The sequence below is a fragment of the Acomys russatus genome, chromosome 29 (genome assembly GCF_903995435.1).
Source record: "Acomys russatus chromosome 29, mAcoRus1.1, whole genome shotgun sequence".
NCBI classification, from domain to species: domain Eukaryota; kingdom Metazoa; phylum Chordata; class Mammalia; order Rodentia; family Muridae; genus Acomys; species Acomys russatus.
In genome coordinates, this window is record NC_067165.1 from 28556483 (window position 1) to 28840757 (window position 284275).

The following is a 284275-nucleotide window of genomic DNA, read 5'->3' on the forward strand; positions in this document are numbered from 1 at the left end:
CAGAGGTCCAGGACAGCCAGGGCTACACAGAGAAACCTTGTCTTGAAAAACAAAAACAAAACGCTGTGGGGCAGGCAAGATAGGTAAATGTAGGAGTTGAGTTCACTCTCCAGAACCTCCTGCCTGCACCTACACATGTAAGTGTAGAAAAAAAAAAAAATGCTGAATTAAACAGTGCGCCCGCTTTGTCCTGTGGACCCCATGGGGAGGCAAAGGCTGGCAGGGATGCCTCAGCCCTGCCAACTGGCCTGGGAGGTGCTCAACTCTCTCTGGAATCCTCCCACACTCAGAGGCACAGGCTGACAAGTAGGTGGCCCGCAGCCAGCGTCAGTCTGCAGGCATGTTGGTGGCCCATGCTGTGTTTTAAATGATTGAATTAGTTGGCATTTCCACAGAAGAGTCTGATTTAGGCTTCTTGAAAAACCGTGAGCTTTGGTTTGCTGTCCCACCCACAGGCCGCTCCTGGTGGCTGCTGCCCCCTGGCGGCAGGACTTGTGTACCACAGCTCCCTCCTCCAAGTGCACCTGCTGGCCTGCTTAAGTGGAAGACCCTGTCTCAGAACCCAAGGTAGACAGCTCCCGGGGAGCAATGTGCTGATGGGGGGGAGGGGGCGTTTGTCTACAATCCCATAGCAGCTTCCACTGGTAAGCCCTCAGTGTTTGGTGGAGCCCTCCCTCCTTATTTTCCAGAAGCCTCAGGCCGCAGACGCTTTCCAGCAGTCTTAGGCAGTTAGTAATGGCCTAAGAGAGCTTTCAGTTTCCACGTAGCGGCCAAACAGACATTCTTTTGAGTCACAGGGAGGGGGATGCAAGGTGTAGTCTAGGCCCAGCAGCTGTACAGGGCTTTGGGTGTCCTTGCCTTCATCATAACCCCTCAGCTGGGCGGGAGGTACTGGGTGCTAGGTTTAGAGCCACAAAACACAGGGCCTGCCCCTTCCCCCTAGTGACTGAACCTCAGCTGGCCCGTGACAGGAAGACAAATGCCTTCCTAGACCGAGAAGAGCCTCACAGTCCGCTGCACCAGCCCACAGGACCATCCCTCTGCAGCTGGCTTCTCGATTCATTTGACCTTTCATTCAGCCCCCTGGGAGTCTCTGTTCTTTTGGGGACTTAAAATATTTGTAAGGCAGGCAGCGTGACGCACGCACAACTTTCATTCCAGCATTCAGGAAGGTGAGGCAGACAGATCTCTGAGTTCACGGCCAACCTGGACTACATCAGAGAACAGAAGTAGTCAAAGTTAGTCTGGAGGGAGGGTGCTGACACCTGAGAAAACCAAACTCCAGCCCGTCTGACACAGTGTCCCTGTGGGCCTCTGCTGTCTGCATGCTTGTTTTTCTTTCTCTCCGTTACTGCTCGAGTTTCCTGAGCTCTTACTGATTTATATATTCACAGTATTTAAGAAGTTTACACAGGTCGGTCGGGTGCAGTGACCCACAACCATAATCCCAGCACTCAGGGAGGCAGCGGCAGGCCTATCTCTATGAGTTCGAGGCCAGCCTGGTCTACAGAGCATGTCCAGTACAGCCAAGGCTACACAGAGAAAGCTGTCTGGGAAAAAACAAACAAACAAACAAACCAGCCATTGCCCCTCCAAAAAGGAAGTTTATACAAGCCATCCTAATGCTTGAAATGGCCTTGAGATGTAAATTCTACACCCATCCCATCTCTCAGTTAACAGGGAAGTGAAGGTCGGAGGTCCGAGGCCAGGGTCACCTGCTCAGGCTGGTCTCTGAAGTTTGTTTCCCAGGTCCTTTTCGGGTTCAGACCCAGCACGTCAGATGTGGCTGGCGCCCATCGTATTTACCATCCATCTCTTCCTCCCACCCCCCACAGTGGATCCATTTGGCCGTCATGGTGGGCTTGCCAGCTGCCTCTCGGATCCATTATCTCCTGATAAAAGACCTGCAGGGCTTTCCTAAGCGCTGGTCTGCGGAGGAATGCCTTGAGTGGATGTAGCAGGTGTCAATAAAGCGCTGTTTGGCCAATCAGCTGGCCAAAAGGACAGGAAGTGGAAGGCGGGGTTTCTAAGAGGAGTTTAAAAGAGCCAGTAGCTGGACAGGTCAGTTGGGAAAGAAGACGCCGCAGGAGTCGTCAGACTGGCAAGTTATTGGTATATATGTAGGTTTTGAGGCCATACGATTAGAGTAGTTTAGATTCTGCCCAGTGGGTGGTTGCAGCTTTAAAAATACACTATAATCTCACTGTGTGGGTTATTTGCACCTTAGGCCATATTGATAAGTTATTAGCCACACTAGTCTACCCACTCACACCCCCCCCCCCCCCCCCCCCCCCCCCCCCCCCCGCCTTTCTGCCTGGAACAGAGGTGTGATGCTTGGAGTGCAGCAGTCATCTTGTGATCTTGAGGGTAAAAGTCCTACGACCCAGGTGACTGGATCGGGGAAGAGATATGACCTAGGGTTTTTTGTTGTTGTTGTTTTGTTTTTTGTTTTGTTTTTGTTTTTCAAGACAGGGTTTCTCTGTGCAGCCTTGGCTGTCCTGGGCTAGCATTGTAGACCACGCTAGCCTCGAACTCACAGAGATCCACCTGCTTCTGCTTCCCGAGTGCTGGGATTAAAGGCGTGTGCTATCACTGCCTGGCCATGACCTAGGGTTTTGGTGATATTCTTTAGTTGCCGCAGCTGCCAGGACTCACAGGCCAGGTTGTTTTGCAGGAGGCAAATTAATCCGGCTACGTATTTAGGCTGCTGGGTGGCTCGTTACTACTTTTGAATAAAGTCAAAGCTAACGGATTTGTGCTGAGTTGGAGATGTGGAGGAGTGGTTCTGACCCTAAATGTCCTGCTGGAGCTGGAGTGGCAGCGGCCAATAGAGTGTCTGCCATACAAGCATAAGGGCCCAAGTTCGATCCCAGCACCCGCAGTGAAAGGCCAGGCCCGGGGGCCCGGAGAGAAGGCTCAGAGGTTAAGAGCATTGTCTGCTCTTCCAAAGGTCCTGCGTTGAATTCCCTGCAACCACGCGGTGACTCAGAAACATCTATAATGCAATCTGGTGCCCTCTTCTGGCCTGCTGGCTCACATGCAGCCAGAAAACTGTATAAATAATAAAAATAAATAAATCTTGAAAAAAAAAAAAAATGGCCAGGCCTGGTGCATGCCTGTAACCCCAGCACTGGGAGGTAAAGGCGGAAGGGAAAGAGCTCCCTGGAGCTCTCTGGCTAGCCAGTCTAGCCAATTAATGAGCTGGGTTTAATAAGAGAACATGTATCAAAAAAAAATTAGGTGGGGTGGGCATGCATGGTGGTGTAAACCCGTAGACCCAGCACCTGGGAGGGAGAGGCAGGCAGAGCTCTGTGGGTTCAAGACCAGCCTGGTCTACATTGTGGGACCCTGTCCAATAAACGACAACGATGATGATGATGATATAGAGAGAGCAATTGAAGAAGACACCCAGTATCAACTTCTGTTGTCCACATGAATGTGCACACACAGGTATGTATGTACACCTGAGCACACACATATATATACCCACATGAAAACAACAACATAGGCCGGGCGGTGGTGGCGAGCGCCTTTAATCCCAGCACTCGGGAGGCAGAGGCAGGCGGATCACTGTGAGTTTGAGGCCAGCCTGGTCTACAAAGCGAGTCCAGGACAGCCAAGGCTACACAGAGAAACCCTGTCTTGGAAAAAAAAAAGAAAGAAAGAAAGAAAGAAAAAGAAAGGGAACAACATAGCATATACCACAAAAAAAGAAAAAAAGTTCCCTTATGTACCAAATTACCTATGATATAACCAGTCATTCAAAAACTATTAAGGGGTTAAGGGAGCATCAGAGTGCATAGGGCCTTGCGTTCAATTATCAGAAAGTAAGAAACTTACTGAATTATGTAGCCCTTTCTATCCTAGGGACTCAGAATTAGCAGTGATGCTGCAGACTCCTCAAGAAGTGCGCCCTCTGGTGGAATCTGGAAGGCAGCCCTGGTTTCTGCCCGGCTGACCTTTGAGAAGTTCCCTACGTGCTGGCGGTTGATGTTCCAGGTGGGGTGGGGCGCGTCTGCTCTCACAGCCCTCACCCACACACAATGTTAGGCAATCCGAATCATCAGCATTTCTCCCAACGTTCTTTCTGAGCCAAATACCGTATTGCATTCTCTCTGAGGGAGGTGCACTCGTCCCCATTTTATAGCGAGTTGGAGAAGGTCTGTCATGTGGCTGATAATGGCTGGGCTAGATTCAAACCGAGAGCTTTTGGTTCCCCAGAAGCTGCACTTCCCCCTTCCTGCCACCATTTCCCGAGCCTTTTCTGTTCATGTGGAAAAAGCTATTTCCTGATTTGCCCTCTCTCCTTGCTCTAGACACAGGCTGCTCTTGTCACCCGCCCTTTGTGGTCAGGTACCCAAAAGCGCCCTGCACCAGTCACGCATGCACGCGCTCTTCAAGAAGCTCACTGTATGCTGAGTGCTAGGAACATAGCACACACCACAGGACAGTACAAAAGGTCCATCAGGGTGCAGACAGCATCCAAGTCTCATGGTGTGACGGGCGCTGGTGGGGGGTCATTGGTGGGGCCCACGCCAGCACAGAAATGGGACAACCAACACGTGAGCTTCCTAGGGAGGGCAACAGCTGAGCCCCACGGGCATGGAGCCCAATTCAACTTGTCATGTGTAGAAGGCTCACGCCTTTAATCCCAGAACTTGGGAGGCAGAGGCAGGCAGATCATTGTGAGTTTGAAGCCAGCCTAGTCTACCCAGGACAGCCAAGGCTAAACAGAGAAACCCTGTCTCGAAAAACCAAAAAAAAAAAAAAAAAAAAAAAAAAAAAAGGGGCCCAGAATGGTGGTGTGTAGTGATTCCAAGAGCTGGGGAGGTGAAGGCAAGCTCAGTGCCAGCTAGTGCCAAATACCTAGTGAGTTCCAGGTCAGTGAGAGATGGAGAACAGACAAACAAACAAAATGCCAGGTGATGGTGCGCACCTTTAATCCCAACACTAAGGAGGCAGAGGCCAGCCTGGTCTACAGAGTGAGTTCCAGGGCAGCCTGGTCTACAGAGCGAGTTCCAGGGCAGCCAGGGCTACACAGAGAAACCCTGTCTCAACAAAACAAAACAAGCCAACTGTATTGAAAATTTCAGGACTTTAGTTTCTTTTTAAAAAATTGTATGTGTGTGTGTGTGTGTGTGTGTGTGTGTGTGTGTGTGTGTGTGTGTGTGTTTGTTTCTTTTAATGCCAGGTGTGGCAATATGAGGCTGTTTCACAGCAGAGGTATGGTTTTGCCAGCTGCAGATAGTTTATGCAAGCGTGTGACATTTACAATTCTGGGAACTTTTCAGGGGGTGTATCAATAAATGCTAGAGCCCCATGAAACATTGGTGGCTGTTGTTGTTGTTGGGGGCGGGGGAATGCTGGTTGCAGTTCGTTCAAAGAAGAACCAAGAAGAAACAAATTAGATTCAAAGATCTGTATCTCTCCCCCCCCCTTCTATCTTTCTTTCTCTCCTATTTAGTGATAGGAGGTGAAACTAGGGGAATAAAGGGAGGGAAAACAAAGAATCCGCCAAATAGCAAAAGATGGGCTACAGCCAACCAACCAACAAAAAGCTGGGAGCTGGAGAGAGGGCCCAGTGGTTAAGAGCACTTGCTGCCCTTGGGGAAGACCCAGGCTCAGTTCCCAGAAGCTCTACAGGGGTGGCTCACAACTGCCATGACTCCAGCTCCACGGGACCCTACATATTCCTGTGATCGCCAGCGTGCACGAGGTATTCAGACACATACAAACTTTGAAAGAATTTTTAAGTGAATAACTCCTGAGGAATGGCACCCAAGGGTGTGTGTCCCTCTGGCCTCTGGCACATGCCTACGCGTTCAGAATGTAGAGCTGTGTCTGTACACGCACGTGTGTGTGCACACACGTGAAAGCAGCGGTGAAGGTTTCTGACCTGGGAAGGTACGGGTAAAAGGGCCAAGCAAAGGGTCACAGCAGTGTGTGTGGGTGGCGGGGCTACGGATGGAAGGAGGCGAGGGAGGGGTGAGGCCACGGAGGTCACTGGTGGCAGCTTTGTCGTGGTTGGGTAGGCTCAGAGAACCGCAGTGGACCGGAGCAGGTGTGGCCGGTTAGAGCTGTCCGGGTATTCCTGGAAGACCAGTCAGTCAGGGGAATGCATGCCTGACAGCACAGAGGTGAGTGTGGAGTGCCTATTATGTGTCCTCCAGGGCAGAGGTGAGTATGCAGTGCCTACTCTGTGTCCTCCAGGGCAGAGGGGGCAATCAAGTGAGATGACAGTAGACAAAGAAGCCATCCAGTTCCTTACCTCTTCCTCCTCCATTCCCTTGCCATGGCCCCACTGTTGCTCTTAGGGTTGCTGCCACAGTCTCTACACTCGCCCTGCCCCATGGTTCCTGCCCTTGCCCTGTACAGACTATACCCCGAGGCCAGTCTTGAGATCCTATAAAGCCAGGTCCTGCATCCCAGGGGTCCATCAAAGTGAAAGAAATCATCACACGCATCACTGATGTGGCATGGGCCAAGCTGGCTGGAGGACATGGCACCGTGAGTCGGGTATATGGGCAGTTAGCTCAAGGCAGGAAAGGCATTGGGAGTCCGTTGCCTGGAACTCCTGGTTGACTCACTGTGCTGGCAAACACAGACAGTTCAGCCCTGTACATCACCACACACCACACACCCAGGAATCTATATCTGCTTTTCAGACTCCACCAGAATCCAACCCACAGAGGATGACCATGGTCCTACATGTGCCAAGCCCCGCACTCACCAAGCCAAGTGGCACCCTTCCCCAGTGCGTCTCTCCACACCACCAGCATTGGCCGATGGCTCTCTGGAGGTGCCACCCACCTGGTGCCCACACCTGAAGGCCACTCCCCAGTTTGCCTCCAACTTGGCTGACATGGCTTGAGAGGCAACTCAGGAAGAATTTGGTAGGTTGGGGCTGTGGCCATGTGTTTCCCTAACATGTGGGAGCCCCTGGGTTCCACCCCAGCACTGCAAAGAAGGACCAAGGAGGTGAGAGGTCACACATCATGTCATAGAGCCATGCCCAGCTTGGTCCTGCAGGATGATATTGTGCCCTGAGTCCTACCATGTGCCAACATGATATTGCCAGGCACCCGCCTGGGAAAGCAAGGAGAAATCACGGCTCAGCGCTGACAGTGGTGAAGGCTGCTCTCTAGGGCTGGGGACCCTGGGGTTGGCAAGGCCCTGCTGCTTTCTCCTATCCTGGCAGAAGTTGACTAACAGTCAGAGGAGGGTGAGCGGGGACCTTCACTGACCCCTACATGTGTTGCGACCACATAGTCTCCCAGAAGTTCCTTCCCAATCCACAGACAAACTTATGGTGGCCTCACTGGGAAGAGAGAAACCGTTAAGAAGCCTCAAGAGAGGTCCTGAGGGGAAGGTAAATGTCACTCCGCTGCTAAAAACATCCCCCACGGGGGCTCCATGGTACCAAACAGGAAATGCAATCCATAGCACGGCCAGCAGGCTCCCAGCACCCCAAGGTCTTCCTGTGCTGCCCTCCTGGTGCCTCAAGCCTTTGTACTTGCTGTTCCCTTCCCGTAAGAATCACACATACTTTCTCTAAAAGAGCCATCCTGACCCCAGCACTGTTCTTTACTTCCTACTTTGCCTTATTTTCATTCACGGGAGTTATTTGGATTCCCTCTCCCATGACGGTTACTACTGACTGTTTTGACAGGGTCTGGAATATGCCGGAACAGACCAGTCTCTGGGACACAGCTACAAGGAATTATATAGATTAGGTGAATTAAGCTGGGACATCCCACTTTAAACGTGGGATGGGACTCAGGAAAATAAAAATAAATGTGAACTACTATTCTATGGGCAGGTGGCCCAGACTGTGTAAGAAGGAGAGAGTCGGCTGGGCGGTGGTGGCACACGCCTTTAATCCCAGCACTCAGGAGGCAGAGGCAGGTGGATTGCTGTGAGTTTGAGGACAGCCTGATCTACAAAGCTAGTCTAGGACAGCCAAGGCCACACAGAGAAACCCTGTCTTGAAAAACCAAAAAAAAAAAAAAAAAAAAAAGGAGAAAGTTGAGCACAAATATCCATTACTTTCTGCTTCTTTTTTCAAATTATTCATGGCTTTTGTTCTGGTTTGGTTTTTGGTTTTTGGAGCCAGAGTTTCTCTGTGTCACAGCCCTGCCTGTCCTAGAATTCACTTTATAGACCAGGCTGGTCTTGAACTCATAGAGATCCACTTATGTCCCAAGTTCCTGCCTCTCCCTGATTCCCAAGTGCTGGGATTAAAGGTGTGTGCCACCATGCCTGGCTTTTTTTTTTTTTTTTTTTTTTTTTTTTTTTTTTTTTTTTTTGCCTCTTTTGAGGCAGGGTTTCTCTGTGTAGCCCTAGCTGTCCTGAACTTGGTATGTAGACCAGGCTGGCCTCGAACTTGAACTCACAGAGATCCACCTGCTTCTGCCTCCCTGGGATCCAAGGTGTGTGCCACCATGCCCAGGTGCTCTCTGCTTCTTGTCTGGAGCAGTGTGGCCAGCTGCCCCCTGCCTGCCCTTGCTGCCATGACGTGCTGTGTCCCCCTGGAACTGTAACGCCAAATAGATGCTTCTTCCCACAAGCAGCAGCTTTGTCAGGGTTTTTGTTGCAGCGATGAGGAAATTAACTAACTCTCTCCTCCTCCCCCTGTGATACTCTTCAGGAAGGTAGAGAGGTCTGTTCTGCTAGCAACCGTGTCCCTAGCAACTGGAATAGGCCCCACTATAAAGCCAATGAGGTACTCAATATTTCTAGAAAGGACGATACCTGAACTCTGGTTTTCCTCCATATATCCAGGGACCAGAAACTGTTCCACATCTCTTCCCACTGTGATGATCCCTGTTAGTCTTTAGCTCTGAATCTCCTGCCAGCTTTCACCTCCTCCCTCCCATCCTCCCCCCCACCCCCGTGTGTGTGTGTGTGTGTGTGTGTGTGTGTGTGTGTGTGTGTGTGTGTGTCTGTCTGTCTGTTTGTCTGTCTGTCTGTCTGTGTGGAAATTTCCACTTGGAAGCTAAAAGGACAGCCTCATTTCCCTGCTGGGCTAGAGGGACTGAGCGGAAATTTCCATTGCCACAGCGTGTCCTGGTGCAGAGTGAGTAGACTGGCTGGGTCACGCGGGGATGCTCACTGCTCACTGATGCTTGTGTCTGCATCTCCCCCAGGCTTGGAGAGTGGGTGTAGTCTGAAGACCTGACCTCTCCTCCAGCTGGGCTTATTTCACTAGAGGACCCTAGCTCAGGACTGGAGGAGGACCTTGAAGGATTTGAGACCACCAGCTTCAACTTGTTCCTTTAGGACAAAGTGGGTGGCTTTTATTCTCTGAAATTTCATGCCTATGATTATATTCACCCCTGCCAGCTTCTCCTATTGGCTCCATCATGTCCTTCCTACTCATGTCATATCTCTCTCTCTCTATCTCTATCTATACTACTCTTCGTCTCTCCTCCTGTCCTCTATCTCTCTCTCTATCTGTATCTCCCTATCTGTCTCCTCTCTCTCTCTCTGTCTCTCCTCTCTGTCTCCTCTCTCTCTCTCTCTCTCTCTGTCTCTCTGTCTCTCTTCTGTCTCCTCTCTCTCTCTCTCTCTCTCTCTCTCTCTGTCTCTCCTCTCTGTCTCCTCTCTCTCTCTGTCTGTCCTCTCTGTCTCTCTCTCTCTCTCTGTCTCTCTGTCTCCTCTCTCTCTCTCTGTCTCTCTCTCTGTCTCTCTCTCTGTCTCTCTCCTCTCTGTCTCCTCTCTCTCTCTCTCTCTCTCTCTCTCTCTCTCTCTCTCTCTCTCTCTCTCTCTCTCTCTCTCCCACACACAGATCTCACTGTGTAGCCCTGGCAAGCCTGGAACTTAGAAATCTGCCTGCCTCTGCTCTCCCCACTCCTCCCTTTAAGATATAATAGCCCACTGGGTCCACTTAGTCCTGCTAAAATTTTTGACTGGTCACGTTGAATTAATCTTGTACAGGTGACCACAGCTGTAGTGAGTGAGTTCTTTTATTTTTTTTTTCTCCCCCCACCCCTTGGTTTTTGGAGACAGAATTTCTCTGTGTAGCCCTGGCTGTCCTGGACTCTCTCTGTAGACCAGGTTGGCCTCAAACTCACAAAGATCTGCTTGCCTCTGCCTCCTGAGTGCTAGGATTAAAGGCGTGCACCACCACCTTCATCCATGGTTACAACAAAAATGAACAAGTAGATTGAAGATCATGGTCCTGCCTCCACCGAATGTTCTCTTTGTTCTCTGCCCTGCACTGTACCTTCCATTTCCCACGTGCCCACTGTAGGCCGGCTGGGCACCCCCAGCTCTGAGCCTTAGAACCTCAGGTTCCCTAAGGGTAAACCAGACTCCTTAGACCTCAAAAGCTGCCTGTCTCTCCTCTCTGCACACCCTGTCCCTTCCACAGACTGCCGTGTGTGTGTGTGTGTGTGTGTGTGTGTGTGTGTGTGTGTGTGTGTGTGTGTGTGTTTGTAGATGGGTCTGTGATTAAGAGCACTTGCAGATTAACTGCTTTCGCAGAGGACCTAGGTGCAGTTCCCAGCACCCACATGGCAGCTTGAAACCATCTGTAACTCCAGTTCCAGAGGCTCTGAAGTCCAAGCATGCATGTAGCACACACATGGATATGTAGGCAAAACTCTTGAAATGAATTTTGCAAGCCAGGTACGCTGGCACACGCCTGTAATCCCAGCACTCAGGGATGCAGAGGCAGAGGCAGGTGGATTGCTGTGAATTCAAGGATAGCCTGATCTACAAAGTGAATCCTACTACTTGGGAGGCAGAGGCAGGTGGATCTCTGAGTTCAAGGCCAGGCTGGTCTACAGAGTGAGTTTCAGGACTGACAAGGCTACACAGAGAAACTTTGTCTTGAAAAAGAAGACAGGAGAGCCGGACGTGGTGGCGCTCGCCTTTAATCCCAGCACTCGGGAGGCAGGCGGATCTCTGTGAGTTCAAGGCCAGCCTGGTCTACAAAGCTAGTCCAGGACAGCCAAGGCTACACAGAGAAACTCTGTCTCCAAAAACCAAAAAAAAAAAAAAAAAGAAGAAGAAGAAGACAGGGCCGGAAAGATGGCTCAGCAGTTTAGAGCACTGGCTGCTCGTCCAGAGGACCTGAGTTCCAATGCCAGCAACCACATGGCAGTTCACAATTCTATGCCCTCTTCTGATCTGCAGCCATACATGTAGACAAAGCACCTGTATACATAAAAATTAAATCTACACTGGGGAGGCAGAGGCAGAGGCAGGCAGATCTCTGTGAGTTTGAGGCCAGTCTGGTCTACAAAGCAAGTCCCAGGGCAGCCAGGAAAGTTACACAAAGAAACTGTGTGCTGAAAAAGAAAAGAAAAGAAAAGGAAAAAAAAAACCCAAAAATCTAGAACAGCAACACAAAAAAGTTTAAAACTGCTTGCTACTTTTTAAGAACATTAATGATAAAATTTAAAGTAAAACATTTTTTACAAATCCTGAATGGGACCTGGGATGCAGCCTCAGTGGTGGAGGCTTGTCTGACACACATGATGTCCTGGGATTGAGCCCCAGCACCACACAAGATGTACATGCCTATAATCTGAGTGCTCAGGATGTGGGGGAGGAAAATCTGAAGTTCAGCATCATCCTGGGTACATCGTTTGAGGCCATGCTGGGCTATGTTAGACGCCATTGCTAAAACAAAACCAAAGTGGGATGCCCAGGTTGCTTTCATTTTGCAGGAGAAATGGAGCAGAGCACTATCTGTTATTCAAAGCAAGTCTAGGGCAGCCAGGGCTACACAGAGAAACCTTGTCTCAAAAAACCAAAAAAAGGAAAAAAATTAATTAAGTTATTTTTAAAAATTAATTAATTAATGGCTCTTTAACCTTGGCCTCTGGGTGGCAGATGACCTGAGGAATTTTGGGTTTTTATTTTTTGTTTTTGTTTTTCAAGACAGGGTTTCTCTGTGTAGCTTTGGCTGTCCTGGACTTGATTTGTAGACCTGGCTGGCCTCACAGAGACCCACCTGCCTCTGCCTTCCTGAGAGCTGGGATTAAAAGCATGCGCCACCACGCCCAGTTTGTTTTTTTTTTTAAGATTTATTTATTTATCATGTATACAATGTTCTGCCTACATGTGTGCCTGCCCATTGGAAGAAGACACCAGATCTCATTATAGATGGTTGTGAGCCACCATATGGTTGCTGGGAATTGAACTCAGGACCTTTAGAAGAGCAAAGAGGTACTCTTAACCTCTGAGCCATCTCTCCAGCCCTGCGTTTGTTTTGGTTTGGTTTGGTTTGATTGCTTTGCTCCCACGGTTATTTTCTGGGCTGTCACATCTGGCCTCAGTTCAGACCTTGCCTGAGCAGAACTATCTCTGCCTCTGCCCTTTGCCTTCCAGACCATCTGGGTGACCTGATCTGACCTGCACCCCTAGGTGCTTAAATATTTACCAGTGATGATGGCAACGGCCTTGAGGCTGGAGAACAGCCCAGGCGATCGGATTCTGGATTCGAAAGATGAAAAGGGCCTTGAGGACAGGCAGACTTGGGTTCTAATACCAAGCAGTGCCACTGGCTGTGTCTCCGCCTCAGTTTAACCATCTGTGGACAGGGCTGGAGGCTGGGCGGTAAGAATGCTGACTTAACAGTTTCTGAAGAGGATCAGAGGCAAAAGGCACAGCCACTCATAAAAGCCTATGGTGGGAACAAGGCATTCTGGCTTTCATGGTATGGAGAGGTGAGAGCCTTCAAAAATAGCTACTCCCTGGGCTAGAGAGATGGTTCAGTGGTTAAGAGCTGTTCTTCTTAGAGGTCCTGAGTTCAATTCCCAGGAACCACATGGTAGCTCACAACCATCTATAATGTGATCAGATGCCCTCTTCTGCAGCTAAAGCACTCATATATAACAAACAAATAAATAAAAAATAAGTCTGGCAGTGGTGGCCCACGCCTTTAACCCCAACACTCGGAAGGCAGAGGCAGGTAGATCCCTGTGAGTTCGAGGCCAGCCTGGTTTGTTTGTTTTATTGGCGTGCACCACTGAAAGCATTGCTTTATATATATGTTTTTTTTTTTTTACTTGTAAAAATCTTTATTTATTTATTTATTTTTGGGTGTGTTTTTTTTTTTTTTTTTTTTTTTTGGTTTTTCGAGACAGGGTTTCTCTGTGTAGCCTTGGCCATCCTGGACTCACTTTGTAGACCAGGCTGGCCTCGAACTCACAGTGATCTGCCTGCCTCTGCCTCCCGAGTGCTGGGATTAAAGGCGTGCGCCACCACGCCCGGCTTTATTTTTGGTTTTTTGAGACAAGGTTTCTCTGTGTAGCCTTGGCTGTCCTAGACTCGCTTTGTAGACCAGGCTGGCCTCGAACTCACAGGGATCCGCCTGCCTCTGCCTCCCGAGTGCTGGGATTAAAGGCGTGCGCCACCAACCACTGCCCGGCTTTATTTATTTATAATTTAATTAATTTATTCAGATTACAACTCAATTGTTATCCCATCAGTATTGATTTTTTTAAACCTATAGTATTAATGTAGACTCGATATCCCAACCCACAAATCCTAATACAGGTATCTTGAGGCTGGAGACGACCCTATCCTGTGAGCGGCAGTGTCCCTGGAACAGTGAGAGAGCGTCTCCTCAGTATCTGTGGAAGGAAGGCGCCTGGGCCTCTGGCTGTGTTGATGTGGTTTGAAGGTGTTGCCTCCCTCCCTTGATTCCTGTCTGTTTTCAGCTTCTAGATGCCGGCCAGTAGAACCTTCAGAAGAAAGGTGGCTGTGCGCGGAGGCTTACGCATCATCTGAGAGAGCCACGCTCACACGAGGTTATCCCATGGCAGATGTACGTACCTGCAGAAGGCAGACAGGCTCAGCCCCTGGGTCTGGTCAATCCGGAGGCGTGGAGGAGGCCCAATCACTCATGGAGGTCAGTGAAAGCCTTTTTCGGCATCTCACCTTTTTCTCCCTTGCATGGCTACCTTCGGAAACAAGGTGCAGAAATAAAGAAGCTGATCACACCAGGATGATCGAGGGACTCACACCAGTAATCCCAGTGCTTGGGGGAGGGGGTGGCCCCAGGAGACCCAGATATGCACCATAATTTTGTTGTTGCTGTTTTTGTTTTTGTTTTTTCCAGGCAGGGTTTCTCTGTGTAGCCCTGGCTGTCCCGGACTCACTTTGTAGACCAGGCTGGCCTCGAACTCACAGGGATCCACCTGCCTCTGCCGCCCAAGTGCTGGGATTAAAGGCGTGCACCACCACCGCCAGGCAGGAAACAAATTTTTAGCAGGACACGGTGACATACACTTTTAGTACCAGCAACTCAGGAGGCAGAGGCAGGCATATCTTTGTGAATACAAGGCCAACCAGATATACGTAGTGAATTCCAAGCTAGACCCTATTTCAAACGAGAGAATAGAAAAGAAAACATTACACCAGGGGAGATGGCTCAGGGGTTAAGAACACATTCTGCATCAGGCGTGGTGGCACACGTCTTTAATCCCAGCACTCGGGAGGTAGAGGCAGGCAGATCACTGTGAGTTCGACACCAGCCTGGTCTACAAAGGGAGTCCAGGACAGCCAAGGCTACACAGAGAGATCCTGTCTCAGAAAAAAATCAAAAACAAAAACAAACCCCACATGCTGCTTTTGTAAACAATGTGGTTTGATTCTCTGCTCCCACATGGTGGCTCACATCCAGCTGTGACTCTGGTTCCCAGGGATCCAATGCCTTCATCTGTCCTCATGGGGCGCCAAGCCCTTAACTGCTTGGTGTCTTCCTAGATCCACCTTCCCTGTATATTGATGCAGATCCAGGCCCACTCATAGGAGCCCCGTAAGCTAACAGGGGAAGAAGGGTCTGCCCTAATGCAGCAGCCGGCCCCCTCTGGAAGTTTTGGTTTTTTTGTTGTTGTTGTTGTTTCTTCAAGCTAGGGTCTCTCTGTGTAGCCTTGGCTGTCCTGGACTCACTTTGTAGACCAGGCTGGCCTTGAACTCACAGGGATCCGCCTGCCTCTGCTTCCCGAGAGTGCTGGGATTAAAGGCGTGCGCCACCACCACAGCCCGGCTCGCCTCCCTCTGGAAGTTTTGAAGCCAGTCTCTCTGCTCTACCCTGAAGCTACCCAAATCATTTCCCTTTGACCCAACAGTTCTGCTTCTAGGACTTTGCCTTACATAGATACTCTGGCTTCAGCAAAACGATGTGGGTGAAAGGTCAGTGAGTGCAGCCTTGTCTGTAAGGAAAGGTCAGAAACAATGAATCGGCTTTGGCAGGAGGCAGGCCAGCTAAACTCCGGGGATGCAGGGGACCACTTAGAGCGGGGGAGGGGTGCTTGGGGGTGGGGGGGGGGGTGGGGGAGCGGTGTGTGGCTGTGTACACTAAGGAATGAGAGGGACAGAGCGTGCCAAACACTAAAGGGGAGTTAGCCATTTGTGTAGATAAAGGGCTTGGGGACCAATGTGCGGGAAGGGCCAGCACTCCCAGCAAGGTGGGACCCCTAGTTCCAAATGAAATGGCTTCCTGTGCCTTTGGCTCCTAATACACATTGTGACCCATCTTGTGGGCTGGCCCTAGTCCCTCATAGTTTCTGTAACTTGACACTCAGGTTTGTTTTGTTTTGTTTTTTTAAGTTTTTCGAGACAGGGTTTCTCTTGTGTATCCTTGGCTGTCCTAGACTCCCTCTGTAGACCAGGCTGGCCTTGAATTTACAGCCATCCACCTCCCACTGCCTCCCAAATCCTGGGATTAAAGGCATGTGCCACCACGCCCAGCTGATACTCAGATTTTTTTTTTTTTTTTTTTTTTTTTTTTTTTTTTGGTTTTTCGAGACAGGGTCTCTCTGTGTAGCCTTGGCCATCCTGGACTCACTTTGTAGACCAGGCTGGCCTCGAACTCACAGCGATTCGCCTGCCTCTGCCTCCCGAGTGCTGGGATTAAAGGCGTGCGCCACCACGCCCGGCTGATACTCAGATTTTTAAAGAAAAATGCTCCCAATCACTTTATTTTTCAAAAAAGTATTAACTTTGTTTCTGAGACAAACTCTCACTCTGTAGCCCTGGCTAGCCTGAAAGTAAAATTTGTTTTATGTGTTTTGTGGATGTTTTTGTGAATCACTTGTATGCAGTACCCGCAAAGGCCAGAAAAGGATGTCAGACTCCCTGTGACTGGAGTTAACAGACAGTTGACAGCTTCTATGTGGGTGCTGGGAATTGAACCCAGGTCCTCTAAAACAGCAGCCAGCTCTTAAACAACTGACCCATCTCTCCAGCCCCCACTTCCAGGAACGTTAAATCACAAAATAGTCTCCTTGGGGCAATTTGAGTTCTAGTCAAGTATCTGGCTTTTCAAGCTTAGATCAACTCCAGGCATAAAGGATCTCCCCCCACCCCCATCCCCACCCCCCTACCCTCACCCCCATCCCCACCCCCTCTTCTTCTCTTCCTCTCTTCCTTCATTGCATTATTCTCTACAGACTACTTACTGGGTGTCAAGAATGTTCTAGAATACAGCAGTGACCAGGTGCCACCCAAGACCTCTTAGAGCTGACATTCCTGTAGGAGTGATTATCAGTCCTTCAGTCCTGGAAACGCAAGGCCTATCGAGGAAGCTGAGGAAGATTCAGCAGTCAGTCAGTCAGTCACCTGCTCACATACCCCAAGGGACATAGCAAGAAGTGCAAAAGTCACGGGGCTGGGCAGGTGCTGCATCTTTGAACCTGGAGTGGGAATGAGACTCCTGGCCTTTGTGCCTTCACACCTCCTCCCCACTGTGCCTCCCAGTCCCCCAAAGCCCAAGCAGATGGAGGAAGGGAGGCTCCATCCAGCTTGCTGCTTAGGTAGCGGAGTCTGCCTGTATGGGGGCATCTCACACCCAGAGATGCCAAGCTATGTCGCAGGGGACACCTGGCTTGTTAAAGCCCTGTCCCGTTCTGTCCAAGTCTCTCCAGGGTCCTGTCACCTCTCTCCTTTCCATCTTGCTCTCAGCCCACAGCTTCATTTGGATGGGCTAGAGCCTGTACAAAAGCTCCGAGACTGCACTGTGTCCCCAGGGTGTCAACTGCCTGCACTAGGCAACAGTCCCCAAGGCAGGTAAGTGGAGATGGCTGACTCAGTGAGTGTGAAGTCCTCCGTCACCGAGACTGAAGAGTTAGACTTGGCACTCCTGTGTCAGCCACACTGGGGACAATCACTGTGAGACTGCCATCTGAAGATCCCTGCCAAGGAGAGTCTCTACCAGCAGCTTGCCTGGGACCACCCCCCCTTCCCCAACCATCCCAAGATGCTCAGTCCAGGCTCATGGGACCTGGGGAGATGTTCCTACATCTGGCTCTGTCCAGTGGTTCTGGAAGCACGCATGCCTGGCCTGTCTCCATAGAGAGGCAACACCCTCCATTCTGACGCCTTTTCAGGCGGTGGGAGGGAGCGTGTGATGTAGCCAGCCATTTTCCTTTGGAGTTCTCAGGCAAAATGCCAAGACACATTACCACAGGGGACATCTGGCTTGTTGAAGGCCCTGTCCCATCCTATCTTAGTCTCACCAGAGTGCTGCCATTTTTTCCTTTCTGTCCTCCAGAAGCTCTGCCTGGCTCCCAGCCCACAGTTTCCTTAGTTCATTCACTCATAGCCAGCCCTTAGTCTTTGGACATGCAGTTTCTTCTGCCGGAAGCTGTTGACTCTGTTTCTTAACAATTGAACTTTATTATACAGGAAGCCCTCTTTGCTCCTGAGGGCTTGGGGAGCCTCGTTCCTGGGGTAGTGATCCCAGGAGGACCAATGGACCAGGAAACTCATCCCGCTCCCAGTGTGGCTGCGGTGACGGTCTTCAGCGAGACCCCAGTGCTTCGGTCCTGCCCTTGTTGCATGTGACTCTGGAAGGCCTTCAGCAATGAAGCTGACCTTCAACCTTCCGGGGCTAATTTTACTTTCCTCATTGTGTGCAAAAGTCAGTGGGGAAGGGAAGGGTGAAACAATAGGCATTTGGGCAGGCAAGATGGCTCAGTGAGTGAAGGCCACTGTCGTGCAGTGTGACAGACACACAGAGACAGAGAGAGAGAGAGAGAGAGAGAGAGATTAAAAATTATTTTAAAGCAGTAATCTTTTCTTCCAGAGCAACATGCATCATGGGCTGCCCCAACCAGCGTCACCCATATTGGAAAAACAAGCTATACCCAGTTTATCATGTCTGCAGAAGTGTCTCTGATGCTGGCATGGACTTGGGACAGGAGGCAACAAACATGGGCAAATTCCCTCTTTGTGGCCACACGGCATCAGACGAGTGATACTCTCCTCTGAAGCCCAGTGTTTGTGGCAGCAAACACATGGTGACAGGCTTGGCAAAGGCGGCTCTCGTTCTTGAGCAGGACACCATCCTTTCCACTCATCTGTGTCATCAAGATGTTGCCCTGTGGGGCTCATGGGCTCCAGGAAGCCCCATAGCACAGTGGCCGCGGTCCCTCTGGGCCATGTCAGCATACTCATTTGCGCTAAGTTATAGAATAGACACCATGAGCTTGAGGCCCCGACGGAGCCGAGTTTAAGTTCCCTGGTTGGAGCAGCAGATCTACCTCTCAGAGAGGCGTGGCTTTACCAAGTTGTCTGTCCCCCTTGCCAGACAGGGTTTCTCTGGACTCACTTTGTAGACCAGGCTGGCCTCAAACTCATAGAGATCCTCCTGCTTCTGCCTCCCCAGGTGCTGGGATTACCAGGCGTGCGCCACTGCGCCTGGCTGCTTTACCAAACTTAACGCAGATGGACTTGAACACTTAGCACAGTGGTTCTCAACCTGTGGATCATGACCCTTTCACAGGGGTCACCTAAGACCATCAGAAAACACAGATATTTGCATTACGATTCATAACAGTAGCAAAGTCACAGTTGTGAAGCGGCAATGAAATCATTTCACAGTCGCGGGTCATCACAGCGTGAGGAACTGCATTCCTGTCGCAGCATTCGGGAAGGTTGAGAACCACTGCCTCAGTAGCTGACAGGCAGCTCGTCCCTGATGGCTGTGGGGTTGAATATATCCCTGCTTGTAGTCTTCTGGACAGGTGGTGGGCCCTGCACTCCAGAGGGTTTCCATTGAGCTGAGTCCTACACCCTACTGTGTTCAATAATAAATCTCACATCTGAGGGGGGCGGGAACAAAGAAATAGTATGTGGCATTTACTGAGCAGCTTCTGCAGGCCAGGTCACATGAGCGCTTCAAGCATCTTCATTCTCTCCTCACAAGGGCCTATGCAATGCTGTCTGTCTGTCTGTCTGTCTCTCTCTCTCTCTCTCTCTCTCTCTCTCTCTCTCTCTCTATATATATATATATATATATATATATATATATGTATATATATATATATATATATATATCTCACTCTTTCCTCTTCTCTCTCTCTCTCTCTCTTGGTGGAGATGCATCCAGAAAGAGTCTATGCATTACAGAGTTCATGAATGTGCAAACCTTGTTGGGGACATCGCAGGGGGCACCTGTCCACCCTCTTACCATGAGCACCTTGAAGCCCTTTCCTGATAATTTCAGGTTCAGAGCCTGACTCCCGAGGTCTCTTGACTTCTGTTAGGAACTTGAGAGAAGTTGGCCCAGGACTCCAGTCTAGGATCTGAGACCACAACTGGATGACACACAGTTACCCAAAAGGCCCCGGAGTCCTGAGCTCAAAGGATTCTAGGGGGGGGGGGGTCCATGCTTCCAGAACATCTAGTCCTTGCCTCACCCAGGGGCCTGAGCTGAGCTGTGGGAGGTGGCGCTGTCTTCCTGTGCTGGGGACAGGAGCTGCTGTATAGCAGGACATATGAAGGAAGCACTCAACATTGCTCCTTCATAGCAGTTCTGTGGCACAAGATAAGCGCTGACTTGGGTCCAGGCCCAGTGTTAGACAACTGAGCAGCCTTAGGCTGTCTGTACTCTGAACCTGTTTCCTCAGCCATAGACTAGAACATGCCATAGATGAACAGCATACAAGAGCTCTGCATGGCTCTTCATGGCTGACCACTGTCCTGACCAAATCACTGGGCTCGCAGATACCCATAGTGGAGTCTCGTGGCTAAATGACTTCTCTCTTGCAAGCAGACCTTCTGGGCCACTTCCTAGAGCCTGGACCACAGACATCTACAGCTACCCGAGCCGGGACGCATCTTTCCCGGCTCTGGGCCTTGACTTTTCTATCCATAAAACAGTGGCCATCACATCCACCTCAAAGGAGTGCTCAGGGTTTAAACAAGATCACAGAGAAGGGCCTGGCCGCTGCTCTGAGCTCACTTCCCCTACGTGTAAAGTGGGTTGGACACAGTACCTGTTTCAGAGGCTTGTTTGGATCAAGAGAGGTCACCATAGCAACCACATGCCAAGAACATTAAGTATAAACTGTGGATTTGTAAACAAGCTAAGAGGGGATGTGGTGGTGTACGCCTGTGACCTCAGCACTTGGGTAGTGGAAACCAGGAGGGTCGGAGAAGTTAAGGCCAGCCTTTGCTACATAGTGAGTTCCAGGCAGGGCCTGCATGGGACTCTGTCTTTAAGAAGACTCAAATCGCTGGGCGTGGTGGCGCATGCCTTTAATCCCAGCACTTGGGAGGCAGAGGCAGGTGGATCCCTGTGAGTTCGAGGCCAGCCTGGTCTACAAAGTGAGTCCAGGACAGCCAAGGCTACACTGAAAAACCCTGTCTCAAAAAACAAACAAACAAACAAACAAAAAACCATACAAATTAACAGCAACAAAAAGCTCCACCACTGGCAACAAGAAAACCCAAAACAAAACAAAGAATAAAAACAACCTGAACTCTGCCTTCGTTCCAAAAATGGAAGCTGAATTCAAGCCACCTTCCAAGGCTTTAGCATTTGTTTTTTGTTTTGTTTTGTTTTGCTTTGTTTTTGAGACAGGGTTTCTCTGTGTAGACCTACCTGGCTGTCCTGGAACTTACTCCATAGACCAGGTTGGCCTCAAACTCAGAGATCCACCCCAACCCCTTCCCCTCCTCCCTTCCCCCAATCCCCCATCCGGAGTGCTGGGATTAAAGGCATGTACTGACAATGCCACCGCTGCCACCTGCAAGTCTTTAGTTTTTATTCACCCTATTGAGACAGGGTCACCTTAGGTTGCCTAGGCTGGCCTTAACTCCAGGGTTCAAACAATCCTCCTTCCTCAGCTTCCAGAGGATCTGGGACAGCAGGCCTGACATCTTGCCTCCATGGATTTAGAAAGTGTGGGGGTTTGTCTGAACTTGTTGAGTAAGAGGCCAGTTTGACGCTGTTGTGTTAACCTTATAAGCTTCATCAAGGTAACAAGCGAGAAACACACTTTGCAGTTTCCAAAGACCTTCATGCCCACCGTTTGACCTAAGCCCAACCAGCCTAACCAAGAGGTAGGGTAACCTCCATAACCCCAAGGCCTGGGGTAGCGCCAGGCTCCAATCCTCTTAATGTGCCAGAGTACCCAGACTCAAGACCTCGCTAAGATCAGAGCCCTGGCCTCCATCAATCCAGACCTAGTCTGAGTCTCCATTTCTGTTAGGTATGGGTCTCTGCACACCTCGGGAAGAAGCCTTGAGGCACGGTGGCCAGTACTTACTCAAGGCCCACCTGCCTTTAAAAACACAGAGGGCTGTGCCCTCACCTGAAGGGAGAGGCGACAAGGCATGGGTGTTTTGACCGAGATCTAGACAAACCAGGACAGGGAACTTGTCAGAGGTCTTGGGGTGAGACCCTGATAAACCAAAGAGGCCAGTTTGGGGTGCAAGCCCCCCCCCCCCCCCCCGCAGAGTGGTGTCTGGACTACAGGAGCTCTGTTAGGGATGAGTGGTGTGTGCTGAGCTCAGGCTAGCCTCGGAGCTCTTGTTAGACTGTTCTCTCTTACAACTATTTGCAGACTGAAGTCTGCTCTTTGGGGAAGTGGACAAACTCAGCAGGAGTCCGCAGCCCGGTCTCTGAGCCTAGGCTCTCTTATTTCAGACTGTACTGTGACCACAGGAAGTCCCGGGATGCGTCAGAGAGTGATCCCTCCTGCAGCCCTAGCTTGCATAACGCCAGGCGGCAAGCTGCATGCTGGCGGAGGCGGCTGAGCCCCGGGTGCCCAGCGCCGCCCTCCGGGCTCGGGGCGTGGCTGCCGCCCCTTTATCTGCGACTCCAACGCTGGGACACAGCAGACAGCTCTCAGCTCTGCTCTGGTTACAGGTGAGGCCACGCCTGGAGATCCCGGGGCTGGGCTGGGCTGGGCTGGGAGTAAAGAGGTCTTCTGGCGGGGTGGGCAGATTGGGGGTGTGCTCCTAGCTCTGCTGTGTGCAGTCCGCAGCGGCGGAAGTGGGCAGGTGGCGGAAGAGGGGGCGAGGCTGCGGACAGAAGTCTTGTAGGGGAGCACCGCCCCTACATGTGGGGAGAGGCCGCCAGGGGAATCAGCTGCAAGGAGGGGATAGGAAGAAGGAAAGTCTGAGCTCACTCTCGGAAGGAGCAAGTGAGCACTATGTCGGGCGATGGGGATAGCAGGAGGATTATGGGGAGGACCAGAGGCAGCACGTCAGGGAGGGGAGGAGGACCAGGGCCTATGCATAGCCTATGAGGTTGATGGATAGGGAGGTACACTTCAGTACAGTCTGCCAAAGGTAGGCAGGGGAGTGAGCCTACATGATCACACCAAAGAATAGCCAGCCTCTCAGGCTGTGTGTTGCACTTTAGGAGCGAGGTGATAATGGGCAAGAAGGAGCAGATGTGTGGATGTGGGGTGTGTGTAGGTGCAGATCCTTGTGGGGAGCCCTGAGAAAAAAGCACTAGGGAGGTGGGAGGGCTACTAGGCCAGAGTATCGGATCCTTCCCCTAGTGTCAGGAAAGCCAGATTAGCCTAGGTAAGGAAAGAGACAAAGGCCCCACCACCCATAACACTAACCTGGGGGGGGGGGGTGTTTCCTTAGCAGCCCCTCTATCCTTCGAGGGACATGTACTGGGAGGTTCGGTGGAGTCGCCAAGCTGGGCTATTCGTGTCTGACATCCATGTTGAAGCTCCTGTCAGGACTGTGTGTGTCCCCCCCACCCCCCCAACCCCTTAGTGAAAGAGTACCCTTTTTTCAGCCTCTAACCTTTGCTGGTAGTGCTGGAGTTCGGGTCCCGTTCCTGTGTCCTGTACCGGGTGAGTGCAGCCACCTCATCCAACCTCTTTGGGCTGTTTCCACATTTTAGGGTCCTCTCCTTGGAGCAGTCGGGTAGGGGTATCTGAGCTCCAAGAAAGAACTTCCTTAAAAATCACTCATTACATTCCGATCACTTCTCTGAGTGCAAATGGAGGCTCACAGCATAGTTACGAACACAAACGGTTTTTGTTCGGTCCTGGAAGACACGGAGGTGGCTTTTTCTTTAAACTGGTAGAGCTGAATTGGAGACTTGGTTTGCAAAGAGGGAGGTGACCCGGTTGCTGAGACATCCGAAGGCCTGCCAGAGCTTGTCCAATCTACATTCACCCGCTGGATGCTCAGAAGTTGCCCGAAACACTAGCTTCTGGAGTCAGAGTCTAACTGTTAGACAAGTGTTGGTATTATCTTGCCTCAAGGCCCAGCATGAAGTTCTGTAGAAACACATGGACAAGTAGTTAGTTACTGTTACGGAGTAGTGTAGCAACTACCCACAGCATTTGGGGTCCCCCATGGCTTGTCTTCCCCTCTGGTCCCCTCTTAGAGGGTTTGCCTCCCACAGTCCCAATGGTAACTCTGACTAGACTTTTTATTGCTATTCTTTATCTTTTGTAGATAGGAGTCTGGCTGTTTTCCCCTCATGGGCCTTGAACTCCTGGGTTCAAGTGATTTTTTTTTTTTTCCCCTCCTTCTGCTTGGAACTCTCAGTATTCCTGCCTCAGTCTCCCAATTGCTGGCCTCAAACTCAGCAACTCAGAGATCCCACCTGCCCACCGAACTCACCCTGCCCGGCCAAGTGCTGGGACTGAAGGCATGTGCTCCACTGCCTGGCCAAGGGGTATTTGTTTTATAACAGGTTCCTAGAAACATGAAAAATTAGGTGGGCATGGTGGTGCACACCTGTAATCCCAGTACTCAGGAGGCAGGGGCAGAGGAATCATGGTTTGAAGGCCAGTCTGTACAACAGAGCAATGTCCTGTCTGAAAGTGACAAAGAGGGCTGAGGCAGAAAAGTGCTTGCCGGGTAAGCAAGAGGAACTGAGCTCAGATTGCCAGCACTCACATTAAAAAAAAAAAAAAGCCGGTAACACCAGGACAAGGCTAGACCTTCAGGGGCTCATTGGCCAGTCAGTCTAGCCCAACTGAGGGGGTGGGGGGGGGCTCCAAGTTCAGCGAGAGACCCAGCATCAAAATAGGATGGGAGAGCTAGGTGTGATGGCACACGCCTTTAATCCCAGCACTGAGGGAGGCAGATCTCTGTGAGTTCGAGGCCAGCCTGGTCTACAAAGCAAGTCCAGGACAGCCAAGGCTACACAGAGAAACCCTGTCTCAAGAAACAACAACAACAAAATAGGGTCGGGCATGGTAGGGGACTATACCTGACAGAACTTTGATCCCACACAGACCCACTCAGGGACATGCATGTACATGTACATGTGCATGCATACACACACACACACACACACACACACACACACACACACACGGAAAAAAGCAAGGAAAGAAGAATTACTAAAGGATAGAAAAGAATGGAGAAATGACATCTGAATATTGTGTAATTTCTGAGTCTTGGCTTTAGTCTCTTTATCTAATGAGGCAAACCTTGTTCTCCTTGGCACAATAAAATAGTCTCTAAGATAATGTGCTGAAGTGGGGCGTGATGGCGGACGCCTTTGATCCCAGCACTCAGGGAGGTGGATTGCTGTGAGTTCGAGGCCAGCCTGGTCTACAAAGTGAGTTCAGGACAGCCAAGGCTACAGAGAGAAACCCTGTCTTGAAAAAAACCAAAACCAAACCAAACCAACAAAAGAAGAAGATAATGTGTGCTGAACGGTCAGCGTAGACAAAGCAACAAGGCTTTGCATTCCAAGGAGGTGAAGACATGCAGGGATGACCAAGCCTGCTGACCTTGGTTATTTGGTGAGGCCGGAAGCACCTGAGGCAATAGCCATGCTAAAATAAGTACTGATGGAACGTCATGTGGCCTCAGGAAGCTTTGAAGTAGGTGGATGCATTTATTTTTTTTCCCCCCTTAAAAAAAGGAGCTCAGAGTGGAAGGGACTTTGTGCAGGCCACGCAGAGCTTACGTGGCTGACCAAGGAAATCCCAACGAAAATAGTGGCCAGCACTAAGCATCAAGCAATGGCAATTTTTACAAGAGCCCAACGGCAGCTCTTTTTCCGCCTCTGAGTTAGCAAGCTAGTAAGTTGCAGACCTCAAATTCCACACCCACACAAAGCCTGGACTTTTGACTTCTTCCAAGCTGAGTAGCAGGGACCCAGCCTTCAGACAGGGGCCCTGTCTTCCTCATGGTGGTCTTTTGGCTTGCCTCTTCCCATAGGCATGTGTGCAGGCGGACTGGTGGCAGGAGGTTTGTAAGCACTGGTTGAAACCTGAGCATCAGGTGGCCAGGGCTTGCTCTCTGTCCCTCTTTCTCCAGATGACCCACAGCCAGGCAGAAGGTGCCGGCCGAGAGGTCTGAAAATTCCAGGAAGTGAACAGGGTGACCTGGAGTTTAGAAAAGGGGACACATGAATACTAAGGCTGGGAGAAGTGGGGTGGGAAGGCCAGAATTCTGCCTTTCCTGTTGGCAACCTATGACCAGGCCAGGTCATATACCTTCTTATTTAAAAAAGATTTATTTATAATTAGGTGTATTTCTGCATGTGGGTTTGTTCACATGGGAATGCAGGTGCCAATAGAGTTTAGAAGATGGCATCAGATCCCCCTAGAGCTGGAGGTATAGGCAGTTGGGCACCTGTGGGTACTGGGAATTGAACTCAGATATGGGAGAGCATCACTAACTTGTAGTTACCCAGGCATCTCTCCAGCCCAATGCTTTCTTTGGGCTGCTTGCTTACACAGTTTGCCCTCTGGTGTCCTCTAGCTCTGTGATAGGACAGCTAGAGCGAAGACCCCTTTCTCTAGGGAAGTCACTTCCCACCCACCTTTTCTGGGTCTGTGGGCAAGTGGTAGTTTTCAGGGCTCCCGGAATCCAGAAAGATCACCCTGAGTGTTCCTTGCTGAGAACAATTTAATTATTATTATTTTTAAATATTTATTTATTTATTTATTATTGTATAGTACTTGCCCTCATGTACCTGCAGGCCAGAAGCATTGGATCTCTTCATAGATGGTTGTGAGCCACCATGTGCTTGCTGGGAATTGAACTTAGGACCTCTGGAAGAGCAGACAGTGCTCTTAACCTTTGAGCCATCTCTCCAGCCCCCGAACAATTTAATTATTAAATACGTCAGTGTCCTCAGGAGTCCAAACTCTAGCCTAATCCTTAAATATGTCTCCAAGGATTAGGTAAGAGTTTCAGGAGACGGTTTGATCACCCCTCTCCCCAAGACAGGGCCTCATGTAGCCCAGGCTGGCCTTGTATGTACTATGTAGCCAAGGATGACCTTGGACTTCTGATACTCCTGCCTCCACCTCCCAAGTGCTGAGATTAGAGGTAGGCACCACCACACCAGGCTGGGATCTAGTTAACTTTCTGATCCCATGCCCAGATGCATTGGCACAGTTTGCAGGGTTTTTTGTTTTGTTTTGTTTTGTTTTTGTTTTTTGAGACAGGGTCTCTCTGTGTTAGCCTTGGCTGTCCTGGACTCACTTTGTAGACCAGGCTGGCCTCGAACTCACAGCGATCCGCCTGCCTCTGCATCCCGAGTGCTGGGATTAAAGGCGTGCGCCACCACGCCCGGCAGTTTGAAGGTTTTTATTTTTGTTGTGATGCTGGGTGGGACCTTGGGCCTTCTTCCTGCCAGGGCACACTCCCAGCTCAGGGACAGATTTTGAAAGAATTCCCATCAAGTTCATCTCGGGCTTCTGATTTTTCTAGCCACTCTACTAGTATTCATAAAAAAAAAAAAAAAAAAATGGCAGCCATGATTTACCAAGTCTTTAAACGGTGCTCAAACTTAGTTTCAGTCATTTAAATCTCTGTATGTAATTTTGTTATTTCCACAAGGGCACTAAGAACCAGAGAGCCAGTAAGTGGTCCAAGGTCACGGAGCTTATGTTCCGTGGAATCTAGTGTCACCTTTGTCTCTGAAGCCCATCTCCCAACGAGCCTTTCTAAGAAAGTGGCTGCTTACCCTTTTATTTGTAATTTTCCTCTGATCCTTGCTGGATAAGAGGCAGGAACCAGTCAAGTGTACCTGCTATCCATCTCCCAGACCTCAGGCACTTGGTACCAGATGGCTTGGCGCTTCCTTTGTTGTGTGATTTTGGGTAACTCGTAGCTTTCCAGATAGCATCATGCATCCACCACAGAGGTGTTGTCTGCGGCTGAGGCCTGACTGGGAGGTCACGTGTTGAGCCCACATTTTACTACTGTGGGAGTCAGAAAGAAAGGGAAGAGAGAGGTATCTCTTAGCCCCATACTCCCATGACATTACACAAGATACCTCCAGGCCCTTGAAAGCCCCACCCCTAGTGTCCCTCATCTGTGTAAGTGACACTTAATATACAGCATCTGGTGACTCTGTATGGTTCCACAGTGACATCATTGGCCCCAGGGTCCAAAGAAGCACCCCCAGGTACCCAGTGCAGTTTGAGAGGCCTGGTGGGGGGCTGTGGCAGTGTGCTGGGCTGGCTGTCCAAGATAACCAAGGCCTGGCTGCCTGTTGGCAGATCACTCTGGATACCCTAGGCTCTCTCTTGTTACTTCTGGCTCAGGCTTGACCTGTAGCCCTACTCCCTCCTTTTCACTGGATTTGAGGTCCCTTTCTATAGACTCAGAGGAGGAGCCTAAGTCTGAAAATAGATCTATTCTATGAAGTCCTGTGCCTCTGCCAGCGTTCTAAGGGAAATCAAGCCGTGGGGCCTCTCTCCCTCTAGAAGGTTGCCTCTGGGTGTTATGGAGTTTGTGACCCCTGGGGAAAGATAGGCTCAATTGAATTATAATGAAAAGATTTATTGATTAGCTGTTAGCAGGACTAACAATCTCTGAGCCAAATTTGAGATTGCTGTGGAGGGCTAGGGGAAAGGATTTTTATTTTATTTTATTTTTATGATCTATTTATTTGTTTTTTTATTTTATTTCCGAGATAGGTTTGTTTATTTTATTTTATTTCTCTGTGTAGCCTTGACTGTCCTGGACTTGCTTTGTAGACCAAGCTGGCCTTGAACTCACAGGGATCCGCCTGCCTCTGCCTCCCGGGTGCTGGGATTAAAGGCGTGCGCCATCTCTGCCTAGTTTATTTATTATTTATACAGTATTTTGCCCACATGGATGCCTGCATACCAGAAGAGGGCCCCAGATCTCATTGTAGATGCTTGTGAGCCACCATGTGGTTGCTGGGAATTGAACTCAGGACCTCTGGAAGAGCAGTCAGTGCTCTTAACCACTGAGCCATCTCTCCAGCCCCGAAAATGGAGCTTCTTTAGCCATATCAGTGAGTTCTGTGTTTAGGACCCATCATGTCTAGTGCATGGGGGCTGTGAGCTGGGATTGTCCTGCTCCTGAGGAGCCGCTGTGAGCCAGGGCTTCCCCAGGGCAGATCAAGAGGACAGCACTGAGGGAATCTAAGTTGCTTGAAGCCTACGGAAATAACTGATGGATGCCCTGGCTGCCTGCTCAGGTGAGGTCAGCAGGGCTATTCTGGAGGTGCAGGCGGGTGACACAGGAGGCAGGCCAGCAGCAGAGATGTTGATAAGGACAGGTTTAGCCAGGTGTGGTGGTGCACACCTCTAATCCCAGCACTTACAAGGCAGAGGCAGGAGGATTTCTGAGTTTGAGGCCAGCCTGGCCTACAGATCAAGTTCTAGGACAGGCAGGGCTACACAGAGAAACCCCCGTCTTGAAAACAAAAACAAAAATAAGAATGTCCAGGTTTGCAGGCAGAGCACAGGGTCCCCCGGGCATGCACTCTTCCCTTGACTAAGACTTTCTTCATCCCTCCGGATTGCACCATTGCACCAACAGAATGGAGGTAGCGGTACTTACCTCCTGGGGAAGTTACAAGAATTGATCACAACAAGACAGTAAAGAATGAGCTTATAGTGAACAGCCATTTGATTTCAACTGGCTTTGCCACATACTCACGACTGAGAAACAAGGCCTAAGTCATGCGAACTTGGTGGATGTAGGTTCAACAAAGCGAAATAGGCTTCGCCATAGGACTCCTCAGAGCCTGTGATGTAATTTCATGCCTTGGGAAGTGCCAGGAGTGGGTGATGGAGACTAGGAGTGGACTTAACAGATTTCAGGGACCTGGTAACTAGGTGTCAACTGGCTCCATCCACCTTTACTGTTCCCATGGCAGAGCGGAAGCCTTGCTCTGTTGGCTAGGTCTAGGATGCAACTCCCAGGTCTAGTTTCCTTGTGAGCCACACGTGATGTGTTCTGAGGCCTGTTCTGCCCCCGCGGACAAATCTGTGCCCACAAATGGAGGCCACATGGCTATGGGTGAAGTCTGGTGTCTTGGGAAGAGAAGCCCTGGGTGGACAGTTGTCAATAGTCCTTGTTAATAGTTTGTCTAAAGGATGTGCTTCCTGATTCTGCTCTGAGCCAGCCTCTCTGGGGTGAAGGAAGTAGAAAAACCCCATGCTCCTTGTAGCTACGAAGCCCCTGTGTGTGGTGGTGTGTGAAAATCCAACTCTTTTTTTTAGGGTGGGGTGGTTCAAAAGACAGGGTTTCTCTGTGTAGCTTTGGCTGTCCTGGACTGACTTTGTAGACAAGGCTGGCCCGAACTCTCAGTGATCTGCCTACCTGTGCCTCCCGAGTGCTGAGATTATCTGATCCAACTCTTTTTTCTTTTCTTTTCTTTCTTTCTTTCTTTTTTAGACAGGGTTTCTCTGTGTAGCCCTGGCTGTCCTGGACTCCCTTTGTAGACCAGGCTGCCTCTGCCTCCCGAGGGCTGGGATTAAAGGCATGTGCCAGCACTGCCCAGTCTGATCCAACTCTTGAGGAAGTCTAGAAAGCAGGAGTTTAGAGAGGCAGAGTAGGCGTGAGGTAGGTCCTGATGTCATCTACCCACAGCAAGCTCTTGAATTGTGCGTGGATCCTTTGGGTGGTCTTGGGGGAGGTGGCAGTGAGGCTCTGAGGACATAAGCACCTGTGCATACAGTAGCTGGGGCAAAGGTGACCTTGGCAGACATCTGATGGTCCATGGACAGAACACTGCACGCTGAGTCCAGAAAGCTTGTTGAGGGAGTTGTCTGGCAGATATCAGGAGCTGCCTGAGGTACCAAATGATGGTGTCTTAGTTAGGGTTACCCTTGCGGTGGTGAGCACCATGGCCCAAGCAACTTGGGGAGGAAAGGGCTTTTTGGCTTATATTTTTATATCACACATTATAGTTCATTATCAAAGGAAGTCAGGACAGGAACTCAAACAGGGCAGGAACCTGGAGGCAGGAGCTGATGCAGAGGCCATGGATGGGTGCTGCTTACTGCCTTGCTCCTCATGGCTTGCTCAGCTTGCTTTCTTATAGAACCCGGGATTGCAAGCCCAGATGTTACAGCACACACAATGGGCTGAGGCCCTTCCCCATTAGTCACTAATTAAGAAAATGCACTATAGGCTTGCCTATGTCCCAGTCTTCTGGAGATGTTTTCTCAACTGAGGCACTCTCTGATGAGACTCAAACTTGTTTCAAGTTGACCCAAACTAGCCAGCACAAATAACATGCCTGGATTAAGAAGCAGGCACCAGGCAGATGTGCTGTGTGCGATGACAAATAGCACCTGTCACCAAGTCTTAACTGTAAGTTCTTCTCTGTGACAGACTACTTGACATAAGCAACTAAAGCGAGCAAAGGTCTATTTGGCTCACAGTTTGAGGGTTCACAGTCCATCGCGGTCAGGAAAGGCATGGTCACAGGTGCTTCAGGCAGCCACTTAACATTGCATCCACAGTCAGGAAGCAGAGAGAAAAAAATGTTGGTATTCAGTATATTTTCTCCTTTCTTTCTTCTTTGTCATAGAGGAAATGCTTATTGAAAGTATAAATTTTAGCCGTGCGTGGTGGCGCACGCCTTTAATCCCAGCACTCGGGAGGCAGAGGCAGGCAGATCGCTGTGAGTTCCAGGCCAGCCTGGTCTACAAAGTGAGTCCAGGATGGACAAGGCTACACAGAGAAACCCTGTCTTGAAAAAAAAAAAAAAGTATAAATTTTAATACAACGTATTCTGATTATGGTTTCTCCTTCCCCAATTCCTCCCATATCCTTCCCCACTTTCCTGCCCAGACCAAACCCTACTCTTTCTCTCTCTCTCTAGAATACAAACAGGTATCTAAAATAATAATATAAAATAAAAACAAACCAAAGTAGGATAAAGCATACAAACATACAGGGGGAAAAAAGCCAAAGAAAGGGCCTGGCGTGGTGGCACACACCTTTAATCCCAGCACTTGGGAGGCAGAGGCAGGTGGATAACTGTGAGTTTGCCTGGTCTACAAAGTGAGCCTAGGACAGCCAAGATAACACAGAGAAACCCTGTCTCGAAAAACAAAACAAAACCCAAACCAAAGCAAAACAAAACAAAACAAAACAAAAAAGCCAAAGAAAAACCAGAAGAAACACATACAGGTGCCAAGATGCACACATTCACACACAGAGAAGGCACATTAAAAAAAAAAAATCAGAAACCATAATATTTAAGCAAAAAATATTTAGGGGGGTTGCAAAAAAAAAAAACCCAAAAAACCACCATTGAGTTAATTTTGTGTTGGCTGTCTATTGCAAGGCATGGGGCCTCTCCGTAAGAGTGGTCTGTAAACAGAGTGAGACTACATTTGAGAAAGTGAATTTTTCCCTTTTGGGCAGTTACCATTTGGAGATAGCTTCTGGGTTAGGTGTGTGCGACTGTGTTCACATCCCCTCCCAGCGTTCACCCCCCCCAACACTCGGGAGGCAGAGGCAGGCAGATCGCTGTGAGTTCAAGGTCTACAAAGCAACCCCAGGACAGCCAAGGCTAACACAGAGAGACATCGAAACCCCTCCCCCCCAAAAAAAAGAATAAATGAGGTCTTTCGACATGTACTGAGCATCTTCTGTGTCAGGCCCTGTTCTGAGAATGCTAGGGAAGACAGCTTGAATGTTTTTTTAGGGTGACTCTTTGGTCCTCAAACTCAGCCTAAGAACAGGGCCTGGGAGAAGGGAGCCATCTGAGGCATCAGACCCCCCCCTGCTAGAGACACAAGGATTTTTAAGATTTATTTTTTTATTTTGTATACAGTTAGTGCTCTGTCTGCATGTACACCTGAGGGTCAGAAGAGGGCGCCAGATCTCATTATAGATGGTTGTGAGCCACCAGGTGGTTGCTGGGAATCGAACTCAGGACCTCTGGAAGAGCAGACAGTGCTCTTAACCTCTGAGCCATCTCTCCAACCCGAGCATTCTGATCTTACCCTGACCTCTCTCCCAGGTTCCAGGCATGGCGATGGCAGTAGCCCAGAAGTTCAGCCACCTGTTGTCTAGCCTGTGGCACACGGGCCAGAAGCCTCTGCAGCCGGAGCCCGTGTTCACAGTGGACCGGGCCGAGGTGCCGCCGATCTTCTGGAAGCCGTACATCTACGCTGGCTACCGGCCGCTGCACCGGTCGTGGTGTTTCTACTTCCGCACGCTGTTCCAGCAGCACAACGAGGCTGTGAACGTGTGGACCCACCTGCTGGCGGCCTTGGCTCTGCTGTTGCGGCTGATGGTCTTGGTGGGGAGTGTGGACTTCTGGGACGACCCTCACGCCCGGCCCCTCTTCATCATCGTCCTGGCCTCCTTCACCTATCTCTCCTTCAGCTCCCTGGCTCATCTCCTGCAGGCCAAGTCGGAGTTCTGGCATTACAGCTTCTTCTTCTTGGACTATGTGGGTGTGGCCGTGTACCAGTTTGGCAGTGCCCTGGCGCACTTCTACTATGCCATCGAGCCTGCCTGGCATGCCCAGGTGCAGGCCATTTTCCTACCCACCGCTGCTTTCTTGGCCTGGCTTTCCTGTGCCGGCTCCTGCTACAACAAATACAGCCAGAAGCCAGGCCTGTTGGGCCGCACTTTCCAGGAGGCACCCTCGGCGCTGGCCTATGCACTGGACATCAGCCCCGTGGTGCACCGCATCATAGTGTCCCCTCTCCCTGCCGAGGATGACCCCGCTCTCCTTTATCACAAGTGTCAGGTGTTTTTTTTCCTTCTGGCCGCTGCGTTTTTCTCCACCGTTATGCCCGAGAGTTGGTTCCCCGGCAGCTGCCACACCTTTGGGCAGGGACACCAAGTTTTCCATGTCTTTTTGGTGCTGTGCACTCTGGCCCAGCTAGAGGCTGTGACGCTAGACTATCATGCCCGGAGGCCCATCTACGAGCCTTTGCATGCCCGGTGGCCCAACAACTTCTCTGGCCTTTTCCTGCTTACCGCGGCTGGCAGCATCCTTACGGCTCTGCTCCTCAGCCAGCTGGTGCGGCGCAAACTCCATCAGAAGACTAAATGAAAGCGGGTGGGTGGGAGCTGGCAGGGTGAGAGAAGGTGCTAGGGACAAAAGCCTGGATTTGGCTCCAGATGGGAACAAAGCCTGGTAAAGTTGTCTTATATCTGGCCAGCCATGACTCCCTGCACAGAAGCTCAAAGGCGAAGGTGATGCTAGGGCAATCCTTGGACCTGGGGATTGGCTGGAAGCCGCCGGCGGAGACCCTGATAAATTTCCTACCTTTGGGGAGGAGCAGAGGAGAGACTCTTTTTTTTTCCCCCCCTTTTGGTTTTTTGAGACAGGCTTTCTCTGTGTACCCTTAGCTGTCCTGGATTCGCTTTGTAGACCAAGCTGGCCTCGAACTCACAGCGATCCGCTTGCCTCTGCCTCCCGAGTGCTGGGATTAAAGGCGTGGACCACCACGCCCAGCCAGATGAAGGACTCTTGATGCCCTTCCCTTGTCTCCTCTCAGGCTGAAAGTTGGGGTTCAGCTTTGGCTACCACCCTGGCTTGGGGTTTCCAGGTTGTTTGGGGGGGAATAAGACTTAGGCCAGTGTCCAATTTGAGCTGAGAGGGAGGGGACGTGTCAGCAGCCACCTACCAGGTTTCACTGGCGCGGGGAAAAGAAACAGGCTAAAAGATGAGTGGATTTTAACCTTACTGTCCCCTGCACCCCATCGTGAATTGCTGGGTTCCAGAGAATCCCTAAAGAAAGACGGTCCCCTCCACTGCCCAGATCCCTTTGTCACAGCCCAGCCAGAAAGCCTCACGTCTAGCATTGGTCTGTACGTCCCGCACACACTGTTTCCAGCTTCTCTCCCATGACTCTCACTTATGATTCTGAGATGGGTCTCCTTAGCTCACTGTTTCCGGGGACTCCAGGCTTTAGCCACATAAGGAACTCTCAAGGGATGCTTAGAGGCCAGACCAATCAGCACTGCCCGGGGGCACTCAGAACCCTGACCTGGAAACAGTGAGTAGGAGTTCGCAGACTGAGCTTAGAAGGACATTCCGGGCAAAGGGGACCCAGAGCAGGAAGTTCACTGGGGCTGGAGGTAAGGCTGGTGTGTCTGGTCTCTGATAGGTTCAATAAAGTGACCATACATAGCTTCCTCTGCGATGTGACTCCTGCTCCAGGGAGGGGCCCTGCTCACAAGGAGGTCTTTTGAAGGAAGCTGCAGGGTGCTGTGGAGAGGGAGGGGTTCTTGTTTCATTTTCACCTGAGGGTAGAATTGATGTTGGGAGTGTGTGTGTGTGTGTGTGTGTGTGTAATTATATACATATTTGGCATTTTGAGGGATTAAAGAGCAGTTTTATTACTAAGTAGATTTTAGAAGTAGTTAAAAGTGTTTAAAAATCAAAGAGTTGGGGACGAAGCTCACTGGTAGAGTGCCAGCCTGGGAAAGAGAGAGAGAGAGAGAGAGACAGACAGACAGACCCTGTCTCAACGACTGGGAAAATAGCTCATGTAGAGCTTCTGCAGGGAGCCCCGCTTTAAATCCTCAGTACTGTAAATGAATAAGTAAGTATCCCTCCATGGATAACTTATTCTGAGGGTCTTCATGTAATGCATATAAAATTATATACGAAAATCTATATAAAATCAAATCTACACCTGAGGCTGGAGAGATCGCCCCGTGGTTAAGAGTGTGTATGGCCCTTGCAGAAGACCTGAGTTTGATCTTGAGCACCCATGGCCTGCGACTCACGGTCTCCTGTAACTCCAGCTCCAGAGCTCCGAGTGCCTCTGAAGCTCGGAGTGCCTCTGAAGGAATCTGTGCTCACATGTACACCCCGCATACACATACATAATACATACATACTTACTTTTAGTTCTGCTTTGAACTCACAGAAACCTGTCTGCCTCTGCCTCTCAAGTTAACACCCTTCCATGCACACTAGACAAATGCTCTAACAAATGAGCTATACCCTGACCCCTTAATTCCAATTTTTTGTTTGTTTGTTTTGTTTTAAGTTTTTCTTTTTTGGTTTTTCGAGACAGGGTCTCTCTGTGTTAGCTTTGGCTGTCCTGGACTTGCTTTGTAGACCAGGCTGGCCTCAAACTCACAGCGATTTCACTGCCTCTGCCTCTCGAGTGCTGGGATTAAAGGTGAGCACCACCCAGCATTCTTTTTTTTTTTTTTTTTAGACAAGGCTTCTCTGTGTGGTCTTGGCTGTTCTGGAGCTCACACTGTTGACCAAGCTGGCCTTGAACTCACAGAGATGGTGTGCTGGGATTAAAGGTGTGGGCAACTACCGCCAGAGTCCTTGATTTCAATTTTTATTTCATGTTTTCAAAAATGTTTCCATGGAGTTGGTTCAGTCACTCTTACCTATCAATTAGTGGCAAGCTCAAGTGTTGGATAGCCACTAGGTGAGTGATGGGGCAAGAGGGTCTGAAGGGGCTCCAGAGCCTGGCTGCATTGCTTCACTTTTTGGAAGGGAGGCTCCGTGTACTAAAAAAAATCTGGGACTGGAGAGATAGCTCTGTGGTTAAGAGCACTGGTTGCTCTTGCAGAGGACCCTGGTTTGATTTCCAGCACCCACATGGTGACTCAGAAGGCCCTGTAATCCTAGCTCCATCCAGGGGAGCCGACTTTATTTATTTATTTTTGGCTTTTAAATTATTTATTTATTTATTATTTAGACAATGTTCTGCCTGCATGTATGCCTAGATGCCAGACGAGGGCACCAGATCTTGCCATAGGTGGTTATGCGCCACCATGTGGTTGCTGGGTATTGAACTCAGGACCTTTAGAAGAACAGCCAGTGCTCTTAACCTCTGAGCCATCTCTCCAGCCCCTATTTTTGGCTTTTCGAGACAGGGTTTCTCTGTGTAGCCTTGTCTGTCCTGGACTCGCTTTGTAGACCAGGCTGGCCTCGAACTCAGAGCCATCCGCCTGCCTCTGCTAGGATTAAAGGTGTGAGCCACCACGCCCGGCAGGGATCCGACTCTTTTGTCCTCCACGTACACCTGCACTCACGGGCTCATACCTACAAGCAGACACACATACCTCCTTACATAATTAAAAAAAAAAAAAAAGAGTGCAGCCCTGCCAAACCAAACATGGGCGCAGAGTCCACACAAGAATGCATAGCAAGGGCTGGAGGAGGAGGAAGAGACCAGCGCCTGGGAAACGCCCCATCCTCCTTAGCGCAATGGGCGTGGTCGGAGGCGGGGCCTACGTCATGACGGCAACGGCGGAGCCCCGCCTCCCGCAGCGGCGCGAGATCTGAATGCGCGTCAGCGCTAACGGCGGCTGCAGTGGCGCGCTGTTCGGGGCCGCCATGAGACGCAAGGGGTCTGAGGAGGAGGAGGAGGCGTGTGGCGTGTGGCTGGACGCGGCCGCGCTGAAGAGGCGGAAGGTGCAGGTGGGACGCCATGGTTGAGGCGACTCGCCGGCTTAGGGGACGCCTGAGGGGAGGAGGTCGGGACGGCGGGAGGACCGGCTGCGTGCCGCCCTAAGCTGGCGCCTAAGTCGCCCTGTGGCATGCTGGGAGAGGCTCAACTGCGGGAAACTTTGGGGAACATAGTGAAAATGCAGGACGGGGGATCTGGCCCAACATCACATGAGCATCCCTGGGGTGCTGGAGACTGTTAGAGGCTGTGTCATTAATATTTATCTCCCTGTTTGTCTCTGTCTCGTCTCTCTTCCTCCCTCACTCCCTAGCACCCCCGCCCCTCGTAATCCAGGTTCGCCCAATTACCTCATCACCAACAAGTGTGAGATAATTGTTGTTAAGCATTTTCGACTGACCCTTGTTTGGTAGGATCGGTCCAATTACCTAGTAGAACGTGGTATGTCTCCACACGTAGTTTCAAGAGAAAGGTGATTTTTTAGAGTTTAGAAAGATTACGACTGGTTTGAGACTATTAAGGCAGGTTGAACTGACCAGGTGGGGGATTTGAATAGTTCATTTAGAAGTCTAAAGACCATTTTTGCTGATGAAAAATTGAAGTAAGTAAGTAAGTAAGTTTGTTTGTTTGTTTGTTTTTGAGCCAGGGTCTCTATTATGTAGCTCTGGCTATTCTGGAACTCACTATGTAGAGCAGGTTGGCCTTGAACCCCACCTGTTAGGTGTTAGGATTAGTGTGTGCCACCACGCCCAACTGAGAAGTTGAGGATTCTTTTTTTTTCTTTTTAAAGATTTATTTATTTAATATACAGTGTTCTGCCTGCATGTAACATCTGCAGGCCAGAAGAAGGCACCAGATTTCATTGTAGATGGTTGTGAGCCCACCATGTGGTTGCTGGGAATTGAACTCAAGACCTTTGGAAGAGCAGGCGGTGCTCTTAACCCCTGAGCCATCTCTCCAGCCCTAAGTTGAGGATTCTTAAAACCATTTTACAACTGAAGTTATTTTTTGAGGGCTAACAAATTTTACTCCCCCCCCCCCCCCCCCCAAGAACATTTCCTGGCCAGGCCTGATGGCGCCTCTAATTCCAGCACTCAAGGAGGCAGAGGCAGGTGAGTTTGAGGCCAACCTGGTCTACAGAGCGAGTCCAGGACAGCTAGGGCGGTTACACAGAGAAACCCTGTCTCACAAAACCAGAAACAAAATGAAACCCAAAATAAACAAACAAATAAAAGAACATTGTTTTGGAGTAAGTAGTATGTTGATGTGCTCTGTAATTTAAGCATACATACTCCTTCCTGGCTTTGCCTGGATTACTATACAAGCAAATGCATCTTCTTTTTCCTATTTACAAATAGTAGTGTGCAGGCCTGTCGTGGTGGTGCACGCCACCTTTAATCCCAGCACTCGGGAGGCAGGGGCAGGCGGATCGCTGTTAAGTTGGAGGCCAGCCTGGTCTACCAAGGGAGTCCAGGACAGCCAAGGCTACATACACAGAATCCCTGTATTGGAATTTAAAAAAAAAAAAAAAAACCAAATAGTAGTGTGCTGTACATTGTTTATCAATTTGTGTGTGTGTTTAGATTTTTCATTTTTTAATTATGTGTGTGAGTGTGGGCTATGTACACATGAATGCAGGTCAGAGGTAGGAGAGTCCCCTGGAGCTGGGGTTGCAGAAGCTGTAAGCCACCTCATGTGGGTGCTGGGAATCGACCTCAGGCCCTCAGGAAGAGTAGTATGTGCTCTTCACCGCTAAGCTATCTCTCACTTGCAAGGTGAGCTGTAGCTGCACACATTTGTGAACTTACCTGATGTGGGTGCTGGGAACTGAACTAGACAAGCAGCAAGTTCTCTAGCCTGCAATTTGTTGTTACTTCTTGCCTCATAAATTGTGTTTTCGTAGAGCTGCCTTCATAGCTTTGTAATACTACAAATATAGAATGCAATTCATTGTATGCAGTAATATTACTTTAGTCAGCCCACGCTGCCATAACAAAATACCGTAGACTAGACGGCTCAAACCACAGAATTGGTTACCTCAGTTCTAAGGACGGTAAGTATTGAGATCAGGGTGTCGTCATAGTCCTGTTCTGGTGAGGATTCTCCTAGCTTGCAGACAGTGTGCTTAGGTTGTATTGTGGTGATGACTGTGTGGGTGCATGTGTGGAGAGAGAGAAATAGCAGACTCTCTAGTCATCAGAGGCCCACCCCATCTCATCCAGTACTAATTACCTCTCAAGGCTCCATCTCCAAATACCATCTCATTGGAAGTTAATGCTTCAATATATGAACTCCATGTGATGACAATTCAGTCCATAGCAGAGGGGTGTGTGCGTGCGTCTGTCTGTGTGTCTTCTGTACCTTTTCAGTTGTCCCCAATCAATGAAAAGTTGCCTTCCATCTTTGCTATTCTTTTTAAATTTTTATTTAATTATTATTTATATAGTATTCTGCCCGCATGCATGCCTACAGGCCAGAAAAGAGCACCAGATCTCATTATAGATGGTTGTGAGCCACCACGTGGTTGCTGGGAATTGAACTCAGGACCTCTGGAAGAGCTGACAGTACTCTTAACCTCTGAGCCATCTCTCCAGGCCCCCCGTCTTTTGCTATATAAAACAGCTTTTGAGCTAGGTTTGATGGCATGTGACTCAGAACCTGGAGGCAGGAGGATTGTATGCTTGGGGCCTTCTTGGTATGGATGAGTTCCAGGTCAGCCTGGACTACACAACAACTGTCTGGGGGAAAACAGCAGCAAACCCACAGAACCCAAAAGTCATTTCTGTGTACGCTGCACAACCTTCTCCCTCTCACCATATGCGTCTGCTCTTTAGTATTTTACGTAATTATTACTAGTTTTGTTTTCTTTCTATGTAGCCCAGATGGGCTGGTGCTCACTATGCAGACCAGGCTGGCCTTGAACTTTCCTTGATCTTCCTGCTAAGATCACCATGTATATGTAACATTAAAAGAAGACAACAAGTCGGGCAGTGGTGGTGCACATCTTTAATCTCGGCACTTGGGAGGCAGAGGCAGGAGGATCTCGGGGGGTTCAAGGCCAGCCTGTCTACAAAGCAAGTCCAGGACAGTCAGTGCTGTTACACAGAGAAACCCTGTCTCAAAAAAGAAAGAAAGAAAAAGAAAACAATAAAATGCTAGTGTTTCTCCGGGCATTATAAGCCTCTCAAGAGCAGGTTGCTGTGGCTGTGGCCTGGAATGCCGAGCACAAGTAAACAGCCTTGTGCTTTGTGACTGGCATCTGAGGAGGGGTGCAGTCTTAAGAACTGACTCTTACCCTGTGGGGTTTGACATCATCTGTGGGCCATGGTGTCACAATGAATTGAGTTAGAAGACACTTAGCTGGTTTTTGCTACCTGGATTGTTTGCTAGGCTGTGAGGAGAAAATCCACAAACTTAGTGTTGGCTGTGTGTTTTTTAACTGTATTCTCATAAAACCTTTCAAGCACCAGAGAAGAGCATGGCAGCGACTCTAACAGAATGTAGAAACCCCCTTCTAGAACAGCCCTCAGAGGCACACACGGCATAGATACTGGCCAGGCTTTGCAAAACTTGCTTCTCTACTCTTGGTCCTTGAGTAAGATGCGGTTTTGATCCTATTTTTGAGAAAATGAAGGCAGCATATTGTTTGGCCTGTGTTTAGAGTGAGTTTATATTGTATCCGTCCTCACAAGCATGTAGCACTGGCCTCACTACCTAGCTTTCGGTACAGCAGATAGCGGTTCTTTTCTTTCTAACTCAAAAGTATTTAGCCAGTCATGGTAGCACAGGCCTGTAACTCTAGCATTTAGGAAGTGAGAGGTAGGAAAATCAACAGTTCAAGGTCACTGGGCTACATGACAGACACTTTCCCCCATACACATAAAAGTAAAACCAAGTAAATAATACTGAATTGTTTTAAAAAAACAAAAGACCTCATTGGTGGTAGTCACAGCCAACAGGTTGGTATCCTTCAAGACATATGTACACATATAAGTAAAGTAGTGCCTAATCTAGTATTTGAAACCTCACTACTGAACCAAATATATGTATATATATACACATATGTACATATGTATATGTGCATATATACATATATATACACATATGTATATGTGTGTGTTTGTGTACTGTGTTTTTTCCTGTAGATATATTGTATCTATGTATATATGTAGATATATTGTATATACTGTAGATATATGTATAATACATTTTTGTTTTGTTTTTTGGAACTCACTATGTAGACCAGGCTGACCTTGAATTAAAAAGATTTTTATTTTATAGTTTTTTATTATTATTTTGAGACAGGGTCTCACTATAGCCCTGGCTGCCCCTGGAACTCATTATGTAGATCAGGCTGGCCTCTCCCAAGTACTGGAATTAAAAGTGTATGAAACCATGAAGAGAAAGATTTATTTTTTAGGTGTGTGTCTGTGTGTGTGTCTGTGTTGGGGTATATGCACATGAATGTGGGTGCCTGTAGAGGCCAGAGATCCACTGGAGTGGAGCCAAAGGTGGGTGTGAGCCTATGTAGGTACTAGAACCAAACTCAGGTCCTCTGGAAGACATTAAGTGCTCTGGATACAGAGTCATCTATTTTACAGCCCTTACTAAGACAGGGTCTCAGCCAGCCAGGTGGTGGTGGCACATGCCTTTTATCCCAGCCCTTGGGAGGCAGAGGCAGAGAGATCTCTGAGTTTGAGGCCAGCCTGGTCTACAGAGTGAGTTCCAGGACAGCCAGGGCTACACAGAGAAACTGTGTCTTGAAAAACTAAAAATATACCCCCCCCACACCCCAAATACCCACTGTCTTGTGTAGTGCAGGCTGGCCTTGGGCCCATTCGTAGTCAAGGATGACCTGAACTTCCCGTCTCCCTCTCCATCCTCTGGGTGCTACATTTTAGGCACGTGCCATTATGTTCAATATTATGAGGTGCTAGAGATCAAATTCAGGGCTTTATGGGTGCTAGATGAGCACTTTCAACTGAACTACATACATCCTCAGCCCTGAAGTTTTACCTTATAAAGAACAATAATAGAAAGTAGTAACAATATACTGTTATAAAAGTCAGGTAGCTGGGCATGGTGGCGCACGCCTTTAATCCCAGCACTCGGGAGGCAGAGGCAGGCGGATCGCTGTGAGTTCGAGGCCAGCCTGGTCTACAAAGTGAGTCCAGGACAGCCAAGGCTACACAGGGAAACCCTGTCTCAAAAAACTAAAATATATATATATATATATATATATATATATATATATATATATATATATATATATATATATATGATAAAAATCAGGCAGTGTGGTCTTTCCTTCACTCCTCACAGGGAGAGGAGAATATACAGTGTAACCACATAAAGATGACTCCTGCCCTGCTGCTGTAGGGCGGTGTACACATTCACTCAGAATGGCAGATTAAAGTTTAGAAGTGTTAGCTGGGTGTGGTGGCGTATGCTTTTAGTCCCAGCAGAGGCAGATGGATTGCTGGTCTACAAAGTCAGTTCAGGACAGTCCAGGCTGCACAGAGAAACTGTCGGAGACTGTAAACTGTGCCTCAGCTTGTGGCTAAAGCTGAGTAGAAACTGTGCTGCTACCTGTTTAGCCTGTGCTGCCTGTGCTCTGTTCTGCTCAAAGACCTGTGGACCCCTGCAGGGAGGAGCCTCTGTGCTGCATAGTGTACTCTGAGTTGCTAATATTTGTATTGGTAAAGAAACAAAGGAGCTGGCGCAGAGAGCTATTTCTGGGAATGCATTCTTTTCAGCCTGCCCAAGGGGCTGAGGCATGGATCCTTGCAGTTGCCTGTGTGTCTTTGCTGTGTAAACCGCACTTCCTCGAAATAAAGCTAGCCTTGATCAGACCCCTTTGACTTGGCTCCATATCCCCTATGTCTCTGTTCTCTTCTCTTCCATCCACACTCCCTTTTCCAGGTGGACCTGTTTGATATGTCCCACGGGATGGGGCAAGAATCCCTGTCTCGAAAAACAAAACAATAAAAAACTTAGAAGTGTTTATTCCTGTAGTTTCCATTAATAGACTTGGGTTGTTGTAAGAACCAAAACAACTGAAAGCAGAACCCTGAGTGTGGGAGGTGCTTTCCTCACACTGGTCACACCGACTCCCCTTCCACAGAAGACCTGCAGGGTTTATGACAATATATTTCAAAAGGCGATTTAATTTATATAACTTTGAAGTTCTATTTTTTTTTTTTAATTTTTTAAATTCAAGACAGGGTTTCTCTGTGTAGCCTTAGCTGTCCTAGACTTGCTTTATAGATCAGGCCAACTTTGAACTCAAAGTGATCCACCTGCCTCTGTCTCCTGAGTGCTGGGATTAAAGGCATGCGTCACTGTGCCCTGATGACTTTCTTTCTTTCTTTCTTTCTTTCTTTTTTTTTTTTTAAGGTTTTCGAGACAGGGTTTCTCTGTGTAGTCCTGGCTGTCTTAGACTCACTCTGAAGACCAGAGATCCACCTGTCTCTGCCTCCTGAGGACTGGAATTAAAGGCGTGTGCCACTGTGCCCTGATGAAGTTCCGTCTTTTAACTGTGCTTCCTCTGTATAAAAACATTGAGAAATCTGCCACTTCCCCGTTGCCCCCAGCACTGGGGAGTGAACCTCACACGTGCCAGGCAAGTGCTCTACCACTGAACCACTCTCCCCGCCCTTTTAATCTTTTTTACTTTGCATGCATATGTGTATGTATGAGCGCATGTGTGCATGTGCAGGCGCCCTTGTGAGCCTTAGGGAAAAGTTTCTTCTCCCTACACATTAAAGAGGTAGCACAGATTTAAGATGATCAATATATTTGCTATCTTCTTCATGTTACACTTAAATATCGTTATCATTAAAGAAAGGATGTGATGAGGAGAAATGCAATTGTGAGCATACAGAAATGTTGGCTGAGTCATCCTTGGTTTCTAGGCCAGCGTGGTGGAACACTGACTGCCGTTCTGATACTTGGCAACTTGATTAGCATTCATCCAGCCAGCACATTCTCTGCTGGGCTTTCAGATATATTTAGAATTTTTCTCCATTCTTCCCTCTTCCCATCCTTGTCACTTTGTCCTTGGATTGAACACAAGGCCTCACCGTGTCCAGCCTCTCGTGTGGTATTCAAGCCTTCTGCCTCCTGCCATATCCTCAGCTCTGTCCCAAAAGGTCTCACTTTGTTCCCAAACTCAGAATTCTCCAGCCTCAGCTTCCCACAGGCTGGGGTTGTGAGAGTATGCCCCAATGCCTAGTTTAGAGTCACGTTTCTTACCGTGTATCCCCCAGGAGTCAGAATGAGCCTTTGCTCAGTTAAATGTAATCCATCTCATAGCACCCAGTGCTCTAAGTCCCACGAGCACTCTTTGGATAGGCGCATGCGCCCACACTGTTCAGCCTTTACCTGGCCCATTCTCTGCCTCATTCTGCTCCCACAGACCCACCTTGCTGTCCTGCAGGTGTCTCTGCCTGGTGCTTTTGCACGTCTCTGCTCCAGAGTGGGATGATTAGAGTTACAAGTTCTGTTCTGCACATACTCACATCCCAGTTTTAACAGTGAGTTCTTCCTTAGCCACCATAGAATAGGAGCCTTTGTCCCCACGCCACACACTTCCTTGCTTTATTTTCCACCGTAGTGCCGTCCATCTGGCATACAACATGCTATATATTTAACTTGTCCACTTGTATTTCTCCTCATTAGAATGAAAGTCCATCAGGTAGACTTGCACACAGTTCTATTCAGTAAATATTGATCTGCTGGGGGAATAATAGACCCGGTCCAGCTTTGCTTTCTCTGCTACTGTGCTGTGTCTTACTCTTTCACTCTGAGGGATGAGTGGGAGGACTTTGAGCTCTCTGGCATAGAAGCAGGCGGGGGCTCTCCAGGAAGTGGCTGTTGAAGTATTTAACAACCCTCCTTTCTAATACCACTTTCTTTCTTTTTTATATTTACTTATTTATTTATGTTTTTTGAGACAGGATTTTTCTGTGTAGCCTTAGCGGTCCTGGACTCCCTTTGTAGACCAGGCTGGCCTTGAACTCACAGCGATCCACCTGCCTCTGCCTCCCGAGTGCTGGGATTAAAGGTGTGCGCCACCACGCCCGGCTTCTTTCTTTCTTTATATTTTATGTGCATTGTTGTTTTGCCTGCATGTATGTCTGTGTGAGTTTGTCAGATCTTGGACTTAGAAGTTGGTTGTGAGCTGCCATGTGGATGCTGGGAATTGAACCTAGGTCCTTTGGAAGAACAGTCAGTGCTCTTAACTGCTGAGCCATCTCTCCAGCCCCCTCATTTCGTTTTAATAGAGAAGAAAAGCTTATTTCATTAAATGAAAAGGCTTAACAGTAATGGAGTCCAAGATGGCAGCACTGTGGGGGTCTATACCTAGAGTGTGGCAATTGTAAGATTGTAACCAAGCCTTATGCTTTATGTTACCCTGGCATCCATTTCAGTTAGAAGCTACAATTTTTTTCAAGCCAGAAGTGGCCCTCATTGACTATAGAACAATTTCCAAGCTTGTACCCTAACCTGGAACCCCCGAATTCCTCAGTTTGGTCAGTCCAGTTACCTGCCTTATGCAGCTCTTTGCTGGTGACCAGTGGCCCGTGGGACAGCTAGATGTAGCCTGTCTGACTTCTTTGCTGGTATTCCTGCCTGACATTGACTGGAAACTAACCATATGACCTCTTAGAACTCACATCTACTTCCTTAAGCCCACTAATCGAAACTTAATTGGATAATGTCCTGGACTCATGTGAAAGGCATTAACCCCATGGGTTCCTCTCTGTTCTGCCTTGGGATTATAGTCACACACCCCCATAATCAGCAAAGAATATCCCCTCCCTGCTGCTGGCTGACCTCTAACTGCTGAGGATGACCTTGAACTAATCATCCTCCTGTTCATACCTCCCAAGTGCTGGGGTAAAAGGCAGGCACCACCGTAGACAAGCTTTCTTAAGCTGTACAAAGCATGCATAGAGGCTGTCTTTATTTTGAAATAGGGAGACTCAGCCAAAGGACCTTATCCCAGAGTCCTTCTCTGTTCTCAGAATCTTCTTTTTTCCCTCAGAATCTTTAACGTTTCCTCAGTGTTCAGTAGAGCCCCAAGGCCATAGGTATTCTAGGACAGCTGTAGCTGACATCGGCAGTAATGTCTGACGTCACTCTGAATTTCCTTCAGCACCTGCCTAAGATGACTGGTGGTTTGAATGAGACATTCCCATAGTCTTGGCCACTTGGATGCTTGGTCCCCAGTTGATGGTGGTGTTTGGGGAGGCTTAGGAGCTGTGGCCTTGTTAGAGCAAGTATTCCCTGGAGGCAGGCTTTGAGAGGTTAAAGACCGTGTTCTAGCTTGTGCTCTCTTCCTCATGCTTGCAGTTCAAGACGTGAGCCCTCAGCCTCCTGCTCGAGCTGTCACGCTTATTGCTTGCTGCCACACTTCTACAACAGACTCAACCCTCAGAATTATAAACTCAAATAAATTCCTATAAGTTGCCTTGGTCATGGTGTTTTAGCAGTAGAAAAGTATCTCATAATGACCAACATAGCATAATGACCAACTTAGCAAAAAGCGTCATTTATTTATTTATTGCACTGTGTGGTCCTTTCTGGCCTGGAACTCGCTATGTAGACCAGGCTGGCTTGGAACTCAACAGAGCTTTGCCTGTTTTTACTTGCTGAGTGCTGGGCTTGGAGGCCTACACCACTGAGCCTGGCTGTAAAAAGCTTTATTCTCAGATAGCTTGCCAATTGAGGACTTAGAGTTTTCTGACCTGTAGTTTTCTGAAAATTTTCTTTATAGGGTTTAGCATATATGTAGTAACTATTTATTAATAGCTTTTTTTCTCTTCGAAGGTCAAACTTTACCAGGGTGGAGTCTGTTTTGTTTATTTGACTTCAGCATCTTGCATACAGATCCTCAAGTGTCATTAACAATATTTTGCATATTTAAGATGCATTCCCATAGAATTGAAAGACCATATGTCAGCATGGGTTTCTTATAATGTGTTGGCTCAGTTCTAAGAGTATTTCTAGGGTACAAGGCAGAAGTCCGTGGCACTTTAGTTTGGGGATTCAGGTTGTAGGTCAAAATAGTAACAGAACTTTTTTCAAATTCAAATTTAAGGTGAAGCAATAAGGACCTCTCTCTTTTGTAGAAAAATATAGTGGTCACATTAGCAGAACATAAGGCACAGAAAGTCATGGTTGTGCTGGGTGGTGGTGGTGCACACCTTTAATCCCAGCACTTGGGAGGCAGAGACAGGCGGATCACTATGAGTTAAGGCCAGCCTGGTCTACAAAGGGAGTTCAGGACAGCCAAGGCTACACAGAGAAACCCTGTCTCAAAAAACCTAAAAGAAAAAAAGTCATGGTTGTTTGTCTTATCTGGGTTGTGGGAACTCCAGTGTCGTGGCCTTCTGTGAGCTCTGGGAGTCATTCAGCCTGCAGGTTCAGCTGGCTGTTTCTATAGCTTGGGGTTTCCCCTATCCAGATGTAACTTAAGCAGTAGGCATCTCTGCAGATGTCTGGAAGTTATCTCTGAACTGCAAATCCTGCCTAGGGTCCTTAAGTCCTAATCTAATGATGACTTAGTTCATGAAGATTGCAGTGCTCATCATGCGCACACATCGGCCTGCAAAGGAGCTCCAGGCAGAACGCTAGGAACGCCTGCTGTGGTTTCCTTCTCCCAGGTCCTAGTTCTTCACTGCTTGCTGTTCATGGTATTTTGGGGTTCTATGGGGTGGGATATTTGTTTTTGAATTTTAACTTTTATGTGTATGAGTTTTGCTAGCATATATATCTGTGTACCACTTGTGTACTGATGGAGGCCAGAAGACATTGGATCCCCTGAAACTGGAGCTACAGTGGTGATAACAGACAGGATGTACAGGTCCTCTGGAAAAGCAGCTAGTGCTCTTAACTGCTGCTCTGTAAGTGCTGGGCTTGTACATAAGTTGGCCTAGAGCTTGCTATGTAGATCAGTCTCACCTGCCTCTGCCTTCTCAGTGCTGGGATTAGAAGTGTGTTCCAGCACACCTGGCAGAAGTCTGTGTGTGTTCCCCTCCTACCCTCAGGACAGGGTTTCTCTGTGTAGTGTAGACTCACTTTGTAGATCACACTGGCCTTGAACTCACAGAGATTCACCTGCCTCTGCCTCCCTGAGTGCTGGGATTACAGGCATGTGCCACCATACCTGGCTCCAAAAATCTCATTTTTAAGTTTATTTTTGCTGCAGTTTTTTGGTGTGTGATTGAAAAACACAATCTATACAATCTTGTTTTAACCACTTGAAAATGCCTACATCAGATCCATCTGTAGGACATTTCTTAATTAGTGATGAATGGAGAACGATCCAGCCCATGGTGGGTGGGGCCATGCCTGGGCTGCTGGTCGTGGGTTCTATAAGAAAGCAGGCTGAGCAAGCCAGTAAGCACAATTCCTCCATGGCCTCTGCATCAGCTCCTGCCTCCAAGTTCCTGTCTGATTTCCTTTGGTGATGAAAGGTAATGTGGAAGCATAAGTCAAACAAACAAACAACAAAAATACCCTTTGCTCCCCAACTTGCTTTTTGGTTATGGTGTTTTGTTGCAGCAATAGAAACCCTAAGGCAAGCCCCTTGTTTATTTTCTTGACAGCCATTTTGACAAGGGCTAGATAGAATTTTAGTAGTTTAAATTTGCATTTCCCTAATAATTAAGGCCACGATATTTTTTTATGTTTATTGGCAATTCATATATCTTCATGTGAGAATTCTATTCAGTTCCTTCACACATTTTAAACTTATTTATTTTTGAGGCAGAGGGTCTCTGTAGTCCCATCTGTCCTCGAGCTCACTGTGTAGACTACGCTGGCCTCTAACAGAGATCTTGCTGCCTCTGCCTCCCAGGTGCTGGGATTATAGGTGTGTCTGTGTGTGGATTTGTGAGTGTGAGTGCAGATACCACAGAGGCTAGAAGAGTGCAGTTGCAGGCTGCTGTTAGCTGTCTGATAAGGGAACCAAATTCTGGTCCTCTGCAAGAACAGTATATGCTCTTAACTGCAGTGCCATCTCTACAGCTCCTCCTTAGTACATTACTTTTTTTCTTTTTCTCTCCCCCCCCACCCCCCCGCCCCGAGACAGGTGTTTTGATGGGGATGGCATGGGATCTATAGGTTGCTTTTGGTAAGTTTCCTCTGAGTTCATTTGGCTCACAGTTTGAAGGGATAGTTCATTGTGGTGATGAAGTCCTGGTGGTAGCAATATGTAGCCGAGCATGACTGCTGGTGGCTTGTAGCTTTCTCCTTGTGCAGGCTGCTGCCTACTTTGAGTGGGTCTTCCCGGCTTAGTTAGGATAATCCTGTACAGGCAAGGCCAAAGCTAACCTAATCTAGATAATGCGGATAATTCCTTCCTGGTGTGCTCAGAGGCTTGTCTGCTAGGTCACTTTTAACTCCCGACAAATTGACAGTATTAATGACTACGGTTAAGATAACCATTTTCACAATATTGATTCTTCAATGAACATGGGAGATCTTTTCATCTTCTATTACCTTCAATTTCTCTGAGCGTTTTAGTCAAGTTTCCATTAATTACAGAGAATGTTCACTTATTTGGTTAAGTTTATCCCAAGGCATTCTACTTTTTGAGGCAATTTTGAGTGTGATTTCTTCCTTGGTATGTTTATTATTGATGTATAGTAAGGCTATAGATGTATGTGTGCTGATGTGTTTTGTCACCTTGCTGAAAGTGTTTGTCAGTTCTTAGATTTCTGGTAGTGTATAGGTCTCTATGTATGAAGTTAGTTCATTTACAAATAGGGAAATAGGGATGCTTTGACTTTTCCTTTCCTATTTGCATCCTTTCTGTCTGCTTCTCTTAGTGCTCCAGCTAAGGCTGCTAGCACTGGTTAAGAGTAGAAAAGGAGATACCTTTGACTTGTTGCTTCAAAACATTTAGTGGAAATGCTGTGATTTTTGTTTGTTTGTTTTTCACAACAGGGTTTCTCTGTGTGTCCTTGACTGTCCTGGACTAGCTTTGTAGACCAGGCTGGCCTTGAACTCACAGCGATTCCATTGCCTCTGCCTCCCAAATGCGGGGATTAAAGGCGTGCGCCACCACGGCCCGGCTCTTTTTTCTATTTTTTTAAAACAGGGTTTCTCTGTGTAGCCTTGGTTGTCCTGAACTCATTTTGTAGACCAGGTTGGCCTCAAACTCACATTGATCTGCCTGTTTTCATTATTATTATTATTAATTGTTGTTGTTGTTATTATTAGGTTTTTCAAGACAGGGTTTCTCTGTGTAGCCTTCACTGTCCTGCACTCACTTTGTAGACTAGGCTGGCCTTGAACTCACAGCAATCCACCTGCCTCTGCCTCCCAAGTATTGGGATTAAATGTGTGTGCCGCCGCCACCCAGCTTCTGTTTTGAAATTTTTATGTAACGTATGTCGCCTTTAGGTTTATTTATGTCTCCCTGCCCCACCGCCCCCAAGACAGGGTTTCTCTGTATAGCCTTGGCTTTCCTGTATTCATTTTGTAGACCAGGCTGGCCTCAGAACTCAGAGATATTTGCCTGCCTCTGCCTCCCAAATACTTTTGGTTACCCTTACTGATAACTCTTAGATGTTGGAAAGACTGGGTTAGTAGGAAAATGTGATTCCTGAAGTAACGCTCATCAGGGTTGCAAGAAGCAGTAGGAGGTGATGTTCAGTGCAGACATGTAGAGGACAGGGTCTGAGTGGGCCACAGGTTGGAACTAGTGTGCTTCTAAGAGTCACTGGTGTTTATAGTAATGGGTTCAATTATTTTTCTCCCTCAGACACATTTAATGAAACCAGGCACCAAAATGCTGACATTGCTTCCTGCAGAGAGAAAACCTAGTATTTCTTTTACTCAAAGAAGAGGCACTCGGCAAACCAGTATTACATCCTTTGTCACCTTACAGCCAGGTATGGTAACACACCTGGAAATATCATCCAAGGAGCAGAACAAGTGTGCTCATTTCTCCATGTTGGAACACTGATGAGCTGTAGCTGTGGCTTTGGAAGAGCAGTGCATTATACATGCTTTATACGTGTGTTTTGCTGGTTCTGTTCTGTTCCACCTAATTTTAAATATTTGTATTCACCAATAGAGCAGTGAGGAAGGGCATACTTAAAAGCTGTCTCAGATGCCAGGTGGTGGTGGCACACACCTTTAATCCCAGCACTCGGGAGGCAGAGGCAGGTGGATCACTGTGAGTTCGAGGCCAGCCTGGTCTACAAAGTGAGTCCAGGACAGCTAAGGCTACACAGAGAAACCCTGTCTTTTATTTGTTAATTTTTTTTTAAGATTTGTTTATTATTTATACAGTATTCTGCCCACATGCCAGAAGAGGGCACCAGATGTCATTATAGATGGTTGTGAGCCACCATGTGGTTGCTGGGAATTGAACTCAGGACCTTTGGAAGAACAGACAGTGCTCTTAACTGCTGAGCCATCTCTCCAGCCTGAGAAACCCTGTCTTTAAAAAAAAAAAAAAAACGTCACAGAGCAGGCTGGAACATACAGAGCTAGTTGGGGGGCACTGGGACGAGTGCTCCCACTCAGTGTTGCTCAGGATTGCTCTGTGTAAACTTAAAAGTGACTGTTCTTCCAAACAAAACTTAAACCTTTTGTTTTATGTAACAAGGGAAGTCATCCCCGCCCCCCTCACCCTTCCACTTGCCCCAAGAACCATTCTTCCCAGTTACAAAATCTAATTTTACATACTCTATTGAATTCTTAAGAAAAACAAGGATTCTCACAGATTTCCACAGTATAACTTGGTTAGAGAAGGAAAATATACCTTTTTATTTTTGGCTTTTTGAAACAGGGTTTCTGTTAGCCTCGGCTGTCCTGGAGTTGCTTTGTTGACTAGGCTGGCCTCGAACTCAGAGAGATCTGCCTGCCTCTGCCTCCCAAGTGTTGGGTGTGCCACCCGCCCGGCCTGTTCTGCTTTTTAAAACAATTTCTTGCTATAATTTGACTGAGAATCCTGCTTCATTCATCTGTAAGGGAGCACAGGATGCACCCACGCTTTACTAAGTGGATAGGCTAGACACTCGTTTTCGGTTTCTAACTGGCCCATTCAGCATCCTGATATTGTCATTGGCATTCCCATGAAATGTCTGAATTGTGGAGAAACAACATTTATTTTTATAATGACCAGGAGTTTAAAGTTTGATACTATGATTTTTTTTTTTTTTAATGACCTTAGAGAACAAATGTCTGACAATATTTCCTGAAGGATACTATTTGGTTATGGGGTTAGCTAGGGCAGGATCATTGTTTAGTAGAAACCACAGTAAATAAAACAAAGGCAAAACTGTTTTGCCCCGTGTTAAAAACCACATAACAAAAACTGAGTGGGAGAACTCAGCTGTGGTCTGACTGTAAACCATGTAGAGGATGGGTCACTGGAATCATCTGCATGTTTGAGTAGGGGAATACAGCAGAGAAGAGCAAGGTTGAAAATGGAACTATTAGTCATGAAGTTCTCTGAAATCTAAGACTCCTGCACCAGGTAGTAATATTGGCCGACACTGGTTTTAGAACATCCAACAAAATCCTGCTCAGGGCAGTTTTCATAGTGTAATTCTCTCTCATTTCGTTAGGAATGGCACATGATGGGAGAAAATGTTCTTCTGGTTACCTTGAAGAAAATCAGATCAACAAAGAATGCAGAACCCAGCTGGACTGCTTGGTCCAGGGATTGGGGGATGATTGCTTGCTATCACCTTTGGCCACTTCAAGTCCTGCAGATATCCAGGAAGCTCAACACACGACTCAGTCTCCCCAGATATCTAGCTGCCACAGTTTGGAAACACCATCTTTGACTATGATGTCGTCACCCCAGCCTGATGTCCTGATGGGCGGTGGAGAGAGTAAAGCCTCCTCGGCCTCTTCCTTCACTCAGTACTTGGAACATTGTTTGCTGGACCAAAGAGAAGCCAAGAGGAAAAGGGAGTGGCTCCATGGACCTAAGACAAACTGCCCAGGCATGGGAAGCCACATCAGACCATCTGGGGGTAAATGCCATCAGCCCTTGGACAAAGGTCAAGTGGGGAAAAGGGGCCTTGCCAAGGAGAACAGGCCAGCCCCTGTGCATCTTCAAACCTACAGACTAGAGCCCTGCAGTAGGAAGAAACTGCCATCGATGACAAAAAGCCCTTGTCCTCTTGCTGTATTTTCCTGGGACAGTGAAAGCAAGGACAGGGACTCCTGGAGTCAGCTTTTCACTGAGGATTCCCAAGGCCAGCAGGTCATTGCCCACTACACTAAGATGCCTTTCCAAGATGTAACCAATGCCAGGAATCAAGGCTCAGGGCAGTTACCTGACAGCCCTCAGGCTCAGTGCCAAGATAGGCCTACTCAGGCACATCTGCAGCCACACCTGCTCTTTACCCAGGACTCAGAAGGTAATCAGGTTATCAGGCACTAGTTCTAAATGTTGATGTGAATGTATCTTAAGTGGCAGAGAGGGAGGAAAGTAAGGTGGGTCTGGGTAGAGAGAGGCCAGGTGGGATGAAGCAGTTGTCATGAACGTTTTCCTTATTTAAATGAAACAGGCAGTGTGTGGCAGCCATGCTGGTTGGCATCATGCTTCCCACTCAGGAAGGTGACTGCTGCATTCCATGAATGAGTGTGAAGAGGACTGAGACAGCAGCAGAGGACTAAGCACTGAAATTGTTTCTCAGTTCACAGAGCTACTACTCTGGCCTTCCCGAGGCCTTGTAGTTTTTGCTTCTTCTTAAAGATATGTGTTCTTTTTATCTTTGGATCACTCAAACATACATTTGGAACCATTATTCCCAACTGCATTTTAAGAGATGCCTACCTCCCAACCCAGGTGTGTGGAGCTGGGGGGGTGGGGGGGGGGTGGAGCATAAGGCAGATAATCATAATTACCTCGTTTTAACTGTTAACTATACATCGTATGCTTGGAGGTCGAGAGGTGACTCAGTTGTTAAGAGCACTTGCTACTCTTGTAGAGGACCCAGGCTCAGTTCCCAGGACTCAGATGCCAGCTCACAACTGCCTGTAACTCCTGTTCCACTGGATCTTGTGCCCTTTTCTGACCTCTGCAGGCAAAACACTCATACAAATACTAATGCACATAAAATCAATTTTTAAAAAAGTTGTTTGCTTTATCTTCCCCTTCTCAAATCTGAGCTGTGGAACAATGTAACTTCTTTATTACTCTTCTATGAGGAAGGGGGAAGTTCCCTTTGCAAAACTGTGATTCCAGGTTAATATCTGGAAAGCTGGCTCTGCTGGTAATTTAAAAATTTACTGAAAAAGCAACTTTTAGCAGGGCATGGTGGCGCACGCCTTTAATCCCACAGCACCTGGGAGGCAGAGGCAGGCAAGTCACTGAGTTCAAGGCCAGTCTGGTCTACAAAGTGAGTCCAGGACAGTCAAGGCTACACAGAAATTGGGGGGCGGGGGGTTGAGGAGGAGAAGTAAAAGAGGGGAACAGGGCAAAACAACTTTTAGCTGGGCATGCAACTCAAGAGGCAGGATTTCCGTGAGTTCAAGGCTAACCCAAAGCTATACAGTGAGTACTGGACAAGCCTGGGCTAGAATGACATTCTGCTCAAAAAGAAAAGGCAATATTATGACATGTGAGTACAGGTGCCACATCAAAGCACAGTTTCCAAGAATAATTTCTCCTTTGGTGTCACTACCCTGAATTCAGCCGATCACAACTCTCATTTTTGCCTGTATTCTACCCAAAGCACCACTTTTTGTGTGGCAGTTGATGCAAACCTCAGTAATTTATCAGATGGAATTGCTTTTAGGAGTTTTGTGACATTTTCTATGGAAAGGACGACAAAACCCCTTAGAATAAGATGTTCAAGTGTTTCGTCTAAATATATGCACGTGCACCTCATGTGTGCCTGGTACCCATAAGACCAGCAGTGTGTGTCATTCCCTGGGTCTGGAGGAACAAACGATCGTGAACTGCCACAGTGGCCGCTGGGAAGCAAATCCTTGTCCTCTAGAAGAGCAGCTAATGATTTTGACTTCTGAGTCATGGCTCCAGCCCCAGGAAGATTCTTAACACCTTGGGGTGTGTGTGTCACATAGATGTCTATATTGTGATTCATAACAGTAGCAAAATTACAGTTATAAAGTAGCAACAACATGAGGAACTGTATTAAAGGGTCACAGCATTGAGAGCCACTTACCTGAGGGCAACAAAGTTAAGAAAGTTCACATAGCTTACAATTAACAGAAGCCCTCCTCACCAAAGGCTACTGTGGTCAAAACTCAGAGATGAACAAAGAAAAAAATGCATCTTTTCTCCAAATCCTTCATTTAATGTCAGGTAGTGCTTCAACTCAAACACGCAATATTCTTACCATAGAGAAAGGGCCCTGAGGGCACCTGAGTCATGCATGATGCAGTAAATAAAATCTTGGCCCAACCCAGAGAAATCAGTCACTGTCCTACAAGAAATATGGTATGCTCTTTTCTCTCTCCATTTCTCCTTCCTAGATAGACTTAAGTCCATGGAAGAAAAAAAAAGTTTTAAGTCAGTGGAACTGATGAGGCCCTGGAGGCTAGACTGGGTTGTAGACTTATAAAATATGTTTAAGAAAAAAATAGGCCAGGCTTCCCTGCAGCATCCCACGTATTGGCTGGTCCAGTGGCCTAACCTCTATAGCCAGAGGGAAAGGGTGATTGATTGCTGGGCACTGGTGTAGGCCTATGATGGAGCAGCATAAGATCTTCCCCATCACCGTGAACAGCCACTCCCCCTGTGGTGTACCCCAAGGAAGCTGCTGAGAGTGAGTGACAGCTGTGCACAAAGTGTCCAGTGAGACCAATTATGAGTCTAATGTAGTGGATTAAGTCATTTAGGGCCTATTTTCACAGAGACAAAAGAAAAACAAGAAACGTCACCCCTTAAACAGAGACACTCCACCCTACCTGTAACAAACGCCTCATCTCAAAAAACCCATAAACCTTAGTTTCTGCCAAGTTTAAGTGCAGGTAACATAATCCAGCTCTTTTCTTCCAGCGGGAGCCCTAGTCAGCAAGACTGTTGCAGATTCTAACCCAGACAGACATCTGCAGCGAGGAAGGCAGCTATTGAAGGAGGTCAGGAGCAAGAGACTTGAATTTGCAGAGCCAGTGCTGTCAGTTTCCTTTTCTACTGATGTCTTCCTCCTTCAGAGCAAACTTCCTCCTAAGGACCTCAGAGATAAGTACAGCAGGGTCTTCTTCCTTCAGTAAACTCCGGCTCCTGGAGACACAAGAGCTTGTATTTAGGAAGTACTTGCTCTGTTCTGGGTCCTGCTCTGTGTACTTTTTACTTCCTGAATCTTGATAGCAATTCTGTGAAGCACTTGCCAGTGCATGTCCCAGCCAACGTCTGGCCTTTAAAGCCAAGCTATCTACCTGGTCTGAACCCCATCTCTTAACTAGAATATGGATTTCTTACATGGCTACAAAGTATGGGTAAAATAAAGACCCATCAAGAGAGTCTGCAGTACGTGACTAATGGCTCAACCATCCTGATCCTTACTAGTTCTAGAGACAAGACATCCTGGATATTCTACCACCATCTTCCCTTAAGTGAGCTGGGGTTTTGTTGGTTTTTTTTCCTCAAGAGATCAAAATCATAGCAAAACATTTCCATTATAAGGAACCATGGGAAAAACTGAACTCTAGGCACAAATTTATCAAAGAAGAGCTTCCTGGATGCTCTAGAAATAGTTGTCTGAAGCTATTCTACGTTTCTTGAGAGTTTTACTGGTCTTTGAGGGAATACACAAAGGTCAAGATTGACTTTAAATCTGAAGAAAACAAAAATTGTCTTTGGTCGATCACATATCTGAACCTTTGCTGCTGACCTGGCTAACTGAACCATTCTTGGTTACTTCTACTAGAGAAAGAGATGCCAGGACACATGTGGGAGAGGTTTGGCAAAAGTTTTGGGTATAATTTGGTTCTATCAGGAGGAACTACAAAGGGCAGGCTCCCTAGGGCTTGTCTCCCAGGAAGCTTCTCAAGGGGCTCAGAGAGTGGCTTTGCCTCAAACTCCAGGCCTGTCCAAAGTCTCTCAGACTTGAGCAAAGCCAACCATGGCTCCATTCTCTGGGTATTCTACTTTGGTGAGTTTAATGTGTACAAATTTGGGCCATGTGTTGTGGCCTATGCCTTAGATCCCAGCACTTGGGAGGTAGAGGCAGGTGGAACTCTGAATATTCAAGGCCAGGCTAAATATACAAACTGAGTCCCAGACCAGCCAGAGCTTCACAGTGAGACTTTTGTCTCAAAAAATCCAACCAACCAACACCCTAAATCTAAGCAGTTTTAATGGGTAGCCAGAGCTTGATACTTGAGCCAGGTGGTGGTGGCTTTAATCCCAGCACTCGGGAGGCAGATCTCTGAGTTTGAGACCAGCCTGGTCTACAGAGTGAGGTCCAGGACAGCCAGGGATAAACTGTGTCTCAAAAACAAACAGCTTGGTTCTCAAGTCCCTGACTTGGAGGTTTTGTATTACAGAGTACTGGATGTGAGTGCAGGTGCCTGCAGAAGCCAAAGGTATATATAGCTGTACTGTGGGCACAGGCAATCAAATGTGAGTCCTTTGCAAGAGCACTTTGTGCTCTTAACCACTGAGCCATCTCACTATTTCATTTAAAAATAAACCATCTAATTTTATGAAAATTTCCTTCCACCAAAGTCTACTAGTTTGAGATACTAGTATGCCATACAAGGATAGAACAGTGGGAAGCATGGTAGCTAACAGTATGCAAAAACTAAAGCTACGGAGCCTTTAAAATATATATATCTACACACACACATACATATATATATATTGGGCACTGGAGTTTTGCCCACACAGATGTATGAGAGGATGCCAGATCCCCTGGAACTGGAGTTACAGTTGTGAGCTCCTATATGGGAGCTGGGATTGAACCTGGGTCCTCAAGAAGAGGTGCTCTTAGCCACTGAGTTCTTTTTAGCCCTGCAGCTGGAGTCATAACACTTGACTGAGGTGACTTAATAGAACAAATGCAAAGTGTTGCTTTTCCTCTAACTTGGTCCTAGTCAGTCAGCAAGCTTTGTGAATGCAACAGCATGATTATTCATCATGAGCCAGAAGGAACTAAAAGATCACCAGCGCTCCAATCAGATACTCACAGGTCTTGGCTCTGTTTTATCCGGTGAAAATCCTTCAGGATGCCCATCATGTCTGCAAAGCTGCTGGCCTTGGACAGAGAGATGCAGTCATCCTCTTCAGATGAGCTGCAGGTAGTTTTGTGTTCTGGTTTGCAACATTCAGGGCTGGCAGAACAAAGCAGGGGGATTGTTGGGAGGTCAGGGACCTCTACCTCAGTCTCCTCAGTGATGTCACTAATGACAAAGGAAGTTGTAGAGTGGAATGAGGATCCAAAGCAAGGCAAAGGAGAAGAGACATTTGAACTTCCTGGAGATAAGAAATCTGGCGTTAATGAAGCCGAAGCTGAAAGAGAAAACAATAGGCATAATGGACACTGGGCTGCAGTGATCCCACACACACTGCTATAGAACAGTCATTCTGAGCTGACTCATGACATTCCTGGAGTGCCAAGGGTGGGCTATCCCCCAGGGAGTCTGTCCCACTTCCCTTTTTTTGGGTGGGTGGGTGGGGGGTTCCAAGACAGGGTCTTTCTGTGCTAGCCTTGGCTGGCCTAGAACTCACAGCGATCTGCTTGCCTCTGCCTCCTGAGTGCTGGGATTAAAGGAGTACGGCAGCCCCACTTCACTTTCCACTGAGGGCTCCAAATAGGCAGAGAAGCATTGGCTTTTTGAGTGTCCAGGACAGACACCGCATCACATAGGAAGTTGTGGCTCCTAAATGTTCCCATTGCAAGGAGGACTATAGGCTGGAAGTTCTCTTTTAAAATGAAGTCAAGTAAGGCCTCCATTTCCTGCATTTGCCATTTTCTCAGCTGTGATGATGGTCTGTTGATATGAGTTTGAAGTATTTTAAAACAAAACTGCCCCATTTGAATTGAGAAGCTGTCTTCAAAATTCTTAAGAAATGCTACTGAGCTGGGCATGGCGTGGCATACCTTTAATCCCAGTACTTGGGAGGCAAAGGCAGGTGGATTTCTGTGAGTTTGAGGCCAGCTTGGTCTACAAAGGGAGATCCAAGACAACCAGGGCTATACAGAGAAACCCTTTTTCTAAAAAAAGAAAAAAATACTAATGATTTTTCACATTCTATGGTTTTTTTTTTTCAGGAGTCTGTTCTTTGCTCCACCATTCCACCATGTGGGTCCTAGGAATGGAACCCAGGTAGTTAGGCTTGGTGGCAAGTGCCTTTACCTGCTGAGCCATCTCCCTGCCCCATAAACTATGACTTTTATGTGCTCTACTAGCTGATAAGGCTTAGGAGCTGTCTTGAGGGAGATCCACCTATTGGTTGTCTATGCCTCCAGTCAAGGCAGGCTCCTGTTTCCAGTGGTTTTGCCTTAACTATATGCAGAAAGCTGCAGAGACAAGTATTCTCTGGTAGCAAGGACAAGGCGAGGGAGACAGGTAATTAACAGGATGTGACTCATGGTGCTGCTGAAGATTTTTTTTCTTTTCTCCACCCCCCCCCACCCCCCGAGACAACGTTTCTCTATGTGGCTTTGGCTGTCCTAGGCTGGCTTTGTAGACCAGGCTGGCCTCAAACTCACAGCGATCTACCTGCTTCTGATACCCGAGTGCTGGGATTAAAGGCCTGAGCCACCAACCCCCCTCGGAATTCTTGAAAAGTGGGTTCTTTGGATATGTGGTCTTAAAGCTACCTGGAGGGGGTTATTAAGTTTTGTGGCTGAGAGAAGGAGTTTGCTCCTTATCAAGCCAATCAAAAAAATGAGTAGTAGACATCTTCCAAAGGATATTATAGGATATCTAGAGCCCTGTACCTAAGTTGTCTTCTCATCCTATCTCAATACTCAGGGCCAGGGGAAAGGACAGCCTGCAGCTACATCCTCAGTGGCGCCGCCTACCTGCATCTGCTGCCACTATTTTAGCAATCTGACTGCGCAAGTGGCTTAGTTCATCCTGCAGCTCAGTGCTGCGGCTTAGGGCGGGCAGGGCTGGTTTCTTGAGAGCCAGAAGCCTCTCTTCAGACCCACGCAGATTGGGCACTGAGGCATTACGTTGCATGACAATCAGAGGGCTGGGTTTCCAGGTGTGTCTCAGAGGGCGCGTGTCGCTCCTGGGCCAGAGAAAGAATACGTCTTACTACAGACAGCCACTATATATCCCTGATTAAATTCCTTCACCCCACAGGTTCTACTCCCCTTTAAGCCCATAGTTCTCATTCCTGTTGTCGCTCAGTCTCTCATAAGCACCCTCCTTGCTGACTGCCACTTCTGGTAGAAACTCCCCATCACCAGCAGAACAGCTACTGCCTCAGCTACCTGACCCGGGCATATGTTTCCTCTTCATCTGCAGCAATCCAAGCAATGTCAGCCAGAGTAGGGACTGGAGGTACATCTCTCAAACACAGGTCAGAGATGTTAGGCAGGGTCTGTGGGGAAGCAAAAGTCAACATTTATCCAACATGATGAGAGCTACTCAGATTAATACACAATGGGGCACCTATTGAGGAAGGCTTCCTAAGACAAAGGGAAAGCTTTCCTAATAGACTGGCCTGAGTGCTTGGTGCCCACAGATGCCAAGACGTCACACTACACAGTTTTATTTCCCTTTGTTTCTGATGCTTCTGGGTACGCAGGTCCTGCCCATGTTCTATTGACAGTTCTGGGTAGTGTGTGGTAATGAGACATTTGTTTCGTAACTACACTTCCACCCTGATAGCACTTGTAACTCTGGAATCAGTTCCTACAGAGACCACAGCTATCTTTCTTATGCTCTTTCACTTTTCTAGGCTTGGGTCCTCACACTTGTATCTCTGCCAACAATGTTTTTGTGTCTCTGCTTCGCACACTCACCACACTAAACAGCTAACACAGAGCTGGCTCTAATGAACATTATTTCATTTTCTACCAGAGAAGCAGGTATCAAGAGACCTCATCCAGACAGTAGTCTGCTGTAGAGTGGATGCCAGAGCCTCCATAGACATAGGTTACACTGTAAAGCAGCCCAGTAATAGAATAGCCATATTTGGACAGAAAGAGGAGTGTGGGGATTTGAGGTCACAGAGAAACACTAAAAATAGAGGCCAAGTGGCCCACTCAAAAGGCCAGTGAGAAAAGCGCGTCTACTCAAGAGTCACAGCACTTGTGCAGAGAGACACATGGCACAGATGCCTCAGAGCACTGATGTAAGTCATCTAGAGACTTGGTTTAGCAAAGGATTTTGGGCCTGCTTTGATAAAATGTATTTCTGGACACTTATGAAATCTGAGCCACTTAGTACCAGCAACAAAGACAAGATGAAAGATTATCAATTTATGAGAAAAAACTGGCAGTCTGACTGTTGTGGTTACACATCTGTATGCAATCAGGAAGGCAGTGACCAGGAAAGTGGGCAAAAGCCTTGGCAACTGACACAATGTCTGCAGCACAGAAGCAGCCACGCCACTCACCTCAAAGGATGCCCGGGGACAAGGTTTCAAGGGTAGATTGGTCCCAATTCTTCTCACCACACTCCGAGCAGCCCCATGTGGCTTGTTTTGCCAGATTGGGATAGTCTAGAAGACAGACAGACAGACAGCCCCAGACCTCAGAGTAAGTCCAATCATTGTTCCTTACCTTCCTTTCCCTCTGGAGCTGAGTCAAGTTTATGGTTAGGGCCAGTCTGACACCTGCTGCTGCTAAAGTAGTCAGTGCTTGGGAGGGAATTAGAATTAACTGGTGGTATGGACAGTTCTGGTTCCCTCACATTCCTCTGTACAAAAAAGTGAAACTATGGATTCATGAAGGGTACCAAAAAGGAAGTAGGATGACAGCCTTGCTCAGATTCCAGGGCTTCAGTGAAAAGCAAAGATGAACTGGTGTCTCAGGACCATGTGTAGTTCTTAAGCAAGCACAGTACGGGGCTCACTGGCCCCAGCCTTAGGACTCCTTACCACATTGGCTTCCATTCCTGACATTTCAGCCAGCTCCTGCACTTGAAGGACAAGGCACCCACAGGGCAGCTTGGGAAAGCTGCAGGTATGACTCCTTCATATCAGGCCATTTCCAGGAGCATGAGATTTCCTTTCCTGTGAAACAATCCCCAGAGAGGAGGGACTCAGTGGCTAGACCCAGCCATGACTGAAACCAGTACCTCCAGTGTGTAAAGGAAGAAAGGTAGCCCAAGAGGCTGCTCTTACTTTCACCGGCTTTTCTAACCCAGACCTCCATACAGGCTATGTTTCAGACTTGATGAGAAAGCTTGACCAACCTGGGGAAACTGGCAGGCTTAAGGTCAACTGAGGCAAAGCCTCAAAGATGCAGATAGAACTCCTTTGTAGTTACAAAGCTCAAGGGAGAGCAAAACCAAAGATACCATCCAAGGTGAAGCATTTATTCTTGAAAATGCAAGTGGGTAAGAAGGAATCCACAGCCAACTCATGCTAATTTCAGTCTCTTGGCTAAGGGAAAAGAGCTTTAAGTGGTTGTAATGCATCACCCTCACCCCCAACTGCAAGCATTCTGTCACAGAACCACACCTCCAGCCCCAAGAGCTTGGTTTGAAATTTTGGCTTAGTCTATGATTATGTCTAGAAATGCTTTTGGATGTTGCTTCCTTCATCTGTAAAATGGGAAAAGGAAAAGCTGCCACCCTAAAGGTCAGTGAAATTTAAAATAAGACAGTTATTCCTGAATTTTAAAAATTCATTTAAGGTTAAAGCAGTACTCCTGACTGCACTTGTCACAGCTCCCCTGGCATGGCGGTTCAATTAGTGAACTTTTTATGTCCATCAAATACAAGAATACCCACTAGTCCGGGCCCTGTAGACATTATGGGGAGACTCAGAAAGTTGTGCTTTTAAGGGACTTGTAAAGAGGACAGAGTATCCTAAGAGACTGCAAAAGGCAGACTAGGGGTCTGGGTGAGAAGTCACCGGGGAGCCCAGGTCTGGTTCTGAACAGGGAGGAGCTGAACTGGATGGGTAGTGTCTCAAAGTGAGAGCGGGAGTTCCTCTTTTACCGTAGAGAGTTGTCATGATATACATGGAGGAAAGAACTTGTCATTTGGTGGCTGTTCAGTGGACAGTGCCTGGAGTCTGGTTCAGGTTCTGATCTGCGCAGCCCTGTTGAAGCCTACAAAGTCCCTGTGTGCCAGACTTCTTGCTGAATGCCACTTAAGCTGCTACTGCAAAGACTCCGGCCAAATCCTCAGGTGATGGCATCACCTCCTCCCAGCAGGGTCTACCAAGTAGCCCGACCCCATCTTCAGGCTCTCCAGACCAAGCTCCGGCACTGCTTGGCAAGTGCACGTTTTGCGGCCAAACCCCCTCCCAGGTCTTCTGCTCTGGGCCACCAGCTCCCACCGCGCCTTCTCTGAGCCCCAGGCTATACCACTGCCTCTATGGAACCCAATGGAACTCTTCCTTGTCCCTCAGCGTTCTGCTCATCCATCAGGCTGTCCTGGCAGCTTGGTTCCTCAGTTCACTCCGTAGCAGCCTGGATCGCCAAGGCTGCTCAAGACAGAAATGAAGTGACCAATCGGCCCACAGCCGCGGCTCTGTCAGGCACTTAGCTTTCTTTTAAGAAACCGCTGTGGGCGACGCTAACTTCGCTTCGAGGCCCCGCCCCCCGCGTGCCCGCTAGCCGCGCTCGCCCGGTCCGCAGCCCTGGGTCTCCGCACCTGGCGCTGCCGTCGCCCCCTCTGCGGTGGCCGTGCGCGCCCTTCCGCGCGGTCTCTCTCGGCAGAGCCGCTCTGCTCCGGGAAGAGCCTCGACCCGGCAGTCCTGGGCCAGGGAGAAACTTCGCCCGGCGGCCACCTAGGCGGAGCGCGCGAGGGTCCCACGAAGCGCTGGCGGCCAGCCGGATGCAGCGCCTCGCCCCCTCCACGACGCGCCCCCCACCCCCGCGACGGCGGCCCGGCCCGGCCAAGGTCGGCCAAGTCCTCAGAGCAAGTCCAGCGGCCCTTGGACCCACGGGCCGGGCCGGAGCGCGCAGGCGCCTCCAGGGCCCCGTAGGTCCCAGAAACGCCGCGCGGCCCGGGGCAAAGCCGGGTATCGCACTCCAACGGCTGGACCCCAACCGCGGCGGGACTTGGTCAGCAACTACACCTCAGGACTAGTGTCCCCGCCAAGGGGGGCAGACAGCGGCACCTCCCGCGAGAACTTACACGGGAACAAGAATCCCGCGCTCCCCCTGTGCCGGGACGGAGGCGCTGCTGACCGACCGGAGCGCCCACCGCGCCCGCCTCCTGCGGTACCCCGCGCCGGGCTCACCTCAGACTCCAGCTCCGGACTCACCTCAGCCCCTCCTACCACAGCGGGCGGCCGAGCCCCAAACGTCCTCACTTCCGCTGACCCGCCTCCGGAAGCAATCGTTTGCAGCTGCGCCGCAAGCCACGCTCCCAGGAGAGGCGGGCCTAACAAGGGGCCGGAGCGCACGCGGCCTCTGAGTGGACCGCACATCACCGGCAGGCCACACCCCTTCAGGCCCCGCCCCCGCCCCGGGAGGTCCTAGGGCGCTGGTCCGGCACTCCCAGCTGCGGGACATTTTCCTTCCGTTTTCCGATGTCAACAGACTTCTGGAAAACGGGGGTCGGCCTGGGTTGCTGCTCAGCACCTAAAATAATTGATGCTGTCCCTACTCCTGCCGCAAGTCTGAAACCTCGTCTTGGTTTTCAGTCTTTTCTTTCTAGTCTGGACTCGTCCCATATCGTGCTTCCCATATACCGGGGAAGGGTGGGGGGCAGCAAAAATGGCTGCTTTCGCCTTTGAGCCACGCCCTCCAGTGCTTCAGAGTAGCTTTCTCCTATTTAAAAGTTCCTCGTTTCACACACCTGCTTACACTTACACACGCGTGCTGAAGAATTCAGTTTGTTGAGTAGATGGGTGGATTGATGACACTGGGAGATTCCAAGCTCTCTCTCAGGCTCGCTCTTTCTGCTAGTCTCCATGGTACCCAGTTAATGGACACACACTTCCTTCTCTGCTCTCAGCACATGGCTTTGCCTGGCTCACCAGTTGCATTCCTTTAGTCCCAAAGCTTGCAGTCCCCAACTGCCAGGGAAAAATCTGTTGGATTCGTGGGTGGACAGCCCTAGGCAGTCACACTGGGCACTACGCCCAGACCTGCCTCACCAATTTCTCTATTGTTGTCCTATTGAAATTACAGTTACATGTTGGTTGAAGAACGGCTACTCTCCGAGAAACGTGTCCTTAGGTGACTGAGTTATACAAACAGTACAGAGTGAGTGTGCTTGCACACACCTACATAATGTAGTATATACTACACACCTAGGGGAGTTGGTATAGCCTGCTACTGCTCCACGCTACAAACCTGCACAGCTAGCACTGTGCTGGATCCCAGGGCAGCTGTTAACCACAGTTGTAGACAATTTACATCTAAACACAGATGGGGCACCACTCAAGTTCTAGATAATTGGGAAATTCTCAGCTCCTTTATAATTGAAGAGTATCGCTGTCAAGACACACAGTCTATCAGTGACAAAGCCACCACTGTGCAGTACCTGACCATCTACATTTCTCACATTTTCCTTGCACTTCATTTTGCACCAGTCCCCATAAGATATGTAAGTGGTTCAAGTCAAACTTTAATGTGGGAAGTGACTTAACCTCCCCATGTCAGTGAAAGCGAAACAGGTGCAGAAGGCTGCTTTGTTCCAGAGCTCTTCTCCTGTGGAAGGCTTGCCTCGTCACTCTGCCTCAGCATGTGTCCTTGCCCCCTTCTGACTCAACCCTTCCTTTACAGGACTTCCCCCTCCTTACACCATCCCCATGTGTGTACGCTATGGTGCCTTGTGAAGGCCAAAAGACCACTGCGAGTTATTCTCTCCATCAGGTGGAACTCAGGGACCGAACTCAGGTTGTCTCGGTAGCAAGCACTTTTACCTGTGAGCTATCCCACCGCCCCTACGGGTACATACCCTCCCATAATTACCTAATGCCTACCATATGCTTGGCTTCTAAGACCATTCTTTAACACCAGGACCATTCTCAATGCAAAGTTCTGGACTCTCCCATACACACACACACACACGCGCACGCGCGCTTGTGTGTTTTGAAACAAGCTGTGTAGCCTTGGCTGTTGTGCACTCACTTTGTAGACCAGGCTGGCCTTAAACTCTCAGAGATTTGCCTGCCTCTGCGTCCCGAGTGCTGGGATTAAAGGCGTGTGCCACCACACCTGGCTTTCTCCCATATACTTTATCCCATTACAAACGGACCTTAGGCAAGTCACAGACAAGGCTCCAAAGACATACTAGCTCAGAATGTGCCTGTCCCTGCCCATCTCCCAACAGGGGCAGCAGCCAGACTGTGGGAGGACAAACTCAAGCATCCTGCTCAAAGGAAAAGCACCAAGTTAACTTAGACACTCCAGTTTTATTACAGGACGTGCTGGGGAGGGGGAAGAAAGGCGGGTGCGTGCATGTGTGTGTGTATGTGTGCGTGTGCATGTGTGTGTATGACAAAATGGCATCAGGGGATGTGCAGAGACTTCAAATGAAGGCGCGGAAAGCCCTAGAAATCAATACTTTACATAGGAGCAGGATTGCTCAGCATTGCTCTGGCCCCTGCTGAGTCTGGGTGGCACACACGTGCCACACCTACAAGATGGCAGAGGCACCGGGAAGCACTCAGGGGCCCATTTGTCTCCATAGGTCTTATGAAAGAACTGCCTCCCAGGACAGAGAACCTGGCGGAGGTATCTATTGACACGTGCTCTGTTCAGTCAGAGCAGGAGACGCGATGGTTTGAAAGGATTTCTTTCCCACCCAGGGGGAAATGGGCAGGGACGCTGTATCAGACAAAGCGCCCCCAAAGACAAGACAGACAGAGCCTTTGGAGGCATGTGGGTTTGGATTGCAACTCTAGTACTGGGTGACCCTGGGAAATCACTTTGCCTCCATAAGACTTGCATGTCTTCATCTGAAAATGGAGGCAAAGCCAGGCATGGTGGTACACACCTTTAATCCCAGCACTTGGGAGACAAAGGCAGGTAGATAGCTGAGTTCAAGGCCAGCCTGGTCTACAAAGTGAGTCCAGGACAGCCAGGCCTACACAGAGAAACCTTGTCTCGAAAAACCAAAACCAAAACAAGAACAAAACAAAAACAAAAAACAAAAGAAAGAAGAAGGAGGAGGAAAATTAAAAAAAAAAAATGGAGGCAATTTTCCAATTTACTGGTTGGTTCTAAGAACTGAGAAAATGTGTGTGATCTTCACAGTGCGGCCCAGAGACCGTGAGCTGGGCTCTGTGGTGTCTGCAGTGGCAGGCAGGGGAGGAGGGCTCAGGGAAGGCCACCTGCCTTCCTCCTCTGCCAGGTTGAAGACTTAGGTCCCTAGTGGAGCCAGGGGAAAGAACTGGGTGATGCCAAGAAGGGCCTTGATGTGGTTAAGTTCGAGGCAGTTTTTGGGGGGTGTGGAGCGCAGGGCAGAGCTAAGGAAATACTGAACCTCGGAGGACTGCTTGTAAAAAGTTCAAGAGAAGGAAGATGAGCATATTTTTTCCCCACATGTGCAACTGCGAGGACATCAGGCTGGATCCATTTGGGATTTCAGACCCAGCCGTCATGCAGCTGTTGCTGGGGGAAGCCATTGCCCCTTTCTTTCTCCTCAGCGTTCAGATTTTTTTCAAAAAAATATCTATAAACTGTGAAAAAAAGTTCATATAAAAACACTTTTTCTGTGTGCATAAAAAAGACTGGCATGGTCAGTGGTTAAAGATGTGGTGGACCAAGTTCCCCCAAGTAGCCAAGGGGCACTGTTAGTGGCCATCCCTTGGTAGATGGGGTGCTCGGCGGTACCCTGGGGGCCTAAACAGTGCTGGCTGTAGGGAAGGCTATGTTCTTTGCCTGGGCCTCTCCTCGATGGTGTATAGGTCAGGGGGAGAGGTGTGGTGAGGACGCTGGCTCCAGCAGTCCTGCCCTGGGCGAGAGCAGGTGGCAAGAAACTTCCTGCTCCCCGTCCCAGAACACCACGATAACCTACTTCACAGTGAACTTCTCCAGAAACTTCTCCCTGGAAAGGCTGGGTCATCTGGTCAATGCTCTGCAGGGCAGCAGTGGACAGCGCAGTCTCCACTTTCAGGGAAGGGCTTCTGTGCACGGACAGCTGTCTCCGGCTGACAGCGACCCCTGCCTGGGGGATAGCCAGGATAGAAGGTTCCAAACAGGCCTAGGGCTGGCAGCCTGGCCCCCTGGGGCCAAGCTCTTTAGATTCCTTTGGTCCAGGGAGGGCACCTCAGACGCTCTTTGGGGAGACTTGAGGAAGTGTTTGGAGCCAGCTGAGTAGGGAAGGATGGCTTGGCGAGTGGTGGCAGGCTTTTTGGCTCATTTACAGGACCAGGCAGGCAGGCGGGCCTCCTCATCCACCCACCAGCCTCAGTTGACCTTGGACCTCTCCAGGCAAGCCTGGGAATGAGGTGGGGAAATGGGCTGGGGGGCACTGGGGGCTCCACAGCGTGTGGATTCCGTCCGCCAGCTTTTCACAGGGTCCGCTAGGGCTGGAGGAGGGGCAGGCCGCGCCGGAGTCCCTCCCTCAGGAACTGCATGTAGGTGGCTGTGGATGGGTCCTCAAAAGTGGGTGGGAAGCTGAAGACGTTGTTCTCCATGTCTTCCGGCTTCGTGGAGGTGATGTCCAGGAAGTGGTTGGCATTGATGTGATGGACCTAGGGAGAGGACGGGGTGAGGAGGCCTGGGGAGGCCATAGGCCAGGTCTGCCCAGGCCATCTCAGTCTCTACCAGCTTCTCTCTGAGGTGAGGAGAGATAGGCTGCTCTCACACTGAAAGTGTACCAGAAAGAGCTGCCCAGGCAAGGCTGTTCCCATTGTCATAAGCTCCCACGTAGCCTTCTACTGTGGGAGTGCCTCCCCACCTCACCCACTAAGAAAAAAAAAAAACAAACCCATCTTTCAATGCCACCTTTTCCTCTACCCAGCTGCCTCACAATATCCTTTCTCTCTTGTGTTCTGATGATGCCCCACCCCACCCCTGAACACCTATCCAAATGCCCGGTGCTCAGCATGCCCTTGCCTTTCTACAGAGCTTGGTGGAGTGGGTACACAGTGAAGGAGCAAATGAGTGAGGCCCGGATGAGGGAACCAAGTAAAGCTTGCCAGACAGCGTCTCCCAGAATCTCAAGTGCTCACTTCATGACCTCAGGGCGTGCTCCACAGGGTAGGAGCCACCAGTAACACACAGGAGCCACCTGGCTTGTCACTGCCAGGCCTTTCCTCCCTGCCTTCCCAATACTACCAGGGGCTGTTCTCACCTTTGCCTGGAGCAGCAGAAGCTTCAAGCTCGCTGTCTTTTCCTTTCCTTCCAGCCCTAGCTTCCTGCTCTTGGCTACCACGCCCTAAAAGCTGGTCAGCTCGCCACCTTCCTGTAGCCCGGCCCTCCCATTCTGGCCACACTGGGACTGAAGATGGGAAAGCTGTTTAGAGTTCGAGCCTTATTCTACACGTCTGAAAGTGGGTGTGTTTTCCAAACCTGCTATGACCTGATGCCAGGCCCTCTACGCAGCCAGAAGAGAGTTGGGGCAGGAGTGGGGGCAGGGATCTGGAATCTTGCCTCAGGACAGGTCCTCTACCCTCCTTCCTTGGCCTCAGTGGTCCAGGAAGCCATCCCTTGGGCCATGTTTTGTCCACTGAACTGACAAGATTCCCTCGGGGACACGTTGGCTCTATCGCTGTACTAAGTGCCTTGCTGTATGTACCCTTCCCAAAGCATCTCTGAAGTCTGCTCTGGATCGCTATGCCGGGGGATGGAGATGACGGCCTCAGAGCGGCTTGAGACAGCTCAGGGAAGAGGCCACCCCTCATGTCCCTGCCCCCTGGGGACCTACCACGGTGCCGTTGGGCATGCAGATCATCATCTCCACGGGGAAGCTGTACTTCTCCAGGTGTAGGCCTGCCAGCTGCCTGTGGAACGGATTCTCCTGCTGGAGCTGTGGGAACAATGGTACTTCCTGGCATCTGGGCCCAGTGCTGTCTTGGGGACTCCCATATAGGCTGCCCCCCCCTTGACCCCTTGCTCACCTGCAGGTCTTCCAGCTCCTTTACCAGGGACCAAGTACTGATGAAGCTCTCATTGAGGAGTGTGAGGATGGGCGGGCTTTCCAGGACGGTCTCCCGGAGAGTCCGCCCCGAACCTGTACAGGGCAAGGCCAAGGGTGAGTAGCACCCCCCCACCCCCGATTTTACAGCAATGGTCACAGTTTGGGAAACCCCGTGGGCTGCAGAATGTCTCCACACTCAGGTGACATGGTAGGCTCAAAGAGTAGATACTAGCCAGGAGTGGTTATCCTAGCACCTGGAGGCTGAGGCAAGAGGAGTACCATGCACTCAGGGCCAGCCTGGGCTACATGATGAGTGAGTTAAAGGCTAGCCTGAGATAGAGCATGGACCCTGTCTCAAGAAATGACATAAATAAATGAAAAGCCAGCAACAGACTCAAGGGGTAGATGCTGAATGAAGGGGAGACAGGGTCGGCATGAACAGGTTGGCACCCTGAGCTGAGGCTGGGGTGGCCCATAGCTTGTTAACAGGGACTGATTCTTTTTGTTTTGTTTTGTCTTCTTTTTTGAAACAGGGTTTCTCTGTGTAGCCCCGGCTTCCTGGAACTTACTCTATAGACCAAGCTGGCCTCCAACTCAGAGATCTGCCTGCCTCTGCCTCCTGAGTGCTGGGATTAAAGGCGTGCATCACCACTGCCTGGCCAGTGACTGATTTATTTTGTTTTTTCGTTTTTTGTTTTGTTTGTTGTTGTTGTTTTTGAGACAGGGTTTCTCTATGTAGTCCTGGCTGTCCTGGACTCACTTTGTAGACCAGGCTGGACTCAAACTCACAGCAATCTACCTGCCTCTGCCTCCCGAGTGCTAGGATACACGTATGTGCCACCACGCCCAGCCAGTGACTGATTCTCAGTCTCATTTGGTTGTCTCTAGGGCTTTCACCCAGACACTGTCTACCCAAAATCATCTTCCTCCTGTCATGTGACAAACCCTGACTCATCTCTCAAAGTCTCAGTTTAAATGCCACTTTCTCCAAGAAGCCTTCTGACGGTTCCTGTCTGTCTGTCTGTTTTGTATGACACTGCCCTTGGGTTACCTTCCTACATGAGCATCCACACCACACTGGGATAATGCATAGCTACAGCAGGTCCCTATACTGTCTGCTGAGTGACCAGACGAGGGCAGGGCCATTGTTTTTCTCATCTTTGAACTCATCATTGGACACCTAGAGAACTTTCCAGAAGGTCTTTGGTGAATATTCTGGATAAGAAACCCAAGCCCAGCCTCTCTCACTTGTAGATTTTACTTTACACAGTACAAGATACATTGACACCCAAGGTCATACCTGGGGAACTGGTATGCTCTGCCCTTTTCACTGTCGGACTCAGGGAGGGAAGCTGCTTCGCCAGCTTGGTTAAACATGAACACGTCAGCCTGGCCTTTTCTCTACACTTGGCATCATCTTCTAGGCTCAGCCCAAGCACTGAAAGCTTCCCTGGACCCTGGTCCTACATGGCCCAAGTCCTCATGGCTGCAAGCTCTGTTTGTCCCACAGCCTCTTGTGCCCCATCCATAGGGTAGGAAGATCCCCACTTTCCCCTAGGGCTGACCAGGGGTTCTCTCACCTCAGCAGGACTGGTCGTCCAGGGCCCCCCACAGCAAGATGGAATGCACAAGTTTGCTCTCGGCCTTGGCTCTGTCAAAGGCCTCCGTGAATGGGAGGTAGTTAACCTGTGGTCGGACCAAGACAGAAGCTACTGAGTGCCTGGGGTCCTGTTTGGGGTTGTGCAGGGAAAGCCTGTTTTTATCCTGTGCGTTTGTGTGTATGTGGGTGGGGGGGCACGGGTACATGTGTGTACGCATGTGCGTGTGCTTGCATGTGTGCCTGTGTGAAGGGACATGGCTGAGTCATGTGCTCCTCCTCCAAGATTAAACTAACAGAGGTGTGTCCCATGACCCAAGCTCGCCCCGTGCCCCACCGTTTCAGCACAGGGCCCATAACTAGAGCCGAGCTCCCAGCCTCGGCCTCATGGAGCCTTCCCCTGGCTTCCACGCCGAGCCTCACCTTCTTGAAGGGGTACATGGCCACTTCCAGGCGCCGGGCAGCTTCCTCCCAGCTCAGCTCCTGGTGCCACTTGATCTCTTCAAACACAAACTGGAGGGGTTCTCCAGAGGGCAGGCGGCTGTCAATCATGTTGCCATCTTCATCCAGGATCACGGAGGGCACCGAGGGGCCCAGAGCCTCCAGCTCCATCTGGGCCGGAAGTCAGTGGTGAGGGGCATCTCAGAGAGAGGCCTCCTGGGAAACCTTCAGGACTGGTCTACTCTGCAGAAGTGGGGAGATGGGGGCTCAGGGCCTTACAGCTGAATATGTCTGGGTAAGGGCACCTGGGTGTTCACCTGGGGTATGTAGCCGATGTCCACCTCCATGTTGCTGCTCTCACTGGCCCCGTACAGCCACTCCATGTCCACATTCAGGGACCTGGGGATGACCAGGGTAAAACAACATCGCCATCAAAGCCTGTTAGTCACACGTCGGGTGCCATCAGGTTTAACACAAGCAGTTGAAGACACAACAGAGTCCAGAGATGTCATTGGGGTTTTGACAGCAGACCCTGGGCCAGGCCTGGACAGTGCACAAGGGCTCTCATTGCATGACCCCGTATACTGGTCACGACCCTTTGTTGCAGAGAGGTGGCCAGTGCATCGCTGCAGGACCCAGGATGAGGCAGTAGTAAGAAACCAGGTTGGCCTTGGAAAAATCTCCTGGCTGTGCAATCTGAAGATTGGCCACACGGGGGAGCCCCAGGACCACCAAACAATAGTCTGTTTAAGTGACTGAATACCCTCAGAGGTCCCTGTTCTTTTTTTTTTTTAGACCTCTGTTCTTAGACACAGGCCCTCTGGGTAGATCCTGGCTGGTTGTCTACCCTCTGTGTTAATCAGTCCAGGACTTTGAAGGAGACACGCTGAGACCAGCTTCTGCCCCAGCACGGGCATGTCTCTGCCCTGGCTCTCTAGAGAGGGAGAGAAAACACTCTCATTGGGTCCAGGCTCTCCCAATCGTTATCCCTGCTCAGTCTTCTACCTGGAAAGTGAGGACACTGGGAGTCTTGCCCACAGCCACACAGCCCATGGCTACCAAGAGCAAGTTTTAAAGAGCCTCGGGCCTCCCAGCTCTTGCATAAAGACTCATAGGGCTCTGCTTAAAAGCCACTTGCTAGCCTATCAGGGAGTACGCTCTTGAAGCTACCCCACCCCCACCCCCACCCCTTGGTCCCCTGATCTGCTGATGGGGCTGATCTGGTACAGGCAAAGAACGGCATAAGGGCTGTCCCAGCAGTCCCACCAAGGCTCTGTGGTGACTGCCTCCCCTCAAGCCCTTACGTGTGCTACTTCTTTCTTTCCCACGGGCTTTGATTGGATGTCACCTCCTCCAGGAAGCCTTCCAGGATTCCCATGGTCCCTGCCCAGCTGCTGACCTTCCCCCTCAGGGGTGCGAGTATAGGCTAGGATCCATGTCTGTCTAGGCTATCTTCAGAGGACAAGAGATACCGATTTGGTGGCGGGGGATGGGGTGGGAAAGGGGCTACTGGCGGGTGTGAAACAACAGATGAGACCCTAGCTGGTTTGTTGGGCCCTAGGATCTGCAAACTGGGACCCCTTTGCTGCCTCCTGTTGATCAGCAGTAAGTCCCAAGTGGTGGCGCTGGGGAGCGAGGGAAAGGACCAAGGCTGAAGGGTCTGTGGGCTCCTTGACGTCTGAGCTCAGGAAACTGAAACAACAGCAGCAGCAGAATGCAGTAGCAAGGTGCTGAGGCCGCGCCAGGGCCAGCGCTTACCTGTGATTGGGCACGAACAGCCGGAAGTCACGGATGTGTGTAGCATCTTTGGACAGGATGATATGGCCAGTGAACTGGCCGGGAGAGAACCAGAAGGGGAAGTCGGGAGGCTCGCTGAGCTGGAACTCGGCATGGATCCTGTGGGGAAGCGGGGTTCGCTAAGCCTGGAGCCCTCCCCAAATCTCCCAGAGCCTAGGGAGCCTTGCTGTGGAGTCAGGGACAGGGAGAAAGCAGAGACCCTCGAAGACTCAGCCTCTGCGCCTGCCTCCCTTGGAAGCCTTGCCTTCACCCGCCACCCTGCCATCCTTCTCCAGGGCGCATGCGTGTGCGTGCATGCGTGGGTGCGTACATGTGCGTGCGTGGGTGCGTGGCCATCTGTGTGGACGATACCGCCCGGGGCCACCAGCCAGTTTCAGTTGAGGGCTAAGCAAGTCCCAGGCACCTCTCACCAAATCCTGTGCCCTCTGAGAAAGTCATTATTCCCCAGACTCTGAGAGCCTGACCCCGACAGGGAGGCAGGTGATAAAGCTGAAATCTCTCGCTTGGCCTTCGCCTACCCTTCCAAGCCTTGTGACACTCACCGGAACATCACAGTGTAGTAGGAATCGCTGATGGCAGTCAGGCAGGCCACGGTGCCCTGAGGGGCAAAGCGGGTCTTCACGAAGGGGCGCGGATGAAACATGCTCAGTAGCCGGTGGATGATGACCTAGGGACAGCAGTGAGACCCTAGCTGGCTTGTTTGGGCCTGGGGCCCGGATCTGTATGCTGGGGGTCAGCTCTGGACCTGAAGGCCGAGAGAGAGAGAGAGAGAGAGAGAGAGAGAGAGAGAGAGAGAGAGAGAGAGAGAGAGAGAGAGAGAGCGAGGGAGGGAGGGAGGGGGGAGGGAGGGAGGGGAGGGAGGGAGAGAGAGAGAGAGAGAGAGAGAGAGAGAAGAGAGAGAGAGAGAGAGAGAGAGAGAGAGAGAGACTGGGGCAAGAGGGTTGGAGGGGCAAAGAATGCCTGGTACTTGGGTCCAGGTTCACACAGGAAGGGCCACTCCCGAGCTAGGGCCAGGTGCAGCCTCCCTCTCCCGGTGCCATCCTTACCTCCTTGCCCTTGGGCGGCGGTGGGTAGAATCGATTGTTGGACAGATAGCCCGTGAAGACACTCAGCTCGCCAGGGATAATCCACCAGGGCTGACCCAGCTCCTGACCTGGAGGGGGCAGGAAGGGCCGGAAGTGTCGGGCGGCAAACACTGCGCTTGGGGAGGCTGCAGTCGTCCAGTTCCGGAGGCCTGACAGAGCGAGGCGGGAGACCTGGGATGGGGATGCCAAAGTTCTAGCATGCTCCTCACATCCCCACCAGACCATAGGCTGGGACAGCAGTGGGAGCATGAGGAAAGTCATGTCTCAGCAACGGCCTCAAGCTTAGCACTGTCCCACTAGAGGACCCTCTCACACACACTACCCCAGCTTTAGTGGCTTTCCAGGCCCGGCGCAGGCCAGGCCAGGGCAGAGCAGCTTACACAGGGTGGGCAGCTGAGTGGCCGGTGGTGCCACCTGCCCTAGAAGAGGGTGGTAGAGCACTGGGCTTCATATAGGCCCCACCCTCAGCCTCGGCAGAAACGGGGGGGAGCGGGGGGGGGGGGCACCTGACCAGAGTTTGGGGGTGCTGTTGAGTCCGGTGAAGGAGATGAGTGAAAAATAGAAAAATCTCCAGAGTTAAGAGCAGAACCCCAGAGAAACGGAAGAAAGGTCACCCCCAGAGAAGGCCCTGCCACCAGTCACCTGCCCAGCCAGGAGCAAGGTCTTCCCTCGTTAGCCTTTTCCAGCTGAGGAGTGTGTGAGGGCAGAAGTGATCAGCCAGCAGCCTCAGGGCTATGTACACACACGCCATGGAGCGCTGAGGCAGGACCCCGGAGGTGTGGGGTCCCTCATTACTGCTCTTCCGTCTGTGGTTCCCCTATAATCTTATAGAGGCAGCAGGCAGTGTGCCCCTTAAAGCAACATTACCAGGACAGAAGGGCCCCATGCCTTGCCGGGTAGCAGGTCCCTCCCTCCCTCTGCACCTCCACAGTGGCAAAAGAGCCAGGCTTAGAGGGAGGCAGCACCACCAGCAGCAGCAGGAGGAGGAATTGTCCAGGGAGCTCCCATCCAAAGGAATCAAACAGGCAGGTTCTCCAGGGCGAGCCAGGCGGAGCTGCTTGCCTGTGGGTCCTGCTCACAGGCTGGCCAGCACTGCAGGGCATTGCCAGAGGAGGGGTTCAGGGCTGTGGCCCAGTTGGGGCACCTGCTCTGCCTTCCTGAGTGCAGAGGTCCCCTGGTTCCTATTCCAGCATGCCTACCGGGAAGCCATCTGCCGGGCAAGGCTATCACCTGCAATCCCTCCTCCTCTCCAGGTCTCCCCAAGAAGGTCGAGCCTGTGTTTCCACTTACAGAGGTGTGCCCCCCTCCACATGCCCCAGTCACCTCCATGTCCTGAGTGGTGTTATTCCCTCTCTTCTTATAGCCCTCACTTGGGCAAACGGCACACCAAACACTGGTCCCCGGCTTGGTCACTTTTGGGTCACCTGCTCTGCTCCCCACTTTTCATCAGCAGCCCCTCCCTGCTCTCTCCTCCTCTGTATCCTCCAGGCTGTTTCCTCTGAGTCCATCCCCCCTCCTCTACCCACTCCAGGAACTGGTCTGCTTGCACCTCCCCACCCCCAGCCTGGAGAACACAAATCCAATTTCACAATCAACCCACTGAGGCATTTTGCTTCTGCAGAATAAAAGGTAAAAGTCAGGCAAAGAGACCCTCAGCTACCCAGCCTCCTCTTGCTGCCCCATTAGGCAGCAGCCAGCAGCCAGCATGCCTCTCCTCGCATGCCCTGGGCCAGCCACACCTGCCCTCTGGCCTGCCTGCCACCCTTTGCCACAGGCTCTTAACTCATATGGAAGTGGGGCTTTGCCGAGCAGGTACCGCTGGCCTCAGAGCGACAGCTGTTCGTGGCAGAGGGAACAGCAGGCAAGAAGGTGGGATGCAAACCCAGTGAATAGGAAGGAAACCCAGAGGGACCTGGTTAGGAGAGAGGTGACAGCCAGCAGGGTCAGGGGTGGGGAACCAATGGGGGTCACTGTGTCCTCAGGGCCATGAGCTAGAAAGAAGCTGGTAACGCAAGCACTTGTTGGCCCCCTCTCTCCTTCAGGGGTTTGTCCTCCCCCACAGTCCCTGCCAGAGGCTGAACTGCACATCTAGGCCACCAGCATGTGACATCACCTGTCACATGCTGGATGCTGGCTAGGGGGGCTAGGAAACAGACTAGCAGAAAGTGCTCATCATCTGGGCTCCTTCTTCCAGCCCATCCCCATGCTGGGGACAGTCTCTGTCAGATGTCACCCTATCAGGAAGCTCTCCCAGACTTCCCCGTGCAGGGAAGGGGCTCTTGTATCCCCCTCCTGTTCTCCCCCCTCCTGTTCTCCCCCCAGACCAAGCTGGAAAGCAAGCTCGGCTTTTTGGATGCAGTGGGCACACGAGGGACACTGATGAGGTGAGAGCACAGGCCTGTCCTCAGGAGCAAGTATACACAGGCAGTTTTAACATCAGTGGTCCCTCCCAGGCCATCACCCAGCCCCCGACTCACCCCTAGGAAGCCATCCTTGCTCTTGGTCATGGTCTCCGTGAGCAGAGGCTGGAATCGGGATTCTATGGTGACTGTCTCCTCGCTGGGGTCATGGGGCAGCTCTTCCTCCTCATAGTTGGCCACAGGAACGGACCCTATGGAACAGAGGTGGCTGGAGAGGCCCTGCCCTTGGTGTCCAGGCCTCACTTCTCCCAGAGTGCCTGTGACAAGGAAGCTAGGTTTGGGACAGGGCTACACCAAGACACCAAAGTGACAAACACTGTGTATGAGGGCCTGCTTTTACCACAGCGCGGGAGCAGATGACGTCATTATAAACGTCATTTCACAAACACAAATAAGTGGAGATGAAGTCACTTCCCCACTGCCACATAGTCAAGATTCAAAGCCAGGCCTGTGTCACTCTGGGGCCGTGATCAGTGATGACCCTCTTCTGGATCTTAGGGGACTGTGAGGGACTCAGTCAAGGGGCTCTTAGCAAAGAGAAAAGCAAGACACATCAGGCTGTTGGGCTGTGACATCATTGGATGAACACCTGTGGGTGGAGACTGGACCTGCTTCTCCCTGCTCTTCTGGCTGATTTCTCGGCTCTCCCATAGGGAGGTGACCAGTTCCTCATATTTCCCGTATGGATGGAGCCACAAGGCAGGGTTAAGGGGGAGAGAAGCCGATCACCAAAGCAGCGACAGAATGGTCATCTATGACAGAATTAGGCATGCCAGCCCTGCCTTACAGAGTCCCAAGGACAGGTGAAGGTACAGAGACAAGGCCTGGCATTTGGTGGCACTGGTGACTAGCCAAGCTAAGTGGGGTACATCACGGACAGGAATCAACCAGCGCCATCAGGCATGCAGGCTGCCTGGGCACACTGCAGCTGCTCAGAACTCACCTCCACCTCCAGGAGCCTTCAGGGCTTAGACTCAGGAAACTGCCCTTTTAATTAGCAGTCCACAGCAGCCCTGTTCAAATGATCACCGATCACCGTTGGGCTGGTGAGATGGCTCGGCAAGACAGCTCAGTGAGTGAAAGTGCCTGCCCCATTAGCCTGACCTGAGCTCTCTGACCGAAACAGGTGCCGCATAAGAAACAAGAGAGGCTCTGCCACAGTCACAGTCGAGTAGAAGGAAGAGAACTGACTTCCAAAAGTTGTCCTCCGACCTCCAGGTGTGTGCTGAGGCACACGAGTGTGTGCGTGTGCATACACGCAATAATAATGATGATGATGACGATAATGTTAATAAATCTTATGTGATTGTTGTTATTTCTTTCTTGTTTTCTTTTCTTTCTTTCGTTTTTGTTTTGTTTTGTTTTTGAGACAGGGTTTCTCTGTGTAGCCTTGGCTACCCTGGACTCAGTCTGTAGACCAGGCTGGCCTCAAACTCAGAGATCTGCCTGCCTCTGCCTTCCACGTGCTGGGATTAAAGGTGTGCACCACTACCGTCCAGCTTTGTTGTCCTTTCTTTCTTTCTTTTCTTTCTTTTTTTTTTTTTTTAAAGATTTATTTATTTATTATTTATACAGTGCTCTGCCTGCATGTGAGCTTGCACACCAGAAGAGGGCACCAGATCTCAGTATAGATGGTTGTGAGCCACCATGTGGTTTCTGGGAATTGAACTCAGGACCTTTGGAAGAGCAGACAGGGCTCTTAACCACTGAACCATCTCTCCAGCCCCTTTTGTTATTTCTTTATCTGTAAGTCAACACAGTAAAACCTTAGTTATTGTTTATTTGAGACATGTCTTAGGCTGCCCTGGAACTTGCTATGTAGATTAGGCTGGCCTTAAATTTGTGGTACTACTGTCTTTCTGCCTCTTGAGTTGTGTACCACCCCCTCTGGCCAGTAAACATTTAAAACAGCAATCTGGAAACATCAGACAAAGGGAGGGAGGGTTATGTAGCATTATTATTAGTTTGCCTTACATACAAAGTTATTTCAGTAGTAATTATTAAGAACAACTGGGTCAGCCTGGTGGTGGTGGTGGTGGCGGTGGTGGCGCACGCCTTTAATCCCAGCACTCGGGAGGCAGAGGCAGGTGGATCGCTGTGAGGTCGAGGCCAGCCTGGTCTACAAAGCAAGTCCAGGACAGCCAAGGCTACACAGAGAAACCCTGTCTCGAAAACAAAAACAAAAACAAAAACAAAAGTAAAAGCTAGGACTGGAGTGATGGCTCGGGAGTCAGGAGCTTCGGCTACTCTTCCAGAAGACCTGGGTTCAATTCCCAGCTCCCACACAGTGGCTCACAGCTGTCTGTAACTCTAGCTCCTGGGGATCTGATGCCCTCTTCTGGCTTCTGAGGGTACTTTACTCACACGGTGCACATACAGGCACACATATACATACATAAAATATATCTTTTTTAAACAATTAATTTTTATTTCCTGCTCAGTGGTGTTTTGCCTGCATGTATGTGAGGGTGTCAGATGCCCTGGGACTGGAATTAGAGGCAGTTGTGAGCTGCCGGGTGGGTGCTAGGATTTGAACCCAGTTCTTCTGAAAAAGCAATCAATGCTTTCAACCACCGAGCCATCTCTCCAGCCACTCAAATAAATCTTTAAAAATAAATAAATAGAATAAAACAAATCTTTTAAAATTTGCATCTTTGGGGCTGGAGAGATGGCTCAGAGGTTAAGAGCACTGTCTGCTCTTCCAGAGGTCCTGAGTTCAATTCCCAGCAACCACATGGTGGCTCACAACCATCTATAATGTGATCTGGTGCCCTCTTCTGGCCTGCAGGGGTACATGTATATATAATAAATAAATCTTTTTAAAATTTTGCATCTTCACCTGGCCATCCTCCTCTAGCAGTGACCCGAGGCCCTTGGGCCAGCAAGTGACCATTCTTCACAGCCATGCTTGAAACCTGACAAGCCCATGATGGTACCATGGTGTACCTGCCCTGCCTCTCACCCACTGACAGGTTTCCACAGGCTGGTGCCAACATCGAGGCAAGAGGACTGGCAAGCTAGATGCCTGTTTGGGCTATGCGGCTTAGTGAGACCTTGTCTCAAAGGCTTGGGCATGTAGCTCAGTGGCAAAACTCTGTGTTCAATCTTCACTGTCTCCAAAAGCTTGAAGTGGGGAGGGGCAACAGCAGCAGTTAGGGAGATGGCTCACTTGATGAAGCTTCAGAAGCGTGAGTTCAAATCCCCAGAACCCATGTAAAAAGCCAGGGCAGGGCCGGGGGGTGGTGGTGGCGGCGGCACACGTCTTTAATCCCAGCAATTGGGAGGCAGAGGCTTGAGGCCAGCCTGGTCTACACAGCTAGTCCAGGACCACCAAGGCTACACAGAAAAACCCTGTTTCGAAAAAACAAAAACAAAAACAAAAAAGCCTGGCAGGATCGTGCACGCCTGTAATCGCAGCACTGTGAGAGGGTAGGTGGAGATGAGCAGACGATGGTGGCCACTTGCGGGCCACCAGGCTGGCATATGTGCAGGAGTCCCAGGCTAGGGAGAGACTCTGCCTCAAACAAAAGGTGAAAGGCGACAGCGAGAGGCTATCCTCCAACCCTCACCAGAACACACTCCTCCCCATTCGAAAGTGCACTGACGTGCAGCCTGGATGGGAAGGAACAAGAGCTTTATAATTTATTTCTTTACTTATTTGAGACTCAGATTATCTTTCCCTTCCTCTTAAGAAAATCAGCAATTGTACCTGGGCAGCACTGGCCAGCAGGAGCTAGGACGCACGCAGCCAGCACCCGGGAGCCTTCAGAGCAGTGGAAACAGCTGTGGCTCCGGTTTTGTGACTGTCTGCGTATTTCCTTGCACAGCCTTTGACTCCTCAACCCTGTGAGCCAGGGCAGGGTCCCGCACTCAGGTGGCCAGAAGCAAGTGACCTGACCTGGTAATAGAGTTCCCCGGGGCGCCCAGCCCCTCTGGTACCTGTCAGTTTCTCCGCAATAGGTTTGAACTCCTCCGGGCTGATGTACATATCCTGGTCCGTGTCCAGCGAGGAAAAGAGAAAGAGGCCATCTGTCCCCAGGACCTTCAGTGCTGATTCCTGTTGAGGAGGAAGGGGCTGAACCGAGCGCCCTGACAGGCCCCAAACTCCCTGTCTGAGTCCCGAGCAGGCAGCTGCTTCCTGATGCAGCAGCTCCTGCCATCCGATCCCAGAGTCCCCTTCCACACTTGCCACCCCATTTGTTCAAATGTCACCTCGAAACAGTCCCAGAGTTCCTTGTCCCTCTTCCAGTCGCTGCTGGTCCCCGCTTCACTCCACGTCTCCATCCATTGTCTACTCTGAGTCCCCTCCCTCCCCTTCCAAAGGCCCAATCCTACTTTATCCTGTTCTGGCCATTGTCCCCTCCGCCGCCCACCCAACCCCCAGGTGGCCCCCTTCCCGGGTCCAGGGCAGAGCTTTATTCTGCGCCTCTCTCTGCAGCCACTGTCCCAGGCAGCCCTGTCCACGGTCCCCGTCCCGTCCCCCTCTGACCTGCCGCGCCGCCGCCTGGGCGTCGGAGAGGAGCGCGCAGGCCCGGGTAGCGGCGGCGGCGACCACGGCGGCCAGCAGGGCTCCGAGCAGCGCCAGGGCGCGGGCGCGGCGGCGGGGAGGCGCGGGCGCAGCGGCGGGGTCCGGGCTGTGAGGCTGGCGTGCGGCGGGGCGGGCCCGGCCCATGGCGGCGGCTCCGGGGGCTCCCGGCGGCTGCGGGGGGACCGGGAACGCGCGGCGCGGGCGGCGCGGGGCGGGGCGGAGCCGGGAAGGGAGGGCGTCATGCGGGCGGACTGCCGGCCCATTGCTGCCCATGGGGAGAGGGAAGGCCCCAGGGCGCGGCGCCTGTTCAGCCGGCCTACAGGCCCTCCGTCCTTAGCCGACCTCTCCTTTAAAAAACATTGTTTTAGACATCCTCTTACTTTGTAGCTCACCCTAGCTTTTGAACTCTTTGTCTGGACTTGAACTTGGCCGATGATGCTCCTGTCTTTGCCTCCTGAGCCTTCAAATATATGATCACTCTCACCCCTGCACACACCGCCTCTTTCCCTTCCTTTTCTCCTTCCGTGCAGAGTTCCGTTATTTTTGCAAAAAACGTGTGTGCCATTTTCGAAGAATGCTGTTGAAATCATGATCTAAAATACCGGTTAGCGCTGCAAAGGACTCTCGGGGACTGCGGATCTCGAGAACCAGGCAGGTTGTTGCAGAAGTTTTAAGGGCATGGGTTCCTATCCCCAGCACCCAACTTAAAAAACCAGATGTGAGCCAGGAGTGGTGGCGCACGCCTTTATTCCCAGCACTCTGGAGGCAGAGGCAGGTGGATCTCTGTGAGTTCGAGGCCAGCTTGGTCTACAAAGAGAGTTCCAGAATAGCCAGGGCCACACAGAGAAACCCTGTCTGGAAAAACCACCACCACCACTACCACCACCACCACCACCACCAGAAAACCAAACCAGATGTGCCTGCACACATCTATCTGTAACATAAGAAGGCAGAGACAGGAAGAACCCTGGGATTTGCTGGCCGGTCACTCTAGCCCAACAGGTGATCCAGACCCTGTCTCTAAATCTAAGATGGACAGAGATAGAGGAAGACACCTGGTAGCGACCCCTGGCGCACATGCGCGCCCTCGGACTGCCAGAACCAGATCTCCACAAACCCACTTTATAATATCGAAACATGGCAGAACAGGTTTTAGCCACGTATGAAAATGAGGCGGACGCTCAGTGGTCTCCCATGATGGCCAGATCAGGCCTGTTCTCTGCAGCATCTTCAGGCATTTAGAGCATAACAACCAATTACGAACCCAGCACGTCTCCTCCGTGGTCCAGCTGAAGGGCAGGCCTTCAGAGTGCTCTTGGTCACACACAGGTGGCGAGCTCTGAGGCCTTCTTCATACCTCAGGGACAAGCTTCCCCCCTATGTATGGCGAGTCCCAAAGGCCCGTCTGGGGTTCCTGGAGTGAAGGAGTCAGTGTCTGCTGAGATTGCAACCTCGGCAGGTGGTGTAGGGCCAGTACCTACCAGCTGGATCTGGCTGACACGGGAAATAATTTTTTTTTTTTTTTTTTTCTGGAGAACACTGGGAATGCTCAGGGAAGGGCATAGGGAAAGGAAGGGATGCAACTGGAAGAAAATTGTTCCCTATCCGTCCATCCCTGGGAGCACTACTTCCTGCCTGGCTTCCTTTAATTGTATCCAGCTCTAAGGCCCCAGCTGACTCCTCTTCCCCAGAGGCCAGCAGCTGTGAAGTTCCAGATAGACTTGAGTCTACAAGAAATAGGTGGGACCCTTTCTAGACCACCTCCAACTCCCATGAGCTAGAGACACCTGGCACATGAGCTAGTGGATTCCAGGCCATTGTGTGTGTGTAAGTTGGGGCACATACTATTGTCATATTTGTTCTCAGGCCACCTAGCTAGGTAAAGCTTGCCTGGTTTTTTGTTTGTTTGTTCAGTTTTGGTATGTTTGGGGTTTTTTTTGGGGGGGGGGTTTCATTTTTGAGACAAGGTTTCTCTGTATAGTCCTGGCGGTCCCGGAACTCATTTTGTAGACCAGGCTGGCCTCGAACTCAGAGATCTGCCTGCCTCTTGGGGGCTGAAGAAATAGCCCAGTGGTGACTGCACAGCCATGAAAGCTTGAGTTCAGATCCCCCAGCATTCATGTAAAAAGTTAGTGTGGGGGAGCTGGGCATGGTGGCACATGCCTTTAATCCCAGCACTCGTGAGGCAGAGAGGCAGGTGGATTGCTGTGAGTTCGAGGCCAACCTGCTCTACAAAGGCTACACAGAGAAGCTCTATCTTGAAAAACCAAAAACCAAACCAAAACAGAACAAAAGTCAGTATAGGGTTCATCTGTACTGGGTGCCTGCCGGCACGGGGGTGGCAGTAGGGTATCCCCAGAGCTCTCAAGCCAGCAAGCCTAAATGATTGGTGAGATCTGGGTTCAGTGAATGAGAGGCCCATGTTAAAACATAAGATGGTAAGATGGGCGTGGTGGCACACGCCTTTAATCCCAGCACTTGGGAGGTAGAGACAGGCGGATCTCTGTGAGTTTGAGGCTAGCCTGGTCTACAGAGCGAGTCCAGGACAGCCAAGGCTACATAGAAAAATCTTGTCTTAAAAAAAGCAAAAAAACAAAAAACAAACAAACAAAAAACCCAACCCAAACCAAACCAAAAAACCAAAAAGCAAACACACACACACACACACACACACTCCAACTATCCTCCAGCAGCTTCTTGTCCCCCACTCCTTGGTGTGCTAGCACAGAAGTCATTGCAGCTCCTGCAGGGGGAGCTGTTGCTCCTTCCTGCTTCCCACCCGACCCTCCCACTCCCTCCAGTTTGGGGATGCAAGGTTGGGGACGGTCATTTGTTTCGTTTCTATCATCTGGGACTCCTGAAAAGCAATTTTTTAACTCAAATTCCACTTCCATCTTCTTGGCAGCTGGTGACCAGACTAGCATATGGGAGAACAGTGCCACTTGGGGAAACTGGGACTTCTAGGGCCAAGGCAGGAATAGCTTAAGCATACCTAGGGTAGGTGGCTCTCCGAACTAAATAAGGACCCACTGTGTGCCAGGAACTACCCTATATCCCAGGACACAGTAGGGAGGAAGAGAAGGTTTTCCTCTGTCAGAGTAGAATGTTCTGGCGGGGGGGACAGCTGACCTAGCAAGTTAACTTCAGTTAATGCTCATCCTGACAGAGCAAGTCAAATAAGGGCTGGCGAGGTGGTTCAGTGGTTAGAACACTGGCTGCTTTTGCAGGGGATCTGGGTTCGATTCCCAGCATCCACATGGCTACTCAAAAGCATCTGTAACTTCAGTTCCAGGGGATCTGATGACCTCTGGTCTTTGTGAACACTGCATGCACACAGTGCACAGATATGCATGCAGGTAAAACACCCAAACACACGCAAAATATAAATGAATGAATGAATGAATGAATGAGTGAGTGAGTGAATGACCAAAGAAGACAGAGTGACTGACAGGGAGAGCAGCAGCAGATGTATATGGTGACGAGGATGGGGTGGGGTGAGGGGCGGGGCGCGGGGACAGGGATGGGACATCAAGGCTCTTGCAGGCTATGGCCATAAATTCAATCCCAGGCATGACATACTGTACCCCACCCCCAAGACAGCATTTCCTGTATCCCAAGCTGGCCTCTTATTTGCTACGTGGCCTAGGATGACCTTGAACTCCCCTCCTGCTCTTTAGACTCTGCCTCCTGAGTGCTGGGATTACAGTGCGCACCATGGTGCCAGATGAACTTGTTGTTTTTCTCTTGAAATAGGATCTCAGTGTGTAGACCAGGCTGGCTGTCTACTTGGGACTCTCTTGCCTCAGTGCCCTGAGAATTAGAATGGCAGCCCGATTCGTGATGGCCTGCTGCGACTTAAAACAAAACCAACACAGCAACCCTTCTAGTAGCCAAAAGAGCAGAAACAACCCAGATTCTCACCGTTGAATGCATACTACAGCATAGTTAAGCCTTAGGGGAGGTAGCCATGTGTAGAGGCAACAGATGTTAGGGGTTCGTTAAGAGAAAATGTCCTGAGTGGGCCGGGACGATCCACAGAGATGGAATGGAAAAGGAGGTTGCTGTGGCCTGGGATGGGAGGGTGTGCAGGGTTTTTTTTCCCCCTCTAAAATTAGATGAGGATGATGATAGAATGACTATAAATATACCAAAATATTAATCATATGTGGCAAATGAATATAAATATATATATATAAATAATATAAATAAATGATATCTCAATAAAGCTACTTGGGATTTTTTTTTTTTTGAGAGAGAGAGAGAGAGAGAGAGAGAGAGAGAGATATTTCATGTCTCTCTGGATGACCTGGATCTCGCTATGTAGTTGAGGATGACCTTGAACTTAACGATTCTCCTGCCTCCACTTTCTGAGTGTCAGGAATACAAGCATACATCACCATGCCGTGTGTGTGTGTGTGTGTGTGTGTGTGTGTGTGTGTGTGTGTGTGTGATTTTCTTTAAAGGGATCAGTCTAATTAGAATGGAAAGTGTGGGAACACAAAGGCTGGAGCTGCCCCCCCCTCCCCCCCGTGGCAGTGACATCACCTGGGCTGGGCCAGTGCAGGTGCAGGAGAGAGGCTGGAAGATGCCAAGAATGTTCTAGAACCAGAGCTGGCCCTTGCTGGTGTGTTGGAGGGAGAGGAGGCGAAGCAATACTGGGGTTAGCTAGAAAGTAGGTCTGTACTGAGGGCCTGAGGGCCTGGATGACCTTGGCACGGCTTCTGTGGTATCCAAGTAGAGGAGAGGTTTGTTTCCTGATGTTTCTGTGTGGCTCCTCAAAGGACGAGGTAGATGCCCAAAGATGTCCCAGGTAGACACTGTCTCTTGCCTGGTGAGAGCAGAGAGCCTGGCTTAGCTAATTTCACTGCCCGATAGCTTCCTGGGCCCTTTGAACAGTGACCCGGCCTCGCTCATAGCTGGTTGTAGGCACCACTGGGCAAGGCCAAGGTCCAGCTGGGTTTCCCTGGTGAGAGTTTTGCAGCGCTGAGCATTGGATGTCTGATACAAAGAGTTTTTCTTTGTATGAAATCATCCTCTCCGGGGGCTGGAGAGATGGCTCAGTGGTTAAGAGCACCGTCTGCTCTTCCAGAGGTCCTGAGTTCAATTCCCAGCAACCACATGGTGGCTCACAACCATCTATAATGTGATCTGGTGCCCTCTTCTGGCCTGCAGGTGTACATGCAGGCAGAACACTGTATAGGTAATAAAATAAATAAATAAATAAATAAATCTTAAAAAAAAAATCATCCTCCCCTCCACTCCGCCGCCGTCTAGGACCAGAAGAGACAGGAAAATGGAGAAAGCAGAGACTTCCGCACAAGCTGGTAACATTGCTTTGACATTTTAAAAGTCAGATGGGCAGCTAGTTCTACGCTCACTGTCCTACACTGCTCCACCACATTTGGAGGGACATCATGGTCCTGTTGAGTCAGAGGTAGGGAGTTCAAGGCCAGCCTGGGATAAAAGACACCAATTCAGAAACTAACACTGTCTTGAGTCAATGTGAGCTATTCAGACTTAGGGTGGTGAACACCCCACTGGGTGGGGAATGGCTGGGGGGGGGGGGGGGGGTGGGGCAGCAGCCCTGGGAACAGATGTTAGGCCTGAGCCAACCTACCTCTCTGTAGGTGAGGTATTAGCTTTCCTGCCTCTCTTCCCTCCCAAACTAGCAGGAAGGACCTAGAACCAGAATGAATTGGGCCTCCAACACTCTCCCCCGCCCACTTCCTTCCCTCCCCCTCCCCCCTCCCTGGGCCTCTGGGCCAGTATTTTCCTGCCATATAGCCCCCACCTGGCCTCCCCACCTGAGTTCAGCTGGAGCCCCTTGGGCAGCTAGCGAATCGTCATTCCAGTTTCCCAATTTCAAGCAACTCGGGGCTAATGGCAATCGCTTGCTCAATGAGAAAAACAGAAAAAGCATTTGGATTTATTGCTTGGAGAGTTTGTTTCATCTCCCGGGCCTGCTTCACGCTGTTTTCTCTAAGTTTCAAAGCATTGTGTTTAAAAAGGAGAAGTTCCGATGGCAGCGTTTTGCCTCACATTTAAGTGGGGGCTCTACAGTTTACAGAGACGTTGGCATAGTAACAATAGCAACTGTCACTGCTGTGAACGGCATCCCTACAGGTGTGTGTGTGTGTGTGTGTGTGTGTGTGTGTGACTCAAATAAATCCACTGTTTCCATGAACTGAGAAGCTGGGCTCAGAAGGGTTAGGAACTTGCCCCAGCCACACAGCCCAGGGCAGGGCACACTCAGCATAGGTCCACCTGACTTCAGAGATTGAGCTGGCCCTCTGACAAGGTGCCCCTTTCCCTTCCCCGTCACAGCTTCGCCCTGACCTACCTCAGCCATCAGCAGATAAACTGCGAGCAAGAAACGCCAAAATGGGACAAAACCCAGGGGTGTGCTGGGGCAAACAGTCAAAAGAGAGACCGGTATAAAAATAACCACGTGTGTACCAGGGGACACTTGCGATCCCAAACAGAATGTTTTGTGCTAAGTTCATTTTTGCAGCGGGGAGAGCTGAGCCTGAGGGGTCTGGCAGGGTCTGAGGAGGACACTTGCTTTCAAAGTTCTAATTCCGTGCTGGCTAAATGGCAGCTTGCAACCACATGTGGCTGCTTAAATTGAAATGAAAAAAAAAAAAATTAAAATTGTACTTCTGTCACACCTGCTGCGGAGTTTCATCTCCCAGGCAAGTGGCTGGCCAATCCTGAGCCAAAGAACCTCAGGAAATCCCTCTGGCCAGCTCTGCTCAGTCACCAGCTGCCTGCTCCTGTCTCCCCCTGCTGTCTGTTCAGAAGTGACACTGCGGGCACATCTATTCTGATATAGATCCTATAGATGCCACCCCAATGATTGTCCTTGCACCCCATCTTGGAGCCAATCAAGGGGTGGCCCCAAGGCCATATAAAAGACAGACCCTCCACCTCTCTCCTCTCTCTGCTTTCTCTCCTTCTTCCTTTCTCTCTCTGGGGTACCCCTTCTCCCTTTCCCTCTCCCCCCCAATGCTCATTTAATAATAAACTATGCACAACATAACATAACATCTGCTGCCTGGCACCTTCTATCTATCATCTGCTTTAATTTTTAAATATAACACTCTTAACCCCTGAGCCATCTCTCCAGTCTCCACTCGACTGTAGTTTTGAGGCAGGGTCTCTCCCTGAACCTCACTAATTTGATTAGATTGGTTGGCCGGTGAGCTCGGTGATCTACCAGTCCCCGTCCCCAGCTCTGGGAATTACCCAGTGCCACCCAGTGAGGCCCTTACATGGGCACTTGGGATCCGAACTCAGGACCTTATGCTTGTGCAGCAAGCGCGTTACCAATTCAGCTACCTCCCCAGCCGCCAGTTGTTTTGCCTCTGGCACCCCTAGCTAGCACATCTGGCCATCCGAACACATGCACGCACATAGTTTGATGGAGGTCCCTGGCCCTCTGCTTACTATGATAGTCCAGGGCTCAGGGCCTGGGCAGGTGGTGAGGAAAACTCCCAAGAAGGGCAGGTGCTGAACTGTTTGTGAGGTGAAGATGGGCAGGTGCTGCCAGCTGCTGTAGGGAAGGGTAGCCTGGGGCCTGCCACAGGCCCTCTCCTGCCTCTGGGGGCTGAGTCATCCCCCATGCCTGCCTGTTCTCAGCCGCCTCAGGCCTTCCTTATTTTTATCCCTGGTGTGGTGTTCTGTACTGAAAAGATGATATTTCCCCACCTGCAGGGGCCCTCCTGGAGGATGGGTGTTAAAATAGCCATTTTTACAAGTTGCTCGCTCCCGGCAGAAAGGATATGACATGGGCCCGGGGGGGAAGCCGGGGGACTTTGGAAGGACAGACATCCCAGTTGACACCACCCCAGGGAAAAGCTGGGCATGGTAGGAGGAGGAGAGGCCAGGCTGCTCTTCACGGCTCTTTACCATTCTGGAAAAAAGCCTGGCAAATGGATGCACCCTGCTCTCCTTACCACTCAGCTCAGGGCCCCTAATGTAGGTAGTGAACCTCATTTGCTTTCCATGAGCATCTGATGCTCGACCTTGGTGGACGTGTCTGTCAATCAAGATGCTTCTCCACCCTCAGCTTTGGACCAGTGGCACCCAGGCCTGGCCCAGTGGAATGAAGACCGAGCCGGATTTGGGTACTTTGGACTTAGCCATCCTGTTGGGGACCCAGAAGACCACTTCTGGTTTTTGTAGGACCCTTGGCCTCCAAATCCTTTTTCTTTAAAAAAAAAATAATTTGTGTGTATGTGGGTGTGTATGTTTGAGAGGCTGCCACATGTGTGTGGGTACCTGCAGAAGCCAGAAGAAGGTGACAGATGTGCTGGAGGTGGAGTTGCAGGTGGTTGAGCTGCCTGACGTGGGGGGCCATGGATCAAAATCGAGTCCTCTGGGGGAGCAGTAAATGTTATCCACTTAAGCGCGGAGCCAGCTCTCCAGCTCTCTTGTCCTTTTGGAGGTCTACCTGTTTCCTCATTCCCAAGACTCCTCACTGGCAAGCTTGCTGTTTAAGTTCTAACTGAGAGCCCCTCGGACGCAAACCCGAATGCCCAGCATCAGATACACACAGCATGAGACGCCACATAGTGGAAAACTACACGACCAGGAAGAGTGCTGACATAGGTGTATATTTGTTGACATGGAGAGATGTTCACAATATATACACATATATAAAGTTAAGTGTAGAACCAGGTTATAAGAAAACAGTATGCATAGGCTGATACCATGTTTGCAAAAGATATATATATTCTATATATTCATAGAAAAAAGGCCTAGAAGAAAATGTAACAATATTCATTCCATACAGTAGGATAGTGACCCTATTTTCTTTTTTCAAAAAAATTTATGGGAGGAAGAAAGGGGAGGCTGTAAGTATAGAAAATTAAAAAAAAAAATCATGTATAGAGTACTCTGCCTGCATGTACACCTGCACACCAGAAGAGGGCATCAGATCACATTATAGATGGTTGTGAGCTACCATGTGGCTGCTGGGAATTGAACTTAGGATCTTTGGAAGAGCAGATGGTGCTCTTAACTTCTGAGCCAACTCTCCAGCCTCTATCTTGGCTTCTTAACTGCCCTACAGTGTTTGTGCAGTGTTTTCCTTTTCATTTAAAGTATGGGCTGTGGGTAGCAGGAGACCCCAGTCTGTCTGTGATACCTGACAAAAGTGTGACTGGTGTTCTGCGGGTGGGGGATTCCCTGCTACTGGGACTGTGCATGCACAGCTCCGCTTAGGAAGCGCCAGGGTATCTGAGCCTCCAGAACAAAGAGGCAATGTATCCTGGACCACAGGGAATCAGGAGCATCTCACTGGTTCGCATGGCAACCTCGGCAGGTGGAATTTCTGATGATGGGAAAGAGACCAGAGAGGTGAGGTGACTTAACCTGGGCTCACACAATGGCTGGGACTCATCAGGCCCAGAGCTCCAGTACCTGGATGCACAACCTAACAAAGGGGCTGGGAAAGGGTGGCCAGGCTGCAAGTGGGACTGTTGGAAAGAGAAGCCTGGCACGTCAGTGTAGAGATCTTAGCCATGCAGATGGCCTCTGGGTCACAGGGCGGGTGGGCACAGGGAAGGTAGGAAGGGTGTCTGGGTTGGCAGATCTTACCCCACTAACCTTTCCTACAGCTCCTGCTTATCTTTAAGTCTTGGCTTAAAAGTCACCTTATTGTCCCTAACCCCAGAGCCAGGCCCTGGCTATCGTTAGCTTAGCTGCACGTCTTCTTGTTGGTATTTTCAATGGTTTGCAGCCATTCTACTGGCCTAGGGGTACGACTTGATCTGCGCCCCTCATTTCAGGGTGGTGACTATCTCGCTGTCAGCTTTGGCCTTGGTCTGCAGTGCAGCATCTGGGCAGGTGCTCCGCAAGCATCGCTCATTGACAGCAGATGAACAAAGGACCAGAGTGGCCAGGAGACCTCCCCTACTCCACCCCAGAGGCAAGGCTCCTTTCTGCCTTTATTTCCTGGCTGTGTGACCTCAGGCAAATGGGTGCACCTCTCTGGGCTTCTTCCAATTCTCCATCAGAGCATGCATACCCAACTCTACTTAAAGGACTGGGCTCTGACTTCCTGGATGTACTAGGGCCAGTTGAAGGGAGAGTCAAAGAAGAATCTGGAATGTTTTACTAAATCATACCTCAGCTCAGCTACCGGCTGGAGATTGTTTCTGATGACACTGTTGTAATACTTTCCCCAGGAGCCACAGGCGGGCAATGAGTCCAATCTTATTTCTTATTCAATAAACTCCTTTATTCTATGTCACATATCTTTCCATTACAGTAATGAAAATAGCATTAGTGATTTGTAACATTTGGGACCAAATCAAAGAGCGCTCCTCCTTAAATGATAAGGTAGGTGACACACGGTCAAACAGAGTCAACGCTGGGTAATAGGCATTAAAAACAGATGGATCACCGGGCAGCGGTGGCGCACGCCTTTAATCCCAGCACTCGGGAGGCAGAGGCAGGCGGATCGCTGTGAGTTCGAGGCCAGCCTGGTCTACACAGTGAGTCCAGGACAGCCAAGGCTAACACAGAGAAACCCTGTCTTGAAAAAAACAAAACAAAACAAAAAACCCAGGTGGGTCAAGAGTGCGTGTGTACAAACGCTTAAGGTCTCCTTGAATTAGGCGACACAGTTTTAGAAGGCGCATGACTTTGAAAATTATATTTATAATTGTCATTAAAACTCAAATTGGGATGGGGGAAACAAAATCAAGCAAAACCAAACTCCCTAAACCAAAAAGGGGAAGCAAATCAAATACATGGGATGGTTATGCAAAACTCCAGTCCTTTGGCCCTGTGTCAGCAAGTGTGGGGGCACAGAAATTCCCCCATAGAAAGGAACGTGTGGGTGCTGGGTACCACAGCCCGGCCCTGACGCTGGTGCATCACCAGCTCCTGTCTCCTCACAGAGGAAAAGAAGTCGCCTGTCCGACACATCCGTCCAGGGTCTGCCCACAGTGGGCCTTCCGTCCCCAGTGCCTCTGAGAACGGTCCCGGATCCCAAGAAAGTAGAGGCATCCCTGAGACACTGAGACACGGGCGTGGAGACGGTGGGTCAGTGGCGATACCCTGCCACGCTGGAGCTGTCCGAGTGGTTGATGGGCAGCGGGTGCGCTTCCGTGTTGAACACCCAGTCCTCTGGCGACAGCACGTTATCTTCAGAGAACAGAAGATAGAGGTATCTGTGTGGCAGGGTAGGGGTCGAGAGAGTGGTTAGTGCCCTGGAGGAAGAGAGAGGCCACAGGAGAGGTCACCTGCATCTGCCGGGGCTGGTTCTGAGGATGCACATGGAGGCTAAGTTTGGGGTCAAAAGACCTGGTTCAACCCTGGCCACCATTCACTGCTTTGTTTGCTTGACCGTCCTGCAGTGAGCCCTGAAGACTTTGGTGGCCTTGTCTAGACTCACTCTTGGTCTGGTGACCCAGGGTCTGCCCCTGACAAACTCTTACACTGTTCCTAAGCTACAGTTAATTTCCCGCAGGGCAGTGATGTAGTTAGTTAGGTTCTGGGAACTCCAGCCTCCTGTGTGGGGACTTTACTGGAAGTAAGTGCAAGGCCTAATCCAGGACTCTGAGAGTAGTCCTGTGGGGTTGGGGGTTGGGGGGGGGGGTAGGGGGAGTTGGGGATGGGGTGGAGTGAGGGAAGGGGGATATATATTGGGCAGCTGACTGTACCCAGAGCAAGCGCTCCAAGCTGTGCTGCAGAGGTCAGAGGGGACAGTATCAATGCCACACGGAGGGTAACTTTATTTAGAAGAGCTGAGTGGCAAAGGACCTGGTGAAGGGGTTGGGAAGCTATCGGTGTAATCCCCGCTGTGGCCCTGGGGAAGAACTAAGCCTCCACCGCATATGTGCTCCTGAGCTGATGATGATGATGGCCCAGGGAAAGCTGTACTCACTTCAGCGTCTCAGCCAGGAAGAAGCTCTGCTGCCTGTTGTCGTGGTTGGGGTTGCTGCTGTACACATCCTGGATCCCCGAGAAGCCGGATTCTGTCCGGCAGTGTTTCTCCAGGGCCTGGAGAAAGAGAGGAAGGGAGCAGCCTTAGCGTGAGGAGGAGATGCCTGGTGGCTGGAGCTTGGCCACCCCCACTCGCCACTCTGGGAACTCAGCCCTGATGTTTTCCCAGTTAGTGAGCTTTCCCTGGTTTGAGTCTAGGCCAGATCTCTCCATTTTTCCAGGGACCTGGGTGACCTGGTGACTGACACCTTCACCACAGAAGTGATGAAGTTAAGGATGGTGGCTGGTGATCTGCTGGGATCTAGAGAGCAGACTCAGTGGCCTCCAGGCTCCTGTGTCAGGGTGGATGTGTGCCTCCTGCTCCACACAGAAATGCAATTTTGCTCATTGTGGTGCCTGGGGGCCAGACATTTAGAGCAGGAGCCCTGTCATCACCGCTAGGGATGACAGGCCATCTGCTGTGGCTACAGTCACAGAGGACAAAATGGGTCTTTCCCCCTTTCCCTGCGCCCTGGAAATCTGAGCATATTCTGGTCTACTTATTAACTATGTGGCGTGGGGTCTTCCTCTTTATCAAAGCTGTCTAATGGGAGAACCTCTCATGTCTTGGGAGGCTAAGGTCTCCTCAGAACCCTGGCACCCTTATAACTCTTAACAAGTCCTACCACAATTACAGCCTGCCTCGGCAGCCTCTTGATCCCCAACCTTACTGTATGGTGCTGTGACTCAGACAGAGGGAGGTGCAGATGGGAAGCACTGCCTTTTGGGGACCCCTCAGACAGAGGCACTGCTGAGACGCCTGTTGGGGACCCTCTCATTCTTCTTTGAAGATCAAGAGCCAGGGCCTCAGGGAAGCGGACCCTGGATAGGTCTTAATGTAACCGGTCCCCCCATCCAGAGTGTGTGCCGCCAGGATAGCCTGTCCCCAAAGCAGGTCACCCCTTGCTGGCATGGGCGCAGGAGCTCATGCAAAGAGGAGCAGAAGACGTAGCACCTATCAGAAAAGTTTCTGGAAGTTCTACCTTTGCCTTTTCCATCTACTCCTTTTACAGAAGAATGGCCAGCCGGGCATGTTGGTGAGCATATTTAACCCCAGCACTCGGGAGGCAGAGGCGAGTGGGTCTCTGTGAGTTTGAGGCCAGCCTGGTCTACAAAGAGAGGCTAGGACAGCCATGGCTCTGTTAAACAGAGAAACCCTGTCTCAAAAAAAAAAAAAAAAAAAAAAAAAAAAAAAAAAAAAAAGAAAAGAAAAGAAAAAGAAAAAGAAAACAAGCTCAAAACCAACCAAACAAAAGGACGGCCCCCATAGGCTCATCTATTTGATTGTTTATTCCAAAGGAGTGGAGCTACTTGAGAAGGATTAGGAGGTGTGGTCTTATTGGAGTGGGTGTGGCTTTGTAGGAGGAAGTATATCACTTGGGGTGGGCTTTGAGGTTTCAAGAGCTTATTCAGTCTTTGTCTGTCTGTCTGTCTGTCTGTCTGTGCCTGTGGATCAGGATGTAGCTCTCATACCTTCTTCAGCATCATGCCTGATGCCATGCTCCGTGCCATAAAAATGGACTAAATCTCTGTAACTGTAAGCAAACCCCTAGTTAAGTGCTTTTTATTTTTGGCTATCCTGAACTTGTTTTGTAGACCACCCTGGCCTGGAACTCACAGCCTCCCGAGTGCTAGGATAAAAGGCGTGCGCCACCACGCCCGGCACTAGGTGCATTTTCTTATAAGAGCTGCCTTGGTCACGGTGTCTCTCCCCAGCAATAGAACAGTGACTAAGGCGCCCTAGGAGGGCAAGCTTTCTACCTAGTGCTTGCGATGGAGGGAGGACCATGGCGGGTTAGAGGGTTACTAGAGACTGAGTAGGGCGAACTGCTGGCTGGCAGCTGCCCCTGTTTCAAAGGAGGCACCTTGAGCCACCCACGTAGGCTCCAGGGCCAGGAGCAGGTCTGCTAGGGCGTAGCAACTAGATAGTCCTAGGTGTGGCCACCAGCCTTGTCCCTGAGTCTGCTGACAGCTGGGCCTGGCCCCCAAGACCACAGACACTCGGGCCCTTCTTAGCAACTTCAGCCTTGCCTTAGAAAGGCCTCTTGAGAGTTGTTCGACTCTACCATCCCATCCCTTGGCCAGACGGCAGCCTGTCTGTCTTCCTGTAGTTCCTGAGCCAGAGGATTTAAGCCTCTGACTGTGGCTTCCCAGGGACACAGGCTACCCCACACTCACCATCACCACCTCCCAGCCCCATTCCCTGTAGATGGGGTCATGTGTCTGCCGCCACAGGTACATGTAGCTCTCCACCACCTCAGGCCTCAGGATGTAGTAGCTCTCGCTCAGCTGTGTGGCCACCGCCTCCCGGCCAGAGTTGAACCAGAAGGCCTCAGGCCCCAGCTTGGTGTCTGTGGGAACAGATGAGCGGCCCGTCAGAACCCCGCTTCCTACTTCTCTGGACCCTGCCTAAGATAGACCTTGATCCCTAGTACTGAGTGCTGAGATGGGATAGGCAGGTCTGCCCATTGCCTCTCTGGGCTGCACCAAGCTGCGCACAGCCTCCACGGCAAGTTCATTAAAGAATGTAGCAGTTTAGCTGCTGGGCCTATGATCCCATGACCTGGAAGGCAGAAGTAGGTGGATCTCTGTGAGTTCGAGGCCAGCCTGGTCTGGATAATGAGTTCCAGGCTAACTAACTAGATTTATTTATTATTATGTATACAGTGCTCTACCTGCAGGCCAGGAGAGGGAACCAGATCACATTACAGATGGTTGTGGGTGCTGGGAATTGAACTCAGGACCTTTGGAAGAGCAGTCAGTGCTCTTTACTTCTGAGCCATCTCTCCAGCCCCAAGGGCTAAGTTTTAAGACCCATCTTAACCCCTCCTCCCCAAAAATGTTGAGGTTGTAAGATTTACCAGGTCATTTACCGTGCTAATGTGCCCCCAGTCCCTCCCGTCACACACCCAGCGCCACCTATGAAAACGTGGAGCGGAGCTACTGTTGGTTGGTTTCTGTCAACTTGACAAGATTCTAGACATAACTGGAAAGAGGGAATCCCCCCCGCTTTTTTTTTTCTTCCCTGAGACAGGGTTTCTCTGTGTAGCCTTGACTGTCCTGGACTTGCTTTGTAGACCAGGCTGGCCTCAAACTCACAGAGATCCACTTGCCTCTGCATCATCCCCAAGTGCGGGGATTACAGGGGTGTGCCATTACCCCTGGCTGGAAGAAGGAATCTTAAATAAGAAACCTGACTATAAGATTGGCCTAGAGGGGGAGCTGGAGAGATGGCTCAGAGGTTAAGAGCACTGACTGTTCTGCTGTTCTTCCAGAGGTCCTGAGTTCAATTCCTAGCAACCACATGGTGACTCACAACCATCTACAATGTGATCTGATGCCTTCTTCTGGCCTTCGAGCACTGTATACATAATAAATAAATAAAATCTTTAAAAACAACAGCAAAAAAAGATTAGCCTAGAGGCAATTCTGTGGGTGTTATATTAGTTGATGATTGATGTGGGAGGGGCCCACCCACCCCAACAGGGACAGTGCCGGAGGGGCCCACCCACCCCAACAGGGACAGTGCCACCCTTGCACAGGGACAGTCGTGGGTTCTATAAGAAAACAGGCCGAGCAAGCCAGTAAGCAGCTTTCCTCCGTGGCCTCGGCTTCGGTTCCTGCCTCCAGGCTCCTGCCTTGAGTTCCTGTCCCGACTGCCCTCAGTGATGGGGTGTGACCTCCGAGCTGTAAGATGAAATAAATCCCTACTCAAGTTGCTTTTGCACACGGTGTTCTGTATCACAGTAGTAGGAACCTTAACTAAGACAGGAGCCCAGGAAAGCACCTGCCTAGGCAGAGTGGGGTTGGCCCGATGGGGTCTAGTCTTTGTGTGTGGACAGTCTGCTGCCATTTTGTTTTCTGCAAGACCAAAATTGTAAAGACGAGTCTGTCATTTCAAGGGCTCCGCTGGGCACTTTACATAATCACGGTCCTTAATTTCTTTTCTCTCTCTCTCTTTTTTTTTTTTGTTAAGGGCCATCCTTCTCTCCCAATGGACGGTGACAGGGATCAGAGAGGCTAAGCATTTTAGCCAAGGCCACACAGCGAGTCAAGGCTGAGCTGGCCTGTGCCTCTCTTGTCTGCCTGCCTGTCCAGGCCAGATGATCACTGGCTCTCAGCCTGGGGATGTCCTTAGCACCCAGGAGCCCTGGGGTTGGGGATTTTTCTCTACAGCCTGTTGGCAAGATGGAGGCTTATCTTCTTAGGAGTCAACTGGGCTTGGCTTCTTCGTGCCCTGCACCACCACCCCCAGATGGCGTGGAGGCTCTGCCACTGGGAAACAGTGCTTTTGCCAAGTTGCTAATGGGGTGAGGGCTGCGCAGCGGGTGAGCCAGGCTGGTTGGGACAATATGCTCGATGAAGCGGCTGTCTTTTACAGCTCTGGATGACTGTCCCAGACAAACAGCAAACTCTTTATTATTCCTGAGGTCTCCCATTTGTTTATGGCCCTGGCATAGCCAGCGCCATGAAAAGAATGCAAGCCCCCCCCCCCCCCACGACTTTCAGGCACAGCAGGGAAGTAGCTTCCTAGGAGCAGCCCTGAGACTTGTCACTGGCCTCTTGTGGCCAGAGCCTCTTGCAGGGCTGTGTAGCTGCTGGTCTGTGGACTCTGACAGGGCTCAGACAGCTGCATGCTGCTCTCCCCATTGGACAGATGGGGAAACAGAGGCTCAGAGCACAATGTGGAACTTATCTACCTGAGGCTAGGACCGTGGCGCTGAGGCTGGCGAGAATGTGAGGGGTGGGGTGGAACTGGCTATCAGGGCCTGGCTCAACCACTCACATTCAGAGGGGCTGTCCCTTAAGGCAGCTCTTTCCCCTCCCCCTCTGGGCCGACTGTTTCACCGAGTATAAAATGAGGCTTGGGGTTCAAGCTCTTAGACAGACTATTTGGCAGTTTTGGTAAGTGCCATTGTGTGTAAACAGAAATTCCTTAAAATTTTATTCATTATTTATACAATTTTCTGCCCTTATGTGTGCCTGCCCACCACAAGAAGGCGTCAGATCTCTCTTTACAGTGGTTGTGAGCCACCATGTGGCTGCTGGGAATTGAACTAGGAACCTTTGGAAGAGCAGATGGTGCTCTTAACCTCTGAGCCATCTCTCTAGCCTGTAAACAGAGATCTTTAAAGCTGGCTGGTGGTCTTGGGGTGGCTAGGTATGGGGTGAGAAGCCCCATGGGGCCCAGAAGACAGGCAGAGGTACCCTTCCAGGCAGGCGATTTGCAGGCTCAGGTGTCAATCAGCTGTGGGTGTTAGAGGACCCTCTAGTGCCTGCATCCCATGGAACCTTGGCCAAGTCCTGGCTGAGCCTGGGACTCCTCATCTGTGCTGGGAGGCTCAGTAGGGACACCTCTCAGTGCTGGGTACAATACAGTCAGTGCTCTCAAATTCTAGCAATTTCCCAGGGAAGAATGGTGCTAAGAGTGCTTTTTCCCCACCCCGCCACACACACACACACACACACACACACACACACTGGTCTGTTGCTCTGGCCAGTGCTCAGTGCTTCTTGGTGTCTAGCCTGGGTATCGGTTGCTGCTTTTTCCCCTTTAGGGTTACCTGAGCGGGCATAGGACTCATGGCACGTCCTGGTGATCTGGGCTGCAAGCTCTCGGTAGTAGGCCCTCTTGTCTTCCTTGGCGTCCTCAGCACCAAGAGCGATCATACCTCCTGAGAAGCAAGCAAGGTGTCCCATCTTGTGGTCCAGAATTCCCCCTCGCCACTCCGCAATGTAGGTCAGACCCCCGGGAGAGACATTCACCAAATAGGTCTCTATGGCCTAGGAGCGGGGAGGACAGTGTAGTGGGAAAAACAGGAAGAAAGGAAGGGAAGCAAGTTATGAGGAAACAGTGGCAGGTTTGCTCTGCAGGGCTCTCTGTCCTCCAGAGCCTCTGTGTGTGTGTGTGTGTGTGTGTGTGTGTGTATGTGTGTGTGTGTGTCCTGTTGTAATATATGACTTTTATTTATTAAAAAAATTTTTTTATTAATTTATTCTTGTTACATCTCAATGGTTTTCCCATCCCTTGTATCCTCCCAATCTTCCCTCCCTCCCATTTTCCCCTTATTCCCCTCCCCTATGACTGTTCCTGAGGGGGATTTCCTCCCCCTGTATATGCTCATAGGGTATCAAGTCTCTTCTTGATATATGACTTTTAAATCTTCTACATTTTACAGCTGGAGAGGTGTTCCAGCAGTTGAGAGCACTGGCTGCTCTTTTACAGTCCTCAGATTCACTCCCAGAACCCAGCTACCAACCAACCATCTGTAACTCCAGTGCCAGAGGATCTGCCGCCCTCTTCTGGCCTCTGCCAGCATTGCATGCACATGGTGGGCAGACACACCCATACACAAAACAAAGTGTTAAAGGTTAAAATCCCAGCACTCAGGAGGCAGAGGCAGGCGGATCGCTGTGAGTTTGAGGCCAGCCTGGTCTAAAAAGCGAATCCAGGACAGCTAGGACTATACAGAGAAACCCTGTCTCAAACAAAACAAAACAAACCAAACAACAACAAAAAGGTTAAAAAGAAATCAATGGTTTTTTTTTTGTTTGTTTGTTTTTTGAGACAGGGTTTCTCTGTGTAGCCTTGGCCATCCTGGACTCGCTTTGTAGACCAGGCTGGCCTCAAACTCATAGTGATCCGCCTGCCTCTGCCTCCCGAGTGCTGGGATTAAAGGCGTGCGCCACTACGCCCGGCAAGAAATCAATGTTTTAAAGAATACTTTTTTTAAAAAAATCTTCACACTGGATATCAGTGAGATGGCTCCCCAGGTAAAAATGCCTGTGTGCAAACTTGTCCACCTGAATCTGATTTCCAGATCCAAGAATGGATCGTGATGAAGAAAGATCAACAAAGCTTTGCCTTCGCTGCACCCTCTGAGAAAAGGGCTTAGCCCAAAGGCTGCTGGCCTGTATATGGGCTCCAGCATCCAGAAGGTTCTGGAGTTCCCAGCCTTCCTGTGGCTAAGCGTCTTTATGGGAGGGCGGTCCCTGTGTCTCATCAGGAAAGACACTCTGTCCAGGGTGTCAGCATGGCCTCCTCCCTTCATGCCGGCCATGGGTTGCTCACCCTCGTCACCCAGGGGGCCTCTGCCTGCTCTGCTAGCACTGCAGGCTCCTTTTAGTAGAAACGGGCTCCTGAGAAACAACTCATGACTTCAGAGCACCTTTCTCTCCCTGCCTACGGTTCCGAGAATCCTGAAGTTGTGTGCTGTCCACTCGGCATGAAACTGGCCTCCATAGGTCTCCGAGTCCTGATTTTAACTGAGGCCCCGTGGGGACACTACTGCTTCCCTGCCTCCATGTTCATTTCCCCTTCAATCTACTCTAAAATGGACTGGGTCATGTCATACATAGGCCTTTGGGCAACCTCAAGAGATTCTTGGCACAGCTGTAGGAAGGCCTCGCTAGGCCTCGAAGGTACCCTCATCTGGTTCCCAGAGTGTGCCTGGTGTTCTAGACTGACTCCCTGGCACAGGTTTTGTTTTGTTTTTTTTTTTAGTTCAAATCTCTTGTCTATCAGTTCTGCTGTGTGGCACCGGGCAAGTCGCATGCTCTCTCTGTGCCATGTCAGCTTTGTCTCTGCATCAGAGTCCCCAACACATGCAGCAAGTGAGCTCTCTGCAGCCTGTCCCCTGCCCTCCACCCACATCCCTTCCCAGCAGGGACACAGTGGCACCGTGGATGGGCCTAGCACACAGGAAGGACTGTGATCAGCAGCCAGGAAGAGACGAGAGTGCAGGTGCTCTGCTTTGCAGAGTCAGATCAGAGAGCTCTCTTGCCTCTGGCTGTGTATGCCCCACCCTGCATCCTGAGTACCCCCAGAAGGTCTTCTCCAGCTTTGCTTCTGTCTTTAGAGTAGTTGACCCCCTTACTCCTGCCTCCTCTTGGCTCTCCACTTGGAGCCTGATTACGTAAAATGCCCTTACCCCCAGTATCTGAGTGTCGCTTGACACAGGCGCCAGCCACCAGTCAGGACCTGGCACATGGAGACAGAGTTGGCTTCTGGATCCATTTTTTTCTTTTTTCTCTCCTGTCAGGGCCAGGGCTGGGCAGCTGGCCGCAGGACCCTTGCTGAGCGGCAGATGGGATAAGGCTGACAAGGTGCCTTACTAGGGCACCAGTTCCACATGGGGAGCTTGCTGAGGCCCAGAGTGCCACCAGCTGCTAGGAGGGGTGGCCTCTCCGCTCTCAGCACTGGCTCCTGAGTGGAGACGGGTCTTAGCAGCTGCTCCATTAAGGGTCACTGCAGGGGGTGCGCAGCTGGGCAAACCCAGGGTCCCAGAACCTATTTGTTGGATGTGTTAAAAGAGACATATGGGGAGATGCCAAGATGTCATGCTGTGGGGCTGAGAAACAACACCTTCTAGATTCCCTCCCACAGGCTGGGTAACTGCCTCTCTGAGGAAATTACAGCTCGGTGTCTCTGACTATGATACAGACAAACAGAGGTGGAGACAGAAGGGCCAGGCTTCATTCTCTGTGTGTGTTCATATGTGCAAGTTCATGTGTGCACTGGTGCACGTGTGGGTATGTTTGCAATCTGTGTACATACCTGTGGAGGCCAGAGGCCAGCTGCAGCTGCGTCTCAAGGGCTGTTCACCTTGATTTTTGTTTGTTTTGTTTTATGAGACAGGGTTTCCCTGTGTAGCCCTGGCTGTCCTGGAACTCACTCTGTAGACCAGGCTGGCCTCGAATTGTAAGATCCGCCTGCCTCTAGGCGAGCACCGCCACCGCCCAGCTGCCACCTTGTTTTTTTTTTTTTTTTCCTCTGGATAGGGTCTCTCACTGGGATCTGGGGCTTTGTTCATTAGACTAGCTAGCCAGTGAGGCCCCTCAGGAGGCAGCGGTGAGGCCTGAAGGGGAGAGAGTACTGTGACCTGGCTTGGTGCCTGTCCCAGCCAGTTCCTTCCTATGCCCTTTGGGACACCCACCCAAGTCCTCTTACAGGGACCTAAGTGACCCAGCCAGGCTGTGCAGGCAGGAACTGCGGGTGACATCTGGTATCCTTGGCTTTTGCTGTGACTAGGCCTTTCCATCTGTATTTCATTATCTTTAAGGTGGAAGCTAACACAGGGACTTAATATATTTTTGTCTAGAGGAGGTCACAGTGACGAGCTCTTCCTTGGCTTCCTTAAGTGCCATTCTCTTATGACTCTCAAACATGTGACTAGGACTATGGAGGGGTACTATGGGGGTGCCCTGAACCCTCCCACCCACCCCAACTGGACACAGGTTGAATCTTCAGGCTCCCAGTCCTGGCTCGCATAGGGATCCCTGGGAGGCTCCACAGAACCATCCCTGGGCCAACCCCTAGAGGTTCTGACACCATTTCTGGGGTGTAGCCTAAGAAGGGGTCTGAGTCGGCTAAGTGATTCCAACATGCTGACAAGGCCGAGGACTGCTAAGAATATTCTTCAAAGCCCCAGACCTGCCAGAGGCCTGCCCTGCACTCAGGGTCTGCGGCCCCAGGCTCCTTACGGAAGATCAAATGTGGGAGCTAAGGTCTCTCTACTCAGCCATGCTTTCTGAGGCTCCCAGACTGCTTAAATAATTCATAGCCATCTCTCCCCTTGAAGCTGCAACCACGGTGTGCCCTAAGGGCTGGGAGTCAGTGCGCTCATTAACTTCTTGTTTATTCTACAGAGGGCTGCGGGAGAGAAGGACCTAATCCTCCAATAGGGGACGCTGGCCAAAGCCCAGGGCAGACAGGGATGGAGAGAGCTGAACTGCACTGTTTCATGACACGGAGCTTGGTGCCAGGGAGCCAGGCAGAGAAGCCTCACCCCTGAGATTTCCAAACCCACAGTTTAAGAGGTCCACGGCTCTAGAAGTCAGCTTTGGTGTGTTTCTACAAGCACTGCCATTTCTGGGCAGACTCCTCCCATCAAATGGTGCTTAGAGACCATCCCTCCCTCCCTCCGCCCCTCCCTCCCTCCATTCATCAATCCATCGAACTGTTTACATCAATCTACCCTTCCCCCAATATACCCATCGATCTGCTCACATTAATTCACCCATCATCTATCCATCATCCATCCATCCATATCTAAACTTATCCGTCCACCCATCAACTCATCCATGCATCCATCCATCCATTCAACTGTTCACATCAATCTGCCATGCACCCATCTATCTATCGGTCCATCTCTCTATGCCCTGATCCAGGCGCCAACTCATCCACACAACTGCTTGACTGTTTGCACTGCTCACATCAATCCATCATCTATCCATCAGTCCATCCATCCATTTGTCCATCTGGCTGCCCATACCAACCCAGCCATCCACCCACCCATCCATCCATCCATCCATCCATCCATCCATCCATCCACCCAACTGTTCACATCTGTCCACAATGCACATATCCACTCATATATTCACCCATCTGTCTGTCTGTCTGTCCATCTGTCTGTCCAACAGTTTACATCAACCTGGCAACTCATCCATCCATACCTCAATCCCTCAATGCAACCGCTGACATCTACCCACCCGTCCACCCACTCATCCATCCGTCCAACCACTCGCTCATTTCTCTTATCCATCACGCGGCACCTACTTAGTCACATGATGACTGCTGTGTGCCTGCCACGTGCCAGTCTGTTGCAGGGGCGAGGCACGCGGGGCTAACAAGGAGACAGGATTGTCAGTTCTAGAGAGCTCACACTTGGGAATGTGTGCAAGCAAGCGATCACTTCAGACTCTGTTACAAGTGAAGAAGGGAATAAAAGGCGGGGCATGTAACAGAGAGGCTGGGAAGGGTCATTTCAGTAGTGAATGAGTGAAGAGTTGGCCATTTGAAAGGATCTGGCCATTTGAGTGGCATTCTGGGTTAGAGGAACAGCAAGTAGAAAGGCCTTGAGCTGGCAATGGGCTGGTGCATCTGAAGAAGTAGAGGGGCAAGAGTGAAACGATAAGCCAGGCAGTGATGGCGCACGCTTTTAATCCCAGCACTCAGGAGGCAGAGGCAGGACTCTGTGAGTTCGAGGCCAGCCTGGTCTACAAAGGGAGTCCAGGACAGCCTTGGCTACACAGAGAGACCCTGTCTCAGAAAACAAAACAAAACAAAACAAAACAAAACAAAACAAAACAGTGAAGTGATAAAGTCCTGGTGATCAGCAGGGTCCCAATCACGTGGGGCCCAGTGGTCATGGTCAACCTCAGGAGTAAGGGGGCTGGCGAGGACAAGCAAACGTCTCCAGCCCCAGGACTGCCTTAGAGACAGAGCGGAGTGGGACAAAGGCTCTCACTTTAAAGTGCATAAGGTGGTGTTGCAAAGCAGGGAGATTAGTCAAAACCCAACCAACTTCATGAGGAAACTGAGGCCCAGAGCCTGCCCAGTGCTTTCTCTTTTTCTTAAAAAAAAAAAAAAAATTTTTTTTAAAGCTGGGTGGTGATGGCACACACCTTTAAATCCAGCACTGGAGTCAGGTGGCTCTCTGTGAGCCTAGTATACAGAGTGAGTTCTGGGACAGCCAGGGCTACACATAGAAACACTGTGTCAAATGAAAAAAAAAAAAAAAACCTCAATTTTTTTTGATTTATTATTTTTACTATGTGTATGAGTGTTTTAGCTGCATGTATGTCTGTGTACTGTGTGCGTGCCTGATGCCCAGGGAGGCCAGAGGAGAGCATTGGATCCCCTGGAACTGGGATTACAGATGGTTCTGAGCCACCATATGGGTGCTGGGAAGTGAACCCAGGACCTCTGGAAGAGCAGCCAGTGCTCTAACCACCGAGCCATCTCCCCAGCCCCTGCCATGTGCTTTTACCACCTATTGGCTTCAATAGTGGGGCATCCATAGCTCCAGCTACGCAATTCCCTTTTCTGTTCTAAAATTTCCTCTCTTGGGGCTGCGGGGTGGGGGAATGGAGGGGACCTCACTCCAGCCTGCCCCTCCTCCTCACAGGCCAGCAGGGACACTAACTCTGCTAGTTCAGTGCCGGGTGGCCTTGGGCACATGTCCTGTCTCTGAATCTCAGCTTGCATCCACATGGGGAGGATGAGCAAAGTGCATGCCCCACACATCCTGGATGTCACTTTCTTTCCTGAAGTGTCACCTCTGGTTTACAGAATGACAGCTGAAGACCTCGCTTTGGAGCCCCAAGGGGGCTCCTGGCTGCCATCTGGGCTTTGGCACATTAACCGAAGGCCAGAGACTTGGGGGGGGAGGGCTTAAACTGAGCGCTCTAAATCAGATTGTCACTTCTTATGAGACCTTGGACAAATGGCCTGACCTGCCAGGCTCGGGTTTCTGAGCATGGGGGAGGAACACGCAGATGTCTCCAGTGACTTGGAAGGTATCAGTGTAAAGTACGGCTGGAGAGGCCTTCCCTGTCACTCCCTGACCATTCTGTGGCCTCTCTTAGCACTTAGGCCCCCAAGGTGTGATGGCTACCTCTTCAGCAGGTATCAGGAAACCTCTTACCTCCAAGGCTTCGTAGTACATATTTTTAGCCTCCATATCTGTTTTGGCAGACATCAACCAGGACTTGATTAAATATTCATAAAAACTGTCCCCAAGTCCTCCGACCGAGACATGGTCTGCAGAGGAAAAGATGACAAGAAGGATTAACACATTCATTTGCCACTGGCTGAGTTCAAATGTAGACCTCCATGGCCTGAGCTGGGCTGAGGGTGGAGCCACTCAATCCCAGTTGGGTAGGCTGAAGTAACCTGGGCAGGAACCAGACATCAGGTGTCCCAGTATCCACGCATAGGGTCCTCAGGGCCATCGTTCATGTGGTCTTTGCAAGATGATGACACAGGACCCAGGTTATTAACTGTGAAGGGCTCATTCTCCCCTTCCCCCTGCCCCGTCCTCTTTCTTCTTGGTTTTTCTTTTTCTTTTAAAAATGTATTATTTATTTCATGTACATGAACACTTTATCTGCATGTGTGCCTGCAGGCCAGAAGAGGGCATCAGATCCCATTATAGATGGTTGTGAGCCACCATGTGGTTGCTGGGAATTGAACTCAGGACCCCCGGAAGAGCAGGTGGTGCTCTTAACCACTGAGCCATCTCTCCAGCCCCTCTTCTTGGTTTTTCAAGACAGGATTTCTCTATGTAGCCCTGGCTGTCCTGGAGGACCAGGCTGCCCTTGAACTCACAGAGATTCATCTGCCTCTGCCTCTGCCTCCCGAGTGCTGGGATTAAAAGCATGCGTCACCCACCCCCCACCCCCAGTGGTCTCATTTTATTTTAAAAATCACTTGGGATTTGAAAATAGAAGAAAACAACTATTATGTAGTAAAGTTGTTAGCTTCCCAGTGGGTCTGCAGGCTCACGCTTATAGCTTGGAGTTCCTCTTAGTCTGTGCTTTTCTCTTCTTTATTAAAAAGGTATAATTTAATAAAAATACTAGGAAATGTATAAAAATGTATATACATATGCATGTTTGTGTGCGTGTGTGTCTTCATCTGGTGGCAGACAGTTCACAGGTATGACTGCCATCAGACGAAACCCCCGCAGTGAATGCTGGCCCTCCATAAAAGGTTGGGGAAAAGGGGGTCAGTGTGGGTCACGAGGTGAGACCCAGCCACAGAGGCCCCTTCCGGAAACCTGGCTGATCTGTGTGATCAAGGTGATGGGAGCGGGAAGGGAGGGTTGAGATCCCCTGTGTCTTCGGTGTGGTGGTGGCGCACGGCTTTAATCCCAACATTCGGGAGGCAGAGGCAGGCCGATCGCTGTGAGTTCAAGGACAGCCTGGTCTACAAAGTGAGTCCAGGACAGCAAGAGCTATTACACAGGGGAAAAAAAAAAAAAAAAAAAAAAAAAAAAAAAAAAAAAAAAAAAAAAAAAGAAAGAAAGAAAGAAAGAAAAACAAAACAAAAAAAGATCTCCTGTGTCTAGGGATGGTGGGTCAGTGCTGCAGCTGTGTGCTGTGTGCTGTGGTGTGTGTGTGTGGTGTGTCCAGTGTTCCTATGTATGTACATGTGTTGGTGTTGTTTTGTGCATGTGTTTCTTTGTGTATACATGGGCCTGTGTGGCACATATGTGTGGTGTGTGTGTTTATGTAGGTCTGGGTGATGCATGTTCTTGTGTGTATGCGTATTGGCGTGGTGTGTGCGTTTTGGCTGTGTTTATGTATGGGCCTATATGGAATATGTGTATTTGTGTAAGTCTATATGATGTGTGTGTTTGTGTACATGTGTGAATCTGTGTGGTGTCCATCTGTGGGTATGGCATGTCTGTGTATGGCTCTGCGGCATATGTCTGTGTATATGTCTAGAATGTGTTTGGTGTATTTGGCTATACGGGTATATGACTTTGTGGTGTATTGTGTGTGAATATGCATGTGTCTGTGTGGTATAAGTTTGTATATATGTGTACTGTGTTCATATTTACGTGTGGGTCTGTGTGGCATATGTCTGTATACATGTGTATGTATGTGTGTTTGTGTAGGTCTGTGTGGCTTATATCTTTGTGTCTGGTGTTTATATGTGTGTGGTGTGTTTGTGTATATGTGTGGGTCTGTGTGGCATATGTCTGTGTGTATGTATAAAAGTATAGTGTGTGTTTGGTGTGTTATATACATTCATGGGTCTATGTTGTGTGTGTGTGTCCCAGTGGATTATCCTGGCATAGTCTAAGCTGCAAGGAGGGGCTATGTCTCCTGAGAGGCTGAAGCCAGGTGTGGTGACCCTGGGATACAGGCAGGAGCAAAGGCTGGGTGACTTGAGCCATGCCCTTCTTCCCCTGCCATTTCTGAGGCTGCCAATGATATGAGTAGCTGTGGTGCTGCCTCGGGGCCACTCTGAGAATCCAAAGGGAGGAACAGTGGGAAAGAGCTCAGCTTATGCAAGGTGGGACAGGGTGTCTTCTGGAAAGATACACTCACTCCAAAAGAACCCGACCAATCCAGAGAACCTAAGATGACCTGGGGCAGAAGCCAGCCCAGCCCAGCCCAGCCTTCCCTCTGCTCTCCAGGAGACTGATCTGTTATCATCAAACAGTCTTCTGTGCGTTACTGACTGTCCACACCCAAGGCCCCAGGAGCAGCCTGGAAAGAAGATTCTTTGTGTGGTGGGCGAGGTGGAAGCCGCTTCTAGGGCCTCTTCTGAGGCTCGCTGCACCAGGGCAGGCTGCTGGGCCCCACTTCATGCTGTACATAGCTCTTAAGCCCTGGCCTTCCATGTCATAACCTGTAATCTGAGTAATTTCCTCACTTCGATGTGTGTTTTGGTTGAGAATTCTACTTTTCTGTGACTTTTGAGTCTCTGTTGGCCAGCCAGGCCCCGCCTGAACTGCGGTCTTTTGGGACACCCTGGATCTCCTTTGGAGGACTGGTGCAGCCTTGACCGCTATTCCTAAGCCCGTTGCTGGTTGTCCAGAATGAATTTACTCCACTCTCCTCTTTTTCATCAGAAACCAAGACTCAAAGGGACAGAGAGGGGATAAGGATGTAGCTCAGCTAAAGACAGATAGACACACATAGACAGACAGACAGACAGACAGACACACACACACACACACACATTTACAAAGAAAAAGATTGAGAGAGTGCAGTTCCTGTTGACTGAACACATGGCTGAGCCTTGGAGACAGGGCAGAGCTGAGTTACAGTTTGCGTCTCCCAGAGCCTGGCTCTGCACAGAGTGACACAGCAGGGCCTGGGGAAATTGGTCAGCGTTACATCACATTCTCTGTCAGTGGACAGGACTTGGGAACGATGCCCCACAGGCAACTGACAAAGTTGCTAGGTGTGATGTCACATACTGATCATCTTAGCACTTAGGATATGGAGGCAGGAGGATAGAAACTTCAAGGCCAGCCTGGACTGCCTGAAGACCTTGTCTCAAATAAAAAGTCTTTAAACAGCTGGGCGCTGGCGGCACACGCCTTTAATCTCAGCACTCTGGAGTCAGAGGCAGGCGGATCTTTGAGTTTGAGGCTAGCCTGGGCTAATTCTTTAAACAGAAAAAGCCAAAAAGCCCAGGACTGATTCAAGTGAATTTAAGAGATAGCGGTGAGTGAGTGATTTTCAGATGACTGCTTTAGTTTGGCCCAACTAAAAATGTTGTCTAAATCAAAGCTGGAAGTGGAAAGGCAGATCAAAGGCGCTAAGGGGTGGTCACAGGGCCATTTTCTGTAGTCGCTTCTGAGTGATAGCTCTAAGTGGGACATTTCTGTGAGTCTGGGGATCACAGAGAAAGGTGCAGAGGTGCTGTGAGAGATGGATGCCAAGAAGGCTGGCATGTCCAGGCTGCTGAATCCAGGAGCTGGTACCTGCCCCTGGCTCTCAGCTAGCACCTGCCTTGGCCTCAGGAAGCACAAACGGGAACCCCTGGGATGAGAGGCAATGGCGCCAGTACTCACGCTGCACCCAGTTTCCGCTCACTGGGCTGAGGAAGTTGGGGTAGAGGCCGAAGGGCTTGTCAATCTCCCTGAGGACCTTGCGAATGTTTTTGACCTGCGAGAGACACCAGGCACAGTCATTTTCCTGAAGAAGTCCCTGATTCCCCACCCATGAGAAGGAGCGAATAATTCAGATGCACACACAGGTTAAAGCTTCTGGCTTGGGGGAAATGGTGATAGAACCACAGGTTCTGGGCTCACACTCAGAGCATGGTAGGATGTGGCCAGTACCACCTCTGTATACCTTGAGGAGTTTCCGAGAAGTGGCCATAGCTTTTTTGTAAGCACTAAATTTCCTTTTTCTTTTCTTTCTTTTTTTTTTGTTTTTTTGTTTTTTTTTGTTTTCTGGTTTTTCAAGACAGGGTTTCTCTGTGTAGCCCTGGCTGTCCTAGACTCGCTTTGAAGGCCAGGCTGGCCTCGAACACACTGAGATCCACCTGCCTCTGCCTCCCGAGTGCTGGGATTAAAGGCGTGTGCCACCACGCCCGACTCCTTTTTCTGAAGACAGGGATCTCATGTAGCTCAGGCTGACCTTGAACTCCTAACTTTCCCGCCTCCACCCTGAGTGTGGAGCGGAGTGAGGGGGCTTTGGGGGTGGTTTCCAGGTATGAGTGACCACACCCTATGTCTGAATGCTATGAATCAAACCCAGGGCTTGATGCGTGCATGCAAACACCACTGGGTTTGGAGCGCTTGTTGAGAGGTGCCATTGAGAACTTTTCCTAGATGTCTCTAGAACTGGATCCTGGGAGAGCAAGTTTCCAGGACCACACTGCCACCTGCTCACTGACAGGGGCAGCTGGAAGGCTGAGCCATCAGCCTTCCTTTCCCTCAGAGGCACTCGGCTTTGCCTGATTGGAGCTCACATCCCTTTAAGGCAACGGTGAGAGGGACAGGAAGATGCCTGTGCCTAACTTGGGCCCCCTGTCCTGGTGGGCCCCGCCCCCCTGCTGGGGGTGGGGTGGGATGCAGGCTAGATTAGCTCCCCTGTTGCATGCAGGGTGCTCCTGTAAGGATTTGGGCCAATTTGTTGACTGCTAATAATCACCTCTGCGGGAGGTGTGACGAGGGGGGATGAAAATAGCTGAAGTGTACAAATGAAGAGTGACAGAGGGACAGGGAGTGTGGAGGGGCAGCCAGCAGCCAGCTGTACTGATCTGCCCTGGGAAGCAGAGGCTGGCCTAAGTCTCAGCTTTATCACTCACTAGCTGGCTGCCCTGGGCAGGTTACTTAGCCTCCCACCCTCTACTTTTCAGTTAGGTGGGGTCGTCAGAAAAAAAACACTCTACCCCCCAGGGCTACTGAGGCTTCAGACACGCCCAGCAAGGGCATGGCAAATGGTCAGATGCACTCTGCATTCTCGAGGGCCCTTTCCTGAGCTGCCAGGGCTTCCCAGAGGAGTCCTGTTGGAGGGCAGTGAGAAGAGGAAGCTGGCTGGGCCAAGGAAAAGGAAAGGCTGGCCACATGCCGGCGGGGAAGGGCGGGAGTGAGAGGCAGGTCCGAAGCATCAACAAGGGGGTCGGAAGCTTGTCCTGAACACCCGGGCCCTGGTGGATCCCACATCCAGGACACAGTGCTCTCAAACCCAATTTTACAGATATCGGGCTTCATGGGGCAAGAGAAGGACCGGAAGTTGCTTCCTCCTAGCTGCGCACGCGAGAATGTGTATGACGTAAGTATGCACCGAGGCACAGACCCACCAGGTACAGGTGTGAAGCCACCTTGGAGGGAGAGTGGGAGAGATCGGAAGGGGCCTTGTACACTCTGCCTTCCTTTGCTTTCAGGATTAGATCTGAATCCAGACATTCCCGGGGTGGTGGTGGTGGTGGTGGTGGTGGTGGGGTGGGGGAGGACAACGGGGGGCTGCCCAGGGCTCTCCCTCCTGGAGAGCTGCCCAAGGCCAGATACCGGCAACTATCAGGCCTGGACAGTGGCCTGGGTGCCCATTCTCAGCACCCATGTAGCCTCGGGCAGCCAAGAACAGCAAGGAGGAGCCACTCTGCCAGTCTGCTGCCAGCACCAGCCAGCCAGGCACCTGGGAGGAAAAGGCAGGCAGCTCTCTCTCTCTCTCTCTCTGTCTCTCTCTCTCTCTCTCTCTCTCACACACACACACACACACACACACACACACACACACACACACACACACACGAGCTAAATGTCCCTGGAAAGGGTACCCGTGCACACAACCGCCTGTTCCTGCCAGTCTGAGGAGCCTGGCTCTCCAGATTTCACAGCTCACAGAACTGCCACCAGCCCATGTGCCAGCACAAACCTCCCTGGCAGAGTTCTGGTGGCTTCTGTTCCCCTCCCTGCCACCTGGTATTGAGCACAGTCGGTTCTTCCACCAGTAACTGCTATGAGAGTGGTGGCCCCGCAATCTTGCAAACTCTGACTGCAGACGACCCACCCCCCTGTCCCTCTGCTTGGGGGTGTGGGATGCCTGCCATAAGGGAAAACTCACCTTTTCGGCAAAGACCGGGTTGCCGGAGAGTTCAGTGAGGTGCAAGAATTCCAGGTGCAGGGATCCAAACTCAGCTAGGATGCTGCTGCTGCCCGCCGTGGCCCAGCCCCAGCTACCACTGAAAAGACATCAGCTGTGTCACCCTGCTGGCTCCTTGGCTGAGATCAGCATAGCTCAGCTAATCCTCCCTGGGCCCCACTGTGTGGATGCCTCTGAGGCTGGTGAAGGCACGGGACTTGCTGAAGGTAGTCTGAACACATGTGTCAGCCTCTATAATGTTTGGGGCTCTGACACAGGGCTATGGTGAAATCCACAGGTGACAATGATGGCGTGGTCAGGAGCCCCAGAAGCCCCAGAGGACATTCAATGATCACCCCCAAACACACACTCCTTTCTCTCTACCCAAGGCCATATAATAGTCTCAGAGTGGATGGCTGGACCCAAGGAAATGGGAGATTAGGTGTGAAAGCAGTGGGGCCCTCGAAGCCAAAGCTAGCCTCTCATGGGCATGTCGGCTGTGTGTCTCTGCCCTATGCTTGCAGGAAGGTCTGATGGGCACTTCAGGGTCCAGTGCTATAGGAAGGCAAGCCTCGGAGCCAGCACTTGTGTTAACCTCTCATGTTCCCTTCTAGGGATAAGAGGCTCAGACCCAGAGGCAGACACCACACACCAGAGTTGAGAGTCTATGCAGCAGCTGGGCCCAACTTAAGCTGAGTCGAGCCAGCTCTGGTGGGGAGGCCCGCTGCCTGCATTATGCTGCCCTGTGAGGTGACGCTTTCCAGACACTCCACCTGCCATACCCTGGAACCAGAAGGTGCAGGGTCCAGCGCTGGTCAGCTGGCAGCCCCAGGTAAGCCTCTGAATCCTGTGTGCCTCAGTTTCCATATCTGTATAACAGAATGACAACTGCCTCCTGCCCCTGCCTCCCTGCCTCAGGTTTTTGTGGTGACTAAGAAAGTAAAGGGGGGGGGGAGGGTGAGGAGCAAGGAGGGCTGTGAGCAAAAGGCTTCTTCTTGTGCCTCAGTTTCCACACACACATATCCCAGTTACTTTCAGGGGGAGAGGGATTCTGCAGAGAGTTAGTGTAAGAAGGTTGGAGGGAGGACGAAGTGCAGCAGCCACCTCACCTAGGCAGGTTGTAGGGTGTCTGGGTTGCCTTTTGGGGGACTCCTCTGCTTTCCCACCACCCAGAACCAGCTGTGTCCATCTGTCTCCCTCTGGAGACGACTTGGGAAAGCAGTATGGGGTGAGGAGGTACCTGGTGCAGGCCCGAGACCTCACTGAGCACTCTGGGCTCTGCTCTTGGCCAGCATGGGTCTTCCTGGAAAGCAGGGTGAGGTGAGCCCCAGCTCCTGGGAGCCATGGGAAGATGGTGACTTCCACCACTGCAGAGACTGCCACATGCCTTGTCTTGCCTCTGCCCCACTGTGCATTTCTAGGCTTGGGCTGGACAGGTTGCTGTCTATGGAGCCACTGAGTCAGGTTGGGCACTCCAGGGAATGGTTCTATCTTGTACCAGAAGCTCACGGGCCTGGATAACCCCAGTACTCAAAGGGGGAGACTGAGGTTGTCCAGGAGGTGACCAAATCAGCAGGAAGCAGGATTCTAACCCAGGCCTTCTGGCCTCATATGTCCTGGAGGCAGGAGGTGTACCTAGAGACCTCATGCTCCCCAGAGGCAATAAGGGGACCTCCCCCAGGCCAAGGGAGCCTTCTTCCTCTAGCTGGGGAGCTCAGAGAGCTTCCTGAGAAATGAACCGATGCTTCCAAAGCTTAAAAGAAAGAACTCCCTTCTTCCCCTCTTTTTCCTTTCTTCCTTCCTTTTTTTTTTTTTTTTTTTTTTTTTAAAAACAAGGTTTCTCTGTCTCTGCCTTGGCTGTTCTGGACTCGCTTTGTAGACCAGGCTGGCCTTGAATTTACAGCAATCCACCTGCCTCTGCCTCCTGAGTGCTGGGATTAAAGGCGTGTGTCACCACTGCCCGACTCTTTCCTTTCTTTTTGTCTTTTTGTCTTTCTTTCTTCTTTTTAGACAGTGTCTCACTACATAGCCCTGGCTGTCCTGGAACTCACTCTGCAGACCAGACTGGCCTTGAACTCAGCGATTCCTCCCTGCCTCAGCTCCCAAGTGCTGGATTAAAGGGGTGCACCACCCCACCTTCCTTGCCTCCAGTGAGGTTTTGTGCTGTCTACCACATGGGTCTCTGTTTTCTCTCCTAACCCCTCACAGTCACCAGCCCCAGAGAGTAGGGAGGGTGAGTGTGGGGCACTTTGTCGCTCTCTGCCTGGCTACTGGCTTCCTCTATGTGCCAGACCCAGGTGCCCTTAGAAGCATCCCACGGTTTCCCTAGACCTCAGCTTCCTCCCCCCTTAAACCAGGGTGCTCAGCTTCGCAGAGCTATTGTGAGGCATCAATTACGCACGTGACTGTCATTTTTATCAGTATGTAATTATGCATATGTAAGTGACAATAAACTTCTAATAGGAGCCAGGTGGCTTCGGCGCCTTCTTTCACTTTCACCTTCAACTCCACCAGCAGACGTTTCATAGGAGGGAACGCTTAGGCTCAGAAAGGGGGAGACACTCTTTCAAGGTCACACAGGAAGTGGTAGAGCTGACTCCAGATCCAGATCCTAACCCCACGTCCTAGATTCGCCCACAGCGAGCAGCCTCCTGGGAAGGGGGCAGGGGCGGGGGCGGGGGTGGGGCGGGGGTCCTCCGACTGGCTCTGTGAGCCAATGGACCAAGAGGAAGATCTGCCCTCCTCAACTTTCTCGTGCCAAGGGAGCCTCTCCGTGGTGCCCTTCACTGCCGCCTGTGTAAGGTACAACTGTTACGGCCAGACCTGAGTTCAAATCCTGCCTTGGTTGCTGTGTGACCTTGGGAATGTTACCGCACTTCTCCGAGCTTCATGTTCTTTCCTGGCGGCTGGAGAAGAAAGTTCTCTGTCATGTGCTCACTGGGTGCCTGACCCACTATGTGCTCAGGAGCAGTTAGCAAGCTGGGCTGTGGAGGTGCACACCTTTAATCCTAGCACTCGGGAGGCAGAGGCAGGCAGATTGTTATGAGTTCAAGGCCGGTCTGGTCTACAGGGCAAGTTCCAGGATAGAGAAACCCTGTCTGGAAAAACGAAACATTAAAAAAAACCAGCTTGAATGTCTGAGCCCTTACTAGTGGCACAGGCAGTAGCAGAATGTTTTGTGTAGGGATGTGTGTGCATGCATGCGTGCACACGTGCGCGTGATAGACTGATTTAGTCAGAAGTCCCCGGATTGGCCACAATTATCGCCTCAGGTAGCCAGTAGTCTCTGCAGGCCACACAGCTGGCCTTGCCTTTCCTACCATGCCTCCTCTGCAGAGGTGAGCACCCATCTCCACACTGGGCAGTGCTGTTCACCTAGCCCTCCAGCTGCCCGGAACCAGGCCTGCTGGAACAAACACTACAGAGACAGCATAGAGGGTCCAGCCCTCTGCTGGGTCATCTCTGAAGACCGTTCTCTGTAGTGCATGGCTGCTGCATCCTTGCTACCCTCCCATTTTTAGCAGCTGCTTCTTTCCCAGAATATGAGAGGGAGCAACGCCAGGAAGTCCACACGTGCAGCATCTCTCAATGGCAAGCAAGGAGCCTAAAAATATCTATGCCTGTGCCAGGAATCCTAGGGTCTGTGTAGGACCAAGCTCCATTGGGGGGGGGGGGCGCAGGTGAGACACGGGGCTGGACTACAGCAGCGGGAGGGACACTGAGGGTTGTGCCCAGACCCAAGGTGAGGGTGTGGGTCGCTTCTGTCTTCATTCTTAGGATCAATGTATTGGATAAACACTTTGAGGCCAGGCGTGTGTGAGTGTGTGTGTGTGTGTGTGTGTGTGTGTGTGTGAGAGAGAGAGAGAGAGAGAGAGATCTCTGCCGAGAAGGACAACTTCTGTCAGCCCTCATGGATGCCCTGGCCTCTGTGACGTTTTAGTGAGGACACTGGGAAGGCTTCCCACCAGGGGCAGGTAAAAGAGGACCTGGTTTGGGGAGCACAGAGGACAAAGTTACCAAGGCCACAGAGCATCAAAGGAGGTAGGGGCCAGCAGGAGCTGGGCGGACTCTCATCCCAGGCACCTGGCTAGCACTCCTGTGAGGTGCCCCAGATTGGGGCTCAGGCAGGAGAGGGAGCACAGACTAGCTCCGCCTTTCTCCCAGCTCAATTATATCACACGTGGCTCTTAGAGCTGTAGGTGTTTAGAGACCTTCTGTGTCTCCTGCACATAGACCAGACCAGGGCTAGGGCCCTATACAGCAGGACTGCCCTCCTGGACAGGGCCAATGCCCAGAGCCTCTCCAGCCTCCTTGGGTACTGGCTCACGGGGGAGAATGCTCTGCCCACAGGCTGCTGAGCCCTGCCTCAGGAGGGAGGGAGCTGGGGCCAACTTTGGAGGCTATTCACAGAGGAACAAATGTCCCTCCCATCCTGAGAAGGTCAGGCCTGGTTGGTCCAAACCCCTGAAACCTACACTAGGCAACCAATCAACGCCTGTCCTTAGCGCAGGTTTGTTCTCAACATGCACAACATGCCTACTGCCTCAGCTGCCAGCCACATCTGTAAAGCAAAACCGACTCCCTCTGATGGACTCCCGCAACTGGGGGTGGGGTGGGGTGGAGCACAGTCACCAGTTCATGAGGGGTCAGCTCACCTTTTGAAGTTCACAACGCCCTTGGGGATCCCTGTGGGGGTGTTGAAGGCTGGCAGCAGTTTCTCACCCAACTTGATGGCCTTTACACGGAACACCTGTCAAGAAAGGTCAGAGGGCATTGAGTCTGAATTGGGTGGAAGGGTCATGAAACCCTGAGCTACCATCAAGGATGGGGACAGCCCCCCCCCCCCCCCAGAAGAGGTACCACTCAGGTGTTGCAGTCAGATGGCCATGATGGAAGGCTAGCCCCCCACCCCCCCCCCCAAGATTACTGGCCTTGGGCCCTTAGGCCAGGTATTTCTTTCTGAGCATCAAGTTTGGTGTTCATAAAATGCCAGTGTTGTTCCTGAGGTGTTCCTGACGAGGGACTGACTTTGTGATCAGGTGACCTTGGGAAGAGGAGGGGAACACACCAGTGTCACCTCCAAGTCCAGAGGCAGACCCCACCGAGAAGGGTGGGCTGCCTTCATGGAACTATGGGATATCACAGCTGGATGGATCTGGAGCATCCCCAAAGTCTATGCGTTGAAGGCTTGATCCCTGGAACATGGCGGAACATTTAAAATGGAGGGGAAAGGAGTTAGGTCCCGGGTGGCGATATTGGGACCCCCAGCCCTTCCTCCTGCCATGATGTCCTGGACCACTATGGGGCAAAGCAGCAGCCAAGTAAGCAGGTCTGAGACAAGGCCACTGAAACAGAGCCCAGGGGAACATCTTCTTCTTCTTCTTCTTTTTTTAAGCAGACTGTCTCAGGCATTTTGCTCCACAGAGGACTGCTGACTAATGCAGTAACAGTGAGGGGAATAAACGTCTATCTAGACAGAGCGAGTACAGCACTAGGCTAGGAGCCCAGACCGTACAACCCTCCAGGTTCAGGAAATTTTAACCTCCTGGGTGACAGCTTCTCCAAAGAGATGGCAAGAAAAAGGCCTTTCTTTGGTAGTCTGAGGCCACTTGGACTATTTCCAGTTTACAGAAAGGGAATTTAGCACAGGGTAATGAGGTCCCAGCTCAGGGCCCCCACGTGAGACTCTGAGCCCTTTAAAGGGTTCCTCTGAAATGCCAGATTAACTCAGAAGGACGTGGGATCTCCTGACTCAGTAGTGCTTCTCACGACCAGTTTCTCTGAAAGGGCCAGCGAGATGACTCAGTTCATGAAGGGGCTTGCTGCCAAGCTTAAGGACCTGGGTTCGATCCCCGAGCCTCACATGATGGAAGGAGAGAGCCCACTCTCAGAAACTGTCCTCTGACCTCCACATGTATACTTCAACACATGTGAGTATGCACACACCTTTGCAAAACAAATGAACAAATGCAAAAAAAAAAAAAAAAAAACCAACCTTAAACAAACCAACTCAATTTATTTTAGGACATAAATAATCGAGAGCGTTGTGAAAGATTTAATATTATAGCTGTTTATTCCAGCATTGCCTAAAATAGACTGTGGTGAGTCGAGTAACAGGGAAGTGGCCCAGCTCTGGCTTCCATGTGATGCAATGTCATAGAGGAAGTATATACCTTTGAACCTAGAAAAATATTTCAAAATAATGTAACTGGGTCTAAAATTTATTTACATATGAATGCGTGAAAAAAGAAGAAAATACTTCAAAGCATTAATAATGTTTTCTTAGAGGGGCTAGCCCATAGATGTTATTTATTTCCTTTTGGTTTATCTGTGCTTTTTGTGGAATTATTTTTATTTTCTGAAACAAAGGGCTCACTGTACTGCCCAAGCTGCTTTTTGAATGCCTTCACTTCAGCAATCCTTCCACCTCAGCAGTAAGGCCACATACTCTGCAAGCCTGAGGACCTGACCTCAGATCCCCAGCACCCACATAAAAAGGTGGGTGTGGCTGTGGTTTCTGGAACCCCAGCACCGGCCAGGACAGAAATAGGCCCTGCGCCTTGGCTGGGTGACCTAGCCTAAATGGCTAGCTTCCAGTTCAGTAAGAGGCATCCTGCTCTGGCCTCCCAGTTCGTGTGTACAAGTGTACCCACCCACATGCATGTGTGCATGAGCAACATCTCACACACATACACACACCACACGCACACACACATGCACACACACACCACACACATACACCACACACATATACACACACACATACACACCACACACACACACACACACACACACACACACTCCACACAACAGGCCTATAACACAGTTGGACTCCATATTCAACAAACTGTAGACTGAAGACACACTTTTAAGAAAAGCTGCCCATCATGGGGTCCACTTGTAACCCTGACGCTGAGAACAGAGAAACATTTCAAGCCAGGAGTTCGAAGCCAGCGTGGACCACACCCTGGAGAGAGGGGTAACGACATCTGTATTGAGCGTGCGTAGGGATTCTTCTTCCTAAAGAATGGGGCAGCACACAGGCTCTGCTGGCGGGCATCCTAAGGACCCCGTGAGGGTGGACGAGGGCTCTCTGCAAATAGCACGCTATTTCAGGTGAGGGCTTGACCGCTCCTGGAATCTGAGATCCATGGGGCCCAATCACCATGGATACTCAGAGGATAGCAGATGCCATTTTAAGACCTGGGATGCAAGTCCCCACTCTGTTGTTCGGCTGACTCAGTTTCCTGACCTTCGAACAAAGCCATCAGCAACAAAAAACCTGCTGAGTGATGGGCTAAGGGATGCAGCTCATGGACCAGGTCCTTGAGGCCCAGGTTTCATCCCTCTGCCACAGAATATAAAGCAAACAAGCAACAAAAGTCTCATGAGGCAGCTGTTGGGGGCTTTTGAGGGTATATGGCCTTGCCAGGGAAGAAGAAAGGGGGTGACAGGGCTGGCGACACGGTCAGACAAGAGGGCGCTGTGCAGAGCCCGCCAGTGAGTCCTGAAAGCAGAGCCTCAAGGCACCTATCACCTGGAGCTGCAGGGTCCACTGCAGTGCTTGGCCGGGCTGGGACACCACTGGCCTAGTGACAGAAGGGGCTTGCAAGACCCTTGACCCCGTGCAGGCTTTGGAGCTCTGCCCACCTCGGAGGCTGTTGGCGGTGAATGGAACCCACCCAGATGTGAGGTCCAGGCAGTTGCATGGCTGCTGAGACTCTGAGGAGGCTGAGCTAGCCAACAGGATCGTTTCCTCTCTGCCAGAGTACCATGCCCCTCCTGTGCACGGTTCTTACGAGACCTTGATGATGTCAGCTGTCAAAGAAGGTCCCAGTGGTGCTGAGGAGAGACTAGACATGTGTGTGTTAGAGGTGACAGAAGGACATGGGTCCACTCTGACATCTTGGAGGGGAGCAAGGGAGAGGGGCCGTGTCTGCGGAGCTTCAGTCTCCACAACACCCCATGAAGGAGGTTCTGACTAAGCCGGACCCAGCACACATCCTCCCATGTCGCTGTGTGACCTTTGCTGAGCCTGCACTGTCTCTGGGCCTTGGTTTTTCCCCATCTGCACAGTAAGAAGGATGGAGTGTGCCATGGAAGCTTCACGGAGTTCTTGTAGAAATTGCAAAGGAGGACGCTTACATGTGAGCGTGCTTCTAAACTGTGAGGTGCTGTCCCAGCATTCCCAAGAACAACTGTGATCATTCCTGCCATCTTTTTAAAAAACATTTTATTATTTTATGTTTAAGGGTGTTTAGCTGGCATGTATGTATGTCTGGTGCGCCATATACATGTAGGGCTCGAGAAGAGGGCATCAGATCCCCTGGGGTTGGAGTTATAGCAGTTTGAGAGCCGCCGTGTGGGTGCTAGGCATTGAACCCAGGTCCCCTGCAAGAGCATCCGTTGCTATTAACACTGAGCCATCTCTCTAGCCTCACGCCGGTCAGTCATCTCGTTGGGAGTCAAGTGTCAGCAAGAGTGACCAACCAGCAGGGTTCTCTTCTGCCACTTCCTCTGAAGCAAAGAAAGTGGTGGCCAGCGGATGTGGCATACACATCTGTGGGAAGTTAAGAAATAGGAAGCCCACAACGGGCAGCCACTGGGCGTGTGCGAGCTTAGTGTGACTGAGCCGTAGGAGCGAGCAGTGAGCGACAATGGAGACAGAGGCAGGGAGGTCAAAAGCTAGCATATCCCTCAGTGACTCAGGGTTGTAAGTCTATCTCATCATCCTCAGTGGGTGATGCCCGCCTTGCACTCATGGGACATTCGTGGCTCCCACGGAGACGTGCATAGAACTCACAACCTGGTAGTTAGAAAGTAACAGGCCTGGGATAGCAAGGACCGTGGAGGTGTACTGTGTCTCTGGGCAGGGGCTGTACAGACAGACTCATAGCTGCATAGCTGGCTCCCTGATCCTCCCCTTGCGTCTTATGAACTGTTTTCTTCTTCTTCTTCTTCTGTTTTTTTTTTTTTTTTTTTTTAAAGATTTATTTATTATGTATAGAACGTTCGGCCTGCGTGTATGACTGCCCACCAGGTCTCATGATAGATGGTTGTGAGCCACTGTGTGGTTGCTGGGAATTGAACTCAGGACCTCTGGAAGAGCAGACAGTGCTCTTAACCTCTGAGCCATCTCTCCAGCCCGTCAACTGTTTTCTTCTTCTTCCCCCTCCTTCTCCTCTTCTTTTTCTCCTTCCTTCCTTCCTTCTCTTTTTTGGGACAGGGTTTCTCTTTGTAACCCTGGCTGTCCTGGAACTCACTCTGTACACCAGGCTGGCCTCGAACTCAGAGATCCTCCTGCCTCTGCTGCCTCCCTGAGTGCTGGGATTAAAGGCGTGCGCCGCCGCTGCCTGGCCTCGAGCAGTTTCCCAAGTTCCTGATGCTCCTCTGGTCCACAGCCCCTGCCAGGTGCACATCCTGAAGTCAAATGAGCATTGCTCAGTGGGTTGAAGGCTCAGAACTACAGACTCCTCAGAGGAGGAGGGCTGGGTGGCTGCCACCCGGGAGCCAGTGGCTCCTCCCTGAGTGGCTGGTCCTCAAGCACCTCCTCCATCTTTCCCTGCACGCATCTCTCCAACCACAACAGCCAGGGGACGTTGGGCAGCAGCTTGTGAAGCACGTCAGTGACTTTGCCTTTATTTCCACCCCTCCCCCTGCACCCCCCCCCCCTTTCTGCCATCTTCTTGTCCTGGGGATTTCAAATAATATTCAAGCTCTGGGTGGCTTGAAGCCGAGGGCTCCCACCGACAATTTTTTTCTGGACAAATTGGTACAAGCGGTAATCGCTGCTGAGGAGATTATGTTTGATGGAGAGTGGCCCGAAGCGACTCAAGAGATAGAGGTGGCCTGTTGCCTCTAAGCCCTCGACTTCAGTTGTGACAGCTGAGGGAGGAAGACTCTTCTGGACCACAGTGATGGAGGGAGGCAGGAGTTCTCTGTAGCTTTCCTGCTTCATCTGCCCAGCCCTGCATTCCACGTGGCGGCAGAGCTGAGCAGAGAAGCCCTCTGGATCCCCATGAATGCTCTGACTGATGACCTATATTCTGGGGATGCTGCCAACCTGGCCACCCGATACTCAGCCTGTGCTATGACAGAGCTCACGAGGGGTGAAGGAAGGCTCCGGTTTCTCCCAAATTTCAGTATGATCCAGAATTCTCTGGCAGAGAGAAGGCACCCTTTGGAGGTGACAGCCCTGGACCAAACTCTCCCTCCTGTCTCATATCACAAGGGCTTTTGGCCTAAAGAGATATGACTGTCTTATGACTGAAAAGAAGGTGACAAGTGGGGACTTGTTTAAACCCACCTGTAGGTGACCCTGAGTACTTCCTGGCCCTCATAGCCTCACAGTTACAGGCTATGGCCAGCAGAGCAGCCCCACTGCCCCACTGCTCCCTTGAGAGTGGGTGCAGGCAAGTATCTGGCTGCAGTTCTGCCCAGGATGGGAGGGAAGGAAAGGGTTGGCCATGAAGTGCATGAAAACCTATGGCTCCAAGGCTCAGTGTTTAAGAGCACTGGCTACTCTTCCAGAGAACCCAGGTTCAATTCCTAACACATGGAGACTCACTGCCAGCTATAACTACAATTTCAGAGGATCCAACGCCTTCTTATGGCTTCTGTAGGCATTAGACACATATATGGTGCACACACACACACACACACACACACACACACACACACACACACACACAGGCAAACCCTCACTCACATTATTTAAAAAAAAAAAAAGCCGGCATGGTGGCTCACGCCTTTAATCTCAGCACTCAGGAGGCAGAGCAGGCAGATCGCTGTGAGTTCGAGGCCAGTCTGGTCTACAAAGCAAGTCCAGGACAGTCAAGGCTACACAGAGAGACCCTGTCTAAAAAAAAAAAAAAAGCCAATGGCCTGGGGAGTGAGAAGCAGGTGTCTTGGCTTTGTAGGTCCTGAGAACTGACATCTTTGAATGGCAGGTTGCTGTGTGAGGGGTGGGGGGATGGGGTGGGGATAGGGGTGGGGGCACGGGGGTGGGTGGCATGTGTGCAGGTTTTGCATGGTTCTATCTTCACAGAACTCATCACCTGCTCTGGTAGGCAAGTGAGCTCACCCGGGGCCATAGATCTGAGCAATGTGGAATCATCACGGGTGCTCCTGGTTGGTCTCTGGAAGACCACCTGCTCTCATGAAGTGGCTGGGAAAGAAGAGGCGGGCCTATTGTTTTTCCTAAGATCCATCCAGCCTGGACAACTCTCAGGCCTCAAAGGACCAACTTACCTCTTCTCCCGTCAGGTAGAAGGCCGAGAGCAGTCCTCCGATATATCGGATGTTCACTTCAAACAGAGATGCTTCTCCGCTCTGCAAGAAGGCAGGGAGGGGACAGCAAGGACTGTGTGTGAGCTCCCAGAGTCAGTCAGGCTCTGGACGCAGGCCACACTGCTCCCCTCAACACACACCTGTGCCCTGCTCTGGGGACCCAGCTCAGTTTTCACAGCAGAGGTCGAGAGGGACCAGTACCTGCCTGGCAATGGCTACTGTGCATTTAAGTGTTCCAAATCAACACCAGCTTTGGCTCCCTTCCCCAGCCTTGCCGGAGGCCATGGAAGCAGTTACGTTTGGCTGTACTCCAAGGAGCCTAGGACCTGGGCCGAGCTGTGGGAGAAGCTTAGCCCAGAGAGAGGCAAAGCCTTCTCTCTCTCTCTCTCTCTCTCTCTCTCTCTCTCTCTCTCTCTCTCTCTCTCTCTCTCTCTCTCTCTCTCTCTCTCTCTCTCGCCACACCCACCCCCTCCTGAGAAGCTGCCCTGCCTTAGTGGGTAATGAGAGAGGCCTTTCCCTGGGCAGGGCAGGGCTGAGCAGGAGAATGTAGGCAGATGCCTGTGTACGAGCCATTAGTCCCTGGGCCCATTCGCACTGCCCTTGTCCCTGACTGGACCAAGCAGGTGTGGAAGCACCATGCCAAGGGCAGGGTCTGGCTAAATTCCATGTACAGGGCTTTGTCTCTCTCTTCCCCCTGGGTTTCCTACTGCCCAGAATGAGTCTGCCACTGCCACCTCCCAGCAGGCCTTCTCACAGGTACAGTAAGCTTGGGGGTGGGGGGACCTCACACAGGTACCTATTGTCACCTCCTTTGCCCCAGGTGCTCCCCTTGGCAGCTTTCTGCATCATGTTTTACTTTTTTGTTTTGTTTTGTTTTGTAATGCTGGGGGTTTAACTGAGGGTCTAGCCTTCTTTTTTCTTTATCGTAAGACAGGGCCTCACTGATTGTCCAGGCTAGCCTTGAACTTGTGCTCCGGCTGCCTCAAGCATCCAGAGTAGCTGGGATTCCAGGACTGGATCACCAGGCCTGGCTCAGGCTTTCATTTATTGACAACAGCCTTTGTTATCTATTAATCTGGGAGGATTTTTTTTTTCCACTAGCCAAGAATCTGCAGATCTCATTTCCTTTCAGGCTTGGAATGTTCCATGGCATCACCTCATCCTCTAGATGAAAAAGCTAAGGCTTGCTGGGCGTGGTGGCGCACGCCTTTAATCCCAGCACTCAGGAGGCAGAAGCAGGCAGATCTCTGTGAGTTCGAGGCCAGCCTGGTCTACAAAGTGAGTCTAGGACAGTCAAGGCTAACACAGAGAGACCTTGTCTTGAAAAACAAAACAAAAAACAAAGCCAACGAACCAAACAAACAAAAAGCTGTGGCTCAAAGAGGTGGCCCCGCCTTTCTTTTTTTCTGAAAACGCTCTAATCTGCTGAGGCCTGCCTGAGTGTCCACAGCTCCCTGGTCCCCTGAGCAGGCCCATCCTTTGCCTGGAGGAGCTGGGGGGCTTTCCTAGAGGGACCAGGTAGGTCCCCGAAGATGCTCCTCTGCCTCTCTCCCACCAACAGACAAGGAGCAAAGGGCTCTCCACACTCCCCTGGCCTCACAGACACCAGAAGTTGCAGAGGCCTCAAGATGATTCTAGTAATTATAATGGTGATGAGGATGCCACTTTGCCTTTGGTGTTGGTTTTATGGGGCTATAAAACACCCTCCACGGCCCTCTCCTTGGTCATCATCCCTGTCTCATAGCAAGGAGACAAAGGTTGGAAGAGGTGGGAAGCCTGTCCCTGCTCTGCGGTCCAGTTCTCAGCTCCCCTCCCCCACATCTCTTGCCTCTATTTCTCTTTCCTACCATTTGCTGAGCAACGTGGGGAGGGGAGGGGAGAGATGGCCCTGGCTGTGTGCTGTGCCACCCCCCTGCCCCCACCCCCCACCCCCCGCCTTGCACCAGAGGACACCATCTGGGAGACATCCCCACGTCAAGCCTGGTGATCAGTGAGGAGACTCAGCAGGGTCCAGACTGCAGCCCCGGGCTCTAGACTGCTCTGTTGTACAGTCCCAGGCAAGAAGCCTGCTGTCTGTGAAGGGGGGGGGGGGGGGGCGCGGCGGCTCTCACTTCCCCATGGCCTCTGACTCACCACGTTCAGGTGGAAGCTGTCTTGCACCCAGGCCTTGGCCTCCTGGAACTCCTCCTTCAGCTCCATGAGGTACAGGGTGTCAAGAGAATCGATGATGGTCGCGCCACTGAGGCCACCTGCAGGCACAGAGAACTGCACGTGTGAACCGGGGACATTTTTATTCCTTCCATTCTCAGGTAGACAAGGTCACACTTTCCTAGGATCCCCAAAAGCCTGGGGAATCTCAAGGCACCAGCTAGGGTGACTCCAGCACCACCAGTGAAGGCTGGACCCATCATGCAGTCCCCTGATGGAGGCTGTGCTGGCCCCTTCCCAGACCAGGTCACTGTGTGGTCAGCAAGTCACTCAGTTCCAGGTGACACCACACTGACCAAGGTGGCATGCACAGCTCCTGGGGTGCCGCCAGTCCTGCGGCTTATTATCCTTCTTTCTGCTTTACCCTGTGGAAAATAGAGGTGCCCACACACGCTTATGCGGGGAGACAGACAGTGCAGGGCTGCGAACCCAGGGAAGATACCCAAATCTACCAAATCCTGCAACACAGGCTAGAACAAAGCACATGAACATCAAAAGGGCATCCAACCACACAGGTAAGGTGGACCAGCCTTTATGTGCTTGGAGGGCAACCCTAGAACCTCTTTAAGTTAAAACAAAACAACAAAACAAAAACAGGCTGTGTGGCGCATGCCTGTGACTCAAGCACTTAGGAGGCAGAAGCAGGAGGCTTGCAGGAGCTCAGGGACACGTAGTGGGTTCCAAGGTTAGCCTGGGCCACTTAGTGAGTTGTGAGGCCAGACACTGTCTATCAAATAAAAAGACAGGTATGGGTTAGCTCCTTTCACATTGTTGGTCAGTAGAGCCCTATAGACTCTGCCAAATATTGCAGGCTACTGCTATTGTTACTGCTTTTGCTCTTGGTTACCCTCTAGAATTGATGGTAAGATCCTATTGTTGAAGATTCCACATGCTCAAATCACAGAACATGGTGGAATCAGGCTGGTACTGACTTGGAAGCCTCCTCCCTGCTGGCTAGCCTTCACGGTGCTTGGAGGTACTGTGCGTGCTACCAGAGGAGCAAAGCAAAGATCCATCTTACCCAATTTTGAACACTGTGTCTACAGTAACAACTGACCGGGCAACAGAGTCCCACTGGTGCAGCAGTGGCACTAATGTAATGGAAGTAACCAACCACCAACCACTTTCTGATTGGATTTGAATCCTGCCCCACAAGGCTGAATTCATGCCTGGTACTATTCACGGGGTTAAAAACCTGTGGCTGGCTAGGTCATAAGCCCTACGGGAGAACCTAGCATTATTTCTTTGCTAAGTGGACAAACCCAACTGCCTCCTAAGTACATGTCTTTGTTCCCATAGATTAGCACAACATCTCACAAGCCTCATCAGAGGCTTTTTTTCCCCCAGATGGCGATGAATACCGAGAGCCACAACTGACCAACGTGCAGAGAATAAAAGACTATGGAGTGTTCATCTCTAAATCTGTACCCCTCACCCAAGGCTCAGGGATCATTCGGAAAGAAGGGTTAGAAAAACTGTAAGAGCCGGAGAGAGCAGATGTTTGCAGCAAAACACTACTTGCCAGACATGTCAGGGCTGCTGCACACTCGAACTCCCAGTGGCTGGGACAGCGTACATAAGAACTGCACAAGAGCAAGCCAGGCACATCCCAGCATGAAGGCCCACCTGTAGCCAAGGAGCCCTTGGCAACTGACGGCTGCTGGTGGAGGAGAGCCAGCTCTCTTCAGGGATGCTGCCCCCACCCCAGGCTCTGTATTTGAACTTCCGGTCCCTTGTTGGTGGCGCCGTTTATGAGGGAGGTTATGGGACCTCAGAAGGCACATACAACCTTGCTAAAGGAATCACCAGGGGTGGGCTTTGAGGGTTTACAGCCTTGTTCTCATTCTCAGCTTCCTGTATGCAGTTGAAATGTGATCTCTCGCCTTCCTGTTCCGGCCACTTGCTGCAGCCCCTCCTGGGCCATTATGGACTCTATATGGTTCCCTCAAATAAACTCTTCCTTCCATATATGTTAGGTTTGGTTGTGTTGTTTTGTCACAACAACAGAAAAGAAACTCATAGACAGCACATGTTCCAGAAGACGGACGGCCCGACACCCAGGTAAGTACAGGCAGCACTGAACGGACTCAGTTTTTTTTTTTTTTTTTTTAAGAGTACATGAGTGGTGAAGACAGGGGAGAAACTGGAGGGGAGAGGAAGAGGAGGGGTGTGACCAAATATTATAGGCATGTATGAAATTCCCAAACAATTAAGGGGGGGGGGAGAGAGAGAGAAAGAAAGAGAAAGAAAGAGAGAGAGAGAGAAGAAAGAGAGAGAGAGAGAGAGAGAGAGAGAGAGAGAGAGAGAGAGAGAGAATGAGAATTAAAAAGCAAAAACAGAACAGCTGGCGGAGATGGCTCAGTTAGTGAAGAGTTTGGTGGCTATGCCTGTAATGTCAGTGCTGGGAAAGCAGAGACTGGCTGGCCCAGCCTGGTTGGCGAGTCCCAGGTCCGTAAATCCCTGTGTCATAAAAGCAAAGGAGACAGCACTTGAAGAGCAACAGCCGAGGCGGTCCTACGTGCTCTACATACATGTACACATGTGCACATGTACCCTCCCTCACATACAAAGCCAACAAGACCAAACAAATTTCCAAAAGCAGTACGGCAGAAGCTCTTCCTTGCAAAGTGAAGGAAGGTGGGGGGGGGGGCGCTCTAGGCTCCAAGCTGGAGGCTGTGGGGCTCAGGGTTTATCTCTGGGGGCTGGAGGAAATGCTGCTTATTCCTCCTGGGTTGTTTTCATCGCTAGAGATTTATTTCCATTAAAAAGGGAAAAGGAGAAAAAAAGAGAGAGAGAGAAAAAAAAAAGGAAAACCGGTTTAGACAAAGAAGCCAAACAAATGTGCAACCCCAGAGCCCTCATGTTCCCTCTTATTCTAGGGCAGCGAGTTCACAAAGAGCTACCTGCTTGCCCCCTGCCCCCCACCCGATGCTGGCTCTGGGAGTAAATACTGAAATAACTTGCCCCCCCCCCCAATCCTCGGTGCGAGGGAGGCAGGAGAGGGCTGAGGAAAACCTCAGCCGGTCGGTCGAGCACCACCAGAGCCTAGAACGGAGAGGATGGGGAAGAGAGAGGGAAGGAGAGTTTGGAGCCATCTGTAGAGCTTCCTGGAGGAGGTGGCAGAAGAGGAGGAGGAGAAGGTGGCAGCTGGCTCTCAGCAATACCTGACAACTACAGCCACAGGCAGAATCAATGTCTTTTAGGATCAAAGCGCTTTCACTCACAAATTCTTTGAAGGAGGCTGATACCCAGACTCTCCTCAGGTGTCCTGATTTGCATCCGCAAATCTCGTTCAAGTCTCGTCTATAAAAGGTATTGTATTTGGCTAGGATGTAGGCAATTCTCCTATATAGTCTATTCCATCTCAGATAAATTACAAACCTTAGTGTCAGGCAAGTCCCTGTCACGTTGTTTTAGGGGCTAGAGACAAGAATAAGATTGTGCCCAGTACACAGTCTCTACCCCACCCTCAATATTTTCCATTGGTGACTGGCTGAATTCACTCATGTGTTTTTGGTTTTGTTGTTGTTGGTTTTGTTCTCATTTTTGTTTTTGTTTTTTCGAGACAGGGTTTCTCTGTGTAGCCTTGGCTGTCCTCGACTTACTTTGTAGACCAGCCTGGCCTCAAACTCACAGCGATCCACCTGCCTCTGCCTCCCGAGTGCTGGGATTCAAGGCATGCACCACCACACCCGGCTTGAATTCACTCATGTGAAACCAACGGATGCAGAGACCTCATGACTCAATGGCTGTCCCCACTGTGCCCTTGCAGGGGGCTCAGGAGTGAGAAGTCACAGGCTCTGCCCTCCTGAGCAGAACCCACTGAGTCTGGCCTGGCTTCGGTGCCTCCACACTCAGGGTTATTGGCCTGCGTCGCCCTAACTGCTCACCCGTGTTGACAGTGCACATGGACAGCGGACAGCCTGAACGGAATCATGGACAGGCATGGTGTGATACAGGGTGGAGAAATGGAGCAAAGACAGGGTCAGCAGTTAAGGACATGTCACCAGAGGAGAAGGCTGGCCACAGGAAAAGGAGATGGCTGTGTGTGAGTGAGGGCTGAAGTGAACCTGGGAGGCAGGCATTCCTTTCCTAGCTGTTCCCTGGAGGTGCCTGTGCTTTTTGGATTGCTGGTCTGGAGCTCAGGCCCCACTCTGCAGGGCCTGGTGACCTGCAGCCCTGCTTAACGTATCCTTGGCTGGTGTTTTAAGGGCCTGCAGGGACTCTGAGGGCCTGTTGGGTCATCCTTTCATCTCACAGACGAGGCCCCATCAAGGACTAACCCAGCCCAGGGGAGATGAGCCTCCATCACCGATGTGGCCGGTCAACCTTGAGCAAAGAGACCTACATGCACTCACCCATCTGGCAGTCAGCTATGAGTCAAGCCCGGGAGGAAGTTGAGTCTGGTCTCTCCAGGGCACAGCAGAGTCTCTGATTTCAAAATCCTGCCCCAGGCCACCTGTTCACCTCAATGGCCTCTGTCTCTTGGGGCCCAGCAGGGAGAGAGAGCAAGCAGGGCTCCTTATGACCAGCTGTCCCCATGACACCTGAGAAACTGGCTGAGTTGGTTGGTGAGGGCCTGCTCTCGCTTGAGGCTCTGGCTTCTTGGCTTGGTTGGGGTCCAGCAAGGCACTTACTGAGAGCCTTCACTTCAGGCTCAGGGTTATCCTGGGACCCAGGATGACAGAGAAGGCTCTACCTCCCACCCAACCCTATGTGCCACCTGGGATGGCTTCCATGGGGAAGAGAGTCGCCAGTAAACAGGCCATGACCTATGTACACACCTAAAGATCCAATGGAGCTCAAAACAGTAGGCAGGACGTTTTCCGGGGCTGCAGCCGTGGTGGGCTCTGGCGTGGCCTACTCTCTGAGTCCTATCTCTGAGCTCCACTCTTCACACGGGGTACCCTTGTCAGATCAGGAGACAGTGAAATACGTTAGAAAGAATAAAGCAGGAGAACTGGCTGGGATCCCAGCACAAGCCAGCAGCGCACCTGCTGCAAGCTTCAGAGCTGCCTGTGGACTAAGGGGAAGACCCCTGGGGTGGAGCACTGGAAGCTGTAGCGGGTCCCTGAGCATGACACACACACCGTCATAAATTCATCTGTGCTTTCTTAGTGAGCCCTAAGTGATTGGTAAATCCGTGCCCTGACTTTTTGTTGTTGTTGTTGTTTTGTTTTGTTTTTTCTTCCCGGGGTCCCTTTGTCCACCTTGACACGGTGGCTGTGGCTAGGAAGTGGGAAAGGATTTGGAAGTGTGAGAGACTCTATTGGTCCTTCCCCGTGGGTGGGAGGGGCTGCTGTCACCTCACTGTTCTGACTTTTGTCCATGGAATGAAGCCTCCAGAGAGGCCGCACATGGCTTGCTGTCCAACTCTGTCTCGGTGACACACTAGCTAGTGGATGGGGTGAGCCTCCAAGACTTTTTGAGCCTCACTCCCCACTTTGACTCGGGGGGTGGGGGGGTATAGAGGACCTAAGTTATGATATTGCCAGCTGCAGTGCATGGAAGGGAGATGGCGACATGAGTGTGTAACACAATATACCAACATCTGGCCCCTGCACCTGTCACTGGGCAGCCCCTCCACAGTGCTTTTGGTGGTCCTGGGTATCTGCTGCTTGGGCCATCATGACCCCTGACCTCTGTGCACCAGACTCCATTTTCTTTCTTTCTTTCTTTCTTTTTATTTTAATTTTATTAATTTATTCAGAGTACAACTAAAATGTTAAGCCATCACTTGTATCCTCCCGTTCCTCACTCCCTCCCACTTTCACCCTATTCCCCTCCCCTAGGTCTAAGACCCACGGGGACTTCCTCCCCCACTATATGGTCATAGGCTAAAAAGTTTCATCTTCGTAGCCTGCTTTTCTTTCTTTGAGTGCCACCAGGCCTCCCCACCAAGGGGAGGTGGTCAAATATGGAGCACCAGAGTTCATGTCAGATTCAGTCCGCGCTCTCCACATAACTGTGGAGAATGTCCTGTCCATTGGGTAGATCAGAGTAGGGGTTCAATGTTTACTACTTGTATTGTCCTTGGTTAGTATAATAGTTTGAGAGCAGACACCCCCTGGGCCCCGATCCACCCATCACTAGAACCCTCTGGATCCTTCTATTTACCCATCTCCTATATTTTTCTTACCTACAATCTCAGTAGGATGGCCTCACATCTATCTCACTTTCCTGGGAAGTGAAGACTTGCTTCCATTTTCATACGTGTTGCTTTTCTAAAACCAGATCCAGAGCCTGCCATGGCTCCCCGGTACCCTTACAATGAGGCATGCCCACCCTTGCTTTCAGAGCTTTGTATGATTCTCTGTGTACTGTGCCAGGTTAGCAGCCTGCACATTCTTTGAGGCCTGCTTCCCACACAGCCTACCCTGACTCCCACTCATGAACCCGTTCAGAGCACACCCACGACACTCTCTTGGACCCTCCATGCATTATAGGATTTTATTTTTCCCTCTGAACATCTGACAAGTGTTCAAATGTTTAAAGGTCCCTCTGTCTCTCTGTCCCTCTCCCATTGAACCTTGTAGTTTAGCCATAAAGGCCACAGGTCCACTGTCCGTCTCTGTGAGCTCCTTATATGCCTTGGAGTTTGTAGTTCCTCTACCAACTCTTGCCCTCCGCCACCCCCCACCCACCCCCGTGGCAGTCCAGTGTCCACCTTGCTGGCCCTCAGCATCACTCTGACCAGCCCCCCCACGCCCCACCCCCGTCGCCTCATGTGCATGAAATCATGCCGTGTTCTCTGAGAAGCCTTCCCTGGCACCTCTGGCTCACGGGCCCTCATTCCCGTAGGTTCTGAAGGAATCATCCAAGCCTGTCCCTTCACAACAGGTAGAACCCTGGTATGAGTGGTGGTGTCCCCAAGACACAGCTGCTGGGGGACAGCGAGAAGGCAGGTGACAGGAAGCCATATTCGCTCTTACGTCTAGTCTTCTGCTGGCTCTTTCCTGGGCTTGAACTTAGGAGTGAGACTGTCCCTCTTGCTTTTCCCGTTTGCCTATGGTGATGGATTCCTAGTCCCCTTGGCTGGGTCCTCACGGTCACCAGCTCCACATCCTGGGTTGTGGGAGATTCGGTCTGGGCCTGGTCCTGTTCACACACTGGGGACTCCCAGATTTAAATTTCCTTCCAGGACTTTGTCCCTGATGCCACTGGCGATTACAGGCGCTGTCTATTATCTCCTATTAACACTCTTTCCAGCTCCTCCTTCCAAATGACCCTCAGCCTCTTTGCTCCCTTCCCCAAGGATGGTAGCCCTGCATCCAGGCCCTACTGTCTCCTGGGCAGCCCCGTTGTGCAGCGTAATGCAAGAACATACCCAGGACCACCAAAAGCCCTAGGCTTTCTCCTCATCCATCGTTTTCCCCTGTTCCTTCTGTCCTCAACAAGGCCAGAGGGAACCTATTCAATGCAAGTCAGGGCCTGGAGATGGCCCAGTCTGTAAAGTGTTTTGTGCCCAAGCACGAATAAGGACCTGAGTTATATCCTTGAAACTCAAGAAAAAAGCAGAGTGTGGGGCGGGCGAGATGGCCCTGTGGATAAAGGCCCTCGCCGCCATGACCCATGACCTGAGTTTGAGCTTCAGTGCCCACTTGCTTGAAGAGAGAACTGACGCTTGGACGTCGTCCTTTGACTTCCACACATCTACACAATACTAAATAAATAAATGTAATAGTAAAAAAAAAAAAAAAAAAAGCCAGGATGGCATGCTTTTACAATTCCTGTGCTGAGGAGAGTCAGGGTTAGGCTTAGCCTTTATTCTTGCTGGGCGTAGTGGCATGCAGCTTTAGTTCCATCACTAGGGAGGCAGAGGCAGGCAGATCTCTGTGAGTTCAAGGCCCAGCCTCGTCTACAGAGTGAGTTCCAGGGCAACCAGAGCTATGTAGTGAGACCCTCCCTGTCTAAAAAAAAACAACATAAGGCTGGGCGTGGTAGTGCACGCCTGTAATCCCAGCACTCAGGAGGCAGAGGCAGGTGGATCGATGAGAGTTTGGGGCTAGCGTGGTCTACAAAGGGAGTCCAGGACAGCTAAGGCTACACAGAGAAACCCTACTCAAAAAGCCAAAACCAAACCCAATCAACCAAACAAACAAACAAATAAACAAACCCCCCCAAAACAAACCCCTTGCCATTTCTGTGAAATAATGGAAACAGGGGGGGGGGTCCCTGGGGTTCAATGGAGAGTCAGTCAGTCACGCCTACTCAACGACCTCCAGGCCAATGACAGATCATGTCTCAAAAACCAAGGTGGATGACACCCGAAGAGGGTCAATGCTCAAGGTCATCCTCTGGCCCCCACAGGTTCCACGTTGCCTTGCCCAGAGCTTCCTGTTGAGAGGAGGCAGCGGGGAGCTCAGGCCCCAATCTCTTCCCAGGGCTGCCTCCATGGAGCCGCTTGCCTGATCTGCGTCTCCGCCAACCGTGCCATATAATAATGATGTTTTTTATGTAATGTTATATTAACAGAGAGAAATGGGTCAGGCTGGGCAACTCCAGCTCCGGGAAGAACATTTAGAAAAGGGGGAAAAAAAAATGACCCAAGGCATAGCCTATTACTGCGTCTCCCCAGAGCCACACGCTAATAGCTGTGTTTAATTTAATGATACAATCCACAGAGGCTTCTCTTGGTCTGTAGTAAAACAACATGTAGGTCTTTTCTCAGCTGCCACAGAGAGCGGGATGGCTGTGTGTGGCAGGCCGGACTTCTACATGGGGGGCAAAGGCACTGCCCACCCATGGGAATGGGGCTCCTTCCATAGCTGTACCCCAGTGCCTGGGCGGGGTAGGCAATGACCTGGACCAACAGAATCAAGCAGGAGAGGAAACGCCGGCTTCCCGGGTGCCCTTAAGAAACTGACTGGCAAGCTAGGTGTGGTGGCGCACGCCTTTAATCCCAGCACTCGGGGAGAGGCAAAGGCAGGCACATCGTTGTGAGTTCGAGGCCAGCCTGGTCTACAAAATGAGTCCAGGACAGCCAGAGCTACACAGAGAAACCCTGTCTTGAAAAACCAAAAAAAAAAAAAAAAAAAAAAAAAAAAAAAAAAAAAAAAAAAAAGAGAAAGAAAAGAAAAAAGAAAGAAGGAAACTCACTGGCAGCTCTCCTCCTGCCTCTGTGAGGGACAGCCGCCATATTGTGAGGGAGCCCAAGACAGCTCCCAGGAGGCCATGCGCAATTATCCCAACTGACCGTCCCATCAGAGGTCTAGCTAACAACAGGTGTGGATTCGAGAAATGTGGATTAAAAAAGCCTCCACATCCAAGCCTCCTCAGCTGAGTGGCTGCACACCAGGTGCAAAGAAGCACCCATACTGTGCCTTCTGAGAATGCCTGACTAATCCAAGAGCCTCACCAGACAACAGCTCTGAGCACTAAGCTCTGAAACAGCAAAGGAACCTGGGAAGTTTTACCACATGAGTTTCTAGGAAGATTCGTTAGAGTGGCACCGGCCCTACCACCACTAGCGCCACTAAGCATATTGTATATTGTCGAAAACCACTGTCTTATAGGGGTGAGGCCTTCCAGCTGTACAGAAACGTTCTGTTTCCTTCCTTAGGTAGTGCAGGCTGGCTTCAGGCTCACCGTCCTCCTGCCTTGGCTTCCTGTGTGCTAAGATCACAGGTGTATATGCCTTTTTATTCTCACGAGGCGGTCTAGGTTTTCTTTTCCTGGAATATTTATGATGCTGTTTCCCGGGTCACTCGAATTGCACTTAAGAGGCTGTTTCCAGGCAAAGGCTTCTTGGAGATTCTGGAAGAATAAGCATTCCGAGGAGCTATTCCCGGAATCCAGAATGCTCACTAACATGAGGGCTGAGTAACGCGAGACTTACTCAGCCTGGTCTGCCCACGCCACTGGCCTATTTAAAAGCTCTGCTCCTCCTGGTCTCCAGGGTCAAACTCCTGATGCACTAAGTAAAGATGCAGTCCAGGCCTTGCATGGTACCCCTGTTACCTGCCTTATGAATGATGTACTGCCCCGACCACAGATCCCCAGCAGTGACCTGCGTCCTCTGAGGGAATCCACTAGCACAGGTCTCTGTGCCTGGGATGCCTTTTGCTAGGATTCCAAGGTGTCTCCCATATCCTAGGAACCGAAATTCCAATGCAATGGTGTTGCAGGTGGGACCTAGGACATAAGGAGGTCCTGGGGGCTATGTGCACACATGCAAAGGGATGCTGTTAACATGGGAGTGGGTAAGTTATCTCAGGCATGGGTCCTGGTCAATGCAGTGAGCTTGGCTTCCTCCCTCCCGTTGCTCTTCTGCCTCCCAGGATGAGAGTGGGAAAGACCAGTTGTGTGATGTCCTTAGATCCTGGTCTGGAGTTGACATCGCAGAAAACAAATGTCGGAGGAGCATGAAAGCCTGTGACCAGCAAGACCTCATTGAAACTGGCACCCCCAGCGCTCGCTTCCAGCCGGGCACTGCAGCGCCGCACACACGGCTCTCTTAAGCCTCGTGACAGCTCCCGTGATGTTATCCTCTCAGAGACGGGGATCAGGGCTTATCAGATCAGATCACTTGCTCAAGATTCAGCCATTCAGCTGAATGGGGTGCCGGCGCCTGGCACAGGAGTGCCACAGGAAGAGAGGAACCAAGGCCCAAGTGTAACGAGTGTTGGCTGACTCTCCTGGGGTGATGGGAACACAAGCTTCCTGAGCCCACGTAGGGTACCGGCGACATACCACAAACACACTCAGCCTAGCTTGGTGAACCAGGAACGAATGGGGCGTACTCACTGGAGTGTGGCCCCCCCCTAACAGTTGTACCACCTAAAAAGTCCCACCCCAGCATGGTTGACAACGTCCTAAAATATGAAAAGTCCCTTTTCCACTAACCTCCCTTCTAGTCCCTTCTGAGGCCACATGTACAGGCAGCCAGGGGAAAAGGGTAGCTGAGTGCGGGGGCGGGGTGGTGTCTTTGGTCAAGGGGCGCTATATCCATTTGATAAGAGCTGGCAGAGCACACGCAGAGGGGAGGGCAAGGTACAGCAGGAAGAATGCACACTGCATACGCTGGGAGATGGTGAATCATAGCAAGTTCATGAAGCCAACAGTGGTAGAAGGCTCCGAAAAGGAGAGAAAGCAGCGTGGACGGAGGTGGGGGGGTGAGGCCCAGGGGGTCCAGACAGCTTAGGACCAGATCTGACGGGCAGCTGTGTGAAGGGTGGTCAGGAGAGGACCCAGAGGCGACCGTAGGTGGCAGAGCTGTGATCTGAGTCTGGGGTGTTGCCCAGTGGTCTCTTAGGGGCGTGCTTGCATACATGCGCGTGTGCACGTGTGTGCATGTTGGCAGGGAGAACTTAAGCTTTTAGTGCCCCTCCCCTCTCCTACAGATCTTGGAGTAGTTAGCCAGCTGCCACTTCCTGCTCTGCTAAGAAAGCCTCCATCTGCCTGTAACAGCGGGGTCTCCCCATCCGAGGGCTGTTACAGACACTGCCTGGTATACATTGTGGACGCACAGGGCTGTGCATTCCCTCTTACTCCACGGGCCAGAGCCAAGAGGCACAGACACGTGGATCAGATAAATCGGATGAATACTTATCAGACTGCAATCACAGAGGGTCCTATTCACCCCCCGCCCCCCAAGACACACAAGGAGATGGCAGAAGTAGTGAGGGGGTGGGTGTCTGGTGCAGAGCTAAGCCCCTGACACGGTCCTTCCGGCCAGGGAGAATGGGCAGACCTCTGGAAATATCAAGCAAGCTTGACTCTAGTGCTCAGGTGCTGCCTCAGTTTCCCTGTCTGTACAATAGGAACAGTAACACCTTTACCTGTTAAACTGCCCTGCAGGTTAGCGAGCCCACGAAATCAGAGCTGCGGCACCTGTCCTGAAGCCTGTGGGCACTTCCTTCTGGGTGCAGCAGTCATTCCTGTCAGCGGTGCTGGGGACAGAACCTAGGCCCTCACACACACTGGCAAACACTTTACTCCTAAAGGGTGTCCCGAGCCTTGACAGCACACCCACAAGCTTCCTGGCAACCTCGCAAAGAGACTGTGGTTACAGACGAGGAACAGGGGCTTACAGTCAGCTAAGTGTAGGGCGGGGAATGGGAGGCAGGGTCTGCCCCAGAGGACCTTTCGTGTCACCACTGTGCAGAGGGGTCCCTGGTCCAGGGGGTCAAGTGTGATTCTCTGCAGCCTGGTGTTACCACCTACCTGGGGCTGCAGTGCTGTTTCTTGGCAGGCACTGTCTGTGTGTGAGGAATATCTCTCCCTGGACACCCGAGGAGATCATCACAGCACAGGGCCAGCTTGCACGGCTCTCTGTGTGAACACAGAGCCTTCAGCTCTGACGCCTCCCCACACTGTTTTCCATCCTACTGTGCATTGTCTGACCCAGACAGGCTACAGGAGGCTCTGCTTTTCCGACACGTGGGATCTGGGAAGGCAGAGGTCTTGCCCTGTTACTTATCTCCAGAACCATCAAAGGCCCAGGAGGATGCCGGATGTAGGTTCTGGGTCATGAGCACAGAGGTGAGCGAGCAGAGAGGACTGAGAAGCACGTGAGGCCAGCAGCTGGGCCAGTTCACTCCAGCGCTGGGAGGAAGGAGAGACTCAGTCGAGAGAGCCCCGGGTTTTGCCTTTCTTGGCTCCCAGAGCATTCTGGAGTCTGACAGAAGCCAAATGCACCCTCTCCTTCTCAGTCTCCCTTTCTCTGAGACAGTCTCACTACATATGCCTGCCTGGCCTCGAACTCGGAGATCGGCCCTGCCGCTGCCTCCCGAGTACTGGAGTTGAAGATGTGCGCCACCACAACCCAGCAACTTCCTTACTAAAAAGACTCTTGAACACAGCATCCATCTGCCACTAGACTGACCCTCGGTGAGCGACAGGCCTGGGACGCCTGATACTTAACCAGGATGGGGAGGTCAGTAAATACCTCAGTCATGTGTCACCTGACTCACCCCGTGAAATGAGACTCTAGCTCATTACTGAAGCAAACGGTCACCTTAGGTGGTGATGCTACATGTGTGTCCCCTTTCAAGGGACATAGGCTGCATGGGGTACCCAAGCCCCTCTGCTCACAGCCAACCCAAAGCCATGCTAGTGCCTGACAGCTTTCTGCGTGCAAAGGGCCCCCCGGGCCTGGGTGAGGGCCAAGGTGACTCAGGAGCCGAAGGAGCCCAGAAGCCGGCTCCGCTTCACAGTGCATGCAGAGCGATCTCCCTACATTGAGAGGGAGGGTTATCTGGGCTACCCCAGCCAGGGCGGCTCTCAACAGTCAGAGCCCTGAGTATTTGTCACACTTGGCACCAGCAGAGCAGTGGAGATGACGGAGGAAGTGACACAGATGTGATTTGGCAGCACAGATTTTTAGAAGTACATGGCGATGTGTTTTTGCCAGTCAATGAAAGGCTTAGTTCAAGTCACTGAGCCACCACGGAACGTAATCAAGTACGGAGAGACTGGGAGCTGCTCCCCGCCCCCCCCCCCCCACCCCATCATCTCCGAATGCTCTAGGGTAACTTGCAAAACCCACCAGCAAGCAGGGAGAGGATTATGACAGATGTGATCTGTGGGGTTTCTGAGTCTGTCTGGGTCTCAGGGGATGAAGGATTTAAAAGCTATCAGCATTCAGACTGAGGTGGCAGAGACAGCGAGCCCTCAAGGGGGCTGGCCACAATGCCTTGAGCCTGACCCTTCCCCATAGCTGCTTTGTCACGACAACAGTAAGGTCCAGGAAAGGACTACTGGGAGTCCACTGTGACAGGTGGCAGGAACAGGTGGGACACTTACTCCACGGTCAGGGCTCCACCCAGGTTTGGAAATGGGACTTTGCCCCTGGCCTGCTCTGGGACCTTAAATGGCTTCCTGGCACCCTCAGGGCCCCTAGTTCTGCATCTGTGAAGTGAGCTGGAGAGTTGTTTTACTCCACCTGCACGGGAGCTATCACAGCACCTGGTAAGTCAGGCAGCAGACTGGCTCTGAGAGCTGAGGCTCCCTGCCGGGCTGAGACAGGAAGGCTGGGCAGGCTTCCACTGCAGGCTGCTCCCGAGGGGTGGGGGTGGAGGGCCGGGGTGGGGTGGGGGGAGAAGGAGAGGGCCCAGTTCCTCCTTGATAACTTCTTCCCAGCCTCTCACAGCTCATTAGCAGGAACTCACCCTCCCTGCCAGGAAGATGCCCGGCCGATTTGCAGATATGTCAGGCAGACTGTGTTATCAAACCTTGTCATGTCTTCTTGAGGAGGTCCCCAAACACTCTGTTGCATCCTTGCCAGGCTCTGATCCGCCCAAGCACAAGAAATGGGCCAGCTGCGGAGCGCTCTTGCCGGCATGGGTGGCTGGGGTAGCTTGGGATAAAAATCTGCCTACGAGGTGGCTGAGGCTCAACTCGACCTCGGACCTGAAGCGCCCCTCATCCTAATTTAGGAAGTTTGAGACCCTGTAGACAGGTGACAAGCTGCCTCTCTGACTATGGGTCATTTTGTTAGGCAAGGGTGATCCCTCTGCCCCAGCTTGGAGCAGGGATAAGAATGCTCCCCTTGGTCCCTAGAACCTGGGCTTGGGGACCAGGCCACCTCATCACACCCAAGGGCACCTCCTGTCCCATTTGTCAGCCGGGCAGGGGGGCAGGGTAGGTCTAGGCCTCCACCCACTTGCTCTCCCATCCCTCGGTTCCCCCTCACTGGCTCTATCTGGTGACATCTAAGGGGCCCTTGTGCTGTTCTGGGATGAAAGTCACCCGTGCCCTGGACCATGGCAAGGGTCTGCGGCACGCGGTTCCGCAGAGTAATCAAGCCACTCTGCGCGCTCTCGTTATTCCTATTTTACAGAGGAGGAAACAGAGGCTCATGGGAGTTAAAACAACGGTGCCCAAGTGGTTCATCTGAGCTGGGTTGAGCTCCTTCCCGCAACTGTCACCGCCATCTGTGTGATGCTCCCCACATGGAAGTGGGACACCGAAGATGCTTCTCCTCAGTCCTCAGCAATTTACAGCACGCGTTGCTGCTGATGCCTCCATGTCCAGGTGATAGGTTCAGAGAGGTTTAGCAAACTGTCCATGGCTGCACAGTAAAGCGGGAACTGATTCAGGGAGAGTCACAGTGGTGGGTTCCCCTCTAGTGACAGTGACCTCTAACTACCACCTGAGTTCCCTAAGCCAGCACAAGCATCGAATACACCCTATAGACCCGCGTACGCACAGCTAAGTGCGGCTCTCACCGCTTGCCGGGGAGTCTCTTTTTGCGGCAGGCAGAGACTGCTGCAGAAAGCCATGACTGGTGAAGACACAGGGGACCGCTGACCGTGGGAGTGTCCAGCCCCAGCTGATATACTCACACCTCCACCCTGCCCCTAATGCTCAGGGGCCCAACAGGCCGTAAGAATCATCGCTGGATGTCTGCAGAGAGATGTCGACCTCATACGTCATGGAAGCTATACCCCATGACCTAGCAACACAGCAACAGTATGGCTGCCTAGGCAGGGCGCATACAATGGTAACGGTACTTGACATGCCAGTGAGAATAGGGAATAAAATCTCACAAGGCCCGACCTCTAGCTGACAAGCTACAGGCAAGTAATGGAGAGTTTGTCTTTCCCAAGGGGGAGCCCGCTGATAGGCACTCAATCCCAAATAGTCACGCCCAAACACAGGCATATATAAACAACATTAAATGGATGCAGCAGGTTGTATTTGTGTGTGTGTGTGTGTGTGTGTGTGTGTGTGTCTAACAATTAGGAGAAAGATGGCATGAAGGTGAGAGGGAGCTGGGGGGCATAGCAGGAGTTGGAAGGACTGAGGAAGGAGTGAGTGGTCATGATTTAAATGTGGTACCCCTGTTTAGCATAAACATAAAAAAGAAGCAGCAGTAGGAAGCATGGGCTGATGCTTACAGTGTCACATGACCACTCTCTTCCTGCACCAGGTGTGTCACAGGTGAAGTGGGTCCCGCTTGTGGAACCCTGAGAAAGGGGGCAGTGTCAAGATCCCACAAAGAGAAAAAAAAAAAGTCAGGGTGCAGTGCTGGATAACACTCTACGGAAAGGTCTGTATGGATCAGACAGAGGGATCTGGCCGCAGAGGGCAGAGGACCCAGCCCAGTGGTTCTCAACTTTCCTGATGTCGTGCGACCCTTTAACACAGCTCCTCATGTTGTGGTGACCCCCAGTCATAAAATTATTTCGTTGTTACTTCATAATTGTAATTTTACTACTTTTATGAGTCATAATATGAACATCTGGTATGCAGATGATGGTCTTAGGTGACCCCTGGGAAAGGGTCATTCACCCCCACAAAGGGGTTACGCGACCCAGCATGACCGGGCTGTCATCGTCTGTGAGTTCGGTCACCCTTGCCTGCATACTTGGATGGCTGATGGTTAAGGAACAAGATTCAGGGGTATAGGTTGGTGCTCAGGCTTTCCTTGGCTTGGGGGGATGGGGATAAGGCCCCTTCCTCCAACAGGTGCAGGAGCCACTTGGCCAGTTAACCTCTCCAGGCCACGGCAGCCCAGCCAAGCTTCTGTGCTGGCTGCAGTTTAAGCATCTTAAGACCCAGTGCTCTCCAAGACTGGCTGGGGCTGCCATAGCCACCGCAGTTCCGGCTGTGACAAGAGCTGCATGCCCACAGCTCCATCACAGAGGTCACAGCCTAGGAACTGCTCTTCAGTGGCCTCTGCAAGGGCCTTTGTGAGTCACCCAGCCTAAGAGGTGAGCACCCACCTCTTACGTCATGGGCAAATCAAAGCAACTGCCCAGACTCGAGCCTTCTCCAAAGCTCAATTCTCCAGCTCAAATGGGCACATTTAACTGTTCATATTGACTTTGAGTTTGTCCCCTGGCTCAGATTCTCCTTGAAAGCCACACAACTTAAACTTCCATTTCGAGAGGCTCTTCAAAAAGTGTCGGTGGAGCCGGGCGTGGTGGCGCACACCTTGAATCCCAGCACTAGGGAGGCAGAGGCAGGTGAGTTCAAGACCAGCCTGGTCTACAAAGTGAGTCCAGGGCAGCCAGGGCTACACAGAGAGACCCTGTCTCGAAAAAAAAAGTGTCGGTGGGACAAAGTTAGGGGAGGGGGTGAAGACAGATGGGAGGAAGATGGGCAGGCAAAATGGGATGTCTGAGAACACTCCTGGAGTTCTAGAAGGCCTGCTGTGGTCTCTGGGGGACTAGGCATCTCTCCTAAGTCCCCCCCCTGAGGTACTTTAGGCTACTGTGACTCTTGCCTTCCTCTGCTTATTTCCTTGAGGCTCAGCTCAGTGTTACCAATTCTGTGACGTTCCCAGGAATGACAACATTAGCTGCTGTCCCAGGTTCCCAGAGCGCTCTGACCATTCAAGAAAGGAGAGATGCTGGGAGCAAGGTCATGGCCAGCTCGCCCTTGCACCCTGGTCTACAGCTGCCTGGAGATTTAAATGAGCCTTTTGCTCCCTCAGGCGGCTCCTGTCACCCTCCCTCCGGCTCCTGTCAGTCACCCTCCCTCCAGCTGGGCCTTCCTCTGCGGTCTCCTCCACCTTGGTATTGACCAGAGCCAGGTTTTTAACGTGCGCTTTGACAAAAGGCTGCTCCCATGTTCATCTCCCTTGGCTAATTACATTTCCCAATTGCAACGCTTATCTCTGGGCTGGTGCTAAGGACATAATCAGTTTCCAGAATGGATTCAAGGGAGGTGAGAAGTAAGAAAGTAATTAAGCCAACTTCTGATTGAATCAAATAATTAAGCAGATTAAGTCGACCTCCTGTGATCAATGGCCCGAGCGGGAGCCTAGAGGTCGATGCTGGCGTAAGAGATCACTCCCGATCGGCTTCGAGATGGGGCGGTGTGGACCGCGTGATGCAAACCAGACAGTGGGACGCTGGATTGAAAAATAATAATAATTTGGGTTCGGCAGAAGGAAAGCCGAGGGTGAGGGTGAGGCTCTGTTTGAGAGCAGTGTGGGGACCCCCACAGTAGAGGGGTATGTGGGTCCAGTTCTTCACCTTGTCCTGTGCCCATGCCCTGTGTGACACAGAAAGCAGGCGCTCTCCTCTGTTCTCCTTTAGCCAGTGACGGTGAATGAGGCCCAAGTAGTGGTTTCAAAAGGCCCTCACAGGAGCTGAGGAGATGGCTCGGTAAAACAGGAGGATCCAAGTTCAACCCCCAGCACCTAGGTAAAAAGCTGGTCATGGTGGCACGCACCTCTAATCCCAGCACTGAAAATGCTGGCCGGCCAGCCTAGGGGTAAGCCAGATCCCAGAAAGAGTCCACACAGACACACAAGCTCACTCAGACACACAAGCACAAATGAACACACACTCACCAGTACACCCATCCCTACCAAAGGCACTGGCATATTCTGCTCGCTTACTTGCCCCCACCCCCACCCCCAGCCACCATCATGCCCAGCATGGCTGAGTTGTCCCTAACACCCAGACAACAGTCCCTAGGTCAGGTGACTGTCACGATCTACAGGCTTGCCTGGGCCAGCTGGATTCTGGAGGCTCAGGGTTGGAGCCACACATTCCTAACAGCCCTAACTTCTAGAAGATGCCCTTGTTCCAGCAGCTTTACCATCAACAGTCAGGAACCCCAGCACCAGAATGGTGAATCTTTACCCAGAGGCTCAGCCGAGTCTCGCAAAGGCTCCGGGGAAGGTGCTGGGTTGTGGCTCATTTGTCTCAGTTTTAGAGCTCCGCAGATGCACCGAGAATCTACCCATTAGCAGCTAGATTCAGGGAGGGCTGCAGAGATGGCTCAGCAGGAAGGAGCACCGGCTTCTTCTTCCAGAGGACCTGGGTTCAATTCCCAGCACCCACATAACAACAAAAACCCTGTTACTCCAGTTCCGGGGGAGATCAAACACCCTCTTCTGGCCTCATCCTTTGCACACGCGATGCACGGACATACATGTAGGCAAAATACTCATACATATAAAATAAAGACAAAAATAACAAGGGAGCTAGAGACTAGCTAAGGGTACCGAAGTGGAGGGATACCCTAGCCCCTGACTCCCTAGAAGCAAGGTGAATATTTAGAGAAAATAGGCCAACCCACAAGGCTGATTTGAACAGCTGAGAAAGCTCAGCAGCTGGGGACAAAGTGACAAGCATTGACCCAGCAGATACTGAGAGCTCAGCCAGAGAGTGGAAGACAGTTGTGGAAAACATCCTGACTCTGAACCCACAGCACAGACATGGACACTGGGAGGGTGAGGCAGGCACGGGAGCAGCTCAGTAGATCTGTCATGCCAACTGTAGCCACTCCAGGCACATAGACGATGGGCAGCTAGAGGCGTAATTCAGGACTGTGGGCAACGGACGCAGGGGATCCCCTCCCCCAGCTAAGACGTGCCATTATGACAGTTCAGAAAACTGAGAATAGAGTAGGTCTTTTTGAGCTTCCAGAGAAAAACATGCCCATCACATCTCCCTTGGTGACGGGATACAGAACGGCACCCAGCTTCTCTTCAGGAATGCCAGGAGCTAAAAAAACCGAGTCCATTTCAAAAGCCTGAGGGAAAATGACTTATGATCCTTAGCTGGAGAGCAGAAGAGAGGGTCAGGTTTCAAAAATTTCAACCATTTTAATTTCTCCCCCACACCCCTCCCTACCTGCCCTTCCATCTGCTGGATTTCCAAGAACATGAAAGAAAGGCCATAGGGCGCTCTCTCTCTCTCTCTCTCTCTCTCTCTCTCTCTCTCTCTGTGTGTGTGTGTGTGTGTGTGTGTGTGTGTGTGTGTGTGTGTGTGTGTGTGTTTGTGTAGGGGGACACCAGGAGATGACCAGAACCATCACGCTGGATGGCTCCAGGGTCAGGAATGAAGATGGATGTAAAATGCTCCCCCATAGGCTCACATATTTGGACACTTTGTCCCCAGGTGGTGGCGCTATTCTGGGAGTCTGTGGAGTCTTCAGAGGTAGGGCCTGGCTGGAGGAAGAGGCTCTCTAGGGGCGGGGCTTGAGAGTTACAGCATGGCCTCTTCCTGTAGCTTCTGCTTCCTGTCCCATCACAATGGGGCGAGGTGAGTCCCCACTGCCCGCTCCCCCCACGATGGAGCCACCTCCCTCCACGCTGTTCCTGCCCTGATGGACTGTGCCCTCACTGTGAGCTGGAGTCAACCTTTCTCTCTTAAGTCACTTCCAGCGGGCACTCTGTCACAGCTGTGAGGACAGCTAACTAGCACAGCTGTCTGTGTCACATCACTGCAATGTCTAGACAGCATGGCCAGGCAGGCAGGAGAAATGAAAGGCACATAGGTGCTGGGAAAGAAGTAAACTGTCTTTGTAGGCAGCACAGCTTGTAAATAAAACACCCGATGTAGCACACCACAACAGAGTAAAGAGTTTAGCGAGGCAGTGGCATTCGGTTGTGTTTTATGCACTAGCAAGGACATTTCAAAAGTGAGATTAAAGATGAGTTTCATGTGAAAAGAGCATTAAAAAAAAGAATAAAATACATACAAAGTCAACAACTATTTACTTAAAGTTATGTATTTATTTATTTATTTTTGAAAACAGTGTCTTACTAGGTATGATTGGCTGGCCTGGAACTCTGTATGTAGACCAGGCTGGCCTCAAACTCCCAAAGATCTGCCTCCCAAACGTGGGAATTAAAGGCACCACACCTGGCTTATATTATTTTTAAATAAAACAAACTTATAAATGAGTAGAAAAATGTCTCATATTTGTAGTTTGGAAAACACAATTATTAAGAAGTCCCTAAGCTGGTCTATATATTCAATGCAATCCCTATCAAAATCCCAACTGCACACATGCATGTATGTAGTTTGTATGCATGCATGCATGCGTATGTATGCATGTAGTATTTATGCATGCAGTGTGTATGTCATATGTATGCATGTAAGTAGTGTGTGAGTGCATATAAATGTGTCATGTATATGTATGAGTGCATGCATGCATATGTATACGTGCATGTATGTATTTATGAGAAGTTGGTAGGCTGACACTAAATTCATATGGAAACAGACAAGCCCAGGAGCAGCCAGGTGTCACAGAAAAGCGAGGAGGAAGAGTCACATGTCACATTCATGCTCACCATTGCAGGCTTCCAGAGCATCGCTGTGGGAAGCCAAAGAGGCAGAAGCTTGAAACAGCTGGTCACATCAACCCACAGTCAACAGCCCGGAGAAATGAGTGTGGCCATTAGTTAAGCATTTGCTTGCTTGTGTTCACCTCGGTCCCTCCACCCACTCTTGCACCGCCTGCCTAGGGAATAGTGTCGCCCATGGTGGGCTGAATTGGCCCACTTCAATTAACTTAATTAAGACAATCCCCCCATGCACATGCCCGCAGGCCAACTCAATTAGACGGTCCCTCAATTGAGACTTTCTTCCCAGGTGAAGGAATTGTCAAATTGTGAATGAAAGCTAACCTCCACGACCCATTAACTAAGGGAGGAAGGCAGGGTAGAAGGGAGAGTAAGGATAAATATGAATGAATTTGAATGGCACCTCCCCCAATCCATTCTGCCTTGATTTCTACAGAAATAAGGGTTACCATGGTTTTAGCTAAATTAAGCACATGGCCATGAGGATATAAACACTAAGTTACCTAGCAGCCAGGTAGAGGAATGTGACCAAGTTCTGGCCAACAAGCTATCAGCTAAAGTGGTGCATGTGATTTCTAGGAAATATGTTTAAAGGGAGGGTCAGTCTTGCCATTTTTTTTTTAAATGTTCGTGCTGTCTGGAATGCGGTCGTGATGACCGGAGTCACAGCAGCCATATTGGACGCACTCAGGATGAATTGGGTAGCCCAAGTCCTGCTATCCCAGACTGCCTTGACCTGAGAGAGAGGTAAAATGCTACTTTGCTTAAATCATTGCAAAATATTTTGGGCTTTCCACCAGTTCTGCCAAAAATGTAATTCTAAAGAATACAATGAACAAAAGCAGAGGTGAAGGGTGCCGAGCTAAAGTCCCGAGTGCCTCAGGCACTCCTCTTCTGGAAGCTTCTGGAAAGGCCCCAGGTGTTTGCTGAAGGGAAAAAACTGGTTTTTGTGACTCTTCACAGCAACAGAACAGTGCACCGAGAAAAGCTCGGGCTGCATATGTGGATGGAGGCCCAGCTGCCGGAACCAGGGAAGAAAGGGTGTGCCCACAGAGAAAACCAGCGGGTCACACAGCTGAGACCTGTTCCTGAATCCAGTGCTAATGACTTCCAACCAAAGAATCTGGCAAGTTCTTTTTGGATTTAAATGGCCTCTGGTCAAGCAATAGTTACCTCACTCCAGACAGCACAGGCTTGACCTGGAAGCTCAAGGCGACCCCTGGGGCAGAGGTTCTCAACCTGTGGGTCGCGACTCCACGGTGGCCTCCTCAGATGTTTATGTTCTGGCTCATAACAGTAGCAAAACTACAGACGTGAAGTAGCAGTGGGAATCATCGTATGGCTGGGGGGTTACTGCAACATGAGGAACTGCATTAAAGGGTCGTAGCATCAGGAAGTCGAGAACTGAGGGTACACTAGTGCCTTGTACACGTGGGGCCGTTGCAGCACTGGGCATGACATGGGCCCCGCTCCTGAGAATGCACACGGGCTCGCCGATTCCACCTGCTCGGTGCCACTGAGCGCCAACCGCGTGTTATAAGTGTTGCAAAAAACCCTCCTGTGAAAACACAGGAGTTGGAAAAATGTTAATCCCAAGAATTAGTGGGCATTTGTCTTTTTGTGGACTGGAATAATTTCCTCGTGTTATTTATTTATTTATTTTATCTGCTTTCTGAGCCATCTCATTTATCTGAGCTTTCAAAAGCTCATGCAAAACACATAACGCACTCAAGCAACAAAAATCGGTGCTGCGGGGACGCATCGTCACCAGGATTGCTTTGGAAATCCTCCTCCTGCCTCTGAGAGGCCGACTGCAAATATTTCTAAACACCAGTAAGTACCACAGAGTTTTACATTAAAAAAAAAAAAAAGCTTTTCCCTAATTATCAAATTGAGGAAATGTCATTTTAAGTAATGTGCATATTTTTGGTTTTGTGAGAGTCTTAGGTAGCCCAGGCTCTGTAGCCTCAGGTTAGCCTTGAACTCCCTATTCTCCTGCCTCCTCCTCCTGAGTGCTAGGAGTACAGTCACGAGTGAGCCACTGGGTCTGGCTGTATTGTTTCAGTGGGTGCATGCACTGAGAGAGTGCATGTGCACCTATGTGTGTGGGCACCTGTGGAGGCCCAGGGTGGACATGAGTTGTTTTTGAGACACGGTCTCTCTCTGAACCTGGAGCTCACCGTGTCAGACAGACTGACTGGCTGATGAGCCCTTGGGTTCTGCCTGTCTCGACCTCCCGGTGCACATGTGGGTTGGACAGGGTCCTAAGCATGGGAACTTGGGTTCTCACGCACACACAGAAAGCACAGCACCCACGGAGCAGCAATCTCCTCAGCCCCCTCCTTTCATTTTTTAAAGAGGGAAAATGTCATATATTAGTTTGGGCTCCAAGCCCTTAAGCAACCAAGACAACTGACTTTAACTAAAGCTCACTCGCCCTGGCAAGGACGGCTTGCTGCAATTTGTGCGAGTACTTCTGCAGACAAACGGATGGATTGCAGGCCTTAGATTTTTTTGCCCAAATGACAAAAGAAGCAATTATGTTCCCTCGTCACTTTCCCACTCCGAAGAACTCTATTAAGAGAATAATTTGAGCTGACTTGCTGTACTCTGCATTTTAAAGTCTGATCTCTTTCAATGCCACCAACATTTCTTCCCCTTTTAAAAAATGAGTGGTATTTAAGGAAAAATGCCAGCTGGGTGTCTATTTGAGGAGGGGCTGTGGGAGACTCGATGAGGATTTAACTGCCTCTTGAAGCCAGTTGCTTGAGAGTGCGTGAGAAGCCTGGCGCCTGGGACCACGGTGCAGTCACGTGGACTCGCTGGCTCTGGTCACCTGCCTCCACATTGGTCTCCTGCTACCCAGCGATGGCAGGGCTGTGTGTAGGACTGTTCAGCCATGAGGCTTCTGTATCTGCCCGGTGTGTGGCTGAGGGAGAATACACAGTGAAGGGGCTGGGGAGTTGCATTCCAAAATAGGCCCAGCCGTACACTCTGTATGGTCCCATGCAGGCTGCAATATGGTGATTTCGCATCTGGCTCAGCTCAGGACCTGGCATACGGAGGCGCCCAATAAACGCAGAAGGAGTGACGGAGCGAAAAACTTGGCCTTTGGGTCTGTATGTTTCATCAGCCGGAGCTAAGTGCACCACCAACAGCCCAAGTACCTAGTGATTTCAATCCCAGAAGGCTTGCTGCCCTGGCCCCAGAAACCCCCTCCTTCCTCTCTTACTGGTCTGTGAACTATTTGAGTTTGGTGTTGGGGGGACACATGTGCAGTGTGTGTGTGTGTGTGTGTGTGTGTGTGTGTGTGTGTGTGTGTGTGTAAGGCACATGTGTGAGTATATGTGTTGCTTATGTGGGTGGGGACACATGTGTGAGTACATGTGCTGCTTATGTGTGGTCACATGTGTCACTTATGTGTGGGACACACATGTGCCTCTTGTTTGGGGGGCACATATGTGAGAGCACACGTGCCACTTGTATGTGCAATGCACATGTGTGAGCAACACACATGTATGAGTACATACGCTACTTGTGGGGGGTGCACATGTGTGAGCACACGTACCACTTGCGTGTGTAAGGGTCAGGGGACAACTGTGGGTTCCAGGCACTGAACTCAGGGACTTAGGATTGGCATCAAGTGTCTCTATCCACTCAGCCATCTTGCCAGCCCTTGCCACTTCACTGTTTTGGAGTCAGGCTCTCTCCCTGAACCCAGAGCTCCCCGATTCAGCTGTGCTGGTTGGCCAGCAAGCCCCACGTCCCGGCTTTATGTGTGTACTGATGGTCTGAACTCACATCTCTGTATTATACAGCAAACATGTTAGTGACCGAGGCCCTCGCAGCCCTGAGAACTCTCTGGTCATCGCGATGTTACAGTGGGAAGGGATGAGGCTGTTTCCCAGAAACATGCCTGATGCTCCACCCCTCTCTCCCTGTGTCCATGGCTCTGGGCATGCGACTTAGCAGCTGATCCTGTCAACAGGCAGAGTCAATATGCTCATGCTGCGTGCCTAGATTGGCCTTTTTACTTGGCTTGACCATCAGTAGGCACAGGGCATGGCAGGTGCTATTCTAAGCCTCGGTCTTCAGGGGACTATGCATGCCTCGCTCTATTCTCTTGGACTCTGTCTCTGTCTTGAAAGGAAGTTCAGGTTCTGACAGAGTAAAGCTGAGTAAGTCGAGGCCATCCTAGACCAAGGAGCAGGCAGATGACACGAAGCCGTCCAAAGCCACACAAGTTAGCCTAGCCAAGCAAGGCCAACAGGCACATCAGAAATAACATTATCAACACGGAGTCTCAGGCTGGTTTGTTACACAGCAATAGCTAACTGATACACTGAGTTCATCATTCCAAAGAGTGAGGAGGAACAAGACCTTTCTCAAATCACACCTGGGTGAGAGCTAGTCACCCGGGGCCTGTCCAATGACACCAATTACTGGTCCTTCTTTGAGAAGCCACATTTCTCATCTCAGCTAAGCCATCAGCCCTTGGGCTCCGAGCAAAGGGCAGGAGCACGGGCACGAAGGCCACTGAGCAGCTGTAACGAGGTCAGTTCTGTCTCTGGCATTTCCCAGCTGGTTACCTCTGAGATTAGAGATCTGTTCTAAGGAAGCCATCAGCTTTTCCTCAAATTATCTCACTCCCTGACCCAAAACCAAACCACAGTGGCCTTTCCCCAACCTGAGAAAACCGGTGGAAATCAATAGGATTTGTAATATCAGCAGTGATCTTTAAGAGGCATGCAGAGCGGCAGCGTTTGGCGCCCAGAAAGCGTTCAATAAATGTTAGTGACTGCTATTACTGTGTTCGCCCACAAGTCATCCTGAGTCCTTTGGTGCCTGCTGCCATTCGTCAGCCAGTGGGCCAGGTGAGTGAGTAATGGCCACCACAGCTCACCGAGGGCCCTCTACACATGTCTCGGGATACCCGGCATATCTTACAGAAGAGGAGACACGGGCCTGTGGTTAGAGAAGCCTGGAGAACAAGGTGGACCGTGGTCCCTGCCCTGCCCCCATCCCAGCTGTCAGAGGCTGGCTCTGTGCTGAAGCGGGTGGTCGCTTTGAACCAGATGAAAGTCACTTCTCAGATCTGCGTTTCTTAAAAACATGTAAGTTTTGAGGTCGAACAGGGAGAGACTGCTCGTCTAGACAGGGCCAGGCCTGAATGACAACTCCAGGTTGATTCCTTCCTTCAGACCAAGCTTGTTAAGGGTGAGGAGTGGGGGGGGTGGGGGGTGGGGGGTGGAGAAGAGGATACTTTATTTGAGATCTTCACGTCTGTATTTGGTTTTGTTTTCTGTTTTTTGTTTTTTTTTGTTTTTCGAGACAGGGTTTCTCTCTGTAGCCTTGGCTGTCCTGGACTCACTTTGTAGACCAGGCTGGCCTCGAACTCATAGCGATCCGCCTGCCTCTGCCTCCCAGGCGTGCTAGGATTAAAGGCTTGATGCCACCACGCCTGGCTACGTCTGTGTTTGGGAACTAGGAGTGGATGCTACAGACCCTGCGACACAGACTGAACCCGACGGCAGTGCACCTACCTACCATCTACTCTTGACACCCCCAGCCTGCAGCCACACACAGGTCACCCAGTCTGCAGGATCCAAACTGCTCCTCAGAAGCCCCAGCCTGGTGGCCAGGGACATGAAACAGAGGCTGAGGACCGTTGCTCCAGGGCAGGACCCCACACGGTGGCCGAACACAGGTGGAGGATGCCTTTGTACGCACTATGCTTGCTTTCTACACCATAGTTAGTTGCCTGCAGCTGGCCCTACCCTGTAGGACTTTAAGCCTGGTAAGGACAGAATCCAGGCCTGTCCTCTTTCTGAAATCTCCAGGGGCTGAGTCTAAAACCCTGGAGCACAGTAGAAATCCAACAGCGATCCCCAGAGTTCTGACGAGGGAGCCAGATGGTGGTGATGTCCGTAAAAACTTGTTCATGGTCTGAGCAGTTGAGAACACAGCTGCCCTTCCCCACCCCAAAGCCTGCAGGAGCTTTCCCCCAGCCTTCAGTACCCCCCCCACCCCCAAGCCCTCCAGTGCACTCCCGCCACCAGAGGCCCTCCAGCGCAAACCAATTCTCTGAGTTAAGTAAGAGAATGAGGGAAAGACTGTCTTACTGACCTCCACCGTCCTGGGTTGCCAGAGAAAGCTCCCCCACCCTGAGCTCGGCGGGCTGCCCTGATGGACCAAGTGGCAGTCTCGTGGGGGAGGCCCAGGGGCCAGCACTCTGCGCCGGCCTGATTTCTCAGCCTCGGCAAGCTCGGTCGGCTGTGTGCTGACGACTTCCAGTTGGCATTTCCCCGGGTTTTAAAGAATGAGAAATCTGCGCCTGATCACATATTCAGCAACCAAGTGCACTTATTCGAAGACCTAAATTGCAGAAATAACTCGCGTGATTAGTTGAATGAATATTCTGAGCCTGTGTCATCAAGTGCAATCTATAGCTAAATCGGGGTGAGATGACTGGCCCCGCCCCTCCTGGGCACAGGGCAAACGCTCCCCCATTCTGTCTCTTCCTCTGGACCAGGAGGCAGCCTGGACAGGAACCCTAGACCCTACCTTGGCACTACAGGCCTCAAGTAGAGGCAGCTGAGCACCCCTAGTGTTATTTCTGAAAGGCAGAACCACGGACCACAAGATGAGACCTGGTCCTGCTCTACGTCCTAAGCCTGTCTTAGTACCCGCACCCCGAACTCTTACAAAGTAGGGCCTCCTTTGGGGGCTCTGGCTGTGGGTGTGCCCTGTCTAGGGACATTTTCACTGAGCTAATTGCCTCTAGCCCCATCTCTTTGGCACAGATGACTCCCACAGTGCCGCGTGCACAGCCAGCCAGGTTCTCCCCAGAGTGGCCTACATGGATTCTCTCCGGTCAGACCTAACTGTGGGCTCCCAACCTTGGCTGCACCTCAGCTCGTAGACACGCCCAGGCTCCCCAAGGCAAGTCTCCAGGGGCCTCATCTTCCTACCCTGGATGGTTCTAGAGAAAGACCCATGGGGGAAGAGCAAGCAGGATGGTGTGAGGCAGAGCTCTGAGACCGCAAAGCTCAGCACAAACACTGCCTGTCCTTCCTTCTGCTGTCGCCAGGAGTGTGAAGGAACTCCTGGAGGCCAGACCTCAGGCCAGTCAGTCACAGAGACAAGAGCCGGGGGGGGGGGGGCACGGGAGAAGTGGAAGGACCCTTATTCCCACGGGAAACGCACCAGAAGTTTCTAAGACCACTAAACTTGGGTTCCAATCCCGGCTCTGCGATTTGCTACCCGTGCAACCCTGATCAGGGTACCCGACCTCTCTCTACCTCAGTGTCCTCACTTGTAACATGACTATTCCTGTATAGGCTATCTTCTCAGGATTCCACAGATGACGTATTCAAGTACTCTGCAGAGCGGCCGGTGGTAAACAGTTGGACATGCTAACAAGTCTTTAGGAAAACGCCAAGACAACTGGGTACAGATTATTGAACTGAGGCTGGAAAGACAGTTCTAGAAGTGCAAGGACCTAAGCATGGATCCGCAGAACCCGAGGGAAGCAGACATGGCAGAACGTGTCTGCGGTCCCAATGCTCCCGTATCAAAATGGGAGGTGAAGACACAAAAACTCCCAGAAGCTCCCAGGACCCCCTGGCCTGGCATGTGCACCAGCACTTAAGAGACCCAGTCTCAAGCAAGGTGGACAGCAAGGACTGACCCCTAAGGCTGTCCTCTGACCTCTGTATGCACATGTCATAGCATGTGTGTGCCCACACACACCTGAGTGTAAACACACACACAGAATGCACATATACAATTTTGTTTTGGTTTGGTTTTGAGACAGGGTTTCGCTGTGTTAGCCTTGGCTGTCCTGGACTTGCCTTGTAGACCAGGCTAGCCTCGAACTCACAGAGATCTGTCTGCCTCTGCCTCCCGAGTGCTGGGATTAAAGGCATGTGCCACCATGCCCGGCCCCATATACACAATTTTTTTTTAAAAAAAAAATTGTACTGAGTTATGAAGTTCCTCACACTGTAGCCTAGCGTGGGGGAAACTCAGGAATGACTCAGACACTTTGTGTTAATTGCTTTTTTGATGTTGTGCTCAAACATGACCAAAGTCAGGTTAAGGAAGACAGTTTATTCTCACTTATGCACCAGAGGGAAGAGAGTCCACCATGACAGATAGGCGGGGCAGCAAGTGGCAGGCATGGAACAGGAGAAGCAGGAAGCTGGGAGAGCCCATCTTTAACCACAGGCACGAAGCCAACAGTGAAACAGAAGTAGGCTGAGGCTATGAACTCTCAAAGCCTATCCCCAGTGACATCCTTCCTCCAGCAAGGCTGCACACTTGAGCATGTGTGCATGTGTACACACACACACACACACACACAGAGAGAGAGAGAGAGAGAGAGAGAGAGAGAGAGAGAGAGAGAGAGAGAGAGAGAGATGAAGTAGAATTGAAAAGACTTCCAAGCCTATTGTAGTAGCATATACCTTTAATCCCTGCACTCAGGAGGCAGAGGCAGGCAGACCTCTGTGAGTTCGAAACCAGCCTGGTCTACCTAGCAAGTTTCCAGGACTGCCAGGGCTATAGAAAGACCATCTCGAAAAAGATAGTTTTCCATTCTCAGATAATGCCAACACAGATAAAAGAACTTGCTAGAACCTCATCAGTCTGAGAAGACATATGGGGAGCGGCAGAGAAGAAGGGACACTCCCACCTGGGGAAATGCTTTGCAGCCACGAAAGCAGCGTGAAAACACACAGCATCAGGCTGGGGTGACGGCCCAGCAGCTAGCAGCACCTGCCGCACAATCGTGAGGACTAAGATTGGATCTCAGCACCATGGAACAAGACTTGTCCCAGCAGGGAGGAGGCAGGGATGGACAGGAGGACCTCTGGGGCTTATAGGCTGCCAGCCAAGCTCCAGGCTTAGCGAGAGAGACTATGCCTCAAAGGAGTAAAACAGAAATGATGCAGGGGCAGGCGGGGAGGGGGGAGCACCCAACACCCTCCTCTGGTCTCTGTATGCACTTGTGAATGTTAGCATGCGTGCGTGTGCGCGCGTGCACACACACACACAGACATGCATGCACACACACATGTGCACATACACCACACACAAAAACACATTTTAATAAATAGATATATTAATAAGAGGCAGCCATATGTCCCATAATGTCCCATTATTCCACTGTGTAGGAACCCAGCCTTAAAAACTAGTGACAAACCAGACATAAAATGGGCCGATCTCCAGATTCCTTAACACCAGAGCCTCAGGTGACGGGAGGATTCTGCTCCACCTGGCAGAGAGGCCCTTCCCACAGAGATGAGAAAAATTGGGACACAAATCAGCTCTCTGGAAAGCAGAAGCGACATTTTCACAGGATCAGCTGGAGGCCGGGAAAACTGCAAAGTCTAAGTGTTCGTGGTGTCGTAACTCTGTCAGCTGTGTTGACGCTGACAAGATGCTTACCCAGCACCTCGAGACCCATGCCAAACCGAAACGGTTCGATGTGTAAGCCGTAACAACCGCCCTTCAGGGCTCTGTCGGAAGCCTGTGCCGAGCAGGCCAAGGCCGTGCTACCACAGCCCGCCTGGTGTCGGCTCGGGCCCCGTTCCCTCTTCTCAGTACACCGGGGGGTTGTACAGCTCTGGCATGGGGGTCATCTGTTCAGTCAAATGCTGGGGGGTGGGATGGGGGTGCGGATGAGGAGATGGGGTTTGGGGGCCTGGTAGGAGGTTGCACCTGTCTTCAGAAAACAGCGTCTGCCGCAGTGCTGATCTTTAAAGAGAGAGGCATAAATCCAGTGAACCTCACGCAGGCAGCAGCGGCTGGAGGCCGAAGGGGAGATAAGGGGATGGATGGCGAGCCACTCGGCCTTGGAAGAGATGAAGTACTTGCCGGGAACCCCAAGGCCACAGACCTGCTTTTCTGGCCATTGATCAGAGGACAGAGGAACGGAATGGGTGAGGCCTGCACACACTGGTGGTGACTGTGGCTGCAGCCAGCTTGGGCCAGGGAGGCAGGACCCAGCCCTGTCATGGGGATGGGCTGTTCGGTGCGACAAAGCTTCTTTAAGGCCTCTCCCCCCACAACCCCTTTAGACAAGGTCTTACTGTGCAACCTAGGTTAGGCCTCAACCTCTGGGCTAAGGCCATCCTCCTGCCTCAGCCTCTTGAGCTGGGATTGCCAGTATGTTATTATTGTGTATTTGGATGATGATGATGTGTGTATGTGTATGTTTGTGTGTATGTGTGTGTGAGTGTGTGTGTGTGTGTATGTATGTGAGTGTGTGTATGTGTGTGTGAGTGTGTATGTGTGTGTATGTATGTGAGTGTGTGTATGTGTGTGTGAGTGTGAGTGTGGGTGTGTGAATACAATGGGGCACATGTGAAGGACGGATGGAGTCTTCACTTCCTTCTCTGTGGAGCCGGTTCTCTCCTTCTACCTTCATGTGTGTCCCAGGATCCGAGTCAGGTTTTCAGGTTTAGCCGCTAACACCTTTACCCACTGAGCCATCTTGCCAGCCTTCCAGGCTTTTCTTGTTAAATGTACTCAAGTCCTGTAGAAGGCTGACATCCACCCCCAGCCCCAGCCCCTTCCTGGCCACGCTTTGGAATTGCGTGAGGGTTGGTAGGAGACGCTGCAAATATCAGCTGAGTGAAAGCCACTGCACACACAATATGGCTGTTCTCCAGGCCGACCACGCTGTCCCCGGCACAGCAGAGCCCAGCTATGAGGCAGACTCGGTACCTACCAGGTAGGGAGTCGGGGAGGCTTGAGATGCCAAAATCCTATCTGGGTCAGTTAGCAGGAGAGGGTCACTCTAGTGCCCTAATCTGGTTCTGTTGCAGCAGTCCCTCACGCGGTCTGGACTTCAGAACCATCGTAGGGCTGCAGAGATGCTGCGTTCAACCCAGATTCCCAGGGCCTGGATCCTTCCCACTGGATCTGCTGTGGATGGAACCAACGTCCACATCACCCGGAAACCTCACTGGGAGTGTGAACACCAAGGGGAACCCTGGCCAACTGGCACAGTTTGGGCTGGCGAGATGGCTCAGTGGTTAAGAACATGCATCGCTCTTCTAGAGGACCTGGGTTCGATCCTTGACACCCACGCCAAGCAGCTAACCACAGCCTATAACTTTGGCTCAAGAGGATATGGCGCCCTCTTCTGGCCTCTCTAGGCACTGCACTCCTATGCACAAACACACAGAGATATATACTTAAAAAAATTTTTTTTTTTTTTAAAAAATCAAAGTATTTTAAAAAGAGGCACAGCTTTACTACACAGTTAATTTCCTAGCTGGTGAGCCTGCATTTGAGGGAGGGGAGAAAAGGGAGCCATAGGCAGTAGATGGTACAGCAGGGTTGGAGGCCCGTCAGTGGGTTGGTCAGAAAATATTCATGATGAAGATGATGGTGATAATGATGATGGGGGCTGGGCATAGTGGCTCTTGAATGTAATCTTAGTACCAAGGACATGGAGACTGGACGGTCAGGAGTTCAAGGCTACCTGAAGGTACAATGCAGAGTTCAAAGCCACGATGAGCTACAGGAGACTCTCTCAAAAAAAACCCCCAAAACACTAAAATTAAAAACAAAGTCGGCAATGATCCGACTCCAGTATGTTAGGTGTGTGTGTGTGTGGGGGGGGGGGTGGTCCCTGGAGACATGCCCAGATTTGCTCCCACTCCCTGCTCCCTGAAGGAGTGACATGTACAGCCAGCCCCCAGAAGCTGGCAGAGCCTAGAGAGTACATCTCTCCGTGGCTGCAGAAACTCTTTGGCACTTGCTTCTTGGTCTGAGGGAGTTTGATGTTTGGGAATTCATGGCCTTCAAATGAATCCACTTCGGGGTTTGCTTCAGGCAAGAAAGAGGGTTTCAGCTTTTCCCACAGAAGTCTCCTTCATTAGCCGGCAGCCGGCAGCCGCAGCCTCTCAGGTGGGCTGGAAGTGTCAAGTGATAGTTTTGTCTGGGGTGTTCAAGATTTTCTCATCCTTCATGTGAGGAAGAGTTATTCTGGCTTTACTTTTAGATCCTTATGCAAGGAAGAGGGGGCATCAAGGTACCAGGGCAAGCGGTGTCCATAGAGTGGCCTCTCCTTCTAAGTCATCGGAACACAGCCCCTGCCTCCTCCAGGGGCCTCTGCACCTGATGTTGAAGGCTTCTAAGGGCCTGAAACTTGCTTGGTCCTATTCCCCACCCAGAAGAGAAAGAGGTCTCAGCTTGGAGGCAAGGCAGCCTGGGTCTGACCACCGGTGCAGCTAGGGCAGGTCCCTTCCCTGAGTCTGTTCCCCCTTTAAGATGTGATGGCTGATACTTAGAGACATCTGCCTAAGGATGGAAATCCACCGCCACACCCTGGCATGGAGAGACTGGGAAACAACCCACTTCCTGTAGGCGGTATGGCTCTGCCTGGGACCCTGCTCCTGAAATAGACACCACCCAGAAGTGGGTCTGGATACGGTCTTGCAACAGATAGCGGACGGGGTGGAGACCTGCTGGCTTCACCTGCCAGCTCTGGGGACAGACAGTAGTGAGACAGGCCCAGGTTTCAGATCCCTCAGTTGGTGAAGGCAGGTCCAGGCAGTGGGTGGTCATGATTTCCTGGTGGCCTTGGCAGGCCGTCTTTGGAGGCCCTTTCTTGGGTTTTTCTCTTTTCTTGTTCTTTTGAGACAACGTCTCACTCTGTAGCTCAGGCTAGGCTTGAATTCCTGATCTTCCTGCCTCCGCCTCAAAAGCAGGGCTGTAAGTCTATGTACCACCAGGCCCAGCTTCCCTTTCTCTGTTGAAAAGAAAGAAACTTACCCTCTACAGCTTTGTCAGCATAAGGATGCACCTCATCTCAGCGGCGTACCTTACTGTATGTGCTTTTTTTTTTTCTTCTGATCCGAAAAGAAATTGAAATGAAAACATTCTGTGAGCCCATGGGCCCTATGTGTCATGCTTAATGAAAGAAGTCAGCCCTACACAGGGCCACGGGGAATGATCCACAGCTAAGTGCACAGAGATCTCTGCCTTCCGGGCCCACGCTCCCACATTTCCCATGCCCCTTCGTGGCGGTGGCACTACAGCAAGTGTCCTCCTGGGTGTGGCCTGTGCTGTCCCTCACCTGTAACGAATTTCACTGTCCTCTGTCAACATATGCCTTCTCAAAAACCTGGCACCCAAGAATGCAGCCTGCCCTCTCACACAACCCTTTCCAAATGCCATCACCTTTGTGGCTTGCCCCCACCATGCAAGGTGCAGCGCCTGATGAGAAGAGGACCACGGCGTGAGGGGTGGCATGTGTGTCCCTCCTCAGATGCACATTGTTGCAAAGGGGGCACATCTACCAGATTGGTGGCAAAAGTGGGCATCATGTTGGGTGTGGTGGTTCATGCCTTTAATCCCAGCATTTGGGTGGCAGAGGCAGGAGGGTTGCTGTGAGTTCGAGGCCAGCCTGGTCTACAAAGCAAGTCCAGGACAGCCAGGGCTACACAGAAAGATCCTGTCTTGAAAAAAAGGGGGAGGGGCATCACTTATTTGCCCTCCGCAAGCCCGCAGGGCCTAGCACATTTTCAACCTCCTTCCCTGCTGTACAGCCAGCTCCGAGCTGGGTTCGCAGTTGAGGACTCAGCACACAGATGCCAAACTAGACTCAGACTTAAACAACAACACATGCTCGTCCGCGCCTCCACCCACGTCTGCTGTTTGTTGCAAGACAAGGCCCAGACCCACTTCTGGGCCCTGGCTATTTCAGGAACAGGATCCTAGACAGAGCCATACTGCCTACAGGAAGTGACATGGCTAGAAGGTCTGGGCCACATGGTTCCTGTCCTCAGTCCTTTCCTCCTCAAGGCTTGGGGTGGGGGTGGGGCCACGTGGTTACGACAACAGCAATGACCTCGGATGGACTATTCCCAGTTACTGGGGGAGAAAATGTGGTTGTGTGGTATCCAGTCATTAAAACACAAAACAAAAGCCATGGGCAGAGAATCACAAGTTGTCTTTCAGATTTGATGAAAAGAAAAAAAGAAAGAAAGAAAACTTGAATATTAGCACCACACTGTGCTGACAGCACACTTCCGGGGGCTCTTTGTCTCCACGGGGGCTCTTTCAGAGAATGTCATCACGCCTATTGATTCTAGTTATGCCTGTGAGGGCAGCCTTCCGTGGTGTGTAAGTGATCTTCCTGCTCCACGGCCCCCTGGCTGGCAAGGTAGCGGCTGTGTCTGAGTGCTGCTCTCAGTGGCCCATGACACACCCCTGCAAGGCCCATCTCGGACGCCCGCTGTTTACCCAGCTGCATGGGCTCTCTGCAGCTAGGGAGAAACGCCCCTGAGAGACCACGTAATAAGCACCTGTATGGTATGGGGTGGGACCTGCAGTGAGAAGGTAGGTGTCCAAGCTCGTGCACAGGGATGAGGGGGGGACTTGGAGCTACACCTGCAGACACCATGTATGTGTGTCTATGGTCACAGGTCTCTTCCCCACCTGAGCATCCTTTAGACCCAAAGGGACCACGGTCTTGCTCACTGTCTCTGGGTATTTCTGTGCCACGACCCCCCACTCGCACTTTGCCAGCTGTGTTTCTGGTTGGTGTGTAGAAGCTGCTGCCCTGGGAAACCATCCCATCAAGAGCAAGCTAAGGGGTCCTCGATGTGACGTTCACGTGTGCACATTTTTCTGTCAAAACTCTGGCCTCATGCACCTGTGTCTACACAAGTCAGGGAGGACCACACAGTGTAGACAGCATCTGGCACATGGCAGACACCTCGCAATTGTGAGATCAAAGGAACAGCCTCCTGTGATCCCAGCAATGGTCACCATCCATCCCTGTCACTGTAGAGAGAAAACAGGGTCCTGGAATGGGAGCGGGGTCCTGTCCAGTAAGTGAGTGATAGAGTCAGGGTTTCAGGGAGCCATGACTCCTGACTCCCAGGCCAATGTTTTCCCAGTTAACACCTGTGTCTTGCACAGTCCCCAGACTTGACAAGTTCCATTTCCTGCCATCTCAGCTGGACGCATAACACTGGGGCAGGCTGTAAAGCAGAGAGACCACTCCATTGCACTGGGGAGGTGGGGGGGGGGGGGGGTGGGGTGGGGGGGGATGGGGAGGTAAGGGAGGGGGGTCGAAGGAGGAGGGCTTTAACGTGAGAGGCATTTGTGGATGTCCCAACTCACCACTAAGAGGAGGCAGGAAGATCAGAATCCCTGCAGACCAGGGCTGACCCTAAGAGGAAGGCAGCATGCATGTAGGAGGCTAAAGTCAGCACACTGACAACAGCAAGTGTCGGCAAGGATAACAGAGTAACTAGAACTCTCACCTAGCTCGGCGCTGCCAACGGGCTTAGCCAATTTGCAAAACTGGCACCTTCCCAGTAAAGCCGAACATACTAAACAGTATGATCTAGACATGGAGTGTGTCTCATAACCACCTGCTGTTCCCACCAGGAGGGGAAAAAAGCTTATCCAAAGTGTTCTTCACCCTCGCAGACTCCTGGTGGAAATGCAAACTGGTATAGCCCTACGGGAAACAGTCAAATGTTTGTACCTCTGATTACTATACAACCCAACAATCCTCCTTCCTAGACACATACCCAAGAGAAACAAACAAACAAGCAAACAAAAAGCCCCATGTCCACACATAAATGGCTATAGCAGCATTATTCATTACAGAAGAAAAAAAAAGGAAATTTAAAAATGTCTATCAACTACTGATTCCATAACATATAGTATATCCATACGGTGGAATAGTACTCAGCACTGAAGAAGAACAAAGTACCGATACATGCTACCACAAAACACACTCAGAGAGGGAAGCCAGGCACAAAGACCAGCTGCCATACTAACCAGGTGTTAGTTACTTTTGCATTGCTATGACAAAATATTTGAGAGAAACATCTTAACACAGAGGGAAGCTTTACTTTGGCTCACGGCTTCCAAGGGTCTCAGTCCATTGTGGAAGAGGAGAGACACAGAGGGGAGCGACTCAGTCTGCACTGCAGGACCTTGTGGTCACTTCTTCACCACAGGGCAGGTACTCCCTACAAAGCCCCGCCCCTAGTGGCACTTCTCCCATTCAGAACTCATCTCCCAAAGGCTCCGCAGCCTTCCTGCTGGCACCACAAGCAGGAGACCAAGTGATCAAAACACAGGCCTGTGGGGGGTTGCTCAGAGTCAGACCATATCAGAACACTTGGATAAAGTGCTTAGTATTACCCAGTCTACACAGAGCTGGGGGTGGGGAGGTGGGGAAGGAAACCGGAGAGAACCGGAACCACCTGCCGGTGAGCACGGGCTTTCTGTGGGAGATGATGCAAATGTTCTAAAATTAATTGTGGTGCTGGCTAAAACTTCCATAAACATACTGAAATTCATTTCATGGTAAACAAAACAAAACAACAACAACAAAAAGATTTTACAGTAGCTTCCACATAGTTTAACCAAATAACAGAAACAAAATGGCCACCAATGGTAGACTAGGCAGGAGGCCCCGGATAAGGATCGACTCCTGTTCACAACAGAATAATGATCCTAAGAGCCATACCCAGAAGGTGCAGGACATAAAAACTTAGAGCAGACAAAATGAATCCATGATGTCAGGAGTCAAACCGCAGCCACCCGTGGGAACCGACTGACCGGAAAGAGGAACCCTCTCCACCTTGGTCTGCGTGGCTGGTCTACAGATGCACCTGTGTAGAACTCGCTGCACCATGTGTTTATGATTTTCCTGTGCAGATGTTCAACCTCAGAGTTTCAGGGTTTTTTTTTTTTTTCCTAGCAAGTATTCTGTGGCTTTTCCTAGAGACCCATAATGACAGAGCAAAGAAAGGGTCCCTCAAGTCCAAGCTGACTGAACCAATAAGTTTATTGGGGTTCGTTAAACAAATTACAGGGGACTTAAAAGCAGTTGCCTCACCCAAGCAAAGTGACAAAGGGATGAAAATGGCATCCCTAGAGCTCCCTGCAGGACTTGTAGGCGGTACAGCTGGCCAGTCTTCCCTCTCCAGTAATTGTCACTGCTGATATGACTGTGGGGGTGGGGCTTTGTAAACCTTTTAAGTTTCAGGAACTTCCTGTGGCTTGTGAGTTGCATTTACTTCCTAGGTCTTAACCAAGTCTCCCTACAACAGGAAATGCTTCAGTCTGGGGAAAGAGCTATGTAACAATTACGTGTAGAAAACAACCCCACCCAATCACATGTTCCAAAAGCAGGGTTCAGATCTAGGCTGTCCAGCCTCATGTGAGAGTCCCTGGCCCTGGGTGCTATCTTCCCCATCCTCAGGCGCCGGCCCAGACAGCTGTAGAGCATCCTATTGACACTGCTGATCAGCTGTGGAATGAATCTACATTCCTGAGTCACAGGATTTGCTGGGGAATTTGGTGAGTGTGCGCCATCAGGATGGTGAGGAGAGAGGGGGCTGGTTGCTGCAGGCTCAGCCTCGTTTCCAAGGAAAGAAAGGTCTTTGGAGAGTGGGTGGAACACGCTGCCATGGGGAGGGAATGTCAATTTCTATATGAATCATTTCACGCATGGCAGTAACTCACTCTGGGAATAGATACCCTGACTCACTCGGCTCCCACAAGAGCAGGACTTGTTGCTAACATTTCAGATGCCAAGAGAATCAGCAATCACTGAGAGAAAGAGAAGAGGAGAGAGAGAGAGAGAGAGAGAGAGAGAGAGCATCTAGTAAACAGCCAAACAGCCAGGAGTCCAGAGGCAGAGGCCCTGTGCACAGACCCTTTGTGTGGGTGCTGACAGGGCCCGGAGGATATTGTGGGCTCCGGTGACAGCCGGCGCCAGTACTGGGACACCAACCCAGGCCTCTCTTTCGCCTGAGAATTCTTTTTACAACACCCCGCCACTATATTTTCTAAAGAAATAAATTCTCCTCTGTGCTAGGGCTTTTAAAGAAAAAGAAAAGGGGCACGATGCATCTTAATTAGAAACTGCTTGGAGGAGAGGTCTCAAACAGTATGAGCCGAGCCTTGCCGGTGGCCAGCCAGCTGCCAGCAGGCCTGAAAACCCAGTGCGCCACGCTGTGAGGAGTGTTTACTCTGAAATCACCCAGGGTGACCAGAGGGGCATTCTGGCCATCAGGGGGTAGCTAGGGGATTGTCATCCAAGGTCCCAGGGACACCTCATGGGGCCACAGCATTTGTCCAGTGACTGTGGGTCCAGCCTATCCTTCAAGGTGGGAGCTGGCTTTTGACCCAGTTACCATGTTGGTGGCAAACGCACACGGCCAGTGGCCGGAGTTTCTGGTTCATTTCCTCTGTGCCTGTCCAACTCTCTGGCTCCAGATGGAGCGCACATGTGACTTCCTGGAAGGGTGCTGGCTGCCCCGAAGCCTGACCCATTCCGTCCAAGGAACAGCAGTGTTGCCGCTTTGCAAAGTTGATGACAGCCATTTCTCAACGCAAAGTCCAGCCCAAGTCAGGAATGTGTGCAGAGCTTGCCAGCATCAGCCAGCTGCCCATCCTGATGCTGATGTTCCAGGAACTAAAGATGCTTTTCTTCCCCCAGAAGAAAAACTCCAGAAAAACAGAAACAGTATTTTCACCAGGCAACTCAAAATGCTATTACTTAACCAAAAAGAACAGGGCCCTTGGGCCTGGAGAGATGGCTCAGAGGTTAAGAGCACTGGCTGTTCTTCTAGAGGTCCTGAGTTCAATTCCCAGCAACCACATGGTGGCTCACAACCATCTATAATGTGATCTGATGCCCTCTTCTTGTGTGTGTATATGTAATAAAATAAAATATTAAAAAAAAAAAAAAAAAAAAAAAAGAACAGGGCCCTGGGGGGGGGGTTGGGGGTGGGGTGGGGACTGGTCACACGGCTCCGCAGGTAAAGGTGGTCGCCTCCAAGCCTGATGATCTGAGTTCAATCCCTGGAACCCACGTGAAGGAAGGAGAGAACCGATTCCTGCCATTTGCTCTCTGACCTCCACATGTATGTGTGCACCCACATACAACCACACACATGGACATAATGTAATCCTTAAATTAAAAAAAAAAAAAGTCACCAGGAAGGAGGTGCATATGTGCAAGGGAGAAAAAAAATTTCTTGTATGTGTTAGTACGCAGGCTTCTGTGCACACGTGTATGAAAGGCAGAGGACAACCTCAGGTGTCGCTGTGTCCACCTAATTTTCTGAGACAATGGCCTGGAATTGGCCGAGTAGACTAGGCTAGCTGACCAGTGACACCCCTTCCCCAGATCCTGTCTCTGTATCCCCGGTGCTGGGGTTACAAGCATGCGCCACTGCGCCCAGCATTTTTACATCCTATCTGGGAACTGAACTCAGGTCGTTATGCTTGCATAGCAGACACTGTACTGACCGAGCCATCTCCCCAGATCAGGAAGAAAACCTCCTAAACGTTTGGTGCCACTCTGAGTACCGACCTCCTCCAGCCTCACACGGGAGTAAAGTAAGGGTTGGAGGAGTCTGTGGCTTGCTTGGCTTCCCTCAGCTAGTGAATGCCAGGGGTGAATTTGAACCCAGATGAGTCTCTGCAATGCTTGCCGAACCAAACTCTTGAGAGGCATGGTAGAGACCGAGGGAGATGTGGGGCTTCACAAACTACACAGCTGGCAAAGCTGGCTTCTCCAAAGGGAGTCCCATGGGGGTGGGGAGGAGCTCTCACCATCTGAAACAAACTGGAAAGAGTGGCGTGTGTACCCATGTGCGCACGCATGTAGGAGAGTGTGAAAAGCATGCAGGTGACACTACTAAACCACACACCCTACAGCAATTGTAAAAAATGACACCTCGGGGGTCTGGATTTATTCGCTCCTCCACATCCTATTTTCTCCGTTTACAAGGCAAAGATGATTTTTTTTTTTTTTCCTCTCTGCCAAGGCCGAACACTGCCAGCCCGTGATCCGAAAATCACACCGTGTTCATTTTGCCTCTTAACTCGCTCGTGGCTATAAATCGTGCCCACGATGGGGACTGGGTTGGCATTTCTATTGAGGAATCCATGGGCAGAGACAGAATCCAATTTGGGGCTCTCACAATCACCCAGGGCTTGGCTTGGGGCTGGGGAATATGACTATTAGCCGCACAAACGCCTCCGTCCTGTACAGCGAAGAGTCAGGGAGCCAGAACTGCTGACCAAGCAGGAAGACTATTTCTCCAGGTCTCTTTGCTGATTCTGTGCGCACTTCAAGGCAGGAGGTCAAGGCCACCAGAGGGGATGCGAGAGGTGGAGCAGAGTGGAGCCAGACTCGGGACAGAGGGGAAACGGCCCAGGCAGAGACGGCGGCAGGCTGCTTGCTCTTTGTCCAATACATCAAGAGCCTGCTGCACGCCACACACCGCTCTTTCCTGGATTAGAATTAGAGTCGTTTATTATTAATTAGCAAATAGAACGATGACAGCGGCTTCCACTTAAGGAGACCATGCGGGCAGGTGTAACACCAGGTGTTGAACACACACACACACCAGCTGCGTTTGGTCCTTGCACCTGACGGAGCTGTTGCCGTCTCCATTTCGCAGATGGAGAAACTGAGAGCAGAGAGGTCAATAACACCAGATCAGAGGATGAGTAAGTGGCAGGGCCCAGGCTGGCCTGGCTCCCAAGCCCCTGGTCCTTGCAGCTTGGCCAATCATATCGTTGCAAAGCAGATATTCCTAAGGTTGCTAGGCAGATTTTCTAGGTGGAAGACAAGTCTTTTGTGCCTTAAAAGCTCTATCCATGACCAGTAATGATGCCAAGACACAGGGAATGTGGACCCTAGATGTAGTGTGTGCAGGGTGGGATGGGGGGGAAGGGGGGACGGGATGGGAGGGAGCAACAGGACCAAAAGACACACCACTCCAACCCCGAGGCTCACTTTCTGTCCTGCTCCCTCCTGAGCTCTCTGTGGCGCAGGTAGCATGGTAGCTTACTGTCCGGGCTTCAGAGCCCACACTACACCCGGGCTTCAGCTACTGTGAGTCCTGGAGATTGCTAGATCTCTCCTCTCTCCTGTGAAATGGGGCTACGGTGGGTAATGACGCCTTGCGAGGGACAAGAGGAGCGCACTAGAGAACACGGCTGTGGCGTCTGGAGGGATGTGTGGGTAGGGCGTGGGGGGCTCTTGGACCCCGATTTCCATACCTCTTAACAGACAGCTGGGTGCTGAAGCTCTGAGCGTTCTCTGCATACATCTGGCTGTGACCTGGCCACAGTGGCAGGCCACCTGTGACAATCTGGCCAATCTACAGATGGGTGTTGTGGTGGGCTGGGATTCAGGTCTCTAGGATTAGCGTGCGATGTCACCTCCAGCAAGTCCTTTCTCCCACCTCAGAGCCTCAGCTCCCCCCAACTCCAGAACAAAGGAGCAGCCGCACCATCAAAGGCCCCTCCAATGGCAACAAGACTCTGTCCCGTGACATTTCTGTCAGGAAGGGGCCAAATTCTCACGGCACAGACAGTTGTCAACAGGCTGGTTTACTTCCTGCTGCATTCCTATTACAAAATTCTAGGGTGCTGCTCAAATGAGGGGCCAAAAAGTACAGCCCCCACTTCGTTCCTCCCAGGGGCATTGGGGACAGGGTTGGGGGACAGGCCTATGGCCCCTTACATGGGTTTCTGGGTCCAGGGAACCTAGGCATGCCCCCCACAACACGGGACCAGTACAATTTGATCTCAGGCCTTTCCTGCACCATGCTCACAGTGCTGGACATCTGCAGAGTGCTGCCTAAGCGCTAGACATATGCTCAGTGTGTGTGCTTAACCACTTCCTTTAAAAACAATCCTGGGAAGGAAAGATTATGCCTTGTTGGGCAGCTGGGCAAACAGGCCCAGAGAAGTTAAGAAACTTGGCCAAGATCACGTAGCTAGGAACAGCAGAGTGGCACTAAAGCCCTGCCCTCGGGATGCGGAGTCCGGGCCACTCAGTGAGCTTCCTTCACAGTCCCCTGGGTTCTACCAGTGGGTATTAGTGGCTGGCCCTTTCTATATGCAAAGGGCCTGGCCCTCTGTATACCAGGCCACTTGCTTCACGATATGGTGACTGCCCATCTGTGGCTGGCTCTTCTGCCATCGTACCCTGCACTGTTCCAGGCTGAAGACTGGCCTCTGTGACAGGAGGAGTAAGTGCCTCCCTTGGTGTTTGGGGCTGGCTCCTGTGCATTCCTCCCTATTAATCACCGTGGGCCTGGCCAGCAATATGGCTCATCGGGTAAAAGCACCTATCGACAAGCCTGCCAAACGGTGTTCAATCCCTAGGCCTAATGTTATAGAAGACCACCGACTCCGTTGCCCTCCACCCGCACCAAGTAGCACATGTGCTCACACACACAAAATAAGCTAATAAGATGTATAGACTATATTAAAATAATTATGACCACCACAGGCCGAGGAAACTGAGGCCATGCCCCCCTCAGGCGTCCAGCTGGACATAAGTGTCCCATCTGGCAAGCTTACAGAGGAAAGGAAAGACATGTGTCTGTGGCCTGAGCAACGGGCCGAGAGTGGGCTATCTTCTCTGGTGGCCAGTGGGCCTTGGGAGTTTCTTTAATGGGGCCTGCTGAGCCGGATGAGACAGTGGGATGCCTAATTCACACACACACACACACACACACACACACACACACACACACACACACACACACACACCTGGCTGGAGAGACGCTTCGGCAAGACAATCTGCTCTCAGAGTAAGAATAGCTTTGAGGAAGGATGGGGCAGCTCACGGTGATTGTCACGGTGAATAGCCACACAGGGAGGCCAGAGAGGGGACTGCGCTCAGGTGGTGGCTGTTCTATTCTCACCACGGTTCCTACAGATCTTGGCAAAGGGAGGTTCTGGTGTGGTCTCATGTGACCTTTCCCATGTGCAGGCACCCAGAGCGGTGCCCACAACCAGACTGAGCGGTTCACACGGAGGGGCTAGGCAAGGTCCCCCCTGTAAGTCTCACTCAGCCAGGGAAGGCAGAATGGATTTGCCTAATCCTGCCTGCCCCAGGGCATCCTGTGTCTACAGAGCTAAGCCTACTTGAGGTCACTGATGACATAAGAGGCCATCAACAGCTGCACCACACCTCCCCCCCACCCCCCGCCACTTTCCTCCCCACAGGGTCTGGGAGAGAAGCAGGAGTATGACCCAGTGCTGAATTCAAGACCGCATACCTGCTGCTACCTTTGGGATCCTCTTCCTGCCTCTGGGAATGTAGTCTTATCTTCTGAGTGTGTACTCATGGACTCTGAATTCTGATAGCTGTCACCACTGACAGGGGCTCTGAGACAGGCAGGCCCAGGCTGGGCTCAGTGCCACCAGGGGCTCCAGCTCCCAGAAACAGCTATAGGGAGAGTGACCAGTCCAAGGTCACTCAGCAAGGAGGTTGTGAAGTCCAAGTCTGAGGTCAGGTCTGTCTGACTCCAGAATGTCATGCCAATAAGGACTATTTATAGCATTATCTATGGTCACCTCTACCCATCCCTTTCTGAAGACCCTGGACAGGCCCCCAGAGAGTGCCAGGAAAGGGCAGCTAGGGTGGTCTGGGTGGCCTGGCGGAGATTCCACTGTGCCACTGCTAGCCCAAGTTTCAACAGCTCTGGGAAGAGCCACACAGCTTTCTGTCCCTGGGGCTGAGCCGGGACACAGGGTGGCAGGTGTATGTGCTGGACAGGTGAGGCAGCTGACCCCAGGGCCAGCACCCAACAGTGTGTAAAGTGGAAGAGTGGATCAAAGAAGTCTTCTTGTGTGTGGGCCCCACAGCTTTCCTTTCCCAAGGCCACTGGTGCAACCTGAGTAAGTGTGTGTGTGTGTGTGTGTGTGTGTGTGTGTGGTGTGTGTATGTGTTTGTACGTGCATGTGTGCCTGCTTACTGCCAGGAGTGCTATAGGGAGAGAGTGATGGTTCCTATGGACATCCCCCACCCCCAGCAGTGAGAACCTGTCACAGGCTTCCTGGGGCAGCACTGCTCTCATTGACCTCAATGGAAACTGCCACTGACTCCTAACACACGCTCCCATGGATGTACTCACAGAAGCCCCAGGACAAAAGCGGTGCCATCTGGAGCCCAGAGAGGTAAAGGACAGCTAAGGGCAGAAGGAGGATTCCCATGCAGGACCTCTGATGCAAGGGCTCTGTTCGTCCTGTTGCTCCAGGCACTCAGTGTTCTCGCTCACTGGGTGAAGTCCTGAAGGGCTGTGACTTAAATCTCACCCCTTGGAGACAGTACAAATGGAGCTGGACTGAGGCCAGTCCCTTCTAGAAGTGCTTCCTGTAAAACTTGAGCAGCAGCTGGGTCTACGCTGAGTGGTTTCAAACATGGACACCCCACCGCCAACGCCAGTTCCCCCTCAATGGAGAAGAAAGGGGGATACTTTCATATCACACTCCCACTAGCCCGTGTTTAGACGGCTTTGGGAAGAGCCACACCAGCTCCCTGTCCCCGGGGGCTCAGTGGGACACGGGGTGGCAGGTCCATGTGCGGGACGGGTGAGGCAACGAGCTTCCAGACAAAGATCTTCCTACTTCATTGTGAGGCCCAAGAGCCTCTCTTCCTCCAACCAGCTGGGGAGGCATCCCTAGGAAGTCATACCCAGGCCACTGGTTATGCTCAGAGTGAAGCGCTTATACTGTTCTTAATGGGAGGGGAAAAAAAATCAGAAACAACCTTTGTCTAATAGCCAGGCGGATATATGTGAATTATGGAGACATAATTCATACCGTCAACAAAACCAGTTACTCCAAATGAGGTGGGCAGGCTGTCGTCCCAGCCACTCAGGAGGCTGAGGCAGAAGGACTGTTGAGTCCAGGAGTTCAACGTCAGCCTGGGCAACACAGTGAGAACCACCTCAGATGTTTATTATCTTCGTTATTGTTGCTTTGTGGTTTTGAGACAACGTTTATATAGCCCCGGCTGTTCTAGAAAGCACTATGTAGACCAGGCTAGCCTCAAACTCACAGGGATCTGCCAGCCTCTGCCTCTCAAGTGCTAGGATTAAAAGCGTCCGCCGCCACACCTGCCTCAAATATCAAAAAGAATTAATACAAATACTCTGTGATTGTTAATCTTCACTGTCAATTTGACTGGATTTAAAAGCACAAAGAGACGCACCTCTCCCCGGGTGTGGCTCAGGGAACACACTGAATTAAAAAAAAGCTGAGCACCAAATTCACCTCTCTGCTTCCTCGCTTATGGAGACAATAACAGCAGTCACCTCATGTGTCCTTAAACTATGAGCCAAAACAAACTCTCGCTCTTCCTTAAGGTGATTTTTGCCAGACACTTGGCCACAGAAAAGAGAAAGCAATCAACACATAGTATTTTTTGGTTGGTTGGTTGGTTGGGTTTTTTGTTTTGGTTTGGTTTTTTGTTTTTGTTTTTTTGTGTTTTATTGTTTTTTGTTTGTTTGTTTTGTAATTGTAATCTATTTACTTTGCCTACTTTGTACTTTTTGGGCCTTTATTCACAAATGTGGGAAGCTGCTCAAATCCACAATCCCTTGCCCCTGCCGCAGGGGTGACTCTTCTGGACAGGCAGAGAGTCTAGCACTGACTGCTGCAGGACAATGAGGGTCTCCATCACATTTCCCCGATACTGGGGGCATGGGGGGTGGCCACACACAGGCCCAGCCCCCTTTAGGTACATTTCCCTAGGGCTTTCCTGCTCAGGCTTGCTTCTCTGGACCCAACTCCAGCAATCTGTATTGCCCAGGAAGAGTAGTGAGCATGGTGCTGCCATTATCTGATCCAGCACAGCATCTTGGATGATCAGGCTGTCCACAGCATCTTCTGTATTGCCCAGGAAGAGTAGTGAGCATGGTGCTGCCATTATCTGGTCCAGCGCAGCATCCTGGATGCTCAGGCTGTCCACGGCATCGTCTCTCTAGAGTGCATGCAGAGTGGGAGCTAGCGCCATGATGGCCAGATGAGTGACCTCTGAAACAGGAGGCTGAGCTTGCAGCCTTTAGGAGACGCAAAGAAGGGGCTCTGGGTTCAAGGAGTATAACAAGAGGGAGTGGATGCAGCCAGAAGGGCTACAGGAGAAACATGGAAGACACGCCAGGATTTTATCTAAAGGCAGCCCGAATCCGGCTTCTTTAGACACACATTTGTTCTCTGTGGAGACAACACCATCTCGTCACCGCCCCCCAGGAAAGTGAACCTCCCTGTTCATGTCACCAAGCCCCTGTCCCTCGCCATCCTCACTTTGCCAAGGTCCGTTGTCTGAAAGCAAGGATGTAAGAGCGGACAGATGCGCACTTGGGTCCTCTGAGTCCAGAAAAGCTTGGAAAAGCCCAGAAAAGAAAAAGGCAGAGCGAAGCCACGCTCCAGCCCCAGGGGTGGGTCCACTCACCGAACATGTTGCCCTCGTAGCCGTCCTTTGTGAGTGGCCGGAGCTCGTTCTTGCCCATCGCATAGCGGCGGTAATTCTGCCACGAAAACCGCATCATCTGCGGGAAAGAGCAGGGGACCAGGCCCCGGGTTGAGAGGATGCTGGCAGCCAGCGGCACCCCACCACACCCTTCGCCAAGGTCTCATTCTCAGTCAGAGCTGTGTGGAAAGGCCGTTTCTTTACAGAAGGAGCTGAGTCAGAAATGAGGTAACCTGCCCGGAACTTCCCGCAGTGGGTCAGCGGGAGAGCTGGGGATGGAACCCACAGCCTCTGGTTCAAAAGTGCCAGGTCTGTCTCCTAGAGACACCCGAGTCGTTATGGGCTGTGCTGACCTGCCCTAGGCACCCTGGGCTCCCTTGGGCACGCCTGGCTTGGCTGGCCACTGTTATTTGTTATTTGCATGGCCCGCTCAGCCACAGTCCAGAAAGGTTTCAACAGAAGCAGCGGAAATGCTCGCCTCCAGTGGCGGTGATGGACAAATGCTAGCTTGTTCTTTCTCTTTGACTTCAGAGTCCCGGGGTAAGCATCTCCCAGCTCCTCTACTCCCCGCCTTTTCCACCTTATCTTTCAGTTCTCGAATGCTAGCCAGGGGGCTGTGAACACAGACTGGCGAGGCTGGTCCCCAAGCTTAGCAGGTCTGGAGCAAGGCATGGACTTGCCTTTTTAAATTCATGATTCGTACAGGCTGTGTGGCCGGTCCACGGGACACACAGAGGACCACCTGTATCACATAGGTGAGCTTCCTCTACCCAAAATGCTTGGGGCCACAAGCCTTCTGGATTTCAGATTTTTTTTCCCTCAGATTTTCAAATATCTGCATTTACATAATGATGTATCATAGAGGAGGACCCAAGCATACACAGACAACTCATGTGCCTCCTATATGCCTTACATACGTAGCCTGAAGGCAATTTTACACAGGGATTCTGCTGCATCCGCGTTTTGAACGTGACTTGTTACAGGAAGCCAAGTGCGGAAATTTCCATTTGTGAAGTCATGCTGTCTCCCCCCAAAATTTGAGAGTTTGGATCATTTTAGAGTTCTTTACAAGTTTGTTTATTTACTTTTTTTTTTTTTTTTTTTTTTTTGGTTTTTCGAGACAGGGTTTCTCTGTGTAGCCTTGGCTGTCCCGGACTCACTTTGTAGACCAGGCTGGCCTCGAACTCACAGCGATCCACCTGCCTCTGCCTCCCGAGTGCTGGGATTAAAGGTGTGTGCCACCACCGCCCGGCTCAAGTTTATTTATTTTTATTTTATGTTGTGGGTGTTTTTTTCCTGCGTGCATGTACAGGTACCAAGTGCATACCTGGTGCTGCAGAGGCCAGAGAGGGTGACAGGTCCCCCTGGGACTTGAGTGACAGGTTGTAACCGGAGTTACAGCTGCCATGTAGGGGCTAGGAACTAAACCTGGGTCCTCCGGAAGAGCAACAAGCTCTCTTACCACTAAACCAACTCTCCTGACCCTCACTTGGTTGTGTTTTGGGGGGGTTTGTTTGTTTTGATTTTGATTTTGATTTTTTTTTTTTTTTTTTTGGAGACAGGAAAAAACTGTATGGCTTTGTCTGGCCTCAAACTTGCTATGTAGGCCAGGCTGGCCTCGAACTCACAGAGATCCACTTGCCTCTGCCTCCTGAATGCAGAGATTAAAGTTGTGCAACACCACATCTGGCTTTCATGTTAGATTTTTAAAATTAAAGATACTCTGCCTATATTGTAACATGCATATTTGCTTGTTTTTTGAGGCAGGGTCTCATGTAGCCCAGGCTGGCCTCTACCTCACTACACTACAAAAGATAATCATAAAATCTTGGCCCTCCTGTCTCCACCTCTCAGGTGGCTCGGGATGGAAGCCTCCTGCATGGTAGACCAATACTCTGCCAACTGACGCACTGCAGCCCTTCAACCGGTGCTTGTCAGCTTTCACTTCTCAGTGCTTCCAAACACCTCCGTGCCTTGGTTTACTCTGTCCTGTGTTTCCCGTGGCAGCGCCCTTCTCTGCAGCAAGCCCGCCCCCCCCCCCCCCGCATCCCCTGTGCTCAGCCAGTTTTCTGGTACCTAAGCTTAAAGGCCGCCTCTTCTGGTAATCACTGCTGCTGTGACCAAAATCCACAGGGGAGTGACCTCCCGCGGGTGGCAGGACGCTCTAGTACCATGTCCCCACGTCACAAAGGATGGCACTGAGGCTCTAAGATGGCAGGTGGTAGGGGCAGCACAGCAGACTGGAGCACTTCTGTCCCCCAGAGCAGCAGGCCCCCATCACACACAGCCATTGTGGAGCTCCCTGCTCCTGCGGCTCATGCCAACGTTGTGGCAGTGTATGGCAAGAACTCGGCACAGGCCTGGAGGCCGGCCTCCATTGCTCTGTTATTTTCTACTTATCTCCAATTGGCAATAACGGAGAATAATTGCTGGGTATGCGTGCGGAGGGAGAATAGAGCCCCTCCCTCTCTCCCATACGCCCCCCCCCCCAGCCTCCCTCCCTCTCACTTATGCTCCCCCAGCCTCCCTCTCTCCTATGCCCCCAGGCTCCGCCCCCACTGCCATTGTAGTTGGCAGTGGGGGTAGGCAGCAGCAATAAGATCTCAGACCATAAACCGGAGCGGAAAGGCTGGCAGAGAGGTGTGTAGGCTGCCGCACCCCACCCTGATCCCACCCCTACTTAGAAAGAAGTGAGTGTTCATGAGGAGTTATGAGGATCACAGGTGACTACTTGGTCTCACCAGAGCCATTCCCTGTGGGCTCTCTGTTGTCACAGCCAGCCACAGCAGCGGAGGAGGACAGAGGCAGCGAAAGGAACAACCAATCCCTGTGTCCCCTGGGGCTGGACTTGGAAAGGCATACCAAGAGCCTCCATGTGCAAACCCTCAAACACACACGCAGCACCCCTCAGGCCCAGATGAGTGGGCACACCCCTAACCAATGCCTGCTAGGCCTGGGCGTGGGCTGCAGTTTGAGCTGCACTATGGAGGCAACGTTCTCCCAGCCCCGCCCCTCCCCTCCTCCACCTGTTCATCCTCCTTCAGGTCCCACTAGAAGGATGCTCATGCGGGGAGCCTTCAGTTCCAGCCCCGCTTGAGTCAGCCCGTGTTCCAGTTCATGTTCCCCTCAGTCACAATAGTGTGTTAGAGGCCAGTTGGGGCTGCATGAGACCCTGTCTCAAAAAACAAACGAACAGAAGAAAGGGTACCTTGGCATCCGGGATCAAGCTTTTTTCCCCTTCTGCCATCAAGTCAGCCACTCGCCCCCTACTCGTGCCACACACCCACCACCCTTGAGGCACTGGCACATAAAAGAGGGTTATCAAATGTCTGCTGAATCAGCGAGTGACAGAACCAACAGGGGGAACTGGCCCTGCAGCTTAACCCAGGGCCAGGAGGCCTTATGTGGACGAGCTCCATGACACAGGTGGGACCCGGTCCCTGAGCCAGAGACGCTCAATGATACGGTCTTCAAAGGAAGCTGCTGGTCCCCAAATGCGTGGTCAGACAGGTAGGGATACAAGGTGCACACAGGGAGACTTGTCCAAAAGGCACGAACAGTAGCAATGTGATCCCAAGGTCCTAAAGACCCCGGAGGCCGCTCAGGCTACCTCCTGTCTCACCCACATTCCTGAGCAGAACATTAAACTGCCTCTCCTTGAATACCTGCAATATTGGGGCGCTCACGACCTGACTGGACAGCCCTCCCCACCCCTACCCCTGCCCCCACCCCCACCCCCCGTCAACGGCAGAATGTCACAATTCCTTCCTAAGTGCATCAAATCTATTCTTCCCTGGTGCCCAGAGTCAGGAAGCATGCTCCACATCACATATGTTCACCTCGGGGACCCAACTCTTATGTCACCCTTGCTGAGCAGCAGCCCTACTCTGTCAACGGGTTCCCTCGCACTCATCTCTGAATCGCCCAAGTTCAACCATGGCAGCTTCTTTGACCACACACCTTCCCACGCCATGTTCTCCCGGGCACCCCATGACTCAATCCCTCATTTAGGCAAGAAGCAGGAACAGCTGCCTTGGCCATCACGCAGTGTGGGGTTGCCCTTTGTCCCGGGTGACCGCCGTTCTCACTGGGCTCTGTCTGCCATCCCACGCTATCCAGATCTTTGTGGAACCAGATCTGATGAAGCAATTCAGTGTCTACCTGCTCGGGGCAATGGGCAGGCTTAGACTGGCCGGGTTGGCATTGGTGCGCAACCCAGACCTGGGACGCTCCTGTAAATGGCTAGGCTGAGGACAGGGAGTCACCAGGGGGGTTCCTCTTGGATCTAGCACCACTCTGTGACCGCCAGCCAAGAGCTCGCCAGGCTGTCAGCAAAAGCCCATCTCTCCACTTTTGTACAAGAAGACAATGAAAGGCTGAAATACAGACACTTGGCCCTACTACAGCCAGCACAGAGCAAGCCTTAAAAAAAAAAAGAAAGAAAGAAATAGAAAATAGGGGTTTCGGCCGGCAGGATTGTTCTTGAAGAACTCATTTTGGCTGCCTCTGATCATTTCTTTTTGTTCTAAACTCTTATAAATCACTAACTTTTTAAAAAATTTATTTATTTTTATTTTATGTCCATTGATGTTTTGCCCACATGCATGTCTGTATGAGGGTGTCAGATCGTGGAGTTACCGACAGTTGTGAGCTGCCATGTGGGTTCTGGGAATTGAACCCTGGTCCTCTGGAAGAGCAGCCAGTGCTCTTAACTACTGAGCCATCTCTCCAGCCCCATAAATCACTAACTTAAAGGCCTATTAGTCCCATTAGGACGGCTATCTGCAGAAAGATGACAGTAAGAGTGCTGGCAGGATGTGGAGACACTGAAAGCCTCATCAAAGGTGGTGGTGGCGGCGGGGTTATGGAGATGGCACAGTAGCTCTGGAGGAAGGAATCCAGCAGGAAAAGGTTCCCATGTGGAGTGTTCTAGTTTCTTTTTCTATTGCCATAAACACTGAGACCCAAAGCAACCTGGGGAGGAAAAGGTTTGTTCGGCTTATAGTTCCACATCACAGTCTACCACTAAGGGAAATCGAGGCAGGAACCCGGAGCACATTCCACCCACCCCCACCCCCCTCCTATGCAGCTTCACCGGAAGGGGCCTCTTCAAACCTGTACCTGGTGCCCTCAGGATGCTGCCCCTGCATTCGCTCCTTGGTTAACTTTGCTGTGCGTCCCTTGCTTTAATAAGCCGCAGCTGTAAGCAAGATCATACACTAAGTCTGGCAGCAAGACCTCCTACTGAAGCCAGGCGTGGTGGCACATGCCTTTAATCCCAGCACTCGGAAGGCAGAGGCAGGCAGATCACTGTGAGTTTGAGGTCAGCTTGGTCTACAAAGTGAGTCCAGGACAGCCAAGGCTACACAGAGACCCTGTCTTGAAAAACCAAAAAAAAAAAAAAAAAAAAAAAAAAAAGATCTCCTACTGAACCACTAAATGCAGGGGCCATCTTGAGGACCCTGACATGCAATCAAAATTAAGATATAATGCCCTAGTTAGTATCAGCTGTCAACTTGACACAGCCAAAGTCTACTGTTGGCCTACTCAATTGACAGGCTGCCCAGGTAAGACTGGGCTGTGGCCATGTCTGTGAGAATGTTCTTCATTGGTACGGGAAATCCCAGCCCCCTGTGGGCAGCACCATCCCTAGGCAGCCCAGCCCTGGGCTGTATAATAAAGCTAGCTGAGTGTGATACCAAGGAGCGAGCCAGTGAGCATTTCTCTGTGTCTTCTGTTTTCAGCTCCTGCCCTGACCTCCTGCACTGATGGGCTGTGACCTGGAAGCGTTAAGCCAAGTCAACTCTTTCCTCCCCAAGGTGCTGTGACCACCACAGCAACGGAATGAAAGTAGAACACACACACACATCCACATCTAAACCTGGCGCGCCAGCACTAGTTCAAGTAGCTGAAAAGTGGAAACACACCAAATGCCCATGAGCCACAAGCTGTGGTATATCCATTCAGAAGAATATTACGTAACCATAAAAAAGGTCAGAATGCAGCAACATGGATGAGACCTGAAACCCTGCATTAAGGAAAAGAAGCCAGGCAACAAAATGCCACTTACAGTATGATTCTGATGAAGAGTGATGCCCAAAAGGAAACCCTAATGACAAGGTAGAGTGCTGGCTGCTAGAGGCTGGGGGAGGGGCAGGGGAAGAGACTGCCAACAGAGCTGAAGAGTGTGTGTGTGTGTGTGTGTGTGTGTGTGTGTGTGTAGGTCAGAGGTTGAAACTGGGTGCCTTCCCATAGTATTGTCTGAGACAGGGTCTCTTTTGGGGCTCACCAGTTTGACTGGGCAAGCCTCGGGGGGTCCTTCTGCCTCCCTCCTGCCAAGTGCTGGTTACAGATGTATGTCACAGCTAGCAACCTGCACTGGGGTCCTCGTCCCTGAGACATAGGCACTTTACCCACTGAGCCCTCCCCGACCCCACAATATACTTTTTAAAAGGTGGTCTTCACAGCACGGAAATTACATCGCAATAAAGCTGTTAACAATTTACATATTAAAAAAAAAACTATAAGTGGTCGGAAGTTGCTGCCACATTCCATCCTATTTGGCACATAGAACACAGCAGCCTCCAGAGACATTTCCGTCCCCCTAAAAGGCCTGAGCTGAACAATGCCTAAAGACACATCAAACCACCCCAAATGTAGGTATGCCCAACGGGAAGAGAATGGAAGATGAAAAAAAAAAAACACCCACAGGAAGAAAACCAAATTAGCCAGAACCTGCCACTCCTAGAGCAAAACTCAACCGGCGACGACTGTCACTACTGAGGTAAAGCGTGTTATTGAGAGAGCCTGGCAGGTTTGGATGCGCCTCGGGATTGGCAAGCTCTACGGGGGCAGTGGTCTGGTTCTAACGGGGTTTTCCGTGTTGCTGTGAGAAGTGTCTGATCTTGCTGAAAATACACAGTAAAGCATTTAGGGGCATTGCGCCTGCAATATACTCTCAAATGGTTCAGAAAATAGTCATGTACGTTTATATGTATATACGGAAGGAAGAAGGAAGTGGCATGCATTAGGGAATCTTGCCGAAGGCAGGCGCCATCTTCGCTCAAAAGTCTGTCGTGTGGAATGCTACTTCCCACCCACGGTGCCCCCGGCAAGCCTGGCTCTTCACCAAGCACAGCCTGTCCCAGAGAAGATAGAGTCCAGCAAAGTGGGAAGTGGCAGCCTGGCTGTCCCTTCTAGAATGAGCCTGCCATGTTCAAATGGACTGTCCATCTGGCTGGGGTTTACTGTTTTTTTGTTTCAAGATGGTTTCTCTGTGTAGCCTTAGCTGTCCTGGACTCACTCTGTAGACCAGGCTGGCCTCAGACTCACAGAGATCCTCCTGCCTCTGCCCCCCTGAGTGCTGGGATTACAGATGTGCGCCACTGCATCCGGCTGGGTTTTACTTTTTTAATTAGAGGCCCCTTTTACAGTTTTGCACATTTTCCAGAAGTTTCGCTCAGTGTCAGTTTCACCCCGTCTCTACCTCTTCCTCTTCTAGGTTCCTCTGGACTCGGTTCTGTGCCCTCAGTGTCCCCTTCAGCAGGAATCTCTAATGTCCCCTTCAGCACGCGTCCCTTTCTGTCCCCAACAGGGCCATGTGTTTGGTCCCCAGTGTAACGGAACTGTGAGGTGTGGCACCACTGCACTGTGAGGACCAGGTGGAGGTGATCAGGTCACGGGGGTCGGGGTGCGGGGGACGGCCCTGGGGAAGGATCCGTGGAGGTCTTGTTGGAGGAGGTTTCGCCACACTAGACAGAACTGGCTGCTAAGAAGGGGGATTATCTTGGAGTGGGCTCAGATTCTTGCCTCCTCTTCCTGCTTCCTCTTTTTCTCTTCTGCCCACACCATACACTCACTTCTCCTTTCTGTTCCTCCATTATGACATGGTTGAGCAATATGGAGGGGGGCATAACTTTCCTGGACTTTACAGCTGTGAGCCAAATTGATATCTCTCTCTCTATCTCTCTCTCTCTCTTAAAAGTACCCACCTCAGGTATTTTGTTATATCTGCACAGAGAACACTATGACATTTTTATAGATAATTTTAAAAAAATAAGGTTGATACCTCTCCATGCACACAGACTTACAGTAGAAAAGCAGACAGAGGAAAAACAATTACCCATCATTCAATCCGATCACGTTCCCACTCTGGTATCTTGTGACTCCCTATGACTATGACATGAACACACTGAGTGTTACGACAGGCACGTCGCTTTGAATAGCTACGTGACAGCCTGGAGCATCAACTCCTATTTCACCTTCCTGCCCAACCGTAGACATTTCTGTGGTTTCTAGTTTGAACAGTAACGCTGTGGTGCGCATCTCTGTGCACAAAATCTTTCCAACACTTTGCTCTATCCAGAGCCTCATTACAGGAAACAAACGAGAAGGCATCAGGCTGTGTGAGGTGTTTAAAGATGCCAACGGGGAGGCTGGGGCCATGGCTCTGTCAGGTACAGCTGGGCCCGGTGGTGCTGGGTAGAGCCCATGGGGGCTCACTGACCAGCTAGGCCGGCCAGAACAGCAGGCTCCAGGGAGAGATCTGTCTCCAAAAATTAGGTGGAGGGGCTGGAGAGACAGCTGGACAATTCAGAGGACTTGCTGCTGTCACAGGGAGCCCAGTTCAGCTTCTAGCACCCAAGTCTGGCAGCTCACAACTACCTGTATTTGTGGCTCTGGAGGACCTGACATCTCCAGCGTCAGTGGGTGGAAGCACTCACACACAGTCATATGCATGCACACAAACACTTAAAAATAAAATAAAAATGTAAAAATTAGATGGTGAGCATAAGGAGGGTGCTTGGCATTGACCTCAGGCCTTCACACATCCATGGATAGGCACATACATACATACATACATACACACATACATACATACATACATGGACAGGCACACATACATAATACATACACACACATAAATATACACATACACACATACATGGACAGGCATGTGGATATACATCCATGCATGTATGTATGCATGCACGTGCCTGTCCATCCACCTGAGCACACAGCCATGACTCACGGCTGCCACCTGAGTGAGGACGTTGGGGCTCGCGGCATCACTGTGCTAGAAGCTCTTGAGGTTTTCTTCTGCAGAAAAATGGCTCCGTTGTCTTTCCGGGCACAAATGCAGCTCAGAACAACCCACACCAGAGAAAAGAAGCCGGAGAGTAAGGGGAGATACAGTCTCAGAGACGGCTCTTCACCCTCGTTTCCGGGAGCACCATGTCTGGGACAGAGAGCTACGGGGGACCAGTAGGGAAGAAGAGATGAACAATAAGACAGGGGATGTGACTCCAATTAGGGAGATGGCTCAGTCCCAAAGTGCTTGTCCTGAAAGTATAAGGACCTAAGTTCAGTTCCCTAGAATTCATTGGGAAAATAAAAATAAATAAAAACAAAAAGCTGGGCATGGCAACAGTACAGTGCAGACAGGGATGGAGTTTTAGAGCTCACTGGCCAACCAGTCTGTCCCAACTGGTGACTTCCAGCACAGTCAACTCTTAAAGGGGGGGGATGGGGGATGGCTGGCACCCGAGAATGACAGCCAAGGTTGTCCTCTGACTTCGGCACACACTCACAGCCACCCACACACACACGTGTGCACAGTAGACTCACCAGCCCCAGCAGTGGCTCAAACATAGCTGTTCCCCCCTGCACCTGCCCCAAGCTAGGAAGGCGAATGAGTTTTCCAGTCATTCAAGTTATATTTCTGAATGGGAGGATACAAGGGATGGGATAATAATTGAGATGTAATATGAATGAATTAATAAAAAATAAAATATAAAAAAACCAATTGAGTTATAATCTGAATAAATTAATACAATTTTCTAAAAAAAAAAGTTATATTTCTATTGTGTGTGTGCATAGGTAGGGGCACACATGGGCGTGGCATACATTTGGGGGGTCACAGAACAACTATGTGGGTCTCTGGTACTGAACTTACATCATCTCACCTGGCAGCAATCCCCCCTACCCCCTGAGCCACCTCAGCAGCCCTCTTTTTCTTTTTCTTTCTTTTTTTTTTTTTAAGACAAGGTTTTATCCTGTGGCCCAGCTAACCTAAAATGCACAATGTCACTCAGACTGGCCTCAAACTTGCAACTATCCTCCTGCCTCAGCCTTCCAAGTCCCCAGATTATAGGCATGAGGCACCATGCGTAGCTCACACCTGTTGCCTTGCCCTAGCCAGGCTGAGGGCGGAGCGTGGGAGGCGAGACTGCTGGCCCGAGTGACCTAGGACCATGCATATACATGACCTCAGATCTGTTTTGTAGAGCTGCCCCTGGGGCGGGAACAGTGAGGGTCTGCCCACTTCTCACACTCATGGCTGTTCAGGCACAGCAGCTCAATGAGGGTCCTAGAAGACAGAACTCCTTGTGGTCTGGGACCAGCAACTGGCCACACCATGAAGTGAGGCTGTTACCCTGGCCGCTACCCAGACCTGCTAAAGTCTGCACCATACTCTCAAGCTCTGCCTCTGTTGACTGTGTGCCCTTTCTGGAGTGCCTCTCTGAGCCTCCAGCTTTCCCATCTAAAACAGGACGGGACAGGAATAGCTGACCCTCACAATCACCCTGGGGAGAAAGAAGATAATGCAGGTAAAGTGCTTAGCAAGGTGACTTGTATACAGTACGTGCCCAATACGAAGCGGCATCAGGGTATTGCATCCTGTTAATTAACCACTAAGCGCCTCTCCACCCACACACAGCCAATGGAATCCCCAGTGAACCCCTTGCTCAGGCCTCCAAAGCCGTTCTCCTCCACGTTGGAGCTGAAGCCCGTTATTTGAAATGCAAATGTATTCGCAGCTCCACGCTACCCCAACACACTTAAAACACTTCCATCATGAAGAAAGAGCAAACTCCTTAATGAAGCCATCAAGCCCGGGTCCCACCCACTCAAGTCTCCAGTCAGCTCTTCCTTCCGATTCTGCTAGCTGCAGTCCTCAAACACCCTTCCCTTGCCACAGGACCCTGGCATGCAATCCTCCTCCCCCAGGAAATGTGCCCCTCCCTTCTTACTGCCTAGTGAATTCCACTGTCTGGTGGTCCTCAACTTGGCACTTTTGGGGGCATTTGGGGAGCATGTGCTTCACGTAGCCAGGTTGGCCTAGACCTCACAACGTCACAATGTAGTTGAGGATGGCCATGCCTTCCCTCCATGACACTTGGTTTAGTTGTCACTTGTTACTACTAGACATTTTTGCTGGCATTCTGGATCAGGCCTAACCTGCCTGTCTTGCAGACTGGTTACCAGAGTAGGAATATCACATGGATTGTGAGTCGCTTGACTTGTGTCTAGTTCACCACAGGCCCTTGCACCCACATACGTTCAGTCTCCAGTGAGTAACGACACAGCCGGAAACCCTGGGTCTCAGGTCAGAGGACCACAGAGAGAAGACTGAGTGGAACAGAAGCCCCTGGTGCCAGGACTGAACGTGCCCAGTAAGGTCTTGTCACAGGCGCAGTACAGCAACGGCTCTTGGGAAACCGTGCCTGGTGAGATGTGTGGTTGCTACACCTCTGAAGACAGCCGCTCAGCAGCTATACAGAGGAGCAAACTTGCTGGGCTGCCTGCAGAAAGGAGGCCTTCCTGCCCTCCCTCCAGCACGGGCCAGGTGTGAGGTGAAGGCCAGGATTCAGGATTCTGGACAAGGAAGAGACAAAGGCATAGGTGACCTTGGCTCAGTGAAATCACAGTTCTGTGAAGACACTCTGTACAAACCCTCCCAGGAGTGGGCAGACTACCTTCCTCTTTTTCAAACTTCCTGGTCATGTATTGGGGAGGTCGCAGGGAGCAGGCTATTTTTCTAGGAAACAAAGCTGCACTTTCACAGGCTGACACTTATGACTCCTACAGTGTGCCCTATAAGCATGGGACAGTTGGTGCTCCCCAAGTGTCTGGGAGGTGCTCTCAGAAGGGGGAGACCCCAGCACCGGCTCCCAGCTCATGCAACTGTGAGTCCTGGAACATAAGACTCCATGTTTCAATCCTGTAAATCATTTCTCTCTCTCTCTCTCTCTCTCTCTCTCTCTCTCTCTCTCTCTCTCTCTCCTTCCCTTTCTCACAGATCTTGTGAGATTAACACACCATCATGCTCACCATCAGGGAGGGAAACTGAGGCACTCCCCTGAGGCCACAGCAAGCAAGCTTCACACCCATGAGACTCACCTGTCTCTCTTAGCAACTTCCGCTATCCACTATAGAAGGTGCCTTTAAAAGCTGCTCCATCCTGCCACCCCATCCCCGCCCCACCCCCTACTCCGTCCCCAGCATCTAGCACTGGATGCCACCCTGCAGGTAGCTTTTCCACACCTCACATCCATCACCTCTGAGGACCACCCCCCACTCACCTGTTCCCTGCCCTCCCAGGGCATCAGAGGCTCCCCGCTGACTCACAAGCCCTCTATGGCAAATGCCCTGTCTCTGATTTTTTTTTCCCCTGAACTCCACCTCTGCTCATTACACATTTGAGGGGGGGGGCCTCAGATACACCTGGCCCTTCAACCTGAGGTAGCACAGTCAGTCCCAAAGTGAGTCCGTGACGTCACATGCCAAGATGGTACTAAGGTTTCAGGTGGCTCTAGACTGGAGCCTGGTTATCTGGACGAAGCACTGTGATTGCCAGGACCTGGGCAGGGGTGTCAGAGCCACGACCATGGGCACAAAAGGTCTCTGCAGGCCATGGCACAGTCAAGGATGAAGAAGGGGCAGGAAGCAATGGGATGAGACTCGCCTCTGGAAGGGCGGTTTCCCGGGGCAGCTGACTTTAAGTACCAACCTACCAGTGCTGACGGAAGCGCTCGCGGCTGGCAAAGCGCGGACTTGTGAGTGAGTCTCAGAGGCTGCTTGTGGGAGAGACTGATCTCAGTCAGTGGGCTGAATTAAAAGACAGGCCGGCCCTGCCCGGTGCTCACGGGAACCAAGCAAGCAAGGAGGGCATGTTCCCTCTCTCCTCAGGCTATCGAAGAGACCCCTGTGCGCTGGGCTCTCTGGCACTTTGGCCTATGAGACTCATGTGTCCCCATATAGCTAAAACCCCATATGCCCAGTCCTCAAGCTGTGTGGTTTTGTCACCAGCTCCCTTGGCTCTCAGGACCCGCCTCGGGACTTGTCAGCCTTGTGACTGATCACGCCTCCCGATAAACCGTGAATCCTTCTGTATCCACCCATCCTTTTATCTGCCCTTATTTTTTTCTTCTTCTTTCATTTGTACTTTTTATCTACTTATTTGTTTGTTTGGTTTTTTGTTTTTTGTTTGTTTTTGTTTTGTTTTGTTTTTTAATAGAGTCCTGCCATTTTCCAGGCTGCCTCAAGCTCCCTGGCTCAAGCAAATCCCCCTGACGGCCCGGGCAATAGACTACAGGTGTGCCAGCTGCCGCCTCCGCACCACAGGCCCGCACTACGGAACACGGCTCATTTCTTGTTCTTTACTCTGTCGCTTCCAATTCTCTGGAGAACCCTGCCTGACTCACTCTCCCAGAACAGAATGACTGCGGTCCGCCAACACCTCGATTCTTAGCCCAGAGAGACCCATCTCAGACTTCAGGCTTTCAGAACTATAAAGAACAAATATGAGCACGAACTCACTGAGTGTGTGAGACCTGTCACCCAGGCATGAGGACACACAGGCCAAGCCCGGGACTGCCTCCCTCGTCCACCATGGCACTTCCTGAACGGGAGTGTCTGACGTTCTGGCTCTGGGGCTCCAGCCGTTGCAGGCCACCCTGGCGGCAGATGGTTTTTTTTTCCTACTAGACAATAGAAATTCCATTTGTCTCTGCCTACGCTTCCCTTGAATGTGTGACCCAGTTGCCTCTGTGTTTCCAACACCTGAAACAACCTCCCAAAGAGTCACCATAGCACAGAGCACACTCAGCTTGATGATGGCTCGTCCGTGCCTTGGTTCCTCACCAGTGAATGGCTGACACTGGGCTGGGCCCTTTGTAAACACCCAATCCCATGCCAACCCTGCCAGCTGCTGCATCATTTCCACCTATGTGTGTGTGTGCTTGTGTGTGTATGTATGTGTGTGTGTGTACATCTGCACACGTAAATGGGGGTGAGAATTATGCGTGTACACTTGCGTGTGGAAGACAGAAGACAACCTTGGGTGTTGTTCGTCTTAATTCTGAGACAGGATCTTACTAGCCTGGTCTTGCCTGTCTCCCTAATCCTAGGATTACACCTGGCCATCCCAGAATCCGTTATGTAGCCGAGGCTGGCCTTGAACTCATGGAGGCCTCCCTCCCTCTGCCTTCCAGGTGCTGGGAATAAAGACGTGTGTGTCACCACGCCCATCTACACCTGTCCTTCTGACACGGACTCCACCTACCTAGTTTTCTGTCTCAGATCCTTGTGACTGCACAGCAAGCGTTTTAGCAACTGAGCCATCTCCCTAGCCCCTCCATCCTTGTCTTAACGTGAAACTGTGGCGCCCTAGAGGATGACATCACATGCATGCGGCCACACACAGACAGCGGCAGAGCCAGGAGAGCCTGGGCGCTGATCCGTGAGTAAGCTGCTTCCCACCCTGACGTCTGCTGGGGCATGACTACAGTCTCCTCCTTCCAGCGTTAGGGGTTGTGGGGCTGGCAGGCGGCAGACGCCCTGTGAAGCCTGGGTCTGGCTGGCTTGAAAGGCTGTGTCCCTTCATCTCCCCAGGATGCTCCAACTGACTAGTGGATGAGACAACAGAACATCTGCCCGGCACCTCTGGACAGCATGTGGCAACACAGGGCGTTAGAATGATGGGCCCATCCTGATGTCTTCTCTCTGTGAAAGCAAGATGTCGCCATTCCTGGTCCCCCCGCCCCCCCAACACTGCTTTGGGGGAAGGTATAGGCGGCTGCAGAGCCTGGAGCCACTGAAAATAGGAAAGAGCCTGTTCTTTTGTCAGAGCTCTGAGACCTGATACAGTGCTGCAAGTGTCTAGAGGCTGGGGAGGCAGGCTCAGTCAGTTAAAAAAAAACAAAAAACAAAAAAACAACAACAAAAAAAACCAAAAAACCAAAACTTGGTGCCAAGCAAGAAGTCCTGAGTTCAGATCTCAGCACCTGCATCAAGAACCAGGCGAAGCCAGGCAGTGGTGGTGCACGCCTTTAATCCCAGCACTCAGGAGGCAGAGGCAGGCGGATCACTGTGAGTTCGAGGCCAGCCTGGTCTACAAAGTGAGTCCAGGACAGCCAAGGCTACATAGAGAAATTCTGTCTCGGAAAAAAAAAAAAAGAACCAGGCAAGACAGCATACATCTGTAATCCCAGAGCCTGGGAGACAGACACAGGACCCCTGTGTCTCACTGATTCAATGAGAGACACCCATCCCAAAGTTGAAGTGGAAAATGATTGACAATACTCAGTATCGACCTTTGACCTCCTCAGGCATGTGCACACACACGTGTATAACCACACTGTCATGTGTACATGTGTATACAACACACACAAATAATGGAGAAGCCAGTTTGAGGGAAAGCCAGGCAGGCCAGTGGTGGATGGATGCTGGCTCAGCAGAGACCTAGGTCTCAGTCTCCAGTGTGAAGTCTTGATGTTCAGTCTTGGTGGGACTGTGTCATCTGCTGACCTGTGCCAGAGCCTGTGAGCTTTATAGGGGAGCCCCAGGCCCCAGGTGGGAACAAGGGCCCCAGGAGGACGGAAGTCTTGCTAGCTTTGGGTAAGGAATCCATATAGACACAGCCGGAACTGTGTGTTCCCTGGTGCTTTTCCTCCAACCAAAATGGTTTTGGTGAGCTCTATTCTAAGAGACCTTGTCCCTGGAATAGCAGAGTAAGGCATGGTGGCACATTCCTTTCATCTTAGCACCCCAGAAGGCAGACGCAGGTGGATTTCTGTGAGTTCTGAAGCAAACTGGTCCACAGAGAATGTTCCAAGCCAGCCAGGGGCCAGAGTGAGACCTCCCCTCAAAAACAGAAGCGTTAGTTAGCGCCCAGCCTTCGTGGGATGCAAAGCGCCCCAACTCTGATCTACATAAAATGATTATAGCCAAACACGCAGAACGAGAAGGGAAACCAGGCCCTGCGCCAAGTGAGACCACACACATAGCCCACGGCCACTCTAAGAAGGAGGTACGAAAAGCCCTTCTCACAGCTAGGAGACAGGAACCTAAGACACAGACAACAGTGGAAGGTTTGAACCCAGGCCAGTCTGACCATCCCTGATTCCAACTCACCCACTCAGGAGCATTGCCCTGAGAGGCAACTGCACGGCACCCTGAGACTCCTGACTCACACAAGCCAGTGTGAGCAGACGGACAGCAACGGACATGAGAAATTTAACTGGGGCAGAGCACTATGAAGCAAGAAAAAGGGGTGGAGCGGCAGCTGAGGGGTGAGGTGGCCGTGAGCGGCCTCAAAGATGATAGCTGGGCTGAGGCCCCACCCCCCACCCCGCTCCAGCAACCACTAAAAAGATACTCTGTTTCTTCATCTGCAGCCTAAGAAATCTCTTTGCACCCCTCAGGCCCCCCCATCAGCAGGGACTGCAGTGTAGCTTGCTGATCTTGGCTAGACAGGCGGCGGCGTAAGCCCACCAAGAAGGTTATCCGCTCACACTAGGAGTGAGTTCTGCCGCAGAAGCAAACAGCAGGGCTCAGCCTTAAATGTCACAAAACAAGACTGGGTCCTGGACTCATTCATCCGGAAGCTGGGGAGCTGCCACCCCATAAACACTCCTGGTGGCTGCTCGGGCAGGCAGGCTTGCTTTTCATTTTTCTAGGTCTGTGGTGATGGATGATGCGTGGCGGTCGTTCTTGATTCCTAATAAGGACCAGTGGCTGGCTGGCGCTCTCTCTCTCTCTCTCTCTCTCTCTCTCTCTCTCTCTCTCTCTCTCTCTCTCTCTCAAGACTGAATTACTCAGGACACGCTTAGGATGTTTCCTGTGACGGTGTGAGCAGAAGCGCGGGTGTTCTTGAAAGGATTCCCGCAGCCGCCCTCTGAAAAAGAGAGCCTAATCATGCGGTAGCCGGCAGAACGTCAGGCAATTTGATCTCAAGCCCTTGAAAGACACACCAAAGAACAATTAACTAGGAAGACCAGAAGACCTCCTCCTGATGAACCAGTGGGACCGACCGGGAGAGAGAGAAAACTCAGAGCTTTTGAACTACCTTCAGTGATCGCAATCAAAGCGCACACGGGCCCTGGACTTGCTGATTTCCGGAAGCTCCCTCCCGCCTCCCTGGAATCCGAGGTCCCACTCCTGACAGGCTAGTCAGCAGCATCTTCTCCTTCCTAAAACTGCCTCCAGATCTGGGGGCTCCCCTGCTGGGGCCCATAAACCTGCCATGGGGAGATGGCAGCTCCCGCAGTGTAGCCAAAACAGACCCTTTCCGTGGACCATAGACAAATGAGTGGACAACCATGACAGGTGATTCAACAAAGCCGTCAAAAAAAAAAAAAAAAAAAATCCCTCTTTTCCGCACATGCTTTGGAGGCACCACTGTGGGTGACAGGGGCTCACTGGGGCTCTTTCATAAATCTCAGAGACAGGCTCTTTCTGACACTTCCTACAAAGAATAGGCAGCCATGAGATTCCTGTCCCTGACAGCCGGATATTCCATATAAAGGCAGAAACCATCTTGTTTTCCCAGTTCTGAGCACAGCAGCTGACAGGCACTGTTGGCTTAAAACACTGTCAGCTATGGCCAGTGCGGTGGCTCAGCAGGTAAGCTGTCTGCTGCCAAGCCTGGCAGCCTGAGTTCTATCCCTGGGCCCCAGGTGTTAAAAGGAAAGTACGTTAAATTGTTCTCTGCCTCCTATGTGTGTATACACACACACACACACACACACACACACACACACACACACACACACGCGCGCGCGCGCGCGCACATGCACAAGTGGTTTCTAGAAAAAACAGCAATGCTGTCAGCTGGGCTGAGGTGGCAGGCTAGAAGTGGATGGGGTGAAGGGGGAAGGTGAGGTGGCATGGTGACAGGATAGCAGGTATGAGGGTGAAATTTGGGGTTAAGGTGAGGTGGAGTGAGGAACGTGGAAGTACCCTCCCTAAGGAGGGGCCTCCGCTACGCCCACAGACCAGTACTCTCTGTGTCCTTTTTCTGGACAGAAGGGAGAAATTTCTCGCACTTACACAATGGGCTTGAGAGTCCACATGTAAACCTGAGAAAGACGAGAGAGGGGCTGGTGCCCCAGTCTGACGCCACAGACCACGAGCGAGACAGGTGGGCATCAGTCCGATTCAAGGCCCTCCCTCCTGGATGGGAGGTTCTAACTGAAAGAGGGACCCTGCGCAGAAAGGCATCAAACCCCCTGAGGACGTAGACGCAAAAATAGTCCCTACGTGATTAGCCATGGTCATTTAAACCACGGAAGGCTTAAATCCTCTTGAGGTCATGGCCGGAGCCATCCTCTTCTTCTTCCATAAATGCAGCAAGATTTTAAAATGCAACGCTTCTCTGATTAGAGCATTTCTTCTCCCCAACTAGGCTACAGTAATTAGCGCATGCCTGGGAGAGGAGATTTAAATATGCCACTCAGTCCGTTTCCAGAGTTTAGCCGAACAACGCGGACTGTGATTATCTTTAAGTGATAGCCACTTCTGTGGGGTCACAGCCACACGGCTGGGGTGCTGATGCCCCACAGATGACCTCTGCAAGTGGTCCAAACAGCTGTTCTTCAACTTAAAAAAAAAAAAAAAAAAAAAAAAACAACTGAACCACTGCCTGCATTATCCAAAAACCCCCACCAGTGTGACCTTTAGAGTGAATGATTCTGAGAGCTCCTGCTAGAAGTGCCGCCATTTCTTCTATTAATGGGGACTTTCCGAAAAGATCAGCAGGCTGAGGAGATGGCGCCGCTTCAAGGGGGAGCCGATAGACTCTACCCATGACAGCTAAGAACACCCCATTCTCTCCACCAGTGCTGGAAGTGAAAAACCCAAACTCACAACTTCTGCAGCCTCTAACGGTATACAGAACGGGCTCCTGGGAAGAAAGTGCGCAGGACACGACCAGATGCTATCTGGGAGGGACATCGGACTGCGAGTTAAACATGACAGGGTGCTATCCTGGAGGGACATCGGACTGCAGGTTAAACACGACAGCGTGCTATTCGGGAGGGACATCGGACGGCAGACTAACCAATTAGGGGTGGCTCTGCTTTGCTGCTGGGAAATGATACCCCAGATAAACTACTCCGGGTCTTTCCATCATTTTGGCTGCTTTCACGGACCCAGGTTCCACCACACAGAACGAGCTTCCATCAACCATTTTTTTTCCAGTACTGGGACTCGAACCTACGACCTCATTCATACTATGAGTGCACTCTACTGCTGAACTGGAAGCCCAGCTCTAGCTGGGCTGGGGAGCAGAGGCGGGGGGGGGGGTGATGTGAGAGGAGTCTAAAATGTCTATCTGTTTAACTGTGTGTGCACTTGCACCTGCACGCACACAGGTGCATAAATCAGAAGACAGCTCGCAGAAGTTGGTTCTCTCCTCCCACCATGTGGGGCCTGTAACGTTGCCTGGTAACCCACCTGGGGGTGGTAGTCAGATCATCAGGGCTTGGTGGCAAGCGCCCTTACCCGATGAGCCATCTCACTGGCCCCCTCCAGCCTTCTTGAGGAGCGTTCCACACTAGTGCAAGGGCAGAACGGCTGAGAGACAAGCGGGCTTCCCTTCTTCCACAAACGTGCCTTGGACACAAGGGAATGTTACCAAGCAACATGACAGAAATGAATCACACTGATAATCCACTCCACAGTAATGGCTTTTATAATTAAAGATTACTGCAAATACAATAGATTCCAACCCAAACAAGAAAGTGGAGAGACAGGCCACCTCTGCCTTTCTCAGCGACTCTCCTGCTGTTTACACACGGGACTCGATCCTCCGCAGGGAATGGAGAGGGCTGGGATTAACCCCCTGCCAGGGCCCGGTGGCCAGAAGTCTAACAGGCCAGCGCTGTGTAGCTGGAGTCCTCACCGTGGTAATTAAGCTGCCAGCCTGGCTTACGGGGGTCAGCTCACAGCTGAGTGAGCCGTAGACTCCGGGGCATGTCTAGCGGAGGCAGAGGCTGCCAGCCACAGTGGCTGGTGTCTAGCAGCCAGCACGTCTAGCCATGAGATGAGGCTCTTCACCCATGAGGACCCTGAGGCACGGCTCTGCCTCAAGAGCCTCTCTACCTTTCCGGTGCGATTTCCACCCGGTCACTGTCCACTAACACTGCATCCCACAGGCTAGCTCGGAGCCGAGGAATCCTGCATCACTCCTGGGTCCAGAAACAATTCAGACACCACATACTGAACTTCCACACTTCGACTGCTATTGGCCACCAAGCTGTAAAGATGCCAGCGAGAGCTTTAATTCACAATTAGATGCTGGCTAGACAAATTACCTGCCGATGGTACCTCTGCCTACCACGCTCGCAACGGGAGAATAATGTTCATTGTGGGGAGACATGGAAAAAGGGGGGCTCTTCTGGAAGAAATGCTTCGCAAAAAAAAAATCTATCTCCATGTCAACAGTTCTCTAAGCGAATTCTTACACTATGCTGCCTCACCCCATGGGTCTGAACAGTTCTGGCATCAAGCAGCAGCCCAAAAGTTCTAACGTACAAAACAGGAAGGCAAAAAAAAAAAAAAAAAAAAAAGCTCAGAGTTGAAAAACAAAACTGTGAGCCTGCTGGCCTTTTCGGGGAGGGAAGGGTGGGCGGGACTGACCAAGAGAGGGGCCTCACGAAGAGGGGCTGCTAAGGCTGTCACTCAACAGAAAGGGCGGAAGGCAGATAGGTGTCTTGCTGGTAATTTCTGCCCAGAAATACGGGCACAACTTAGTCTCTGTGGGGTGCATAAGACCCAAACACCCCTTGTGGGACTTTCAGGGTCCCAATGAGCTCCAAGAATGAAACTGCAGAGATCCTGACTTCCTGAGACAGGCCTGCCGTTAATTGATACCTCTTATTATCACCCCCTACACTAAGGAGTGTGTGTGTGTGTATGTGTGTGTGTGTGTGTGTGTGTGTGTGTGTGTGTGTGTGTGTGTGTTGCATGTACCCGAGTATGCAGGTGTACAAAAACATGTGCATGCAGGCAGAGGCCAGGAGAGCATGCCTGGGGTCTTCCTCCATCAGTGTTTGCCTCACTCCTTGAAGACAGGGTCTCTCACTGAACTGGAAGCTCTCCATTTCAGCTGGGCTGGCTGGCTGGCTGGTCAGTGAGCTCCCAGAATCTACCTGTCTCTACACCCCAACACTGTGGTTCCAGGCATGTACAGCTGTACTTGGGTGCTCAGGACTCGAACTCAGATCCTCGTGCTTGCGTAGCAAGTGCTCTTACCCACCGAGCCATTGCCCCAGGGCCCCTATGTTCTGAGTTTTCTATGGCCAGGACACACTGGAACTAATGTGCTCTCTGCCTCTGCTCCAGTTGCCCCCCACTGCCCCACCCCCCATGAGCTCGGCTCTGTATAGGCTGTGGCAAACAGGGGCACTGTTTCACAAGCTGACTCACCCCGTTACACAGAGCCAATCCACCAAGAACTAGACCAGACCTCGGGGCTACAAAGGACCAGAGTGTGCCAGTCCTGGGCTCGCGTTCTGTGCAGCAGGCTTCTTGATTTGCTGGGCGAGCTTTAGGGGGCCTGGGAACCCCTGGAAATGCTGTGTAAAACTAGCTAGGATGTGTTTGTGTGTGTGTGCTGTGATCACTATTCTAGGAAAGAGAGCTAACAGGGTCAGCAGGTTCACTCGGGAGTCTCTGACCCACGAAAATATTTTTAAAAATCACTGTGTGTGAGGTTTAATGCAAACAGCCAGAGAAGGCCCAGGAAGAAAGGTAGGAAAAGGAAAAAGTGGAGGGAAAGGACTTTGTGTTCCCTACCTGATATCAATGGACAAAACTACCAAGGCAGTGTGTGCTGTGTCTGTCTGTCTGTCTGAGTCTGTGTATGTATGCATATGCATGGTACGTTGAAGGAGAGAGAAACCTGTTTCCGCACCCCCCCCCCCGCTCCTGCCGCCCCCAATCACAAATGGAGGATGAGAAAAAGACTTGTGAGAGAGCAAGTGATGTTTATCCCCTTAAAAGTCGAACAATCTTGTGGGGGAGATTGGTTGCTAACCAGCTGAAAAACATCCTTGGACAAATTCTGAGAGGAGGTATAAATGTGAGCCAAAAACAAGACGAGAGGCCTTTGAAGACTTGGGATAGTTTTGGCTGTTCATCGCTGCACTTCGAGACGCTCCTAGAGAGGATGGCTCGAGGGAAGGCTTCGGGGCTCCGGCTCCTGGTTGTTCCAGGTTCCATCAGGAGAAATCCTGCTGATTACGCCAGGAGAATCGTTCCTTGGAACCGATATCCTTACAGTTTCATTATTGTATTCTTTAATCTTCTTTTCCTACTGTTTTAGGTTAGTCAGGTTACAAGTGAGGTACTCTCGGTTAATAAGTTCGTAATAAAATATATTTGCTAAGTACATTGAGCGTACAGTATGTGGAGGCCAGAAACGGACACTCATTTGGCCTGGAATGAAGCTGCCTGATTAGCAGCCACGGGGCTGCCTGTTGGCCTCCCCCGCGCTCACTCGATTGCAAGCATGTACCACCACACCCAGTGTGTCCCTGGGCTCTGGGCATTGAAGTCAGGTTCCTGTTCTTGCAGGACAAGCATCTTATCAACTTGGCCAACTCCCCAGCCCAAGCCTCTTACCCCAGGACTCCTCTGTGACCTGTCTCCCGCCTCAGCCTCAGCCTTCCCTGTCTTTGCTGATCCCACATTGTGTCTGTCCCCTTGTTTCAGGCTCTGCGCTTAAGGCAGGCACGAGGTCCTGGCGTGTGAGAGACAGACATCTATCATACATACAAAATCCATGTGAAATACAAAACCAGAGGTGAGGAAAGGGGCTAATGATGCCACAACAGGGAACACTTCCAGAGCATTCCACTTAGGAACTTGCGTCCCCAGGAGGAGGACTCAGATCACGTGACTTTGCAGCTTATGGAGTTTGCGATGCTGCCCCCCCCCCGCCCCGCTCTGCCCCCACCCCCGCACTGGGTAGGTACCTGTATTTGCTGAGCAAACACATGGACCCATGGACAGCCTGGCTACTCTGTGATATTTCTTAGATCAAATACTTTTAACTACATTTGGGAGCCGAGGCCTCCCCTCAGATCTTCGACTCACGCATAGTAGAGTCAGCAGCAGCAGCCCATGAGCTAGGCAGCAGGCACCCCAACTCCCCAGTTGATGTAGTGCTTCTACTTCCCTTGGGGGCACCTTCCCCTCCAAACCCTCCCAAGTCCCTTTTAGCCTCTGTTTAGGTTCAGGTTCCTGGCTATTCACACACAACCCCCCTCAGACCCTGGGCTGAGCTGTGTCCCCTTCAGTGTGAGGTGGAAATATGGACTGCTCATTCTTGGTCAGGGAGACTGAGCCAGAGTGGTCTGGTATGCATCTAAAGGGGGTTAAAGTTTGCATAGCCATCCTGCAGGGGTCTCGTGACTCCTTTTGTTTCTGGACCCTCTCTGCCCCTGAAAAGGACCTGTATTTTGTTCATTCTATGTCCCCTAGGTCTGTCACACAGCACACAATGAAAGGGATCTACCGTACAACAGCCTAAGGGAACAGCCGTAGAAAAATAAAATAAAAAGTTGGAGGATCAGGCAGCCAACCTGTACCACTGGTGAACAACCAGCTGGTGGAGGGAGCTCCTACAGGAACAATGAAAACAACATAACAAAAGACAGGGGAGGTTGTTAGAGACCAACAGATTTTAGAGCTAGCTGGCCAGCAAGGCTAGGTGGATAGGTGAGCTCCTGGAGGTTCAGGGAGAGACTCTGCCTCAAAATAAGGTGGAAAGCAGGGTGGTGGTGCTGGTGGTGCTGGTGGTGGCGGTGGAGCACGCCTTTAATCCCAGCACTCGGGAAGCAGAGGCAGGAGGATCACTGGGAGTTTGAGGCCAGCCTGGTCTACAAAGTGAGTCCAGGACAGCCAAGACTACACAAGGAAACCCTGTCTCGGAAAAAAAAAAAAAAAGTGGAGAGAGCCAAGCAGTTAAGAGTACTGTCTGCTCTTCCAGAGGTCCTGAGTTCGATTCCCAGCAATCACATGGTAACTCACAACCATCTATAATATGATCTGACGCCCTCTTCTGGAGTGCAGGCACACATGCAGATAGAGCACTCATTTATATTAAATAAATTTTAAAAATCTTAAGAACAAAAACATAGCCAATGTTGGGCCAGGTATGGTCTGTACACCTTCAATCCCAGCACATAGAAGGCAGGCAGAGTCAGGAGGATCTCTGTGAGGTCAAGGCCAGTCTAATCTACATAGCAAATTCTAGAAAGCTAGGACTGCATCCAAAGATCTTATCTCAAAAAAGCCAACTCATGGCCAGTCATTGGTGGCGCACACCTTTAATCCCAGCACTGGGGAGGCAGAGGCAGGTGGATCTCTGAGTTCTAGGCCAACCTAAGGCTCTGTTACTCTAGAAAACCCCTGACTGATACAGGGTTGACAATAACACCAGTGACTTCTTTGATGAACAGCACGGGAGGGGTAATGGCTACTCTTGGTCTTTGAGGTGGGGGGAAACGCTTTTAATTCAGATCTTTTGGGGGGGGGGGTAAGGCCGGCTTCTAATCTGGGCCACACCTTCTGCTGGAAGCCTAGAGAAAGACAAGGTAAGAGGAAGGTTTTGCTCCCGCCTCCCAGCAAGTCAGCTCCTTCACTGGCATTAGAGCCTATTTCTTCAAGGATTCCAGTATCCACTGAAAACCAGCTGAGACATCAGCCTCATGGACTGAACAACTAGTGGATTCTTGAACCTTCCATTCATAGGCAGCCATTGTTGGATTAGCTGGACCACAGCCTGGAAGTCATTCTAATAAATATCACACACACACACACACACACACACACACACACACACCAGAAAGAGAGAAAGAGAGAGAGAGAGAGAGAGAGAGAGAGAGAGAGGGATGGAGGGGGAGGAAGAGGACAGATTCCTTCTAGAGTCCTGTTGCTCTCGAGAACCCTGACTAATAACTTCCTTTTGACAACACTGGGCAGTGAACCTGCAGCCTTGCACACACTAGGCAAGCACACACCACTAAGCTACATACCCAGCACTTGCTAATTTTTTAATCCTCTACAGTTTTTCTGTGGCATATATAGTGACGTTCAAGTTTAATCTCTATTACCTTTTCCCCATCGCTTTTTCTTTGTTTGTTTTTGAGACAGGGTTTCTCTGTGTAGCCCTGGCTGTCCTGGAACTTGCTGTATAGATCAGGCTGGCCTCGAACTCACCACCTGCCTCTGTCTCCCCAGTGCTGGAATTAAAGGCAGGCACCTCTCACACCTTGCTCCCTATCACTCCCAATGATTAAAAGGAAAACAAAGTTTCTATCTTTCTTTCTCTTTTTTTTTTTTTTTTTTTTTGTTGTTGTTGTTGTTGTTTTTGGTTTCTCTGTGTAGCCTTGGCTGTCATGGACTCACTTTGCAGACCAGGCTGGCCTCGAACTCACAGAGGTCTACCTGCCTCTGCCTCCCGAGTGCTGGGATTAAAGGCGTGTGCCACCACAGCCTGGCCTGAAAACTCAAATTGTGATCTACAGTGTTAGCCACTTTCTGTGGTGTAAGTATTCCCACCACTGCTCATCCCAAGCTCCCACACCCAGTATGCTGACCCTGGACAGAGCCGGTGTGTATGCATCTCTACACAAACCCAACAGGTCAACGCACATTATCTAAAAGGTGGTGGCAAAATAATTAGCAGGGCAGCACAGGGCCCACTCACAGTCCACATCCTGGCTTTGGCCACTTTCTAGCTGTGTTTTCTCTGCGCATGCTGCTTTCCATCTCTGGGGAGGCATCTCTGTCACCTGAGCCACCATGAAGATGGAGAACTTGTAGGAAAAACTCATCCAGCCACCGAGTTTCAGGTTTGGGTGACTTAATGCTTGCTAGGCCACCTGGAGTATGACCTGTCTGGGCCCTGCCCTAAGCACCTCAGACAGCAAGGGTCTGGGTCTCATTTTTAGAACTGCCAAGGCCCCAGAGGCAGGACAGCATTGAACACACAAGATGCCTGGCTGTAAAAAGCCCCTCCCCAGATGAGTGGGCCCTGAAGTTGACAGCTGTCCAGCCTGTAGAGCAAGCTGTGTGGGGTAGTCATCCACTTCTGCGCACTGCTTCAGCCCAGACCTCCCGTCCCTAGACCTCATCTCAGGGCGCTGCTACCTCATGAGTGACGCAGGTGTTTTCCCTCCAACAAGGATGACAGAGCCATTATGACCCGGCGGCCGGCAAAAGCCCATGGGTAGCAGGGCACAACAGGCGGGTCTCAGGCTCCCAGTCCTACTTTGCCCGCCTCTCCATAGCTCTGGGTATGTCAGTCTGGTTTCTGTGTGTCTATCAGACGGAAGCCCACCCACCGAGTCCCAAAGGACATGAACAAAGCTGAGGGACAACAGACCACTATGTTCTCAGCACAGGAAACAGAGGCCTTGAGTCTCAAAGTGGCAGATGGGGAGGAAATTATTTCTTGGTGAAGGGAAAAGGGAACATAAATTGCAGCTCGGATGAGTCACTGGAGTTAAGGGCCTTGGCTGAGAAAGGAAGGCGCCGCCACCACAGGCTGCAGGCCTCACAGGGCAGGGCCCAGACAGGCGACCTTTGCTCTCTCATCTATCTCTCCCTCTCTATTCCTCAAGTCCCTGCACCCAGCAGACTTAGACAGGCAGCAAGATGCTAGCATGGGCATGACAGAACGCACGCCTTTTTTTTTTCAATTTTACTTCTAAGGGCCCTTTCAAATTAACCACTGCAATTAGGCAGGCCTCGGCACAGCCTCCTGGGGGCACAGGGTCTGAGAGCGCACAGCAGAGAGCAGGGTGGAGACCGCGGGAAGAGGGAGGAATGAATCGCTCAGACCAGGGCACAGTTAACACAAAGCCGACCCTGTCAAGTTGAACCCAGGATTTCAGGTACCACTTCAGGAAAGCATTTCTAAGCCTCGGTAGCCTGGGGTAAGGGGCCAAGGTGCCGGTAGCCAGATAACAAAATAGCATCTTACTGTCAACTTAGCTCACAGTTAAAATGCTTTACTAAAATGATATCTTCTTTTTAAAAAAAAAAAAAAAAAAAAAGGCACGACTTGGTCATGGTACATGCTGCATATAATTACATATTATATGTATGGGTCAGGTAATTATACCATGTCCCATAAATTTTGGAAATAGTATGTGCTGATGAAGATTTTTCTCAAAGTCGGATTGTGAAACGCCTGCCACATGAGCATGGGGTGGGGGGGTGGGAAAGTCAGCTGTGAGGTGTGAACTTGTAATCCCAGCACTGAGGAGTGGAGACAGGCAGATCCCTGAGAACACTGGCCAGCCGGCCTGACCTAATCATTGGATCCGGCCTCCTATACATGTACACATGTGTGTGTCTGCCACACACATACGCATATAAGTAATTTCTTCTTTTGAAGATGTTATTTGTTTTTATCTTACATGTATGAGTGTTTTGCCGGCATGTGTGTATGCACACCATGAGTGTACAATGCCAGCAGAGGGCAGAAGAGGGTGTCGCATCCCCTGAGACGAGTGACCTTGAAGATACTGAGACTCAAACCTGGGTCCCCCACAAGAGAAGCAAGTGCCCTTGACCACTGAACCATCTCTCAAGCCCCACAAACACATCCTTAAGGGAATAAGAAGGGGGCGCGATGACTCCATTCCGCCACCTGCATCAGAGTCAGGATGTCATGTCCACTTACAGTCCCCGTGACAAGGCAGCAGCTGCTGAAGATAACCCACTCACAGTCTGGACTCTGTCCTATCTGCAGCCCTGGGGACCCAACTCCACACTGCCATGCTCACGGACAAGATTTCCCTTCCTTGCATCAAACTATAACACAACAGAAACAGAGCTTTGGGACAAAAGTACATTTCTTCACACTTTCCCCCTATTAACCCAAGAATGTGTCCTGAGGGAAAATTGGCATTTTCTGGAGAGCTTTTTTTTTTGGTATTTTTTTATTAATTTATTCTTGTTACATCTCAATGGTTATCCCATCCCTTGTATCCTCCCATTCTTCCCTCCATCCCATTTTCCCCTTATTCCCCTCCCCTATGACTGTTCCTAAGGGGGATTACCTCCCCCTGTATGCTCATAGGGTATCAAGTCTCTTCTTGGTAACCTGCTGTCCTTCCTCTGAGTGTCACCAGGTCCCCCCCTCCAGGCGACATGGTCAAATGTGAGGCACCAGAGTACATGAGAAAGTCATATCCCACTCTCCACTCAACTGTGGAGAATGTTCTGACCATTGGCTAGATCTGGGTAGGGCTTTAAAGTTTACCGCCTGTATTGTCCTTGGCTAGTGCCTTAGTTTGAGTGGGACCCCTGGGCCCAAATCTGCCTATCATTGGAGAGCTTAAAAAAAAAAAAAAAAAAAAAGATTTCTTCCAATAGACTTGGAAGTTATTCCTCCTGATTGGAGGCTGAGAAGATAGCAGGCGAAGAGACCAGAGTGGAGCAACACAGGAGAGAGGCTGCCTTCTAACCAGCTGTGCTAGCCCCCCAGCCCCCATCGATCATATCCTATCCCTAGGGCCTGAGCAAAGAACCAGACGACAGGAGTCCATTTGTATTTGTCAACTCTGCTCACTCCCTGGAAGCTGAGAGAAGAAATTAAATCACAAGGGTCCGAGGCTCCCTATGACTAAAACCAGTCATCTGGAGTCACTAAAGCACCTGAGGTTAGGGACAACAGGGGTGGCCTCAGCCTGTCCATGCCTTTCAGAAGAATGGTTGATTTTAACTCTGGGTAGCAGGTTCCCACCCTAAGTTCTATAGGACCCCAGAAGGCCACGTGATGGGACTTATAAATGAGACAGAGAGTTGGGAGGTGATGGGGAGGCGGTTCCCAGAATTAGAGTCCCTCAGTTCCTTCACCTGGACTCTGAATGACATTGGGGTGGGGGGGGGGGGGCGGGGAGCCACAGGCCGGAGAGCTCCTGGGAGCTATGATCTGAGTCTTATGTTTGTTTTAAGCCAGCCTGCTTTACTGTAACCTGAGAAGGCCTTACTTGCATTTCAAGTCAACTACCAGAAGTTAGTTAGCATGTGTTCTGGGGACTGTGACGTATTTTGGGGGCCACAGGAAATTCACTGCTGTACGGTGGGCAGATTACATTCGCCGGCATACGCGTCAAGCCAGCCACCCTGGCACAGCCACACATAGACTAAAGCAAAGCCCTGTGAGAGAACAACGGCCTAGCCTGTCAAGGGCTTTCCTCAGCTCCTGACCCGCTCCTGACAGCAGCAGCACACCATTTAACTCAAAACGCGGCCCCATGGCTTCGCTTTTACAAAGCCTCTACAATTTGTCCTCTACAAGTCAGCTGCCTCATGAATCAGCGGAACTGCCCAGGGTCCCCAAGGCAGCAGGCCACTGAAGAACCCTCACCTGGAAAGGCCACCTCCCATCACTCTTGCTGTGTACACAAAAGTCAGACGAAGGAAGGTTCAGAGAGGTTAATAGATCTGCCCACGGTGGCACAGCAAATCAATAAGAAAGAAGTGACTGCAGGATCTTGGACTAGGAGATGTGAAAAGGTGACCCAGCTGGGTAATGCCACTCTTAGCACCCTGAGAGTCCCCAGACTCATTTCTCACTGCTTGGGCAGAGCTGGGCTTGGAGGTGGTAATTGGGGGTTCCCTCTATCTCAGCACTACTGAAACTCTCAGCTGGGTAATTGTGTGTGTGTGTGTGTCTGTCTATTTGTCTGTCTGTCTGTCTTTTCTGAGACAGAGCTGTCTGTCTGTCTGTCTGTCTTTTCTGAGACAGGGCTTTTCTGTATAGTCCAGGCTGGCCTCAAACTCACAGTGATCCGCCTGCCTCTGCCTCCCAAGTGCTGGGATTAAAGGTACGTGCCACTAGCACCTGGCAAATAATTGTTTACAGGGCTGTCCTAAGTACAGTCTCATTTTTAATAGCACCCTTAACTTTGGCCCACAGGTTGCCCCACTGTCATACCCCAAAGTGTCTGCCGACTCTGACATGTGTGGGGGTGTGATTCACAGCTGAGGACCCCAGGACTAGTTGGATGGCAAATTTTGCATCACCCAAATGTGCCTCTGCTCCTCTGTCTGGGCAGAGCAAGGCCACTTGGGAGCTTTCCTTCAGGAGCAGATGAGAGAGAGAGAGAGACAAAGCCAAGCACAGTGGCGAAATCTAGGGAGATGAGCCTTGTGGTATATATTCTTCAACGCAGCGCCTTGCCCAGGACAAGTGTATCTGTAAGGATTACTCCACCTGAGAAGCCAGGGGGTAACAGGACACCCATTTAAGAGGAATTCTAGTTAGAGTCACACCACAATCCCACAGAAACACAAAACTGTGCTTTCCTGTCAGCCTATGACTAGCTGTGACCCCTGGGAAACTGTCAGCGTTCTAACAGCAACAGGGTAAGACCTAATCTTAATTAAACAACTACTGTGTGGCTACTAACCTACTAACCAACTACTCTAGGCCCAGGAGGTTTCCAAGATCACCCATTGTGCCAAAAAGGAAACTGAGGCTGGAGTTAAGTTAGCTTTGCTTGGGACCTTCCCACCCCCACCCCCCCGACACACACACACACACACACACACACACACACACACACACACACACACTCTGCTTCAGGAGAAAGTCCCCCCTCCCAATCAAGTTGCCAAGACCCACTAAGGCGGGCAGGAGGAAGATGCCACTGTAGGCAACGGGCTCCAGTCTTAGCCGAATGGCCAAGAGCCAAGCGCTGCCAGTGAGCCAGCCCCGTGCCCAAGTGAGTGCTGGGGACCTTCCAGCCACAGGAGCAGGAATGGGGGCTCGCCAGCTGGAACAGCCCCTGAGAACACATTAGCAAAGTCTCACTTCTCAGGAGAGTGTGGCTCTGCCACACAGAACAGCCTCCTTTGGCAGCAAGCAGCACTTGCCCGAATCTCAGTCACTGAGAAGAGCTTGCTGTTTGCCAACAGCAACCAGGAAGGCGGCAGCTGTCCGGCAGTCCCTCCGTGCCCAGGCCTCCTGTCAGGGCCTCCACAGCCTGTGCACCCTGACCCATGGAGCCAATGTTCTTCCACGTGATCCAAGAGGTATCTGCAAGCGTCCTTGGGAAGGACTTGGGGGTTGAGCAGGGGATATGTCAAGCCTTAGGAGGTTCCAGTGGCTATGGGCGGGGCCAGTCAGAAAGCAAGCACATGGCTTTGAGTGGGTACTACTGGATGACAGTGTGGCCTGCTGGTTTCCAAGCCCCTTAGGAGTCCCTGCTCAGTCTGTGTCTTTCCCCGGAGGCAGGAAGCCGGGTCTCCAGTCCAGCTTGTAAAGCAATTATCACTGACATAGCGCCATATTGCTAAGAGGCTCGACAGAGCAGGACATAGCTATAAAATCCGCAATCCATCGTTGCTGGGAAAGTCCTAACTAAAACCCACCTAACTCCAAAGCATAGCTCTCTCCCCATGGGTACAGCTTTCTTTTTGGCTGCGGGGACTGGAGTCAGGGCTGTCATTACAGTCCATCTGTGACTAAGGACTTAAGGACTTCCTGAGACTTTGCAGTCAGTCATGCTGGGCCATCCTCCCCCATCTGTTGGGGTGCTCAAGAACAAGAAGGGCAGAAGTGGGGGGGGAGGGTGTGGGGTGGGGGAGGGGGTGGCGGGGTTCCATCTGCCTCATAACCTTTGCAGGGCAACAAGCAGCTCAGATCGACCACCCCAAATCCCAGGAACAAGGCAGGGGGCTCAAAGTCAAGCTCTGAGTCTAACCCAAGAAACAGGCAAGCTCAGAGATGGGGCCTCACAGCTGAGAACACTTCCACCTCTCGCTGGGCAGTCTGTCTGTCTGCACAGCTCAGTCGCTCCCTGGATCTCTAGTCTCCAACAAGGGCTCATGTGTCCACTTCCCCTCAGGGACAGAAGCAAAGAGGCAAAGGGTCATGCATGCCATGTCTAGACTATCCACCTGGCCATTGGTGGCCCCCTCCTGGGTCCCCACCTCTTGGGACTCTTTCCCCATACCCACCTTCAAGTTTCGTCCATCTTCTTTCTCCCGAGCCAGGAGTGGGGGGGCAAAGGGGGGGGAGTAGGGAAGGAGGAGTGCCTTGGTGTTCCCGGAAGGACTTTCTTATTTACTGAATGGACAAGTGAAAACGAGGGGAGTTTAACTATAAAGCTTGGATAGGAACAATAAAGCCCCCTTCAGCCTTTGCCATTAAAAGTGATTTGAAATAAGAGAGCCAGATTTTCCAGGTGAGAATTACAGGGTTTGTGGATTAAGGAGACAAGCAAGTCTCCTTTATTTTCCTTCTATAAGGACTAAATTGATATTTACTAGTGCAAGCCAAGAGCAGAAAAGGGGGGCAGCCGGCTCCCCTAACAGCCCTTCAGACATCCACGCTGGGGAGAGATTTCTCACAGCCTAAAGCAGCAGGAAGAAAGCGCCCATCATTCCAGCCTAGGGGAGTGCTTGTCATTGTTAAAGGCCAGTTTCCTGCTAGAGGGTAGATTCTGTCAGGCCAGGGGAGGCCCTGAGTCAGGGCCCTTTGACTTGGTTTCTCTGAGGCAAGGTCATGAGTCCTTCCTCGAGCTCAGAGCAGTCAGAAGGCAAGGGATACTTGTAAGTAGTCAGCGCTGTGGTAGCCCACGGAGGTGACACATGTCCCTTACAAGACTCCACAAAGGGAACGTCAGGCATTGATTTTGTAACTAAAGGTTCCAACCCCCTTGCTCCTTTAATCTTGTAAATCCTATTAGGTCCTGCCCCTTCTTCAATCCCTTGAGGGCAGGAGATTAAACAACAGATGAAAAAACCTCACGCCCCTGGTATTGGTAGAGACCCCAGGACTCCATCGGGGACGCAGATATGTCCAGATGGAGGCAACTGGCATTATGACACCAACTTTACCATCAAAAGCCAGTTCTGGGGCCAGGCACGGTAGGGTACGCCTTTAATCCACGCACCTAAGAGTTCGGCAGATCTCTAGGAGTTCAAGGCCAAGCCTAGTCTACATAGTGATTTTTTTTTCCCCTTTTTTTTTTCTTTCTTTTTTTTGGTTTTTCGAGACAGGGTTTCTCTGTGTAGCCTTGGCTGTCCTGGACTCACTCTGTAGACCAGGCCGGCCTCGAACTCACAGCAATCTGCCTGCCTCTGCCTCCCGAGTGCTGGGATTAAAGGCATGTGCCACCACGCCCGGCTTACATAGCAAACTCTATGCTGGCCAGGGCTATAGTTAAAGTCTCAAAAAGAAAAAAACTATATTTTCAGGGGTGGGGGAGGAAAAATATAAAGAGCTAGTTGTATCCCATGACTTTGATCACACTGTTGGACTGCCAGCTGAAGGCTTTCTGCTAAGAAAAAGTCAGATTCCTCACCCTTGTAATCCTAGAGCTAGGAAGGCAAAACTGGCAGATTTAGGGGACTCCCTATCCAGCCTGGTCTATGTGGTGAGCCCCAGATTTCTCCTCTGAGAAGACAAGATAGACAGCACCTGAGGAAAAGCAACCATGGTTGCCCTCTAGCCTCCACACGTCAAGCAGGCAGGCCACCTCCTCACTTTGCCTCCTGGCTGCTCTGAGCCTGTGCAAGGCTCATGGCCTCTCCTCAGAGAGAGCAAGTCAGAGAGCCTGCTTGACTCTGGGCCTCTCCAGGCCTGACACAATCTTGTTGTGGAAAGCAACAAGCAGTCTCTCTCAGCCAAGAGATCTTCCAGCTCCGGATGCCAGGAAGAGAAAACACAGTGTGGTGAAGTGGGCCTCGAGTCCCGAGATTAGCTCTTGACTGTAAACCCACTAAGACTTTCGAGTTTGAACTTTTGTACCAGCATCAGGAGCTACTCTGCCGTAAACCAGACAGAGGCACCATACATAGCCCAATGGCCCCGAGCAACGGACCAGCCAATAAAAACCACAGAGGCTATGGTAACTCCCAGAACCTCAGCCCTGTCTTTGCCCTTACCCACAGAGGGGGGAATCAGTTAAGCCAGTCAAGGCAGGTGACAACACAGGGTAAGATCCTAGATAAGCCAGGAAGACCAGAGACCTGGGGGTGAGACCCGACTTAAGTCTCTGTGGGTCTCTCCTCCTCTCTCCACATCCTGTGGATTCTCACAGGACAGTTACTTGAGACTTCTGATATTCCAAAGATACCGTGAAATTGGCATATCCTATACACCACCATGCTACAGGCTTGGCATAATGACAAAAACAAAACAACCTGAAGCTCAGAGTCCCCAAATAGAGACCCCAGGGGCCTGCAGGAAACCTACCAACTCAGCCTACACTTCCAAAAAACGAAATGATGTCAAGGGTCCTTCAGGGCCTCAAGTGCCTGAGTGGCCAGTGCTAGAAAGTGCCTGGGGGGAGGGGGGGTGTACACCTCCTGGCCTCCAGGTGAAAACTCAAATCAAGAAAACTTGGGCTCCTTCCAGGCATGTGCCTAGTATGGGGTGGGGACAGTGGTGGTGGTGTGTGTGTGTGTGTGTGTCTGTGTGTGTGTGTGTGTGTTTGTGAATGAATTTCTGGGGGCCTGGAGGAGGGGACCCAGCCTTGAGTCCTGATTTAGATTCCACTGTGAAGTTGCTGGAGGGTTTGGGGGGACGACACGGAACGACAGGTAGTCAGGAAAGAGTGACAGTTTGGGGATCAGTGTGATGACAATTAGCCAAGTTCTGCTCTGCTTCTCTTTACAAAGAAAAGTTGCCTTTCGCTGTGCTCTTAGAATGCCATGTTAGAAGAGAGACATCTCCATGGTAACTGCATACACATTTAGTGATGTGTCACTAAATTTGTGTATGCACAAAGGCACATTAGGAGACTTTTTTTTTTTTTTTTTTTTTTTTGAACGTGGCAAGAGAAATAGATTTCATAATTGAATGCTGCCCTCAAGTAGAAGTTTAGCATTTGCTCAAAGCCGGGCCTGATAAATGCGCCTCAGCAGACTCTGGCCGTGACTCGAAAAATCGGAGCAGAGTTCAGATAAGGCTCATCTCTCTAGGAGGCCTGCTGTCCACAACAGGGCACAGACAGATGGGGGCACAGCCAGGGGTCAAGATGGCTTCAATAGACCAGGAAAAGCAGAGTCATCTCCCATCTGACCAGAGCTTGGGGAGAGAGAAAGCTGGCAGCTCCAGAGCCAGAGATGGTCCAGATCCTGTCGCTGCTCCTGACTCCAGAGCCCAACACCTTCCCTCTGTTCTGACAGAGACAATTCAGGGAGCAATGACCACAGGTCTCAGGCAGGCGAGTGCCCTGGAAGTGAGCACAGTGGAAGCAATGGTGGGGTCAGGAAGCCCAGGTGCGTGCCCCGCTTCTGCCTCTTCCTGGTGGGGCTGTGCAGCCCACGCTGTTTCTGGGCCCCCTTTTGAACAGTGGAAACACAGGCAGGCAGGATACAGAGGGATCTCTGAAAACCCTTCTATGGCTAAACTCCAACCCTGTTTCTATGGTGGCGTTGACTGGACTCATGAACCCCAAGGGGCCTTTGTCAAGTGCCTCCTGGTTGCTCAGGTCTGAGGATAGTAACAAACTCCCAAGCTAACACTGCTAGACTGAGCCAGGGCTACTGAGGACTCATGAGGGCCTAATACCAGGTGTCCCTAGAAGCCAGCTGGTTAAAAATAGCTGAAGAGGCCAGCTCTGCAGCACCTTCCGGCCTCAGAGGCCCTGGTGTTCGCCTTCCGGGTCCTTCCCTTGTCTTAACTTTTGTATGTGCCTGACAGCTCCTCCCACATATTCATTCTTTACTTTGTCATCTCTGAAACTAGACCTTGGCTTTTACTGTCCCAAAAGAGTCTCTCTCTCTCTCTCTCTCTCTCTCTCTCTCTCTCTCTCTCTCTCACACACACACACACACACACACACACACACACACACACACAGCAGCCTGTAGTCCCCTGGTGCCATCCGGCACCTGTGCAGCCTCGACTAAAGCAAGTCTGCAGTCTGCAAAGCCCAGGGCCACAAGGAGGACATGTTGGTCTCCCGGTTGGGACTTTTGGTGGGGAGGGAGGAGGTAGGAGAGGAGGTTAGGCATGAGATGACTGTTCAGGTCCAGGTCTTGTAGATATGGAAAAAGCAGGGTATAGAGTCAAAAGCTATATGCATTTTATTTTATTTTATTTTATTCTTTTTTTTCTTTTCTTTTTTTTTTTTTTATTTATTTATTTTTTTTCCAGACAGGGTTTCTCTGTGTAGCCTTGGCTGTCCTGGACTCGCTTTGTAGACCAGGCTGGCCTTGAACTCACATGGACCCACCTGCCTCTGCCTTCCAAGTGCTGGGATTAAAGGCATGCACCATCATGGCCCGGCCAACGATATGCACTTTTCAATTTGGCTGGTGAAACTGTTCCAGAGTCCTCTTCCAGCGCGCACCCTGAGAGGACACCTGTTTGAGGGAGCTGAGCAACCTAGCACCAACGGAGGAAAATGCAGGGATCAGAGTCACTTCTCATTTCTGCAGTAATAAACTGGAATTGATTTAGTGCTGCCCTGGTCTCTCCCTGCACCCAAGGGGACCAGCAGGGTTCGCATGCAGACTTTGAGATGCCCGAACCACTAAAGACAGAATGATCTGGGCAAGACGGGAAAAGGCGAACTTCCTGGATGTCGTGCACAGGGGCATGTGGCAGCAGAGGTCTTGCGTGTCCTTGGCCAGCCCCCAGCCCAGGAGCCCATCCTCACACCTAGGCCAGACCCAGGAAGCCAGTCAACCTCTATGGCAAGGGAGAGGCTGTGACAGTGGCCTGCCTGAGGAAGGAGAGAGACATCCGTTGGGTCACACTTCCTGGAGGCACTTTGTCAAATGAGCTTCTTCAGCGATGAGGGCCCTGGTGTAAGAGCATACACCATGTGAGTGAGGGGCTCCAGACACTGGCTGGAAAGAACTGGAGGGTATCCACTCGCCCGTGGCCAGCATGTGAGCCCATCTTTGCTCTTCTACGGTCTCTTCTCCTGGTCAGCAGTGAAGATGAAGCTACGCATTCTCCTCACCCATGGCCTCCTCCTTTCTCCAGTGTGTCAGTGGAGAAAGCTATGGAATACAGACACGCACACCTCATTTCCCAAAGAAAGGGGGAAACCCTGGCTCCGAACTTTCAACCTCAGAGAGTGGGCATAGTGGCACACACCTGGAATCCTAACTCCTGGCATGGGAGGCAGGTAGATCCTGAGTTCTAGGCCCGCCTAGTAACACAGGAGGATTCTGTCTCAAAAAAAAAAAAAAAAAATCAACGGCCAGGTGTAGTGCTGCTCACTCGTAACCCTGCGTGAGGATCAAGAGTTCAAGACCAGCCTAGTCTATCTAGCTAGTACAAAGCCAGGTTGGGTTACAGGAGACCTTGTCTCGAGAAAACCAAACCAGCTGCTGGTGATGGTAGTGGTAGTGGTGGTGGTAATGGCGCATGCCTTTAATCCCAGCACTTGGGAGGCAGAGGCAGGTGGTTCTCTGTGAGTTCAAGGCCAGCTTGGTCTACAGAGTGAGTTCCAGGACAGCCAGGGCTACACAGAGAGACCCTGTCTCAAAACAAAAAAGAAAAAGAAAAAGAAAACCAAACCAAGCAACCAACCAACAGCCTATGCCGTCTCAGCAGCAGTAGAACAGTCACATGATCATCCTCAGTGGGAGCCTAGAAGGCAGAGAACCCAGGCACTCGGATCTCCTCAGCAGTGTTCAGCCGGTGAATCCTGACATTCCTGCCAGCAAACAGCTTCCAGTCCTTGGTGAGAGCCTAGAAGAAAGGCTTGTGACTGCTGAGGACTGTCATCAGTAAGCCTGAAGAGGTGATGGGGAGGGACCAAGGGCAGGCTCTCCATGCAGCTGAGAGATGTCGGGCAGCTGGCTGAGCTGAGGGGAAACCAAGGTTCCTCTCTCTCTCTTCCTTTAAGATTAAAAAAAATTTTTTTATGTCTGTGTGTGTGTGTGTGTGTGTGTGTGTGTGTGTGTGTGTGTGTGCGCATGCGCATGCGCGTGTGCATGCTGTCTGTGTCTGTGCGCCATCTGTGTATAGATACTGCTGGAGGCCAGAAGGTGGCGCTGAATCTCCTGAGCTGGAGATGTGAGCCCCACAGCGTGGATATTGGGCACAGAACTCCAATCCTCTTTAGAGCAGGAAGGGCCTCTCACCTTCCGATCCACCTCTCCAGCCGCTGGCTCTTCTTCTAAATGCCGGTGCTCCCCAAAGCTTTGACCCCTGCCCTTCAGTTTCGGGTGCTCCTCCATGAAAGCCTTTGACCCCTGGTACCCTATACAATGACTCCTTCAACCCCAACGCAACCAATCCCAAGCCTTGTCTGCAGGCACTCAGCAGAAATGGCCGCCTCCATTTCACAAGCCTCTCACACTTAAGTGTTTCTAGAATTAACCTCATCTCCCTACCCCAGGCAGAAACCTTGGCCATACCAAATATCCCCTCCCATAGTCACCTACCACCTACCTCTCCCACCATTCAGCACCCCCCCACTTCAACTCTCCAAGCCACCACCCCTAGGACCGTTCATATTGGGCCCGAATGTTACTCTTACCCTCGGCCCTTGGCTTGTCCGGTCCTCTGCACACACGTGAAATCCACACCTCTGTGGTGCTACCATTGTGTGCCTGCGGCTGCCCACAACCTACACGTTCTACATGGTGGTGATGGTGGTGTGTGTGTGTGTGTGTGCGTGTGTGTGTGTGTGTGTGTGTGTAACCACACTTCCCTGTCTTCACTCCCAGAGCTGAATGAGGTCACTTCCCAGGAAGAAAGAGAAGGCAGTTAACATTCCTCCCAGCGCTATCAGTTCAAATACGCCAATCCAGAGAAGCTCTGGGTCTGACCTGTTTGGCAACGCAGAGCAGCTCTGCACATTCTAGCACCCACAGGAGGGCAGTTTTTTAGGGTAACTGTGATAGGGGGGAAATACACAAACGGCAGCATTTAAAAGGTCTGCAGCCCGAAGGGAGAGCAGGCTGAATCCAGAGGGCCCCCACCCCACCCCCAGTCCCTCTCCCACCTAAGGAATGGCACCCACCTGGGAGGACTAGCAAGGGATGGACCCATGCAGGAAACAAACAAACAAAAAAACCCCAAAACTCAGCATCTAATTAAACATTTTCGACTCCACTGCACATGAGCAGGGAACCCGAGTCCCCCACGGAACCCTGACAAATGAGTCATTTCCAATCAATCTATCACTATAGCATCTGGGTACCTCGGGAAGACGAACATAAGACCAACGCGTAAATGAAAACCAATATACAAACAATCGTCTCCCACATAGGCCAGGAAACCTCAGGCACGGCCATCTGCCAAGACGCCCATCGCTGCTTCCTGCAGCCAGCAGCCTGAGTAAGCATGGCTTAATGCGAGATTTAACAGCAGAGAAATTTCCTCTCTGAAGCTTGACCCGCCACTGGTGGCCTGCCCCCCCCCCACCACCACCACTGAACATCCGCCCCTCCAAGCTGGAAGGAAATCAGGGAGGGACAAATGAGACGTGGTTTCATACACTGCCTCGGCCAAGGAATTTGCTAGAAATAAACAGCTGGGACAGAATGAAGAGAGACTGCGAGTTGGACTAAGGTTGAGAACTCACAGATTTCTCGCATAGACACGGAGATCTGTAAGCCGCCCTCCTGGTGCCCCTAAAGAGAATGCTTCCAGAAGGCAACAGTTCTAGCTTTTGCTTTAAATTATTTTTCACCAAATGTATTTTAGAAGAAGTAGGCAGGGTCCTCCATACCATGACAAGCGTGAGGGGGAGTTGGGTTCTCTCCTGACACCATTTAAGTCTCCGGGGAGGGGGGGTTGGGAATCGAACTTGGGTTGTCAGGCTTGGCAGCAAGCACCGTTAGTGGCCAGCTGGTTGTCTCCCTAACTCAATCTCTGGTCGCTTCCACCACAGGCAGCCTCAATAGCCTGGGCCTGATCACCCAAGTCAGCTCAGGATAGGTCACACCCAGCAGGACAAAAAAATGAGGTAACAGCCGGACCGGCAGTGGCTTACAGTCTAAGTGTCTCATTCTTCTGTAATCTATCAATTACCAAATTTTACAGATAGCAACCCGCCCTGCAGTCCGCCGGCTCTCCAGAAGGCCAAGGAGCAGCATGCAAAGATTGCCCTGTGGGTCAGAAAGCACCAGAGGCTGGCATGGGAGGGCAAACATCGGCCTGCTGCGAGCTCTACTCCTGGACAAGCAAATATTTTCATTTCGGCAGTTTACCTGCACCCCCCCCCCCCAACCCAGAGTTTTAGGTGCAACCGGCAAATATTTACACAGCTAAGCAATGCTTCCTGGACTCTGGGCATCTGTTTGTGGGAGGAAGTGACCTGCGCCTGGGATAATATTATTCTATAAAGCTCCGTGAAGCCAGGGGCTCACCTTTGCCCTTCCTTTAAGCCCACTGTGCAAACTAGAGTCCATGGACTGTATTTTCAATATTTTTCTTAAAGTTTTAATGAATCCGTGAGATCAAGGGGATCAGGAAAACTTGGGGGTTTTTTTGGGGGGGAAGGGGTGTTTTGTTTGGTTTGTTTTTGTGTTTTTCAAAACATGATTTTTCTGTGTAACAGCCCTGGCTGTCCTGGACTCACTTTATAGACCAGGCTGGCCTTTACCCTCAGAGATCTGCTTGCCTCTGCCTCCCGAGTGATGGGATTAAAGGCATGCACCACCACCGCTCCCCACGGAAACTTAGTTTTAACAAATTGTTCGCCCAGCCTTTTCCTCCTCCAGTCCTGGTGGGCATCATATAGAAGGACAATCTTCAGTACCTCCCTTAAACGAGGGAAAAAGAACTCTACAAAAAGAGAGAGCCTAGACTGCAAACAGCCTCAGAACAGGGCCGCCTGGGGCACCTCAGACCCACCTGGGAAGTGTCTAGGAGGGCCAGTGGCCTGTGTTACACCCAGACCAATTAAGTCTGCAGCCCCGATTTCATAAAAGCAAGTTGTGGTAGCATTTACCAAAAGCCTCCGTGAGGTTCTAGGAGGCAATAAAGGGCAGAAGCCTTGCTCTCAAGACTCAGACGATGCATTCTTTTGAATACCTAAGAATATGACATTTCTCCCGTGTTCCATCCCAAAATGAAAACTCGTGTTCCAAAATTACCACCTGGCTTTCAGACCATGTCACAGGAATGCCAACCTTGAAGCCAGAGGATTGTGTTTTAGTCTACACAACAGAATGAAAACCTATTGGCCTGTGGCCTGCTGGTCACCTCCCTCTTCGGGTTCTGTCAAGGATGAGCCAGGATTACAGTCCTCGCCCTAAATGTCACAGTCTGGTGGACAGATCAGCCTGGTTCTTAACGAGATGCTGGGGCTCTGCTGCAAACCCCACAGGAACTCCTGACCTGATTGTTCTAGGATTTGTGAGCATCTCAGCCCGGACCCTTTTCTTCAAAGCAGACTCCCTAAAGGGTTTTGTTTTGGTTTGGTTTTGGTTTTTCCAGACAGGGTCTCTCTGTGTAGCCTTGGCCATCCTGGACCCGCTTTGTAGACCAGGCTGGCCTCGAACTCACAGCGATCCACCTGCCTCTGCCTCCCGAGTGCTGGGATTATAGGCATGAGCCACCACGCCCGGCCTTTTTTGTTTGTTTGTTTTGGTTTTGTTTTTCAAGGTAGGGTTTCTCTGTGGAGCCTTGGCTGTCCTGGACTTGCTTTGTAGACCAGGCTGGCCTGGAACTAACAGAGATCCACCTGCCTCTGCCTCCCGAGTGCTGGGACTACAGGAGTGCGCCACCAGAAGAGGGGGTTAGATCCCCTGGAACTTGAGTTATAGACAGTGTGAGCCACCATATGGGTGCTGGAAACTGAACCCGGGTCCTCCAGAAGTGCCCAGTCTCCCTCCCTCCCTCTCTCTCCCCCGCCCCCAAATGTTATCTTATTTATTATCATTGCATCTCCGTGTACAGCGTGTGTGTGTGTGTGTGTGTGTGTGTGTGTGTGTGTGTGCGTGCGCGCGCGCGCGCATGCACGTGGATATGCAGTGGTCAAAGACAGCCTTTAGAAGCCACTCTCTCCTTCCACAGTGGGATCCAAGAATCAAGGGACCAAATGGAGGTCCTAAAGTTTGTGAGGAGACAGGGCTGGCTTTCACCTGCCGAGCCACCTCCTCACAAGCCCTCAGAATCCTTCTTCCTCTTGCAGTCAAGTAGACCTCAGGCTCTGGAAGACAACAGATGCCTCTCTGGTAGCCAACCAGAGGAACAGCAAGACATGGGAGTGCCACCCTGGGAGCAATGACTGTCCCCACCCCTTCCCACTACAGCCTGGGAAGGCCAGCACTGCAAGCTGATGGAGTCCCCAGACTGAGCTGCTGTTCTCCTGCCAAAAACGGGACCGTGTCTGTTTTATAAAGGGTTTCCTTGCATGATGAGGTAGCAGAATCGATTGCATTTTACTTGCTGTTTTTAAAAAGGTCTGCTTCTGAAAGGAAGGAACGAAAGCCTTCACTTCCCACTGATTCTTATCATTAAAACCCAAGGCTACTCCAGAGCTCTGCTCTGTGAGGCAAGTGACGCACATGGAGCGCGCGCTTGCGGGGGTCAGGAGCAGGGGGTCACGGGGGGGGGGGGGGAGCCAGGAACCAGAGGGGACGAAGGATTGTGATTTAGGTCAAGAATACATACACAGGAAAACATAACAAGGGCTGGGATGTCTTCCTGGGAAATTAGCACTTACTGCAACATCAAGGTTTAACCTTTAAAAAGCCCATTCCAGGGGTGGGGCAGGGAGCGAGATCTTCAACAAGAGACTTGGGACTTAAACTCAATACCTCCCCCTACCCAAATGAGACAAGTAAAATTAAAGGCAGGTTGTACAGTTGTGTATTGTGCCCGTGGACTTTTGAACCAACTTGATAAAAGCTCAAGTGTTTGGGAAGAGAAAGCCACAACTGAGAAAATGCAAGCAAGTCTGGGGGTATTGTCTTGATTAATGATGTGCAAGGGCCCAGTGCATTGTGGGTGGTACCATCCCACAGTGTATATAAGAAAGCAGGCCCAGTTAGCCATTGGGATCAAGCCTTATACAGCACTTCTCTGCGGTCTGCCTGCATCAGCTCCTGCCTCTAGGTTCCTGCCTTGAGTTACTGCCCTCACTTCTCTCAGTGATGGAGTGTGACCTGGGACTAATGAGCTAAAATAACACAATCCTCCTCTTTGGTCAATGTTTCATCACAGCAATAGAAACCCTAAGACATAGGATATTTATGTCATCGGGAACATTCGAGAATGAGGAGAGATGGGATTAGCCCTCACAGAACACACCATGGAAATCCCTCAGCTCAGCTATTAGGCTTATGTGAACTGTTCTTTCCTTCCTTCCTTCCTTCCTTCCTTCCTTCCTTCTTTTCTTCATTCCCTCCCTCCCTCTGTTCCTCCCTTTCTTTTTTAATATAGAGTTTTACAAACCAAGTCTCAAAGGTAGTCATTACGCTTAAGGTAAAGAGCTCAGAGAAAGCATTTGACTGTTTATGAGACCCTGAGGCAAGTCACAGTGATGTCTGCGACACTGAAACGTCGCGTGCTTTTTACACAAAGAAGCAGATGAACAAAATAAGCACAAATAATTTAAGATGTGATCAATCAGAAGCCGGGAGCCCTTACCAGAACACCACCACTGTTCAGTCATAGCGTCAACTGAAAAATCATATGTCACATAAAAAAAAAAAAAATCAATTAATCATCAATCAGTCAATCAGTGAGGTACTTTGAATACCACAGTGTGCTACCAGCTGTCCTTGATTTTTGACTCTGGGAAACAGATCATTAGCGATCCCTTCAGCCTGCCTGCCTGTACTTTATCTATCATGGTAACAAACCAGACTAAATGGTTTCCTAGCCAACTGCAGGTTAGAAAACAACAAAACCAGGAAAGTGGGGAGCAAAGCATCCGGAGATAGGAGAAGTGACAGCTGAAGGCTAGCAGGAAGTGGTGAGAGGAACTGAAAGCAGAGAAGCCAACATCTAAAAAAAAAAAAATTACAAATAAAAAAAATGTAGCATCCACAGTATTTAATAAAGAGTAACGGAAGGCCGGGCAGTGAAGCTGCAGGGCACTGTGGGACCCATAGCCAGGAGATTCAGCGCCAGAGGGAGGGGTAGGTGATGACAAGAAAGTGAGAAAAAGCAAATGAGAGAGGGAGAGAGAGGGAGAGAGAGAGAGAGCTATTGGTGTGGTGGCGCAAACCTTGAATCTCAGCACTCAGGAGGCAGAGGCAGGCAGATCTCTGAGTTCAAGGCCAACCTGATTTACAGTGAGTTCCAGGACAGTCAGGGCTACATAGAGAAACCCTGTCTCAAAACACAAAACAACAACAAAAAAGAACTATTATAAATATATGCCTTTGGATTTAAAGGAAAATATACAAACAATGGACAAACACCTGGCAAACACCCTTTACAAGTAGGAATTCCAGAAGTAAGATTACTCCCAACTTAAAAACCTACTAAGTAGACGGAACAGAGTATACACAACAGAAGAAAAGTTCGATGAACTTGAAAACATACGCAAATGATGAACAGTGAAGTCGAGACAGAAAGGCTGAAAACTAGGTCTCTAGGGCAGCACCAAGCAATCAAAGTTTTATATGTAGTAGAGCTCTATATGAAAAGGACACAAATTTGATGGAAAGATATATCTCAAGACATGTGAACTTTCCCCCCAAGCTTATAAGAATATCAACCCACAAGATAAGATAAACAAGCTCCAATAAAGCCAGGTTTGAGCATGCCATTAATCCCAGCACTTGCGAGTGAGGGGAGGTAGATTTCCATGAGTTCCAGCCCAGCCTGGACTAGTCAGCAAAGGCCTTGACCCAAAAATTACAAAGGAGCCGGGCGTGGTGGCGCACGCTTTTAGTCCCAGCACTCGGGAGGCAGAGGCAGGTGGATCACTGTGAGTTCGAGGCCAGCCTGGTCTACAAAGGCTACACAGAGAAACCCTGTCTCGAAAAACAAAAAAACAAAAAACAAAAAACAAAAAAATTACAAAGGAGAGGCTGGAGAGCCGGCTCAGCAGTTAGAAGCGCTGGATGCCTTTCCAGAGGCCTGGGGTTCAGTTCCCAGCTCCCACACGCGCCTCAGCTCACAGCCATCCATAACTCCAGTTCCAGGGGGACTAACACCCTCTTCTGGCCTCTGCAGGCCACCAGGAACACATGCAATAAGACATACATCCGGGCAAAATACTTAATACACACAAAAACAGATAAGTATATTTTAAATGAATGAATGAGTAAAATCCCAAAATGAAATAAAACAAAAAATGCTTCCGAAGAAGCAAAGACTGCGTGCGGGAAACTGTCACCAACGGACCTACGCGCTGTTAATGGAATGCTTTCAACCTGAACAGCAATGAACGGAAAAAGTCGCACAGACACGGGAAAACAAAATAAAGATGCCAGATATGGTAAGGACATGAATGGAAATCTTTATTGGTTTCTTTAGACAACTTATTGTTTAAAATAATACCAATTATAGTATGGTATTCAGAATGCACACAGAAGCTAAACCTGCGACGGCAGAATGCAGACTAAGTGAAAGCACGTCATTAGGGCTTCACATTGCATAAAAGACCACCTCGAGGTAGCCTGCATATGGACAAAACGATAATAGTGATGACATCATGTAAGGTGCCTGAGAGATGACTTGGGGTGCTTGCTGCTCTTCCAGAGGCCAGGAGTTAGCTAAACTCCCACATGCGCGCGCGCACACGCACATGCACGCACACACACACACACACACCCATCTAGTAGCTTGTAGTCATTTGTATCCAAAGCTCCAGGGGATCTGATGCCCTATCCTGGCTCTACAGTACACACACACACGTTGGATACATGCATACAGACACACATACACATAAATAAAAAATGAGGTGCCGGTGGAACGCACCTATCATCTCAGCAGTTTGAGGCCCGCCTTGTCAACAGAGCGAGTTCCAGGACAGGCAAGGCTACACGGAGAAACCCCGCCTCAAAAAACATAAATAAATAAGATAAAAACAAAAAATAAAAACAAATCATGTGGTGGGGCACGCCTTCAATATTGGCAGATGCAGGAAAATCTCTGTGAGTTCAAGGCCAACCTCGTCTACATAGCTAGTTCTAGGACAGCCAGGGCTTCACCAAAGAAACTTTAACTACAAAAATACAAATAGATTAAAAAAAAAATGAAAGGATGGAAAAATATATCCATTATACATTTATTGTTTTGTTTATAAAATTATTTATATTATCACTATTATTATTATTATTAATTATTATTAGATACTATCAATCAGGTGAAATAAAGTTCAAGCAAAGAGTATTATCACAAAGAAAGAAACACACCTATCACCTATAGCATTAAGAAAGTTGTTTGAGGGTGGGGAGATGGCTCAGCAGGTAAAGGTGTCTACCCCTGCGCATTACCAGAGTTTAGTCCCTGAGATAACATATGGTGGGCCGACAGAACTGACTACACAATGTCCTCTGGCCTACATATGCACACTGCAGCATCCATACCATGCTTGTTGCACACACAAATTTAAATGTTAAAAAAGAGAGAACAGTTGTTTTATCGAGAAGATAAAAATGTATCTTTTTTTTTTAAAGATTATTTATTTACTTTATGTATGACTATTCTATTTACATGTACATCTATGCTAGAATAGGGAATTAGATCACATTACAGATGGTTGTGAGCCACCATGTGGTTGCTGGGAACTGAACTCGGGACCTCTGGAAGAGCAGACAGTGCTCTTAACTACTGAGCCATTTCTCCAGCCCTAAATGTATCTTCTTGATATCAAATCAAAACAATATCAAATGTACATATATGTAATGGCTGGTTTTATGACTTGACATGTCTCAGACATAGCTAGAGTCATCAGAGGAAGGAGCCTCAAGCTGAGAAAGTCTTCATAAGATTGGGCTGTAGGCAAAAGCCTGCAGGGCCTTTTCTTAATTAGTAATCAATGCGGGAGGGCCCAGACTGTTGTGAGTGATGTCACCCCTGGGTTGATGACCCTGGGTTCTATAAGAAAGCAGGCTTGGGGAAGGTAGACAGGACAAGACCAGTAAGCAGCACCCCTCCAAGGCCTCTACATCTGCTCCTGCCTGCAGGTTCCTGCCTTGAGTTCCTGTCCTGATATCCTTCAGTGATGAACAGTGAGTGAAATCTAAGCCAAATAAACCCTTCTCCCCAGGTTGCTTTGGCCATGGTGTTTCGTCACAGCAAAAGTAACCCTAAGACAGCATATCAAGGGGGCTGGAGAGATGGCTCAGAGGTTAAGAGCACTGACTGCTCTTCCAGAGGTCCTAAGTTCAATTCCCAGCAGCCACATGGTGGCTCACAACAATACTGGGATCTGATGCCCTCTTCTGGCCTGCAGGTGTATGTACAGGCAGAGCACTGTATACATAATAATAAATAAATCTTTAAAGCATATCAAATAACTAAAAGAAAAGACAGTGCAGTAACAGAAATGATTTAAACGGATCTCAGTGAGCGAAGCGCTCGGCATGCGAACGTGAAACCCTGAGTTTGGATCCCTAGCGCCCGCGGAGAAAGCTGGTGCGACCCCACACACCTGTAACCCCAGAGCTGAGGAAGCGGAATATGCCAGATTCTTGCTGATCAGCCTGTGGAGTGAAGATGGTGAGCTCCAGGTTCAATGACGAACCTGACCTCAGAACGTGAGAGGACAGGGAGGGGTGGTACACACCTGTGACCCCAGGACTCGAGAGGCAGAGGCAGCTGGCTCTCAGGTTTGAGGCCAGCCTGGACTTCATAGCAAGTTCCAGGCAAGCCAGGACTGGAGACCCTGGGCGGGAGGGGGCGGGGAGGATGGAGAGAGAGATTAACGGAGGAAGGAGGAAGGAAAGACACATGACTCTGGCCTCCGCAAACATACCTGTGCACCCACCTGTACATACATGCATATACCACATGCACACAATGAAAATACTAGACATTGATTTTTAGAAAACATCAATTAAAAATTAATAAGCTAACAGCTAAAAGAAGGACTCGAAGAAAAGGGACTGTCAGTTTCAGGAAGGAAAGAAATATCACAAAAGATCCCTCAAAAAATTAGAAGAAAATGAGACCCTTAAGAGTACTTTGAGTCAGGCAGTCGTGGCACACGCCTTTAATCCCAGCACTTGGGAGGCAGAGGCAGGCGGATCTGAGGTTGAGGCCAGCCTGGTCTACAGAGTGAGTTCCAGGACTACCAGCTACACAGAGAAACCCTGTTTTGAAAAACAAAACAAAACAAAAAAATAAAGAACTGGGCCTTAGTGGCTCTAGCCTTTGTTGTTTTTGTTGTTGTTGTAGACAGCCTGTCTCAACAAACAAAATAAAACAAAACAAACAGCAAAAGTAATCTGCCATGGGGGTGCAGACCTATAACCCCAGCTTCTTAGAAAGCTGAGACAGGAGAACCCAAAGTTCAAGACTAATCTGAACTCTAGAGTGAGCTGAAAGCCAGCTTAGTGAGACTATATTTCAAAAGTAAAAGCTAGGCTGGGCAATGGTGGTGCACGCCTTTAATTCCAGCACTCAGGAGGCAGAGGCAGGTTGGATCACTGTGAGTTCGAGGCCAGCCTGGTCTACAAAGTGAGTTCAGGACAACCAAGGCTACACAGAGAAACCCTGTTTCAAGAAAGAAAGAGAGAGAGAGAGAGAGAGAGAGAGAGAGAGAGAGAGGAGAGAGAGAAAGAGAGAGAGAGAGAGAGAGAGACAGAGAGAGAGAGAGAGAGAGAGAAGTTTGACCTACAACTTGGATGAACTGGACAATTCTCTGAAAAACAAGATCAGTAAAACCGACCCCAAGAAAAAGAAATTCTGAAGGACTTCATGTCTGCTATATGACCAAAGTCGTCGTTTTTAAGGCTTATTTTAGTTATGTGTGTGTTTCTGTGTCTGTACAAGTGAGCGTAGGTGCCCAAGATGACTAGTAGAGGGCATCGGATCCTCTGGAGCTGGAGTTGCAGGCTGTTATGAGCTACCTGACATGGGTGCTGGGAACAGAACCTGGGTCCTCTGGAAGAGCAGTACATGTTCATAACTACTGTGCCATCTCTCCAGGCCTCCTCACAAAGTCATGATTTAACACTTCCTCCCAGGCATCTGGGCAGGCTTTCCTGGTGGAGTCTACCAAACACTTAAGAAACAAACAAGCCGGGTGGGCACTTGGGAGGCAGAGGCAGGCTGATCACTGTGAGTTTGAGGCCAGCCTGGTCTACAAGCAAGTCTAGGCAAGGATACACAGAGAAACCTTGTCTTGAAAAAAAAAAAAAAAAAGAAAAGAAAAGAAAGAAAGAAAGAAAAAAAAAAGAAAGAAAGGAAAAAGAAAAAGAAAAAGAAAAGAAACAAACAATACTAAAATCCAAAATGTCTTAGGGCTGGGACTCAGCTTAGTACTAAAGTACTGGCCCTGGATTTAGTGCCTATCACCAGAAAACAAAATAAAAACAAAACAACACTAGATTAAACACAAACAAACAAACAGGTGTGGTCATATACTCATACAGGCCTGGAAATCCTAAACTTGGGAGATGGGGACAGGAGAATCAAAAGCTCAAAGTCGTCCTTAGCTACATGTGAGTTCAAATCCACCCTGGGCTACCTGAGATCGGTAATAAAAAGAATACATAGACACATAATTCTTTCAGAATGCAGAGAGGAGAGAACCCATCTATTATGAGGCTGTCACAATGTTGACACCAAAAAGCAGATAAAGATTTTTATTTTGCTTACAATAAAACTATGTAGAAAATCCTCAACAAAATATCAGGACATCAAGTGCATTGGTTAAACATCCTTTTTTAGAGCATCCTGATTTGCCACAGTGTCAGGATTAAAGGGGAAAACAGCGTCACCATCTCCTGATTCAGGAAAAGCATCTCACAGCATTCAGTCGCACAGGCTCAGTCCATGCCGAGAAGCCAAGCCCAGTGGTGCACACTGGTAATCCTGCCTCCAGGGATGCAGACATGGGTGGGTCCCTGAGGCTTGCTGCCCAGCCAGCCTGGCCTAATTGGTGAATTCCAAGCCAATGATGGTCTCAAAAGAATGATGTTGCAGTACATGAGGAATCAGGCTCAAGGCTTTCCCCCTGAGCACGCATGCATGCACGCGCGCACACACACACACACACACACACACACACGCACGCACGCACGCACGCGCACACACACAGAGAGAGAGAGAGAGAGAGAGAGAGCCCCTCGCAGCACACTAGGAATGGCAGGATTTTATAAAAGGCTTTTACCAGAAAACTATGTCTAACATTATGGCAATGAAACCAAATAAATGTTTTTTCCCTTGAGAACAAGAATAAGGCATCTGCCCAGCGGTGGTGGCGCACTCCTTTAGTCCCAGCACTCAGGAGGCAGAGGTAGGTGGATCTCTGTGAGTTCGAGGGCAGCCTGGTCTACAGAGTGAGTTCCAGGACAGCCAGGACTGTTATACAGAGAAACTCTGTCTCAAACCAAGCCAAAAAATTTTTGTTTTAAAAATAAATAAAAATAAAAATGTAACTAGTATATGCCTAGGAACTAGAAACAAATAACCAAAAATTTACATTTTTGAAAGAATACAAACATAACAGCACAAACTGTAAAACATATACATATCACAGAAGATAAGGCTCAAGCCCTGATCACTGAAAACTACAGAGCCTTCTTGAGAGAAAATAAGGAAAACTGGAGAGGGGGATGAATTTGTGGGAGACACGGTGACTACTGTTTCCTTGCTGTTTTGTTCCCTAACTTGTTTCAAAGTAGCTTCACTCAGGCTAAGACAGTGGCTCAGTGGTGAAGAGCAGGGGGCTGCTTCTCCAGAGAACCCAGGTTTAGTTCCCAGCACCCACATGGTGGCTCACAACCACCTGTAACTCCAGTCCCAGGACCCAGGAGCTTCTTGTGGCCTCCTCAGCATAGATATGCATATGGTGTACAGACAAACACATAAATACATGTTTTTAGTCAAAAGTGGTTTTCTTCTTTCGTTCGTTTGTTTTACATAATGGTCAAACACTAGAAACAACCCAAAAATCCAACTTCAACTGAACAAATACACAGAAAGGCGGAGTCACACAAAGGAGCACATCCCAACTAGAGTGCCATGTGCCTTGTGACGTCATGAAAACACTGTCAGTGAGGAAGGAAGCCTTATCCACAAGGCACACACTGTCCTACCCTGCTTATCTCACATCCCAGGCTACACTGATGTCTTCTGGGAGAAATCAGATGGAGATGGGGTAGGTGGGAGTGCCTCTCAAGAGCAAAAAAAGCAAAAGCATTTCCCAAGGAGACGGAACTCAGGAAATCTATTTAAGATCTGTGTATTTCAGCTCAGCAGTTGGTGGCGCACGCCTTTAGTCCCAGCACTGGGGAGGCAGAGGCGGGCAGATCTCTGAGTCTGAGCCAGCCTGGTCTACATAAGTGAGTTCCAGGACAGCCAGGGTGACAGAGAAACCCTCTCTTGAATCACCTGTGCCACCCCCACCCACACTCCCCATCACCAAAAGAAGATCTGTGCATTTCACTGTATATAAACTATACTTACCTAAATAACACCTACACCACACAGCTATGGAAAAGACGAGAGCCAGTGATGACTGGTGAGAGAGTCCTGAACCCTTCCGGACATGGCTGCATTGCACAGCAGTGTGTATGAAGGCCACTGAGTTGGCAAGAATGACTTGTGTTTAGTGGGAAGTGATTGAGGTGGAAGGTGAGAAGGGGGGGGAACAATTCCCTATTATGTGTTGATTAAAAGTGGTTGCTACATGTCGGAGCGCACCAGGAAGGAGCCGACTCAGAATATGCCAGACAAAAGCTCGAGTGTCATTCCTCTATCTAGGAGGGCACTAGCCAAAAATGGCAAAACTAGAGAGATGGCTCAGAGGTTAAGAGCTCTTACTGCTCGTGCGGAGACCCAAGTTTGGTTCCCAGCACCCGCATCAGGCAGCTCACCACCACTTGTGACTTCAGTTCCAGCTCACCATGGACACATATATGCACATAAACTCATGCAGGCACACATGTACACACATACATATGTATGTATATGTATATGTGTGTGTATACACACACACACACACACACACACACACACACACACACACACACACACACATCTTTAGGGGAGACACAGATTTACCTCAGAAGTTTCCACAGATGGTACTAAATCCTGTGGCCAGCCACTCCAACGTTGAGCTTCAATCAAAGAAACCACTGCTGAGGTGAGAGACAGTCAGACCCCAGTATGAGGAAGAGCTGCACTGAACACCTGTTTCCCAGATCTGAGGAGCTCTCAACCCAAACAACCCCTTCTAGGAAGGCAGCAAACCCCTACAGCTAAGCTACCACTCTGAGGCCCTTAGCTGTGGTCTCTGTAGCTACTGCTCTCTCGAAAGGTAGAGAACACCAAAACAGGGCTGATGAGGGCATTTTCACCTGCACGGGCTGCTTTTAGAAAACAAGATCTGAGCCGGGCGTGGTGGCGCACGCCTTTAATCCCAGCACTCGGGAGGCAGAGGCTGGCGGATCTGAGTTCGAGGCCAGCCTGGTCTACAGAGTCTGTTCTAGGACAGCCAAGGCTAACACAGAGAAACCCTGCCCAAAAAGAGCAGAAGATCTTTGCCTAAGCTGAGTGCTAACAAGTCCCAGAGAGAAGAGAGGTGAAAGAGGAAGAGGAAGGTAGGACTGGGGTCCTCTGGTGGGATGGGACTAGGGGGTCCTCTTCTTTGAGGAGTCTCTATTATCAGCTGTGGAAACACCTTGCCAAGAAAATGTATTGGTTTTCCCCAAGTTATGCAAACACTTGTGAGTCAAGCCTCTGCCTGAGACTGGTGGGAAAGCAGGAGCCATTAGTGTCTGAACTGCAGGCACAGCAAGCTGTCATAACAGTTAACCATCCCCCTTCTCCCCGCCACCCCACCCCCACGCATGACACTTGGCCATGTCCCACATGTGGTCCCTGTCTTTAAGACACGTAATAAACAGCCATGACTTCTTTGAAGGCAAACAACTGTCTTGTATCTCAAGTTCATCACTCCACGGCCAAGCCGCTGCCTGTGTGGCCAACAGACCCATGACAGGAAGGAAAGTTTCCTAAAACTCCTGACCAGTCCCCTACCCACCCACCCCCACCCCGCCCTCAACTCAAGATGCTTGCCGGTGACATCTCTGAGCCCCAGCGCCGGCACTCACAAGGCCCGGTGCCCACCAAAAATCACCAAGCAGCTTCCTTGTGCCAGGCTGTGCGATCTACGAGCCCTGATTTATTTTTTCCAATAAGAGAAAAGATGTAAGACCCTCTGAGCAAAGTATGCCTAATATATATCACAATATTTATTTTTGGTGGAGTAATGGATCGGCCTTGCGGGGAAAGCTGGAGAAAAGGCGTCTTGTGAACACGGATATAAATCAGTCACTCTGAACACCTCGGGGAGTCTATACCCTCACACACACCCCCCTCTGCTGTGAAATAAACAGCTGATTTCTTTACAGGCGTCATTTTATTTGTTTTTTATCTAACATTAAAGACAGAAGGTAAGGATGTAAGGCCCAGGAAGCAATCACCTCTCTGACGCCTAGCCTCCCAAAAGGTTGGCGACCCAAAGAGACGCCAGAGTCCGCCGATCTGCACGTGTTAACAGTGGCTGGAGGGGTAAGGAACCAAAGCTGGAAGTTCTACGCAGGAGACACAAGGCTGTGGCTGCGCTCGGGTCGCAAGTGTCCCGTCCGGAGGGATGTGTCCAGTTATCACAGCCTGTTCTCCACCTAAGTGAGAGGAACTACACAGCGAGGCAGGAAGGAAACGGTGGAGCAGGGAGGACAGAAAGTATCTTCGATGGGTCTGCAAGCCAGCTAGCTCTTCGAGGCAAAGCCGTCTGGATCTGAGCCATTCCTCATATTAATTATCCTGTGCATCTCCCAGGCCCTGATTCACATGCTACAAAGAACACAAGGCCTTTTAATTTTCCTACCTGTCCCTGGTACCAGTGATGATAAATCAAAGATACAGAGAAACCACATATGACTAATGAACCAGCCCGCTAATGAGGGCAAAGAGCATTCGCCAAGATGACACCGTCACCTGCCACAATCAGCAATATCCTAGAGGCTTGAGGTGGCATGCCCCGAGGGGAAGAGCCAGGGACACTTCTTGCCAAGCTAAAGGCACTTTGGGACAATTAAAAGTGTCCTTCAAGTGCCTGCTATCCAGGCAGGAGAGAGTTTGTTCGTCGGAAACCCACAGCCCCGCCACCGCCACCACCACCACCACCTCAAATTAGCCTTGGAAAATTACTGATTTTTCTAGCCAACCTCTCGGGTTGAGCTGTTAAGCCCTTGAAGCCAGCTAGAGCTCCCCCTCAGCCTCCTTAGAAATCACAGGTGCTCTACGGGGCAAAGATCCAGCCTCAACAAGCAGCAGCCTATTTACAGTGTATGTTCATATGTGTGCGATGCATGTCATTGGGGGGAGGGCATGCGCGAGACACTTGCCCAGTCCCAACTCTTTGTCACGTGTGAGAAAAGCATGCACATATATGTGTACATATGGAGACCAGAGGGCAACCTCGGGTTGCCAGGGTTACCCATCTTCTTCTTGCTTTTCTTCTAAGAACAGAAAGTCTTTCTACGTTCATTTCTTTAGCCCGTGGGGCAGGATGAAACTCACATGCCGCAGAGCCTCAGCTTGCCAGTGAAGGTCAGGGGACAACTTTTGGGAACAGTTCTCTCCTCCCCCCATGTGGGACTCAGGCATCAAAATCAGGCTGTGAGGCTTAGTAGTAGCTGCCTTAACCAGGCCTTTTAAAAAAATAAAATAAAATAAAAAGATGGGTCTCTTAGCTGGGCAGCGGTGGTGCACCCCCTTTAATCCCAGCACTCAGGAGGCAGAGGCAGGTGGATCTCTGTGAGTTCAAGTCCAGCCTGGTCTATAGAGCGAGTTCCAGGACAGCCAGGGCTACACAGTGAGACCCTCTTGAAAGAAACAAATAACAAACAAACAAAAGATGGGTCTTTTAGCCAGGCAGTGGTGACACACACCTTTAATTTCAGCACTCGGGAGGCAGAAGCAGGAGGATCTCTGTGAGTTCGAATCCAGCCTGGTCTACAGAGCAAGTTCCAGGACAGCTAAGGCTACACAGATAACCCTGTCAAGAAAAACCAAGTGGTCTCTTCACCTCCTAGTAAATTAGGCTGCCTGGCCACTGGGTGCTGAAGATCTGTCTCTACCGTGCACACCCCACGACTGGACTAAGAAGGGCATGCCACCAAGCTCTGCTTTTTGACACGGGTTCTCAGGCTCAAACTCAGATCCTCAAGCACTTTACCAACTGACCAATCTCCTGGGTGCGATTTACAGATCTTCAGTAAAGCTGAATTAATATTCACGGATCTGGGCCAACTAAATGTCATACCAGATCCTAGGTTCTAGGATCCATAAAGACAGCAGTAAATGGTGGGGGGGGGCACATAGAGAAGCAGACCCCCGAATTCTGGTCTCTTGGCTGTACCATATCAAGACCAAGACCCATACCAAGGTCAGAGTTGAAGCCAGGCTGGATTCTTTGCAAGACTCCTGTGAGGGGGCACCCGAGAGTCCAGGACAAGGAAGGAGAAATTCGATCCAGGTTCTATTAGCCCACACGAGCACTTGAGGTAGAGGAACCAGAGGAAATGATTCTTCCTCTAATTTGCCCGAAAAGTAACATGTGGGCTGGGAGGACACCCAAAACCAGTGCCCGGTGTCATGGCCCTAGACTGCCCATTCCCTTTGGCAAAAGCTCCCTTCACTGGGAGGGGCCAGCAATCTACCATCATGAGTTCAGAACACCATCTATTACTTCCCCGGAATGAGACAGCAACAAGCTACCTGCTTCCAGCTCTTGTCACATGTGAGGAAAGCCTGAACTTGACTCTACAGACCATCCGCCAATGGACAGAGACATCCCGGCCCCACTCCCTATCAAACATGTCCAACCTACAGCCCTCAGGCTACCCATGTCCCAGGACAGCTCCAAATGCATGCCAACACTTCTGTAGATGACATCACACCACCATGCCAAAAAGGATCCCTGTGGCACTGTAAGGTCCTCAGAGCTAGAAAGGAAGCACTTAACAAGCCCACTCCCTTTTGCACTCTAGTCAACGTCTCTTTGTCTCTTCGCTCTTCACAAGCCCAAGCTGTAGAGCCATTCACCCCATCTCAAGTTCAATATGCGTGCTGGGCCGGGCATGGTGGCGCATGCCTTTAATCCCAGCACTTGGGAGTTCGAGGCCAGCCTGGTCGTCAAAGCAAGTCTAGGACAGCCAAGCCTACACAGAGAAACCCTGTCTCAAAAAACCAAAAAAGAGTGCTGGGAATAACTAAATTAATCAACATTTAGATAGCTGTTCATAGGTACAGGCTGGGGACACAATACCATTCACTGCCCTCAAAACCCTCATTACGTCATTACACTTGACCTCATGGGACGAAGAGGTGCAAGGAAAAAAAAGAAGGCTCAAGTGTCCCTGACTGGCTTGGAAGTCCACAGAAGGCTCAAAGCTGGACCCGTGCCCACCAACAGCCTGTCACCTCTTCTTCATCCAGTCCTACAGGAAGGTTCAGGCAGGAAAAGGCATGGCCTGCCTAAAGACAGACAGTTGGCAGCTGTGCTAAGACACCAGGCCATGTTCACTTGGTCCCTCACCCCCACCCCATCTCCAACACATTGCTTTCTGCAAGGTTCCAAAGTCGGGGGAAGGAGGGGGTGATAAAATATTTCCTGATAGACGGATAACGAGAACCTGTGCCTTCGACCCAGCTTATCAGCAGGCCTCGCACCCACATGCATCTCTCAACCCAGAATGTTCACAAACACACTGACCATCAGGAGCCGGAATGCCCGGCTTCTGGCCAGTGCCATCCATCACCTCCTCTGATTCTGTCCAGATGTTTATTTTCACTTTTGAAAAAAAAAATCTCATCTTATAAGAACAGGGCTCTCTTTATCTGATGCTAACTCTCCTCTTCTTGGGTCTAATCAATCCTTGTCTGGAAATAAACAAACCAGAGACAGATGCCACACGGTCCCTTGTTGGAGAACAGTCACCTCTAAAACGACCCACCCCTAGGCATGACACAGACAGAACCTGAAAGGGGACGGTGAACAGACACCTCCAGCAGGGCGCCTCCTCTGGTAAGAAAGCAGAGACAGCCATCCACCGTGTATTAACTTCTAAGGAAAAGACTCAGCCCACAGCCTTCAGAACCGGGACATGGGGCAGCATTAAAGTCAAGTAGCCTGGTGCTGGGCATGATGGCACACAAGGCACGTGGTGGAGGCAGAGGCAGGCAGATTACTGTGAGTTCAAGGCCAGCCTAGTCTACAAAACAAGTCCAGGACAGCCAAGGCTATATAGACAAACCCTGTCTCAAAAATAAATAAATAAATAGTAGTCTGGAAGACCACGGGTCCCCAAACATAACTGGGAATACAGCCTAGCGTGTGTCCACCACTCTGAGGAGCCTGCAGCCTCCAAACAGAAAATGAGAAAGCTGTGGAGTTGCAAGGAATCACAAGCATGCCTCTAGCTACTACCTGAGGTATAAGGAAATGACACATCACAGACCCAGATACCTGGCAACAAAGCAGCCCGCCCACTGTATTATTTCACACCCATCTGCAAAGCATAGAATCCTCCCACCCCCTACCAGCCCCAGCCACCCCAGCAAGTTGGGAACTCCAGCGGCTGCTTGTAACAAAGGGCTGTCTCTGTATGGACAGAGAGCCAAGATCCCCTCCAGCAGCTAACCTACCTGCCCCATGCCCCACCAGGGAGGCTCCCTCCAGCCCAGGCTTTCGGAAGTGGGTCGCTGGACCTCTTCTGCACTAAGGGAATCCTCAACGCTTTTGGAGGTCTTTTTTTGACAATTTCTTGGCAGCTCTAGGCATCCCATGAGAAATGGCAGGCACACAACATATGTGATTTCACTGGAGGTTTGAAAGAGTGGTTAAGAGGGCCTGTATTGAGAGGCAGCTTCGGGAAAGGAGAGACAAGAGGCCCAGGTGAGCTGGGCACAAGACAACCCTCAACAGAAAGGGGAGAAGTGATGCCTTTCGCTTCACTGCTGCAAATTCTAGTTTTTGGTTAACATGTGAGAGTTGGGTGAAAATTGGGGAACTGAGAGGCACTCCTGTGCGTGCATGCCAGACACATACACACACACACACACACACACACACACACACACACACACACACGAGCATGCACACACCAAGGACTTAGCTTCAGCATGACTACACGTGTCCTGTGGTTGCATATTAAGAGACTCAAACAGGGCACAGCACCTTTGGGTACCAGCAGACCCAAATAGGAAATGGGAAACTGAGGTGGACCCTGGGAGGAGGGTAACCAAGTCCTCCAGCGGCTCCAGTAGACCTTGGCAGGGGAGAGACCCTAAAGCTGCTGGTGCTCTCTCCAGAAAGGCAGGCCTACTGCCTTCCTGTAGTAAACTTAGAGGTCCAGACTTAAAGCAACGCTTTCCCTCTGGGTCCCCAGGAAGGGGGGAGAGCATCCTCTTCTTTCCAGGGAGACCCTGGCCCACTGCTTGTTCACAGCCCCCTTGTGGCCTGGGGGTGTCACTGCAGCCCCCTCTGCTCTGCTGGCCACAGACCACTCTCACCCGGGGTGGGGCAGAACACTCAAGTACTGGTGGCTTCTTGGCAATTGTCTGCAAGCCATGCCCAGGCTGTGTTTGTTTGTTTTTGAGGTCTTAAAACTAAGACTGTGACTCAAAGGGATCCCTCTCAATCTCTCTGCGGCTCAATCCTTACAGGGAACCAGTCCAAGACCCGCCTCATTAAGCCAATAACCTCAGAGCTTCTGTAACATTACCATTGCTTTATTGATCATCCCTTCCCCTTTCACATGAGCAATTATGTACAACTGTAGCAAAGCTCAATAGGAGCCGTTAGCAGGAATGCTCGACATCCCGTGTTTGCAAGATGCTGAAGAGATTACAAAACAGGACACCAAATACCTCACACATACTGGTTTTCCATAGCCTGCTGGGGCTTAGGGGAAGTCAATACTTAAAGACACACAGCGAGGTAGAAGGTTTCCAGTGACTCCCTCCAGTACAAATGCAAACTAAGGACCTAGAATCCGTCTTAGCAGCCCAGCAAGGAAAATGTGGAGCCCACCGGGGCCGGGAACTCAACCGTAAAGATCCACCTGGAGATTGGGCAGAAGCCATGAACTGAACCCCTAGTTACCCTAAAGTATGTACCGAGGGTAAAGAGTAACTTTGGAGAGAGAGGTGGTGCTGCAGTGTGCCCCGAAGGGTCTCAGGTAGACCAGGAGCCAGGAGGGGCCAAGAAGGGGGAAGCGCTTGCAGCTAGAAATCGGGAGGTGTGTGTCGGGGGGGGGGGGGGGGAGATGCTTACCTCTTTGATTTTCTCTCGCTGAGCTCGCACTAGACTCTGGGACTCCTTACTCTCATCAGTCCTTGTCCCCAAGACTGGGTGTCGAAGGCGGCTGCGGAAAGCACTGTAGTCGAAACTGAACCTCACGCTCTCTTCTCGCGGCCTGGGGGCTGCAACGCTGTTGCCGTCCTCCCGGGGCCCGGTGGGTCGGGTGCGACGCAGCCACCCTTTCCTACGGAGGACACTGACCGGACGGCCGGGATCGTCCTCACCCGGGGCCGGAGCCGCCGGGGCAGGGTTGGGAGGCGGCTCTTGCTCAGGCAGCGGGTGGTGCCCAGCGACTTCGGCCATCACCTCCAGGCCAGGCTGCTGGGTCCGCGAGGCCGAGAAGAGGCGCTTGAGGCGAGAGGAGTGGGGCAGGAGGAACAGGGCGCCGAAGCATAGGGTGACGAGGCCCGAGAGAAAGAGCAGGAAAAGGAACTTCTGCGGCAGCCGCAGCCCCCACGGCGAGGCCGGGACGAAGCCCGGCACTTTCCTCATGAGCATCGCGGAGCGGCCAGCAGCACGGGGTTGTCAGCTCCACCCGTGCCCCCGGGGGTCCTCAGAGTCCTCAAAGGTGGGGAGCAAGAGCTCAGCGGCTGGGGTCCCCAAGCAGGGCTGCGCACCCCCGAGGCCGCCGCTTTGGGACCCGCCCGAAGTTCAGGGAGTTTGGAGCAAGTCCTCCCGCGCGGGGGCGGGGGCGCGGCGGCCTCGGCGGGGCCCGGGCGAGGGGGGCTGCTCGGCTGGAGCCCGGGCCCGCCGTGCGCCGCAGCCTGCTCTCCGCTTGGTCCACGGAGCCCGCGCCTTCCCGCACCGGAGCCGTCACATGCCTTCCGCGACGCCCTCGCGGAGGGTGCGCAGGACCCAGGCCCCGACCCGCCGGCACCCGAAGTTTCAGCCTCTGGAGCAGTTTGCAACGGGAGCCCCCGGGGCTGCAGCGCGAGCGCCGCTCCTAGAGCGCGCACCCGGCTGGTGGTGACGGCGCGGGGCCCGGCGGTCGGGACACGTCCACAACTTTGCTCCGCCGCGCGCAGCAGCCGCTCCCGAGGCTGCGCGGGACCCGGGGGCTTCAGACGCTCGCGCGGGCAGAGGGATACCCGGGAAACGCGTGCGAAGCCTGCAGCTGGCCACGATCAGCTCAGGGCTAGGAGGCTGCCTCTGCGCCTGGAAGCGCGGGCTCGGGCGCCGCAACTCGGGAGGGCGCGGGTCTCCCGCTGCGATCACCTGCTCCCGGCCCCGCGGCTCCGCTTGCCGCGCAGCCTCTCCCGCCGCAGCTCCAGACGGGCCGCCGCCACTCCAGCTCTCACTGCGACAGCGCCGCCGCCCCGCCCCCCGCCAACCACGCCCTCAGGCCACGCCCACATGCGCGCCCCGCGCCCCGCCTCTCCGCCCGCCGCGGCGCCGCAGTCCGGCCAATGGGGAGCCTAGGCGGGAGGGATGGGCGGGTCCTAATCTGGGCCACGCCCCCGCTCCCTGTACTGGCGCTGCGCTCCCCCATCCTGCTGGCTCCAATGGTCCAGCTGCGCGCTGTGGCGAGGGCGGGGTGCAGAGCGTAGCCAGGTCATTGGCTGCCTCCGAGGGATCCCCGGTGGGCCACAGTCACCCATTGGTTTCTGCTCTGCATTCGCTGGACTCTAAATGACCGAGACGCCCCTCCACCGCCCACCTCCGCCTTTCGGCTCTCTGGGTTTCGGTCTCCCCCGGAAGGACCAGGAGACCGGGTTGGTCTGGAAGGCTCTGCCCATCGTTGGGCGACCCTGTCACTTCTCAGCACCGGCCGGGGATTGCCAGGTTGCTGCTAGCCAGGGATACTCAGAGCTCAGACCAGCCCCTACAGGCTTCCCGCTGGGGGATGGGGCTGGCTGGACCAAACCGGCGAGCTGTGGCCGCGGTTAGGTCTGGCTAAATCAGTATTTCCAGTGGTCCTTGCAAACCGCCACCAAAATGTGGCCACGGCCCTTGGGTGGGGTTAATGAGAGATGCTAACATGAGAAACAAGAAGAGAGGGAGGGACAGACAGAGAGAGACACGAGGACCCGGACAAATGCACGGGTCATACATTGGACATGAATGTACGTGCACATTTGCATTTTTATGCATACAGAGGCTGCCGTGTGGGTGTGTGCTTGCATGCAAACATACACTTAATTTCATCACGGAAACCCTAGCAATTATGCCAAAGTGTACCTAGACAGGTCTATATTAGCAAACATTGACATGTGCACAGGCGTACCCATAGACACCTCCACAAGCCCACACATACACAGGCATGTGCTGTCAGACACGTGTGCCCCAGCTCCAAGGCACTGGCATTTGCACCTTCCTTTGCTTTCAAACTCACCTGGGGCAAAATAACACTGCTGTGTGGGTCTCTCGTGCAAAACAGTTTGTAGAGACAACAGCGGAGGGAGAGACAAATTAAGAGGTGTAATAGGCAAGGGGGGAAAATATCTGCTTTCAGCGGCAATTTAAAATGAAACTCGGCATTGATAAGACAGAAAATACTGCAGGGAGGCCTTTCCCATGGAAGAGGCAGCCCAGCAGGCTGTCGCATCATAAATCTTGCTTCTTCCCTGAGGCCTACTGCAGATGGGCCCCTGAGACTTCCTTCTAACCCTGTCCAAGCCACGGCCAACACACCCACTCCTGACATTTAAATACCCCTGGCATATAAATTTCTCTCTACCGAAAAATAAAAGATAAAAGACTGCTGTGGGTAACAGGTGCAAATATTTTGGTCACTGGAGATGAATAATCCCTCCCAAGACACCTAGCTAAAATGTAAATTTCTGCCTTCAAATGTTTCGGTCTCTTATGAGTTCGGCTGGCAGGAGTCAGTTCCCTGGAGTTAGGTAATGGGTGAGGTAAGCATGTGATCCTTGGATGGAGTAGCCCAGAGATCTAGGCTGGCCTCTCCCGAGTCTCCCTTGCCAAAACTTCTCACAAGATCCCACAGGAAACTGCTAGCGTGTACTTGGAGAACAAGACCTTTAGTCTCAGCTTCTGTACCGTTGTTCCCCGCTGAGGGTGTGTCTTGTGTGTGTGTGTCTGTGGGGTGTGTGTGTGTGTGTTGAGGGGTGGTTCACTGGAGATGGTGGTGGTTTTTCCAGACAGGGTTTCCCTACGTAACCCCGGCTGTGCTGTAGACCAGGCTGGCCTCAACTCAAACTCAGAGATCCGCCTGCCTCTGCCTCCCAAGTGCTGGGATTAAAGGCGTGTGCCACCACCACCCAGCTACTTTCCTGTAATGAGAATCTTGGTTTCTTTAACACAGAAATACGGGAATGTGTTTGCTTTAATCCCAGGGATGGGGGATGGGGGATGGGGCAGCTTCAGATTGCCCACAGCAGCTGACTATGATTTGCCTCACGCTCTGGCAGGGACATTATTTTACCAGCTGAGGATGGTTTATGTATGAAATTCTGGGGGTGCCTCAGAGAGTATATAATGCCAGAGCCCCAAGAGGTGGGGACGCTACTGTTCCCCCTACTGCTATTGGTGTTTGCTGGTTGCTCCTGTTGCTGGTTGCTCCTGTTGCTGGTTGCTGGTTGTTGGTTGCTCCTGTTGCTGGTTGCTGGTTGCTCCTGTTGCTGGTTGCTGCTGTTGCTGGTTGGAGTTGCTTGCCCCAAGGAACTCAATGGCCCTAATCAGCAGGAAGTAGTCTATTGACATCAGTACCCCTCTCCCCTCTAACCTTCTTTCTTTCCTATCGAGTGTGTGTGGGGGGAACATTGGAAGGGATAGGGGTGGTGTAGGGAGTTAGCAAAGAGAATCCAATAAAGTAGCCAGGAGTCGGGCTACCCTTCCCTGAGTCTTAAACGCAACACTGTGCCCTTGAACGCTGTGTGAATGAATAAGTGACTGAATGAGTAAATCCCCATTTACAGAAGAGGGAAGTGAGAGAAGAAAGGACCCAAAGGGAACACTTTCTGGGTAATTCATCATTTACTCTTTAAAATAATCTTGAGGTGACTGTTAGTCACAGCCTCGTTTTACGAAAGGCTTGGAGAGATTTGGGATAAGTGAATAAGTCTTTGTTTTAGTTTAGATTCTCTAGGAAAACAGAACCAATAGAGAGATTTATTCTGAGAGGTTAACTCACGTGAGTGTGGAGGATGGAGCTGGAGCCAAAAACAAAAACAAACAAACCAAGCATCAATACAATCCCAGCCCAAGCTGGAAGCCCTGAGCACCAGGAAGAGGGGGAGCCAATAAGCCTCCATCCGAGCTTGAAGACCTCAGAATGGGAGCCTCAAAATCCCAGAGCGGAGGACGGCTATCTCAGCTCCCCCTCAGAGCCTCCCTTGGTTTCTTTTGACCCTCTACCTCAATGCAAGGGCCACAGTGGGTCAGTGATATGCCCTGTGCAGCCAGACTGTCACTCGGCCCACGTACTCAGACTTACCCTCCTGGAAATGGCCTCCCAGACAGTCGCAGGGATGGTGTCTTCGCACTATCTATGCATCCCTCAGCCCAGCCAACTGTCACAGACAGTTACCCATCACAGCCTCTTTCTCAGTTGGACTGGAAACACAGCCCAACAGCATTTCTACAAAGCTGTTCTGTTCAGAAACACTTGCTCAAATCTGGTTCCCGGCCCCAAGACGGGCAGAGCATGGTCCCTGCTATTACTAAGTCACTCACCCAGTGAGGAACTATATCTAACACCTACTATGTGCCAAGGGCGGAGGAGGGTCAGGGGGCACAGCCCTGATTAGGGCACTAAACTTCCCTTCAAGGGGATTCTTTTTGGTTTTTCAAGACAGGGTTTCTCTGTGTAGCCTTGGCCATCCTGGACTCACTTTGTAGACCAGGCTGGCCTCGAACTCACAGCAATCCGCCTGCCTCTGCCTCCCGAGTGCTGGGATTAAAGGCGTGCGCCACCACGCCCGGCCCCACTCCTGGCTTTTAATCCGCTGCTGAGAATCAAACTCAAGTCTCCTGCACTTTCTCAAGTGAGCATCTCTCTGGCACTACTGATGCCAATTTCACAGGTAAGGAAACTGAGGCTCTAGAATGTGACATGCCCAAAGCCATGCAAGGAACAATTTGAAAATGTTATTTTGGGCTGAAGAGATGGCTCAGAGGTTAAGAGCACTGGCTGCTCTTCCAGAGGTCCTGAGTTCAGTTCCCAACAACCACATGGTGGCTCACAGCCATCTATGGTGAGATATGGCGCCCTCTTCTGGCCTGCAGGTGTACGTGCAGACAGAGCACTGTGTACATAATAACTAAATAAAGTTTTTTTTTAATGAAAATGTTATTTTAAGTACAGGCTTCTCCATGGCTGGTGTGACGACTGAGCCTGATAGCCCCACTTTGGTCCTTGGGACCCACGTAATGGAAAGACTGAATGGACTTTTGCAAGCTGACCTCTCACCTCCACATACGTGCTGTAGCATGTGCTTTCTCACACAGTGTACACACGCGGTGGGGGGGGGGATGGAATTGTTAATAATATTTGTAACTACTAAGAATGCTGAGGCACTTGCTATGGGGCAGGATCTTTGCAAAGCATGTTGGAGAAGCCAGGTATGGCGGTCCCTCCTGCCTAGACTCCCAGGCTTCAGAAGGCCGAGGCAAGAAGATAGTCACAAGTTCAAGGCCAGCCTGGGATACAGATGAAGACTGTGTCTCAGACAAAGCAGCATGCTAGAGAAAGTGAATGATTGGGTCGTGAAGACCACCTCTGAGGCCAGTGAGATGGCTCAGAGGGCATAAGCACCCGCAGCCAAGCTGATGCCCTGAGTTAGACTGACATGGTAGAAAGAGAGAGCTAATTCCTACAAGTTGTCCTGGGACCTGCACACAGGCACTGAGGCACACAAGCGAACACACACACACACACACACACACACACACACACACACACACACTAATTAAGTAAGTAAATAATTGATGTGATTTTTAAAGTAAAAGCTCTCCTGGGGCGGGCACTGTCTTTTACTCTCATTTAGCAGAAGTAACAGCGTAGGGATGGTCCAGGGATTGGCCCAATGTGACACTTCTGAGAGGGGGAGGGGGGATATAAACCCTGATGGGTAGGGTCCAGACCCCTCAGTGGTGTTCGGAGTCAACTGCTCTCCATCTTGTAAGGCTGTGGCAACAGGTCCCATAGGCTGTCAGAGCAGGAAAAGTGGGCCTAGCCCCACAAAGAGAAAGAGAAGCGAAGCTGGGCGTAGTAGCCTACGCCTTTAATCCTGTCACTCAGGGGGCAGAGACAGATGTACTCTGAGCGCTCGAGGCCAGCTTGGTTTGCCTAGCAAACTCGAGGCCAGACACAGTGAGACCTATCTTTTTTTTTTTTTTTTTTTTTAATGAGATGGTGAGAAAGAGTTGAAACAGGGTTTCTCTGTGTGGCCTTGGCTGTCCTGGAACTCACTCTGTGGATCAGGTTGACCTCGAACTCAGAGATCAGCCTGCCTCTTTCTCCTAAGTGCTGGGATTAAAGGTGTGCGTCACATGCTTAGACGCTATCTTAAGAAGAGGAAGCCAAGGCTACACAGAGAAACCCTGTCTCAAAAAAACAAAAACAAAAGAAGAGGAAGAAGAAGAGGAAGAGGAGGACAAAGGAGAGGAATGATGGTGATGATGATGATGGTGATGATGATGATGATGGCTGGAGAGTTGGCTCAGAGGTTAAGAGCACTGTCTGCTCTTCCAGAGGTCCTGAGCTCTATTCCCAGCAACCACCTGGTGGCTCACAACCATCTATAATGAGATCTGGTGCCCTCTTCTGGCCTGCAGGTGTACACGCAGGCAGAACACTGTATACATAATAACAAATAAATCTTTAAAAATAAATAATAATAATAATAATAATAATAATAATAATAATAATAATAATAATAAGTTTGGATACAGTGCAACAAGGAGGACATAGGCGACCTCACTGATGACGGCAGAGCAGGGAGTTGAAGGGGAGCGTGTCAGATCTTTCCTTTGTAGTGCTGGGACTCAAACCCGGTGTCTCACCCATGCTAAACAGGCGCTCCACGGCTGAGCTACATCCCAGCCCTTTTTTTTTTTTACATTTGTACTTTGACATGGGGACCTCACTGAATTATCCAGGCTGACTTTGAATTCATGATCCTCCTGCCCCAGCCACCCCAGTAGCTGGGATCACAAGCTTCTGACACCAAGCCTGGCTACATGTACTGACAGAGTGAAGAAGTGGGAGGCCTGTTGGGGGTGCTCTACTGTCACCCCCCGTTCATGTTGTCTGCGGCTGGGCATTTTTAGGGGGGCCACTTGGAAGACTTGATCCGGGCCACAGCAGGCAGACAGGAGCTATTGGCATCAGTGCCCAGGACTCTAGCACATGTCTGAGATGGGAGTGTGAGCAGGAGGGAGAGACTGCCGCTGATTCTCCTGCAGCAGGAAGGCTCCGGGGCAGGCGGCAGCCGACTCTGAGTCTCAAGTGGCCATTAGCCCCATTTAGAATCACAGACAGAGAGAACCAGGCTGTCTCAGAGATAACCATCAGACAGCTCCCTAATGGCCACCAGACATATCCTTCCCAGGCAAGAGAGACTTAGATGTCTAGGGGTGAGGTGAACAGTGGCCTCTCCTCCCCACCGTACCACACCCGGCTATTCCTGAGATCAAAGGCTCAGCAGTCATCTTGGGCTCTCCTCAGCAGGCTGCCATCAGCCGGTGCCTTGCTATTGGGGGCCTTGATCTCAGGGTCACAAAGCCACAGCTCTCTGAAGTTGCCCTTCAGCTCTTTCAACTCCTCTTGCCTTTGTCCCTGAGCCCTACAGCCTGCAGTCTACTGTCAGTTGGATTATCTTGGGCCTGAGCCACGGAGCCTTAGGAGGAGCTTCTGTAGGGGCCTGGAGATATCACAGTTGTGGGGGGGAGGGTGCTACTGGCATGTAGTAGCATGGGCCATGGATGCTACTCAAAGGCCTAAAATGCCCACAACCCAGGCCCACACATCAAGGGAACAGAGGCAGGAAACCTAGCCAAGAGCCAAGGCTTTGCAGACGGGCGCATGTTTGCGTCCTGGCTTGGTCACATACGGGCTGCTGATCCTGGGCACACTACCAGCCCTCTCTTAGCCTTGACACATCATTCATCCAATGGCGCTGATGCAGACTGAGCATGCTATCATATTCAATGAATTAAACATAATGAATGAGCCAGGCATGGTGGCACACAGCCTTTAATCCCAGCACTCGGGAGGCAGAGGCAGAGGCAGGTGGATCGCTGTGAGTTCGAGGCCGGCCTGGTCTACAAAGCCAGTCTAGAACAGCCAAGGCTACACAGAGAAACCCTGTCTCGAAAAACCTGAAAAAAAAAAGAATGAATGAATGAATGAGTGAATGAAGGGTGTGGCTGCTCCTAGGTATGGAGGAGGAGAAGGTTTATTGTAGATAAAGGGAAGACAGCCAGAGGCATAGACAGGGGCGTCTGGGAAAGTCTAAAGTGAACATAGCCAGACTGAGTTGGGCCTTGTGAGGAGAGAGGGGGAGAGAGAGCAAGAATGGAGCCGCTGACTAAGAGGAGTGAACTGGGCCAAGAGAGTGGCATAGCCAAAATGGCTGAGTTACATAGGGACCAAAGGGGCTGGGGAAAACTAAGCGTAGCCCAGTCCTTGGTCTGGAGTTTAGGGTAGGAGGCAGGGTATGCCAACTACTGGGTGCTGAGAGAGTGGTGGCCAGGATCCACTTTGATTTGTTTGTTTGTTTGTGGTTTTCGAGACAGGATTTCTCTGTGTAGCCATGGCTGTCCTGGAATTCACTCTGTAGACCAGTCTGACCTTGAAATCACAGAGATCTGCCTGCCTCTGCCTCCACAGATTAAAGGCTTGTGCCACTTCCAAACGGCCACTTTGATATGTCAATAAGCATCTTTACTAGCCGTTTGTCCAGGGTCTGAGACCTAATACTCAAAAAGTTTCAGAGCTGGAGTTTTTCAATTAGGGACAGTCAACTGGCAACGTTTATGAAAATAGTGAAATATCAAAAAAAATTTGGAGGGGGGCGCTAGAGAGATGGCTCAGAGGTTAAGAGCACTGACTACTCTTCCAAAGGTCCTAAGTTCAATTCCCAGCAACCACATGGTGTCTCACAACCATCTGTAATGTGATCTGATGCCCTCTTCTGGCCTGCAGGCAGAGTACTGTATACATAATAAATAAATCTTTTTTTTTTAATTTTTTAAAAGATGAAATTAGAAACTCTGCTGGCCCCAGGCATTCCCAGTAAGGAGAACAAGAGGCAGCTATGAAGCCTGGAGCAACGTGGGTCATGACTTTCCATCAGGGCACAAGTGTTCTTCATCAGCTTCCAAAGCCAAGTCCTCCCAGTCACCCACACCAGGTCACCCACACCAGTAAGCCCTGGGGCAAATGCCCACCCTGTTCTGCCCTGTCCTGTGACAATGGGGTTTGTTTCTCTATGGGGTGAAAACAGCCTGGCTCCCAGTACATAGGGTACCCATAGACACTTAAGGAACTTTTCTTTTTTTTTAAGGTTTATTTATTATGAACACAATGTTTTGCCTGCATGTATGTCTGTACTCCAGAAGAGGGCACCAGATCTCATTATAGATGGTTGTGAGCCACCCTGTGGTTGCTGGGAATTGAACTCGGGACCTCTGGAAGAACAAACAGGGGCTCTTAACCCCTCTTGCAAACGTCTTAATTCAGTGTCTCAGTCAGTCACGTGGTCGCCACACAAGCCTGACGACCGGAAAGCCCGCTGTGACAGGGCACACCTGTACCCCTAACAATGGGGCTAGCCAAATCCATAAGGCCTTGATTCAGTGAGAGACCTTGTCTCAAAAAAAAAAAAAAAAAAAAAAAAAAAAAGCTGTGGAACTCAGTGGTTAAGAGCACTTGTTGCTCTTGCAAAGGATCGGGGTTCAATTCCTAGCACCCACACAGAGGCTCACAATTATCTGTAAATCCAGTTCCAGCGGACACATCACCCTTTTTTCCTGACCTCCACAGACACTGGTCACACACACGATGATACATATATATGCAGGCAAAACACTCACACACATTATTTTTAAAAAGCAACAACAATGACAAAAAATATTAAGTTATGTTACACGGTGGACCCCGTGACCAAGGACAGATAGCTTCCTGGCTTGTGCGGAATGTTGTTCCTGTAAAATAACAAGCCGTGTGTGTTTTCAGTTCAGAAAACAAGATTGGGTGCCGCAACTGCACAGGATGTTCTTGGTCACATGGGAAGGACGTACCCTTGTGGGTTTGGCCTTTATAAGCACCTGACTAACCTAATTCGGGGCCATTCTCTGGGAACCCGGGGTATGAACCTAGTTAGTGTCCATCTGCCTCTATTTAATAAAGCTTGCTTTAATTGAACAATCATCAATTTGGTCTTTCTCCTTGCAAGTTTCAGGTTTAGGTTTAACATTTAGAGAGTGCCCAAGGAAGAGACTGGGCACCAACCTCTCCATGCACAGTGCACACACTCACGTGAACATTCACACACACACACACACACACACACACACACACACACACACAATGAGCCAGCGATGCCTCATTTCCTAGTGGCAAGCATGACACCCCCACCCCCTGACCCCAGAAAGATCTGGAACATCAAGTTGCAAGGAAACGCTATGGCCAAAACACTGGCCGTGGTCCCCGTGAGAACACCAGTCACTCCAACTGTCACTCTGACGTTCAACACCTGGATGCCATCCCTGCCTGAGTGACTACAGACAATCATGGCTGCTTGTGCAGGGTGCTGCCCAGGGATGCTCTGTTTCATGGAGCTCGGGGATATCCATCGAGCGGTGGGGAGTTTCAGATGTGTAATCCGAGGCCCAGAGTGTGTGACTTCAGTGCTACACAGAGCAGATGTCCCTGTCAGTAGCTGAGGAGCCCATCTGGGACCACTCCTACAAGCACTGGCTGTCCATCAGGTCCCCCAGGGTTCTGTGTCCCTCGCTTGTCATCTCATGAATGGGAGCAGAGGACCTGGAGTGCAACAGAAACTAAGTGCCAGCTATTATTATTTATGGCACTGGTGCTTTTCAAAGGGCGTGTAAATAAATATCTTTGCATCTCATAAAAAAGTAAAAAAAAAAAAAAGTGTTCCTAAAAGCTTACATCACGGTCTATAATGCTGGAAATAAAACCAATTCTTTAAAATGCAGCCTGCCATAATTTACTCACCTGTTCCCACTTGCTAAGATCAAGGTGATTCTGTTTGGGGGTGGGGCGTTTTGTGTGCGTGGCCACAGATGCATGCAATTCAGCAAGGCTGGCTGGCCAGGAAGCCAAAGGGATCGGGCTGTCTCTACTGCTCCTGTGGTGATGGGTGTACAGATTGCATGGTGTGGTGACAGGACCTCATGCTTGTCTGGCCAGCACTTTTGCATGTCAGCCATCTCTCCACTCCCTGTCTGCTGTTGTTGTTGTTTTAAATACCCGTAAATCAAGACTCCAGGATCTGTGACAAGTCACCAAGTCTCTGCCTCCAGGGTCCAAATAAGGAAAGGGCTGAGGTAGGAGTGGCTAGGCAAAGAGCACCTGGACCCAAGGACCACGAGAAAAATCACTTAAATCTAGCCTTGCTGGCATCCAATTATACGTCTAGAGCAAGATAAATAAAAGGCAGAGAGACATGAGGCCTCACAGACTGCTTCTCGGAGAATCCTGTCTCTTTTATTTATTTTATTTTTATTTTATTATTTATTTGGTTTTTTGAGACAGGGTCTCTCTGTGTAGCCTTGACTGTCCTGGACTCGCTTTGTAGACCAGGCTGGCCTCAAACTCACAGCGATCTGCCTGCCTCTGCCTCCCGAGTGCTGGGATTAAAGGCGTGCGCCACCACGCCCGGCTGAATCCTGTCTCTTATGGGTTGTGTGATTCTGCGCAAGCCACTTCATCTGTTTGGGCCCCAGTTTCCTTGACCCTGAGATGATACAGGATTAGTGAGTCCAGTCCAAACGCTAATGTCCAAAGGCATAAAGACTAGTTAGCTCCATGCAAGAAGAAACCCTGTCTGAAGGCAGAGTGCCATCGGTTACGCTTTTTATTTCCAAATCCGCACAGTGCCAATTAGCTGAGTTGCTTGCCTCTTTGGGGTCTTCATCCATAGTATCCCAAATAAGTTATGCAAATGCACCAGGCTTTGTCCCATGTCCATGAACAATCTTAAGCATCTCACAATTGCTCCTTGGTTGTCATTCAAAACGTTTTTCCAATGTGTCACAACAGGTGTGATGTTGCCAGCCTGGAACCCCCAACTCAGGAGACAGAGGCAGCAACTGAGTTGGAGACCAGCCTGAGCTCCATAATGAGACCCTTCCTTTTTTTGTTTGTTTTTGAGACATGGTTTCTCTGTGTAGCTTTGACTGTCCTGGACTCGCTTTGTAGACCAGGCTGGCCTCGAACTCACAGTGATCCGCCTCTCTCTCTGCCTCCCAAATGCTGGGATTACAGGCGTGCGCCACCGCGGTCCGGCTGAGACCCTACCTTAAAATGTTTAAAAATTAAAATGCTCTCTCTACAGCTCCCAAACCTAGTGAAGAACGGGGCTGTCCCGCCCCCTGGTGGTTGAGTTAAGTCATGTGGGTAGTTTTGGCCAATAAGCCGCAAGCAAGATTAATAGCTATCTCTTCTAGGCCACTGCACCTCATTTGCGGTGCCGTGTTCTCCACAGCTGTGTGTTGTCCACTCTGCAGGTGACCGACTGGGGTTGTGAGGCAGCTGCTCGGTCAGCACGGGGTCGTGGTGTGACTGAAGAGCAGAGTTTCCGCAGTCCGCATTGCCTGCGGTGGCGGGGAGCTTCTACGAGTTATGCTTGGCTGCGATATGTCTGACTTTCTGAGCCACTGTGCTTTTAAACCTTAAAACCCCTTTTTCAAATATCCAGGTGTGGTGGCGCACGCCTTTAATCCCATTACTAGGAGGGAGAGGCAGGAGGATTGCTGTGAGTTCGAGGCCAGCCTGGTCTACAAAGTGAGTCCAGGACAGCCAGGACTACACAGAGAAACCCTATCTTGAAACCACCACCCAAAAAACAAGCGTATACAAAAAGTAAAAATTAAATTAATATGTTATATTTCCCCTCTTATAACACCAGCAGTCAGGAGATAGAGGCAAGAGGACCAGAAGTCAGCTTGTATAGTAAGTTTGTGACCAATCTGGGATATATAAAACCCTGTCTCAACAACAGAAAAAAAAAAGCAAAACAAAACAAAACCCACAAAATGCTATTTAACCCAGTACATCCGAAATGTCATCATGGGGAAAATCATAAATGGGGTAGGTGACTGGCTTCACTTGCGTCTGACGCTGGACCAAAAGCAAGTTAGGGGAAGAACAGGCCCATTCCATCCTACCAGCTGCGTCCATCACTGAGAGCATCCGGGAAGAAAGTTAGGCAGGAACTATGAAGAGTGTTCCTTGCTGGCTTGCTCTCAGGGCTGTGCTTAGCCAGCTTTCTTTTTCTTGTAGGATTTATTCTTGTGTGTGGATGGGTATATTGCCTGTGTGTATGTCTGTGTACCACATGCATGCAGTCTTGGAGGGTGTTGGATTCCCTGGGTCTGGAGTTACAGGTGGCTGTTAGCCTCTATGTAGGTTTCTTTCTTTCTTTCTTTCTTTCTTTCTTTCTTTTTCTTTTCTCTTTTTCCTTGAGACAGGGTTTCTCTGTGTAGCCTTGGCTGTCCTGGACTCACTTTATAGACCAGGCTGGCCTCGAACTCACAGCGAACTCACAGCAATCCACCTGCCTCTGCCTCCCAAGTGCTGGGATTAAAGGCGTGCACCACCACGCCCGGCTTGGGTAGCTTTCTTAAGCAGCCCAGGACTCTCTGCCCAGGGAGGGATGCCACCCACAGTGGGCTGGGCTCTCCACATAAAGCAAGTCTCCCCATCTAGCCCAGCACATCAACATTCAGATGAGCCCCAGGGCCAGGGTCCCACAAGCCCCACAGGTTGGCCTTCTGGACTGAAGGGTAGTAGGTAATGACCTCCGTCGAAACAGAAATGCTGAATAAATGGGTCCTTGGCTTTGTCGAAAGGACCTTTAGAAAAAGAAGTCCAGGGGCTGGAGAGATGACTCAGAGGGTAAGAGCACTGTCTGCTCTTCCAGAGGTCCTGAGTTCAATTCCCAGCAACCACATGATGACTCACAACCATCTATAATGAGGTCTGGCGCCCTCTTCTGTTGTACAACCACATAAGCAGGGAGGACACTGTATACATAAATAAATAAATAAATCTTTTTAAGAGAAGAGAAAAAAGAAAGAAAGGAAGGAAGGAAGTCCAGTGTCTGCTAAGACAGGCTGTGGTGAGAGCTCTGGTCCATTTTCCTTGCTTTGCCTGGTTACAGCGGCAGCCAGTTCCCTCCCTGGCTGAGCCACCACCCCTCTATCTCCCAATAAGACCTGAAGGAAGAGGGAGGGCAGGAACTGGGGAGGGACAGAGGAAAGAAGGGAGGGAGGGACTACTAAGAGGCCGGGTCAAAAGTAAAAGAAAACTGTACCAAGCCTGGTGGTGCACGCCTTCAATCTCAGCTCGCGGAGGATGAGTCGGGAGACTTGAGTTCTAGACCAGCCGTGAGCTACCGCAAGACACAGCGAGACCCTGTCTCAAGAGAAAGAAACTTGGATCTAGTGAGGCGCATCCACAGGTGAGGGCGCCTGCTGCCACCTGAGGGCCTGAGTTTGATCCTCCAGACCCACGTGATCGAAGGAGAGACCAGCCTCCCGCAAAATGCCCTCTGACCTCCCTAATGTGAAACTTCAGATCCCGTGAAAGCCCACAGCTCTTGTCTTACCGAGTGAGCAGGTGGATTTGACCTGTTGTCATCCATCCCTAAACAACACAGCACAACAAAGCAACCACACAGCACCCGCACATCAGTCACCCGAGTAATCTGGGTGGTCTGCATTACATAGGACAACATATATGTACTATGTACACATGTGGCAGGGACTTCCTTCTCTCTACTAGGATCATGAACAGTCACAGACCCTGCATCTGAGAGGGTACTGAGGCCAGCCCCCCACCACAGGGACCACATTTTGATTGCCTAACCATCCACCGTAGACCTTGGATTGCCACCACCTTAGTTGCAGTGGATGCAGTGGATAGCGCTGCTATGGCCATGGGTGTGGATGTGCCGGTCTGTTTTCAGTTGCTATCCCTAAATACCACAGGCTGGATACTGAAGTGTGGAGAGAATAAAGGTTTGTTCTGCTCTTGAGTGTGGAGAGTGGGAGGCTAAGACGTCATACAGTGAGATGGACCACCCCACGTCTTTTTAGATACCACGGTCCCAGCAGATTAGAGCCTCTCCCTGTGACGTCATTTAGCCTCCCTGGGTCCAGCACCAAAGGGCACAGCGGAATCACCTATATACACTAGGTCAGCAAGGCTGCTTGATAAGCAAGCATGAACACATGAGTAAGTAAGGGCGAACACATGCGTTCAATCCCATGATCCAGATGGTGGAAGGAGAGCGAGCTAACTCCCACACATTGTCCTCTGACTCGCTGCCCATACCCCAGGCGCGCGTGCACACACACACAACTGAATAAAATGTAATTTTTTTAACTTTCAAATAAATACTTCACAATCAGGACTAAGTTTTAGCGAGAGTTTGGGTGACAGTTAAGCCTTCACAGTGTGCAAACGTTGAGTCCTTTTTAATTAATTTGTCATTGTGTGCCTGCTATGATTGTGAAAATGGGATTTCAGCAGCACTTGCTGCTTAGGAGACTGGCTTCTTCAATTTGCCAATATGTCAGGGGCATTTTTCCATGAAATTAAACAGTCTTCCTCCTCATCCTTCGCAACAGCTGAATAGTATTTTTTAAATGGATGTACCGTTGTGCTCCCTTCTGCAGTGCACACACTAAAATGGACATACCATCATTTATTTTCCTAATCTGTTACTGTTGGACATGTAGGTCATTCCCAACTGTTAATTACACTTGACAAATAGTTTGTTGAGCTCTTAAGGCCAGGCCCCTGTTCAGTTCGCAGCCAAGAAACGCAGCTTTTCAAGACAGAGGGAGAGGCTGGGATTTGCCACATGAAGAGCACGCTCTTAAAACTATGAGCCCAAAATAATCTCTTCTTTATTAAAAAAAAAATGGGGATGCTATATACTTCATCATCTCTGTGGTGGTCAGAGGATGTATTTCTCCTTCCTCCATGTGGGTACCAGGGATGGAACTGGAGTTGTCAAGCTCAGCAGCAAGGCCCTTTACCCATCCCATACTGCCTGTCTCTGTGTTTACCTGAGAGTGTGTGTGTGTGTGTGTGTGTGTGTGTGTGTGTGCCTGTGTATGTGTGTGTACCTGAGTGTATGTGTGTGTGCCTGAGAATATGTGTGTGTATGTGCCTGAGTGTGTGTGTGTGTGCCTGAGTGTGTATGTGTGTGTGTGCCTGAGTGTATGTGTGTGTGCCTGAGTGTGTATGTGTGTGTGTGCCTGAGTGTATGTGTGTGCCTGAGTGTGTGTGTGTGTGCCTGAGTGTATGTGTGTGTGTGTGTGCCTGAGAGTATGTGTGTGTGCCTGAGTGTGTATGTGTGTGTATGCCTGAGTGTGTATGTGTGTGTGCTTGAGTGTGTGTGTGTGTGCCTGAGAGTATGTGTGTGTGCCTGAGTGTATGTGTGTGTGCCTGAGTGTATGTGTGTGTGTGCCTGAGTGTATGTGTGTGTGCCTGAGAGTATGTGTGTGTGCCTGAGTGTATGTGTGTGTGTGCCTGAGTGTATGTGTGTGTATGCCTGAGTGTGTGTGCCTGAGAGTATGTGTGTGTGCCTGAGTGTATGTGTGTGTGCCTGAGTGTATGTGTGTGTGCCTGAGTGTATGTGTGTGTGCCTGAGTGTATGTGTGTGGTTAGCATCTTTGAATAACACCTGAGTGACAGCTCATGGTGGATCAAGTTTTGATTTTTCTTTTTAATTATGTGCATATGTGTGGAGAGGGCATTTGGCTCGCGTGAGGGTGGGTGTCTGTGGAGGCCAGAGGGGTTACCTGATCCTCTGGAGCTACAGTTATGTGGAAACTGGGAACCAAACTTGGGGTCCTCCAAGAGAGGCCCAGAAGCTCTCTTAACCACTAAGCCTATTGGTTTTGGTTTTTCACTTGTGCCGCTCACTCCCCTAGGCTGTTCAGAAGCGTTTTAATGTAATTATATATATAATGTTTTTTGTTTTGTTTTTCGAGACAAGGTCTCTCTGTGTAACCTTGGCTGTCCTGGACTCCTTTATTGTCCGTATGTAGTAGACCGGGCTGGCCCTGAACTCACAGCGATCCGCCTGCCTCTGCCTCTGCAGGGATTAAAGGTGTGAAGCCACCATGCCCAAGCTGTAATTACATTTTTTATTTTCTATGCATCTATTTATCTATTTTTCTCTCATTCCCAGGCTTCCTGGGTCACACCTCCCCAAATATTGCCCACACAAACGTCCTGGGGCTGTCTGTTCTTCTAATCATGTTTTTTTTTCTTCTTCTAGTACTTTCCTGGCTACAGGCCTTATGTTGGCATCTTTCATCATCCATTTTGAGCTGATTCTGGTTTGAGACAGGAGTCCAATTTGATGCCCCTGCCTGCGGCTATCCACTTTTGCCATTTGTTGAAGACACTATGCTCTTCCCATGGCGTGTTCTTGGCCTTGGGACTGGTGTGAAGATTAAATTAGGCTGAATGTGGGTTCTGGTAAACCAAGATAAATTGAACACACACACATCTGCCCTCTCCTGCCACTCCATTCTCACTAAGACAAGGGGCTATTTTTAGGAACAGAAAACCATAAGAATAATTAGCCCAGTGGAGATCACATTAATGAAATTTGGAAAGTAGGGAAGCAGACCCATGAGACTCAGCAGAAGCACCGCAGCTCCTGAACTGCTAACGAGGAAGGCTGGAAAGAACCGGAAGTGCTGCTGCTGCTGCTGGGGCACCTGCAGAGGCCCAGCGAGGAGCGCGGGACCTCAGTGAGCAGCAGGTCTCAGGTGGGTTTCTCTGGCTTTGCAGTTCTGAATGGATATTGTGGGTCCGAGACTGGGAGACAGGAGTGGGAGTGGCTAGCCCTTCAGTGATCACGCATAATCCGGTCTGTCCCCAGCGCTGTGACAGGTCCCATGTGCAGGGATGGAGTAGACATGGGAGCCTAGCCAAAGGACGTCCCCACAGGAGGTGACTTCTGCAGGTCCCAGAAGAAAGCTTGGCTTGGCAAGGTGGGTGTAAGAGGAGAGGTGCAGGGCAGGGGCTGGGGGGCTAGGATGACCCACAGGAATGTGGGCCTTGCCCTTTCCTGCCACCCATTTTCTTTCTTTCTTTCTTTTTTTCTCTGGTTTTTCAAGACAGGGTTTCTCTGTGTAGCCTTGGCTGTCCTGGACTTGCTTTGTAGACCAGGCTGGCCTCGAACTCACATCAATCCTCCTGCCTCTGCCTCGTGATTGCTGGGATTAAAGGCGTGTGCCACCACACCCGGCTTTGCCACCCTTTTTCTGTGCAGACAGTCGGGGTCTGCTTTAGACCGATCCCTTCAGTCCTTCCTGACTTGGAGAAGCAAAAGAAAAGCTTTGGCCAGCCCAGGATGCCCACATCCTCCTACATCGGACCACCTTCCACCCTGCTCCCGTATGGAGACATATAGTGTGGTTTCCATGCCCCACTCCATCCCCTCACGTCCCCACTCCCCCACCCCCTCATCCCACCCCAGCAACCCAAGGCACAACGGCTTCCCGAAACACCTGAAGACACAAACTTGAGAAGACAGAGAGTCTATCTTGAACTGTGAGTCCCCAGACCTTGGGAAACCAATCAGTAGGCAGAGAGGCTACTCCTCAGGTGACCTCCGTCACCAAAGGCCATGGTCACCATGCTAGAGGACAAAAGCCAGAGAGGTTACCATCCCTGCTTTCCAACAGCTTCAGCGGAGGTGGCGACTCAGGGACAGAGATGGTGGCCTCTGTTGCTGAGGCTGCCAGACTTAACCAGTAGAAATATTGCGGAGTCCAGTTAAATAAGCATCGGTCATTTTAACTATAACTACACCCCTGGCACTGTGGGGACTGCACACAGATCACTTGTGACAGACCTGGAATGCCTACTTAGCGGGATTTGTATTTTAATTTGTTTTATTTATTACTAGCATGTGTGTCAGGGGTGAGTGGGGAAGGATGTGGGCACACACACCATGTGTATGGCAGTCACAGGAATTTTTCTGTCACTAACTGGGCTCTGGGGATCAAACTCATGTCATCAGGTTTGTCTAGCAAATGCCTTTACTGGCTGTTCCAGCTTTACCGGCTGGTTCCATTTCTTTCTTCTTTCTTCTTTCTTTCTTCCTTTAAGTTATATATATATTTTTTTTGGTTGGTTTTTGTTTTGTTTTTGTTTTTGGTTTTTTGAGATAGGGTTTCTCTGTGTAACCTTGACTATCCTGGACTCACTTTGTAGATCAGCCTGGCCTTGAACTCACAGAGATCCACCTGCCTCTGCCTCCCAAGTACTGGGATTACAGGTGTGCACTACTGCACCCACCTGTCAGGCTTTTTATTATTATTATTATTTTTTTAAACTAACTAAAGTCATCTGGAGTGAGACAGATGACACAATGGTTAAGAGCACTTCTTATTTTTCCAAAGGACAGGGATTCCATCTCCAGCATGCCTATGATATCTGTAGCTCCAATTCTAGGGAATCTGACACCCTCTCTGGCCCCTGAGGGCATCAGACACTACAGGCATCCCATTCGCCCATACACATTTTTAAAAAATGTATTACTATTGTAGACACAGAGGGGGAGGGGGAGGGGCCTCGGGACACGACAGATGCCACAGCACACATAGAGGTCAGAGGACAACTTGTAGTATTAGTTCTCTCTCTCCACCGTGCAGGCCCCAGGGATTGAACTTGGGTTCCCGGGTTTGGCAGCACCTTGACCACTGAGCCATTGTACCAGCGCTAAACTGTAAGTAAGTATGTGTGCATGTGAGTGTAGGTGCCCCCAGGGTCCAGGAAAGGTCTTCTGATCCCCTGGAGCGAAGGTTATAGGAGGTCATGGGTGCTAAACTCCGCAACAGTCCTATGCACCCTCACTAGGCTCTCCCTCCCCATGGTGCCACCCCGAGGGCCAGCCCTTCCACACATGGTCCTTTGGAGGACAGTCAATACTGAAACTATAGCAGAGCCTAAACCATTGTGTAGGCTTCGACCTTTTCCAAACCTACTTTATCTGAGGTTCTTTAATGCATACACCTCCCTTCCAACCCACCTACCCTAGATAGGAGAGAAAAGAGGTTAATGGGAACAGGAAAAATAGACCTTTTTGCACTCAGATCCTGGGAGTGATTCCCCTGGCGTAGTCGGCAGGATTTCAGCAGACCAGCAACTCAACCAGAGTTGCTGCTGGAACCTGGAACAGCAGCCGGAACCTGGAACCCAGAGCCCTGAAGCATTTTCTAGAGCAGTCTCTCTAGGAGCGTCTGGAAGTGGAGTGATGAACAGCCAAACAATACCAAGACCCGAAAAGCTCTGCCTCCTGTTTTGGATATATATATATATATCTGTACTAAGATGTGGTTCAGCTGGCAAAAACCAAGCCCCCACAAGAGGTGATTTGTCTTCTAATGGACATCACCTGATCTCTCACAAGTCTGTTCCCCATCCCGCACTTGGGATCAAAACAAAACCATGTTTTCATCCACTATACCATATCTGCACTCCCCCCCCCCCTTCAGAGCAATCTTCCTTTTAGCCTCTCTGGTGGGAAGGCACAATGGGGAGATGCTAGGCAGCCAAGACCCAGAACCTCCAGAGTCCCGGGACGCCTTTCTGTCCCTAGCACTGCTTCTTGCTGCTTCAGGGCCTTTGTGTGTGCTGTTTCCCTTCTGACTACAATTCTCTTCCCTCTTTCTTTCTCTTTTCCTTCATATCCCAACTCAAGCATTTTCTCTGACATTCCTATTATTTTACATATCTATCCTATAGGTTAAGGAAACTGGGACCCAGAGAGGGTAAGCAGTGTGTCTGGGAGCACACAGCAAGGATTCAGGACAACTGGAATTTGTAACTGAGACAGAAAGACCTGCCCACTGTTGGCAGCAACATCCCCTGGGCTCAGATTCTGGACTGTACAAAGAGGAGAAAGCGAGCCGGCACAAGCATTCCTTGGTCCAGTTTATGACCGTGGACACAGTGTGGCCAGCTGCTCCAAGTTCCTGATACCACATCTTTTCATCATGATAGACTGTACCCCCAAAAATGTAAGCCAAAGTGAGCCCTTTTTGCTTTACGTTTGCTTTTGTTGGGGCATTTTATCACACAACAGGAGAAGTAACTAAGATACTGGCTAACCCAGCCTTACTTTACATGAAGGCGAGATCACCAAATCAACAAAGACAGCAGAAGATGCTGGCGAGCCCCCAAACCCTGAGAGTGACAGGAAGTAGGGGGCAAAAGGTCTCCAGGCAAGACTGGTGCAGAGCTCCCTACTCGTCCTATGCCCCCTTTCCTGTAGGTTTCAGGGTTGAACCTAAGGTGTTGAGTGTGGTTAGCAAAAGCGCCACCCGTGAGCTGTAGCCCCAATACCCTGTTTACTACCTACTGGTCTATTGTTTTATTTTTTTGTTTATCTTTTATGTGCGTTGGTGTTTTGCCTGCATGTTTGTCTGTTTGAGGATGTCGGATCCCCCGGAATGGGAGTTATAGACTGTTGTGAGCTGCCATGTGGTGCTGGGAATGAATTGGGGTCACCCGGAAGAGTAACCACTGATCTTAACCATTGAGCCATCTCTCAGCCCCCTATTTGTTTGTTTGTTTTTATGGTGCTGGGTATTGAACCCAGGACCTCAGGCATGGTAGACAAGCTATCGCTGAGCCACCTCTCCAGCCCTGACTTCTTATTTTGAGACAGGTTTATTACTGAAGTCCAGCAAGCACTGAACTTGCGATCCTCCTGCCTCTCCTCCCAACAAGCTGGGATCACAGGCCTGCACCCCGATACCAGGCTGGAGGATTTGTCTCGGGAAAGAAACAGTTCTGAGCATTAGCTGCCAGAGCGCATGTTGTGTTCACACTGCATCCTCAATCTTGGGGTCCCTGGGGGCCTCACTCGCTCTAGATCAGAGTTTCCCATCTTGCACTGGGGAGCTTGGGGTGTGCCACCTCTATCTCCCTCTCAGCTACTGATGTAGAGCTCCATCCTGTAAGGTTACTAAAGAATTGGACCCGTGTGAGGAGAATGTGCCATGGGAGGAGACAGCAAGAATAAGGTGATAGCCGGGCGTGGTGGCGCACGCCTTTAATCCCAGCACTCGGGAGGCAGAGGCAGGCGGATCGCTGTGAGTTCGAGGCCAGCCTGGTCTACAAAGTGAGTCCGGACGGCCAAGGCTACACAGAGAAACCCTGTCTCGAAAAACCAAAAGAAAAAAAAAAAAAAAAGAATAAGGTGATTTTTCACCTCTGAAACACTAGAGGGCCATGGGAAGGGAGAGACCTTCAAAACCATCACCACCACAATCCCATCCCTGGAACCAATGCAGGTATAGAAGCCAAGAACTGACCCCGCATGCGCGCCTTAGCACGTGCACCCACATAGACACATCATCCACGCACACGCACTCACATACACACAATAATAAATTATATTTTTGAAGAAATAATTGAAGAGGCTATGGCCATGGGTCTTGCTTGAAAGAACAGAAACAGTAGGGATCAAGACACTAAGGAGGGGGGGCTGGAGAGATGATGGCTCAGAGGTCAAGAGCACTGGCTGCTCTTCCAAAGGTCCTGAGTTCAATTCCCAGCAACCACATGGTGGCTCACAGCCATCTATAATGTGATCTGGTGCCCTCTTCTGGCCTGCAGGTGTTACATGCAGGCAGAACATTATATACATAATAAATAAATAAATGTTTTTTAAAAAAGACACTAAGGAGGAGCTGCGTAGGGTGGCTGGATGGACAGATGGACAGGCGGAAGGAAGGATGGACAGGCAAAGGAAGGCTGGCTGGGTGGCTGGATGGGCAAGCGAGCAGGAACACATATAGGAAAGATTGTCAACTTTCCAGAGAGCATTGGGTGGAGAGAGTGAGGAAAAGCTGAAGGAGAAGCCGGCGGAGAAAGTGTGTTGGGGTGGGCAGGACTGGCAGGTAGCCAGAAAGCAGTGGGCATAGGGGTGGGAGCCCTGCTGATAGCACAGGTGGGCGGGAGGGAGGGGAACAGAGCTGGAGGGAACCGCTTGCTCGGTTTCCTTGGCTATGCTGGTTAATTCCTCCTCCACGCCCGGCTCCCCTTCAGAGGCACCCCGAGAATGTCACAGCTAGCTGCTGTTGTGCCTTTGGTCACAAATGAGATGTTTTTGTGTAGTTACTGGAATAATCTTGAAAGGCAGCCGGACCCGGCTTGAGGCTGTACTGAATCACACTGCGAGAGAGATGCTCTCTTTGGAATTCTGTTTCAGGATTTCTAAAAAATACCACACTGGAAAGAGAAAATTCCATTGCTGCCACTGGCCAACACTCCCTGGTGTGCGGGTCTCCCTGCTAGACGTTGGGCCGATCCTTTGATAGGCAGGCGGTGAGGTATAACATTTTGTTTTCATAGGAGTTTGTTCTACTGTCTCTCTGTGTGTGGCCCAATGAGGATGCTGAAGCTACAAGGATTTCCTCTAAACAACCATAGTTATGTAAAATGGTTAGGTAAAACAGCACATCTGAGCTGGGGCGTGGTGGCACACACCTTTAATGCCAGTACTCGGGAGGCAGAGGCAGGAGGATAATTGTGAGTTCATTCGAGGCCAGCCTGGTCTACAAAGGGAGTCCAGGACAGCCAAGGCTACACAGAGAAACCCTGTCTCGAAAAACAAAAACAAACAAACAAAAAACCCAAAACTGTTGGCTGGCATTGAGGTCATTGCTAATCCCACCTCTCTGGGCGGCTGGAGCCAGCCAGAGCCTGCCCCAGAGCTTCCTGTTAATGTGAGTATTCACTTTGGCTGCTGTTTGCACTTTGAGTCTATTAATAGACCTTTGAGGGGTTTTGTGTTTCCTAAGGAAAAACTCCTAAGAGTGTTTTTTCCTGGTCATCCTGCCTTGCACAAAGCTTCAGCTATGGAAATCGCTTGTTTGTGCTGACCTCTGAATCTGGACCTGCACTCATCCACAGCAATGGGTGTGCAGGAAGCAAGGCAGGTTTGGGTCCTTCCCTTAAGACATGAGTGGCTTTGGTGAGAGGCTGGTCTGGAAGCGCCTGGCTCAGGGTCCACAGCACAGAGCTCTAAGCCTCCACAGACTTAGAGCATTCTCTGGAGAGACAGAAGAAGGCCTAACGATAGAGACAGTCACAGAAGGTACTGACCCATGAAACTTAGCCTATGCAGACACAAAAGCTGAGAATCCCCATTATCTGCATCTACAAGCTAGAAACCAGGTGTCAACCAGTCCTAACCCACGAGGTGTGGGAGGAGATGGATTCACCCCCCTGTGTCTGTCAGCTCTCTAGGGATCTTGCCAATGGATGCTGGCCACCCACCTGGTGGCCTACCTGCATATTCAAATGCTTGTATTTTCTGGACATAACGTCACAGATGCAAGCCCAATAATAATGGGTTCACTGGTCATCTGGGTAGTCTTAGCCTAGTCAAGTGCAGTCCACCATACTCAATCTCTGGGGCAACAAAAAGTGGGGACCAGGTGGGGCAAAGATGAGCTGCATACAGGTCCAGTGGCAGTCTTGGCAGGTCCTAGGGGATGCTATGTCACCTGCCAACAGCCCCAGACCCGAAGCAACAAGTCTTTTTTTTTTTTTTTTTTTTTATGGAAGGGGGGGATGGGCACTGTGAGTCTTTCATCCACCTGGAGGAGCTTGGGACACGGTCCTGGAGGAAGGGCGCTTCATTGTGAGGGTAGAGAGATGGCAAGACGGAAGGATGCACATCAGAAGACCAAAGCCAAGCGGGGCACGCACGGCATTCTCCAGAGGCCTCGTGTCTGAGAGGAAAGCAGGACGGATCTGTTTCAGATGATGAGACAGGGCTGGGGATGTAGCTCAGTGGCAGAGTACTTGTTTAGCACGGACCAGGCCCAGGGCACAGTCCCCAGGACAGGAAAAGAGAACAAGGGAAGAGGAGGAAGAAGAAGGGAGAAAAAAGAGAGAGAAAGACAGGGAGGGAGGGAGGGAGACAGAGACAGACAGACAAGAAGGAAGGAAGAAAGGAAGGAAGGAAGAAAGGAAGGAAAAGAAATGCAAGCTGAGGGGGAGGGTATAGGCCATCTCTGGGTGGGTGGGGGAAGAACTTGCTATGCAAATTCAATAATCTGAGTTTGATCTCCAGAACCCACATAGAAAGGCCGGAAGCGCCGTGCACGTCTGTAATCCCAGCACTCCTGTAACAGCATGAGGGAGAGAAATGGAAAAATTACATGGAAACTCACGGGCCAGCTAGCCTGGAGCACACAGCATGGAGACCAAAGAAACTGTGCCCTAGTAAGGGGGAGGGAAAACACTCTATGTACATAGTTTGACAAGGACAAGTACACACACACACACACACACACACACACACACACACACACACACACCAAATTTAGAAAGCAAGGCTGGTAGGTCAAGTCCAGTGTGCTGGCATGCCTTGAAGCTGAGCAAGAAAGACCTGATAGTTTGAGGCCAGCCTGGGCTGCATAGTGAGTTCCGGGTGAGGCACCTAAGGTTTAATGTTGAGAGCCTGCCTCAAAGGGGTGTTGGTTGTGGCGTCTGAGGGCGGGGGGGGGGGGGGGGGGGAAGAGGACAATGAAGCTATCCAATTCATCCAAACGTTACCAGTATCTGGTGGAGCCTGCATGAGTCGTTGCTGAGCCCTCAGACTCTGGAGGCCTCTGGTCTTGCCTCATCTCCCTGAAGCACAGCTGGGGTGCCCCACCCCCCAGATGCCCACATCCACTCTCCGCCGTCCACTCTGGGTGTGTGCATGGCTTCTACAGCTCCACATAGTGGCACGTTACTCCAAGGCTGGCACCAACACAGATCTCGCTGTTTGGAAGGATCGGGTCTTTTACTGGGTCAGGGTTAAGGTTAAGTGTTGGTTTCTTGTCTGGAAATTAGTCAGCGCCATTGCTTCTCTGCTAGGTCTGAGGTCAAGCTGAGATGAAAGGTGGCTCATGGGAAGCGTTCTCATCAGCCAAGCTTCAGATGAGGGTCAGGGTTAGCTCATGGTGCACAGCAAAAGGCTCAGCCTGGAAACGTGATCAGGGGGAAGTCTGGGCCTGTGACTCAGGTCAAAGTTGGAGCTGAGGCTGAGGCTCAGTGCAGGCCAGGTTCAAGTCTCAGCCTGGAGGCAGGCAGGGCTCAGTCCGACCCGAGCAGAGATATGGAGCAGACTCTAGCTGAGGAGCGCGGCCGCTGGCTTCCCTCTTGAGGCTCCCAGATGCTCAGGCCTGGAGTGTGAGCTGTGCCCAGCACAGCAATCAGCAGAAGTCCAGGGGGGACCACAGCACCCACAGGCTGTCCACCCTGCCATGATGCTGAGCCATAGACACTCTAGTGAGTCCCTCAGCCATACTCAGTGTGCATGTGTACAAACATATACATGCAAACGCACACATATACATACAAATACATGCACATGTGCATGCACACACACAAATGCACACACACACATACATCTATTCACATGCATATACACACACGACATACACATATATACACATATGGGTACATGCACACACATACACACATACAAACACACACACACATGAACACATCTATTCAAACATGTATACCACACACATGCACATATATATACATACACAAACACACATGCACACATACATGTATACACACACATGCACCCACATACAAGACACCCTCACACACTACACACACACATCATAACACACACAAATACACTATATAAACACACATGTACCACACACATGGGAAGCGGGGATGTAGGCACCAGGCCATTGGGACACCTGCCCAGGTCAGATGAGCCCAGGGCCTTCATTCAGGCAGGACTAGTCTTCAGAAGCCCAGGCACCTGCAGACTTGTCCCCTGGGAAGGACACTACCCAGACCCCTCAAAAGACAATGGCCAGGTATAAAGGAAAGACCTGTGGCTGGAGGTCACAGACCTGGGTGTCACTACCTTATCTTCCCTCTGAGCCAGCTACAACATGGAAATAAAATAAGAAGGGCCGCCAGGCATGGTGGCACATACCTTTAATCCCAGCACTCAGGAGGCAGAGGCAGGCGGATCGCTGTGAGTTCGAGGCCAGCCTGGTCTACAAAGCGAGTCCAGGACAGCCAAGGCTACACAGAGAAACCCTGTCTTGAAAAAAAAGAGAGAAAGAAAGAAAGAAAGAAAAAGAAAATAAGAAGGCCACTTTCCTAGTTCGTGTTTTTAACGAGATGATGGAACACCAGGACCAATGCAACGTGAGGAGAGGGTGTGCTTAGCATCTGCTTCCACATCCCTGCTCCTCATCGACGGAAGTCAGAACAGGAACTCAAACTGGGCAGGAACCTGGAGGCAGAAGCTGCTGCAGAGGCCACGGATGGGGGCTGCTTCCTGGCTTGTTCCCCATGGCCTCCTCAGCTTGGCTCTCTTATAGAAGCCAGGGCCACCAGCCCAGGGGTGGCACCACCCACCATGAGCTGGGCCCCTCCTCAATCAATTGCTAATTAGGAAAATGCCCTCTAGGCTTGTCTATAGCCGGATCTTCCGGGGGTGGGGGGCATTTTCTCAACCGAGGTTCCCTCATTTCTAATGACTCCAGCTTGTGTCAAGTTGACATAAAACCAGCCAGCACAGCAGACATTTGACAAAGGAGGAAGCCACCAAGCAGAGGGGCAGGAGCCTGATCCAGAGCCCACACGCGCAGCAAGGGCAGCAGGGGATGAGGCCCAGGCAAGCCAACATCCAGTGCACAGATCTCTTGCCAGTCAGACCTTTGTTTCCAAATTCACTTGTCCACACCCCATTCTGAAGTGAGGAGAGTGTGACCTGGGGCAGGGCAAATACCCCCTTTCAGGCCCACTGCAATCCTGGAGCACCGGGGAGCCAAATAGGCCCAAACACCAGGCCAACCTTGCAGGAAGACTAAAGGAAGAGAGCCGGCAGAGGCTAGAAAATTGTGTTTACTTAAAGACCAAAAGAGCTGGAGAAGATGCAAATGAGAGTGAATTGAAGCTCAGTTTCCTAGCCAGGTCCTGCAAGCAGGCTTGTAAGCTCAGCCTCTAAAAAGACTGGTGTGGGGCTGCAGAGATAGCTCAGCCATTATGAGTGCTTGTTCTGGGGACTGGAGAGATGGCTCAGTGCTTAAGAGCACCGCCTGCTCTTCCAAAGGTCTATGAGTTCAATTCCCAGCAACCACGTGGGAGCTTACAACCATCTATAATGTCATCTGATGCCCTCTTCTGGCCTGCAGGTATATATGCAGACAGAACACCGTATACATTAAAAAGAAAAAAGAAAAAAGGGAGTGCTTGTTCTGGGGGCTAGAGAGGTGGCTCAGCAGTTACAGCACCATCTGCTTTTCCAGAGGTCCTAAGTTCAATTCCCAGTATAACTACATGGTGGCTCACAACCATCTATACCCTCTAATGCCCTCTTCTGGTCTGCAGGTGTACATGCAGATAGAGCACTCATATACACTAAATAATTAATTAATTAATTTTAAAAATAGAGAGCTTGTTCTTGTAACGAACCTGGATTTAGTTCCCAGAACCCACAAGGCAGCTCACAACCATCTGCCCTCCTACTGTAGCACACACACACACACGGTATGTAGGCACACGGGCAGAAAAACACTCACACACTTAAAGAAATAAATCTAAAAAGTAAAATAAGGCCAGGTGTGGTGGCACACATCTTTAATCCCAGCAGGAGGGAAAGACAGGTGAGATCTCTATGAACTTGAGGGCAGCCTGGTCTAGAGAGAGAGGTCCAGGACAGCCATGATTATACAGAGAAACCCTGTCTTGAGAAACAGCAACAATAACAAAGATTGAGTCTGTCTGGGTGGGGACAGAGCGATGGCTCAGTGGTTAAGTGTTTGCTTCTCCTCAAGAGGACCCTAGTTCAGTTCCCAGCATCCATGTCAGGGAGTTCACATAACTCCCACCCCAGAGGACCTGATGCCCTCTGTATGCCTCTGTAGGCACCCACATACATGTGGCATGTACATACAAATAAAAGTAATTGTTTGTTGTTGTCGTTGGTTTTTTTTTTTTTTTTTTTTTTTTTTTTTTTTTTTGGTTTTTTTCCGAGGCAGAATCTCTCTGTGTAACCTTGGCTGTCCTAGACTCGCTTTGTAGACCAGGTTGGCCCCGAACTCAGTGATCTGTCTGCCTCTGCCTCCCGAGTGCTGGGATTAAAGGCGTGCGCCACCATGCTCGGCTTAGTAATTTTTTTTAAATGTAAAATAGAAGCAATAAGTACCCAAATCAAACCACGCACCCCAAATACTGAGGCCAGGAGACCAAGAAAGCCCAGGCCAAGTCAGTGTCTGAAGAAAGAAGGAAGGGACCCTCCCACTGGACAGAGAAGGGAACTAAGGCCCATGGAGGTGACACTACGGAGCCTAGTGCCACATAGCAAGGTGAGGTGGAGATCTAGACCAGAACCCAGAGCCCAGTTCCATGGCTCAGGCTTGTGGTGCGCCAGCTCGGTTCACTGAGAGGCTCCACCCAGCTGTGCACATCTGTCAGCCTCTGTAGGATGAGACAATGGCCCAGGAGCAGGGCCAAGGACTCAAACCCTGCTGGCTGGACAGTGCTGGAGCCTCTAAGGGGTGGGGCTGGCTGCCACATGCTGGGGTTACCCCCTGCTGGCTTGGAGCACTACATTCCTAAGGTTGCCTGTTCTGTGTGTGTGTGTGTGTGTGTGTGTGTGTGTGTGTGTGTGTGTAAGGCTACGGGAGTGGGGAGGGGGAGGGGGGGAAGCCCACTGGAGGATTACCTCAGCAAGACCAAACTGCACTCTAGGTTCTAGGTCTCCTTCAGGATAAACCGGTTCCTCCCAGCTCTGCTGGCCCCTCCCTACATGTCTGATCCTAGACTGCTCCCCCATGGCTTTCAGCACACTCTAATCTGAGGAAAGAGACAGTTCTCAGAATGTTCAGGACCTGGTGGGAGGGCGCCTGAGTACACTAGAGCTCTGCGTGTGTGTGGGTGGAAACTTCACTCAACCCCTAGGAACCTCTAGTGAGAGAGGGGAGATGGCCTGGGGTTCAGGGATTGCCAATCTGATGGAGGAGACCTTTGCTACCAATAGTTGAGCATGCCCAGTTGTGGGTTGATTGGACCTCAGAACTCAGCACAGTTGCCCCAGGTTTGCCGCAGCAGGCTCTACTGCCTCAGCTGTGGGTGGTAGGCAGCATTCTGACAACTCTGCTACACCCAGAGGCAAGAGGAAGCACATATTCCTGCCACACCCTTGCCTCTGGTGAGAAACTGGCATGCTGGGGCTGCTACTGTCTCCGAAATGGTCCCCTCTTGTATGGGGACCCACGACAAGCAGGCTCACAATGGCTGATATTGGGCAGGTCCAGCCTGCCTCTGCTGGGCCCTGAAGAATTGCAGTTGGTAAGTATCCCCTCCAGAAGCCTGGCTTGCACAGCCCAACAGTCACAACACTGTCCTGTTGTCACCATAGCCCGAAAACCAGGAGGCAATGACTGACGAAGACACAGAACCCTTCTCCAAGCTACAAATTTAACAGTTCTCGGAAGTTCATGGCCAAGATTAAACTAAGGCAATGCTGTCAAAACGGTAGCACTGTGTGCTGAGATGGAGCTTGGCTGGTTTTGGGGGTTTGTTTCAGTGGGAAATTCTGTTTTCCTGCTTAGCATTCCCAGCCAGCCAGAAGCATGCCTGTCCCCATCACCACTGTCAGGCACCTGCCCTCGTGTCAGGGAACACACAGGGCAAGGTTGACATGATTTGCTGATGGGCAGTAGTGATGCCAGGATGCCCAGTGAGCACCCTGGTCCCTTACAACAGCAGAAGCCACAGTTTCCCATAATGCACCTTGCCAGAGTGGGAGCCACATCTTTTCTGAAACCCACCTCCCCACCGCACCCCCACCCTACCCCTGAGGCAGCCTTTCCAGTAGATTCCATCAGCAACTTGGTGTCTCTCCAGTAAGTTTCATTGCTTTCCACCAAGGAAGTCGACTTCTGGTCTAGTCAGGTCAGAAGGCAGGGAAAGGCCATCGCACATTCAAGGACATGAATCTAATGCCCTGAAGTGTGTGTAGTAAGTGGCGAAAGAGCTAATTAAATTACATTTAATCCATTAATTAAATGGTGGCCTGTGGCCATCTGGGAAGAAAAGTACCACTGAGTCTATACAGCCCATGGTGGACAAGAGGGTTTAAAGGCAGATGCTGCTTCAGTGATACCAAAAAGAGAGAGGAAGGAAAAAGAAAAGAAAAGAAAAGGAAAAAAAAAAAAAAAAAAAAGAGTGTCTGTGCCTTGGGCCGAGAAACACTTTATATAACTGGGCCAAAAATTCTCCTGTCTTTTTCTGCCGCCGGAGTGGTTTGTGGAAAGCCCAGTGCAGAGCCAGATTCCTTGTGGGGACAAATTCCAGTAGCAGCTAAGCTCACGGCTTCTCCCTCATGCAAACACACGGGGCTCTTATTTTGTGGTCCTGTGCTGCGTGGGGTCTATTTGACTAAAAGTAACAGAAACTGTGAGGCCCAAAGGGAGGTGGATTCCAGGTAGGAGTTTTCCCCATTCTGGTGATCTCCAGCCATGACGGTTTCAATTAAGGGGACACTGAAGTCATCTTCCCTTGTTTATGAAGGGCTGACTGGATGTATCCTACCTGGGGAGGGGGAGGTGCTATCTATAGCTTAAAGTAAGCTAAGGCAGCCATAGTTGCACCAGGCACATTAGTGAATGCTGCTACTACGCAGCAGGAGGGAGAGGGAGAGTAGTGCTAGAACTTGCTTCCTGGAGGGAAGCACAGACCTCCAACTCCTTCTGTGCCCAGGAGAGAGGGGCAGGGGGAGGGGGGAACTCTGTGCTGACGATACAACCTGTTCTTTCTCTCAAGCTTTTCTGGAATCTGCCCTGGAGCCATGCTGTGCTCCAAAGGTACAAGGCTCTTCAAGAATTGAAGAAATAGCCTCAATAGTGGTGGCACACGCCTTTAATCCCAGCAGTTGGGAGGCAGAGGGAGGTGGATCTCTGTGAGTTCGAGGCCAGCCAAGGCTACACGGAGAAACCCTGTCTAGAAAAAAAAACAAAAAAAGAAAGAAAGAAAGAATTGAGGAAAGATGAGGTAGAGGGGACAGGCAGGGAGCACCTGCTTGGATGGCTCCCCAGGTCTGCAGCATCCTCTGCTATCTCTGACCTTCAGACTTAGCAGCTGGTACCTCTGTGCTTCCAATCTGTGTAACTGACGACTTAAGGGGACATCGCCACAGGAATGTCATAGCCCACATTCCTGGCCATGGCCGCCACCCAGTTCTAATTCCATGTGCTAGGCAGACATTAGCTCAGCTTTTCCACACAAGAGCTGTGTGTGTGCGTGTGTGTGTGTGTGTGTGTGTGTGTGTGTGTATGTGTGTGTGTGTGTGTGTACACAGAGCTTAAGGTAACTTATCACAGCCACCCTGCTCTGCAGCCCAGACATAAGTCTCCTGGCCCTGAGTCCTGGTCCCTCTCCTGTGTTCTGCCCCTCCCCCTGTGACCCTGTGATGGGCAGGGGGAGTGATGCTTTATTCTCTGTCCTCCTCCCCCTCCCCGCAACTCTTCCTCTCTTGTTTACCTACAACTCAGCACCCAGGTCTCTGTAATTATCCCTATGTGAACCCCAGTCAGGACAGGTACCTCACTTCTGGGCAGCAATGACTCTGTCTCCCACACCATCTGTGTAAACATCTGACTTCTAGTCTGGTCTCTCTGTAACTATCTGTGAACTCTGTGTCCCCGGACAAGAAGGAATGGGCCCCGCACCACATGCCCACTCCCCTAGGCCAGAGCTTGGCATCTGTGAAGACTATATGATGCCCAGTCCAGGGCCTCCCCCATCCACTGTCAGGTTCCTGTGCCTTGGTGGCCCCACCTGCTACCCAAGCAGATACCAACGGCCCCTCCATCCCGCACTTACCCACCCGCATCTACTTCGTAGGCTCAGCACGGATCTCCTCACCTCCGCTCCCAACCTCCTTCCTGCTTTACTCTTTTATTAAGATTCTAATTAAATAATTCTAATTAAGTGTAATGAGCTGAATCGACAAACTTATAGCGATAAACCGGCACTCGGGATGTGCTCTCCTCTGGTCTCAGGCAATGGCGGTGCAGAGTTCCAGGGGGTGGGGGTGGGAGGGCCCTGTTTCTGGGGGCTCGGCAAATGGGTCTGACCACCACTCTCACGAGGACATGACTGAACACTGTGGCCCAACTAAGGCCTCCTGTGGTCCAGCCTGCCTTTTTTTTTTACCCCCTCTCTGCTATAGGCAGAAGTCTCCCAGCTCCTAGGGACAACTGTGTGGTCCCTGCTCAGGCCCCTGATATCTGTGTCTGAGGGTACCAAGCAGCCTGCTCCATACCACACCAGGCATCCCACGACCCCTGGCCCAGGACTGGGTTCTGCTAGCCACACAGATATCTGAAGAGGAAGGCCTCGACCTGTTGGTCTCCTGGCTTTGCCTGGTCTTTCTCATATTCTTTCCAATGGCGCCTTCTCAGTTTTTAATGGCAGGCTGGATGAGAGTGAGGAAGACACCCCAACCAAGCGAACGGTGTACAGTTGCACCTGGCCTTCCTCTTGGACTTACCCTTTCCTGCCTGTGTCCTCCCAGAGACTTCCTTCATCTCTCTGAGCTCTAACAACAGCTGCCATGGATCCAATGCCCCCGTGAGCCAGCCATCAGTACTGAGGTTCAGCCTCTCAGGCTTGCTTGTCCCTTTTCCACTGAGTGACTCCGGCCAAGCACCTTTACCTCTCTGGGCCTCGGCTTCTCCTGTGAGGTGCATACAGTTGCCGCTTTAGAGGATGGGCCTGAAGACTGGATGAGGTCATCTGTGGACATCGCAGTGGCCGGCCCACTCAGGCACTCGCTCACTTCATGTTCACACTTAAAAGCCTATGAGGGGGATTCTTACTCTACAGGTGAGAACATTGCCCCATTGTTTGGCCAAGGTTGGAGAAACTACAAGGGACACGAACCTGGAATCCTTTGGCTTCTAACCGGCTTTGCCACAGTGCAGTAGGTCCTGTGGAACCTGATAGTAGATTCAGAAGTCTGACTCTCTTAGGGTCGGTGGAGGTCCTGCTCTGACCTGGAAACTGGTTCTAGGGGGGTGGGGGGGGGCACAAGTATGAAGGGATGCCAGCTTCTGGTTTTTTAAGCATTTGTGTCTGGAGACCAGAGTTTGGGTCTCTCTGTTTAAGCTGTCAGATTCCCAGAGGGTTAACTCTCAAGTCCTCCCAAAGTTTCTTGCCGGTTGGGGGTTCCCAGGAGCCCCCTGTAGAGTGGTGAGTGCCTCTATTAGCAAATTTGGAGGCAGAGAAAAGCAGTTCTCTGTGAGTTCTGGGTCAGCCAAGGCTACATAGTGAGACCGTCTCAAAAGAACAAAAAGTTAAGAAAAAAAAAAAAAAAAACCAGCTCTGAGGAATGCATACCACGGAGAGACATCTGATGCTGCCCCCTCTGGACAAACAGATACTCAAAGACATGGATGTACATGTGTGTGCCCCAACTCACATACATGTTCCCCACTCAGGTCCATGTGATTTTGACACGCAGAGCTAGGCGCTTACATTCCTGACCAAAAAAAAAAAAAAAAGTCACGTGAGATGCCCACATCCCAGCCTCACCAGCAGGCTGACAGGACTGAGGACCAACAGGCCTCCATACAAGGACATACCTTGACTTCACTCAGAGCTCAGTCACACCCAGACCCCCAGCCTGGGGATCACCACCAACATAAACCCCTGTCACGAGCCTCAGTGGGCCCTGGACAGAGCTCCCCGGCTATCTCTGTACCCAGAGCACCAAAGGCAGCTTCTAGAATCACATGCTCACCCGGAGCCTTGTGAGGACAGGTCTAAGTAGCCCATGAGCCCTGTGGACCTGCTTCATCTCCACGTCCAGGGCACATTCCACCCTCTTCACCTCCTGCCCCACACCTTCATGTGTTCTCTACTCTTTCCTCCCCTGGCCCCTCCTCTGTGGAGTCCTGGCCCCTCCTGCTGCCTTCAGCACAGACACCATGTGTATTCTGGGTACCTGTTTGTGACCACAGCCTATAACTCTACCCCCTTATAGAAGGTCAACTCCATGTGTGGATGGGGGCTGTTGTCACTAGGTCTGCCACCATGTTCCAAGCACCTAAAACACCCGGCATGTGACAGGTGCTCCTTCATGGTGTGCTGAGGGAACAGCCCTGACCCCTGGCACCCAGGCCTTCCTGCAGCTCCCCACTCACAGGGAAGTGTCTCACTGCTGCCTGGGACAGCGTTTGCCTCCTGCTGATGCAGTCCCTATATCTCCAGGGCTGCCACTTGCACACATTCTGCTGCCACTCCTCATCTGAAGCTTCCACGGGCTTCTACCAGCTCTGCGATGGGAAGGCCACAGAGTGGACAGCTGGCAGCAGCCCTGTTCCAACCCTGTCACACCTTGAACGCTGAGGAGCACACACGCGCGCACACACACACACACACACACACACACACACACACACACACACACACACACTACCATCCCACAACCTTCTAAGCAAATCCTCTTTATACGTTGTCCACCTGAAACATCCAGAGAGGAATGTCTTCCAGATTAGATGACCGGCCTACCTTTCCAAGGGGCACAAGTTTGCAGAGGGGGCGAACAGCACGTATAACAGAGTGGCATCTGGGTAGGAGTTCACAGCACAGGATTGCCCTGCTCCTCAGCTTTGATATTTCGAGTGGTTCTTACCCTGGTCTCCCTCAGACTGTCCTATACCATTCTACAAAGCAGCCGACAGTGTAGCCACAAAACACAAGTGCTCTGGCACAGTTGAGAAACTAATTCAGTGCCTCACTCTGAGGCTCCCCACAAATTCTTGCACCTAACTGCCGGCACCCTATCCTCCAGACGAGGAAACAGACAGGCTGTTTGAGTCATGTGTGCAGTGGCCTAGTGACAGATCTGGGGCTCAAAACACATCACTCACCCTGTGTGTGGCTAGAGCTCACTGTCCTCCGGGTACCTGGCCTGGCAGCTTGAGCTGCGGGCAGTACTGAGTTCCTGAGAGCGCTGCCAGCCGATGCTCCCTCCGCCAGGGGCCTCCCTCAACCTCCTCTTATCCCACTCACTCCAGCTCCGACCCCTCCATTAGGAGCTCAAGGGGCTTCTGGATGTGGGTCAGACCTCAGCATGTCTCACAACTGCAGGGGAGCCCTGTGCCCACTGAGGACCTCATTCTCAACCATAAACAAAAGGGCTCTCCTGGCAGTGAAGAGTCTAGAACAGGCAGCGAAGTGGCTCAGCAGATGAAATGCTTCTCCTTCAGTCCCGTCGCACAACTCCAACCCCTGGGACCCACAGAAAGGTGTACAGAAAGAACAGACTACAAAGCGGACTCCTGACCTCCACACGTGCACCGCGCTGTGACACACGTGCACCCGCAGGGACACCACACATGGATTCTAGAACCTTTATTTAGAAACATTTTTGGAAAACAGGACCTTTGGTCAGGATGTAGAACCAGACCCCAGCGTTACAGCAAAGCAGCCCAGGGGGTGGGGGTGGGGGTGGGGGGGCTGCAGGGCTGCTGCTGGCTTGGAGTAATAAAGACCCAGCACACCTACAACTAGTGCCTGCTGGGGATTGTGAGACCAGGGCCTTGGTGGCCTCCACACTTCTGTGCTGCCTCTGACCTGAGCTCCCTGATCTCTCATGAGGCTGGCCAGGTTTACCCATTCCGCCATAACCACATGGAGCCGGGAAGCGGCTGAGCCCCTGGCCATGGAGAGACAAGGCCCTTAACAGCAGAGCTACCAAGACATCAAGGGTATCTCCAACCTTTCTATTCCTTCTCTGAGGTCCAGCTGGACCACTCCCCTCACTCAGCAGCCCACCTGGAAGAGTGCCACAGCACCCTCAACTCTATTCTCCATTGTCACACTGGTGTGGGCAGGCTTGCATGATCAGTGACTTCTGGGAACCGTGCCCCCGCCCCTCGGACTATGAAGGGTCAAGAGGCCTCTTGTCATCCACAGACAAGGCCAAGCTGTTGATCAGCAGACACGTGCAAATCGTTGCCTAGCAGCACGGCCTTGTGTCCCAGCCCACATCTGTCCAGGCTGGAAGCTCCATACTGCCCCAGCAGTACTGTGCTGGCATCTGGTTAAGGCTGTTATTCTGAGGTGACCTCAGGAGCTCCCAGTAAGCAAGGTCATGTTCTCTGAGAGTTCTAGTGACCTGCACTCACTGGCAGGGCAGTGAACACATGGGATCTGAGCCTCAGGCCTGCAGTAACCTCTACAGGCCTCACAGAGGCAGACACTACTTGACAGCCAGACACCAACTCTAACTAGCTAAGTGGACACCGCGAGGTGTTCCCTTCCTCCCATCCCCTTTGCACTGGCACTCACTGTCCCTCCTCTGATAAGATACCCTCATGCTGGCAAGGGACAGATGGGGCCTGATGTGACGGGCACATGGCTTTGCAGACTTCCATAAAGGGCATGTCCAGAGCAGCCACATGAGGGGGGAAAGGGGACGGCCAGCTGGGAAGAGGCGATAGCTCCAGCCAACAAATTTGATGTGGGGTTAGGCCCCAGCAGCAGCTCCCAGGGTGCTCTGTGCTGCTGCCCACTCCTGGTGCTGCTGGTCTGCAGAGGCAGAAATAAGCTTTGGATTCAGATAGGCTGGGGTTCAAATCCCAGACTTACCGCTACCTGAATGCAAGCTTCAGGTGAGTCCCTCGGATATAGTAAGTGGGACTACGTACCTTCCTACAATGTATTGGTCGGCGGGGGGCGGGGGGCGGCGGGCGGTCCTCAGAGGTCACCAAAGATCCTACTGCTTAAGACACACTTTGGTTGTATGACACCGAAACCAAACTGAATGACCCAAAAGCTTCCTCCGTGTTCACTAGCTCTCAGTGCTGGAAGGAGCCATGCAGGCCACTAGAGGGAGAAAACACACCAGTACTGTCACCCAGTACCCAATCCTGCATGCTACAGTGCTGACCTACCATGCATGATACGCCCACAGGTGCAACTGTGGCACAAAGGTTATGGGGTAACCAACCTCCTTTGGATTTGAAATCTGCTCTACAGGAAGGGATCCAGGCCTGGTCAGAAGCCCAAGGCTAGGGCAGTCACAGGCCCAGTGAGGAACTTCCTGCTGCTGTTTGGCTACACAAGGACAGGTTACCACACTGCCTTCTAAACACTTCCCTCTATACCCATAGATGAGTGCTGCTCTTAACCTTGGCTGGGGTGGCTTTTCTCTGCAGTGGGCAGCAGTTAGTGCAGATTCAGAATGGGTTAAAGGATCCCAAGGACCAGGGAACACTGTGGGAAATGGGGTACAAAGAACATTAAGAGCTCCGTGGGGGAGGAATGCTATGTAGTACTTTTAGGGAGGTCGCGGACAGCACACTCCAGAACTCACTGCAGCTGTGGTTACCCACACACGATCAAGCCAACAGGACCAGTCAACACTTCAAACAAGCAGAACTATCCGGACCCAGTGCACTGCAAACAAGGAAAAGGGAATGGGTTGGGGGGGGGGGGAGACAGGAAGTAGGAGGGTTGAGCTGGGGGTGCACAGGTTCAAGTCATCATTTACATGTATGGAACTGTCAAAGAATAAATGAAAGATTCTATTCCTTTGAAGTAGTCTAAGGCCACCTACCCACCTCCTGGCGTGCCACAGCAGACTGCTAATGCTGAGGCTGGGCACAAGCGCCCTGACATGGCTGGTAAGTCCCTCCTAATACCAAGCAGCTCACTTGCTCCATTGTACCAGGGAAAGTGGAGCAAGACCAGGCTCAAGCCCACATCCCAGGCACAGAAGCTGGAAAGGCTCGCAAGGTGGGACTGTGATGGCGTCTCCTGGAGAGCCGACCCCGTCTACTCAGAGAAGCTGAAGGTCAAGTCAAATCTGAAAGGCAGCTTTGTTCTTCTACTCCATCCATTATGCATGAGAGAAGCAGGCGGCCGAGCTCAGGACCCATAATTTGAGACATCCGGAGACTAAAGGCGTTGGCCAAATTTAAACCGAAAGATGAGCATGTTGAGTGTCTTTTCAAATTACGGAGGAAAAAGAAAGAATTCTGGAGTCTGTTCTGATCTGCTTGGGCCTCACAGGGAGTCTGCCAGTATCAGAAGGCTCCGCCTCTGGACACTTGAAACAGGACTGCTGAAAGGGATGGACGCATACATGCGTGAACACCGCACCAGCTGCAGGAAGGAGCAGTGGCTCAGAAGTCCCCAGACAGAAGCCCATGGAACTTGAGGAATGTGGCCCTGCTGGGATGGTCACTGTGAGCAGCTGGACACAGGCATCTCCTGGGAAATCCCTACATGACAGGGTGAGGGTTCGGGATATAAGATGGGGCTGTGACCTTTCCCGGCACTAAGGGGAGGGCTGCCTGGTGCCTTCAGCAGTGATGATGGAATGGCATCTGGGCTCCAGCTTACTTCTCTAAGTCAGCGGGCACACGGCAAGCACAGGTACTCAGTGTTTGAGAGTCCGCTAGGACTTACACATTTGGTCCAAATGACCTTTTGCTCTGAGAAAACCTTTGAGCCACTGGAAATGTACTACCAAGAACGTGCCAATAGTCAATAGCCTCATGAAACCCAGGAGCAGGAGACTGCTGTACCCTATTTACAGACAGAGAAACTGAGGTTCAAGGAAGCATGCAACTGATTAGGGCGACAGCTGAACTTTGGGTCTCCTAAATCACTGGACCCCCACCCCCACTCTCTGTTCCCCCTTCACACAAAGCCACACGATCTGGAGCTGGAGGGATGGCTCAGCGGTTGAGAACACTGTCTCCTCCTCCAGAGGTCATGAGTTCAATCACAGCAACCACGTGGTGGCTCCCAACCATCTATAATGTAATCTGACGCCCTCTTCTGGCCTGTGGGTGTACATGCAGGCAGAACACTGTATTTAAAAAAAAAAAAAAAAGCCAGCCACAGGATCTGACTTCGCATTGTGCTCAGCCTGAGCACAAAGCACAGGTCCAGAGCAAGTAGCCGAGTGTGAGTCACTGGAGAGTCATGGGAATGTCACCATCCCTGGGAGGGGCGCACATGGGCACGCTCAGAGACTGAGCAGGACTTATGGCTAGAACACCACCACTGTCAACACACTGGACCACACGTGTGGTCCTGCATCACCCATCAGTAACCTCACCACACAGTTGACCATCTGCAGAGAAAGAAAGGTGTCCTGCTGGCCCATCAACAGGGCACCTGCCATTACCCACCCTCCATGCTGGTGCAGCAAGGGCATGTGGCCTACCCAGGCTTTGACACACTGCTGCCCCTGTCACCAAAGGGCAGGAACCACAACACTGCCCCTCATCACCAGCCATACAGTGTTCATACTTTAAAAAAAAAAAAAAAAGGTAACATTTATTGTTTCCTCCTCAGAACTGCCTTTCCAGCTTCACACCGCAGCCTCGGCAGCAGGCACAGGAAGTGGACACCTTGTCAACAAGACTGCAGCACCACCTGACACCACAGCAGTCCCTCACACCCAGGGCCCTGGCCACATGAGGTGGGAGCAGAGGCCTGGATCTGGCTGGGGAAAGGGAGCTAACAGTCTTATTCTAGCGAGGATTTTCCAGGTACCCTGCCCAAGGCCAGGGGCTGACTCAGTCACTCAGTACGATCTGGGAAGTCACGCTGCTGTGTTTTTCCTGGGGCTACTGGGACCTGCTCTCACCAGCCCAACAAACTAGGGGGGTGAGAGGGGAGGCTCCTTGCGATGGAAAGATGCTTGTGGCTTGGTTGTGATTCAGGATGCCAGAGCCCATGGGACCAGTGAAGGGAAAAGACAGAGAGAGAGACCGTGGACAGCTCACCACTGGACAGCGCACCCACTGGGTAGAGTGGGAGGACCACTGTGGCTGCAGGTCAGGGAAGGACTGTGACAAGTTTCTAGAGCAGGACTCCGCTTCACCCGTGGAATCAACACTTCAAAACGCTCACATTTTCCCAGAAGTCAGCAGCGTGGCAGCTAGCAGGGCACGGAGGCCTGCGCCAGCGCGCACTGTGTGGAAAGGCACCAGATGGTTTGTTATGAAACACATTTTGGTCAGAAAATAGCTGGGGCTTTTTGGTTCCTGGGAGGACAACAAAGCTAGGGAGACAGGCGTGGGCTGTGAGGTGGCGGCGGCACAGACAGCAGCTTTGGTATCAGATCTGGGTTCTATTCTCAACCCCCCACCAAACGCATGCCTCCTCAGTTTCTTTATCTGTAAAATGGATGCAGAATATTCTGCCACAACGTAGTGCTAGCCTTTGGTATCACCCCAGGAATTATGGGGAGGCAAAAGATGGGGCACACACAAGGACACACAGACAGAAGAGCAGGCCCAGCTTTGTCTGTTGGGGGTGGGGGGATGGGTTCTTGAGAGCCACACAGAGGTAATCCCCAGAGTTGCAGGACTCTGGGAGTCATAGGCAGCTGGCACACTAGGTCCTAGCCCTACACAGACCACCTCGGGGACTGGGGCCCTCTTGTGGAGGGAGGACAGGAGGCAAGCTGGACTCCCACAGCACCATCAAGGACCTCGAACCATGTCCATTTTGTGAGCATTAAAGTGCAGAGCTCCATGTGTCTTTGGTCAGGGCTGCCTGAGAGCCTCTGAGGGAGCCGAGCTTGAGGACCCCAGCTTCCCTGAAGGCCACGTCCCTCCAGTGCACAAAGAATGACAGGCTCTCACTGCCTGAGGAGTGAAGATGCCCTAGAGAAAAGGAATAAGGAATGCTTTGGTCATTGTCCTGACACTCACAGCAGGAGGAGGCACTGGCTCCAGGAGAGAGGCCAGGAGGCCAGGAGGCCAGGCCCCATCCTGCACACACCATGAGCGCCTCATGCAGACCTGGAGTGGCTGACTGGCTACCCCAGGCAGCCCTCTTTCCCTGCCTGCCTGTGCAGCTTTCATCTGCAGGATTGCAGCCGCTGGCATAAGGCAGCTGGCGGCTCCTGGAGCTGGCTGCCCCGCTGCAGGTGGCTTTTGGTTCATCACATGTTGAGGCCAGTTGTGTCCCGCCGGCCCCAGGCCCTCAGAAGTTGAAGAGGTCATCTTGATCGATGCTACTGCTGTCAGGTTTCTCCCAGTCAGTGGGAGATAAGCACTGCGCATAATGGATGTCCTGGGCTGACAGTCCAGTGTCCAGAACTTGAGGGTTTGTCCGTGACTGTGCCAGCCTGGAAGGTGAAGGCAACACTGTGTAAGCCAAGTAGCAGGTGAGGGGCTGACGGGGGCTAAGGAACAGGGATAGACCAGCCAGAAGGGATGCGACATGAACGGGAAAATGGCTGAACTCAAAATTAGCAGGGGAAGGCCAGGGATGGTGGTGTACGCCTTTAATCCCAGCACTCGGGAGGCAGAAGCAGGCAGATCGCTGTGAGTTCGAGGCCAGCCTGGTCTACAAAGCGAGTCCAGGACAGCCCTGTCTCAAAAAAAACAAAACAAAAAATTAGCAGGGGAGGTAGAGCTCCTGACAACAGGAGCCCAAGAGGCTCAGAGCCCTGGGGCAGACATGATAACCTACTCCAACCGAGGCCAGGGGATCTAGAGAGCCAGTTGTAGACAGGAAGTGTTCAGCCATGAGAAGGCTTGACCTAACTAGGGTCGGCATGTGCTTTCCACCAGCCACACAGGAGACAAGCTTACTGTCCACAAGAACCTGGAGAGGTCAGTGCAAGGTAGCTCTGTCCTCATGAGGTACATGTTCATGAGGTACACGAACGCCTGGAGAGAGGCCTCTGACAACGCTGAGCAAATGCAGAGTGCCCAGGGCGGAGGCTGTGAGCTGACAGTTACAATCGATGGTCATGCAGGATCGCCAGATGTGGTGCCAGGCTGGGCCAAGGGATTATAACACACAATGATTTGCCTTTTGAAACTGATAAGGACCTGTGACAACTGAACATTCTAGAAAAGCAGATGAAGCTGTTTTTTCAAATGTGGAGAGAATCAGCCAGTGAGGCCTGAGAGGGTGGGAGAAAGGGCCCTGCGTCCTCCAGAAGGGCCTTACCTGCTGCTCAGCTCCTAGCTGCAGCGAGAGGCGGCGGAGAGGAGGGGGGCAGGAGGGTAAAGGTGCTGACCCTAAGCAAGGTCCTGAGGCAGGAGGCCTCTGAAGGAGCTGCACATCCAAAGGGAGGCCTGCAGGCCCAGGACTAGTAACCAGAGTAGCCCATCCTCTCCTGTAGCCTTCATGGCACATCCCCACACATCAGACACCCTGCAACATCTTCGTTCCTAAGTAGTAAGCTCTCCCTGTCCCTAGAGGAGTCCAAGAACTGAGCAGAGTGCTAGCATGCTCAGGTTCTCCACCCAGCTGAGCCCACATGCCCAGCACAAGCGTCCCTTGGAGCATTACCTTGAAAATGCTTCATCCAGACCATCGTCCAGCTCCTGGGAAACAAAGCAAGAAGTCAGACCTCTGGGTGGGGCTGTGCTCTCCCCAAGGGAGCCACACAGACCCAGGACCTGTATGTGTGTTGGGAAGGGGTGCCTTCGGGAACTAGCATGGGCAGGCCTCATGCCCATCATGGACCCAAAATTGGCGCCTGGGTGATGTTGGTACACGCTTTTCATCCCAGAGCTGGGTAGGCAGAGACAGGCGGATTTCTGAGCCAGAGGCCCAGAGTTCCAGAAATGCCAGGGCCATGTAGAGAGACCCTGTCTCAAAAGCAAACAAACCAGGAGGGAAGGACGAAGGCAGGCAGAGAAGAACAGAAGAGGAAAGGAAAGGCAGGAGCTATGACAAGCACAGAGTGTCAGTCTGCAGTGGGTCTTGGTCCAGAAAGCCACCCAGGGCTAAGTGGAATTAGGTGAGTGAATCTGCAGCTGCTGGAGCGGGGTCCTCTCACTCAGTCTCATGTGCTGACGAGGACGTTAACATCTGCAGTGTCTCCCAGCACCCGGGAGGCAGAGGCAAGTGGATCGCTGTGAATTCGAGGCCATCCTGGACTATGAAGTGAGTCCAGGACAGCCAAGGCTACACAGAAGAGACCCTGTCTCGAAAAACCAAAAAAAACAAAAAACAAAAAACCTGCAGTGTCTATGGGGCACTAGAATGATGCCCTCTGAAACCAACCACTCAAATGAAAACTGAAATTAAAGGCCACTCAGGTTCCTCTGGGAGATGCTGTGGAAGGTCAGTGTCCTCACTGACAGAGTAAAAAGGCTGACACAGAGGTCAGGCGCTGGCCATGAGTCCTGAGAAGCAGTGGCCGAGCTGTGCATTCAGACGGCTGAGAAGGGAGGGGTGCCAGGCACCAACCTGCCATGCCTAGAACAAGGGAGCCTTTGCTGGTCAGAGCGGGAAGCACCACAGCCACTTCGATTCAGAGCTAAGCACTGTGAGGAGACAGCTGTGCTGGGAACCAGGCCTGGTAGGGACACAACCATGGGTTCAGAGGGGTCACTGTTTGGCCACTTCACCCATGGGCTGGGTGCTGTTGGGCTGGGTCTGAGCCTTCCAGAGGCCCATATATGGAGTCAGGGCCCGGATGTGGGAACCACTCCAGGCTTGTTCAGAGACCTGGCTAAAGCTCACTGGATCACAAACCTATGCCCAGGCCATGGCGCTACTCACCCAGACGACACTGTTGTTGCCCAAGACTTGAGGCCGCGGCGTCTCGTCCACATTGTTGGTGTTAGCACTGACCGTGGACAGCGGGGCCTTAGCCCCCTCTTCCAAATCCAGCAGGTTCCCAGTGACAACCACTGTGAGGGGTCAGTTGGGGACATCAGCAGAAAAGGATGCACACATATCCTGTACCCTTGTACTATACCAGTCCTGACTAGCTCTCAGACTCAGACCCCAGTCTGACCCTCCCCACCTGGAACTGCAAGACAGTTGCCCACAGGAGAGAAGCACACCAAGCAGGCTAGGGTAGGATGTCTACCAGGCTGAGGCAGACAGGAGTGCACGCACGCTTACGCATGTACCCAGGAACTTGCCTAGATAAGTGCATCAGAACAGCAACCCTCTTAGCTACCCACAAGGCATATGTGTTGCTGATTTAACAGAACAAAAGGAAGCAGCAAGAGCCCAGGAGGGGCCGGGGGGTGGTGGTGGCGTACACCTATAGACTCAGCACTTGGGAGGCAGAGGCAGAGGCAGAGGCAGACAGATCTCTGTGAGTTCGAGGCCAGCCTGGCCTACAAATTGAGTCCTGGACAGCCAGGGCTCTGTGACACAGAGAAACCTTGTCTTGGGGAAGGGGGCGCAGGGAGCTCAGGAGGGAAGCTCTGGATAGGGGGCAGGCTCGAGACTCACAGCTTTTCAATGATGGGGTGCTGTCCCGTCGGGTCCCTGGGACGTCTCCTCCTTCTTGGTTGGCTTTTTCCCTCTTCTCTTTCTCTGTGGGATCAAGGCACAACACCCTGAGGCCTCACAAGGGACACTGTCTCCGTTAACCGCCGGGGAGAAGGTAGGCTGAGCGTGCTCAGAGGCTGTATGAGGTCACCACCCAGGAGGAGGGACACCTTCCAGGTTTTACTTAAGCCCAGACACTCTGAAGAAGGGGGAAGATAGCCTCTGTCCAGATGGGGAAACTGAGGCTTAGAGTCACAGGACCTATTCAAACCCACAAGCCTAGGAGGAGGACAAGAGTCACCGCAGGTCTAACTCCTGGCCTGTGTCTGTCCCTGCTCACATCACTCACAATGCCCAGGAGAAAGACTCACCTTCCTTGGACACCTGCCAAAACTCAAAGGCAACTTTGAAGGCCTGGGCTACAGTGAGGGTGACGGCTTGTGCCTGAAAAACAGGAAGTGGGGGTGGGGATAGGTGCAGTGTCAACCAGCAAAAGCAAGTATGAACTGGAGGGCTGGGGGTTCCCACCCCACCCTAGGCTCAGGAAGGCTTAAGGGAGGAGGCAGGGGCCTAGCACAATACTTCCTACGGTAGCCTAGGGCATAATGAAGCCACACCCTGGAAAGGCAGTTAGGGCCCAGTGCAGCACTCCAGTCCAGTTCCTCCAACAATGGCTGTTCACCTCCACTTTTTCCTTCCCTTCAGGCAAACCAAAACCAACTATAAGTGCTACTTCTTCTGGAAAGCCCTCCTGGGTTATCTGACAATTCCCTACACTCACAGAGCCCTTGAACTAGACAGCAGAAGCCAGGAGTGAAAGGGCTGGAGAGACGGCTCAGATGTTAAGAGCACTGTGTGTTCTCCCAAAGGTCCTAAGTTCAAGTCTCAGCAACTACATGGTGGCTCACAACCATCTGTAATGAGATCTGGTGCCCTCTTCTGGTGTACAGGTATTATTATGTATACATAATAATTTTTACTTTTTATTTTTATGTATACATAATAATAAAAAGAAGAAGAAAGAGCCTAGCCATGAGAGGTGGAGGCCATACTGTTCAGGGTTACCGGGCACTGGGGACCGGCCGCTGACAACTGAGACCCCCAGCAAAGTAGGAGGTGGCAGAATCAAGATGTCGGCCCGGTCGTCAGTAACAAAAACCATGGAAGTACTGTGACCAGCCTGTAAGGGAGTGCCCTGGCTTCCACTTCAAATCCCACTCACATGTCACCACCCCTCTCTGCTGTTACCAGCACAGGGTTCCACAGGCCCGCCCATGTCCCTCTGGAATATCCCAATGTGACCGGTTCCTGGGTGACACAGCTCAGACTGAGCCTGGGTGGCAGTGATGGCGGCTGAGGTCGAGACCGTGGCACTGACCTGCTACAGCCTCCTGTAAGCCCCATTCTGGGGTGACAGCCCAGCGCTAGGTGTGCGAGCCCCGGGAGGGGACCACACTCTTTCAACTGCAGAACCAGTTCAGGCTTCATTCAGCAGCTTCCGCCAGACAGAAATAATATTTGTGGCCACCGCCTTCAAAACTCTTAAAAAAAATTTTTTTTCTTTCAAAATCTCCAAACTGACTGATCTGCACCAATTAAACTTCACGAAGTATAAAATCTCATTTGACTGTCTCCGTCATTTACATTTTTGATGGAAGTACGGATGCTTTATGGTAAAACTTAAATATGGTAATTAAGTATGAAGCTCTTCACAGCTGTTTACAATTTAAGCTGTCACGTCTGAATCAAGTTTAATAGACTCAGTTACCACTGAGAATTGCCCGTGAACTAAAAATATGGGCTAATTACCAGGCCAAGTCAGAGCTCTATGCTCTGGAGCAAGGGCTGGTCACCCATGTGGCAAGGCTGCGGAAACACCATGATGCCTGCCTGCAGGAACCTGGGGACTGGAGTTTGTGCTGTTTGCATTAATCTGGTCCGTTTGCACACGTTCCTGGCCCTCTGCCCTGACGTCCTGTACAGTAAGTCATAGTAAACATGTAACCCGAGCAGAGGTGTGAAGCAATGTGTGCAGGTGGCTGCAGGTCTGGGCTGGCAAAGGCCTGGGGGTGACCAGTTTCCCTGGGGACCCCCCAGCAGTAAGACTCACAGGAACAGTCAGTGGGAAGACCTGCAATCCCCAGGCCACTGCACAGCCCTCCTGGGACCCCTGTTATGGGCCTGACTTATTATCCAGAAGCTTCTACTTGCTCCAGCTGTCCCATGTCTCTACCTTGTTCCCCCTAGGCAGAGTCAACGACGGCCAGGTGTGCAGCCCAAATCAGGCCCTGTGCTCACTATCAGCCTTGCCAGGGCTTCCCTGGGTCCCACATTAACCTTTGCACAGATTACTCTAGAACACCAAGGTCCATGTGGAAGAAATGGCCCTGTCCCCTCTGCCAGACAGAGCTGGGGTGTCCAGGCCTATGCCCACACGGGGAGCCTAAACTCCACCTCCCTTCCGAGAACAGAGATGTGGTGGTTGAGCTGAGGCCCCTCACTTGAGCATATGTTCCGGAACCACTTCCTTGCAGTAATTTTTTGGTCAGGCCAAAACAAGATCAGGAAAGGGAGTCCTTGGGCTGCACCATGAGGGACCCCAGGAGGGAGCCCTTTCTCCAAGTGAGGGCCACATTTGCACATTTGCACATTTGCAGGTTGACCCCGCCTGGCTCCCTGATGCTGAGTGCTCGGGCTGCGCCTCCCTATGCTAGCTGGCTAGCTGCGCTGCCTCCTCACGTCCCCCCAGCCCGGCATACTCCTTCCTGCTCACTCCTCTACTCATCCTTTAAGGCTCCAGTCTCCAGGCACCCTCCCTAACCTCCAGGTCCAAACACCCACACCCCAGAGCCGAGCCCTAGACTCCGTGTCAAAGCGGCCCTTCCCCTACAGACCCTGCAGATGCCCAGACTGCACTGCAGAGCCTTGTCCACAGACTGGAGATGGCTGCCAGCAAGTGGGGGTGAGCCAAGGCCCCAATTTGTTGGCTCTGTTTCTTAACAATTAAACTTTATTATACAACCCAACTGGCTTACACAAGAAGGAAAAAAGGTTAAAAGGGACAAAGAGTGAACCTTGCTTCTCCCTCAGATAATCAGGGAATCTTAGGCCTGAAGGTCACCCACACTGTTGGCCCTTGGAGCTACGGCCTTGGAGCACTGGGAGGTACCTATACCACTCCCTGAGTGGGGGACAAAAGGTGGCAGACAGACCACAGCCAGGGCCATACAGAGAAACAAACAGTTGAATGTCCCACAAGAGCTCTGGCCTCAACCCACGCACCTCCGCTGGTGCAGCCATGAGGTAGGTAGCTGGCTTCTGCAGGCTGTGTAGAGTCCTCTGGCCCAGGCCTCCCTCTGAATGGCTGGGCCTGCTCCCTATCCTGCCTCACTCCCAGAACCCAAGCCTGGAAGAGAAGTGCTTAATGCCCCTCCCACCAGTGCCCACACTTCAGCAATGACCTCGGGCCAGCAGCCCTGCCTGTGCAGTCAGTGGGGAGGAAGAAGCAAACAATGGGGACATAGTTTGTATTTTTAAGTCATTGTGGCCTCATTCATACTAAAGTCGCTGCCATCTGTGTGAACCAGGCTGTCAAAAGAGAAGCCACCACAGCTCAGGGTCCTGTAGGTGGATGACTGGCAGCATGGAGTCTGCAAGGAGACAAGACATGCAAAAGAAATGGGGGGGAGGGGCTTAAGGCTGGGCGTGGTGGCACACACCTTTAATCCCAGCACTCGGGAGGCAGAGGCAGGCGGATCGTTGTGAGTTCGAGGCCAGCCTGGTCTACAAAGCAAGTCCAGGATGGCCAAGGCTACACAGAGGAACTCTGTCTTGAATAAACAAAAAAAAAGGGGGGTCTGGAGAGAAGCCTCAGCAGTGGAGAGCACTGCTCTTCTAGAGGACCCGGCTTCAATTTCCAGCACCCACATGACAGCTCACACCTGTCTGTAACTCCAGTTCCAGAGAATCCGACACCCTCACACAGACACACATGCAGGCAACAAATCAATTCATATGAAATAAAAATAAATTAAAAAAGAAAGAAATGGGGCCTTTGGAATGACTCTAGGGGTCACTGGGGAAACCTCCTCATTCTGTTGACAGGTAGACAGACCAGAGCAGGGCAGGGCTCACCCATGGCCACACAGCACACCAGGTGTTCTCACTCTTCCAAGTCTCTTTCGCACAGCAACAGAGCCTCACAAGTGGGAAGAGGTTAAGGGTGTTGAGTCGGGGAGGTAAGCCTGGATTGTCTAGTGGCTATTATCACCACAGGGACGTGAGAGGGACAGTCAGAGAAACAGCAGTGTGAGAGTGGACACTGGGGCTGTGTGAATAAGAATGGGCCCCATAGGCCCATATATTTGAGTGCTTAGTCATCAGGGAGTGGCACTATGAGAAGGACCAGGAGGTGTGGCTTTGTTGGAGGAAGTGTGTCACTGGGGATGGGCCCAATGTTGCTCTCCATCTGTGGAGCAGGATGTAGCTCTCAGGTACTGCTCTGGCCTGCCTGCACACTGCCTGCTCCCTCCCCGACTCACGGCTGAACTGTAAGCAAGGCCCCAGTTAAACGCTTCCTTTCATAAGGGTTGCCTGGGCCATAGTGTCTCTTCACAGTCTTAACTAAGACAGACTTGATGTGGGAAGGTGGCACACAGTTCCCTCTGAAAACGGAGGCTGGGTTCACGAGGCTCTCTCCAGGGCTACAGAAGAAATGCAAGCTGGCCGATTACAGCCTGCCTCTTCCCCGGACCAAGGATGATGCTACGCTGTTTTGAGTTCACTACGTTTGCTGTCATTTGCTCCCACAGTCCTTGGAAACGCATCCGATATTAGAAACCTGGGCCCCAGAGACTGTGGGGGTTCCCAATGTGTCCTCTGAGGAGCATGGGTCTGGGGATCAGGCTCTGAGCTGTTGGTGGGTGGAAAGCCGAGCTAGCTGACGTCAGAGGCCGGCTCACACTCAACCCTCAAAGGCCCCAGAAACCAAAGTGTCAACAACAATGTCAGAACAGCTTTGCCTCCTCCCCTGTCACAGCGCAGGCTGGAGACCACCAAGGTGTCCCCATCCCTCAGCCCCATCAGATGTGACCAAGCAAGCAAGGGGAGTGCTGACAAGAAGCTCTCAGCCTCTCAGCTTTGCACCTGGCTGGCTGTGCTAACCTGAGCGAGACAGCGGGCTTCTGGGGTGTGTTCTACTGTAATTAAAAGGCTTCAAGAAAGGCTAGAGACCCTCAACATTACACCTTATGAAACTCTGTCTTGGAAACTAAACGGGGAAAACACTTGGAAGCCTAGCTCCAAAATGCCCACAGAGGGGCTTCCAAGGGGCCCTCTGCCTCCCAAGTCTGGCCCCCAGGAAACCTAGTCCAGGGGATTCTCACATTTACCTCCTACCGGGTCCCTCCAGTCTCCCGTCTCCAAGAACTAATCCCTACAAGGCCTGTTCTCCCAGACTATACTAAAGACAGGAACATCACAGCCTCAACCCAGCCAACTGCACAACTGAGAGGAATATGCCCAGGCGCTTCCAGGGCGCATGCGCTCATTACTGCCCACAGCCAGTCACGGGCTGACGCTAGCCCTTGCAGTGTCCTCAGTACTCTCTCACCCACTTGAGATTCCTGGGGAGTCCCTGTTACTGTCCCTCCTGGGCCTGGCACCCACCCCACCCACCCACCCAGACACACAACTGACCACTTTCCGCTTGGTGCAGAGGAAGGCGTGGCACTCCAGGCTCTCGCTGTGCTGGCTCTGGGCAATGTATGCAAACACCTTGTCGTGCGCCTTATCTGCCGTGCAGTAGGAGATCCTGAAAAGCAGGCGAGAAGAATGGCGTCCCATCACATCTGGATGTGCCTCTACTGGGTCCCAGAGAGCCTGCCTCTGCCGGTCTGGCCTTGGCATCCTGAG

The 284275-nt window shown here is 51.0% G+C and overlaps 6 protein-coding genes across 12 annotated transcripts in view; 2 read left to right on the forward strand and 4 right to left on the reverse strand.

The window, feature by feature from the left end:
• The first annotated feature begins 21952 nt into the window (after positions 1-21952).
• On the forward strand, positions 21953-33585 carry Paqr7 (progestin and adipoQ receptor family member 7). Of its 2 annotated transcripts, none has more exons than XM_051171641.1 (2): positions 21953-22114; positions 32435-33585. In XM_051171641.1, the coding sequence occupies exons 1-2, from the start codon at positions 21983-21985 to the stop codon at positions 33479-33481; spliced, it is 1179 nt and encodes a 392-aa protein (XP_051027598.1). In that variant the 5' UTR covers positions 21953-21982; the 3' UTR covers positions 33482-33585. The 2 variants fall into 2 exon arrangements, with proteins under 2 accessions (XP_051027598.1, XP_051027600.1); XM_051171643.1 differs by lacking the exon at positions 21953-22114 and adding an exon at positions 22975-23060.
• A 2987-nt stretch (positions 33586-36572) lies between these two features.
• Aunip (aurora kinase A and ninein interacting protein) lies at positions 36573-53298 on the forward strand. Its single transcript, XM_051171798.1, has 3 exons — positions 36573-36829; positions 50593-50722; positions 52409-53298. The coding sequence occupies exons 1-3, from the start codon at positions 36695-36697 to the stop codon at positions 53233-53235; spliced, it is 1092 nt and encodes a 363-aa protein (XP_051027755.1). The 5' UTR covers positions 36573-36694; the 3' UTR covers positions 53236-53298.
• Positions 53299-55574: 2276 nt separating this feature from the next.
• Mtfr1l (mitochondrial fission regulator 1 like) lies at positions 55575-64272 on the reverse strand. Of its 6 annotated transcripts, none has more exons than XM_051171718.1 (7): positions 64168-64272; positions 61825-61959; positions 61342-61446; positions 60212-60321; positions 59795-60006; positions 57954-58239; positions 55575-56046 (listed from the first exon to the last, which is right to left on the reverse strand). In XM_051171718.1, exons 2-7 carry the CDS (start codon positions 61846-61848, stop codon positions 55941-55943), a joined length of 843 nt encoding a protein of 280 aa, XP_051027675.1. In that variant the 5' UTR covers positions 61849-61959; positions 64168-64272; the 3' UTR covers positions 55575-55940. The 6 variants fall into 6 exon arrangements, with proteins under 6 accessions (XP_051027675.1, XP_051027670.1, XP_051027672.1 ...); XM_051171713.1 differs by having other exon boundaries at positions 57954-58275; positions 64168-64270; XM_051171715.1 differs by having other exon boundaries at positions 57954-58275; positions 64144-64215.
• Positions 64273-68218: 3946 nt separating this feature from the next.
• Selenon (selenoprotein N) lies at positions 68219-81953 on the reverse strand. Its single transcript, XM_051171712.1, has 12 exons — positions 81771-81953; positions 81221-81338; positions 77339-77472; positions 74823-75032; positions 74319-74443; positions 73738-73875; positions 72297-72378; positions 71962-72150; positions 71522-71627; positions 69922-70034; positions 69729-69830; positions 68219-68553 (listed from the first exon to the last, which is right to left on the reverse strand). Exons 1-12 carry the CDS (start codon positions 81951-81953, stop codon positions 68383-68385), a joined length of 1671 nt encoding a protein of 556 aa, XP_051027669.1. The 3' UTR covers positions 68219-68382.
• A 10888-nt stretch (positions 81954-92841) lies between these two features.
• On the reverse strand, positions 92842-234162 carry Man1c1 (mannosidase alpha class 1C member 1). Its single transcript, XM_051171720.1, has 12 exons — positions 232861-234162; positions 173402-173498; positions 126066-126181; positions 123894-123974; positions 117299-117393; positions 112626-112743; positions 110123-110216; positions 106232-106347; positions 99368-99587; positions 95982-96154; positions 93706-93821; positions 92842-92989 (listed from the first exon to the last, which is right to left on the reverse strand). The coding sequence occupies exons 1-12, from the start codon at positions 233383-233385 to the stop codon at positions 92863-92865; spliced, it is 1878 nt and encodes a 625-aa protein (XP_051027677.1). The 5' UTR covers positions 233386-234162; the 3' UTR covers positions 92842-92862.
• A 40698-nt stretch (positions 234163-274860) lies between these two features.
• Positions 274861-284275, reverse strand: part of Ldlrap1 (low density lipoprotein receptor adaptor protein 1) — a 21808-nt gene continuing 12393 nt past the window's right edge. The window contains exons 4-9 of the mRNA XM_051171721.1: positions 284060-284174; positions 278734-278806; positions 278324-278407; positions 277637-277767; positions 276416-276450; positions 274861-275237 (exon numbers count right to left, since the gene is read on the reverse strand). Of these exons, the coding sequence (XP_051027678.1) occupies positions 275093-275237; positions 276416-276450; positions 277637-277767; positions 278324-278407; positions 278734-278806; positions 284060-284174 (583 nt within the window). The 3' untranslated portion in view covers positions 274861-275092. The remainder of the gene's footprint in view (positions 275238-276415; positions 276451-277636; positions 277768-278323; positions 278408-278733; positions 278807-284059; positions 284175-284275) is intronic.

Excerpts from the sequence above, each read along its gene's own strand:
- Paqr7 (XM_051171641.1), top strand. The coding sequence starts at position 21,983 with ATGCTGGCGGAGGCGGCTGAGCCCCGGGTGCCCAGCGCCGCCCTCCGG. Across the intron at positions 22,115-32,434 it reads CAGCTCTGCTCTGGTTACAG|GTTCCAGGCATGGCGATGGC; the intron begins GTGAGGCCACGC and ends CCTCTCTCCCAG.
- Aunip (XM_051171798.1), top strand. The coding sequence starts at position 36,695 with ATGCGCGTCAGCGCTAACGGCGGCTGCAGTGGCGCGCTGTTCGGGGCC. Across the intron at positions 36,830-50,592 it reads TGAAGAGGCGGAAGGTGCAG|ACACATTTAATGAAACCAGG; the intron begins GTGGGACGCCAT and ends TTTCTCCCTCAG. Across the intron at positions 50,723-52,408 it reads CTTTGTCACCTTACAGCCAG|GAATGGCACATGATGGGAGA; the intron begins GTATGGTAACAC and ends TCATTTCGTTAG.
- Mtfr1l (XM_051171713.1), bottom strand. The coding sequence starts at position 61,848 with ATGTCAGGAATGGAAGCCAATGTG. Across the intron at positions 60,007-60,211 it reads GAAACATATGCCCGGGTCAG|GAGCGACACGCGCCCTCTGA; the intron begins GTAGCTGAGGCA and ends TCTCTGGCCCAG. Across the intron at positions 58,276-59,794 it reads AATAGTGGCAGCAGATGCAG|CTTCGGCTTCATTAACGCCA; the intron begins GTAGGCGGCGCC and ends TTTCTCTTTCAG.
- Man1c1 (XM_051171720.1), bottom strand. The coding sequence starts at position 233,385 with ATGCTCATGAGGAAAGTGCCGGGCTTCGTCCCGGCCTCGCCGTGGGGG. Across the intron at positions 126,182-173,401 it reads CTACGAGGGCAACATGTTCG|GTGGCCTCAGTGGCGCGACC; the intron begins GTGAGTGGACCC and ends CTGTGCCTGCAG. Across the intron at positions 117,394-123,893 it reads TCTACCTGACGGGAGAAGAG|GTGTTCCGTGTAAAGGCCAT; the intron begins GTAAGTTGGTCC and ends CTTTCTTGACAG.